The 274,814-nt window shown below is 42.4% G+C and overlaps 7 protein-coding genes, 2 long non-coding RNA genes and 2 pseudogenes across 26 annotated transcripts; 5 read left to right on the top strand and 6 right to left on the bottom strand.

Annotated features, from left to right (window-relative positions):
* Positions 1-20,036: 20,036 nt before the first annotated feature.
* LOC109692590 (uncharacterized) lies at positions 20,037-36,006 on the bottom strand. 2 transcript variants are annotated; one of them, XM_020173281.2, is made up of 5 exons: positions 35,838-36,006; positions 32,408-32,551; positions 31,317-31,443; positions 30,722-30,817; positions 20,037-25,731 (listed from the first exon to the last, which is right to left on the bottom strand). In XM_020173281.2, the coding sequence occupies exons 2-5, from the start codon at positions 32,432-32,434 to the stop codon at positions 24,164-24,166; spliced, it is 1,818 nt and encodes a 605-aa protein (XP_020028870.2). In that variant the 5' UTR covers positions 32,435-32,551; positions 35,838-36,006; the 3' UTR covers positions 20,037-24,163. The 2 variants fall into 2 exon arrangements, with proteins under 2 accessions (XP_020028870.2, XP_073917069.1); XM_074060968.1 differs by lacking the exon at positions 32,408-32,551 and having other exon boundaries at positions 35,838-36,005.
* Positions 36,007-39,385: 3,379 nt separating this feature from the next.
* Positions 39,386-52,641, bottom strand: Anhx (anomalous homeobox). The gene is made up of 9 exons (XM_020173280.2): positions 52,393-52,641; positions 50,952-51,079; positions 47,758-47,881; positions 47,069-47,288; positions 46,581-46,701; positions 45,030-45,322; positions 42,562-42,703; positions 39,843-39,927; positions 39,386-39,565 (listed from the first exon to the last, which is right to left on the bottom strand). Exons 1-9 carry the CDS (start codon positions 52,639-52,641, stop codon positions 39,386-39,388), a joined length of 1,542 nt encoding a protein of 513 aa, XP_020028869.2.
* Positions 52,642-57,823: 5,182 nt separating this feature from the next.
* On the bottom strand, positions 57,824-74,012 carry LOC109692588 (uncharacterized). The gene is given in 16 exon segments (XM_074060829.1): positions 57,824-61,814; positions 61,817-61,959; positions 61,961-62,060; positions 62,063-62,336; positions 62,338-62,377; positions 62,379-62,685; positions 62,688-62,940; positions 62,942-63,165; positions 63,168-63,298; positions 63,300-63,391; positions 63,393-63,460; positions 63,463-63,537; positions 69,861-69,944; positions 70,260-70,362; positions 71,497-71,694; positions 73,974-74,012. Coding segments are annotated over 16 exon segments (2,703 nt in total). The 3' UTR covers positions 57,824-61,242.
* A 5,283-nt stretch (positions 74,013-79,295) lies between these two features.
* On the bottom strand, positions 79,296-108,061 carry Znf10 (zinc finger protein 10). 4 transcript variants are annotated; one of them, XM_074060969.1, is made up of 6 exons: positions 107,896-108,061; positions 102,586-102,779; positions 92,353-92,426; positions 87,563-87,689; positions 86,896-86,991; positions 79,296-84,656 (listed from the first exon to the last, which is right to left on the bottom strand). In XM_074060969.1, exons 3-6 carry the CDS (start codon positions 92,380-92,382, stop codon positions 83,194-83,196), a joined length of 1,716 nt encoding a protein of 571 aa, XP_073917070.1. In that variant the 5' UTR covers positions 92,383-92,426; positions 102,586-102,779; positions 107,896-108,061; the 3' UTR covers positions 79,296-83,193. The 4 variants fall into 4 exon arrangements, with proteins under 4 accessions (XP_073917070.1, XP_073917071.1, XP_073917073.1 ...); XM_074060970.1 differs by having other exon boundaries at positions 102,627-102,779; XM_074060972.1 differs by lacking the exon at positions 92,353-92,426.
* Positions 79,403-79,503, top strand: LOC141419088 (U6 spliceosomal RNA; annotated as a pseudogene).
* A 62-nt stretch (positions 108,062-108,123) lies between the features above and the next one.
* LOC141418852 (uncharacterized) lies at positions 108,124-110,846 on the top strand. Its single transcript, XR_012443514.1, has 2 exons — positions 108,124-108,244; positions 108,313-110,846. It is a non-coding gene; the product is annotated as an uncharacterized lncRNA (long non-coding RNA).
* Positions 110,847-119,891: 9,045 nt separating this feature from the next.
* On the bottom strand, positions 119,892-180,410 carry LOC109674196 (uncharacterized). 8 transcript variants are annotated; one of them, XM_074060980.1, is made up of 5 exons: positions 180,100-180,410; positions 175,006-175,132; positions 174,664-174,759; positions 168,261-169,621; positions 132,281-140,132 (listed from the first exon to the last, which is right to left on the bottom strand). In XM_074060980.1, the coding sequence occupies exons 1-5, from the start codon at positions 180,130-180,132 to the stop codon at positions 138,762-138,764; spliced, it is 2,988 nt and encodes a 995-aa protein (XP_073917081.1). In that variant the 5' UTR covers positions 180,133-180,410; the 3' UTR covers positions 132,281-138,761. The 8 variants fall into 8 exon arrangements, with proteins under 8 accessions (XP_073917077.1, XP_073917078.1, XP_073917079.1 ...); XM_074060975.1 differs by lacking the exon at positions 132,281-140,132 and adding an exon at positions 175,734-175,797 and having other exon boundaries at positions 159,452-169,621; positions 175,006-175,614; XM_074060976.1 differs by lacking the exons at positions 132,281-140,132; positions 168,261-169,621; positions 174,664-174,759; positions 175,006-175,132; positions 180,100-180,410 and adding exons at positions 119,892-121,020; positions 127,688-127,786; positions 128,032-128,158; positions 129,567-131,688.
* Positions 123,364-124,369, top strand: LOC109674195 (calponin-3 pseudogene; annotated as a pseudogene).
* An 8,470-nt stretch (positions 180,411-188,880) lies between the features above and the next one.
* On the top strand, positions 188,881-202,473 carry Znf605 (zinc finger protein 605). Its single transcript, XM_074060967.1, is given in 7 exon segments — positions 188,881-189,454; positions 190,144-190,231; positions 192,207-192,379; positions 194,448-194,568; positions 194,788-194,880; positions 199,602-201,383; positions 201,386-202,473. Coding segments are annotated over 5 exon segments (2,130 nt in total). The 5' UTR covers positions 188,881-189,454; positions 190,144-190,231; positions 192,207-192,364; the 3' UTR covers positions 201,505-202,473.
* Positions 202,474-237,970: 35,497 nt separating this feature from the next.
* Chfr (checkpoint with forkhead and ring finger domains) lies at positions 237,971-274,127 on the top strand. 7 transcript variants are annotated; one of them, XM_020163510.2, is made up of 18 exons: positions 237,971-238,071; positions 238,247-238,390; positions 245,872-245,971; positions 249,484-249,593; positions 250,534-250,593; positions 250,716-250,925; positions 255,356-255,523; positions 257,935-258,055; positions 258,731-258,885; positions 259,010-259,172; positions 261,904-262,049; positions 264,031-264,150; positions 265,333-265,416; positions 266,015-266,085; positions 268,298-268,385; positions 271,606-271,713; positions 272,145-272,217; positions 272,963-274,127. In XM_020163510.2, the coding sequence occupies exons 2-18, from the start codon at positions 238,258-238,260 to the stop codon at positions 273,003-273,005; spliced, it is 1,953 nt and encodes a 650-aa protein (XP_020019099.1). In that variant the 5' UTR covers positions 237,971-238,071; positions 238,247-238,257; the 3' UTR covers positions 273,006-274,127. The 7 variants fall into 7 exon arrangements, 6 of the variants coding, with proteins under 6 accessions (XP_020019099.1, XP_020019098.1, XP_020019097.1 ...); XM_020163509.2 differs by having other exon boundaries at positions 257,896-258,055; positions 264,061-264,150; XM_020163508.2 differs by having other exon boundaries at positions 257,896-258,055.
* On the bottom strand, positions 242,306-255,372 carry LOC141418847 (uncharacterized). Its single transcript, XR_012443502.1, has 3 exons — positions 255,268-255,372; positions 249,100-249,233; positions 242,306-246,153 (listed from the first exon to the last, which is right to left on the bottom strand). It is a non-coding gene; the product is annotated as an uncharacterized lncRNA (long non-coding RNA).
* Positions 274,128-274,814: the final 687 nt, after the last annotated feature.

The raw sequence follows: 274,814 nt of genomic DNA, 5'->3' as shown, positions 1-274,814 counted from the left end.
ACTGGCAGGAAATGATATATCATAGCTTTGGTTTGCTTTCAGTGATGATTAGTGATATGATATTGGGTATTTCTCATATACTAATTGACCATTTGTGTATCTTCTTCTGTGAAGTGTCCTTTCAGATCACTTTTTTTTGGTAGGACTGAAGTTTGAACTCAGGACTTTGCCTCTTGAGCCACACCTCCAGATCATCTTGCTCTGATTACTTGGAGATGGGGGGGTGTCTGGAACTATTTGTCTGGACTAGCATTGAGCCACAGTCCTCCCCACTCAGGAAATGGCAGTAAAGACTCCTCCATCACTACCTATCTATCTATCTATTTATTTCTGGCAGTACTAGGGTTTGAACTCAGGGCCTTGCACTTGCTAGGCAGGTACTCTACCACTTGAGCCACTCCACCAGCCCTGTTTTTAGTTTCTTTTTTTATGGTGAAAAAATGTATATTTGGAATTTGCCAACTGGACTCAGTTTGGATTATTCCAATTTTTTTGGCAACATCCAAAGCATCACAATCAGGAGTGAGTTGAACACATGCCTTCTTTTCTCCATCAGGCCAGATCAAGGTATTGACCTTAGCCACATCACTGTAATAGAGCTTCTTCATAGCCCGTTTGAGCTGGTGCTTCTTGGCCTTGACACCCACAATGAACACAGTGTGTTGTCTTCTGTTTTGTCTTCATGGCTGACTCAGTGGTCAGGAGGAACTTGATGATGGCATAGTGGTCAAGCTTGTTTCTCCTAGGGGTCATCTTGGTGAAAAGGGCTTCTTATGTTGGGCATTTTCCAGATAGAGTCTCAAGAACTATTTTCCCGGGTCTGGCTTCAAACCACAATCCTTCTGACCTCTGCCTCCTGAGTAGCTAGGATTATAGGTGAGAGCCACGGGTGCCCAGGCACTATTTATTGAAGAAACTATCTCCAATGTGTATTCTTGGTGCCCTTGTCAAAAACCAGTTGGTTTGTGTATGTGAATTGATTCCTGGGTTCTCTATTCTGTTCCACTGGTCTGTGTGTCAGTTTTTATTCCAGTACTATGCTGATTGGGTTACTACAGCTTTTTAATATGGTTTGAAGTAGGGTTTTGTGATGACTCCTGTTTTGTTCTTGTATTTTGCTTTAATATCATTTTGTTTGGCTTTTGTCTTTGGGGCAGGATTTCTCTAGCTATTTGAGGTCTTTTATGGCACGAGAGAATTTTAGGGGTTTTTTTGGTGAAGAATGTCATTGGTATTTTATGAAGATATCACTGAATCTGTAGATCATTGGGGTATTATGGTAATTTTGACAATATTAATTCTTCCCATACATGAGCATGGAATATCTTTTCATTTTGCACATCCTCCTTAAGTTTTTTCCAGTCTTTTTCTGCAATTTCTTTTTGTGGCACTGGGGTTTGAACTCAGGGACTTACACTTGCTAGGCAGGCACGCTATGGCAAGAGCCACTCCATCAGCCCTTTTTAACGACAGTTTTTTTCGTAACAGGGTCTTGTGAACCATTTGCCTGGGGCTAGCTTTGAACCTCAATTCTCCTGATTTCTGCCTCCAGAGCAGGTAGGATTACAGATATAAGCTACCAGTGCCCAGCTTGCAATTTTTTAACTGTAGAAATCTTTGATTTCATTGTTCAAATTTATTCCTAGATTTTTCTTTGGCAGCTATTATGAATGGGATTACTGTCTTAATTTATTTTTCTGCAAGTTCATGATTGGTACATAAAAATGCTACTGATTTCATATATTGATTTTTCTATCCTGAAATTCACTGAATTTGTTCATCAGTTCTAAAAGTTTCATGCTGAAGTTTTTCGTTTTTTCTGTACATAAAAATCCTGACATCTACAAACAAGAATTATTTGACTTCTTCCTTTCTTATGTGGATGTCCTTTATTTCTTTTTCTTTCCCTGGATAAGGCTTCAAATACTAACTTGAATAGGAGTGGTGAAAGTGAAGATTTTTCTCGTTTCAGCTTTTGCCTGTTCAGTGTGATATTGGCTGTGGGTTTGTCAAATAGAGACTTTATTGTCTTCCACAATGTTCCTTCTACACCAAATTACTTGAGAGTTCATATAATGAAAGGATGATGAACTTTATCAAATGCTTTTTCTGCATCTCTTGGAATGATCATAGTTTTTATTCTTAATATCATTAGTAATGTATTACATTTATTTACTTACAAATGTCAAAACACCCTGCATCCCTAGAATAAGTCACCCTTGATCATGGTGTTTAACCTATAATTTTATGTGCTCATGGATTTGGTCTGGTATGATTCTGAAGAGAATTTTTGCATTTGTGCTTATCTATGATATTGGTCTACAGTTTTAGTCTTTGAAGATTTTTTAGGGTTTTTTTGGGGGGGTGATATTTTGGATAGGAGGGGTGATTCCTTTTTCACTTTAGTTATTTTGGGGACAGGGTCTCACATTTTTGTCCAGGCCAGCCTAAACTTCAATCCAATTTACACATCCCGTGTGACAGGGTTGACAGTTGGGCACCACCATGTCCAGCTATTGATGGAGATGGGGGGGGGGGTCTCACTAACTTTTTTGGTCAGGATAGCCTCTAACTGCAATCTTTCTGATCTCCACCTCCTGAAAATCTGGGATTACAGACATGAACCACTGCCAACAGCTAGTTTTCTTTTTTTCAATGTTGTTGTCATTGTCTTATTTGACATCAGAGAAATGCTGACCTCATAAAAAGAGAGGCAGAGCTCCTTCCTTTCAGTTTTTTTAAAATTTGAGAATTGGAATTCTTGGAGTTATGGGTTTTTTTTCTTTTGTGGTGGCTTTTTTGTTTGTTTTGTTTTTGTTTGTGGGGGGGTTAGGGATTTTTTGTTTGTTTTGATTTTGGTTTATTGAGACAAGATCTTGCTATGAAACCCAGGCCAGACTGCAGCCCTCGATCCTTCCGCATCAGCCTCATCCATGCCAGAATTACTGACATGTACCACCACATCCAACTATTTTGTTTTTAGAGACAAGGTCTCACCATGTATCCCAGACTAGCCTTGAACTTGTAAACGTCCTGCCTCAGTGTCCCAAGTGCTAGGTTACCAGGTATATATCACCATACCAAGGTTGTAATTAGTTATTTAAATGTTACAAACTGGGTAGTAACTGACTCTCCAGGCAACATATTCAAAGCTGAGAAGATTAATTTTTTTAAAGTCCTTGGGCCCAATTAAGAGAGCCCTGCTACATACAAATGAATCAACACCAGAGGTGCTGCTTGACTCTAGGAGCCTGGAAAACATCCCAATAACCTGCTTTGGAACATTAACTTCAAGTATTCAGTTTCCAACTCATGAATAAAGATCATATTTTGTTACATCTACTTCAAAAAACTTTGTGCAAGCTGTTTTATTTATAATGTCAACTTTTAAAAACTTAGCCAAAGGTACTTGGACAATAAAATAGGCAGAAATTGCTTTACAGAAAAAGGGAAAGTGCAAAATGCCACTTTCTATGGGTTCTCCATAGAGTTCCATTGATCTCTGCAACTTAATTGAAGGCACGGCCTCAGGAAGACTAGCAGGAAGGAGGGGATGGCACAAAAGGAAGATAAAACTTACAGAAGCTGAACGTGATGAAGGTCACATAGGCCTGAGAAAAAAGCTAGCCAATGAAATAATATGCAGCCATATGTGGGATAGGTATTGCCTCTTGCTTCTGTAACCTGCTTGCAAAAGTACTTAAGGCAGAGCCTCTTTGTTCTCAGAGCTCAGCATCTGGACACGAGTCCACAATAAAACATTGCCTTGGTGTCCTGTCTCTCTGTACAGGAATCCTGCAACATTTCTAGGGCTTGTCTGGGATTCATAGACGGTGTTTATTCACCTCCCTTGTCACCGGCGTGCATCCCCCAGACCACTGGGAGAAGTGATCCCACCAGGCACCAACGGACAGTTTGATCAGGAGGCACTCACCCTGTGAGGGCCTCAGATGCACAACAGAACACAGTGAGGAGCAGGAACCAGCGAGGGGAGTGCCACCTATCAGACTGGTAAGAACCTGGGTTCAAATATTAGGCCTGCCCCTAAGTGGCAGAAGGGGAGCTTGATAACCTCCAAGTCACTCGAGTAACTTTGAGGGGAAGCAAAACCATGACTCCCAGGTGCTGGAAGTGGGGTGGAAGCCTGCATGTAAATGTGTGAATGAGACATAGCTTGGCTACAAACCAAGTACAGAGTCCTGATCTGCAGTTCCATGGTGAATTCATATGGTCTAAGATGAGCCCTGACAGGGCCTCCAGTCCTGGGTTTATATGGACTCACTATGGCTAAGAAACACCTAAAGTTCCCGCAAAGGACACAGCTGGAGACAGACAAAGCGAGTGATGTATTGCTCTCCCCTGTGTGTAGGAGAAGAGGACCCCTTACCTCTCCCCCACAGTTTCTACCTCTCTGTTTCTGTCTTGATGTCTGGTAACAGGAGGAAATTGTTGGAAATCAGAGTAAAAACACTTCCTTGGAGTGTATATTTTAAAAGGGATTTAATGGAGACTATGGCATGAAGTTAACTCCTAGCAGGCTTAAAGCCCTTTGTGAAGAAGATTGGCCTGCTTTTGGTAGCCACCAGAAGGGTCGCTAGACAAATTGTGGTTAATGATGTTTATAGGGTAATTGTAGGGAATCCTGGGCACCCAGATCAGTTTCCCTACATTGATTGCTGGCAGGATGTAGTTCTCAGCTGGCCCACATGGCTAAGGCCCTACTGGAAGAGGCCTGTAGGATTATGGTAGCTACGGTGGCCGCAACTTCCAAGTGTAGGGAGAAAACAAAGGGGCCTATGCTGGCCAAGGAACCCAATGAAATGCCATCACCCTTTGTGCCACTTTATCCACCTCTGCCACCGGCACCCATTTCCACACTCTCACCTTCAACATCAGATGGGGAAGACTGAGGGACGGTCACACCTGTAAAATCTGGCCCAAATGCCTCGGGGGCCTCAACCCCCCCACCCCACTTCCCCGGGTCCCATGGATCCTAAACCCACTCCAAATTCACCAGTTCTCACCCCATACCCCCTATTCAATCAGGGGCATCCAACCAGTCTCTGTGAGGACCCCTCCTCTCCTCAGACTCCCACTGCCTTGCAGATGCCCCTGAGGAAAGTCCAAGGCCCAATGTAATATGACGAGGATGGTCAAACACAAGGTGGAGGGCAAACATTCATCTACCAGCCCTTTATCACCACAGACCTCCTAAACTGGAAGCACCATACCCCTCCTTCATAGAAAGCCATCAGACTCCAATTGATCTGAGGCAGTCTGTCATCCAGACTCACAGACCCCCCTGGACAAACTGTTGACAGCTTCTTTAGACTGCATTTAATACTGAAGAGCAATGCCGTATAACATTGGCAGCTCTAAAATGGTTGGAAGATCATCCCCTGAGGGCACTCTAAATGTGCAAGCATATGCTGAAGCTCAATTCCCTGAGGAGGACCCCCACTGGGACCCTAATGATGACTGAGGCTACCAGCAGCTTAAACAGTATCAGGAAGAACTATTAGGGGGCACAAAGGAAGGAGGGAAAAAGGCGATGAACACAAGCAAATTATCAGAGGTCCTCCAAGGGCCAGATGAGAGTCCCAGTCAGTTTTATGAGCATTTATATGAGGCCTCCTGCTTGTATACCCGCTTTGATCTGGAAGCCACTGAAAACCAAAAGATGATAAATGCCACTTTGTTGGCCAGGCCCAGGGGGACATAAAGCGAAAACTGCAGAAACTGGATTCACTAGACTGAATGCCAGCCAGCTTCTGGAGGTGGCCACAAAGGTCTTGGTCAATTGAGTCAAGGAGGCCAGATGTGAGGTTATTAGAAAGATGAAACAAAAAGTGGACCTCCTTTCAGCAGCCCTTGCTGGACAGTCAGGCAGACCCCAGTCAGCTAACCCAGGCAGAGGAAGAGGCAATCACTGTGGACAACAAGCAATGTCCCCAGGACACCCCCACCCTAGGGAGGAAATAGGGTGAAATCAATGTGCCTACTGTCGTCAGAAGGGCACTGGAATAATGAATGTCCCCAATGGGCCAGGGACTTCCAAAGACTCCCCAGACCAGACGTAGAGGCTGAGTTGTCGAGGGAAAATATCAGCCCACTTCCAGGGAAGCCCCTGGAAGGAAAACGTTGTCAGAATGGCAGCCCTGGAAGGCTCTGAGGAGGAATAGGACAGACTGGGCTCCATTCTGTTGGGCCCCAGGAGCCTATGGTCCAGATGAAAATAGGGGGCCATCCCATTGACCTCATAGTGGACCCAGGAGCAGAGCATTCAGTTGGGACCCAACCAATGGGCCACCTTTCACAAAGGCATACAACTATTATCAGGGCTACAGGGGACCGGGCCCGCCATCCCTTCTTAGTATCTAGACAATGCAACCTTGGGAGTCATGAAGACAAGAATTCCTCTATCTCCCCGATTGCCCTGTGGGCCTGATGGGCAGGGATTTATTATGTAAACTGAGGGCACAGATAACTTTTAATTCAGATAGTATGGCAGCCTTAAAGTTAAGAGAACCTGAGGCCAAGACTCTAACCCTCATGGTTGCACAAGAAGAGGAATGGTGGCTCTACCTCTCTGAGGGAAGGCCTCCTGAGATTCTTGAACTTCCCTTCAGGATTTCAGGTGTATGGGCTGAAGATAATTTCCCAGGCCTGGCCCAAAACGTGCCCCCAGTAGTGGTGGAACTAAAGCTGGGAGCCACCCCATCAGCCAAAAACAGTACTTCATTGCCTGCAAAGCCCAGGTTGGAATTCAAAAACCCCTTGACAGTCTCCTAAAATATAGGACCCTCCAACCTTGCCAGTCATCCTGGAACACCCCCTTATTACCAGTCCAGAAAATGGGGACCAAAGATTTTAGGCCAGTGTAGGACCTCCAGGCAGTAAATTCAGCAACTGTCACTTTGCACCCCATGGACCCAAATCCCTACACACTTTTAGGCCTTGTCCCAGCTGAGGCAAAGTTTTTTACCTAGATCTTAATGATGCACTTTCCGCATCCACTTGGCCCTTCAGAACCAGCCTATTTTTGCCTTCCAATGGCAAAATACCAATACCGGGGAAAAGGGGCATCATCCAGTGGCTTACTTGTCCAAACAGCTCGATGCAGTTGCCTGAGGCTGACTGCCTTTCTTGCATGCCCTAGCAGCCACCACCATCTTGGTGACAGAAGCAGACAAGCTTACCCTAGTGCAAGAACTCACTGTCCGAGTTCCCCACTCTGCCCTGACTTTCATGGAGTATAAGGGAAATTATTGGCTGACCAACTCTCAGATGGTCAAATACCAGAGTGTGCTAAGTGAAAACCCACACATCCAGATGATGGTTGTTAAGACTCTAAACCTGCCCACCCTATTGCCTGTTGATTCAGGCCCCCTGGAGGATGATTGCTTAGAGGTTATGGGTGAGGTTTTCTCAAGCCGGCCAGATCTAACCGATTAGCCTACTGGCCACCTTGTTGAATACTTCACAAATGGAAGCAGTTTTGTCTAGGATGGCATGCACTTTGTTGGGTGAGTTACAATCGTAACTCTGGACTCAGTCAATGAGGCCTGCCTGCCGTCGGTTGGAACTTCTGCACAAAGGCTGATCTTGTCATCTCTCATGTGAGCATCCAGCTCACTGCAGGAGTATGGGTAAACATCTAAACTGACTCTAAATATGCCTTCACAACCATCCATGTCCATGGGCCCCTATATAAGGAGAGGAGCCTCATTAGCTCAGGAGGAAAAAATATCAAACTGCTATACGCTGTATGGGTCCCTAAACAGGTAGCATTTATACACTGCCAAGGGCACCAAAAGGGAAATACAATTGCTCAGGAAAACCGGAAAGCTGACAGGGAGGACAAAGAAGCAGCACTCACGAGGGGACCAGCCCCAACTGGCCTGACCATGGCCTTGTTCCCATGTCCCTTAACTGAATGGGACCCAAGGTACACACCACAAGAACAGGTCTGGTTTAAGACTGAGTAGGGAAATTTTCTACCAGAGGGATGATGGAAGTTCACCAAAGGCTGCATTGCCATACCTGAGTCACTGGCTCCTACATTTGTCAAGCAGTTCCACAAAGGAACCCATTCTGGGTGAACAGCCCTCAAGACCACCCTGGCCCAGCACTGTTATGTCCCCAAACTCTCCAGCATAAGTAAGGCAGTATGTGAAAAATGTACCGTGTGCCAAAAACAATCCCCAGCAGGGACCAAGAGCGCCACTCCAGGTGCAAAGTGTTCATGGGACTGCTCTTGAAAAGTTGATCATGGACTTCACTGAAATGCCACAAGCTCAGGGATACAAATATTTATTGGTGTTCATGTGCACTTTCTCAGGATGGGTGGAAGCCTTCCCCACAAGGATTGAAAAGGCCCAGGAGGTGACCAGATGTCTGTTAAAGGAAATCATCCCTCAGGTTGGAATACCTGTGCCTATTGGGTTGGATAATGGGCCAGCCTTTGTGGCCAAGGTGGTACAGCTGATGGGTAAGGGCTTAGGAATCTCCTGGCAGTTGCATACGACCTACCATCCACATAGTTCAGGAAAAGTGGAACATACGAATAGAACTCTGAAATTACAGTTGGGAAAACTGCGTCAGGAAACCCATCTGCAATGGGATCAATTATTACCCATAGCATTATTAAGGGTTAGGCCTAGTCCCATGAAGCAGACAGGGTTCTTACCCTTTGAAGTCCTTTATGGACGCCACTCCCCTTAATCAAGGCATACCGAAGGACCTCAAAGAAATAGGTGATTTGAACTTGGGACAATAGATGCAGGCCCTTGGGTTGACTCAAAGATCAATGACTGGGTCCAGGAGAGACTTCCCGTCAGCCTGACAACTCCCACGCACCCTTACAGGCCAGGGGATGCCATCTGGGCTGGAATAGAATGTCCAACCATTAAAACTTCATTGGAGAGACCCCTTTGTTGTTATTTTGTCTACCATAGCAGTTAAAGTAGCAGAGATTGCTCCTTGAATCAACCACAGCCAAGTGAAGCCAGCCTCTCTTGAATAGGAATGCATCTCTGACCCAGCCTCACCATGCAAGATTACCTTCTGGAATGCCTGTGCCCTTACCCAACAGGACTGTGCTCCCCAGGAGACAGCAGGGGACCATGAACGACAGGACTACAGCCCTGCTCTAGTCACACTGCAAACTGACTAGTCTACACATAGTGGAAGGTTGAGGAGTCATCTTCTTCCCACTCCAGGGATGGGTCTTTTCCATGTTTTCCTTTTGTTGAATTTAATCAGTTCTTTGCTTGGAAACGCCCAGATCTCAAACTGTGACCTGTATATGCACACTGCCCAGGCAGGAAGTGTTTGTCACCAGGACTTTGCTTTTCCATACTTACTATTCCTGTGCAAGCACTATCATCAGGGGATGTACCCACAGGCATACTACCTATTTGGTGTGCTCCCATGGTGATCAGCATATCTGCTTCAACACCACCTACCACCCTTGGTTACAGGTCTGGAGCATCCGCACACCGGGAACCTTGTTAGCCGTACCCAGGTGTTTAACCCTGATAAACCAGTGTCAGTGTTCTTTGATGCATGTGCAGCCATAGACCAAGGCGGATGTGGAGGGATAGGCTGTGGCTGTGGGGGCCTAGCTTGGGAAAGGGCCTCTATGTCAAATGATAAGTCTATGTGCCCGGGAGACATCTCTTGGCCACGTGATGCTGTGGGTTCTTATTACTGCCCTTATTGGGGTTGTGTTTCATGGGATACTTGGCAAAAGACAAAACACACAGCCCTCCTTCACACAGGGGATACCTGCTCCTGACTGTACCCCTGGTACCTGTAGCCTTGTAAATTTTACTGTTCCTAAGCCATCTGATTGGACGCAGGGACATGTAGTTAGTATAAGGCTAGATGGAAAGGGCCTTGACCACAGGACTCTGATGCACCTTAAATTAGTAACTATTACCCATGAGAGTTCCTCTTACCAAGTCTTTCATTCCTTTTATGAGGAAATGAAAAGTGAGTTCCCTATTTCTGTTAAGACCAAAAACTTGTTCCTCTCACTGCCCGAGTCCATAGCCCAGACACTGAATGTCACTTCATATTATGTTTGTGGAGGAATCGACATGGGAGAACATTGGCCATGCGAAAAAAGAGAGCTGGACCCATGGGAGCTCTTTAACGAGACTACTAACAAGACTCCTAAAAACTTCCATCATTGGAAATTACTGTATCCCCTTGCCCAAATAGCCAGTTCTCCACCATAGTGGGAGATTTAACTTGTTTAGTACAAAAGTTTTACAATGACACCACCCAAAAGACCCAATGGCGGGGAGCTCTAAACCACACAGAACACCATCCCTACCACTGGCCAACTTCTCTAGTCCCTGGAAAGCTTGGAACAATCTCACCACAAACATAGATTGGTGGGGGCCTAGGGGGTATATTGGATCTGTGGGAAGCAAGCTTGTACTATGCTACCCAGCAGCTGGTTGGGTCTTGCATACTTGAAGCGAGCTTTTTCCTCTTGCTCCCTTGTTATTACTGAACCTAACTGGGGTTAATGGATGGCAATGGGAGATGCAGAAAGGACACAGGATAGACAGACAGAAAGTGGGATCAGTTGTATTGGGCAGTCGGGTGGAGAAGCACAACCCTCATTTCTTCTTTTCTCTATTATTCTCATTTACTCTGCTTCTTTTCTCTATCTTTATTCTTTAAGGCCTTACTCCTTTACAGTTCTTTAAAACCTTGCTTCTAAAGTTTTTCCTTAAAACCTTGCTTTTAAAGCCTTCTTTTTCTGTTCTTTAAAGTCTCTTTCCTTAGACTCGCACTGTTCCATGTTTTCTCTTAGCTGTTCTTTAGCATAATCTCTCTTAAAGTCTTTGCCCCCTGACTTGTAGTATCCCATGTTCTCTTTAGCTTTTCTTTAGCTTAGTTTTTCTAATGCCTATGTATAAAGCTCTTGGTGCAGACTTTCTATCAACCTGTTTAGCAATTTCCCTTTAACAATTCTTTTCCCTTCAGCAATCTCCCTCCAGCACTTTCCCTTTAGCAATTCATTTTCCCTTCAGCAATCCTTTTCCCTTCCAAAAGTCTCCCACACCAAAAAGCCAAAAGCAAAAGCCCCCAAAGCAAAAAAGCCTCATGTCCTCCTTCACTGAGTCTTTTATATCCAGTGGTAAACATGGTGGAGCAGCAATTCTCAGGGAGGGGTGTGACACTGTAACAGGAGAAACCTGCATTCCTGCTTCTTCTGTGGCCAGGACTGTGCCAATCTCGGCCTATAGATCTTAGGAAAAGAAGTTGAGCTGCATCTCACCTTGCTTATGTCCAGTTCTCATAGACTTCTCATAATCCAGTCTCCACACACGTACTGGGTTCAATCAGGCCATCCTTCTTCTTGTTTCCCCTTAGACAAGGTGAAAAACTGGGAGACCCCATATTTTAGGAAAAATTAAATGGACAAAAATGGGATTGCCTTACAAATTGGCAATTGGAAAGATAACAAATGGCCTCCCAAGCGAATCATCCAGTATTATGGTCCTGCCATTTGGGCAGAAGATGGATCCTGGGGCTATCGCACCCCAATTTATATGTTCAACCACATCATCAGGCTACAGGCTGTTGTTGAAATTATAACTAATGAAACCATAAGAGCCCTCAATTTACTGGCAAAACAACGTACTAAAATGTGCAATGCTATCTACCAAAACCGCTTAGCTCTAGACTATCTGCTTGCTTCTGAGGGGGGAGTTTGTGGAAAATTTAACCTGAGCAACTGCTGCTTACAAATTGATGATGAAGAAAAGGTCATGGAAGAAATCACAGCCAGAATGAGGAAGATTGCTTATGTCCCCATCCAGACTTGGAGAGGATGGAATCCCAAAGACCTGTTTGGAGGATGGTTCTCTGCCTTGCACAGATGCAAAACCCTGATGGGGTGATGGGGTCTTGTCCAATATTACCCTGCCTGGTTCCCCTGGTATTGCGGCCTATCAGGACTATTATGGAGGCCACTATGGAAAGAAAAACGGCTGCCCATATAATGATGCTATGGAAATATAAACCCCTAGGTCAGGATGCTGCTCTGTGACCCTAGGTGGGTCCGAGCATCGAAGCGGGGAATGGTGTAGCAGGGAGGAGGGCCAAAAAAGAAGGAAGCAAGTCTGTGTTCTGATAATGTAGCAGGGAGGAGGGGATGGCATAGCAGGGAGATAAAACTTAAAGAATCTAAACGTGAAGAAGGTCACATATCCCTGAGAAAAAAGTGAGCCAATGAAATTTAGTGTGTAGCCATATGTGGGATAGGTGTTGCTTCTTGCTTCTGTAACCTGCTTGCAAAAGAATGTAAGGAAAAGCCCCTTTGTCAGACGAGTCCGCTAAGTCTGTGCAGCACAATAAAACGTTGCTTCCTGCTGAACTGCCTCGGTGTCCCGTCTCTCTGTATGAGAATCCCGCAACAAGATGGCAGGGGAGGTTGACAAGAATAGTGCGTTGTCTGGAGAAGTGAACGGCAAGGACAAGGCCACTCTTCATTTTAATAGAGGCTTTTACTCACTTTTGGTGTCCATTTGTGTGTAAAGCCTTTTTCTAGCCCTTTTCTTTCAGTCTATGTGCTTTTACCAGTGTCTTTAGTGGTGAAATGAATTTTTGTAGACAACAAATAGCTAGGCCTTGCTTTTTTAAAACAAAACCCATTTGGCCAGTTTACACTTTTGATTGAAGGATTAATCTATTGACATTTGAGGTTATTATTAACAGGTAAGAACTTACTTTTGCTACTCCCCCAACCAAAAATGAATTTCATTATGATATTTGTATATATATATATATATATGGTACTTTTATCATATTTACTCCCCTCAGTACTCTTTCTTGTCTCCCCTCCTAACTCCTGCTAGTCTCATATCTTTTCCCAAATAGTCCCCCTTCTACTTTCCACCTTTTTTTTCTGGTACTGGGGATTGAACTCAAGCCTCACGCTAGCTAAGCAAGTGCTCTACCACTTGAGCCACGCCCCCAGTCCTACTTTCTCATACGTATGAACTGTGGTAAACGTGAAGCTATGTGATTTCAAGGGTGAGGAGGCATAACCATGCACAACCCACGGGGATCCACAGGTGTCAGATTTGAGCCCATTCAGAGATCTGTGCAGTGCTGTTCCAACATGCTGTGGTTATAACACAAAATTCCTCTTCAGTGTGTGTCACCTGAGTACCCACTCAGTGGAATCTAGGAACCCCAATGGAGAACCAGACCTCTGAGAAGGAAACAAATATGGCTGTTGCTCAGGAGGCAGCCTGCCTTAAATGTTGTTGGCAGACAGGCTTAGAAAAGGGAGGCCAAATAACAACAAATGCTGGTGAGGATGAGGCAAAACAGGAATACTTATACACTGTTGGTAGGAATGCAAATTAGTATAACCACTATGGAAAGCAGTATGGAGATTCCTCGAAAAGCTAAAGATATAACTGCCATATGATCCAGTGATACTGTTCCATATACCCTAAGAAATCTAAGTCAGGATACAATAGAAACACCATGTACTGTTTGTGTTCATCACAGCACTATTCACAATAGCCAAGCTATGGAAACCACCCAGATGCCCTACAACTGATGAATGGATTAAGAAAATGTGGTATATATACACAAAGGAGTTTTACTCACTCACAAAGAATAATGACATGTGGTTTGAAGGTAAATGGATGCAATTGGAAGACATATGTTAAATCAAATAAGCCAGGCTCAGAAACGCAAAGGCCACATATTCTCTCTCATACATGGAAGATAGATCCAGAAGATAAACATACACAAAAACAAGTATGATCATGTACAAAATCACATGTAGAACATGTTTGTAATAGTGGAACTACTCTGTGGAACTCAGGGAAAGGAAAAGAGAATGACAAAGCATCAACAACATTGTAAAACATAACATCTGTGAAGGTATTGGATATGTACTGAAAGCTGTTGAAAAGTGGGGGATGGGAGGTAAAGGGGCAAGGAAGAATAATGGAAAGGGTTGAACAGACCACAGTAGAGTATACCCACAGCAAAGATACAGTGAGAAACCCCTTTGAACATTGACTTAAATATTAATAATGAAAGACAGAACTGCAAAATCGGTACAGTGCAGGGGGTACTTGGGGAGGGAGAAAGGTAACTGAAGGAGATTAAGGTGAGGGTATATGGTTGAGCCTTCCCTTCTTTGCCATCCTTTCTTCCAGGAAAGCAATCAAGGGCTTTAACCTTCATGTAGAAAAGGTGGGGTCCTCTCGTCTCTCCTTGGACACCAGCCCCTGTGGCCAGGCTTGTCACTGCAGCTGTTAGCTGGGACAGAGTGGCAGGAATGCTCTCTCCAGTCTTCATTTCTTGGCTCACAGACACACACATGACCAGTTATCTGTCTTGAAAGCTGTCCAAGAAGCCAGACATCTCCTCTTACCTCCTGTGGGTTATCCTCTCACCCTCTCCTGCCACACCTGCCTCTGACTACAGGAAGGAAGCACATGAGCATTAATGTGTGAGCGCATGGCCTTCCCATGCTCTGACACAGACACCAGTCCTGCTGACCACTGCCCCAGAAGCACACTCACCTCCTTCTTTTGCTTCTAGAAACACTGTACATTTTGTTCCAGCCTTCTTTTTCTTTTTTGCAGTCCTGGGGTTTGAACTTAGGGCCTCACATTTGCTAGGCAGGTGCTCTTTCACATAAATTGTTCTACCAGCCCAATTCCAGCCTTCTTTATGGCTAGAGTACTGTGTCACTCAGTTTTGGTTTGAGACTCAAACAGGGGTGTTCTAGGGGACTTTGCTTTCTTCTCCTAGTGATGGGGGCTGCTGGAACTTCTTGCCACTGTAAGGGAAAGACCTACCTCTCAAACACTGATGAGCAGATGGACCAACCCATCCCCACACTTCTCATTCAGTGTCATCAAATGTCAGTGTGGGATGCTTATTAAGGGAACCTAAAGATGTCCACATCCTAATCCTAGGAACCTGTAACTTACCTTACATGGCAAAAAGAACTCGTAAATTAATGATCTCAAATTAGGTAAATTATCCTGGGTATCTAAGTAGCCCCTAAATGTAATCACAGGAGTCCTTATAAGAGACTCAGAAGATTTGACTAATGTAGCCTAAGGCCTCCAGAATGAACCAGGCTTGCACATAGCTTGGGTCTAACTTAGTGAAATCTACTTCACACTTTTTTTTCTTTGTTGTACTGGAGATTGAACCCAGGGCCTCCTAGGCAAGCATTCTACCACTGAACCACACCACCAATCCCATTTCAGACTTCTGCCCTCCAAGATAATAAATGTGGATTGTTTTAAGCCACTAAGTTTGTAGTGATTTGTTACAGCAATTACTGGAAACCAACACAGAAGGGAACCTCCTCCCTAAAACCATGGAATACCTGGGGCAGAGGAGGATAGTGCTCCACACCATAGTGACAGTAATTCAGTAACACCTAAATCAGATCCTGTCCCTCCTCTGCTCAGGTCCCCTTCCCAGATTCTCAATGCTCTCTGAGTAAAAACCACCGTCCTCATCAACTCCCTTGTGGCAACAAAGCCTCCTCTCTACTTCCTGACCACATCTTCTGGGCAGACCCAGGATGTCCCTGACTGAGCTTTTGGGCCAGAGATCTGCCCAGTAACCTACTAACTTATTCCCTCACCTACTGCATTGTCTGCCTAAATGTAACCTTATCAGAGAGGACCTCCCCCTGGATTTAACTGTCTTGATACACTTCCTGAAGGCAGGAACTATCTGCTGAGCTCTGCTGTGTCCCCAGGAACAGGACTGGCACTTAGCAGGCATCCAGCAGTCACTTATCAAATAAACTACTGAAGAAGCATACTGGGGGGAGGCAGCTTCTCACCGTGTCCCATCTGTGTTCTGAACTATGCAAACCTAGCACCTGATCAAAAGATTAGAAAAGCAGGTACAGATGCCTGATGGTCTGTTTGTGGAGTGGCTATGGAATTCAGGACAAGCACCTCTACTGGCCATGGTCTGCTTCAGCAAGACGGTACGGCCCACGGCCCTGAGCCAGGAGACTGGAAAGACAGGTGGGCCTGAGGAAGCCCGAATTCTGAAGGTCACACGCCGAATCTTCTCTCCCACGCCCATGCCTTCAGGTGCGCATGCGCAATTTCAAATTAAAACACATAGATTCCCTCATTCCCTTCTCCCGTTCTCCAGAGACAGGCTCGAGGTTCTCCCTCCCCAAATCCGAAGGGAAGGCTACATACATTTCCTGGGCGCAGGGTACAGGGTGATGCAGAGGAGTCTGCGATTGCCGAGCACTCAGTCTGAGCTGTAATGGCAGGTGAATCGCCAGCCGTTAGCCCAGGAAGGGACAAGAGCGGTCAGCGCCCGCTAAGTCACCACCATGAAGACCAGCATCAAGTGCGGGGATACGGCCTTGCCGAGACGCCTGCCCGCAGATTTTGACCACGCTCATCACCAGTCAAGCTGGCTCCAGTGTGGCCACGCTTGCCACCCTCCAGCCGCGGCCACCCCTCTGGCCACAGCCGCCTCCTTCAGACCAAGCTCATCAGCAGCCAAGCCAGCCTCAGTCTGGCCTCGCTGGCCTCGGCCGCACCGCCTGTTCACCCCGCCGCAGAGGCAGCGGGCTTGGCGGCCCTGGGTAAGGCCGTGGCTCTGCCAGAAGCTGGCTTTCTGCGGCCAAATTTGTTTCCCAGTAGTTCTCCCTGCTTCCTGCCCTTCCTGGCTTTGTCTCCGTTTTCTCCCTGTTCCTCCACCTCCCTCAGATTGTCAATATATATTTATACACACACACACATATTTATACACACTATATACTTTCTTTTTTACATTTAGGCCTTTTCCCAGGGAGGCAGCAAAGCTTTTACCAGAAACGATGACGCTACAGGGAGGAGGTCTCCAAAAGGGAGAGTATCTGCCTGGCCCTTGGGTACTGAGTTCGTGATGTTACAAAAAAGAATTTTAGGACACAACGAGGTAGAGACCAAGAAGGTTTATTAGTAAAGCAAAGCAAAGATAGTGCACAACCTAGACATAGGTACGGGCACATCTGGTAACAGGTGCAAGGAGAGGGCAGGGGACGTATGTAGCTCCCTGGTTGAGCCTAGCATACACGAGGGGCTCAGGATTTCAGCTTCAGTATAGCCAAACAAATAAAACAAGAAAAATGAAAACAGGTGCAAGGAGTGCGCTAACATCAGGGGATATTTATTTAGTATTTATGGTGAAAAAGTGGATCGAGGGTCTGACTCAAATTTGTCTTAGGAAGGTGTGCTCCTCTTTGTTCTGCAACTAGTATATTTTATCATTTTTGCTGTTACACTGTATTATCAATTGGTCCCAGGAGACCTCAAGGTTGGCACACTCATTAAATTTGGGTCACTATGACATAGATGTTTGAACATCCCTTTAAACAAAGGCTGGGTCCTGCCACATGCTCCCTTCAGGACAGGTATCCATCCTTGCTATAAGTATTTTTCTTTGCAGATACTTTTTGTGCCCAGAGGAGTCATTTTCCCAAGTTCTTTCCCAGGATAAGTGTTTTTCTTTAAGATATTCTTGCTCAGTTGTCAGAATGCAATAATTACTTTTGGGCAAGAGGGCAAAGTCAGGAGACGGCTGCTCCCCCCCCCCTTTTTTTCTTTTTAGCAAATGTAGTTTGTTGAGGGAGTGTAAGGCTTAAAGCAGAGAAAGCAGTACCTGTTTTTAATCAAGGTATTCATTAGTACAATACTTATTTGTAAACTACTGGCTGTTTCCCATGCCTCAGTTTCCCTGATCTATTCTGCCTCAGAGCAATGTCTCTATAGCACCACAATGAGATCCTCACACAGAGCACCAAAGTCCCTGCCCCTGGCCACCCCAGCTTTAGAGGTGCGGGGAGGGGAAGACTGGGAATTCACACTTTCTGTACAGCTTGAACCACACCTCCAGTCTATTTTCGCTCTGGTAATTTAGGAAATGGGGATCTCAACAATCTCCCAGTTTCTTCCTCCCAAGTACCTAGGATTACAAGCATGAGCCACCGACGCCTGGCTCTGCCCCAGCTTTAAAAAAGTTAGAAACATGGGCTGGAGTCCTGGCTAAAGTGGCACAGCCCCTGTCTAGGAAGGATGAAGCTCTAAGTTCAAACCCTAATTCTGAAGAAGGGAGGGAAGGAGGGAGGGAGGCACGACTCTCAGAGAGCGTACCAAAGACTTAGGAACCCACAAGGTAACATAGGTGGTTTCAGGAAGATGTAATGACTACTGAAAAAAGCACAAGGTTGGATACAGAACTACACTGGACGGAGCTCACTTGCAACCTGTCAATCTTTCCTAAATTAGCCTCCAATCAAACTTAGTTGCGCCTGGACTTCAGTCACAGGTGGTTAAGGCTAAAAGTTGCTGTGTTTAGGTGTCCTAAAGAGGGTTTACTAGACTATGCTAGGGCTCCCACCCATTCTTCTGTCTCATTGTCAAGTTTTAGATAACTTTCCCTAAAACATCTTCTTCCCCCAACTGTCCCTCTCTTCATTTTTCACCCAGCCTTTGAAAACTATCAATTACTGTATCTCTAATTTCTGCCCCTTTCTTCCTTACCTTTGTATTTCAGTCCTCCTCCAAAGTCTCGAGGGTTCCCTCCTTGTCTCTCTTTTCATCTCCATCTCTTTCTCATCTCTCTCCCTCTCGCTGACTGTTCTGAAATACAGGTTTCCCCGGCCCTGACTCTCTGACCCTAATGAGAAGTGAATTCCATCTTTCATTCACCCAGACCCGCATCACTGTGTCTCTTGGCTTCCTTTCACTGCCTCTCCTCACTGCCCTCAAAGTCTCTGGGTCTCTTGTCTCTGTTCTTGATCTCTATATCTCTCTTGTCACTGCCTATCTCGCCAGACATCTTTGTCGCAGTCCCCTTGCCATGCCCTCATTCCACCTGCCCTCATTCCTACTCAGGTCGCATTGTTGACCTAGAGACAGCAATGTGTTCACCTGGTTACCATGGAGACGCTCTCCCAGAAAGCACCAGGATGAGCCTCTCTGCAGAGGAGGGGCGCTTCCTTGCAGTGGATTGCCAGGGAGACCGGGAGGCTAACAGTGGCTTAGTGACAGCGGTGATTGGTGAAGAGCCCTGTAAAACCCGGGAAGGCCTGTAGAAATTTGACAAAAATGTGGGGGGAGGCATGCGCGGTCTGGTAAACGGTACTACAGTCTGTTGCCCCAACAAGCACGCACACGTCCACAAGGCCCTGACGCCTGGATTCGAGTGGAGTGTGCGACCTGATCGGTGCAGCCAACGCTACCACCAGGGGACTGACCTGACCTCAACCTCTTAACCCCAACACCTAACCTTAACCCCAACCCGAACCTAACCCCTAACCCCTACCCAAACCCCTAATCCTAACTCCTAATCCTAACCCAGCTTGACCCTAACCTTAACCCTCCTCCTAACCCAAACCCTAGCCTTAAGAATTCCAGATAATTGAGGGGCATCGGTTGCTCACACCTGTAATCCTAGCTACTCAGGAGGCAGCAATGAGGAGGATTGCAGATTGGTGTCAGACCTGGTATAGTTTGCAAAACCGTATCTCAAAAAAAACCCATCACAAAACAAGGACTGGCAGAGTGGCTCAAGGTAAATGTCCTGCGTTCAAGCTCCAGTCCTAAAAAAAAAAAAATTCCAGATAATTGGTTTCAACCCTCAGCACTTAAGGAGATGGGCCCAACTCCCAACTCCTTATTGGATTCTGCATAATGACTTCTTAAAAAACAGTGTACACACAGGAAAATATAGACTCAGTGAGAAATCAGCCAGGTGATCACTGTTGACATTAACATGGTAATTCACCTAGAGGACATGAAGACAGAACAGCCCCTCATCCTTGTGAGATGAGAAAAACACCAAGTGAATCATAATAGAGCACAATCTACAAAATACCTGATATGTCTGCAGCAAAATCAAGGTCACTAAATCTGGCAAGGTCAAGAGATTGTCACCACCAGGACAGCCCATGTGAGACATGACGACTCACTGTGTCTGGAGTCCTGCGTGAGTTCCTGCAACATTAATAGGTAGAAATGAGGGAATTTCAAAACTTATCAGTTTTGAAAATGTCATAGTTAACACATCAGTAACATCTCTGCTAGAGATGTCAGTGAGAGGAGAGCAGAATGCAGGTACATGGGTAGCTTCATGCTGTCTTCACAATTTCTGTATAAATATAAATCTCTACAATTTTGTTACATTCTTTAAAAATCTGCTGTCTAATTCTTTATGTAACTTACTTAACGCTGCTAACCAATCATTTGCAATAAGAGCATTTGTGAAGCAAAACTTAAATAACGCAAACATACAAATCAAGACGCTTTTGCACGTTTTAGGTAAAAATAACATTTGTAAGCCTATATGTATTTTTTTCTTATACTGTGTCTAAGAAATAAACATCCAAGATCATCTCAATATCATTTACCATTAGTAAATTGCAAATGTAAAAATAACATGGCAAAGTTATTAGAACTTCTACACTCCACAAGACAATACAAAATGCTTGAGTATAAGGCACAAACAGTACACTCATTCATGGATGGCTATGGTATAAAGGCAGACAGAAAGATAGTGTAAAGCAGCCAGGACAAAAAGCACTGGATTTGCTCGCCAAATACAGGTCACTTTAGAATACAGAAAAAAAATTTCATTTAAACTCTTTCAACTCATGGCCAGACATTTTCTACAGTGACTTCTTTAAAAGATGGCAAATTGTGACTAGATCATTAAATTCAAAGAGTCCTTCTATCTACTTTGTTTCCATTCATAAGCCTGACTTTAATAGACAGTATCAAACATTTCCAACTTGGAAAGATATACTTACAAAAACCTCACCCAAACCTTATAAAAGGTCTGAGAGAGAGAAAATGAGAGAGAGAGAGAGAAGAGAGTGTAAAATCTTTTTGTGTCTGGTTCTATGAATTGAACTCATGACCCGGTGCATTCTAGGAATCCCAGGACCCAGACATACTATTAAGCAGAGGTTAACCAAAAATCATTTAAGATTATCATGAAAAATTATCTAACAATCATCTCAATGAAAAACAGACTAGGTTAGGAAGTGTATTTTTAAAATATTGACAAGGTAGAAATAAAAAAGTTCCTAGAATCTAATGAAAATGAAAAAGCAACCTGCAAGAACCTATCAGACACAGCAAAAGAAGTACTAAAAGGAAAGTTTACAGATACAAATGTCTACATTAAAAAAAAAAACAGATCTCAAAAAATAACCTAATAGTGATTCACCGTATGCAAATCAGTAAATTAAATACAGCATATAGAAAGGGCAAAAATCACATGTCCATCTCAATAGATGAAGAAAAACCCTTTGAGAAAATTCAACATACCTTCATGATAAAATCACTGAAGAAACTAGGAATCAAAGGAATGTACTTCAACACAGCAAAGGCTATAATGACAAACTTACAGCTAACATTATATTAAATGTAGAAAAACATTGCCACTAAAGTCAGGAATGAGACAAGGGTGTACATTCTCCCCACTCTTATTCAATATGGCTTCTACAATAGACACATAAGACAGCCTACAGATTTGGAGAAAATCTTTGCCAGCTATTCATCTGATCAGAGACACATAACCAGAATCTATAGGGAGCTCATAAAACTAAACTCCTAAAGAATCAACATGTTGAAGAAATGGGTGCATGAACTGAATACAAAATTTTCAAAGGAAGAGGTAAACATGGCAGATAGATACATGAAGAAGTACTCAACTTTCCTGGCCACAAAAGGAATGCAATTCAAAATTACATGAAGAGTTCATCTCACTCCAGTTACAATGGCTACCTTTAAGAACACAAACATTTGTGAAGATGCACAGAAACAGAAACTCATAAACACTATTGGTGGGAAAGTAAATTTTTTACATTAACTATGCAAAGCAGTGTGAAGATTCTTTGAAAAAAACTAAAAATAGAACTACCACTCAATCTAGTGGTACCACTCCTGGGCATATACCCAAAAGAATGTAAGTTGGGATATAACAGAGATACTTGCACACCCATGGTTTACTGCACCACTATTCACAACAGCCAAGCTATGGAAACAGTCCAGATGCCCTACAACTGATGAATGAATTAAGAAAATATAGTATATATACACAATAAAGTATTTCTCATAAGGAATGAAATTTTGTGGTTTGCAGGTAAAAGGATAGAACTGGAGAATATGTTAAGCCAGGTTCAGAAAGAAAAGGTCACGTTTTCTCTCATATGTGGAAGGTAGATTAAAATGATAAATATATACTCAAATGCAAACATGACCATAACCATAAACACATTTATATAGAGGACATGGTTACAAAAGTGGGATGACTCGATGGGACCTGGGGGAGAAGAGAGAGGGTGAGAATGATAACAATATCAAAATATATTGTATCTGTGTAGGAAGATGTAATGAAATGTACTGAAAGCTGTTGAATAGTAAGAGGTGGGGGGAAGGACAAACGAGAGTAATAAACGGGATTAATCTGATTAAAGTATATTCACACCTAAAACATCATTGTGAAACCATCTGAACAATGAATATGGACTTAAAATGAAAGACAAGATGGTAAAACAGGTCCTGTTGAGGAGGTGGGTACTTGTGGGGGGGGGGGCGGTGAAGAGAGAGGATAAGGTAGGGTGAATATGGTTGATGAATTTTATAAATGTACATGAAATAGAAAATGAAAACCTATTGCAATCATTTTAAGCAGAGGAAGAGGGGGATGAAGTAGAGAGATGGTAGTGGTGAACCTAATCAAGGTACATTGTAACCATATAAGGAAATGTCACAATAAATCACACCTGTACAACTAATATATGCTAATAAAATACTTTAAAATATTACTTTAAAAAAATGAGGAACACAGCAAAGTCCCTTACTCAGCTCTTGGGTGGCAGATGGGAGGCTTTTTCCCTCACCAAAACAATGATACCAAGGTGTTTCCCTAAGGCTGCTTCTGAGAAGTTCCAGACCTCCCAATGCACACAGCACCATGTAGTGGACAATGTGTATACAGGCACAGGGTGCTACCCCACCATTTACCATTGGTGATCACCATCCTGACATCATAAAGAACTTCTGAAATTCAAAGTTAATATTCCAGACCATAGTTCTGGACAAACTGAAAGAGCCCACCATCCTGTGCCTCAACCTGAAAGTATGCTGCTATGGTTTGGATTCATGTGTTAGAAACTGTGGGAGACCAGTAACTAAATAGACTGAGAAGAAACTTTGACATGAGCAAGGCCGTGTCAGAGTCCTTTGTGCTGAGAAGGCAAAGCCCTGGCACAAAGCAGGTGAGCAAGGTTCAGCAAGGCTGCCTTGCAAGTAGGGAGACTGAGGCAGTGGAGACAGACCCTGGCATGAGCACAGCTCTGTCCAAGGGCCCCTTGGCTGATAAGAACGGACCCAGCCAAGAGGAGTCAAGGTTCAGCAAGGCTGCCTTGCAGGAACAGGACATGCTGAAGTAGTCAGGATAGTCTGCAGTAAATAACAACATACCACAGCTGCACTGTTCCTGCCACCTACGCAATTGGACCCATGAGAACTCGACCTGCACTTCACCCTTCTTTCTCATGCTTACTGTATAAATAAACACACTTGAAGGCGGAGGGGGTCGCCGACATCTCTCATCATGTGTGCCAGACCCACCTGACCCCAAGCTTTTCTACATGTCTGTCTTTGTCTTTTTTTCTCAATCCCCAATCACTCCCAGTTAGGTCAAGAGACCTGCTCACACTGGCCAGGAGAAGAAACTTAATCTAAAAGTCATATGCTAATAGTATATGAGGGAGACCTCTGGGAACTGATTAGCACATGAGAGTTCTACCCTTATGAATGAAGTTAATTCATTCATCAATTAATGGATGAATGCTTTATCAAGAGAGCTGTTTTATTATAAAATCAAGCTTTCTCTGGAACACTCTATCTCTCCATGTAATACCCAGTATGAACTCAGAAATGTGCAGAGTACACACCAGTAAGGAGGACCTAAAATTCAGAAAACCCACCAGTGAGGATCTAAAATTCACAAAACTTTAAAGCATGGATGAGAGAAATGAAGACAAATGAATGCCAAAAAATGCCCTGTTCCTCAGCAATATAATCATTGTTAAGATATCAAATCTCCATAACTTGATCTATAGATTCTTTAGTTTCGCCCCAGTATGGATTCTGTGATGTTTTCTAAGGCTTGAACATTTGTTAAAAGCTTTGCCACATTCTGTACATTTGTAGGGTTTCTCTCCAGTATGAATTATGTGATGTTGCCTAAGGCTTGAACACGTAGTAAAGGTTTTGCCACATTCTTTACACTTATAGGGCTTCTCTCCAGTATGAACTCTCTGATGTTGTCTGAGATTTGAACACTTGGTAAAGGCCCTGCCACATTCTTTACATTTGAAAGGTTTTTCTCCAGTATGAATTAGCTGGTGGTAGGCAAAGGTTGAACAATCAATAAAGGCTTTGCCACATTCTTTACATTTGTATGGTTTCTCTCCAGTATGAATTCTCTGGTGTACAGTAAGGTGTGAGCAACTCTTAAAGGCTTTACCACATTCATTACATTTGTAGGGTTTCTCTCCAGTATGAACTCTGTGATGCTGAACAAGGTTCGAGCTTTGATTAAAGGATAGGCCACATTCATTACATTTGTAGGGTTTCTCTCCAGTATGAACTCTCTGATGCTGAACAAGGTTTGAGCGTTGAGTAAAAGATAAGCCACATTCATTACATTTGTATGGTTTCTCTCCAGTATGAATTCTCTGATGTTGTCTAAGATTTGAACACTTCACAAAGACTTTGCCACATTCTTTACATTTGTAAGGCTTGCCTTGAATACGAGGACTTTGATGGATAACAAGTCTTGAGCACTGATTCAAGACTTTTTCATATTTTTTACCTCTGTAAAGGTTCTTTGGAAAACAAACACACTGATGATTATTAGGATCCAAGCCAAGGTTGAAGTTTTTATGATGTTCATTGCATTCATAAATTTTATCACCAATATAAATATCCTGGTAATTCTTTATTACACAGCCCTGGTTAAATATCTGCCTAGTTTCATTACTTATGTCGTGTACTTTCCAAATATTTGTATCTGATTTTTGATTCAGCAATAATGGGTAAGAAGAGAGCTTCCCATTAAAATTGTATGCTTTGTCACAAGAAGGAATTGCTTGATTACAGAATGAAGAACTTTGTGTAAAGGAACTCTCAAATTGGTCACATTTAGACACTTGTTCTTCATTTTGAAATATCTTCTCTAAAGAAATGCCTGAGTTAATGTTTAACCAAGTGCTACACTTGAAATTGTTCAAGTCATTAACTGAAGCATGGGCTAGACCCCTTTCCATATTTTCCAAATTTCCTTTCAGGAGAAAGGCATGTTTCAAAAATTGCTGTGGATGTTTACTTATAGAAACAGATGGCTCTTGAAAAGTAACTGGCATGAATCGAGATTTTTCCTGAGACGGTTCATGTTCTTGATCTCTGTTGACAGTGAAGTTCTTGCTATTAGTTGTCACACACTGGTGATGTCCACCATACAAAGCTTCCTGACCTTCACTCTCATCCCCACTTTCCCATGCCTTGCTTGGGTGAAAATTGTCAAGGCCACAATTTCCATGTCTTCCATTTATTAGTTTTTGAAATGAACATGTTATATTATGCTCTGATGAAAAGTCTCGGCTGTTATGGGACGATATAACTGAAAGAAATAAAAATAACAAATTATCCCAGGTGAATATACTCTCTAAATGTATCACATTATAACAAGCTGGTGACATCAGCAGGATAGTAAACCCAAGGCCCTCATTACTCCACAGGTATGTGAACTTAACAACATGCTGAACAAATTGATCTGTGAGAACTTAAAAAGACATCTGTGCATCACAACACCACAGATAAGCACACCACTAAGCAGTCACACAGTTAGGGAAGGAAAATGTTATTTTTGTAAACCACAGTCCTTCCTCCTCCCCAATACAACATTGTGTAATTAGGAAAAAACCTCCAACATCCCCTCCCCCGACTTTCTTCCTCAGGAGACAAGACAGTGAAACACGTGTACACATTTCTAGCTTCCTTGAGGAGCTAACTAAACACAGGTTTCTGTCTATACTGACACAGTCCTAGAGATAACAGGTTATATTGTGGATGAGAAAGTGGCCCAACGGATATCAACAGTTAATGTTTATTACTGTACCAAAGAAACAACAGTACCCGATACAGAGAGCCTATGTGTTCTTAAGAAGAAATATGGGCAAGCCTTTTTTTTCCTTTATTATTCATATGTGCATACAAGGCTTGGGTCATTTCTCCCCCCCCAGCCCCCACCCCCTCCCTTAACACCCACTCCGCCCCCTCCCTCTCCCCCCCAACCCCCTCAATACCCAGCAGAAACAATTTTGCCCTTATTTCTAATTTTGTTGTAGAGAGAGTATAAGCAATAATAGGAAGGAACAAGGGTTTCTGCTGGTTGAGATAAGGATAGCTATACAGGGCATTGACTCACATTGATTTCCTGTGTGTGTGTGTGTGTGTGTGTGTTACCTTCTATGTTAATTCTATTTGATCTAACCTTTTCTCTAGTTCCTGGTCCCCTTTTCCTATTGGCCTCAGTTGCTTTTAAGGTATCTGCTTTAGTTTCTCTGCGTTAAGGGCAACAAATACTAGCTAATTTTTTAGATGTCTTACCTATCCTCACCCCTCCCTTGTGTGCTCTCGCTTTTATCATGTGCTCAAAGTCCAATCCCATTGTTGTGTTTGCCCTTGATCTAATGTCCACATATGAGGGAGAACATATGATTTTTGGTCTTTTGGGCCAGGCTAACCTCACTCAGAATGATGTTCTGCAATTCCATCCATTTACCAGCGAATGATAACATTTCGTTCTTCTTCATGGCTGCATAGAATTCCATTGTGTATAGATACCACATTTTCTTAATCCATTCGTCAGTGGTGGGGCATCTTGGCTGTTTCCATAACTTGGCTATTGTGAATAGTGCCGCAATAAACATGGGTGTGCAGGTGCCTCTGGAGTAACCTGTGTCACAGTCTTTTGGGTATATCCCCAAGAGTGGTATTGCTGGATCAAATGGTAGATCAATGTCTAGCTTTTTAAGTAGCCTCCAAATATTTTCCAGAGTGGTTGTACTAGTTTACATTCCCACCAACAGTGTATGAGGGTTCCTTTTTCCCCGCATCCTCGCTAACACCTGTTGTTGGTGGTGTTGCTGATGATGGCTATTCTAAGAGGGGTGAGGTGGAATCTTAGCGTGGTGGGCAAGCCTTTTTAACTGAAAAAAATCCATAGAAGACACATCCTGAAAACATATCTAAGAGCCTCCAACAATTATAAGCATGGTTAATTGCCAACCCATAGAGAATAGGATGAATGACTGCATTTTTTTTTTATCATTATTGACTTCATTGACAAATTGCACTTAATTACCATGTACATCAATGACTAAATCTAGCTAATTGACACAGGAATTATTTCACATAAATATCAGTTTGGAGTTTACAACACTTTATATCCATTCTTTTAGCATCTGTTGAGAGCACATTATTGACTACAGTTGCCATGTTGCACAGAACTCTTAGCATTATTATGACTGTTAAACTAAAGTTTTGTCACCATTTACCAACATCACCCTAACTCCAACAGGCACAGTGGCTGGTAATCAGGTAAACCATTTTACTCTCTACATTTCTGAGTCTAATTATTTCAGATTCTGTGAGTGAAATTAAATCATGCAATAGTCAATTTTCTGTGTCTGGCTTATTATACTTAATGTAAAGTCCCGCATGCTTGCTGATATTACTTTAAATTGCAATACATTCTCTTTTGTATAGCTGAATAGTACTGTGTTGTGTACATATATATATACACACCATATGTTTTCTTTCATTCAGCCATGGAGGGCTGCTTAAATTGATTCTATCTTTTGGCCATTGTAAACAATGCTGAACTGAACATGGAAGTGGAAATGTCTCTTCAATGCACTGATTTAGTTTCTTTCACTATTATGTTCAGTAGTGAAACTGATGAATCCTATGGTCATTCTATGTCTAGTTTTTTTATGGAAATGTAGTAATTTCCACAGTTCATATAATCATATGAACCTGCTGTTGGCAGGTTTGTAAATAAACGAATTTAACACAGCATGCAAAGGAAAAGGGAACCATGGATCAATCAAATGTGCAAAAGAAACACTAGAAATTGACCATTAAGAACATGGTATTTTTGAATCACCTAAAAACTCAAAATTACCATTTGAAAGATGTCTAATGGCTAAACAAGTAAACGAAATTAAAAAACTGAGAATATCAGTAAAAAGTTAAAAACTATGAGTAGAAAGAAGCATAAACCATGTGGCTGAAGAATTAAAAAAAAAAAAAATTACATGAACCCAGTGCCCGTGACTCACGCCTGGAATCCTACTACTTTGGAGGTACAAAGCCAGCACAGGCAAATATTTTGAGAGACCATATCTTGAAAATACCCAACACAAAAAAGGGCTGGTGGAGTAACGCTGGAGTAGAGCACCTGCCAAGCAAGCATGAAGCCAAGTTCATATCCCAGAACAAACAAAAAAAAAAAAAAGACGAACATGGTGCCACATGCTCTTTATTCCAGCACTCAGGAAGCAGAAGCAGGAGGAGCTAGAGACCAGCCAAAGCTAGACAGTGGGTTCAAGACAAACCTGAACTACATAGTGAGACCTTGTCTCAATAAAAAACATGGGAATTCAGTGAGAAATTAGAAATATAAGGAAGGAAACTGACATCAAAATTCAAGAAGATAATTGTATGTCCAAAAAATACAAATACCAAAACACAAAAAGCGGCACATCTTAATCAAATACTTAAAAATTACAAAGAGAATCTATGAGCAGCAAGAGAAAACGGATGTGTCAATTTTAAGGGTGCTCTTTTATGAATAGCAACAAATTCCTCAGCAAAAACCTAAAATCTAGAAAAATGCTGGAGAATACAAAATGTAGAAAGAACAAACAATCCCAACCAATAATAACAAATCCAACAAAACTGTCCTGAAAGTGAAGAAAAAAATACTTTAAAGATATACAAATGCTCAAAAAGTTTATTACCACTAAACCGGCCCTACCAGAAATGTTAAATAGAGTCCTTTCTAGTGAAAACTAAAATACTGTGGCAGAGCAATACATATCATAATGAATTTTTTTTTTCATAATGAATTTTAAAGCAGTCACGGAAAAACAAATACACACATAGAATTCCATAGTACTGCAACACAAGTGCATTCAGCACTTTCAATTTTGCTATAGAATTTGAAAGATAGAAGCATAAAAATAACCATGAATGTGTTAAAGGACAGACAATATAAAAACAGCTGTGGTATCAGTAACAGACATTGAGGAGACACATAAAGACAAAGAATCTTTATAGGCAGTTGAAGTTAATTTGTTACCAATTTAAAATACAGTGTTGTAAGCTTAAAGTGTTTTTCTAAAATCGCCAGTAAGTGGAAAGAGATTTACAGAAGATAAACAGAGGAAAAAGGAAAACAATCATAGCATGCCGCCATAAAAAAATCAATGACACACAAAATAAAGCAATTAAGAAAAGAAGTTCCTTAATTAGAAGAAAAACAACTATAAGATATGCAGAAAGCAATTTATAAAATGGCAATAGTTAAGTTCTTCCTTTTCAGTAATTTCTTGCAATATAAATAAATTTGTATTTAATCCCCAATCAAAACACATAAATTAGCTGATAGGATTCAGCCAAAAAAAGAAAAAAATCCAATGACATGCTATCTACAGGAGACTCTTTCAAGATCTCAGAATGCAGATAGGCTGAAAGTGAAAGAAGGGAAAGGATATTACATGAAATAAATGACCAAAAGAAACCAGGGTAGCACTACTTATGTTATATAAAATACACTTTAAAACAAAAACAGGGGTGGTGGAGTGGCTTTAGTGGTAGAGCACCTTGGATGAAATTTGACATCCAATAATATACTTTTTAACCTATGTTAAAAACTAAAACTAAAAACTATATTAACTGATGTCAGGGAACCTAATGTAAAAAATATAGAATACACTGTAAAAAATAAAAAAGAGAGAGAGAGAGAAAGGAATCGCAAAACAAGAGAAATTTTAACCCAAGAAAATACTTGCACTATTCCTTTAAATCCTTTTAGATAACTACAACTTCGAGCTGTGATCACATATCCACATAGTAAGCACTGGGAATCACTGACAGACCAACTTCACAGAAAACTTATAACCATTCATTAACAGCTGTGATGAAACAATTTTCAAAAGTAAACTGAGCAAAACTCTGATGTTATTAACATATCACAGTGGTCTAAAACAGAGATTTTTAGAAATGGGCACAGATTTTCTGGGGTCCCCAAGAGCAATGGAAGAGCAATCAGATCATACTGACCATGGAGGGAAAAGGGAGGAATTTGGCTGTAACTGTGAATGTGTGAGGAGATGACCGGAGAGAAGGAGAAGGCTTAGAGGTTTGAAAGGCATGATAAATATACAGCAGGAGATGTCCTTCTGTGACAGCAAGAGAAATAAACCTAGGCTTCTGAAAAGTCATCTCCACTGGAACTGTGCTTCTCAATCCACATTTCAAGAGTTGGCCCTAGACCTCTGGACCTCTCACCTATGTCCTCTGCCTCATTCATTCCTACCAACCTGGGCATATGGTTCCTGTCTCTTGTCGCAGCAAGTTCCAAGGTTCTTTTCTCTGTTCCAAAAAGGTAACCAGGTTCGGCTTAAAGACAGCAAGACCTGTTTATTGAAAAATAGAACATGAGATTTGTTTGGAAGTCACACAGTAACTACTACGTTTCTTTCTCATGACTGTGCTCAGTACTGACATAATATAGTCTAGAAAATTACTATGTCAATAGTTGTTCCCTAACAGACTCATTAGAATTCTTCAGAAGCATTTTTAATTTGCAGATCCTGAACTCCACTTCCGCCCAGTACCAAACCAAACCTAAAGGGGATAAATTAGGCTTTTAAGAAGTAAACGGCAATCTTTCAGACCACTGAATTCTATAATTACCACTAAAGTAAAAGGTGTATCTCAAGAAAGGGGATGACTAAAAAAAGAAAACCATGAATGTTTCATTATCTATATCCACAAATACCCAAAATTTTTTCCTACAGACAGCAATATGAAACTCAGTCATGCAAAGTACATGCTCTGAGAGATATTCCTCAAAGGAAGGAAATTAAAGGTTGGCAGTGAGAATTCAGAATTCTGTAGGGAAACTATCCATACCCAGGGACACCAGGTTCCTGTAGTTCTCTAACATCACGTCACTATATAAATTCTGCTGAGCAGGTTCTAGGCATTCCCACTCCTCTTGAGAGAAATCAACAGCCACATCCCTGAATGTCAACAGTTCCTGAAATAAAAACAAACAATTCAATAGGACATTGACCATTTGTCATTGACAGAATTTTTTTTTTTCAAGTACTAGGGTTTGAACTCAGAGTTTCACACTTGTTAAGCCACTCTGCCAGCCCTGACAGAGTTCTTACTCTACCCAAAATGGGAAAGGTTGGAGAACTGGTTCTGACATAGGTGAATAATCTTAATTATTCAGTAAGATACTTTTTTTAATACAGTGATGTTCTCTAATGTACTAGCTACCTCTGAGGAAAGAAGATGACATAAGATCCACAAAACCTTTGTAGATGTTACACATTTATTTTGTTTTGCTGTGGTGGAGCTCAAACCCAGGACCATGCTAGGCAAACATGTATCACTGAGCTACATCCCCAGCCCAGTAATAAACTTTTATGAAATACAAAATGTTAAATTAAGGGATCAAGAATATACATTTTAAGTGCTATGTTCATATTTTAGAAGATACATTTTTTTTCTCAGATAAGAAAGTCATGGTGAGTGAGAAAGGTACTTTCAAATCGTACTGTGTACAACCATGAATTAGAGATCTTATTAAAATGCAGAATCCGTTCCTTTAGTTCTGTGCTGGGGCCTCAGTTCCTCACTATGTAGAGGCTCACTACTGATGCCAAGAGGCACTCTTGAACAGTCATTATGTGGAACACTAGGGGAAAATGCATTGATTCATGAATATAAATTGAAAAAGTTTTAAAGACTTTACATTTTATTATAAATAGCATGCATAACAGCACTCCTTTTTTGGTCATTTCAACTATACTAGGTATCACTCTAAACAGATTACTGCATAAAACTGAAAATAATCTGTGAGAATAACAATATTTTTACTTTTATGATTTTGTCAACCATCTACTATATGGTAGAGACTGAGTTTTATCCAAGTATCCCTGACCTAGAAGTCATACAAAAGAAGCCTAGAGGCCAATACAAGGTGTACCTACTGAGACAATGTTCAGAGCAGTCTTCATAACTGAAAAGAGTAATGGAACCTGTAGATAGTGGTGAACATCTGTAATGGCAGCACTCAGGAAGCTGAGGCAGGAAGATTTCAGGTGTCAGGCTGGCCTGGCCTACATAGTGAGACCCTGTCTCAAAAAAAGAAAAAAAAAGGTACTGGAAAAAGACTTTGATAAAATTCAACATTCCTTCCTGATAAAAAGCCCTGAATTAATTAAGTATAGAAAGAGTATACCTCAACATAATAAAGTCTATATATGACAAACCCATAGCCAACATCACACGGGATGGAGAAAAACTAAACGTATTTCCTCTAACATCAGGGACAAAGGCGCCCTCTTATTTGATGCATCTTTTGAATTTTTAGCCAGAGCAACTTGGCAAGAGAAATAAAAAGGGTCTCAAGCAAAGAAAGGAGCAAGACAAATTATCCATGTGTGCAGAAGACATAATTCTTTTATCTAGAAAATCTAACAGACCTCACCCAAAGATTTTATTTTGGGAAGAAAGAAGTGGGACTCAGGTTTGAACTCAGGGCTTCACGCTTGCAAAGCAGGCATTCTGCTGCTTGAGCCACACCTCCAGTCCATTTTCCTCTGCTTATTTTGGAGCTGGAGTCTCAAAACTGGATCTTTCCAATCTCAGTCTCCCAAGTACCGGCAATTACACGTGTGAGCCACCACTGCACAGCTAAGACTCTTAAACCTGATAAGCAGTTTCAGCAAAATACTAGTACACAAAATCAACATAGAAAAATCAGTAGCTTAACTGATGCAATTCCATACCAGTATAATAAAAAACCTAGGAATAAACCAAAGAAGGTCAAAGATCGCTACACTGCAAATTATTTTTAAAATGAAGAAATAAATTGAAAGAGACACTAGAAGATACAAAGAACTCCCATGTTCATGTTTGGCAGAATATTGTCAATACAACTGAAAACAATCTACACACCCATCAAAATACCAATGATACTCTACAAACACTTCAAAGTCTACAATTCTTATGTGAACACAAAAGACCTCAAATAGACAAAGCAACCCTGACCAAAAAGAGCTATAGTGAAGGCATCACAGTATCTGATTTCAAAACATAGTACAGAGCCACAGTAACAAAACCAGCATGGTACTGACAGACACACAGACCAATGGGATAGAATAAAGAGCTCAGAAATAAGCCTATGTGGCTATGGTAAATGACTCTCAGCAAGGGTGCCAAAAACATAAGCTGCAGAAAAGACGGCCTCTTCAACCAATGGTGCTGGGAAGACTGAAAATTAACATACACAACACTATAAGCAGACTCCTATTTCTCACCCAGTACAAAATCAACTCAAAACACATCAAAATCTTAATGTAAAAGATGAACATTTGATACTTGTAGAGGAAAACATAGGGAAATTCTTTAAGGTACTAGCATACCCAACAATTTCTTGAAAGGACTCCAATAGGCCAAGAAACAAGAGCGAGAATTGACAAATGGGAACATGTCAAGTTAATAAGGTTCTGTACAGCAAAGGAAACAATCAACAGAATTAACAGACAACCTACAAAGTTGGGAGTCTTTGTGAGCTATTCATCTGACAGCTAGTTAGAATTCAGAACATATGAAGGACTCAAAAAACTTAACATCAGTGCTGGTGGAATGGCTCAAGTGGTAGAGTGCCTGCCTTAGCAACCAGGCCCTGACTTCAAACCCCAGTAACAAACAAAAACACTTAACATCAAAAGAACAAGTCATCCATTCAAAAAATGGGCAAATACTGTGAATGGACACTTAGCAGGAAAAGTAAAAATGGCCAATAAATACATGAAAAAATGCTGAAAATCTGTAGCCCTGGGGGAAATGCAAACCATAAGTACATTGAGATTCCATCTCACCTCAGTCATAATGACTATTATCAAGAAAACAAAAAACAAATAGTGGTGAGGATGTGGAAAAAAAGAAACCATTATACACTGTTGGTACAAATGGAAATAGAACAGCTATTTAAAAACACTATGTGGGTTCCCCCCACCAAAACAACTAGAAATACTACCACTATGACCCAGCTATACCACTCCTGAGGAGTGGTATACGAAAGGAAATAAAGTCAGCATACAAACAAGACACCTGCATACCCATGTTTACTGCAGTACTATTCACAACAGCAAAGACACAGGCTCAGCATACATGCCTATCAGTACAGGATGGGATAAAGAAAACCTGGCTTACACACATAGTGGAGCATTATTCAGTCACAAACAATGAAATCATGCTACTTAAAGGAAAATGGTTAGAGCCAGAGGTGATCCATAAAAATCCAGATACAGAAAAAGACAAACTCATCCAGCTCTTTCCCTGAGAGGCTCCACACCCACATTTCAACTTACTCTCTAGAAGAGAAAGCCAGGACCTGCTATTCACTAGACCCACCAAGAGACCAGACGTGACAGCTGTGGGCACCTGGCTTTAGACACCTCTAAACATAGGACCAGGAAAAGACTGGAGGCTGGGATGAGTACACATCACCCTCTAAAGTTTCCAAAGGGGACACTCAACCCAAGAAATTCTAGGTGTCTGTGGCTAAGGACGACAAAAGGAGGGGCACAAAGATTTTTTCAGGATGGTGGGGGCTGGGAGTCAAGTTCTCGCTTTCTTCTTATGTGAAATGTTCGCTAAGAGAAGAATTCTTTAAGAAATGTCATGCACTGCCTAGCGAACAAAATGACAAAGTGCTGTGTCCATTTGAAATGTAGCATGAAGAACAAATAGCAATGTCGTGAAAGGGGGAAGATGGTGTTTAGAAACGAGAGCAGTGAGCTGGAACTTTAGGAATTTATTCCAGCGCTAGGAAGTGCTAGGCTGAGGAGACAGTGTTCAGGATTGGGGGGGGGGGGGTCCTGCTTCTTCTACTTTTAGAAAACTCACTGGAGAAAGGGTGACCCCTCAGGTGGAGGAGAGTCTGGGGACCCTACATTTAGCAGCTCTTCTCGTGCAGAAACGCCACAGACACAGTGGAAATTCATACCAAACTGGCGAGTCAACAATGTAGTACAGAGCCGCCCACTGAAGGCTTCAGGGGGCTGAAATCGCTGCACACGGACAGGGAAGGAGGGTCCGTCCGAGCTGCCACTCAGCCCCACCCCGAGGCGGAGGGGACCGAGGCCTGGGTGCACAGACAGAGCTCCAGAGGCTGCAGTAGCCGAGCAGGGACAGGGACGGGAGAGGCCCGGCAGCCGGCCCACCCCTACCCGCAGCCCGACGAGACCCAGGGCGGAGGCTGCAGTCGCCAAACAGGGATGGGACAGAAAGCCCGGAAGCCCTAGTACGTGGGTCAGAGGGGACGAAGGGCCCGGCTGCTCCGGACACTGCCGGCTCCGGTGCCGACCGCCTGGCCGGGTCCAGTCTCAGGATGCCGAGCCGGACACTCACCATCTCCTGGCCTCCAGGTGTCCGGCGTCTTCCCTGTGGACCTCCAGAGCACCCGCAGGGCCCTGGGAGACAGAGACTGCAGCAATGCCGCCTGGGCTTAAAGAGCCGAGAGGAGGAAGCCAAAAAGTTCGCAAGATGGCGACCCGGTGACAAGCCCGCGAGAGTTTGAAAGCCCGCCCTGTCCGCCTGGCAGCGTTTCTGATTGGACCGTCATCAACCAGCGCCTCTGATTGGACAGGGCTTCAGGCCCTTCCACCTCTGGCCCGAAGAGCAGATGGCCTGAGCCAAGGCAGTTTCTTGGTTGCAGTTTGCTTTTTATTTTATTTATTTATTTATTTTAAGTGGCGCTGAGTATTGAACCCCGAGCCTCTAGCAGCACTTTCCAGACAACGGCTTCTGGCCATTACATAGGTAACTGCTGTTAGGAAAACGCTGCACACCGCACACAAAGGAGGCTCAGGAGAGTTATCTCATGTCCAAAAGTTTAATAAGCAGGCTGACTGGCCCAGAGAAAAAGGCTCAGCAGCTTCTCTCGGCCGGTCTGATCTTAAGTAGCATTTGGGAGAATGCAAGGGCAAGGGATGATTTCTTTTTTTTCACTTTTATTATTCATATGTGCATACAAGGCTTGGGTCATTTCTCCCCCCTGCCCCACCCCCTCCCTTACCACCCACTCCGCCCCCTCCCTCTCCCCCCCACCAATACCCAGCAGAAACTATTTTGCCCTTATTTCTAATTTTGTTGTAGAGAGAGTATAAGCAATAATAGGAAGGAACAAGGGGTTTTGCTGGTTGAGATAAGGATAGCTATACAGGGCATTGACTCACATTGATTTCCTGTGCGTGGGTGTTACCTTCTAGGTTAATTCTTTTTGCTCTCACCTTTTCTCTAGTTCCTGGTCCCCTTCTCCTATTGGCCTCAGTTGCTTTAAGGTATCTGCTTTAGTTTCTCTGCGTTAAGGGCAACAAATGCTAGCTAGTTTTTTAGGTGTCTTACCTATCCTCACCCCTTCCTTGTGTGCTCTCGCTTTTATCATGTGCTCAAAGTCCAATCCCCTTGTTGTGTTTGCCCTTGATCTAATGTCCACATATGAGGGAGAACATACGATTTTTGGTCTTTTGGGCCAGGCTAACCTCACTCAGAATGATGTTCTCCAATTCCATCCATTTACCAGCGAATGATAACATTTCGTTCTTCTTCATGGCTGCATAAAATTCCATTGTGTATAGATACCACATTTTCTTAATCCATTCGTCAGTGCTGGGGCATCTTGGCTGTTTCCATAACTTGGCTATTGTGAATAGTGCCACAATAAACATGGATGTGCAGGTGCCTCTGGAGTAACAGTCTTTTGGGTATATCCCCAAGAGTGGTATTGCTGGGTCAAATGGTAGATCGATGTCCAGCTTTTTAAGTAGCCTCCAAATTTTTTTCCAGAGTGGTTGTACTAGTCTACATTCCCACCAACAGTGTAAGAGGGTTCCTTTTCCCCCCCCCATCCTCGCCAACACCTGTTGTTGGTGGTGTTGCTGAAAGGGATGATCTTTGATCTGCAAAGGAAGACACCAGCTGCAGGAGCAAGGAATAGGGGCGGGCAAAGGGAGGTGGTGGAGATAAGGGACAGTGGGCTTTGATCAGCAAGGGATGAGACCAGCTGCTGAAGCAAGGTCTAGGGGCGGGCAAAGGAAGGGGGTGGGAGATAAGGAACGGTGGGCTTTGTTTTGCAAGAAGTAAAACCAGCTGCAGCTTAGGCTGCAGAAGAGGCAGTTCTTATCAACTGCTCCATCTCAGGAGACCCATTCCCAGCCAAAGGTCAGCTCCACACACTTTAGTCTGTTTTCCCCAAAACAGACAGGATGCAGCTGGCTAAATAAGGGGTCTAGAACTTTCAGGACTGAGCTCAGCCTTCCTAGGATAGGAGGGAGCAAACTGCCTCTGACTGTAGCCACCTCCCCCACAGACAACTCCTTGCTGGCTATCCAGGCCCTGCAGGACATAGAAAAGGCCTGAAGCCACAGATGAGCTATTTCCTGGGAGGGCTAAGGGATAGGTGCTGCTGCTACCCTCTGAGTTTGGGAGAGTTGGCTGGGTGGGGGAGGCCTGAGCCCCACTACTCCGGTGTCATGTAGACGGGTGGCTGGCCCCCACCCAACACGTGCTGCTGGCAGCACATCCTCTGTGATCTGGGCCTCCCAGGAGGCCAGGGGTCAGTGTCAGTGCCCTCATTCCCTTCCAGGCTTGGAGATTGTTAGGGCCCCAGGAGGACACCAGTGATCAGCATGATGGCCTCTGGACCCCCTCCTCCAATCACAGTCAGTTCTCCTGGGGGGCTCCCAGCAGTGGACCTTCATTCTTTTTGTTTTTTCTTTGCAGTACTGGGATTTGAACTCAGAGCCTTCACCTTGTGCCACTCTACCAGCCCTTTTGTGGTGGTTTGTTTGGTTGGTTGGTTGGTTGGTTTTTTCGAGATAGGGTCTTACTGAACTGTTTGCCCAGGCTGCCTCTGAACCGCAATCCTCCTGATCTCTGCCTCCTAGTAGCTAGATGACAGGCGTGAGCCACTGGTGCCTGGCTGTAGATCCTCATTCTTACACACACAACATAATGGAAGGAAGAGCTTTGTGCCTGTGTCTCTCACAGACCAGCTTAGAAGCTTCTGAGAGCAGGGGCAGGGTCTGACCTCTGGATCCAGTGCTGATACCCCACCCACACACCGCTCCCTTCTACAGTGTGCTCCTGTGAGCAGAGGGCTATACCCACAGACACCTAGAATCTATAGTGCACACCTTAGGCAGCAACCCAAGAAATTCAGCTTCTAGAGTTTATTATGAAGAAATAATCAGGTAAAGGGCATAGGGCTAAGGGGAGAGGACAGGAATGCCCAGCCTAATTCTGTATAGAAAACAGATAATGGACACAGTCAATGCCCACCAGTAGGGTACTGGGGCATCAGTTAACACAACCCCATCATGAAATGCTGCTGTAGGACTGAAAGGCTGGCGTTAATCTTTATGCACTGACAAACAGATGTCAGGATACATATTTAAATGAAGAAAGGAGGGAGTTTAAACACTAAACTTTAATGTAGTTGAATAAAATGTTTGTTTTGCAGACACAATGAATTACCACCTGGCAGGGAAACCCACCATGGCCCACCCTGTCTCAACCATCCCTAGCCAGGTTTGCCTCTCAGCACTCAAGAAAATATCCTTTGAACACAGATATGTCAAAATGCTCCTCACACCTCACTCATAAAATTAACAGGTGTAGGAGGGTGACCTTGTGTATGGGCAGTTGAAAAGGACCAGTAGTGCAACATTCTCCCTTCTAGGCCTCAGTGCACAGAACTCACTGGGAACTTGATTCTGATTTATCACTACCCAAGTCTAACAGGCCTGCCTACAACTTCTAATCTCATGCACATTTTTCAAATGCTTCTTCCAATACAGGGAGTTACCAACCAAAAAATTCAAACATGACAGTGGGCTAACAAGCCTTCCACTACTCATCAGAATCCCTTCCTTGGGGAATTCTGGGGACCTCCATTTTTATTCAGGATAAAGCTCTGTAACTTGTGCTGCACAGCTGGTCAATCCACACCTGCTTCTTCCATGCTGTTGGCTTGGCTCCCCAGGGATGGTTCGGCCCCAGCTTCCCCCTGAAAACTCAAGGAGCATCCTGGCTCCCCAGAAGGCATCACAGGAGGCCTGGCCATCAGGCCACTGCACCTAGAAGCCAACACAGCATTACACACAGAGGTGCCTTCTGCTAGGTTCCAAGACCCACCTTCCCACCTGGGCACCTCCAGATCCTGTCAAACCCACACTCTAGACTAGAAGGAGGCACAACCCCACAGTAACCCAGCTCTGAGACTACTAAAATGTCCAGCCATTTGTTTTCTCTACTCTTTGTTCAATGCTTGGTTTTATCATTCCAACACACTAGCTTAGCCCGCTTCAGCCACGAACTGTGAACCAGATTATGATTGAAACATGCAGGCCTCACCTGACTGGAGGTCAGGGGATGGCTCAGCTCCGAGGCAGACACAGGACTTGGGAAGGCAGATGGGGCTGGCACCAGGTCTTGCAGGCTAAGAAAGGGGCAGTATCAGAACTGGCCCTCTCTCGGGGACTGCCCCACACAGTTCTGCTCTATACATCAGGTCAGGTTATGACTCAAGGGGTTGATGACAAGATCCCCCCAGTCGTATCTGTGTACATCAGGAGTCATTCTAGATGCTGCATTCCAATCATGAACACTTTCTTCCAGCACAGCCCTCTGTGTGTAGAGTGAGTTAGGAAGGGAATGTACTACACAGTGAACAGGATCATTTGGCAGGTCATACAGGAAAAATGAAGTTGAGTGCATTAGAGCAAGCTCATGGATTTTGAACCAGTGAACACAAACGAAGGAACAGATCACAAAGAAGGAATGGTTCTGAGGTATGAGGGAGATGAAAGACCATGTGGACCAAGTCAGGAAAAGCAGGAAGGAGAGTAGAGACTGGAGAGGCACAGTCACTCAGGACAATTCAATGGTTTTCAACCACGCCAACACATGCCTACCATTGTTGCACTCCTAGGTGTACTTCAGGGGAAACAAAGTAAATATGCAAACTACACACATGCAGGAACATCCACAGTGACCTCCTCTGGGAATTCCCCAAGCCACAGACACCCAAATACCACCCAAAAGAGAATGGACAAGTACACAGTCTCCCATTTACACTGTGGATTAGGAGTCAGCAATAAAAGGATTAACTATTGTACTGGCAGAATGGCTCAAAGGGTATAGTGCCTGCCTAGCAATCATGACGCCCTGAGTTCAAACCCCAGTACTGCCAAAATAAAAAGGATTAGGTGCATTATATAGAATGTCATGTAAATAGAAGCATACACTGTGTACTCTGGTGTTTTGCTTTTCTCTGGCTTCTTTCACTGGGCATAACTACTTTGAGATTCACCATGTTGTTAGGTGTATCAACAGTTACTCACCTGACTTTTCCAGCAGGCGCCCTAATCTTTCTTTCTTTCTTTCTTTCTTTTTTTTGTAGGTAATAGGGATTGAACTCAGGGCCTCACACTTGCTAGGCAAGTGTCCTGCCACTTGAGCCATGTTCCCAGTCCCAGTGCAACTAATCTTTACTGACAGAAGTAAACCTGTAGACCTGTGGCCCTGGCGTGCCAGGGTCATGGTGGGTGAGGGCATGAGGAGGTTGCATTCATGAACTTCATTAGGGTTATGGCTTCATGGTGGATACTGATGACATTCTGGAAAACTGTAGGTTGTTCAATGTACATATACGCAGCTAAATGTGTGCCAATCACTCCTCAATGAAGACGTTTAAAGAAGGATTCAGTAACCGGCTTTCGGTGGCTCACGCCTATAATTCTAGCTACTCAGGAGGCAGAGATCAGGAGGTTCACGGTTCAAAGCCAGCCCAGAAAAATAGTTCACGAGACCCTATGTGGAAAACAATCTATCACAAAAAAGGGCTGGGGGAGTGTCTCAAGGTTTAGGCCCTGAGTTCAAGCCCCAGTATCGAAAAAGAAAAAAAAAAAAGAATTCGGTGTCCTCGTTTCAGAGCAAGGGCAAGCAGGAGGTGTTAGAGTCAAAGTAGTGACAGAAAGGTCACAGTAGTCATGTGGAGAAGCCAAGCAAACTATAAGGGGACAAGGGGAATTCTACAGCATCTGCCCCATCTCAGCTGTGACCCGAATGCAAAGGTGAACGCATTCCACAATCCAGCTGTCTCAGCAAGCAGAGCATGTGATTTGGGGGCTGTACCCCTTCTCACATGTTCTCCTCACTGGACAACTACTTCAGATTCATGGCCTTTGCCACCCCCAGACTAAAAGGGGTCCATATCCTGGGGACATGGTCTTGGTGACCCCTACTGGTGTCCACTGGGACAGGATGGGTAGTGATGGTCCTTTTTTCCATCAGACTATCCTGTCACATTCCCTCATCAATCCCCCCACATCTCTGCTTTCTCCTGGCCCCTTTCCCCAGTCTGGGGGGTCTCAGTTGTCTTCTTTCCACCACAGGACCTCAGACCATCCCATACACTGTTCACACTGTCTCTGCAGTACCCCCAGAGACCCTGGTCATCTCTTCATCTCTGACAATCCATAGCCTTGATGTTATCACACTATTTTCTCCTACGCTGCTTGACTCCCTCAAAAGTTCCACAAACTACATCTTACTACACAATCAGGATCTTGATGCTGCTCAGAAACTCCACAGCCTATGTGGGGAAAAACCACCAGCAAGAGGTTACTATTGGCAGGGTAATCTCAGGTCAGAGTTGACTCCTACACACCATGGAAAGAAGGGGATGCCCACATCTGTTCTATTCTTTTTGTTGTTGTAGTACTTGGGGCCTACACCTCATGCTACTCCACCAGCCTTTTTTTGTGATGGGTTTTTTCCAGATAGGGTCTCACAAACTATTTGCCTGAACTGGCTTTGAACTGCAATCCTCCTGATCTCTGCCTCCTGAGTAGCTAGGGTTACAGGCGTGAGCCACCAGCGCCTGACTGTTCTTTTCTTTTTAGAGGGACAAACTACTCTGTTTTTGGAAGATGTGAGATGGAGGGACTGTTATAGTTTTTAGAAATCCATAGGAAAGGAAGTGAGCTGCAGAGTTGAGATGGTGAGTCTATAGACCCTGCCTCATTGCCTGCAGAAAGCATTGTCAGAGCCCGTGGATCTTCAGGCTTACCTGTGAGGAAGGATGAATTCACAAGCCTGTAGTGGGGGCTGTGTCACCAAGAAGCCATTCATTTCTGACCGTCCACCACTTGGGCCTGGACCCTCCTCTGTGCACACACTTTGAGGACTGTCATTGTGAGGGTCACTAAGTCCTGCAGGTAAAAAATTTCACAACCCAATGGCAAGAGGAAGGAGCACAGCACACATGTACCACAATGATAGCAAGTAGGAAGGCAGCCTAGATTGCATGAGCCCAGCTCACCTCTCCTCAGCCTGCCCCTTAGGAAGGAAAAATACAACCTTGACCTTAACAATCTTTCAGACCTCCTGAGACCAAGTGGAAGTAGGGTTCTGCTGACTTTAAGCTATTCTTTGCCACTCTGGGCCTCCTACCACACAGTGCCCAGAGCTGAGTCTGGCTCTTCTCATACGCTGCTTCCTTCCACTGGCCATGGGATGTACAACTTGCACTGCAGACCTCTCTTGCAGCATGGAACATTTAGCCACCAGCCTGCCATGGTGCCCACTTTAAACTTACTTTAGGTTTCACTGAGATTTCCCTGAGGTGTAAGCTGTCACTACATCACCCTGTTCTCTGGCTTTCTCTCAACCTAAAATAAATCAGAGAATTTCTCAGATTTTTCCTCTTAAAAATAAGCTACATAGTCAGGCACTGATGGCTCACATCTGTAATCTTAGGTAGTTGGGAGGATGAGATCAGGAGGCATGCAGATCAAGGCCAGTCCAAGTAACAGCTTAGAAGACACCATCTCCAAAATAACCAGAGCAAATGGACTGGAGGTGTATGGCTCAAGTGGTACGGTGCATGTTTTCCAAGAGCAAAGCCCTAAGTTCAAATCCCACTCCATCGGAAAAAATAAACAAATAAGCTACCATGGATTTGGTCAGCTCTGAATGGATATACATGTAGCAGAGAAGACATCTGAGAAGGCAGGCTCCTCGTTGCCCTCATTCTATGGGATGGCACTACCAGCATTAATACACTCTGACCTCAAACACAGGCCTGGGATTGGCTCATGCTGGCCTTCTTCCTCCTGCCCATCAGAGCAAGCACCTTATCCAGTAGCTGGCTATTCAGGACCTTCTGAGGTCAAAGGGCCCTTCCTGACTACCTGGCATGTGGCTCTACCTCTGCTTCTGCTGTTTCATGTAAAACTCGAAGGACATTCTAAGTAGAGGGAATGATGTTCCAGTGTCAATGTGGACATTCGAGGTCACACATAATAAAGCATATGGGTCATATCTTCTCTTTCCAAGATAAAGGAAAGTGTGAAAAGCCTCATACCCAACATCCACAATTCTGCAGGGTGAGGAAATGGGCAGGCCCACGGCCACAGGGCATCTGACAGGGATAGTACAAAAAATGCCAGAAGCCTTAAAGGAGACTTCTTTAAATCAAAAGGCTTAACAGGAAGATGAACTAAAGAGAACCCTACCTATGGGCCCTCAGTGTGAAATTCCAGGAAAAAAGCTGAAAGCGCCAAGAAATGAAAGATAGATTATCTGCAAAGGAGTAAATATCTGACTCAACATCAAAAACTACAAAAAATGACAATGTCTTCAAATTTCTGAGGGATAAAGTATTTTTTGTTAGTCAAATGTGAGGGCAAATTAAAGATATTTTTAGAACATTAGAAGACTCAGGAAATTACCTTGCAGGCACCCGGTCTTGCAAAGTTAATTAAAGATATTCTCTAACAAAACAAGTCAAGAAAAAAAGACCAAGCCTGCAATCCAGGAAGCACTGGAACCAACCTAGGAAGCAGTTGGGGACCTGGGGTGATGGTTCCACCCCAGGCCTCGTGAGCCATCACCTGCTTGGGAACAGGGAACAGGGAAAGGAGGGATCACAGCACTGGCTTTTGAGATGGAATGCTTGGACCACTGGACGATATTATCGATGTGACAGAAGCATGTGGTGTAGGAAAAATGCAGTTAGAAACTCCAAGAAAACAAAAAGCATTGCAGAATACTAAGAACTGCAGGGGAAGCAATAGTGCCTTACAAAGTGTGAGATGGCAAAATTCTGTTGTATTTGGTGAACAAAATACATATCTAAACATATTGTAAAGGTACTTACAGCTGCAAAGATAAGTAATAAAGAAACTAAAACAGGACATTTCTACTCAGAGCTGAGGGTAGAAGACAAGGAATTCCACAGAGTTCATCACTGTCTGAGGCACAGGAGCTCACAGGCAAAGTAGATGGCTGCAAGGGGAGCCACAAGGAGGCAGCTGTTTTCTACTATTTAAACTCTTTCCTGTCTCACTTCTCAGCCATGTGCATATTTTTTTCAAAATATGAAGAGGAGTCTCTATCTTCTACACTGGTTCTGGGTATCTTCAAACACCACAGATTCAAGCAAAACACCCCACCTGCATTTCCACCCCTCATACAATACCAGGGTAGTTACAGTGTCTGAGGCTGAATCTCATGGTCAGTGCAAGGTGGACCCACCTGCAGGGCTGGGATCACCAAGGCTTGCAATGGACATGGCCACAGCAGTGTCTGAAGGATGTATCCTGGAGTCCAATATGTGACCATGGGCTGTCTGCCCACTCTGGAAGCAAACTTCCTTGGATGACGCCAGTGCAAGGGACATCAGCCATGACTCAGGTGCAGCCAGAGAGGGATCAAGTATGTCGCTGCCAGCAGCCAGAGGGCAGAGGCCAGGACCAGGGCAGATGTGGCTGAGGGTGGCAGAATCGAGGCCCGACCCCTCCAAGTACCTCTCGTCTCCCGACAGAGACCTGGGGGACATGGTAAACAATGTCCCTTGGTGGGCAGAGGCTCCTTCAGGCCAGGGCACTAGGGCCTAGGAAGGGACTTCAACCACACTTAGGACTGTGAGTGCTCATCTGAACTCTGTCACTGAAGCCTGTGTCACCCAGCATGTCACTCATCACACTGCCTGCATCCTTCCCCCTGAAGCTGCAAGGCTGGGCCTCTAGAAACTATTAATAAAGCCAATTATTCAAAACCTAAAGTACATTAGCAGTTTATTCACAATGGCCTTCCATGAAGTACTGAAAACTAAAAATGACTGGCAAGACCCTAATATTAAGTGAATAAATGATGACTGATATTGAATGAATAAGAGGTGGAAAACTGATAATAGTTTCATGATTTAATATTCCACGCATGCTCACTTGTGCTCCTATGCTTTGGTTAAACATTCCCTTAATATTTGCAGCAGTCCACATGGTGGGTCTTATCACCATCCTGATTTCATAAATGGGAGGTCACACAAATGTGCCTGAAATCATACAGCCCTATGATGCTGGTCCTGGTGGTATCATGGGAGATGCTGGTGTCACGAGTGCAAAAAAGGAGGAAGAGAAGTGTACACAGAGTGATAGACAATTGTGGGCCAGGCCAGCCTGGACCTTGGCCTCTGGTTGACTGTAATTGGGCTGCCCCCAATTACATCCCCACACCCCCACATCATGTTTATGCCACATGCCAGGTGAGCAGAGAATGCAGGGGAAGGTTCAGACAGCACTGGTACACCAGAATTGGAAAGACATTGGCTATTGCTAACTCTATGCAACACAAGCCAATAAAATACTAGAAATAAACCCAGCGATGCTGTGTTTCTCTTTAGATGGTAGGTATGTTCTACATGTTCTTCCTTCTTTTTCTTTCATTCTTTGAAATGCACATGAAATTAGGTCATGTGTGAGACAAAGTGCAGAGAGAAAGCAGAGGGTCAGATGGAGCTACATCCTCCAATTCCCTGACATGTGCTCCTTGCTGGTGGATTCTCTGCCCCTGAGGCCTCATCTTGTCACTAACCTAGTCTCAATGTCCAGGTCTGGCAAACACAGGCCCACTCAACACCCCAGTCTCTACCCATGAAAAGTTAGGGCTAAACAGTAATGTGGGTAGGGGTGTGGCTCAAGCAGAACACCTGCCTATCAAGTGTGAGGCCCTAAGTTCAAACCTCAGTACAGCCAAAAAAAATAAAAACAGGTAAGATGGTCCCACAGCCTAAAGGTATGACAATACCTGGCAGACAGTGGCTTTGAGACTGTGTTGACTCCAGGAAAGCCCAGGGCCAGGGCCAGTGGTGCCCATGATGCTTGAGTGTTCTCTAAGGACCCTGGAGGTCCTCCTTCCTCATGTCCTGCTAAAAGCACATCAAAGAGAAAGGAAGGTTGTGTGAGGCTGCAGATCCCAGCCTCCTGCCCAATGTGTAAAGGCAACACTGCTGGCTGAAAATAGGAATGGCCTCCCATTCCCATATCTTTCTTTGTCCTTTCACCTGACTTTGGTCTGAACCAACAGTTACAATCCCAAAGCTTGGTTCATTTCCCAAATCTATTCACTATCCCCCGCCCTCTGGCTGTGTAATACCTCCAGAATGACACCTGAACACACAGTAACCTGAAAATACAAGGGCAGCCACAGCCCCACCGAGGCCAATACTAAGCCAGACCAGTCCTGTCAGAAATCAGCCCCAACTACAAGGAGGCTGGGGCTCTCAGGAAGCTCACCTGACCACTGAGGCCTGCCTACAAAGGCAGAGTCACCATGGGGACTGCTTGAGGGATGGAGGGGGTTGAGCTCCCTCTCCTTTGCACTGTGGACTTCTTCTGACACAACCTTCTGGGTTGGCTCCATATGCTGGAGAAGGGACCTTTGGCGCCGCCGGTAATTGGCAAACCAGTTGTACACCTGCTCAGCAGTCAAGCCTGTCTCCAAAGCCAGATTCTCCTGCCCAAAACATCAAGACTTCTATTCCCAAGTTACAGTGGTGCACAAAGGTGGTTGGGACTTCACTTCCCCTGACAGTGAAGTCCTTGCCCATAGTGACCGCTGGCTCAGGGCACCAGCTCAGAGCACTGGGAACCCCTGTAGTTCGGCCAGGGTAAGAAGTGGGCAGCCCCCATATTAGAAAACCAAACCCTGGAGGGGAGAGGTCAAAGAGACATGGAGACCACCAGCACCCTGGGAGACAGACCATTGCGGGGGGGCTATGGAGCATGTGAGGAAAAGGGAAGACACCCAAGAGAAGGGGAAGTGGTGGAGAAAGGTATGGGGAGTCCCCTGGTGGAAGGAGAGACAAGGAGGGGAAGAGGGAGCTGTCTAGGGGCAGAAGAGAAGAACAGCCTGGGGTAAGTGAGGGGAGTCACCTGGGTGGAAGTGAGGAGAACGAACTGAGGTAGGATTTTGTCCTTCTTACCCTCTCTGCCTTACTGGGGTTGGTGCTCACACCTGAGGCAAAGTCCTTCAGAGTCTGGCGAACCTCTCGGGGGAAGTTCCGGCTTTTAGGGCCCTCGGGACAGATGGAAGGGGGTGGTGGGTTCCTGAGTGAGGACAGTTGAGAAGAGACTTACAGACCAAGACCATCTTCTCCCTGATCAGGGCCTGGCCCTCTGGAGAAAGTGACACTCATGTTCCTCAGTCTATGGACCTCCTCCTAGGGGTGCTTCTCCCTGTCTCTGGTTTGGAGACCTACACCCTCTCCCACAGGAACAAGCACTCCCCATGCACGGTGTACACAAAACTGCAATCTGCCTGGGAGCCCTGTCTCTCTAGGCCCTAACGGTGCCAGGACATATCTCACCCCACACATACCAGTCCTCCATGGTCACCCTTCCTTCAGTGCTCTCCAAGGACCTCTGTATGGCCCAGGCTCCTCCCCACAGGTGCATTCTGTGCAGTCTTCTCCAGTCCATCCCTGCATCTTGACAATGATCCTCCTGGCCAGAGTCCTCTGCTCTCTTACACATCTCCCAGATGAACAGAGCTCCTCTCCAAGCCAAGCCAAGCCCAGCCTAGAACATAGCTCCTGCTCCCCCTGCTTGCTCAGTATTCCCCCACAGTCAGTATTTCTTCTTCAGGGTCATCACCATGAGCTGATAAAAATCTATTTTATGCACAAATCCCTCTTAACTCCCTCTTCCTCTCCAGCTGCCTACTCCCTTCCAGCAGAACTTCTCAGAGAATGAGCATTGCAGTGACTGCCCCCCCTACCATGTTGTTGCTAGCTCACCATTGCCCTCCCTGCCATCAACTCAGTCTACTTGCTTCTCAGCCCCCATACACCCCTGCATTCCTCTCCTATTAGCCACTCCTCCTCACCCTGCTCTGGGCTGCAAAACCCTACAGTTCACCCCTGAGTCAGGAAAGCCTACTTGTTGGTTCAGCCCTCTCCTCTCAGCGGCCCATGGGGATTTCAGTGCCACAAAGAGGCACCAAGCTAAAACTGTTGAATCTGGACAAGAGGTTTCAGGTCATACTATTCTCTCTTATGCCTTTGAACTTTTTTGTGAGGGAAACGTGACATATACAAAGATCAGCTGACTGTGGAAGACATAATATCCACATACCTACATGGACATCTGAAATGCATCTCATGTCACGTACCCAAGATAGAACCCACCTGAGCTATCCAGACCATCCCCCAATCCCTGTGCACCTTGGAGAAGAAAAAGCACTCCACTTCTGGTGGTTCTGACACTGTGGAGCATGCTGGACTCTTAAATCAGCAGATCCTCCACATCCACACTACACTCCTGGGCCAAAGCCAATCTCCAAGAACCTCCACCAAGATGCCCTCAGGAATGGCCAGTAGTCAGAACACAGACCAGGTTATGACCACTGTGCATATCCTCTACAGCTGATCATCAGCTTCCTTGGGATCCCCTGGGGCTGGGGAGGGCAGGGCAGGGAAAGTCAGCCACCACCTGTTTTTGTGGCCACATGCTAAGAACAGTCTCCACATTTGTAAAGGGTTGTGAACACTCAAAATGTCTGCTAACTTCTCCAGGACACCAAGCACCTTTCAACTCCTGATGCCTGATGTGGCTATCTCTCTGCCTGGAAAAAACTGTCCACATGGCCAGCACCCACATACACATTCTCAGGTCTCTCTTCTAAGATTTGCACTGGTCTACCCAGTCTAAAGCAGTCCCCTCCCCACAGCAAAGACCCAATCCCTCCCAGTACTCTTATAAATGTGTTCTCTGCATAATCCCACATGAAGGAATCCACTTTCTTCTTTATCTACTGTCTGTTGCCTACATCCTGTGGGCAGCTTCAGGAAAATAGGGCCTGGTCGACACCCTGTACCTCCTATCACCCAGCATACAGGAGACACTTCACAAACACATTGACACCACCACACCATGGTGGTGCCCAAGTCACTGTCTGCTGAGCAGTGTTCTGGCAGGCTATCATCCTCTAGGATGGACATGGCCACCTTCTCTGAGACCCAAAGCTGATTAACTCCTGGACTTCACTGTCACTATATGAGGGGCAACATGCAAGAAAATTTGGTCCAAAAAAGGAATCTATCTCATCTCCTACAGTGTCCAAGACTTGTGACTCAGGAATCCTTATTTACTTGGTCACTTGGGAGTTCAGAGCAAGACCTGCAGCCCTCCCTCCCTGGCAAGAGAAACCCAGAGATGAACAAAGGCTTTGGGGTCTTGGCCACTGGGGAAACCTGGCCTTGATTCTGCCATGAAAAAACTCAAGCAGATGAATTAACTTTTGTGTGACTTATCCATAAATGGTGATGGTAGGGATAACAATTATTAGCACATCTCTTTATTGATGATCATAGTGACAATAATTAAGTTATTCAGTGCCTATCTTATGCTAGATGTACTTTCATATACATCACATGTGACTTGTTCCAGTACTGGCAACATTTTTGTCCTCTTCTTTTTAAAGTATCCTCTCTGCCAGGCACCAGGGGCTCACACCTGTAATCCCAGCTACTCAGGAGGCAGAGATCAGGAGAATCACAGTTCAAAGCCAGCCCTGGGCAAATAGCTCACAAGACCCTATCTCGAAAAAAACTCACCACAGAAAAGGGCTGGCAGAGTGGCTCAAGTGGTAAGACTACCTACCTACCAAGAGTGAAGCCCTAAGTTCAAACCCTAACCCTAACCCGCTAAAAAAAAAAAAAAAAGAAAAAAAAGAAAAAGGTAGTCCCAAATGGACACCTGGAGCCTAGATTCGAAAATTACTGAGACACATGTGCTGAGCAGCTCCCACTTGCCCTCCACATCCACTGTCCCCATCCCGGCTCCTTGTCCAGCCAGGCTCAGGTGAGCAATGGGAGGAGATGGGAATAGTCAGGATGCCCACCATTGGCCTGTGTCAGCCACACGGCATGCAGCCATCTGTTTCTAGTCATCACCTACAGGTGAAGGTGGCAGGTGAGGTGTGGCACAGTGAGGAGCACACAGCAAGGGCATCACCAACACTGAAGTCACACTGTTCATTACATTGTGACAAGACTGCTTACATGATTTCCTGCCCTTGGTCTCTCCTCTATTTCTCCAGCCTCTTTGGGTTTTGGAAGGTACATGTTAGCCCTTTGGGGCTCCCATGGAACCAGCATAGATAAATGCCAGCAGATACCTCCTCCTGCATCGGAACTTCTGCACCGGGCTCAGTGTGACCACACCCAGTCTCCTCATGGCCAGGCAGTAGTGGATATCGTTCCAAAGGTGCACCAACTCCTTGCTGCCTCCAGGTACCCGGCAACCCTGAGGAAAGAGCTTGCTGAGATTTAGTTGCCTTCTACTCACTTTGACAGACTTGAAAACCTGAGCCCATGTGCTCCAGGGGCAATGAGTGTCACAGATCCTGCAATGGGCAGTATTGTGAGACCCCTCCCTTGTGAAGTGATGACAAATGACAAGGCCTTTATCAATTGAGTTGCATAGAGGGGCAACCAGAGATATACAGGAGCCTACAAGAGGCTACCTGTGGGGCTAACACTCATGCAGAATCCAAAGCATCACATAGCACAAGTCACACGGAGCCAGGCTCCAGTCTGTGGCAAAGGAAGTGACACATACAAAGGTCTTGAGACAGAACTATCTCAGGAGTTACAAAACAGGGAGGGAGGAAGCACCCCCAGAGGGGGTGGGGGCAGGGAGGAGACTGACAAGCAGGCAGGCTGAATGTAGTCAGCACAAGCACTGCCATGTGTATCCAGTGGTTTCTTCTGCACTTCAAACTTCCTCTGGCTGATGAGTGGATTGAGGGACAGAAAACAGCATTATCCTTTAGGAATGCAAAGCGAGAAAAATGGACTGATGTTAAAGCACCTGCTTTGCAAGTACAAAGTCATGAGTTCAAACCCCAGTCCCGCCAAAAAAAAAAAACAAAAAAGAGCCCCAAAAACAACAACAAAAAAACCTCTTTGGCACTTGAGAATTTTTCAGATTTCAGGAAGAAAGGCACATCTTAAGCAGTGTGTACCAAGCCAGCACAACCCTGCAGCACTCTATGACCAAACACACCACTGTTTAGGCAGCAAGATGCACAACAGTCACATAAGGTGAACAAATAAATACCACACGTAGATCTACATCAACTCAGGTCAGGATTTCATTCTTTTTTTGTTTTGAGAAAGTCTCCCAACTCTCCCAAGTTGGCCTTGAACCTGTGAGCCTCCTGTCTGTTTTCCAAATGTTGCAAGTGCTGGGATTACAGTCGAGTGTCATCCTGCCCACCATCAGGTCAGGTTTTGATGCCAAGTGTGTGCTGAAGTTGAAGGTGCTGCCACATGGGCACAAAGACTCATTTGGTTTCAGAACTGCTGAATATCAAGATCCTGGGTCTAAGTGACCAACCATTCCAAAGCCAGACTACGTTTTATCCACTCACCGTGTTCACCAGTTGGCACAGTGCTTGCCTCAGGGTCACCACTCAATATAGACTTGATAAACAGGAAGTTTTATCTGATTACCAAACTAGTTACTACTTGGCAAAGTGAGAGTGAGCTATCCTGACTGAGGTGGGGATAGTGGAGGCTACCAGTCTCTGCACCCCCTCCCACCACCAGTCCTACCTCCAGAAGCCGGCAGGCCGCCTGCTGCTGCTCCTGCTGAACCAAGACACGGGCACACACCAGGGCCACATGTTCATTGTCCAGCAGGTGCAGACGGAGTTGGCTGGCCAGAACAGCTGCCACCAAAGGTTGCACCTGGGTGAGATCATCCTGGAGGTCCCGGCACAGCCTGCCTGCGAGAGTCACCAACTCTGCTGGAGGTGAGCAGGAGCCCCCATGCTCCCTCAACAGCATCAGGAAGCTCTGCATCCTGTGTCAGATCCGCCACTCTGCCAACATAAAAGAGTCAGGACAAGACCAACAGAGACTACATCCTTGCAACCCATCTGTCCTCAGAGCAATTCCAGGAGACCAGTGATAACTGACCTCAGGCCATAGACACTTACAAGGTAGGATAATAAGATGACCTGAGAAAAAGCAGGTTGGTCTCACACACCCATGCCAATTTCATTCTAATCTCTCCCCCAAATAACTGTGTCCTTAACGAAGGCGGCTGTGGACATACCGCTGGCCTGGGCGCTGTCTGCCACTGTCCATCTAACTTGCCTGGGCGTTCCCTCTGTCCCCACCTCTCATCCTTCCTCTCCTCCAGGCTCTGACACAAGCCGTGACTGTTTCCTCCCACTCCTGCTGTGGCCTCCGCGGGTTCATCAGCGGCCCTGGTGCGTACCGGATGAGTGACATGGCACCCCTAACGCGTTCACACAGGAAACTGCTTCTGCCAGTCCTAACCCGGCTAGTGTCACCGACTTACTGGACAACAAGCTGGGTCCTGGAGCATCCCAAGGGAGAAGCCACAGAGGGCAGTTCGGGCACCATGCTGGTGATGGGTTTTCAGACAAGAAAACTCCTTACCGCGCAGCTCATTTCCGTGGAATACGCTCCAGAAAGGAGGCAGCGGAGGCAGCGAGACCCCGGCCTGCCGCGCTCCCTGGCGGTGGGGCACCTTGCAGCGGGCTCTCCGCACACGCCACGCCCCTGGACCCCCTGGACGGAAGGGACCTCCACGGCCCCCGGGGAAGGGGGAGAGGAAGGGTCCTCTCAGGACCCAGGTTTCCTCCAGCGCCGCCCACGGGCTGGGGGCGGGGAGGGGCGCGGAGGACAGGGCTGCATCTGCACAGGATGGAACCCTCACCTGAGGAAGGCAGTGGCTCCTGCAGGGGTCTCTGGCCCGCGGTGCCCCGAAAGGGCCTCGCCCAGGCTGGGATGGAGAGGACCAGGCCTTGCCCGCCGCCCCTTACCTTTCGGGCGCGTTGCTCCCACAGATGCGGAGGTGAATGCGGACAACGCCCTGGCCAGGCAAAGTTCAGCCCGGCGCCGCAGCCCCACCCTGCGCCCTGGAGGCCCCGCCCAAGCGCCCTGGCGCCCCCTAGAGACCGCCCACCCCGCCCTCCACGACCCCGGGCCTGGAGTCCCGCGCCCGTGGAAACCCGTGCCCTCCTGAGACCCCCGGCCCTGGAACCCCGCGCCCGTGGAAACCCGCCTAGGCCTTCCCAGAGGCGCCTCGGGCCCCCGCCCCCTTCCGCCTGCGATGCCAGCTGGCGCCGATGGGCCGGGCGGACGGCTACAAAGTATCACGGCCAGGCCTCGGCCTCAATGCGGCCGGTGGGGGAGGGCACCGCGACCCCTCCTTGGCAGTGGGGAGGGAGCTGTGACCTAGGACCGACCCCACGGCGACCTTGAGTGCCCCCAGTCCAGTTGGGGCTGGAGTCACGCTGGTCCTCGCTGTCGGAAATCCACCTTGTCCTTGGCGCCATCCCTAGCCATGCTTGAGAAGGACTCTTTCCACGCGGACCAGCAGGAGGACCAACAGGCCGACCCCGCTGACCACGTGGGCCAGCACGTGGTTGCACCTTGCGGGGTCCCGGGCATCCTGAGGGTGGGGGGTCACCACCTGTTAGGTTTGCAGCTCTATGATTGTTGGATTCAGAGAGCTCTGAAGTGCTGTGGAAAGCCAGTTGTGGAGCGCCTGGAGCTGGTTCAAGGGGTGACAAAAGGCTGATTGGAAAAAAGTTTCTGTAACATCCTCGTGTATGCCCAAGCATATGCAAAAGACAGCCAGGCTTGGTGCCTGTCATCCCAGCTGTTAGGATGGGGGAGATCGCAAAGATCGAGGGTCACCGCTCCGCGATCCTGGACAAAAGTTAGTGACACCCCATCTCAATCAGTAAGTCAGCGCAGTGGCTCTATTCTGTATTGCTACACACTTGGAAGGCAGTGAGTAGGAAAAAGGAATCACACCCCACCACAGCAAAAAACGCTAGACCCTACCTGAAAGAAAGAAAGAAAAAGGTCAAAGGGCTTGGCTCAAGAAGTAGGCTGCCTGAGGGAGGCCCTGAGTTTAACTCCACACACACCTCAAAAAAATTTAAAAGACTTGGACAGAGACAGACAAGGCAGTGTTCCAACGCAATCCAAGCCTTTTGTTGGAAGATTTGCTAAATGTACCACGGTTCAAGAAGGGGGTCCTAGTTACTAATAATTGTGCTGAGGAAGGTGCATGACCGTGGTGTATGGTACAACCAAATGGTGTGTGTTGAGTGTGAGTGCCCTGAGTCCATCGGAAAGCAGAAAGGGAATTATATGTGCCACATTTAAACCATTACTGTCCCAGGGGTAACAGAATTCTTTTTGGAAATTTTATTAGACATTTAATTTTTCTTCTTTTTTCTTATCCATACTTTCTAATTTTTATAAAATGATGTTTCTTTATGGCTTTCCTTTTGAGGGGCAGCACTAGAGTTTGAACTTAGGGCCTCACACTTGCTAGGCAGGTGCTCTTACCACGTGAGCCACTGGTTTTCCATGTTTAAATTTCTTTTCAAGGAGTGGGAAGATAAGTGGACAGGTCAAGGGGAAGCAATCCTAACTGCCCATGAATAGGGAAGCTGGAGTGGCACAGCAGAAGTGTTGAACAGACCTCACAGTGGAGAAGATCTGTGAACTCCTCACTCACAAAGAAACCTTTCTGGGACCATCATCACAGGCTTCTTTAGGACACACCACCCAGGGCATAGGAATGTTCCTTGTTGCTTTCTATCCCCAAGATACCAATGAATTTAAAAATGCAATGGAAGTTAAAATGTCCAAGTACCTACATTATCAAACTGAAATAAACTCAATGAATTTCATGGTTCTTGTTCACATAATAACTGGTACAAAACCAGTTACTTTTTTTTTCTGTTGCTATTTGCTGAACACTCAGTGTCACAGGTAAGAGGTTATTGATTACATTGTTTTATTTCCCATCCTCTAAGGGAATTAAAAACCTTTCCAGAGGCCCTACATCAATAACTGGCTTCCCTTGACTGTCAATCCCCAAAGCCTCCGTTGTTTTCTTGAGATGCCTTTTTCTGCATTATCTAGGTGGGCTTGAAATTTCTGGACTTCAGTCAGTTCTCCTGCCTCAGCCTGTAGCTGGGACTATAGGTGCATACCACCACTTGGCTTCAAAGACTATGTCTTAACATCATCACTGTTTAACGTTTAAGTATTCTATATCAGAACAAACCTTTATAAAATTCACTTGCAATGGCGTTTCATTCTTGCAACACAAGGTAGTACCAAAGTCTAAGTAATCAAGACTCACATAAATTGGGCTCTTTCCCTCCACACTCCCAAATGGGAAATGTATTCTAAGGCATATTTAACTACTATTTTTAGATTTTATACTCCTTTTTGGACTGAGGCTACTTAAGGTAGATTCCCAGTCCAGTCATACATGTGTGACTTTGGACAAATTACTAGCCCTCTCCTCGATAAAATGGGGATTCTAGGACTGCTTTCTCTGTGGTATTCAGATAGAATCAATGCTCAAAAGGTGCTATCTTTATCATCATTTTGTTTCCTGTGAACACACTTAAATTCTGGCAAGTTACCCCTCATTAATTTTCCTTTTCAGAAATTTTCTGGAAATTTTTGCACTTTCCCTCATCATATTTATCTGCACATTTTTTTTGGTGGTAGTGGGGATTGAACCCAGGGCATCACACATGCTAGACAAGAGTGCTGTCATTTGCATTATAGCCCTAGCCTTTGCTACCTTTGTGGGGGCTGGCCTTGAAATTTCAGGTACCTGGGATTATAGGCATATGTGAACACATTTTATCACTCCTGGTTCACAGATGACTGGAGCCCATTGAAATAAGCCTCCTATGAACCACTGCTTCACCCAGAACCTTTCACCTCCAGGGTGTCTTCATCACCAGAGGCCGCCTTGAGGGGTCCCTGCCTCCTCACACTGCCCCATGAAACATTCTCTGTGGGTAGGAACCTCTCTGAAGATGTGCCTACATGAGAGCAGCTCATATCTATTGGTGATCAGTCCTTTGGGCTCTCTCCATGGGGTCATAGAACTAGACAGCCAGTCTTGCACTGAACACCTGGGGAACATGCCTGACAGGAAAGGGGGTTGCCTAACACACTGGCAGAATCCCATGAAGAACAGCAGGAGCATAGCAGCTCTCTAGGAAACAAAGTCTTGCAGCAGATCTGGATGGGGGCAGAGAATAGGAACAGAGAATTCTCAGTTTAAAGTACCCTCCACATACTGCCCTGGAAGGGATAAGAACAACCCCTGTTGGCTGTGAAAGGGATACAGACTGACCGCCATCATAAGGGTTAAAGCTATCTTTTTGCAAGCTCAGATGAGTTTGACTGCACCTCCAGCTGAGCTCTCCTGGAGGAACAAAGCCTCCCCCACAGGACTGGGACCCAGCAGGTGGAGGCCAACACTGCCTTGGAATCTGGGTCTATAACGCCCAGGCCGTGTATCCTAGAATAGTTTTTTTTTAAACTATGATACGCAAAATACCAACATTTTAACTAAAGACAAGATTGTTATTACAGACTTCCTTTTGCCCAAGACTCTTCACCAGCTCCAACTCTTTCTTTCCTTCTGTTTTGGGGTGAGGGGACTTAGACCATTTATTGGCGTATCTGCTAGATGGTGGTTCAACTCAGTCAATGCTCACAACTCTGCAAGGCGGATTCTGCCATCAATCCCAAATGTTAATGCCTACCAAAGTTTCAGTCACTGGCTTAGTGTCATGGGTAGAAAGTGGGCATGAGGTCCATCTGGTTCCAAATTTTATGTGTTTTACAATATGATCCACTACCTCTGGGATATGGGCCTCTGCCATCAAAGTGACTCATACAACCACATAGTTTGGGTGTCCACCAGGTTCTCACATCACTTAGCAGCAGACTGACTGGAGGGCAAGAAAGGAAGGAAGTCTTCATGTAATCTACCTTATATCACCACTCTGAAGACTTTCCTGACACTTATGTCCCAGGTCTATGGTGTACACTGACATCAGAGATGACTGATACTCCGTTTTTGAGACCATCTTCTTAAAAAAAGTACTGATTTCCTACCCCACATAGGGGAAGAAAAAGTAAGTTTATTTTTGTTGTAAAAAGATGAGTGGATGATCAGTAAGATATTTAACCAAGGCATTTTAAGTTAGCTAAATGTTACATCTGAAAAGCTTATTGCAAATAATGTCCAAGAAAATTAATGTGCACTGTGAAAGTTCTGAGTGTTAAAGATTCGATTCTTTATTTTTTCAGTTGAGGTACAACATGTATAAAGTACATACATCTTAGATACACATCCCTGGGTTTGTTTTAAGGATACAGTTGTCATTTCCAGAACCTTTGATGCTGTCACACCCTGCAGTAGTCACACTTTTTACTGCACCTTGGCCTGGTTTTCACCTTCTATCAGTGGAATCATCCCCTCACACTCAGATCTAGACAGCACCTAACAGTAATCACTATGCCCCTCCAGGCAGTGTGCCCCAAAGACAGAAACTGTTTGGCTTCTATTGTCATAGTCTAGTTTTGTCTTAAGTTTCATATAAACAAAATTACGCAGTATAAATTAAGTCTGGCTTGTTTTGCTCAACAGTGTTCTGAGACTTATCTATGCTGTTGCAAATATCAATGGCTCATTATTTTCTGTTGTGATAAGCCTATGATTTAATAAGCACCAATTGTTTATGCACTTACCTAGTGAACATCTGAGTTGCCCGCTGTCTGTGTATTATTAAAGATACTATGAACATTCTTGTGATACTTTTAAAAAGATAACTCATTCCTCATGCATGTAAGTATAAAAATGCTGAGTTATGGTGTTACCATGTTTGTTTTTAGAAAAAACTGTCAATTTTCCAAAGTAGGTATACAAGCTATGCTTGGAAGAAAGCTTCAAGTCCTCCGCATCCCTGAGAAAATTTGATATTGTCACTCTTCATTTTATCCATCCTGGAGGGTGTGTGGTGGCACGTCACTGAGGTATATCTGCATCCCTTAACGGCTGCTGGTGAGAGTATTTTCATATGCACGTTGTCCATTTCTTAATCCTTTCGCATGAAGTGTTTGCTCAAGTTCTTTGCCCATTTCCTATTGGGTTCTTACTTTCTTACGGATTTCTAACTGGTATGTTTTATTGTTTCATTAGAAAAATTCTCACTTGAGACTATTAAGCCCTGCTCTAGCATTATTCTTTCCATAGACTTTGAGTGCTATTCCTGAAGTTATGTCAGCACTTCTAGCTTCTACCAGGTAAGGTTGCCATGTGCGTTTTGTCTTATGAGTCTATTCTACCTTCCATGGCATATCAATGACAAAATACATTTTGCAGTGTTTCATACATTTAGGGCATAAACTGTAGCAAATATCTGCAATTCTTTCTTTATGCAAGCTTTCTCTTCTCTTCTGTAAATCATTTTTCACCCCAAGAATATTGAGGTTGATTCTGTATAATGAGCAGAACACAAGGATTGGGCATTCAGAAAGCATTATCTACACTTTTGGGGTTAGAGACAGGACTCTCTTCTCAAATAAATAGCACAAAAGGGAATGTTTCAGAAATACTCTGTTTTGAAGCTTTATATTCTTCCAAGATGGCCCTAATCTAACTGCAGGATCCCACTCTTTGCAGATTAATGCTCACTTTCCTAAAGAATATGATGAGACTGTGAAGAAAGGTGACTTTGTGAGTAAGCAACTGGCATTAATTTTCACTTACCTTACACTCCAGCAAGTCAACTGACTTGAAACACTATCTTGAAGGTCTTAAGCTCAGTATTTCCCATGTTATCCACAGCCATCAGAAACAGTCACCTCTTGGCCATAGTCCGGAATTATGATGTTTGAATTTTTTTCATTGGCAGCAACTACTTCATTTACCTAGAGCACCAATAAGCATGTGGATTTAGCAATTCACTACTTCACATTGGGGCTGAGTTTCTGCCATGGGATATAACTATAGACTTCACACCCTTCCTTCCTGACTTGGGAAACAATAGGCTCCTAATAGCCCTGCAAACTTCTGCCAGGGCTCACCCTCTAGCACCCATTTCTGAAATGGTTTGAGTTATTCAACCATAAGCATAGACACACACCACAGCAAACTTACCCAAACAAGGAACACAGTAGCTTGAATTAAAAGATACATGAAGTAGGTTAAGAGAAGAACGTAACAGCTGTTCTGGGAAATCCACACAAAAAGAACTAATCAATAATCACACCAACATGCTGCCATGGGAAAAAGCTTACTGATCTGTTCTTGATAACTCTATTAAAACCTAAAGTTGAGTCCTTCTGCGGTCAGTGATCATGCTGATTGTCAGGACACCTTGAGAGCTGGTTCCCTTGTGACCACAAACTGAGGACTGTGTCTCATAAACGAAACTGAGATGTCCCACGCAGTGAGAGAACAGATTCCATGAAGTGTGTGTCATACTGATTTCTGTGACTAAACTCGCAGCTTCCAGGACTGCTTATGAAGGTGAAATAGGAAAAATGTTTGTAAGGTTGAAATTCACTATTAATAAGCCACAGTACTCTAGTAAGAAGCTGCATTTTTTAAGAGGCAAAGAAACAATGTTGGTGTGCAGGGAAATCCTGGAATATGATACTGTATCTACTATATAATTTATGTTTCCTGTATGGCATTCACAAGTAACTATGCAAAATTCACATAGCAAATACAGGAAAACATCCAAATTATCTCTATATGTATTAGGATATTTTTTCTTGTTATATCTTGATTATTATATTTACACACAAAAAAGAATTTGTATGCTAACACCATTTATACTTGAGTATCTTCACTGATGTTTTCATAAAATTTGCAACACATGCACATAATTTCCCTTAAAATTTTATTATTATTATTATTATTATCATCATTATTTTGGCAATGAGGTTTGAACTTTCTAGGCAGGCACTAAAACCTGAGCCACACCCACAGCCCAGTATTATTATTTATAGTGCTGGGGATGGAACAGAAGGTCTCATACATGACAGGCAAGCAATCTACCACTGAACTACATCCTCAGATTTCTTAAAATTATTTATAAAGGAAACTTTTCTATATTAATAATAGGTACTTTTAGAATGAGTCTTCTGATATATAATAAAGTGACTCCTCTTATTGAGGTTTTACATTTGAAAATTCATAAATATTCATTCCAACTTTTTTTTGCTAGAAGTTTGCCATTTCTAGATGAAGAATGTCTCTAAATTATACCATGCTCCTCTGCCATTCATGGGTTCTATTCTTTTTCTCACTAAAGTCCTGATGTTTAGCAAACTATGAATGTCAAAGGAATCCAGTCTGTATTCATTTCTTTCACAGTTTCCCCTTTATACATTTCACAATTAATAAAGTAATTTGGCAACAATCATTTAAATCACACTTCCTCTCTCACTGTGAAGAGTGCTATGTGTGAGCTGGGTGCTCTCCTATGCTATGGATTGCCCTGCATATGCTATGCATTCATAAGGTCTCTGTTCAGTATTAGTTTTCTGGTGTACAATGATACCTTTAGAGTTTTGCTTCTATACGACTTTGCTGGTATCTCCTGTAAAATGCCTTTTGACAAAGTTTCTTACATGTAACTCACCCATATGTTTCTCATCTGCATGAGTTCTCTGATGCATAAGCTGTGACTTCCAACAGAAGACTTTCCCACATTCAGTGTGTTTACAGGTCTCTCTCCTCTGTGTCCTCTGATGTACACTGAGAATTGACTCCTGAGAGGTTTTTCCACAATCACTGCAACCCATAAGGTTTCTCTCCTGAATAAGTCTCTGATGTACAATGAGCTGAGATTTCCTAATGAAGGTTTTTCCACATTCACTGCATTCATTGGGTTTTTCTCTTTTATGCATTCTCTGATGTAAAACAAGCTGTAATTTCACACTGAAGGATTTGTCACACTGACTACATTTATAAGGATTTTGTCTCAAGTGAGTTCACTCATGTACAATGAGTAGTGACTTCCAAATGAAGGCTTTCCCACACTCACTACATCCATATGGTTTCTCTCCTGAATAGGTTCTCATGTGTATAATGAGGTATGTTTTGCTGCTAAGCGTTTTCCCACATTCACTACACCCATAGGGCTTCCCCCTGCATGAGTTCATTGGTGTGAAATGAGCTGGTCTTTCCTATTAAAAGCTTTCTCACATTCCATGCATTCATAGGGATTTTCTGTGTGTATTCTCTAATGCACAATAAGCTGTGAATTGAAACTGAAGGATTTCCCACACTCAACATTCATGGGGTTTCTCTCCTGTGTGTGTTTGTGTATGTATAGTAAGGTATGAGTTGCTCCTAAAGGCATTCCCACACTCACTGCATCCATATGGCTTACTCCCGTGTGACTTCTCTGATGTACAATGAGCTATGATTTCAAACTAAAGTGAAATCAGTGAGTCCTACATTCATTGCATTCACAGGGCTTTATTCCAGTGTGAGCTCCCTGATGTACAATGAGCTGTATCTTGAATGTAAAGGCCTTTCCACACTCAGTACAACCATACAGCTTCTCTCCTGTATGAGTTCTGTGATGTACAAGAGTTGACTTTCTATTAAAGACTTTCCAACATTGACTGCATTCAAAGGGTTTCTCTCCTATATGAATCCTGTGAATGTATAATAAGCTGGGACTTCAAGCCAAAAGCTTTCCCAGTCACTGCACTCATAGAACTTCTCCCCTGCATGAGTCCTCTGGTATGAAACAAGCAGATATTTCTGACTGAAGGCTTTCCCACATTCATGGCATTCATAGGGGATCTCTCCATCACATGCACAGGGTTTCATTTCTGTATGTCTTCTCTGATGTACAATGAGCTGTGACTTCAAACTGAATGCTTTCCCACACTGAATGCACCCATAGGGCTTTACTCCCATGTGAACTCCTTGATGTACAATGACCTGTCACTTGAACATGAAGGCCTTCCTGAATTCACTACATTGATAGGGTTTCTTCCCTGAGCTCTCTGGTGTACCATAAGGTTTGACTTTTTATTAAAGGTTTTCTGACATTTGCTGCATTCATATGGTTTCTCTTCTGCATGAATTCTTTGATGTATAATGAGCTGTGATTTCAAACCAAAATCTTTCCCACATTCATTACAACCATAGGGCTTCTGTCCTGAATGAATTCTCTGGTGTGAAATGAGCTGGTCTTTCCTACTGAAGACTTTCCCACATTTACAGCATTCATGAAGATTCTCACCTGTATGAAGTCTTTTGATGTAAAAGCAGTTGTGAATTAAAAATGAATGTTTTTCCACATTCATTGCATTTGTGAAGTTTTTCTCCTACATGAGATGTCTGATATACAAAGAGACATGGCTTAATGCTAAAGTCTTTCTCACATTCACTACATTCACAGGGTTTCTCCTCTGCATGAGTTTGCTGATGCACTACAGAGTCTGGCTCACCACTGGAGGCTTTCTCACAGTAACTACATTTAAAGGATTTTCCTCTTGATACACATGTTGGTGCACAAATTGTGACTTGCTGATAGTTGTTGCAGACTGATTCTTTTCACAGTATTTTATCCCAATGACAGTTTTCTCACATTTAGAATGAAGGAATGATTCTCTGAATATGAAAACCACCAGGATTCGTTCCAGAATAATTACTAGTGAAATCTGTATCACATTTCAAACATTTCCCATGTGTGCCACATTTATGAAGATTTTTGTCTTCAAGAAACACAATTTGAACTAAGACCACACAGTTTTCCAACTACAGCACATTCAGATTTTTTGCCATCCTTCCCAGATTGGCTTCACTTTCCTGATGCCATTTCATATGATCATCAATTTCCCAGATTTTGTCTGAAAGTGAAAAAGGGTTAGCCAAATGTTATAAATAAAAACACAATCCTGTCAAGGTTCAAGGCCAGCTCAGGCAAATACTTCTCAAGACGCCATCTCCAAAATAAGCACAGCAAAATGGAAGTATGGCTCAGGTGGCAGAGTGCCTGCTTTGCAGATGCAAAGCCCTGAGTTCAAAGCCTCATCCCACAAAAAAAAAAAGATATAGTATAAAACTGCATGGGAGGGGAAGGTAGAAGAGGAGGAGGAGAAATAAAAACTGACAAGGAATAAAGATGATTTTGAGTAATAAAGTTTTGTATAATGGTTAACAAAAGCAAAAGAGCCTCAAATGAGGATAATATAGAGAAGTTGTTAAGGGATTGCACAGCATTAGTTTAACTCACCCTATTAGCTACTGAACATCTATTATGTGCCAAACACTGTGTGAAGCCCTCAAGAAATGGCAGAGAATACCACAGATTAGTTAGTTCTCAGTCCTCTTGGGAACACTGTCCCACTGAAGACCTAGATGAATGGATGTAAGGAACATCATCACAAAATTTCAAAACACTTGGAGCAAAAAGCAGCTCGAAGAGTTCCAGAGGAACAACAAAATCAAAACAGTTTCACATAATGAACCAACAATTAAATGGCATCTGACATTAGCAACACATTAGACAGAAAATATTTTCAGAGGTCTAGGTCTCAAAGTTTGTATCACATGCACCATTCACAGGAAGCTACTGGAGGAGCTACTCAAACAAAACAAATCAAGAAAAAGGTGACAAAGCTTATAGAAACCAAAATCAGGATGGAGAACCCAGGATAAAAATTGTAGAGCAGATACTGAGAAAAACTAGACTACCTGGGATGATTTCACCAGGAAGATGAAATGGATAAAATTACTCATTTGGCTGAATATTCCAAAAGAATATTTAAAAGAAAGAGAGGGCTCCAGGTGTGTCACTGTGGTACAATACTTGCCTAACATGAGTGAGGCCCTGATTTGGTCCCCACTACTGCAAAAGAAAAACAGTTTTTTAAATCTTCTAAGTTTTGGGAAGAATGGTCTTCAGTGAAGTTAATGATAAATACATTAAGAGCAGGAAGAGAAAATGTTACAAACGCAAATAAAATAATTAAATTTAGAAAAAAATTATTAAAAATTAATCAGTGTATATTTCCAATGGTTTACCTGTATCAGAAATTACATAGTCATAATAATGCAAAACCTGAAGATTGACCAAACACATGAAATAACTATATTAAGAGGATGGGGCATAAGAAGAGAGTGCATATGTGTTGGGGAGGTTTGCAGAGAGAATTAAGTCACCCCTCTATACTGAGAAATCATTAGGCTGGTGAAATGGTTCAAATAGTAGAGCGCCTGTCTAGAAAGTGTGTAGGCCCAGAATTCAAACTGCAATACCATACACACACACACACACACACACACACACAAAGGAATCAAACTGAGTAATCATTAGGGGAGAAAAGTCAAGGCACAATAGAACAGCTGGTTTCGAAACATGAAGGTAACATAAGAGTTAAAAAGAGATGAAAGTGGTTGTTTCTGGACATACAGGATGGGGCAGGCTGCTGTTTTAAAATAAAAACAAAGAAAAAGTAAAAGATATGAAGTAGAGAGGACTGGGGAGGTAGTTCAGTGGTAGAGTATCTGCACAGCATGCCAGAGGCTTTGGGTTCAGTTACCAGCAACACACATGCATGTGCACACATGCACACACATGTAAATAGGGGCTAAGATAGACAATCAAGCCCTCATGCACAAGAGCAAATACTGAAGAAAAGTGGGCTGGTGGAGTGGTGGAGTGGCTCAAGTGGTAGAGCACCTGCCTAACAAATGTGATGCCCTGAATTCAAACCCCAGTATTGCCAAAAAAAAAAAAAAACATAGAGAAGAGAGAACAGGTAAGACTCAATCTAGATGGTCCAAAGTAATATGCTGGCCAGAGTACTGAACAGAAACTGGTATCAAAAGAAGACAGAAATAGCAGATCAGACAATTCCACTCAAGGTTTAATGTGATAAAACTTCGAGTAGTTTTTTACCTACTAAATCTGACACACTTATTCTTTTTAAATACATCCAAACAAATTACATTTCCCCCAAAATCACATAGTATCTTCCCATGGATGCACTAAGAAGTGAACATGACCACTTCTGACTATCACAATGGCTTGGAGGGAAAGTGCCTGGCTATTAGATGATGATACAGTCAAAGCATCTTCATCAGATTTGCTCTTGTGTCTGGCTGTCACCACTACCCATCCCTATAGACTCTGTTTCAGAGTTTATGGATTCTGAAGCAGTCCTGACCACCAAACCCTGTCCTTTACCTTCCTCCTGTGACTGTTCCATGGCTGCCCTCATGTTGGTTCTCACAGCTCTGGCTTCCACTGTATGGTGGTCCCAGGAAATCTAATGCACCTTCTGTTGAGCATCCTTTTAGCAATACTGATGGCAAAAATAGTGTTATGGTTGGTATCTCAAGAGAGAGCTCAAAGAATTAAAAGAAATCAGGAAAAAATACTGAAGCCAATGGCTAGAAAACAGGAATTCATAAGCTTAAAGATTACTTAAGGCCATGTATGGTGATTCATGTCTATAATCCCACCTACTTGGGAGGTTGAGATGGGGAGGATTGCAATTCAAGGCCAGTCCAGGGAAAGTTGCAAGACCCCATCTTAACCAATAGCTGGCATGTTCCTGTCAGCCCAGCTACACTTGGTAAGCTTAAATAGGAGGAGCCAGTCTAGGCATAAACACAGGATAACCAACGCAAAAGGGCTAATGGAGAAGCTCAGTGCACCTGCCTAATAAGTGTGATGCCTTCAGTTCAACCCTCAGTACCACCAAAAAAAAAGTATTTAAACACAATTAAAAACTGTATTAAACATGATTCCTGGATATAGTATACATATAGGTACAAATATGAGATTCCAAACTCGCACCAACAGAACTGAGATTTTGGTGGTACTGGGATTTGAACTCAGGGCTTCGTGCTTGCTAGGCAGGTGGTCTACTACTTAAGCCACTGCTCCAGCCCTCAGAACTAAGATTTTGAAGCTACAGAAAAGCAACTCCATGTTAAGTTTAACTACAGATGGCAAAAAACAAGTCAAATATACTCGGGGAGCAGAAACTGAAACTCAGGTTCATCAGGACTGAGCTTGCTGCCATGAAAGGTCATGCTGGCAAAGCCTGCTGACCAGAATTTCATACACTATAAACCAGTGGCTACTATGTGACTCCCACTGTAATGACCACTGTCTACCACTCTATATGTGGATGGTTCTATGTGGATAACATCTTTAATTACAGGTTCCCAGACCATAAAGGAACAAGTCTGGCTGGGATAGGAAGCTAGTATTTGCATTAATGCAGTGTAAGGCAGTAGTATGAATTGATGAATACTTTTGAAGATGACTGGCTGGTAAGAGAAGGACGATCTGGGGTGCTAGTGGCTCACACCTGTAATCTTAGCTACTCGGGAGGCAGTGATCAGAAGGATCACTACTACTACTAGCCCAGGCAAGTAGTTCATGAGACTCTATCTTGAAAATAACTTACACAAAAAATAAATAAATAAATAAAGAGGCTGGCAGAAGAGTTCAAGTGGAAGAGCACCTGTCTAGCAAGAATGAAGCCCCGAGTTCAAGCCCCAATACTACAAAAAAAAAAAAAAAGGAGGAGGACCGGATGCTACCTAGGTAGAGAAGTGAGCAAAGACAGTGCTACCATTCCAGCGGTTCATTTGTCTTTTTCCAGGTGTGTGGAAACCTGGTTTTTGCACCCGGACCCTTAAGGTCATGTTTCCTTCACAGATCTGAAGATCCATCTCCACTTCCAAAGAGTAAAGCAGGACTGATTTGGACTAATTGTTATCATCCTAGTTCCCTTGCCCAAGGCTTCTATAGACAAGGGCATGTGATAGAAACCTTGCCTACTGGACAGGATATACTCTTCTGTAGGATTCTGGGGATATGTTTACCACCTGATGGGGTCATACAGAATGAAAGAATACTTATTCTATTGGCCACAGAGATAGCTGCCTGTGTCAGCTGGAACTGAAACAGCAACGAAGGTGGATGCTATGGTTTGAATATGGTTTCCCTCTGAAACTCATGGTAAAATGTCCTCAATGTTACAGTTCTGAGACAACGTGATTAGGTTAGTAAGAGGGGTTAATGCAGTTCTTGCTTTTTTGAAATGGAATTACTTACCATAAGAGCAGGGTGTTCATAAAGAATGAAATTATGTCATTTTCAGGAAAATGGACAGAAGTAGAGATTGTCATGTTAAGCAAAATAAGCCAGACTAAGAAACACAAATATTACATGTTCTCTCTCATATGCAGAACCTAGTCCTTAAAAATTAATAACAGGAGCTGGGCACCAGTGGCTCACATCTATAATCCTAGCTACTCAGGAGACAGAGATCAGGAGGATCTCAGTTCAAAGCCAGCCCTAGGCAAATAGTTCACAAGACTCTATCTCAAAAATACTCAACACAAAAAAGGGTTGGCAGAGTAGCTCAAGTGGTAGAGCACCTGCCGAGCAAGCATAAGGACCTGAGCTCAAATCCCAGTGTCACCAAAAAAAAATGAATAACAGGAATGTAAAACAGGTTCTATTGGGGGTGGGTAGCAGCAGAAGGGAGGAAGGCAAAAGAAGACAGTAAATGGGTGTGCAAATAAGATCAAAATACTTTATACCCATGTATGAAAACAGAAGTATAATGAATGTTTTAAGAGCAAGTGAGGGGGAAGGAGAGACTAGGGACATGGCTCAAGTGGTAGAGCATTTGATCAGCAAGTTCAAGGCCCTGAGTTCAAACCTCAATACAACCAAAAAAAAGGGGGAGAGAGGATAGAGGGAGTGAAATCAATCGAGGTACACTGTATGTAAAGTGTAGAAGTAGTGTAATGAAACCCCTTGTTACAAATAATATATGCCAAGAAAAAACAAAGGGGGAGCAAAAAAGAGCAGGCTGTTTCCAAGTGGGGCTGCTCCTTGTGTTCTGTCTCTCCCATGGCTTGCCCTTTCAAGGCTTGCCCTTCCAAGGCTTGCCCTTCCAATTTTGCACCATGTTATGATGCAAAAGAAACTCTTGGCAAGATGTGGCCTCCTGATCTTAGACTTCCAGACTCTAAAACTATGAGCAAAATAAACATTTCATCTATAAATTAACCAGTCTCAGATATTCTGTTATGGTAGCAGAAAATGGACTAAGCAAGACAGGAAAATTCTGATGGAACAGCAGAGAAGAGATAGGCTCTCAATAATATGCCAAGTTAATTACAGAGTCAACCCTGGAGTTGACCCACTCAGGACCTTTTGTGGTATACAGTAGTAAATCATGTCTACTTAAATTTTCAGTTTAGGATTGATCAAAAATTACAGCTGAAAAATCAAGGACTAATTGTTCCTTTATCCTATCACTAAATAAACAGGATGATTCAGAAAATATATCTGATAGTACCATCCAAGATGAATTAGTATAAAGAGTCAAAGGAATAAAATTGACCAAGAAGTAGAAAATCCATACCTGACTCTCTAATGCCAGGAAAAATAAGTAGAAACCAGAGAAACAATGAAAAAGGTGAGGAAAAGGTAGCATGTAGCTGTGAAGCAGTGGAAGAGATGCTTCCAGTTTTTGAAAATGAGGCCGGAAAGTGGCAAGGGTACAGGAGAGCAAGAAGGCATAAAAGAAAGAGAACTTAGTAGAGTGATGTGAGAGCAGGTCCCATGCAGTCACTGAAGTGAGGGGAGTGGTGAAGACTTCATCTGATGCAAAAATATGCTGAGAAGGGCAGAGTGATAATGTTAACACAATAAGCATAGACAGCATAAAAGAGCAGAATCCCCCAATATGTTTCAAAGAGAAGGATAAAGCCAGAGATACGATTGTTGAATTTAAGTAAAAGCAAATTAAAAAGAAGGTAGAAGGGCTGTGAAACTCACATCAAATGAGGTAAAGAGCAGGCTGGAGATGTGGTTCAAGTGGTAGAGTATCTACTTTTCAAGTACAAAGCCCTGAATTCAAACTCCAAACCCACCAAAAAAAATATATTGAGGTAAAGAGGGAAATCTTGCTTCAATGGTAATAAAATGACTGTTTACACAGACAGTAATAACTGAGGTCCCAAGGGAAGAGATGGACTAACAGAATATGCGAGCCCGTGGTCATAAATGAGAGAAAAACAGTACCAACAAGAGGGCACATCACATCAGAATCCACACCACTTCTGAATGAGAGGGAAACGATCTAAGCATCTCCACCACTCAACCTTACCGCTTTCTGATCCTACAACATGCCTTGCGTGGGCATTTGGGCCTGCATCATCCACAATTCTTCTTGTTCCAACCTGAAGATGATATTGGGTTTAGTGTGCTGATACCCTGTGAACAGAACATCACAGACAACATAGACCAAAATTGCATGGGATTTGGAGACTGGGGAAAATTTGATTTACAGACGGTATGATGAAGTTGCACTTTTGCACTTTGGCAAGGTAAAGTCCATTCAACCAGCACACACTGATGCCAATGGGAGACAGAAAATCTGGCCTTTAAGTATAAAAGTCTACCATTTTTAAGTATTTCACAGACCCAACCCTCCCCACCCTCCAGCTTTCAACAAACAGATGAACCTTTTTGCTCAGGAGGGGAGGCCTAAGGATTGTACATACTCCTCTTCAGGGAACAAGCACCTACCCAGGAACACCAGGTGGCTGTAGTTCTCCAGCATCACACTCCTGTACAGGCATTTCTGTACTGGGTCCAACAGCCGCCACTCCTCCATGAATGACAGTGGTCCCTGAAACAGAGATGGTCATCCAATCACAAGTTATCTTACTGAGCTTGTGGAAAATTACAAGCTGCTTGGGGAGTTTATTTACATTCTACTTTGTGAAAAAGCAAAAATTACATTGAAAGCATCCATCAATGTGTATCAAACCATGCGATTAAAAAAGACAAGGCAGGAAAAAAAAAAGTAAGTATTAACCGAGGGAAAGTTAACCACCCCCGCCCAAAAAAAAAAAAAAAAACCCAAAACAACAGCACCAAAAAAAAATTTGCAAATAAGTAACTAGTTAATGCTCCACATACTAGAGATTTAGAGATGGGACTACAAATGTCTAGAATATAGTATGACTATACACCATATATATTCACACCAAGAATAAGGTGGACTAATGGATGCACAGAGGGATGAAAAGATGGACACTGTGAAAACACAATTGTAGTAAAATGCTAACAGTAAATTCTAGGTACTACCTGCTGGTAAAAATTCTTTCAACTCTGTATGTATTTGAAAACTTTTGTAACAAAAACCTTTTATAGGCTGAGCATAGTGGTACATGCCTGTGATCCCAGTACGCTGGAAGCTGAAGGATTACAAGTTTAAGGTTGACACTAACTCCATAGGGAATTCTAGGCCAGCATGAGCTACATAACAGGAAAGAAAAAAATTTTTTGATGGTAAAAGTACCTAGTTAAAATCTACATATGAGATTTGTATCCAGTCTGTTTTAAACTTTAATACACATGAAGCAAAGAATTTTGTAACAATGGCGTCTGATATTAACTGTTGTAAAAATGACTCTAAAATTAAGGATTGAGGTAGAATCTGAAATTTTGTACTTCTAACAGCTTCTAGAACAATATACAGTTTATAAATACATATAAACAGAAGAACACTCATAAGATACAGAATAATTTGGGGATTAAGGAAAGAGAAGACAAATGAGTATGTAAAAATAAGGAAATATAGGGACCTCACTTGCACTAGTTATGTATAAGAAGGCCACAAACTGAGAAGTGATTAACTTAACCCTTTGCCTAAGTAAGGATTGTCACCCTCCCAACCCTACATCCCCTCAGCCACTGCCCCATCCCCCAAAAAAGTTATATAAAGAAAGGAAGGGAAGTGAATAAATAAGCAACTCACCCAGGACTTGGAGATTTTCAGCTGTTCTTGGGAAATTAACAGCCACTCTAGGACTTCTTCTGTCCTGTGGTTCCTGGGCCTCTGCCCAGCTACTCCAAGGAGAGGCTGGTTGTATGCGCTTTCACCCAGGGTGGATTCCTAACCTTACCGCTTTCTGATCCTACAACATGAACTGTCTCCTTCCTGCAGAGGTGGGACCTGTGGACTCAAGAGGAAACTCACTGTAGAGAGTTTATCTCTGGCTGGTGACTCACACTTACAAGGAGGCCAGGCTACGTGTTCTACAGACTGTGATCAGCAGGGCAAGAGTATGAGTAATTAAGAGGGAAGAGAAAAGGTCAGATAGGAAGACGGCAGGATCCAAAGGGGGATTATTCCAGAACTGACTTCAACAACAAAAGATACCATGTAAATGTTAGAACAACCCATTAGAAAACACCAAGAAACTCCAAGAAACACAAGATTAGAGGCAAAAACAAAGGCTCCTCATGAGGTGCAGTACTGAGAGTCATGTTCATGGTGTCAACAGAGACAAGAGCCTCTAACATGAAACTAGAGAAAGATATCATGCCCCTGTCCAGCTGCAGAGAGGAACTCTTACCCTCAAACAGAATGGCCTCTTCTCTCCTCTCTCTCTCTTGTCTCTCTCTCTCTCCTCTCCTCTTCTCTCTCTCTCTCTCTCTCTTTTCCTCTCTCTCTTCTCTCTCTCCCTCTCTCCCTTGCCCTTTCTCTCTGTCTTTGCAGAGCGTGCAATTAAACCCAGGGCCTTATGCATGCTAGGATACAGAATGAAGTTTAAACTCGGAGCTTCCATCAGTCTCACTCACACAAGCCCAGCTCCTACTAGAAGAGGGCCTGGCACATAGTGGATGCTTAATAAACATCTGGAGAATGAACAAATAAAGGCATGTTTCAAAAAACAAAGGATATGATTTACATCTCTAACAGGTACTTAGAAACTGCTTTTGCTAAACTGCACAGACTCCTCTTAAGCCCAGAAGTTAACCAAAAGCAGCAGGATAAAAGTCTGTGCCTCTGTCTCCTTTGTCTTAAAACTTTGGGTCAGGCTTCTGTTTAACTCTGCCTATAGGCATGTTAATCGTTCAAGGAGCATTTATCTAAAAAACAGTGATATCTAACCAATCTCATTCACCCTTTGAGGATGACGGTACAAAGACAGGAGTACTGTCAATTTTACAAACTCCTATTTCAGACCCCCAGGCCCCCAAAAGAGTGCCCAAGAGTGTCCAATCATTGTCCTAAGCTTACAGTACCTTGAAATCGAGGAACAACAGTGCTTTACAAACAGATTACCCCAAGATAAGATCACTCCCCAAAGCAGAAGCAATCAGTTCAGCAGAACTGATTGTTCCCTGAAGCTGTAAGAACTTCTTTGAACCACTTTGTAGGACCAGAACTAAGATAATGATCAACCATACTACACTCTGACCAAGACTGCTTAATTATGCATAACTTTCACCCCTGCCACAATTCTTCCTCTACTTAAACCTAAGGCTCATGTCAGTATCCCAAAGATAAGCTGAAATGCTTGATTTTGCTCTTCCCATGGTGCTGTCACATTAACAATTCTTTCTCTGCTCTTCACCACTACTAATTTCTTTTAACTGGCATACGGGGGTGAATGGCCAGATCTGACATACTGGAATCCCCTAAATTGGACTTCTGCCCTAGGACTCTGCTTACACTATTAGGGTGCAGGATGTATACTGTACTATTAAGAACTCAGAATTTGTAACCTGACTGCCTTGATTTGCATTCTGAATTCTGCTACTTACATGCAGTTTATTTTGGGGGGGTGGGGTCTCAGGTTTTGAACTAAGAGCTGTGCACTGTTATGCAGGCACTCTACCATTTGAGCCATGCCCTCAGCCCTTTATTTTTGAGATATACTCTTGCATTTTTTGCATGGGCCTGCCTGGACCAGAATCCTCCTACTTATGCTTCCCCCTTAGCTGGGACAAAAGGTAAATGCCACCATCCCCAGCTTTTTTATTAAGATGTGGTCTCAATAACCTTTTGTCTGGGCTGGCCTCAAACCACAGTCCTCTCAATCTCCTCCTCCCACCTAGCTGGAATTACAGGTGTGACCCACTGCATCCAGTTGATGCTGTGTGATATTAACAAAGCACTTTACCTAACTGTCACAATTTTCTCATCTGTAAAGTACAATAGTATCTCTCTCATGAAGCTGCTGTGAGGATTAAAGTTAATATCTGTAAAGTGCTTAGACCTGTGGCTGGGACAGATAAATGCTGGCTCCTACACTGAAGGTGCAAAGCTCTCTTTATATAACACCTCTGCATTTCTTAGGCTGATTATATCTTTTTATTGCTACTGTAAATAGAATGCTTTCTTTAGTTGTACTTTCTAAACAGATATTATTTAAAAATAGGAAATCTTTTGATTTTTAGACTGATTATGTACAAAGGTATCTCACTGGATTATCCATAGGATACCGCTCTCTTCCCATCACTATAATGTACCCTTATTCCCATTTCCGCAACTGACGTTCCCACTATCGCATTATCTTCACCTTCCTCCCCTAATAGGCATCACCCCCACACAGGCATATTTTGCTCTAGAAATAATACCAGCAACACCCACCACTTAATGCAATTTAGGTTTTCATGACTACTATGAGTTAAATGTTTTTTCCTTTCAAAATTGATGTTAAAACTCAATCCTCATTGTGGTGGAATGGAGTCTTTTTTGGGGGGGAAATTATTAAGTTATGAGCACTGTGCCCTCACGAATAGGATTAATGCCCTTATACAAGAGTCTTCTGAGAGCTGCCTGATCCTTCCAACTCTTCTGCCAGGTAAGAACACAGCACTTGTCCCTTTTTACACACTGAATCTGAGGTTCCTATATCTTAGACGAACTGTGAACATACAAATTTCTGTTTTTTATATTACCCAGTCTATGACACTTAGTTACAGAAGCACAAACAAACTAACATTACTTGACCTCTCTGGGCCATCTTACATAGCAACCGTTTTTCAGGTTTCCTTTCCTTTAACTCTAAAACACAAATCTTTCCTTATTTTCCCATACTTTTCTTGGGTTCCATCTTAAGTCTCCAGCCCCTCTGTTCTTGCCATCCCTTGTCTCTTCAGTTCCCTTTTCAGGTTGTACATTCTCCCTGAGCTAATATGAGCACATCTAATCAGTGTAACCCCATCCAGAACTTTCTCTCAAAACACATGCCTATCTACCTATCCATCAGCAACCTCTACCTGAAAAGTCCAATGCACACAAAACTGAAATCTCTCCCCCTATTAACATTTGACAGTCTTCCCTTCATTGCGGAATGATGCTATTCCAAACCCAGAACTTCAAAGCAGAACTCTGGTGTTCACACCTGGCTCTTCTGTGTCCTTTATTGCCAATATTCAATTAGTTACCAAATCCACTTGCTTCTGTTTCTTTACATCCTCTTTTTTTCTCAGAGTCACTAGTTTACTGCAACCCTTGTTTTCTTTTGCCAGCTGCAGACTGCTCCATCCAAAAATCCTCTGTGAAAACACCTCAACAGTTCTCCCTCCCCTATGGGAGGAAATCCAAGTTCTTAATGGAGTCCACAAACATCTCTATGATCTGGTCTCTACCTATGGATCTGGTCTGGTTTTTTTTTTTTTTTTGAGACACTCACTATGTAGCTCAAGTTGGCCTCAAACTCAAGATCCTCCTGTCTCAGCCTCCCAAATGCTGGGATTAGAGGCATGTAACACCACACCCAGCTCTTGGCCTTCTTCCTTTCTTTCTTTTCCCTTTCCTTTCCTTTCCTTTTCCTTCCTTGCTCCCTCCCTCTCTGTTTTTACATTTGGGGAGGGCATTGTTATTGGGTGTTGAATCCAGGGCCTGGACTTGCTAAGTAAACACTCTACTACTAAGCTACATCTACAACAGTTTTGTTAGAATTTTATTTTTGAGATAGGGTCTCACCAACTTTGCCTGGACTGGCCTTGAACTCTCACAGTCTTCTTGCCTCCATCTCCTGAGTAGCTAGGATTACAGGTTTGCACCACCATGCCCAGCAGGCCTCATTTATAAATGTACACCTCCACCAACCTCCATTAAGCCCAAAAACTCTACATTCAAGAAACCTAAAAAGCTCCCAAGTGCACCAACATACTAGGTCATTTCAAGTCTCTCAAAATTTTCATGTTACTATCTTTTCATGGCCTGGTTTTTGGTCCATTGTTCACCTCACTTATACTTCAAACCTTGGTTTAAGAAAGAATCTCTTAATCTCTGAAGCATTTCTTGGGATGTCCTTCCAAAACTGACTCTCTGCTGTGTTTTCCATGCACTTTAGCAACCTACTCACTTGTCATTGTGCTTTCCTTGTCCACCATCCCCTCCAGACCATTGCTCTTTCAAGGCAGGGGCAATGAACACCCATCTCTGCATTCCTTGCATCTGCCTTAGGAACCAACAAACAAAAGAAAATTAACATAATTGTTGAATAAGAGAATACACAAGTGTGTAATTTCCCAGATAAGGCTCACAGATCTCAGGCAGATAAGACACTCAGTAAATACAAATAGAAGAAACTGAAAGATGGGTAGTTACCCCTGTTTAACGCATAGTTCAGGTATGGGAGAAAGGGGATTGAAGTTAGCAAGATGGCAAGAAGCACTGCTGGAAAGTGTACCATCCTCTAAAGGAGGCCGAAAGGGCAGTGGGGTGAGAACTCACAGCAAGCTCAGACTCTGGAAGAGGAATGCGTTCACGAAATTCTGGGAGAGTTTTCCAGGAGTGAGAGAAAACCCCTACTCAGCCAGACAGAAGTGGTCCGGACCCTGGCAGCCATCCCCACCGTCCGCTTTTTGCGCCTCACGACAGACAACAGGTCCCGAGGGCAGGTAGAACAGAGGGCACGGTGAGGGAAGTGGTCACCTGTGGCTCACACCCCACAGAGGAGGGCTGCTGGCCTTCCTGGCGGAGACCCTGCCCTACACAACCCCAGGGCTCCCCATCTCCACCCCCTCAGCAACAACCAAGCCGGCCAGGGAACCACTGGGTCTGCCGCAGGATACTGCGGCCAGACTGCTTTTGCACCTTTCCGCCGCCTTGAGCCTGGAGACACTGAGAGAGTCCCGCTCCTCCAGCCCTAATAGGCAGCAGAAAGACTCAGGGGAGCCTGGCTGCCTCCAACTGCCGGACCTGACCCAAGACGGCTCACGCGAGGACGGCTTGGTCCTCGCTCCGGACTCCACGGCGTCCGCCCCACCGAGCGAAACCAACTGACTCAACCCCCAGAGGCCGGGTGAACCCGACTAGAGGCGCCGACGCGGAAAAGCGATCTCCCTACCTGAGCTGACAGATGGCTGCCGTTACGGACGCACAGGAAATGCGTCACGCGACCCAGGAATTGGAAACTACATATCCCGGAAGTCTCTCTGCCCGGTGGCAGCGCGCCGGCCGCCAGGGGCGGGCGCAAGACAGTGCCAAGGCGTGAGCAGCCGGATCACGTAAAATGCTTGTTGGCAAAGGCGCAAAGGTCAGAGGAATGTGAATGTTTGACAAGTTTGCTCGTCCCCGCTTTTCCAAGTGGTAAAAGTCTTAATTCACATTTTAATAACAACATATTAACAAATACATTTTAATGAAAACTAAATACATTTTCTAAAACAAAAATAGTGAGGAGTGGCATCGTTTTACGTTTGGGGAATCTTTTTACTAGCTTGCTTAAAAGAAAACGGCTGGATTCTCATATTACTCAATTGTTGCATGTGTTTCTGATTTTTCTGGATGGGAATATAGTACCTGCTGAACGAGGGATAGAGTTTTGCGGTGTACAATCGAGCCATATAGATAAACACTTCTCTATTACGTTAAAAATCCATTGATCTACCTTGTACTTTTAATGGGTTCTCTTAGGATTTTGTAAGACTGTATAGTGACAGGAAAGTATTGGCTGAGTTATGCGATCTTCCCAAGAGTGACACATTTCATTATGCATTTATCTTAAGTATCGTGAAGCTGTGAAGTTCAGTAGCAGATACAAGTTTCCCAAATTTTTATTTTTCACCCCCAAACTCAATTTTATTTGCTTGTTTTTGCAGTGCTGGACATGGAACTTAGGACCTTGTGCAATGCTAGACAAGTTTTCTGCCACCAAGCTACACCCGTGGTCCCAGAAAAATCTCAATTTTATATTTGCAAAAAATATTGTCACTTGTTTACCTTCAAGTGAGAACTGACTTCGTTGATTTATGGAGAAAATATCTGCCAAGGTCTCTAAAACCTTCTTTAATGCAAATTTCAGTTCCCAGTTAAAATATACACGGGCTACACGGGCTTTCTCTGAGATAATTGGAACTTCAGTGTACAGCAAAGAATGTTAACTGCACAGATATTTAAAAGATACGTACTCATAGTTGGAATTTAATAAGATTATTTCTACTGCTTAATTAGGGACAGAGTGAAGTGAACCTGATCCCATTTTCTTAACTACAACCGTGGAGTTGTGAATACAATGGTTTTACCACTATTGTTTTTACAGTATCAGTGCAAATGTCAACAAGGTACATAAAATCTCATGTTCAGAAATCTCAGTGCGCACTGTACAGTTCTGGCCCTCATACAGAATTACGCACTTAGTTGTCACGTCCTTACAGTCTCCTTCGAATGACAGCAATACCTCAGCCTTTCATAACATTACACTTGCATAACATTAACACTCTCAAGATGTACAGATGAAATGTTTTCAGAGTAAGCCTCAATTTTTTGGTATTTACTCATAACTAAATTCAGTTTATGCATCTTTGGGCATGTTACAGAAATTGAGATGAGTTCTCATTAAACCTATCAGATGAAACATTTTTGTCACATTAGTAGTAATATTTAATCACTTGATTAAAGTAAGTTGATCAGCCATTATCACTGCAAAGTTACTCATTTTCTCTTTGTAATTGATGGATATTGTATGGTAAGGTACTTGAGATTGTGTAAATACCCCATTCCTCAGTGAACTTTCAACAATTCCTTTATTTTTTCATATTAATGTGGATTTGTAGAGGGCTGGGGCACAAGGTCCTGGGTTCAGTCCCTAGTACTAAAAAAGAAAATGTATTTGTAGATTCCTATTTGACTTAATGTGTATCTTACCATCATTATGTATTTAATGTTCCAACTGTCGCAGATTTTATCGTTAAGAACCACATGAAACAAGCCCTGCATCATTTTGACATGGCATCTTCATTCTTTGAACTCCTCCTTACTTCCAATCTCACTTATACTTTCCCAGCCCCAAGCCTGAAAACAGCCATTTCGCCAAGATGCAGTACAGATTGGTTTTCCAAGGATCTCCGCAGTTTGTGTTTACTGTCCTGGTATAAATATTTCACTTTAAAAGTGTTCCAACTTAGAATCATAAGCAAATTCTTATACATGATACCTTCCTGGCATGCTTCCCCACTTGTTTCAACATAAAACACAGGTCTCCCTTACCAAGATATATTTTTCTTATTCTACATTAGTTGCTCTTATTTTTTTGGCACTGGGGTTTGAACTCAGAGCCTCACACTTGCTAGGCAGGTGTTCTACCACCTGAGCCACCAGAGCCCGGCTCACAGTATTAATTACTGTGTATCACCGCTTCAGAAGATGAGAATGACAAATTTCACAGAGAGCATAGGAAACAAGTCACACAGGATCTAGCACTGAGTTGATGGCACTGCAAATGTGGATCAGCTGTTTGCCAACTGTACAACCAAGAATAATTTCACTCTTAGGCATATGCCTCAGAAAAAATTAAAGGTACAAACACAAAGATTTGTAAAGGAATGTTTATAGTAGCCATATAGAATAGTTAAATAGTGAAAACAGCCCAGGTGTTTCCAACAAGATAAATGTGTTACGTTCATACAGTGTAGTAGTATTCTCAGTAAAATAGCACATATACTAAAATCAGAACCAGACAGAGATTAGATGGCCCCTGCACAAGGGTGACAAATTCACAAAGTGTTCCATATTTTTAAAAACAGACAAAAACAAACCACTGATGGATGCACCTGAGTAAGTCAAAGAAACCAACCACAAAAGTGAACAAGCTGATTCCATTTGTTTGAAATCCAGAAGCATACTCACAACCATTTTGTCTTGGTGGCACTGGGGCTTGAACTCAAAGCCTCATGCTTGCTAGGCAGGCCCTCTACCTAACTTGACCCGCTCCACCAGCCATTTGTTTTTATGGTGCGTTTATTTCCATGTACTTGAGCTTACTCCATTCTGACACTGGTTATGCTTTCTTCCAAGTACAGTGTCAATATTCTCCTGTTACCAGAGTTTCAGTGTACATAACATGTCTACATAATATTCTACTACATGGATATATCATAAATAACCATGAACTACACATTTGTATTTTGCCAATTACACACTATAATAAAAGACTCTAGGGAACATCTAGATGTCTTCCCCTGTCCACACATAAGGTGAGTTCCTCAGGGTGTTAGTAGTATTCACAACTCACACATACCCACCTATGTGCCAGGAACTGTTTTAAGTGCCCCATACAAGCCAACTTATTTAATGCACACAACAGTCCTGAGGTAGACATTGGCTGTATCCCTACATAGTTGGGGAAAATGGGCCAAGATTATCAGACATTTCAAGGGGCTCTTCCACTCACATACAGAACTGCTGCTATAATAGAAATTATCTCTGATAGTCTATAGATGGAATGACAAGTTTGCACAGAGGACAGCATAGGAAACAAGCCACACAGGATCTAGCACTGAGTTGATGTCACTGCAGATGTGGGCCAACTGTTTGCCAACTGTACAACTAAGAATACAAATTAATTGGTGTTATGTTCCTTGTAATGCTTAAGTCTTGTGATTCTAACCATCATTCTTAGCTCCTCCTTGGAGAGATACCAAGACCTCTGTTTGCCTGTCTCACAAATAATCATTTATCATTCAGCAATCAATCACTGAGCATTTTCTATGCTACAGAATGGCAAACTGTGGTCAGTCCCTACTGTTGGTTGAAAAGAAAATAGATTGAAATTGCAGCAAATCAGGTTTTATTTGGGAATAGTGCTGTGATGTGAAGACTGCACTGGGAATGTATGTGCCACAGTCAACTACAGGATATTTGATGAGGTTGAAAGGGATGTTTTTAAAAGTCAAAAATGAGAAGGATCATGTCGGATAGTTTGAAACAGAAATTATTGGTCACAATAATTAATAACAAGGGTGATATTGGTCCAAGGTTTAACACAGTTGCTGGGCATTGTTCTTTTACAAGTACTATTTGCAAAATGTTGCATTAACCTCTGTGTAAGCTTGTCGTTAGTTACTATCAGGCAAGTGTGTGTGTGAAAACTCTTCCTTTATAATCTCTTAGCTTCATTTACTTTTTGTTAGGGTTGACACAGATTATTCCGTTTTGGGTGTTTTTTTCTTTTCTTTTTTTGGTGGTACTGAGATTTGAACTCAAAGCCTACACCTTGAGCCACTCCACTAGTCTTTTTTTGTGAAGGATTTTTTCGAGATAGGGTCTCTCAAACTATTTGCCCAGGCTGGCTTCGAACCACGATCCTCCTGATCTCTGCCTCCTGAGTGGCTAGGATTTCAGGTGTGAGTCAACAGCACTCTGCTTCCATTTTGATTTTGACAACCTACACTACACAAAAAAGATTCATTTATCAAATGACACAAAAGAATAAAACAAATCTTTTCCCTGAATCTTTTTTGGATTATGGACTTACAGGACAACATGAAAACTGGAGTTGTCTCCCTATGAGGGAAGCCATTTGTACAAACAAAACAATTTTGCATACAATATGAAAAGTTGTTTACTGATCCTCAGAAATGAAACCATATACTATTTGTCAGTGACTTTCTCAGGTTCAGTTCTAATTTAGGCAAAAGAGAAAAACAAGTATGACTATAAGTTAGAACTCAGAAAGACACAAGCAGACATAAATTAAATGCCAGACATTGTGGGGAGCAATAATATTAATACTCAAGAGCTAATAAGAAGAATTTGAAAGCTGGGAGTGGTGGTGAATGCCTGTAATCCTAGCACTCGGGAGGCTGAAGCCTGGGCCACAATGAGACCATACTCAAAAAAATAAAACCACCACCACCAAAAAAAAAAAAAAAGTTTAGTATATGTCAGATACTACTCTACGCTTCATGCTTCTCCATTTGATACTCATTTAATCATATGAGGATATACTATACAGTCTCTGAGGTACAGAGTGGGCTGCCTGTAAGTCAGGCACAGAGAAGCCAAGCAGCATGCGAAGGTCTCTTAGCTGGTGACACAGGTGAGGTTTCAACCTGGGTACTCAGCTCTGAGCCACGAGGTTTGTTTATAGAAGACCACCTTTAGAAGGAGGGTTGCGTGGGCAGTGCTGTGTTTACTTCAGGAGCACACTTGCTCTAAATAATGCTGTGGGTCCTGCCTCCATCTCGTGGAGACCCTTCCCTGCTGTGTCCAAATGCCCAGTGTTCCTCTAGGTCTCCACATCCAGAGACTATTGTGTTAGGATGCGCAGAAGCCTTTCTCACCATGTCCTGAGTAGAACTAGACTCCAAACACCTTAAAATCAATAGGAAACCTTGCTAGCAGATGGTCCTCATGCTTCCTAGATTCTATTTTTAAATGTCTTACAATCACTTCAGCAACACTGAATAGACTACAAAACTCACTCACAATCCCATCATTTATCAAATTTTGTCCATTTATCTATAGGTTACTATTCTTTCTATTCAGTTCTTCCCACATGCAAATATAATTTAAAATGGATATACTAATAGTGTAAATGTGTCCTTTAATTGTTTATACTACAAGCATTTTCCTTGCTTCTGACCAAAATATGGTTTACGTAAGACACATAAAACATACTAAACTCTACTAAGTGTCCCAGAGGACAAACACAGTGAGGTACACAATGGTGTCCTCACTGCAGTACTAGTTTCTATCTCTTAGCATTGTAACTATAATAATTTTTTATTCTCACCAACTCTCCCTACAGTGGCACACAATTTATGTTTCTGAATAGAACAATGAAGTTGATTATATCTCAACTTATTTAATAGTTCTTTCTCAGATTCTAGCATTTAAGGTTTGGTCAAAAATGCTTCCTGACTGGGCAGGTATGGTGGCTCAAGCCTGTACTTCCAGCTCTTCGAGAGGCAGAATGGAGAAGGGAATTGCAGATTGAGGTGAACCCAGGCCAAAGTTAACAAGAGCTCATCTCAATCAATAAGCCAGGCATGGTGGCATGCACCTGTGATCCCAGCTATGTGGCTAGAATAGGTAGGAGGATCACAGTCTGGGACTGGCCCCAGGCAAAAATGCGAGAGAGGGAAAGCAAAAAGGGCTGGGGGTGTGTGGCTCCAAGTGGTAGAGTGCCTGGCTCACAAGTGAAAGGCCCTGAGTTCCAACCCCACTATCACCAAAAAATAATACTCCCAGAGTGATTACTTTAGTAAGAATTTGCAGAAAGAAGAAAACTTGATGTGTCTGTCTACTGAAATGAACTTTGTGGGGTTTTCCTCCCTTCAAGACCAATTCTATGGTGCACAATAGAGTGGTAACCAGAATGAAAGCATTTCCATGTAGATTCCATTTGTACAGCATCTCTCTAGGAACTCTGCAATACACAATAAAGCTACTGCTCTTAGTAAAGGATGGTCTGCTTTCATTACCTTAGTAAGTGCTTTGTCTGGTATAATTTGTCTGGTATCTAACAAGACCAGGGCTACTGACCAGTGCTGTCCCACACTGGTTACATGTGAAGAACTGCTCCCCGGTGTGAGCTATCTGGTGGACTATAAATGGAGAATGCTGGCTGAAGATAATGTCACACTGATTACACTTATAGGCATCCTCTCCAATGTGAATCCTCTGGTGCTTAATAAGGTCATTCTTCCGGATGAAGGCTTTCCCACACTGACAACATTCATAGGGTTTCTCTCCAGTATGAATTCTCTGATGTACAATGAGGGCAGAACTCTGACTGAAGGATTTTCCACAATCATGGCATTCATATGGTTTCTCTCCAGTGTGGGTTCTCTGATGTGAGAAAAGGTGAGAGCTTCGACTGAAACATTTTCCACAATCTTTGCACTCAAAAGGTTTCAGTCCAGTGTGAATTCTGTGATGCACAACAAGATGAGACCTCTGGCTGTAAGACTTCCCACATTCATTACATTCATAGGGCCGCACTCTGACATGAGTTCTCTGATGTAGAATGAGGTGTGTGCTCTGTCGGAATGACTTCCCACACTCAGGACACTCATAGGGTTTTTCTCCAGTGTGAGTCCTCTGGTGCCTAATCAGTCGGGAGCTATGAACAAAGGACTTCCCACACTGATGGCAGGTGTACAGCTTATCTCCTGTGTGTGTCCTCTGGTGGGTAACAAGATGAGAGAACCAGCTGAAGGACTTTCCACACTCTTTGCATTCATAGGGCTCCTCACCAGTATGAGTTTTTTGGTGTCCAATGAGGTGGGAACTCCGGCTGAAGGATTTTCCACATTCTTTACATTCATAGGGCTTCTCTCCAGTGTGAATAAGCTGGTGCCTGGTAAGATTAGAGCGCCAGCTGAAGAATTTTCCACATTCCTTACATTCATAGGGCTTTTCTCTATGTATGCCCTTTGATATGTCAAGGGATGTACCACAAGAAAGAGAGCTGTCATTATCAGGGCATTTGTAGGATTTATCTCCTCTGTGAGTTCTTGCAAACTGAATAAGGTGAATGTTTTGACATAAGGTTTGACCACATTCGTTACTGCTGGTGGCACAGCTTTCCTGATGCCCACTAAATTCTAAGTCATGTTTTAAACTTTTAGTATGTGATCCACGTTTATGGAAATACTCCCTCAATATGATCTGAGCAGGAAGAAGACAGCTTCCCTCACTTTTATGCTCACAGACCTTTTCTTGATCAAGTACTTTCTTCTGGGTGAATGTCACTTGTCTCAAGTGTCGCTCCTGATTTTCTTGATATTTGCTCATCTGGTTTCCACACTTCCAGACATCTTCTAATGACAAATACCAGAGGTCATCCCTTGCTATTCCTTCCTCTTTAATGGCATAGGTTTGTTTATCTTTAGAAGTGCTCTTACTAGAAACCGATGCTTTAATTTCAGCTGCAATCTCTAAATCTGAAAGAAAGAAAAGTGCTCTGTGTATTCAGGTAAGATGATGGGCTGTTTACAAAGCCAACGAAGGGAAAAGGTGTACATTGCTTTCAAATACAATTTTATAACTGCAGTAGAGAAGGAGAAAGGGAAGGAAGGATAAAACAGCAAGCAGTAAATGCACGGGACTGTGTACACAAGAGGGAAGAGACAAGAAAGAAGCCACAGGTCTGAGCATGTACACGTGGGGTCAGGAAATTCAATGGTGGGGGTAGCAGTAAGGGTAATCCTACAGAAAGGGCTTCAGTCCCATTTCCTAATCAAAATTTTTTTTAAATATTTTTAAAATATTAATATGAGATGCATATAACCTGTGCACCTGTTGTCAGGCCTTCCTGACACTTCTTCATACTACTGCCGAGTTAATGGCCTTAAAACATGAACCTGACCACATGTGGTGATGCCTTTTATCCACATTACCAAAGCACTAGAAAAAGGCCCAGAAGGCTGACAATAGCCCTCTCAGAAGGAATGCAGGGTAAATTGGAAGAGCAACCACACCACCGTCTCCAGATGCAGGTCTAACTAAAGTGTTATCACTGCTGTGGATGAATTTAGACCAGTTCTAAACCCTCTAAAATCCACTTTGCTCACGTATAACCCAAGTACGATAATATCTGTTGTGTAAGATTACTGTAACATTATATGAAATGGTAGCCTATTATAGTCTTTGTTACATACATGGTCAAAGCAATACTATTCATAACATCAGTATAATTATTTCTATTTCCTATTTTGATTCCTTTGTTCTGAGACATTATTTTTGTTTTGAATGTCAGTGTTCCCCAAAGGTCATGTGTTAAAGGTTTGGTTCCCAGTGTAACACTATTGGGAGATCATGGGACCTTTAACAGGTAGGGACTACAGAGAGGTCCTTAGGTCATTTGGGACGTGCTCTTGAAGAAGATAATGGGATTCTAGCTCCTTCCTCTTTCTCTTTGCTTCCTGCATGAGGCACCATTCCTGATTCTGAATTTATATACTACTGATAAGTATTATTTTCTTATGCTTATTCACACATAAGTACCTAACATTTAAAAAAAATGACTTGCCATTAATACAGTGAAAAAGTGGGATATACAGCATCTTCTTGCTAAACTCCCTGTGAAAACTTTCCACACCCTCATGTCTATTCACTGCTGCTACCATGCTCTTCAAGAAGGTGCCAGACATTGGACTTTGAGCACATGATAAAAGCGAGAGCACACAAGGGAGGGGTGAGGATAGGTAAGACACCTAAAAAATTAGCTAGCAATTGTTGCCCTTAACACAGAGAAACTGAAGCAAATACCTTAAAAGCAACTGAGGCCAATAGGAAAAGGGGACCAGGAACTAGAGAAAAGGTTAGATCAAAAAGAATTAACCTAGAAGGTAACACACACGCACAGGAAATCAATGTGAGCCAATGCCCTGTATAGCTATCCTTATCTCAACCAGCAAAAACCCTTGTTCCTTCCTATTATTGCTTATACTCTCTCTACAACAAAATTAGAAATAAGGGCAAAATAGTTTCTGCTGGGTATTGAGGGGGTGGGGGGGAGAGGGAGGGGGCGGAGTGGGAGGTAAGGGAGGGGGTGGGGGTAGGGGGGAGAAATGACCCAAGCCTTGTATGCACATATGAATAATAAAAAAAAAAAAAGGTGCCAGACACTGGTGGCTCACACATGTAATCCTAGCTACTTAGGAGGCAGAGATTAGGAAAATCAAGGCTTGAAGCCAGCCTGGAGAAATCATTCTTGAGACCCTACCTTGAAAATACCTGCTGGTGGAGTGGTGGTACAGCACCTTCCTAGCAAGCGTGAGGCCCTAAGTTCAAATGCTGGTACCTTCCCCAGAAAAAACAAAAGCAGGCATGTTTAAGCTTGGAATGGTGCCACAAACCTGAAAATTCAAGTACTTGGGAGACTGAGGCAAAATGTTTGCAAGTTTGAGGCCAACCTAGGCAACACAGTGAAACTTAGTCTCAAAAAAAATTGTTTTTTATATTCACTCTTCATTGATCTAAGGATACCTTGGTTATGTGACTAAAGTAATAAAGTCGTATCTGGGGAAATTACATGGCATAAACAAGTCAAAATAAGTACAATTTTTCCTCTCTCAGAAACAAGAAAATGCAAAGGGAGCCATGATCCTATCACAAGAGGCTCCAGCCCCTCGAAGACCATCTGGGCTGCTGCCTGTGACAGCTCCTGTCTGTCCTCACCTGGGAATGTCTTATGGTGAATCCCTCTCTCCACCAGCCAGGGCTCTTCCCCTTTCTCCAAACGGAGGATCACATCTGGCTTAGGAAGCAGATGCCCTGTTCACATGAGAGACAAAGGAGTACATAAGACTAGGAGAGCTCCAGGGTAGACACAAAGAAGAATCCTAGATCTCACCCATCTATACCCACTTCACATATGAGGATGAAGAGTAAACAAATGAAATACAAAGTTTTAAAAACTCAACAAAACAAAGTTGGGCACAGGTGGCTCATGCCTGTAATCCTAGCAACTTGCAAGGCTGTGATCAGAAGGATCAAGGTTCAAGGCCAACCCATGGGAAAAAAGTCTGCAAGACCCCCCATTTCCAAAATAGCCAGAACAAAATGGACTGCAGGTTTAGTTCACAAGGTAGAGCACCTGCTTTGCAAGCTCCAAGCCCTGAGTTCAAACCCCAGACCCACCAAGAAAAAAAAAAAAAGAAGGAAACTTCAACAAAAGTTTTCCCATAAAAGCAGGAGTTATGAAAGCCCTGCCATATGCCCCAAAGACAGAACCCCAAGTCCACCCCACACTCTGGTATATGCCTCAGGCGTTGCACCTTCTGTTCAGTGAAAAAACAAAATCACCATGGTGACCTCTTCAAAAACAGATGTCAGTCTGTCTTACCCAAGGAAACCAGATTCTTATAGTTCTCCAACATCACGTCTTTGTATATGACCTGCTGAGCAGCGTCCAGCAACTTCCACTCCTCCCTGGTGAAGTCCACAAGTACATCTCTGAAGGTCACTAGTGTCTACAACATCAAATGAATTTGCACTGAGTCAGAAGCATACCTTTACCCTCCCTTTCCTGAATCCTGACAGGCAAAAGCTGGGTGACAACACTGGAGTGAAAAGAGCACAGGGACCAGAATGTACCTGAGGACTTAGTGTGTTTATGTTGAAGGGGTTTTGGTAAAGACTCCTAGGTATGTACTATCTAAAAACAAGGTCCACATTGTGCTTTAGATTAAGAAACTGTCAGGAGCATTTTTATTTAAATCAAGTTTATGTTAAACACCTATTAGAGAAAGAACCAGATACCAAAAGTTAATTCGTGTGAAATTCAGAACCCTTTTTAAGGCAGGAAAACAGGAAGAGAAGTACTTTAATGCTAAGGCACTTAACAGTCGAGCCATGGGTTTTTGGGTTTTTTAGGAGGAGGGGGAAGCACTGGGGTTTGAACTTAGGGTCTCATGCTTGCTGGGCAGGCACTCTACTACTTGAGCCACTCCACCAGCCCTTTTTGGGGTTGAGTATTTTCCAAGGTAGGGTCTTGAGAACTCAGGCTAACTTCGAACCACAATCCTCCTGATCTCTGCTTCCTGAGTAGCTAGATTACAGGTATGAGCCACCAGTGCCCAGCTCAAGCCATGTTTTTAAAAATTTGTTTATTTATTTATTTATTTGCAGTACTGAGGTTTGAGCTCAGGGCCTCCACCCTGAGCCACTCCACCAGCCCTTTTTTTGTGATGGGTTTTTTCAAGATAGGGTCTCACAAACTATTTGCCCAACTGGCTTCAAACTACGATCCTCCTGATCTCTGCCTCCTGAGTAACTAGGATTACAGGCATGAATCACCAGTGCCCAGCTCAAGCCATGTTTTATGACATAAAATAATTATCCAAACATTTTCCCCAAGCTTCGATATAAAAATGGAGAAGTTAGGAGATCACATTGATTATATTTTAGTAGCAGTAAAACAATTTGACAAAGAAATAAGAGATACAGATGTAAGGCTTTTATTAGCTTATGTGAAAAAGACGTGTTGATTACATACAGAAAAAAACCCATTTGGGTGACTGAGGATTTCGCATCAAAGACCACCAAGTTAGAAGACAGAGGGAAAATGAATGCATGCTTTTCAATGTGAGAAAACACCTATTGAGAATTTCTACATCCAATGAAAATACCTTTCAAAATGATGCAAAACAGAGACATTTGGAAATGAAGTGAAAACCAACAGAATTTGTCCCCAAATGATCTCTGGAAGGTGGGTAGAGGAAATTCTTCAGGAAGATGAGGAATGACACTAGAGAAACCTGAAATCTTAGGCCTTAAGGGTGAACACCAAAAGCAAGAGACAGCTGGTATGTTCAACAGATTATTTTTCCTTTTAAATTCTTCAGAAATGCATAGGATCCAGGAGCAAGAAGCTCAGGGGTACTATTGCATAGCGTGGTGACCACAAGATAACAAAAATTCACCTCCCCAAAAAGCTAAATGAAAGGGTTTTGACAGTTTTCACTATAAAAAAGATGTTTGAGGAGATAAATATGCTTGACCTGATTTACACATTACATGATTATGCATGAATCAAATGTTACATGGTACCCGCTACTATGTACAACTTTCCTGTTTTTTTTTTCTTTTATTATTCATATGTGCATACAAGGCTTGGGTCATTTCTCCCCCTGCCCCCACCCCCTCCCTTACCACCCACTCCACCCCCTCCCTCTCCCTCCTACCCCCTCAGTACCCAGCAGAAACTATTTTGCCCTTATCTCTAATTTTACAACTTTCCTGTTAACGTATCAGTTTAAAATTATTTAAAGATACTAAGCTTATAATCATAAAAAATTTAAAAACATATAGGATGGTTGAAAGCAAAAACTACAATATATTCTACTGGTATTTTTAAGTATATATACAAGTAGTATATCTATACAACTTAAACATAAGGGTAGAAAGGTAAAGGGGCCTATATGTTGTAAAAAGGCTTACAAGACTTTACTTGAAGTGGTAAAAATTAACTCTAAGTAATCCCTATAACAAGCAGTAAAAAATACTACAGTGCAGAGATGTACTTCAATCCTCTTCACCACTCAGTTTCCTTGCCCACTCCTCCCTTTCACGATGGAGACCAAGCCTTTAACACATGGGACTTTAGGGGACACTTAAGATCATTCCTTTGGCTAAACAACCTAAAAGTATGAAAACTTATGTTCATACAAAAACCTGTATGCAAATGTATAAAACTGGTAAAGTGCTTTATTTATAACTTCCCCAAACTGGAAGGAGTTCCTTCAACAAAGAATACAAAAACAAGGTGTGGCTTTTGCATCCACATAATGGAAATTTACTCGGCTATTAAAAGTAACAAACCATTGACTCAAGCATCATGTGACTCTCAAATACAGTATGCCATGTGCAAGAAGCTGCAGGCTATCTCTCGGGCAACTCCACTGAGGAACAGGCAAAATCTAGGGATGGAAAATAACCCGCTGTGGGGGAAGAGGAAGCACTAATCACAAAGGAGTAGGTAGGGATCTGGGGATGATGCATCTGTTTTGTACCTTGTTATCCAACTATTTGCATTTGCCAAAAATTATAGACCTGTACACTAAAATACAAGGATTTTGCTACATATAAATTTAAAAATCAATACAAAGCATTTAAAAGAATGTTCTGTGGAATTGTATTTGCTGGACATCTTTTCCCTCCAGGTCCCTCTCCACCTGCTGTACCCAGTGTACCCTAAGTGGATGTTCAAGGGTCCCCTGACTGACTTATTTTACCAGTGGAGATCTGTAGCTGGATATGGGAACTTGCAGAGGTGGCGGTAGTAATGCCCTAGACAGAGGATGACAGCCTCCCTGAATCCTCTTCTTGCCTCTTCAGTCCCAGAGTGATGATACCCTTTTCCTGTCTCATTCTCACAGCATGCCACTGCTTTCCACAAGTCATTGTGGAAACCATGGTGTTAGGTGTCCTTGCTAAGAAACTTTTTAAAATTTCTGGCCTGGTACTTTTAGCATTCCAATAAGCACACACTGTCCTTTAACTTGAAACATAAGACACAAGGCAGGTGGGCAGCAACGGAGGGACAGGAGTGTGAGATGGTAGTTGACAGCTGAATTTGAACTCAGGCAGAACTGAGCTCGAACTTGGACATCTTAGATTTGAGGTTGGAAAACGCTTGTTTGCTTTAACACCAAGTTACTTTACTTAGCTAAAGAATACTATCTGCCGCTCAACTCATGATCTTCTTGCCTCTGCCTCCTGAGTGGGAGATTACGTGTGTATAGCATTGAATTATAATTTCAATACTTCAGACATCTGTGTGCTCCTCCTTCTTTGCTACAAGTAAGCACTAACCTGAATTGTGTTACTTGTTTTTCATATTTTTATTTCATATGAATATAGATACAAAACAACCTATAAGCAACAGTTGCTCTGTTTCTGAATTTTTTGGTCTTAGTCCTCAGTCCATTTTATATGTCATTTATCTCCCTCCACTCTGGCATATCAAACAATTTTCCTACTTGTGTCTATCAGTGACTTCTTTTCTCACTAACTTGTTTCCAGCAAGTACAGGGTAGTTTAGTTTGTTAGTTTGCCATGTTCTCACTCCTGAAAGACCCTCTTCCCAACACTGCACACACCTGGTTTCCAACCTTACCCAGTGGACAGCTCTGGCTTAGCCACCTTTACAGGAGGCTGTCAGCTCTACCAGCCTCAGCAATTATTGATCTGTTTCAGTTCAGCTCAGCCTTGTCACTGTACACCAACTCCTGAGGCCTCTCAGCCCCACCTCCTGCCCAGCATTCAGGCTGCAGTAAGACCTCCACAGGGCGTCCATACCTCCCTCAATTCTATTTGAACTGTTTTTAATTCTTCAAAACTCTCAAACTCTGAGCCTTCACAAATCCAGTTCTATCATGTTTATCTGGACAATCATAAGCCAGCCTTAATGTCTTAGCTTAAATATCTTTTCAGCAACTTTTCTCCTGAGTCTTAAAACTATTCAAATCTCATGTTAAATGTATACATCAAACACTTGCCTGGAGCACTCCAGTGCGGGGCTGAGCCTCCACAGACAGGCCACAGAACATCATCTCTTCTCTCAACCTGCTTCTCCAGCTCTCCTGTCCACAACTGCAAGGACTTTCCCAAAGAAGAGGCTAGGCAAGATGCAGAGGCCAAGTCTCCCTCCCACCCTGGGCAACTCTTAGGCAGTGCTGCTCCCAGGGTCAAATCCTCTTCAGAGCTCTTTGTTCCCTGGTTCCAGTGACCCTCTAATAATTACATCAATTGTCTCCAAGCTCCTCCAAACGGGATCCCTACAGAGAGGCTCACACAGCCAACGTCACACCCAGGAGAGCCAGCACCAGAGCAGTTCTTGAGAGGCCTTAGAATTTCCAGTTCTCTCATCATCTATGGGGGGCACCTACTGCGGGGTTAATGCCTCAGTGTGAATGAAATGCACTGCGTCAAGATCCTTGAGATTGCCCACATGACCCTACCCATGTTACTGCGAAACCTGTGTTGCATTTCTTTTGTATTAAAGGAAATGAAACTAAACTACAAATAAAGCAAAGAGTTCTATATATAATACTACTGCTGAAGTTTTTGTGCAAAGGAAATTAAGCAAAAAGAGATTTCCAGCTGAATAGCAAGGAAAACAGCCCAACATACCTGGGACCGGGCAGCCAACGCAGTGTCCATGTTCCCTTGTTCTTAATGACACTTTCTTGAATAGCAGGAGAGTCCTGAGAAGCAAAGACATGAAGCAAGTTTGCTGACTGGAAGGCTTCCAAACTGTCAGCCCAGAGCCCCTCATACCAGCAAGGTGCAACAAGACACCCACTACAGAGAGGAACACCAGAAAAAATCTGTAAGTAAATCTACAATAACTGAAATCCCCCAACATTAGGGTCACAAGAGATTTGTGAATTACATTTTTAACCTCTTAATCTCTGGGGCCAAGCTAAATTTCACGGAGAATAGAATGGTTCTACATATCATTAATAATTCTCTTTTGAGATTAAAAAACAAAAATGCAAGATCTGACCCAATATCTTCACTTTACAAATAAGAAACAAGCACTTGCTCCACTGGTGGCAGAAGGAAGTCAGAGACCTGCCACCCAGGAGGAATGTGAGCAGCCACTGCTGGCTGGAGGAAGAAAGGGCAGTGTAGTGAGGAGAGTGGGCAGGCCAGAGCAGAGGACACACAGCCAGTTCACAGCAGGCTGGGAAGAGAGACAAGAAACTGGAACTACTAAGAGTTAATGCAGAAGTGAATTCTTCCGCAGAGGCTGCAGACCTGAATGAGTCCAGCAACCTCTTGACCCCAGCCTCTGGATACCCAGAGGAGCATCAGCACGCTTCTGATTTACAGAACCAGAGCTAATGAGTGCTGTGTTAAACTAGGTTTATGGTAATTTGTTACACAGCAATAAAAAAGTCAATTTTCTTTTCAAAGAAAATTGAGGAAAACATGGCACATTTATCTATGTAGTTACCACTGCCAAGGTGGTTCATACATTGATTTCCACTTGGTTCTATTTCCTTTCTCCCTGCAGGACATGGTTTAACACTCAGTAACGGGTGTTGCAAATCTTTCCAGCATCTGTGTGTGAGACAATGTCTATTGTGCCTCTGTTTTTGTGCTGCTGGAGATTGAACCCAGGGCCTCATGCATGCTAGGCAGGTGCTCTACCACTAACCTATAACCTGACCCTGTGCCTGTTATTGAGATGTAACCTTTGTACTGTGTAATTCCTGTTTCAAATGTGTAAGTCAATAGTTTGTAGTATGTTACATCTGTTTGAGTCCTTATTTTCCATTCCTTTGCACATATACCCACAGTCACATGGTTTTGTTTAGTGTCTTTTTTTTGGTGGTGGTGGGGAGACTGGTTTGAACCCAGAGCTTCATACTTGCAAAGCAGGAACTCTACTGCTAGACCCAGGCTCCAGTCCATTTTGCTCTAGTCATTTGGAGATAGGGTTAGCTGGCCTCAAACCTTGATTCTCCCAGTCTTGGCCTCCCACGTAGCTCGGATGACAGGCATGAACAACCAGCACCTGGATTCTTTAGCTTTTTGAAGACTCACCAGACTATTTTCCATAATGGCTGCATCACTTTTATACCCAGACCACCAATGTACAAGGGTACAATTTCTCTACACCCTTTTGAACACATTTTCCCACTGAAAAAAATCACAGCCAGTTGGGTGCAGGTGACTCATGCGTATAATTCTAGCTACCGAGGAGGCAGAGATCAGGAGTATCATGGTTCAAAGCCAGCGCAGCAAATAGTGTGCAAGACCCTATCTTGAAAACACCCAATACAAAAAAGGGTGGTGGAGAGCTCAAGTGGTAGAGTGCCTGTGTAGCAAGTGAGAGGCCCTAAATTCAAGCCCTAGTACCACAAAAAAAGAAAAAACAAAAACAAAAACCATAGACAGCCAGGTGCCGGTGTATCACACCTATAATCATAACTACTTGGGAGGATGAGATCAGGATGGCAGCTGAAGACCAGCACAGGCAAACATTTTGTAAGACCTCATCTCAACCAGTAGTTGAACGCAGTGCCATGTGCCTGTCATCCCAAGCTATGCTGGAAGCTGAGATCTGGATGATCAGGGTACCAGGCCAGCCTGGGCAGAAAAACTTACAAGACCCCATCTCAACAGAAAACAGTTTAGCATCATGGTTCACACCTGTCACCCTAGCGGGAAACATAAACTAGGATTGTGGTCTAGGCCAGCCTGGGCAAAAAGTGAGACCCCCCATATCCAAAATAACCAGAGCAAAAAGGGCTGGATGTGTAGCTCAGGCAGTGCAAAGCCCTGAATTCAAATCCAGATACTAGAAAAAAATTATAGCCATCGTGGTAGCTATTAAATGGTATCTCATGGCGACTTTGACTTGCATTTCCCCAAATGACTAGCAATATTAAGTGTATCTTCATGTACTTATTGCTCCATGTACATCTTCTCTTTGCAGAAGTATCTATTCAAGTCCTTTGCTCATTTTTGTTTTTACTTTTCTGGTGGTACTGTGGCATAAAGTCAGGACCTTGTGTTTCCTAGGCAGGTGCTCTACCATTTGAACCACACCTCCAATACTGTTGCTTTAGTAATTTTTTTCTCTTTTTAGGTCTAATTGTTCATTTTCTTTTTGTATTACTATATTATGGCTGTACAGGGAGTACATTGTGACATTTACGTAAGTGCTTACATCTCTTTTTGGTAGTACTGGGGTTTGAACTCAAGGCCTCATGCTTGTTAGGCAGGTGCTCTACAACTGAAGTTGCACACCTCTAGCCCATAATATAGCTTAGAGTCACCTCTTCATCTTTCTCCTTTATCCCCTCTCCACCCCTCCCCCCTTCCTAGAACAATTTCAACAGGTTTCATTGTTTTATTTTCATACATGAAAACAAAATACTTTCACCATATTGCTTTAGTAATTTTTCAAAATGGTCTTGCATTTATGACTGGTCCAGCCTGGACCCTGATTCTCCTATTTAAACTTCCTGCATAGCTGGGATGATAGGCACACACCATCACTCCCAGCTTTGTTGGTTGATAGGAATTTTTTCAAACTTCTTGCCAAGGCTGCCTTGAACCATAATCCTCCAGTCTCCACATCCTGAGTAGCTGAGATTACAGGTGTGACCCCCACACCTGGTCTTTGCTTATTTTTAAATTGGGTTGTTTGTAATGCTGTTGTTCAGTTGTAGGGCTTCTTTAAATATTGTAGATAGTAAACCCTTATCAGATATGTGATTTGCAAATATTTTCTCCCATTATGGATGCTTTTTTGCCTTTGATTTCGAAGATATTCACCGAGTATATAATTCTAAGTACTTTTCATTTTACCATTTTATAAATATGGCTCCACTATTCTTATATTGTTTCTGGTAAGAAATGTGATGTCACTCTTTGTTCCTCTGTATATAGCATGTATTTTCCCTGTAGCTGCTATTAAGACTTTCTCTTTTATTGATTTAGAGTAATATGATTATAATCTTCCTTGGTGGGTTTCTTCATGCTTCTTGGGTTTAAGGTTCCTTGAGTTTCTTGATCTATGGGTTTAGTTCTATTACATTTCTTGTCTACCCCTTACTCTCCTCTCTTTTGGGTACTCCAATTACAGTCATGTGTCACTTACAGACAGATTTATGTTCTGTGAACTATATCCCTGGGTGACAGACACATCATTGCGTGCTTAAGAAGACCTGCTGGCACATCGGTAAGTGAATCACTCACTGTGAGCCACTCACTGTAGCTTCTTGATAAAAATCTACAGATGTGGAGAACATGAGCTATATGAGACTGCTACAAGCTTACCATGGCCAGCTCACTAAAGTAACAATTTAAAAGTACATAAACCAGCAAGTCACTTACAATTACATAGTTGCATATGCTATGTATTTTTTTTTTCATTTTCCAGTGCTGGGGATCAAGTCCAGGACTGAGCTACATCTCCAGGCCCCTGGGCTGGCATCACAACTGCGTTTTTTTGTAAGGCACGTTATGATGGTACCATGTCACTAGACAAAAGGAATTTCTAGGTTATTTTATGGGACCACTGTGACATATACTTAGCCTGTCATTAACCAAAACGTTGTTATGCAGCATGACTGTACTCACCTAGTGAGCCGCTTGAAGGTGTCCACAGTTCACTTAAGTTCTTCCCGTATGTTTTGGTTTTCCTCTCTACATTTTATTTTGGAGTATGCAAATAAAGTGTTTTATTAATGTCTTCAACTTCACTCATCTTTTCTTCTGCAAGTCTAATCTGCTCTTAATCCAGTGTATGTTCTTTTTTTTTTTTTTAGATTGGGGTCTAGCTTTGTTACCTAGGCTAGTCTCAAACTTATGTGCTCAAGTGATCCTCCAGCCTGTCTCATGAGTAACTGGAACCACCATCACGTGTCACCACATCTGGCTGTACTGTCACTTCAGACAATGTAGCTTTTCTCTCTAGTATCTAATTTGGTTCTTTTTTTATACCTTCTATTTCTGTACTTATTGACAATATGAAAAAATGGGTTTTACTATCCTCTAATTCCACCATCTGTGCAAATTTGAGATCAGTGTCAATTCATCATTATCATCCTCATTATAGGCCATGTTCTCCTGTCCATATGTTTGTAGTATTTGATTGGATACTAGGTATTACAGATTTCATCATGTTGGATGCTGGGTATTTTTTGGTGGGGGTCGGGGCGGGGGTTTGAACTCAGAGCCTTATACTTGCTAGGCAGGTGCTCTACCACTTGAGACACTCTGCCAGCCCTTTTTGATGTAGGCTATTTTGGAGATAGGGTCTCGCTTTTTGCCTGGACTAATCTCAAACTGAGATCCTCATGATCTCTGCCTACTGAGTAGCTAGGATTTACAGGTATGAGCCACAGGCACCTGGCTATGCCAGGTACTTCTGTATGTAGAAATAATCCTGAGGTCTGTTTTAGGACACAATTAGGTTACCTGGAAAGAACTTAACCTTTCTGGGTCTTACTTTTACAATTTACTAGGTGGACTCAGGAGCACTTAGCACACTTTCCTGCCAGGCCCTGACTTGGTAGAGAACACCTACCCAATGCTCCAGAAATAAGTGCTCTGGTCTACCTGGTGGGGGTGGGCACACTGTCAGTCGGTGTGGATATTAGGTACTATTCCTCTAGTTCTTTTGAGGACTCTGGCTCAAGTGACTTCCTCCCATGGACATAATGATCTGTGTTCTACCGAATACTTGAAGGGGGCCCTCTGCAGATCTCCAGGGTCCCCTCTCTGGGACTCTGCCTATTCTATTCTTAATTCTCACTGCTTCACTCTTCTAAAAGTATTTTAAATTTAGATAGTATTTTTAATTTCCACTTTTTGAATTCTGAGTTTGACTACTTCCTGTATGTTTACATTTACTTTTCTTTTGTACCTTCGTTGATACTGTCAGCTCTTTTGTTATCTGGGGATTTTAAAGATCTCCTTTTCAACTGCATGCACATTTACACATATAAATACAACATGGCATCTGCTCCCTATACCAGCAACATTTGCTCCAGGACCCCACTGGTGTCAGTTGTGCTGGAGGTTCCTTACTCTCTTCCTCACCTATGCTTCCTCTTTGTATCTGCTTCCTGGTCTTCTCCAATGGCTTAGCTTTAATGTAGACTTCCTTTGTTGCATCTTGACCGTTTTCAATGACCCCAACAGAGTTTATCTTCTTGTTTTCTCACAATGTCCATCCCATTGCAAGGCAGACACAGGGCTGGGCCAGACTAAACAGACTCTTCTGTCTTTTTTCCTAACTTCTTTCTGTAACCTCAAGAGCACATTTCCACCTGAGTTTGGATTCCGTGCCAGACTGCCTGGGTTCAAATCCCTGCTCCATTATTTATATCTAGCTTCTTAACCCCAGTATTTTGTCTCCTTATCTGTGCAATGGAGGTAAGAGTTCCTGCCTCATGGGGTTATTGAGAGGAATGAGTTAATATTAATAAAACTCAGGATAGTGTGACTCCTGGTAAGGAAGACAGTGAATTTTAAAAAATGACAACTAGTGGCATAGTAACATCTTTCTAGACTGTCCCTTAGCATAAAGTTAGTGAGTACTACCTGTAAATTCCATCTCCCAGAAGTCTCTCTCACCTGTCTCTTCCCTAGATTCCTACTGCCATGGACTTGGCTCAGGCCTTCACAATACTTCACCTAGAGACTTCTTACTTGGCTTCTCTTACTCCAACAATTGTCCCCAGCAGCAGCATTCTATAATACACAAAAGTTTCACTCCCTGATTAACATTCTCTGTTGTCTACCAGTACTATAGAAAACTGGGCCAAGCCCTTAGCATGAATTAAGGATCCTCTGTGATTGGGTCCTTTTCTACCTCAATAGCCTTAAATGTACCACTGAACCACTTTTCCCTATAACCATGAGGAACCACTTGAATTGCGTCAGCATCCTCCTCTTTTTTTTTTTTTTTTTTGGTGGTACTGGGGCTTGAATTCAGGACTTGCAGTTTGCTAGGCAGGTGCTCTACTTCTTGAGCCACGGATCTAGCCCATCTCTACTATTCTTATGCCAGGAATGTTCTTTTCTTGTCTCTTGGCAAAACGCCATCACCCTGCATCCATCCCTTTTTGTGTCATTCCCTAATTTCTCCAGGAAGGTTAAATGCTTCTTCCTCTTTCCCTGTAGCCATTAATACAAGCAGCATGGACTGAACCACAGTACAGCAAGAGACACAACTAGCAGAACACAGGGTCGCATCCCTATAAAGGTCTGATACTAGGTAGACTCTGCCTTTATACGTTTTTAATTCTTTCCCCAGCAATATAAGTAAGGATCAGTTACAAATTTTAGCCAAAAATAAAGGTAGATGAGGAATTAAGATACAAAAAAGTGAATGCTTTTATGTACTTTGTGTTGATATTAGAAGTCTATTTTAAGCAGTCACAGTTAGCAGGATGAGGTAGAATCAACCCACATGCTTTCTTGGCTTGTTCCTTCTTGCACCAGATATATTCTCTGAGTGCTTACAATATACTACATACCATCCCAAGGGCTCAAAATAGAGCAGTAATTGTTCAGACATAGCACCTTCCTCAGAGCTCACTTTCCACAATGAGCAAAGGCGGAAATAACAAGGGATGACATGTGCAGCCTGCACAAGAACTTACTTAAGAGAAGCAAGAGAACGGTCTTCATGTATTTGCAACTCCTGTGGTCCCCGTATATTTATTGAATTGTTCCATGGGACAGAGTTAGAACAAATGTGTGGAATCACAAAGAAGTCAATTATGAGACAATATGATAAGACACCATTAATCAAAGGGTTATCTGAAAACAGAATGGAATACTTAAGAAGGCAGGAAATTTCTGTTCACTAGTAAGTGTTCAGTAGGATCTCATCTTAAGAAAACAGAACTACAGCATAGCCTCTTAGAAAAACATTTGAGGTCCATTCCAATGCTTCTTCTACTGCATGATTTAAAATACAAATATCTCATGATAGGTCTCATTCCATCCTAATTTCCATTAGTGAATCACTTACTCAAACCTTTACCTATCCCAGTGGTTTTTAACCCTGGCTACATGCTGGAACTGCCAGGTGTTTGCAAATGATTGACACCCAAGTCTCACAGCACAAGCTTTTGATTTAAATTCCTGAGGAGGGGCCAGGCTTTTTTTAAAAAGCTCTCATGTGACTCAAATGTGCAGCCAAGATTGAGAGCCACTAATCTAAGCCATCATTTAATCTACTTAAGTCTTGATTGCTATCATTTTTTCTTTTTTTTTAAATGCTTTCTGGCATTACTTGGGGGTGATCAAATCCATATGCCAATCACCAGATCCACAAAGGGTCCTTTATATAACCGGCCAAGAGCAAGCCCTTTGGAGTATCAACCAACACCCAGGGCAGGGGTACTGGTATAAGTTTTATCTGTTCCTGAGGAAACAGCTGGTATGGTGACCACTTTCTTGGTGTTAGAGATTTGGATCATCCTCTGAACCACTTTAATAATCATTACTAAGCACTTACTATGTCCCTGACTCTGTACTGGGCCCTGAGGATGAAAAGAGAACAAAGCATTTATCCTTGACCTTGAGCCACTGAGTCAGGATGAAGAAACTGAGAATGAACATCTACAGTAGCACACAGCAATGCTATGACAGCAGCATGCCCAAGGGCCACAGAGCACAGAAGGTGCCTCAGCACAGCTCAGTGGCTTCAGAGAGGACTGGCTTGGGTCTCAGAACTGATGTAACAGATGAAGGATGTTGGCAAACAGCATAGGCAAAGGCAGACAATGTGTAAGGAGAAGGCGCTCAATACTGCTGTTCATTCCATGGGCAGTGAGCAGCAGGGAACATGGGCAGAGGTGTGCCTGGGCGCAAGAAGGCCATTCTCAGAAGTTTGGACTCCTTCCTTCATGTTAAAAGCCAGCAAACAACAAGAGATATGCCTTAAAAGTGCTAGAGTAATTGAGTAATGGACTAGAGGAAAAACATCCAGAAGATGGGAACACGAGGTAGGGCTGTGATGGTGGGTACAGAGAACAGGAAGTTTGGGAGATGGGTGCGTCCCGGACATTGACAGAGGTGGGTGTGAGGAAGGGCTGGCAACTTCTGCCATGACTGTTTGGAGAACAATGCATTAGAAGAAGAAATGACAGGATTGGCACAGAACCTAGGGAGTGGTCCACAGAGAAGGCACAACAACAAGGATCACTTGGATGTGACGGTTACCCAGGTGTGTCATCTGCTTCCATGTTTCTCTCTCATCTACTCAAGCTGCCTTGCAGTATACTCACATAGGACCACCTTTTGCGGGTGGGGGTAGAGGGATAAGCAAGGGTCTTATGTCACAGATTTAAGAGTAACTGTGTGTTTCTGCTGTAAGACACAGGTGTAACAGATAGATGGAAAGATAAGCTAAGGGATATCATATAATCCCATCAATATTCCTATGACATCACTCATATAAAGCGTACTAAGAAAAGTTAACTTTCAATAAAGCTAGCTAGGATGACCATGGTGGTACACACCTGTGATCCCAGCTAATCAGGAGTCAGGAGGATCATCAAGTTCAAAGTCAGCCCAGGCAAAGTACAAACAAAATGACTGGGGGCCTGGCACTTACCTGGTATGTGCAAGGCCCTGGGTTCAATCATCAGTACCACAAAAAAATCCATTTATTCTTCTTTAAAAAAAAAAAATGAATGCTAGCAAATGGTATTTTCAAATGAAACCATAGCATAAAGCCAAAGAAAATATGAATAAAATAAAATGTAGGGCCCAAAATTAGACTGCTGGGAAAACAGACTTGTAGCAAGCAAATGGAGAAGAGAGAGAAACCAACAAAGGAACCACAGGATGATGAGAAGATGCAGAAGAGGGCATTTCAAGAAGGGTGGGGTCAAAAGAGATAAAGGGTGAGATGCATTAATTGGTTAGAAAATAATTCATTAATGATTTGGGTGGAACAGTTTCCATACTTTAATGTGAATAGCAAACAAAGTCCATGACAGTAACTAAAAGTTTGGAGATGACAAAAGAAGAAAAAGGGCAGAGTTAGAGGGCATGGTGGGATCAAGAGGAGACTCAAGTGTGTTTGCAGGCAAAGAGGAAGTAACAGAAAAGGGGGTTGGTGCTCAGGAAAAGAGAAAGGAAAGGGATCAGGGGTCCCAAGCTCTGATGAAGAAGTCAGAGCTTGTAAAGGAAGGAGGACGCTTAGTTCTCTCCTATCTCTTGGATAGTGGGATGTTGACAATGCAACAAAAATACTGTCAACGTAGAAAGCAAATCTGTATGTTAACTGTGAGAGGAACGACAGCTGGCCATGAGCTGGCCACAGTGATGGACTACCAAGAGCAGCTGACAAAAGACAAGGAGAAGTTACAAAGGGTTGGCTCATCATCACCTGCCCGCTCTCATCTCCTCTGGCAGCTCTGCTGCCTGGCAGAGGAAAGACACGCTTGTGGAGTGAACCCTGAGGTAAGAGTTTTCTGTGCATGTTCTGCACAGCAATGGAACACAGGGTTCCCGCTCTGAGGGATTCATCTGATTCACAACAGTACCTCACTTTGACAAATACAAAGGAGCTGACAGACTTGAGAGGAACCTCCAAGAACAGGCATACTGAGAATCAGGACAGAAAGGAGGCAGGAGGTAAGAGAAAAGAGTCAGGAAGAAGGACACTGTAGCTTAAGGTTTCAGAGGCAATATGTGGGCAGTAAGAGGAAGTCTGTGACACAGGAATGGATGGTATGAGCAGAGTGATACAAAGAGCCCAGAAGTGAAAATGTCAAGGCTGAATCAGGCTTGCGTCAGGTAACAAAATCCAAGAAAACTGCAACCCCACAGACAAAAGCTGTTCCAAATTCTCTGCCCAGTGATGTCCAACATTACTTTTTTCCTGCTTAGGCTGCATGAGCATTACGGATCTTGACCTTCAGGAAGCAGTGCCTTTCTCCTGGATCACAACAGGTTGTTCAGAGCTCATCTTCCCATTTGGTCACTGCTGTGTAGGGAAACAAAAGGAAGATGACGGGCAGTCTGGATGCTCTGGAATCCAATAATCTTCCCAGTAAGACAGGACACACCTATGAAAGGCAAAGGACAAGTCTATAATGTACATACAAAAGGCATTCAGGTAGCTAACAAGAGTGCCCAAGGGTCTGCTACTTGGGTGGCTCTTTTTAGATGCCAAGAATGCAAATGATACAAGAAAAGGTCTAATGCTAGGAGAGCACAGCAAACACTATTCCATGCCATGTCTTTAAATCTGCAAAAAGAAGTTTTTGTTTTTACCACCTTGAAACAGTAAAATCTACTAGAAGATAAACATGAAATTCAACAGCGAATAAGAATATTACAATAAATTCAGTACTTTCGACCAGATGTGGCCACTAAAAAAGTGTTTAATTTATAACTATTCTGTTTTTCTTCTGAGTCAAGGTCAGAAGGCAGAGTCAAAGGATAAAGGGGTCCATGTTTGCATTATAAACCCATAAAGATGAGGGCTGCACTGGTTTCCTAATGCTGCTGTAACAAACATGACAATGTGTGGCTCTAAAAAAAACAAAAACACACATTTACTATCTAACAGCTCTAACACAGCTCTCAGTGTGTGGGTAGGGCTGGTTCCTCTGGAGCCTCCAGGTGAATCCATGTCCTGCCATTTGCAGCTTCTGAAGACGCCACATTTCTAGTTTCTAGGTGGCCCTCCTCCATCACCACAGCCAGCAACAACACCTCGCTATGTGCCTTTTTGCCATACTCATATTTCTCTGATTCTCACCTTCTTCACTCTTCCACTTTTAAGGACCCCTATGATTACACAGGACCAGTCAGAATAATTTAGGGTAGCCTTTCCCCATCTCAAAGTCATTTTGAATCATGTCTACAAATTCCCTCTTGCCATACAAGGTGAAATACTGACAGGTTCTGAGGACATCTTTGGGGAACTATTGCTTTGCCTACCACAAGGGCAGAGATGGGTTAAAAGAAACTTCAAGTACCAGCAAAATGGCTCTGAAAGTCCCTGTATGAGGAATAAATTGTGCCCAGCACAACTCTGTCAAATCACTTAACAGTCTTCACTACTGCCTACATTCTGGGCCCTGACAACCTTCTGGCCTGCCCCAGATTAAACTCACTTAAATGTCACCTTTGCCCTGAACCTTCCCACTGTCCCCTCACCAGTAATTATGAAGCATTTTGTCTATGCTTCACCACTCTACCTTGCACTACCAATTGGCATTTATTTGTCAGTCTCCCTTTATGAGAATTGGGACAATTTCATTCTAAATCCACAGTGCCCTGCACTTGATGTTCACTCACTCTAGCATTTGTCAATACTTCACCAGCACCCACAATAGTATCCTGTCTGCTTCCCAAGGTGTCTGCCTGAGAACCAATGCCCAGAAATGGGTAAGGCCTAGAACAGAAGAAGCATGCATTTTTCCTGGACAAACAGAACATATATTTCTTAATAAAAGGGAACAGGGTCTTAGGCTAGGGGCATAGCTCAAGTGGTAGATCCCCTACATAGCAAGCACTAGGCCCTGAGTTCAAACCCCAGTATCACTAAGAGAACAGGGTCTCTTCAAATTCTGAATAAGTTTACCAGTACTTTGATATCTGCAAAGAGCAAGGAATGATCAGTAAGAAAGACTCATCAGCCCCAAAGTTAAAACTCCGGATTCAGCAGATATGGCCAAGACACATTTAAAAACACAAAAGGAAAGGACTGTGTGCTTATCAAAACAGCAAAGACAAGAGAGGATGAATCTTATGGAGGTACTTTGTATTCATGTGTGACTCACAGAGTGGCTCAAGTGGTAAGAGAGCCTCCCTACCAAGTATGAGGCCCTGAGTTCAAACCCCAATATTGCCAAAAAAAAAAAAGACTTTGTATTCATGTGTGCAAGTATATCAAATAACTTTTGAAGAGCCCTGGCTAACAGAAGACATGCTAGAATGAGTACTGCAGGTGAAAGCAGAATTACTGTAGGCAACGAAGAGAAATGTTAACAATGTGGAAACCCTTTTACCTTAAAAAGTGCTTTTAAAGCCTAAAATGTTATTTAAACTACAGTGTATTATAAGGCTGTGGTGCTTGAATTATTACTTGATGAAAACCAAGGAAGCCCATTATTTCTAGAAATAGTTCTCCTTTAACAAATGCTTTTCTACTCAAAACCGAACAAAAGGTAAGAGACACCTCAAAAACATTACAAGGCATGAAGATACGAAGGAAAGAATAAGGTACATGGGATCCTTAAAAAAAATTCCAGGGGGCAGGGGGTGGCCCAAACAATGTCTACACATATAATGTAAAAACAATAAAATTTTTTTAAAAAGGAGATAGAATATACCAAGAGCTAACAATCTTCATATGCTAACCCTGTAACTGTAGTTTGTGATACAAAAGACGTGTTTAAAAGTGTTTCCTAAGAACAAGACACAACTAAACACACTGAAAACTGTTGATCAATACAGGGCAGGAGGAAAAGGGTGAAGAAGAGTAGTGCAGGGGGTTAGTCTCATATAAGCACAATTATATTTACAAGTATAATACCAAGGCAAAGTCCCTAATGAACAAGGAACAGACACTTAAATAATGAAAGACAGGAAAGTAAACCACATCACGTTCAGGGTACTGCACTAATGGGGGGGAGGTAAAAGAAGAGGGTAAAGGAAGATGACTATAGTTGATATATTTTCTACACATATATGAATATGGAATATTGAAATGTGTTGAAGTCACTTTAAGAAGGAGAATGGGGTAGGAGGGACAGTAACAAAGGGCATGAACCAAATGGGGGTATAATACATGTGTATATGGAAATATCACACTGAAATCCCATGTGTACCTATCATATACTAATAAAAATGTTCTACAACTGTTTCCTAAAAAAGAAATTCCAGTTAGGGATGGAGATGTGGCTCAAGCAACAGAGCACCTGCTTTGTAAGCCCAAAGCCCTGAGTTCAAAGCCCAGTTCCACCAAAAAAAAAAAAAAAAAGATTATCGTCAAGTGAACTTAATCTAAAAACAGAACTTTTTTTGGCGGGACTGGGATTCGAAATCAGGGCTTCACACTTGCAAAGCAGGTGATCTACCACTTGAACAACACCTCCAGTGCATTTTGCTCTGGTTATTTTGGATATGGGAGGGGTCTCTTGAACTATGTGCCTGGGCAGGCATGGATCCTCCCAATTTCAGGTTCCCGAGTAGCTAGGACTATGAGTGTGAGCCACTGGGGCCCAACTAAAAAAAAGAACTGTTTTTTACTCATTTGCCCTTCATTTCTATTTCACATTTCTAGTAAGGTTTTGAGGTGTTCTCATACAGATCACACTTCTAGCTAAAATTAATGTTAGAAGGCTGGAGGTGTGGCTCAAGGGGGAGAGTGCACAAAGGCCTGAGTTCAAACTCCAGTACTATCAAAAACAAATTAATGTTAGGTATTTTCCTCCTATTGTGAATGGATTTTTGATTTTACAAAGGTATGTACTAACTTGCTTTTGAGGACAGAAAGACCATCTATTAATACAGATTTCCTTTTCAGTTACTTCACTAAAAACGTATTGTTATTAAATCTCTCATATGTGTTGGGGACTTATAAGGATAACTCTGAAATCTCTTTTCCATAGGTATTTAAGCACTGTCCTGAACAGAATTTCAAGACAATGCTTATACACAATACTACTAAACAAACATCCTCATTTATGATGTTTATGTCAAGTCCCTGCCCTGAAGATTGGCAAATGCCAAGAGCTCAAGAAATAAGTACTGAGAGAAAGAATGAAAAACAAATGAATGTTTCTTAAAAAAGAGGCAGGATGTGTAATTTGCTATTCAGGAAGCTTTGCAAGATGGAGGGACAATTTTAAAAAAACAGAAGAGGAGCAGTCCTGTTACAGAGAAAAGTGTAGTGCTGAAATGGTTTAAAAGGGGGTAGGGAGGGCTGGGCTTGGTGAGGCATATCTGTAATCCCAGCTATCCGGGAGACCAGCTGAGGGAAAAATTATTAAGGCCCCTTCTCAAAAAATAAGCCAGGAGTGGAAGTTCATACCTATAATCCCAGCTTGGCTGGAGGCACAGGTAAGAGAATAGCAGTCTGAGTCTGGTACCAGACAAAAGTGAGGTCCTACCTAAAAAAAGAACTAAAGCAAAAAGGCTTGGGGGTGTAGTTCAGGTGAGAGAGCACCTGCCTATCAAGGAGGAAGCCCTGAGTTCAAACCCTAGTACCCCCAAAACAAGAGGGTTTTGTAGGGAGGTGTCTATGGAGATCTAAATTTGACAGGTTAACAGCAATCAACCTCTTTAACTTAGGACTTGTTATTCTAGGTGACATCCTGTCTTCCTTTTCCTTTTCTTTTTCTTTTTTTTTTAAACAGCCCCCTTCTGCTATTAATGTACAGCTAAAGGTGAAATTCTTCACAGGCTCTATACACTTTGGGTGGGATCTACATATACAATTTATGTTAACCTTAAAAGTCACACTAAATGTTAGATGACATGTGTAATTGTAATTCATTTAACAAATCTAGTGTCAAGAGAGAAATAAAACATATGCAAATTAAACATATGAGCTGTCCCCACACACACAGACCTCAGTTAATCTATTTGAGTTTAAAAAAAAAAAAAAAAAGAAAAGAAAAAGAAAGCAAGCTGAAGCAGCAACAGCTAGGGACTAGAGACACTGAGTTCTTTTTTTAAAGACCACATATAAATCTGATTGCTCATAACTGAAAATACTGATGAAAAAGCCAATTTTATGAGAACTGCGTAAATATTTCAATAAGCAACAAAACATTTTAAAACAGATTTTAAAATGTTAGATTAGAGCAAAGCATAGAAACGTATCCTTCCTGTTTTCGCTAAGCTTACTGAAATAAAACAAGCCTATTTCACAAGTGAATGCGGAATAGCACTGAACTGACTGGTTCGATTTCTGCAGGAACCAGTCTCGTCCGCTAACAAAGAGCACTACCATCCCACACCCACCCAGGCCAGCGTGAAGCGAGAGCGACGGCTTTCCTCCTCGGGACGAGGGCCACCCGCGCGCGTCGCCGTCCCTGACCCAAGGCCCCGCCGCCGCCGCCGCCGCTTTCTCCCGAAGGAACCCGGTCCCCCGGGACGCTAGCGGTGGCGGGCCCGACCCTCGCGTCCACCCGGGCACACGCAAGAGGGTGCACCCGCGTGTACCTGCAGCGAGCCCACAGGGTGGGGCGGCCGGCACGACGACGGCAGTACGATAGGACCGGGGACACAGGCCGTGGCGGAGCGGGAACAAGCCCACTACCACGCCGGCGGAGGTGCGGGCAGCCAGACACTATCCAGCCTGCGGCACCGCGCCCGCCGACACTCCCGTCAGCCTGACGTCACGCACGCACGCACACAACGCGTCCCTGCCCTGGTTGAAGTACGCATGCGCCCCGCCCTGCCGTTCAGTACTAGCGCCCCCCGCCCGGGAGACGCCGGCTGCGACCGCCGTGCACCGTGGGAAGTGTAGTCCGAACCTGTAGTCGGCCCTTGCCTCCTCGCGCTGCGACAGGTGAGCGCGCTCGTGCACGAGCCAGTCGCTCGTGGGTGCGCACTACCCTACCATATTCTGTCTTGCAGGGGACCCGGAAGCGGTCGCAGAGCGGGGCCGCGCGGGCCGTGAAGACACGCTGCCTGAGAAGGCTGCAGCCCACGACCTCCTTCCCGCCGACCCTGGGTCTGTCCGCGGGGGCGGCCTTCCCGTCCTTGCTCTCCTGGTTGACTGCCAGCACGGGATACGTAGAATTTATTTCCAGTCCCTACTCAGCTTGCTCACGTTTTGCTCTGCTTTTTCCATCAGTGTTGAGAGTTAAGATGGCACTTCAAATGTTCTTTGCACTAGCCTTGCACAGCTACACGAACAAGACGTCATACGCCTGAAGAGTGATGGGGACAGCCTAGCCTTCTTCCTGTTCTGTAACACGGCTTTTCCCTTCAAAGTGTGGAGAAACTTTGGACTCGAAATCCTTAGCCCACATTTAACTTCTGAGCCATTTTAAAGCGGCAGCTGACTAAATTAGGTTTTCTTCCAGAGTCATTCTTTGGACACCTATTTCTCTAAACATGGGTAATCTAAAATTTTTGAGGGCAAAAATTGTCCATACTATTTTAGCGCACTGTCATTTTATGGTGATTCTTAAAACCATTGCTTAACATTTTAAAACTGCTGTTGAAATTGTAGGGTTTTTTTTCTTTTTTGAACCTAAATATTTATCTGGGCCTTATTTTTGTGTTGATTACTCCTGCAAGATACATATCAAATATGCATACTTACTTTCTAATACTATTTGATACTTTTCAAATATGCAGATTTGGGTAATTTTGTGATTTGTGTTTTGGTTTTTAAGTCTATATTTTGGCTATTACAGTAGTTTTTCTGTTGAATTAAAAAAAATCTATTGAGGGGCACCGATGGCTCACACCTGTAATCTTAGCTACTCAGGAGGCAGAGATCAGGAGGATCGCGGTTTGAAGCCAGCCCGGGGAAATAGTTCCCGAGACCCAATCTCAACAAAAACCAACGTAAAACCCTGGTGGAGCAGCTCAAGTGGTAGAGCATCTGCCTAGCAAGTGTGAAGCTCTAATTAAAAACCTCAGAACTGCAAGTAAAAAAAAAAAACCCTTTTCTTTTTGACTTACATAATCCATTTATTTTCTATGTACTCTCCAATAAACGTTCCTGTACACTTTAAAGTCAAATGTTTTTTAAAGGTTCTAAATAAAAAATAGGAAAACCCTCCTCGGATCTCTTCCATGGAAACTACTTTCAAGTATGTAATCAGTTATCTTTGGAATTCCCTCAATATTTTTTAATCACTAATTTGAGACTTTACTTTTAAACGTTTTATTATGTTGAGATTTTTGGCTGCCTTTCTTCTTGACTCATCCTGAAATCAATGTAATTTTTACAGATACTGTAATTCTTTCAAAAATCTTGATTGGATAACGTTCATGTTTTCAAACCTTGGTTGAATATGTTCAGTTTTTCATTGGGATGACTATGTAGTCTTTACTAGTAGCTAAGCCATAATCAGTTACTTTGAGGGCTTGTTTGGAGGTTCTAGCAGGGTAGCAGCTACTTGTAAACACTTGACCTACTAATGATCCTCCTTTATTGGGCCAATTGAGCAACTTTGGAAAGGATGCCTACAGAGCAGTGAGGTGAGAGAGGAAGGAAACAAGACCCCACCAGCAGCCAGATGGGCGAATGAACCTTGGCAATCAATAGGGTGACAAGTGTTGCAGTCAGGTCACCCTCACATCCGTCAGTTACTTATCTTGTACAAATTTTACTTGTTTTTTTTAACTCTCCCTTACCCCTTTTTACTTGTTTTTTAACAGAGGATGTTACTACATAGCCCAGGGTGGCCTTCAACTCTGAATCCTACTGCCTCAATCCCACAGCTGAGATTACAGGCTCTCAACCACTAATTGCCTTTTTTTTCTTCATTTGCTTAGTTTTGCTTAAGCCCATGTAAAGTGCCTTTCAATTCTATTTTCCTTAAGGTCTGGGGATACAGTTCAGTGGTAAAGCACTTTCTTAGCATAGGTGAGTCTAAATTCAATCCCCAATATGGTGGAAAAAAATATCGTGTGATTTGTTATAATCCTTAAAGTACCTGAGTGTGTTTTCCTTTGTATTCACCTATGTATTAGTTGTTTGTTACTTGTGTGAATGTCATTGTACAAATTACTCAGAGAAGTACAATATGTAATGTTGTTAATTAGAGTCTCCTAAAGCTTGAGCATAATCCACACTCCTTTGTCACTTGATTCCATTCAGGCTTTAGATGTATAAATTATCGCAGGAAAACATGAACTGGGGGGAGGGAGATTAAACTGGAGACAATCAAATGAATATTTGTTTCAAGACACATATGCACCTTTAAGACCTCATTAAAATTACTTAGTAGGATGTCACCCAGTTACAATATAGAACATTATGGGGTTAGGGTTAGACACCAAGTTATAGAACAAATAAATTTACCTAAAACAGATGTGTTTAGAATAAATAACTTTACCTAAGACAATGATACTTAGCAAGAAAATTATTTTTCCATTCTAAAATATTAATTAGAAAAGTACGAAATTAAACATGAAATTTACTTAAGCAACCTGAGTCTTTGGTTCTTTTTTAACTTTACCTTTTCTGTTTTTTAAAATACTGCAAGCTAATTTCACCCAGGGTTGAGAAGAAAAGGCAGTGGAGATAATCAGGATTGCAGTTTAAAAGGGTGTCAATGATGTCTACATTGCTTGTAAATACAAATCCTAGTAAATTATTTTAAACTGGTTAAACATTGCTGAGAGGTGGGGGGGAGGTCCACAATTTTTTATATCTTACTCCAAATGCAGCCCTGTTTCTGCCGGTGTCTTTGACTACAGGGAAAATGCCTGGTGAAACATACTCCTTTCCTGATTTGGATTAGAAAAACAGGAATAGAAACATCCTAACCTGAAGGTTGATGTCACTTTCAGACTCACAAGATGGCAGTCACTGACTTGTTCAAGTGGGTTCTTTACCTGTTTCTGCATGAGAAATCTGAGGAGGAAAGAACAGTCGCTGGGTTTTTGGAACCTGTGACCTTCAAGGATGTGGCTGTGGAGTTCACTCAGGAGGACAGGGTGATGCTACTCTGCTCAGAGAAGTAATGTTAGAAAACTACAGAAATCTCACCACAGTGAAATATCAGTTATGTAACCCTCTGTGAACTCCCCATTGGCTCTAAAAAGAAGAATTATTAAAAAGGGACTTCCCCAACCTATCTGTCCAGACTCGAAGATTCAACTTGAAACCAGAGTCAACTCTTACACAGAATATTTTTGAGGAGAAACCATCCAGTGGTGTGAAAATAAGATTCATAATGGATGACTGGTACTCCACATTAAGAGAACACTGGGAATGCCATCAGATCAGAATACAGCACGAGATCCCAGAGAAGCCTTTATGCCAAGTGACTTATACCCACAAGGAAACTATCTCAGGAGAGATTTTATGACTCTTCTAAATTAGAGGAAAATTCTAACCTTACAACAAAACTTATTTTTTCACGGGGAGTGTCTAAACATTGCTATGAATGTTTCTTGGGTATTGAATGTTTAAAACATAATTCAATCCTAAAAAATTACGAGAAAAACTCTGTGTAAAAGTCATGAATATGATCAAGTTTCATGGCATCTTGAGAGAATTCTAACAGCACAAAAAAGAATACACTTGCTTGGTACTGGTGGCTCATACTTGTAATCCTAGCTGCTCAGGAGGCAGAGATCAGGAGGATCACAGTTCGAAGCCAGCCTGGGCAAACAGTTTGCAAGACCCTGTCTTGAAAATACCCATCACAAAAAAGGGTTGGTGGAGTGGCTCAAGGAGTAGGCCCTGAGTTCAAGCCCCAGTACCACAAAAAAAAAAAAAGAGTACACATGCTGCAAACATAGTACATAATGCAAACATAGTGATATGCTTCCTACGTATAACAATTTTCTTGTGGTGGAAAATTACTGTGGATGTACAGAAAATAAGAAAACCTTCTATCGTCATTCACCCCATAAGGAAAAAGAGCAAACTCATCCCTGGTGAGAAACAATATGACTGTAAGCAATGTGGGAAGACTTTCAAAAGGATTTCTAATCTTATTTTACACAAGAAAAGTCACATGGGTGAGAAAGAGTATGTATGTAAAGGATGTAAGAAAATGTTCAATGATTCCTCAACCTTAAGGAGACATGTAAGAACTCACACAGGAGAGAAACCCTCTGAATGCAATCAATGTGGAAAAGTTTTCAGTCAAAAACATCTCTTAAGGCTCATGTGAGAACTCACACTGGAGAGAAACCTTATGACTGCAATCAGTATGGAAAACCCTTTGGCACAAGCTCTTACCTTATTGTGCACAAGAAAACACATTGGAGAGAAACTCTATGAATGCATAGAGTGACATGGAAAAGCCTTCAACACAAATTCCCAGCTGAAGATTCACACGAGAATACACACTGGAGAGAATTTTTTTGAATGCAGTAATTGTGGAAAGTGTTCGGTGGTCTCTCATCCCTTAGAATGCATGTCAGAACTCACACTGGAGAGAAGCCCTATGAATGTATTCAATGTGAAAAGCTTTTAGTCAAAGCTCTTCACTTACTGTACACAAGAGAATTCATACTGGGAGATAAAACCTGTGTTAATGAAATTGGAATTGTCTTTCATTGCCTCATGGTGGACTCCAGCTCATTACTTCAGTCATGGTTCTCTAAAATTAGCATTTAAGACTGTAAATGGGGTTGGAGGCATGGCTCAAGCAATAGAACACCTGCCGGGCTTCTGCCAAGCAAGCTCCAAGCCCTGAGTTCAAACTCCAGTACTGCCAAAAATTTTTTAAACGGTCTTGAAAACATTCCTTTAGCTTTATAAATCACTTATTCTATGTTAACTTTTTTTGGTTGAGTTCTAAATATTGTCTAGTTGTAACTTTGACATGTGAGGTATGAGCACTTTTAAAAAATTATAGTCAATTTTTAAATTTTTTTCTGAAAGCATTTTTATTAGCATACATTAACTTACAGGGGGGTTAATTTAATTTCTTTCTGAGAATCCTTTTTTTGTTTTGATGGAAATGGAATTTGAACTTAGGCCTTCACATTTGCAAAGCAGGCACTCTAATAGGTATAAAGACTTTCAGCTCCTTTTTATTACTGGGTTCTAAGTTTATTGCATTGCATTCCATAGGGGCTGGAGGTGTGGCTCAAACAGTAGAGCACCTTCCTAGCAATCGCAAAGCCCTAAGTTCAAACCCCAGTACTACCAAAAAAAAAATGAATAAAGTTACAGCTCATTGCATTCATGGTATCTGGTAATACTTTATTGGCAGTTTCTTTTTCTTTTTTGGAGGGGTGGGCAGTGGTACTGGGGTTTCCTTGTACTTGCTAGGCAAGTACTGTAGCACTTGGGTCATGCCTCCAGCCCTTTTTGCTTTAGGTTACTTTTCAGATAGAGTCTCACTTTTTGCCCTGTCTGACCTTGGACTGCAATGCTCCTACCTATGCCTACCATGTAGCTAGGATTACAGGCATGTACTACATGTGGCCTGTTTTTTGACATGGGGATCTCACTAATGTTTCTCCCATGCTGATCTGGAACTGCAATCCTGCCAATCTCCACCTCTTGAGTAGATGGAATTACAGGTGTGAGCCATCACACCTGGCCCTTTATTGGTGTTTTCTGAAGTTTTTTCTGGTCCAATGAGGCAGATATAACTACTAACCTAACACTACACATCCCTCCTTACCAATGTATTATTTTTTAGCTAAGAATACCAACATTTACTTACTTGAGTTTTTCTCAACCTCCTTGTAGCCAAGGGTAACCATATCCCTCAGTCTTAAACAACCAAAAATAAACTAGTATCAGTGGGAACACATCTTGTTCTTCTTGCCCTTTGTACTTTGCCTTTCTGCTTTCTCCATTTTTCTCCTTTTGAATTTACCATTCTTGGAGCTGAAAAAGCATCTTGTCACCATGGGAATCCTGGTTTGTCAGTGACACCTATAAATACTTGTGCCAGCCCTCCAGTGCTGACATCTTTTTGTGTAAGAAAACTAGCCTTATGATTTTTTAAAGCAGTATGTGAGTAGCCAGTAACAGTTAAATGTGTCATGTTGGATTATGCATGTGAAAAGAAAATCTAGAAAAGGAAGAATGGAAAAGGGATGTGGGCAGAGTTTTTGTGCTTAGTCTGGAGATGCAGATAGAGCTGAGGTCACTGGAAGCACTTCATCAAAGAAGCAGAAGTAATCACAACACTCAAGCACCAGCAATTCCCAGGCAGAGAAGAAATTACCAGTTTTCACTGCTAAGTGAAGCTTGAGATTTTGTTTCTTTGTCTGGCATACACTAACCAGATCAGTTCTAATTCATTAAGAAACAAAATACGGGAGGAGCATATAATAGAAGAAAGAGGCAGAGCTGCAGTTTCTGTCATGTTAACTTTATAGGATGAGAGACATCAGAAAAACAGAATATGCAGTGCTAGACCTGAGGAGGCCTCTATAGACTAGAGATAAACGTTTTAGTGACATCAGTGGATAGATTGTGATAGGCTTTGTGAAGGTGACTGATTGCATAGAGGAAATGAAGACAGAATGTCCACCACTGACCATGAAGACCCCACATTCAAAAGTAAAGAGCCATGGTGGTGCAGGCCTGTAATCCCAACCCTTGGCAGGTTGAGGCAGGACTGCCAGGCTGAGGCAGGAGAATTGCCAGCTCAAGGCCTCATGCTTGCTAGGCAGGCGATCTATTGTTTGAGCCCTGGCCCCAGCCCAGGGCTACTTTCTGAGTTAAATACTGTTAGTTGCTAACATAAAACACATTTCCTCTTCCTCCTCCTCCTCTTACTAATAGAACCCTGGTTGGCTTACAGTAGCACTATGACCAGTTTCAAAACTCCTTACCTCAGTCTCCTGTAGCCATTTCCCCTGCTCACGGCTGAAAGAATATACAGGCACATTATTGTAGGTTTCCTGCTAAGATTGTCAGCTAAGAGTAAGGGATGGCATACTACCTAAGCCTTTTGTAAGGAATATCCTCCCCAGGTATCAATAGGGCCCTTCAGTGGAAACAATCAAGTAAAGAGTAAGTGAATGGGATACAGAGTTCAATTGAATTGAAGATATCCAGGAAAAGAAGTGGTATTATTAGATGGTAGAAGAAAAGTTTTTTGTTCTCTTTGTTTGATTTTTTGGCAGTACTGAGCTTTGAATTTGGGGGCTTCATGCTCGCTAGGCAGACACTCTACCATTTGGGCCATGCCTCCAAACCTTTTGCTATAGTTATTTTAGAAATAAGGTCTCAATTTTTGCCTAGGCTGGCCTGGAGAGCAATCCTGCTATTTATACTTCCTGTCATCCCAGCTACATTCCAGCATGCCCAGCTTTTTCTGTTGAGATGAGGTCTTGCAGACCTTTTTTGTTGGAGTTGGCCTAGAACTGTGATCCTCCCTGTCTCAGTCTCCTGTGTACCTTGGGGTGAAAGACATGCACCAGTGCACCCAGAAATAAGAAAATGTTTATATTAGGCTGGTGAGGTGGTTATTGCCTGTAATCCTAGGTACTCAGGAGGTGGAGGCAGGAGGATTGCGAGTTCGAGCCCAGGCAAAGGCAGCAACCAAGTCTAAACACAAAATTCATTTGTTTCATATACAACATAAACACATAGCCTGAAGGTAACTCAATGCAGTATTTTTTATTGAATCTGTGTCTTATGGTGACTATCACATGAGACCAGGTGTGGAATTTTCCATTTGTGGCATCACGTTGACAGTACAAAAGTTTGAGGTTTCAGATTTTCAAATTAAGATGCTCAACCTGCATATATAGTTTGATACTATCTCTAGTTTCAGGCATGGGGGAAGGGGACACATGAGAGAGGATGGTCTTGGAACACATCCCCTAAGGAACAATCTTCCTGGGGAAAGTTAAGTTAATATGTATCCAAAGCTGGAATATTCATAACCTTTAACCTAGAATATTTCCCTCAGCTTTTGTAAAACAATTCTTTATAAAAGCATGTATAATATTCATTTCGGTTTCATAATGTAGTGAAAAATTGGTAACTCCCAAATTCTTAGTAATAGGCAACTGTGCAGGTTAGCACTTACCACTCAACAATTTTGTTTAAGTTCAGTATGGAAATCTAGATTGGCTGAGTTTTTTCACTGTGTACACACATGCACAACTGTCACCAAGTTCCTCAAAGAACAGAAGACCTGCTCCCCTCAGTTGAAAAGCTTTAGTACTATGAACTGGCTTCTCTCTGGGAAGCCAGGGATGTGAACTCTATTAAGGTAATCTCAGTTTGTTTCTGCCCAGCAGATGTAGAATTTCCCCATCTACAGAGATGAAATAGCACTTTGGTGGATTATCTACTTACTTTATCTCTAAGAGACCATGATTAGCCAGACCTCTGTGGTTAAAACTGATTACCACTCCATCCCTTGTGTTCTTGTGCTAAAAGTGTCCAACCTCCACCATGCCAAGATCTCATCATCACTACCGAAGATGAGGCCCTACATTCATTATAGAATCTCCCATATCATTGACAATCTTGAGGGCAAGTACAAGACTTCTTTGTGGATGGTGGTACATCCATCACCAGTGTGTTGCTTAATTCTTTAAAGCAGTATCTTATGAACTTTCACAGGCTAGAGGTTGGCTGAGCACATATTAGATCCATTCTGATATTCCTTTCTTTCTCTAAAATAAATGTTATCAGTACTGGCTGCATTCAACCAAAAGCTAGAGGGCAAAGGAGCCCATTGGTATAATTAGAAAGTGGCAAACATTTTTTGTCATGGGCCAGATAAAATATTTTGGTCTTCATGGCAATATATCAATATGGCAATATACTCAACTCTGCTCTTATAGCAAGTAAACAACCATAAACAATTCCTGACCCACAGGCTATAGTGTGATGACCTCTGATACACACTAGTTCCCTTTATCTGCATTTGCTTTCCATGACTTCAGTTACATGATGAGGTCAACTACAGTCTGAAAATATTAAATGGAAAATTATAAACAGTCTGTTAAGTTTTAAACTGCACTGTTCTAATTACATTGACATCTTCCACAGCCCATTCCATCCTGCCCAGGACATGAATCATCCCCATTTGTCCACCATATCCATTCTGTATATGCTGCCTATTAGTCACATTTGTTTTTATCAAATATCACAGTATACCAGTGCTTGTAGTATTTGCAGTTTTAAGCATCCACTAGGAATCTTGAAATGTATTCTCTGTGGATACGGGAGTCTAGTGTAGCTCCTACAGGCCAGATCATACTGAGTGGAGAGCAGGGTGGGGTCTGAGTCTAGATCAGAAAATGGAGAATATTTGGTATACCCTTAAAAATACCAATTTAGATAGTTTTCCTGGTTATTACTAATATTTTTGACAGCTCAGGGTAATCTGATTTTCCTCATGATAAACTACCATTACCTTAGAAAACCAAATCAGCCAGGCACTGGTGGATCACACCTATACTTGTAGCTACTTGGGAGGCAATGATCAGGAGGACTGTGGTTCAGGAAAAATAGTTGTGGAGACACTATCTCAAAAAAAAAAACCACAAAATGATGGCTGGTGGAGTGGCTCAAGCAGTAAGAGTGCCTGCCTAGCAAGTGTGAGGCCCTGAGTTCAAACCCCACTACTGCCAAAAAAAAAAAAAAAACCCAAATCAGATGGTGGATACTAATATCTATTAAAGCATGCTGCTCATCAATGTTTGAGCCAGACTGAGGTAGGCTACAATTAGGGAAAGTTCAGGACTCTTAGCAAATATATGACTTAATATTGAATTTCAGGTTGAACACTCCTCTCTTTCTCTGATCCTTGTTTTCAATTGCAAATATATGTAGGTTATTCACACTCTAGCACAGGGACAACTAAAACCACCTTCACCTGGCCCAGGGACCTCCCATGCCACTCCCCACTCATCGATTATTGGCTGGGAATCATCAGGTTCTTCACTTCACATAGGTTAGCATAAGTTTTAAAAGTACCTGCAAAGGAGAAAGACACTCTCTCTGCTTCAGCTTCCACCTAACTTTCCCACCATGACCCCTTTTATAACTCTCTTCCCTAACTTTTAATAAACTCCATTTTCACACATGTGTACTGCCATGGATTTTTCTACATGGGACACAAAAGAGTTTGGAAATCTTCTGAGACTACATAATTGCCATTAAGAAAACTACACACTGTTTTAAGATTTATCAACCTCTTCTAAACACCATTTATGGAAGGCTTTGGAAAGCTTCAGACTATGTATACAAAGTGACATATCAAATGCAGGTTTGAGAAAATATAACACTTCCAATAATGCATTTAGAACTCTAGTACATGTAAATAAAACTCTTTGGGACTAAAACGCTTCTAAATTCCACCTTCAACAAAATGACTGATGAAATACTATCACATAATGCCTTCTACAGATATGCCCTCAATGCAGCCAGTATATTAATGCTCAAAATTATCCCTAAATCTCTAATTCTTTCCATAAAAGTGCTTAGCTTTCCAATAAAACCAAACTTACTCTGATATTGTGAGCTGTATGCTAGCTAGGCAGCTGATAATGGCCAGGTGGTTTTAAATATGTGCTTACAAAAAAACTATTATCGCTGAAAACAGAAAAAAAGAAGAAACTGCTTTGGCATTTTCCTGTGATGTGCCTTACATTTATTTCAGATTCGGAAAGTGTATAGTCAGATTTAAGGATTAACTTGATTTAGCAAAACCTTAAATCCATACTCTCTGTCTCAAAGTTAAAACCGTAAGCTAACTAAAGATAATTGTTTGTAGACTACTTCTACAAAGCACAGTAATCTTCATTGTTGATGTCAATATTGTGGTAGATACATTTTCAGAATCACATATGCTGTGGAAGACATCAGCAAGTACAAGATTAGTATATGTCAATATGTTTACTCGTAACTTTTTCTGAATTCACTTTTTCAAAAATCTCATCAGGTCCCGAGATAAGTCACTTTCCCACAGGCTCTGTCCAGGATGACTGCACAGAAGTCTTGTAGCTCATTACAGTGATAAGTTTTTCCTCCAGTCTGGTTTTCTCATGTTGGTTTCAAGTACTGCATAGTCACCTTCTTTACCTTACAGTTGCTTGTTCTCCCTCAAGACAATTTAAATTTCTAATAAATATTGCATGGTAAATAAAAGGCATTCCCAAATCACTATGTTTGTGTCACTTTATTTACATGTGAATTTTCTGATGTCCAAAGAGCATACCCTTTTCTGTAAAGCTCTTCTTAACCATGCATTTTGTCCTGGCTGAGCTGACAGATGTACAAAGAGGGTTGATCTCTATCTAACTAAAAGCTTCCTCACATCTACTGGAAATATACTCTTCCTTGGGAGAAATTTATCATCGTAGAGAAAGGAATCCTACCAAATGAAGAATCTTCTCAATAATGATTTATCTTCTGATGTTGCAAAAATAATGAGCAGCTATTAATGGCTTTCCTACATATTCCTGGGGGTTTTCTCCAGGATGTTGAAAAAAGTATGGCCCTCATTTCTTCACATTCAACACATTCCTATAAGGCTTCTTCTTCTTTCCAAGAGCTCTCTGAAGTGAAAGCAAGGCATTACTTTTGCTTTTTTGTTTTTATTTTTGTACTAACCAGTACATTCTTAGCTTTTTTTTTTTACAATGTGATTCACTGGTGTTCAGCAAAGAATGAGTGGTAATTAAATGAATTTTCATATTCATAGGGGCTCTCTAGAGTGTGTATTCTCTGGTGTTTAGCAAGGTTTGAGCTCCATCTGAAACATCTGTTACATACCTTACATACATAGGGTTTCTCTCCAGTATGAGTTTTCGTATGCTGAATAAGGGATGCATGCCAAGTAAAAACTTTACCACATTCATCACATTCATAGAGCTTTTCTCCAGCATGAATTTTCTGGTGCTTAATGAGGAATGAGTGACAACGGAAAGCTTTCCTACACTCAACACATTCATAGGGAGTTTTGGTTGAATGGATGCTCTGATGTCGAGTGAGGTGTGAAGAACGGCGAAACGCCTTTCCACATTCACTGCATTCATAAGGTTTCTCTCCAGTATGTGTAATCTGATGGCGAATGAGCTCTGAGCCACTGCTAAAAGATTTCCCACATTTTGTACAAATATATTGTTTTTTTCCTAGGTGAATTCTCTGATGTCGAGTGAGGTTTGAGGCACGGCTAAAGGCCTTTCCACACATAGTACATTCATAAGGTTTCTCCCCTGTGTGTGTTCTCTGGTGTTCAATAAGGAATGAAAGGTAACTGAATGTTTTATTACAATCCTTACACTCATGGGGTTTCTTTCCAGTATGAATCATCTGATGTTTCACAAGGTTTGAGATCTGGCTAAAGGTCTTTCCACATTCCTTACATACATATGGTTTCTCTCCAGTATGAGTTCTCTGATGTAACACGAGGGAGAAGCGCCGACTGAAAGTTTTGCCACATTCATGGCATCCAAAAGGCCTCTCTATAGCACTGATACTCATATGTTGATCCAAGACTTCATGATGACAGACTGTCACTTGCCTGATACATCCTTGTTTTCCTTGTAGCATCTCAGTACCATCTTTGCACTTCCACCTTCCATTATAGCTGGAATACATGGGGCCTTGGCTTGGAATTCTTTCTACTATCAAGTACTGGGATGAGTCATCTTCATAAAGGACATTTTTTGAAGAAAACTCTTTGATCTCGATGTTTGACTCTGACACTGAAAGATACCATAAGACAAAGCAATTTTTTTTCCTATATTGAGCAAAAGAAAAGCCACTCATCCTTTTTTTTCTCCTTTCTTTATTTTTTCTTTTTTGAGACACAGTCTTGCTATCTTGCCTGGCTGAGCTTCAACTCAAGATCCTCACGCTTCAGCCTAAAAGTAGTTGGGATTACAGGTACACACCACCACACCCAGCTTATTTCCTCCCTTTTTTTTTTTTAATGACAGAATTAAAGTGGGAAAACAGACTTAGCAATTTCATGACTTTCATAGCTATTTCGTATTTCTATGAAATATGAGCGGTATGACCAGTAATTCAAAAAAGGAAAAATGTGGATGAATAAGAAAAAGGATTACAAATAAATAACAGAAGGAGAGGTAAACATAAAACTACCAGGAACATAAGTAATTATAATGACAGGTTATTAGAGTTTCTCACCTTTATTTAAACTGAATTTGGGACTGGAGGTATGGCTCAAGTGGTAGAGCACCTACTTCACAAGTACAAAACCCTGAGTTCAAACCCCAGTCCCACCAAAAAAAAAAAAAAAGACCTCTTAAACTGAATTTGATGCCAGAATTATCTGTATGTTCTGTATCCATGGCTCCACATAGATAGATTCGATCAAGTACATTTAAAATATTCAGAAAATTGCATCTGTACTCAACATGTCCAGACTTTTTTGTCATTATTCCATAAACAACATATATTTTGACATTATTCACATTGTTCAGAATTATAAGTAATCAAGAGATGATTTAAAGTATGAATATATACATATCTTAACATGAAAATACTATGCTAATTTATGTAAGACTTCAGTGTCTGTAGCCTTTGATATCTGGAGGGGGCCGCAGAATGAATATCCCCTATAGAAAGCAAGGGACTACTATATTAGCAAATTATATCCAATGATGTATAAAAAGTATTATATCCCAGGATCAAGTTTAATTTATCATATGTACTTCAACATCTAAAAATTAATTAACATAATCCATTATATTAATGGGCTAAACAAGTAAATTCATATATCAACAGAAAAAACATGAATAGACTACCATACCCACTCATAACGAAAGCTCTCAGCAAAACAAGATAAAGGGGAACTTCATCAACTTAATTAAAAAAAAAAAGATATATAAGCCAGGTGTTGGTGGCTCACACTGTAATCCTAGCTACTTAGGAGGCTAAGATCAGGAGACTCGAGATTTGAGGCCAGCCCAGGCAAACAGTTCTTAAGACCCCCACCTCCAAAATAACCACAGCAAAATGGAATGGAGGGGTGGGCCCACATAATAGAGAACTTGTTTTGCAAGCCCTTAGTTCAAACCCCAGTCCCATCAAACAAAACTATATCTACAAAACCCTACAGCTAAGCCAGAAGTAGTGGCACACATATATAATCCTACAACTTAGGGGGCAGAGGCAGAAGAATCAAAAGTTGGAGGCCAGTCTGGGCTACACAGCAAGCCCCTCTATTTAAAAACAACAACAAAAACCTACTGGTGAGAAAGATAGAGTTATCCTGCAAGATTAGAAACAAAGCAAGGATGTCCCCATCATCACTGCTTTTTAACACCGTAGTACTAGAAGTCCTAGTAATACAATAAGACGAGAGAAGTGAATGCAATTGTCCCTTGGTACCCACGGGTACTTGGTATTTGGTTCCAAAGTTTAGGGATGCTCAAGTCAATATATATACATATGTATAAATATAAATATCTATAAATATATAAATAAATAAATATATAACAGCATTGTGTATCTATAGTAGGGGAAGTATGTGTGCATGTGTAATAGTGGAGGAAGTTACCTATGGGAACCGAGGACCTATCGGGAACTCTGTTTTCTGCTCAATTTTGCTGTGAATCTGAAAACATTCTACAAAATAAACTTTACTGATTTAAAAAAAAAAAAAAAGCCCTTACAGTGTTTTCAGGAAAACCAATCTAGAAAGGGTTAGGTTATTTTTATTCCTGTAATGAAAATGACACCAGCTTTCTTACAGAGCAAACAGAAAAGAAACTGGAGACAGATGCTGAAGAATAAACTCAAGATCAGGAGGTGGTAACATCCACTGGTCAGGCTCCCAGGCCAATTCCCAAAAGCCCAGGAAACAAAGAAGGGGGAGTTTGTGTGCTGAGGTGCTTCCAGCACACTCTGGAGTGGATGGGAGATTCCTCACACCCAGTCAGAAGAGTCTCAATGGCCCCACTCATACCCCTGCACAAAGGAGCACCAAGTTATCTCTCACTCGGTCACTCCTCAAGACCAGGAGAGGGGAAGCCAAAGTGTAAGAGAATTTTGAACCAATCACAGCATCTTTCTGTCACTGAAACAAACATAACCAACCTCACAACGGCCCTTCCCACAAGCTCTCAGCTGAGGTCAAGGGCAAGACTGCTTCCAAGTACGATCACAAGGCAGAAGATCTTCACAATTACAAGAGGTGACAAGTAGGACACTGGCACCAATTTCCATTGGGGCCTAAAAGATGGCACTACTCTCTGAAAACTCTTAAGCAATCTACAGCTAGGTTCCATGAAGAAGGTCAACAAATCCTTGCTAAACTGGCCTCAAGTGGAAAATATTGACAACTTTATTAAAGCCATTTAGGATTACAGTAGGAAGCCTCATGACATATTTAAAACAAATGATCTTTTTGGGGATGGAAATATGACTCAGGTTCAGAATATATACTGGTATCTCTAGCATGTCTGGCTAAAAACAAAAGGATTTCCATACAACCACTGACATTGGAGTTAAGTACATAGAAAAACAAACAAGACATTCTAATTGAGGAAAATTGAAGACTGGCCAAAGTGAAAATGGTCTGCAAGAGAGAATCAACAAATGCACCAGTCAGGCGGGTGTGTCAGCCTATGGGACTAGAAAGCATCTTTGTGATCTCCAAATGCAAACTAACAAACTTTTTGACAAGATCATGATTAGTTTGCAGACAGACAGGAACAAAGGAGTCACTGATGTACCAAAAGAGAAATCGATAATCAGAAGTTAATATTACAACCAGTAGACTACTCAACCATTTTGTTTACAGTTTGGTACCAACAAAAGTTGCTTCCCAGAAAGGAATGAGTGTACATGGGCTTGGGCCACAAGTGTATGATCCCAAACACCGTGTGGCTCCCACAAAACCTGTCACTCACAATGGAAGCCAAGGCACAGAACAAATGTATTAGAAAATCAATGGTGGCAACTGTCAGGCAGATTACCAAAATAAATGACTATCCCAGAGATTACCAATATAGCAACTGAGACAGAGGAGCTCAGTATATAAGTCCACTGTTTTTACTCAGTGAGAAACAAGCTAGTCTTGAGTAATTTTTTACTATTCTGCTTAATGTATCTTTAAAATATTACCTTAAAACATTACTTTTTCTTTTATCTGCCTCTTCCCTAAATAGTTGCCTTTTACTGATCTAACAGTTAAATCCTACAGCATAGCAAATAATTTGCAAGTGAAGTAAAAATGAATACTGTGAAAGGGGAGTACTCTTATACAGCTAATTCTTTTGTTAAGACCTATGCATTTTTACAATCTTAAACTGGTATTTTCAAACAACAGGAAATGATTTTTTTTTTACAATTTAGTTTATCTGGTCATGCTTATTGCTAAAATGTGGTCTTTTCGAGCTAAAGCTAAGATACAGCATTTTTAGAAATTTACATATCAATGTGTCTACAATTTTAAAATAGAATTATCAGTGCACAACAAAATGAATAAATTCAATAGTAAGCACAAAGAGACCTGACAAAGAAAATTCAAAATTTTAAGAAGCTGTGCAGATAACTTCTAAATGTTTACTCTAGCTCAGCATCAGCATTAGCTGGTAGCTTGGGAGAAATGCAAATTCTTGTGCTGCACTCAAAACACCTAGTGAGAAATTTTCTTTTTGTTTTTTGGTGGTGCTGGGATTTGAATTTAGGGCCTCGTGCTTGCTAGACAGGCGCTCAAAATGGAGATATCTAAATGTCAGGTAAACATGAAAAGTAATCAACCTCATCAGTAATCAGAGAAATGCAAATTTAAAACAAAAGCTACCCAAGCACGTAAATGTCATAAATTATGATCCTTAATAAGAACCCACTTATTGCTTTTGTGGGATTACAGTATAAAAACACTGGAGAAACATTTTGGAATGATCTAATAACATGAAAGAAGTACATCATCCTCTGAACCCAACAATTCCAATCATAAATATATACCATGAGGCCTGTGTCAATATGTACCAGGATATAGATACAACAGCAGTATTGTTTGCAGTATCTCTAAAATTAAGAACAACCCAAGAAGTCCTCAACAGCAGAATAGATGGACTGTGGTACACCTAGTAGCATAATAAAACAAATGACTAGAGAAATATCAAAATGCATTAAATCTTTTTTTAAAAATTATGGATCCTGCTATATAAAGATCACAAACATAAACTATAGTGAATAGATATAAAAATATCTGATAAAACTATAAAAATCCAAGGAAATTACTACAGGTTGAGCATTCCTAATCTACAAATCCAGTCACATGTAAGCACACACAAAGCCATGGGGCACACGGTAATTCTAGCACTAGAGGAGGCTGGGTAGGAGGATCAAGATCTTGAGGCCAGAGTTGGGTTAACAGCAAAACCCTGAAAATAAAATATGATGATACCAAAAGTGTTTGATTTTGGAACATTTCAGATTTTGGGTTTTTGGATTAGGGATGCTCAACTAGTAAAGTCCATGCAAATATTACAAAATCAAAAAAAAAATTGGTCCTAAGCACTTTGGTTATGGGACATTCAATGGGTATTATAAAAGGAAATTACCTTTGTTGAGGGACTGGGATGGGCTCATAGAAAGGTCTCAGGGGCCTCTGTTTACAGTACTTGGTTACATGGGTATTTGTCTTATAATAATTTGTTAAGCTTCACATTTAAATTTATGCCTTATTACTGTACTGTCTATGGAATTTCACAATAAAAATGTTTCAAAAAAAGATAGTAGAACAACACAAAAATTTTTAAGAGTTATATTATAGTAGAATTGGGGACAATTTTCCCCAAATATTCTCCCTTTCTCTCACTTCCCTTGTATGTGCTTTTATTGCTTTTGTTTTCTGGTTTTCTGAGACAGGGTCTTACTATATAGCCCAGGCTGGCCTCGAACTTGCAATCCTCTTGCCTCTGTCTCCAGAGTGCTGGGATTTCATGCCTGCACCACCATGCCAAATAGGTTTGTTTGTTTTCAATTTAGAAGATAACATTTTTTTCATCTTTAAATGAAGTCTCCTTATACTTGTTCCACCAAATCACTTCAGTCCATATCAATACCTTCTTCCTGAATTCTTCTTTACATCCTCCTAAAGTCTCTGTACCCTGTTGTATTCACTACTACCACTCACCTTAGGAACTGTTTTTCACCTCTCTCATCAGCTGCTATAAGCGGCTGCCTCCTAGACATTCCCTTTTTTTCTCACCAGGACCACTCTCTAAAGGCAATCAATGGTATCTTTATTAAATCTTTGCTTCACAACCAAGTACAGAAGTTACAGAACTTTTCATAAGTACATCAGAATCTTCAAGGGTGAGGCATGGCCAAGTTTATTTTTAAGGAGTTTCATCACCAATTCCATTGCTAATCTGGGGAAAGAAGGCTTTCAGAGCAATTCTCATTTAATCTTATAAACACAAGTTTTGTTTCTTAATGCAAGATTACTCCCACCTACATCTCTAACCTAAATTTTTTCCTAAGATACACCTCAACAGCCTGTTGTTGGATACCCTCACTTGGAAATACGATCCTCTACTTATACCAAGCATATCTCAAACTAACTTATCATCTTTTCTCCAAAAATGCCTTTTTAAATTCATTTATTCTTTTATTACTATCTCTATCCAAGTTATCCAGATCAAAAACATCAACTGGAAATTCCTTTTCTCTTATTGTTGCACTGCTAATCTCCTATTTACAAACATATTTAATCTTATAGGGCATAAATTCCTTGGTAGTTACTCATTTTTTATGTCCTTTAGTCTCTGTACTACCTAAGAGAAAGTCTGGACAGGATTAAATTTTCATTAAATATTAAGAGACTATATGAGTGAATAATCATTAATTAGCCAAAGAATAAGTAATTACAAATTACTCTTTCCAAGATTATTAAATAGCACTATAAATGTGTGTGTAAAAATAGATAGATAAAGATAGATATGGATTTTTTTTTGGCAATAGAAACATATGCCAATTTGAAGAAAGGGAGTAGAAACCAAAAAGAAATGAAATTCAGAGATCAGAAAGAGTTAACAATGGGAAGAAGAAAAAAAAAAGACATATTTCTCTGCAAGAAAGTAGGGAAAAAAATGTATAAAATAATAATTGCAAGCCGGTGCCAGTGGCTCACAACTGTAATCCTAGCTACTCAGGAGAGATCACGGTTCAAAGCCCAGGAAAATAGTTCAAGAGACCCTATCTTGAAAAAACTCATTACAAAAAAAAAGGCTGTAGATTGGCTCAAGATATAGGCCCTGACTTCAAACCCCAGTACAAAAAAAAAAAAAATTATATGTGAAGTGGTCCCTTGTGGAGGTACAGGCAAGGCTTCATAATCTCCACATCTTATTTTTGAAATTTTTCACTATCAGCCTCAAACTTACTCACCTGAAAAGAAAGCTCTGTTCATATCTCCTTTCACCAGCCAGGGCTCTTTCCCTTGTTCCAATAAGGAAACCACATCGGGCTTAGAAATGCAAAGACCTGCTTATAAGAAATGAAATAAATCCAAAATCAGTCCTAAATCATAAGAAAAGACGGGCCATTGAAATAAGTATCAAATGGAAGTAGGAAAATTGTCAAAAGATTAAGTAAAGTTACAATCCCCATCTTAAAAACTAATTTTAAGAAATTTATACCTCCCCTGGAAATATTTGCCCAGATAATCAAGATTTCCAACAGTATACTGAAGATCAAACTATAACTTGAAGAAGAGGAGGAGGAATACCTACCCAGGGAGACCAGATGGCCATAGTTCTCCAACATTACACATCTATACAGATCTCTTTGAGCAGGCTGAAGCCATTTCCATTCCTCCTGGGAGAAGTCTATGGCCACATCTCTGAATGTCACCAAACTCTGAAACAACACACAGATATCTGCACAACCACCAACAATGCCCACAAAGTTGCTGATTAAAGAGTGACAAGAGGCTCATTGTAGAGAGTGGACAATAGGTATGTGTAGCGACAATGACCATTTCCAGAATTCTGCGTTAATTATTATGTAACTATGAAAAAAAGCAGAAAAAAATATGGGTGATTTATTCTGAGATGTTTTACAATTTTGTTCATAATGTAGAACAATACATGTGAACAGCATGGATTTCTTGCTCTGGTTCAAAATATTCTTAATATCTTACATTTGTTAATAGTGTATTTAATAAGCAATAATGTATGTTTTCCATAATGCAAGCCAATTTTAACATGACTTGGCCAGCATTCCTTCGTGCTAAGAACTGGCTGTAGTATATATGAGTAGCACCCTCCAAATGGGTCATGCACTCTTCAATTTGTCAAAATTTTCCCAAAGAAATGGATGTGACCCTCTGCAGCAATTTTCAGCAATGTCATGGAATAAGGAAGATAAACAACAAAGTACATCCAAGAGGAAAGGTATTATGTTCAAAGATGGAACCTAAAGTTCTCTCCCTACCTGTTAGGGAAAATAGTAAGATCCTGCTGTGCAACCTGGTTTTGCACCACTTGAATGAGACACACATAAAGCATGAGTGGGAATTTAAAATGTCCTAAGTAGCAGCCCCACATGTAGGGTAGTTATATTTAGTTTTAAAGTTTAAAGAAAAATGATGTAAGTCTATTGACTAATAAAGGAAGCTGTTTCCTAGAGTAAACAGTAAGATCTGCAACAGAGGTGCAGACTGGATTCCCCAGAAAAACTCAGAGAGCCTCTGACTTTGGAGACAAATATGACAAACTGTAGGATAGAGGACAGAATTTGGAATGGTTGACTCTGTTATGCTGACCCCTGAGACATCATTACCACCCAAGCAGTAAGCCCCAATGAAAATAAAATCAGTGTGATGTCTGAAAAGTGATTCCAGGAGGTCTAATATTTTGCTCACTGCTGAATCCCCAAGGCATTTGAGTGGCTGCAGGCGGGGGGTGGAGGGTGGGGGGTGTCTTTGAACAGACTCTGGGCCATAGACCAGAGTTTCTGATTCCGAAGATCCGAGGCGGGGCTCAAGGATATTTGTCTCTAGTGGGTTCTCAGGTGACACCAATCCCGTGCCATGGATCACACTGTGAGAGCCACTGGAACAGCTGCTGAAGGATGCTCAGTAAAAACACGCTGAATACAGCATCTGGAGAGGGTGACACTGGGGAAAGGCAGGCTGACAGCGGCCACTCGACCCTGTCACCCTAAAACACGACCTCCCCCCAGCACAAGCACCCGAAGAGGGCGTCTTGTCCCCGGGTCCAGAAAAACGACTGCACTTCAGGAAGAAAAGGAAACACCCGCTTACCTGAGACATGACTCCAGGAAAGGGCAGAGACCAGGAAGGTGCAGAATGCAGCACTGGCGAGGAAATGGGTCCGCCCGTCCGCCACATTCGGGGCGCCGGCTGAGAGGAAGCGCTCCGCCGGGCGCTGGGGGCCGTTATTGTCCGCGCTGGCCGCGCGCACGCCCGGCGCCTCCTCCTCAGCTGAGCGCTCTCTGCGTGCTTTCGCCCGTTAGCGCAGGGCTCCTGAGCTCGGAAGGAGTCGCCACCCCGGGCTGCCCCGGCGCGGAGGACGCCAAACTGGCCGCCTCCCCGAAAACCAGCCGCGGGCGTTTGAAGCCTAGGACACCAACCGCCACCAGGCCGCAAGTTTCTGACTACACTTCCCAGAGGTGACCGCGGCGTGGGCGTTTCTCCCCGCCACAACTTCCAGCATGCCTCGCAGCCCCGCACGCAACAGACCGACTCAGACAAATACACTTCTCAAAGGTGACCCCGGCGACGGGCAGTTTACAGCATACCCCACGAGCAGCGGATGCAAAGACCAGTCCACTCAGACTGCATTTCCCTGAAGAACGCCATGGCGAAGGGTCACGGGGAGGTTCTCCGTACTGCAGTTCCCGGAATGCCCCGCGCCACACCCGCCACGCGGAGACAAAGACCGCGAGATTCAACTACACTTCCCGACGGCAATCGCGGCTACGCGGTTCTTTCCTACTACAGCTCCCGCCATGCTCGCTGCGCTGAGTCGGAGTTGGGTGGGAGGATAGGGGACAAACTATATGCTGAATGTGAGGATTAGGGAAGAATCAATTCACTAAATGTAGGGACGTTGCTGCACGTGAAAGGAAAACTACTTTTGTAAAAATGCCAGAAGAAAAGTCCATTATACGAAATGGAACAGGAAAACAGAAGGAAGAAATTCAGTGGCGTGAAAAAAGCCATGTCACTGAAAAAGTAAGCAAGCCCTTCTGAAGGAATTCTTGTTCACAAGAATTTTGAGGAATGTGATACAGTCGTTCGCATTTTAGTGCATCGTGTTAGGGATGAATGAAAGGGAAGAAATAGTTGGGCCAGGAATGCTAGTAAATTATAGTTATGTATTCTGGAGACTGCTCTAAACTAGTATTGAGAGGATAAGCGTTGGTTCAACAAACATTGAAGAGCCGGGATGGAGTTTGTTGGTAAAGCACTTGCCTGGCATGAGCAAGGCTCTGGGCTCCCCAGCACCAAAAAAAAAAAAAAAAGAAAGAAAAATCTAAGGACCGGATGATGAATCAGATTTGGTACATGGAAAGTTGAACTTGGCCTCACGCTTGCTAGGCAGGTGCTCTGCCACTTGAGCCACTCCACCAGCCCCATGTTCACTCTTAATGGTGGCTGTCTGGACTTCCATAAGTCATAGTTCGCCAAACCTAGTTCTAAAAGCTTGAAGAGTCCAGTGACGTGGCTCACTGTGGTGCCAGTTACTCAGGAGGCTAAGGCAAGAGGATGGCTTGGGGAGCCCAGGGGCTCAAGGCCAGTCTGAGCAACATAAACATAGTGAGACGCTGCCTCAAAAAATACAAAAAGGGCAACAAAAGATTGGAGGAAACTGGGCTGGCACAATGGCTCAAGTGGTAGATTACCTGTGAAGGAAGTGCTAAGCCCAGAGTTCAAACCCCCAGTACCATCAAAAAAAAAAAAAGAAGAAGAAGAAGAAGAAGAAAACTATCAGGAAGCATGGTATTCATTTTATACTTAGTGTAGTTATGATTGTAAAGGAAATCGTGGGAAATTCAATGGCCACACAATGGACTCAGGCACTGGAGGATATAAAGAAATCTCAGTTTGTTAGATCTCCTCCCTCTGGGCACAGGAAGAGGAGGAGTCAGTCACTGCAGCCACTCACCAAAAGGTAAGGTATCTGCTGAGCGAACCTCACGGTGTGCAGCCAGCCTTCCTAGTCCCACACCCAAATTCTGGCCTGAACTTTGGAGAACGTGGTGCTTAGTACCGGAGTCTACATTTCTCTGGAGACCTGCTCACTTCTCTGGGTTATTCATGTATACAGGAGGTATACATGTGAATAAAACATCTCTCTTGACTTTTATTACAGGAAGTTCCAGCTAAGAACTATGGAAATCGAAAATTACTTTTCCTCCCCTACATTAGCCTCTTATTCAGTCTCTTTCTTCTCCCCCTCCTCTCCCTCTCCTCTCCCTCTTTCCCCCTCCTCCTTCTCCCATCTCCCTTCTCTCTGTCTCACACACACATGCCTTGGGTTACAAAAGTTATAGTTATACTGCTCCATCAAGGATTATTGGAATCCAAATGGATGTATGGCTTCTTCTAAGTGGAATTCACCAATGTGAAAAAAAAAAAAGCAGTTCTAAGAAGACACAGAATTAGATGACTTTTCAACCTAGTATTTTTGGTGCTCCTGAATCATAATGTATTAAGAAAAATGGGGGGAGGTGACAAATAGTGGGAAAAGTGGGCCACAGACAACTTGGCAGAAGACTAACAGGCCGTCAGCTTCATGATCATCACTAGCTTCTTGTTACTGCTGTGACTATCAACACACATTAATAGATTAGAACATTTACCCTACAGCTGTAGAGATCAGAGTCCTGACACCAATTTCACTAACATCAAAGTGTCACCAGAGTTGGAGGCCAAGGGGAGAACCTGTCTACTTTTTCCAGCTTCTGGAGCAATTGTGACTGCATGAATACCCACTTCCTCCTCCCATCTTTAGAATAAGCAATGATGACAGCTGCATTACAGTCTCACTCAGACGTGGTTGTGACCAACAGCAGGGCAAGCTCCTCTTTATGGAGCATTTTAGGAGATGCACTTACCTTTCTTTTTGTGGGGAATGAGAACTAAATCAAGGTTTGAATATGCGGATCATGACTGAGTGATCTCACTGGATTGGACAGGGACTAGAAGGAAAAAGACTGGAGTAGACCTGTACAGGTCTACTCCAGGCTTTCCATGGGAAAGCCCAGGGAGTGTAAAGACTCTCATGTCATGCTGATGCAGTTGGAGCATCTGCCATGGAGGATCTAGAAGTGGAATGGCTGTTACACAATAGGGCAAGAAGGGTTTAGAAGTGAAATGTAAGCCAGGGGCCAGTGGTTCCCACCTGTAATACTAGCTACTTGGGAGGCTGAGATCAGAAAAATCGAGGTTTGAGGCCTGTCCAGGCAAATACTTTGCGACACTTCATCTACAAAATAAACAGAGCAAAATAGACTGGAGGTGTGGCTCAAATGGTAGAGCACCTGCTTTGCCAGTGTGAAGGCCTGAGTTCAAACCCTGGTCATGCCACACACACAAAAAACTTGATGCCCATATTTCTTGATGCCTCTTGGGGCTTCCTTGCCCAATTGTGATATCAAATGGATGGATACAGCAACATGGATCTGAGAAGGACATGACAACCAAAGCTCAGTCCTTGGGAATGAGGTTTGGAGATAAGCAATAGGTGATCCCAGATGCAGCAGTGGGTAATTAATGTAAGGAGAACCTAGACTGAAAAACAGGAAGCAGCTAAGAGGGCACGGGATGTAACTAAAAGAGCCCCAGCAGAACTCAAGAGTAGCAGCTTCCCAGTGTCATGTATGAAAGGAGGTCTAAGCAGAGGGTGAGAATGAAATCCCAGAGATGCACCATCTCTAACTAAGGAAGAACTTGTGGTCCAGAAGCAGAAGTAACCGTCAGCAGACAGCCTCTAGCTGTCAGCTTCTGTAATTTACCTGTAATTGTTCTCAGGGAAGCCTGCCTCTAGTCACTGGGTCAGGTCTGGCCACCACTGACTCATAGGGGATAATCTGATGGAGAATACTTGGTCCTGAGCTCCCACTGACTTGGGACAACCTACAATGCAGTTTGATTTCTTCCTCTGCTTGAATCTTTCCTACTGATTCTCTGTAATTTTGCAGGGTTTTTTTTTTTTGTGCAACTGTGGTTTGAACTCAGGGCTACATGCTTGCTACACAGGTGCTCTACCACTTGAGCCACTCAGCCAGACTGTAATTTTGTACTTGATGGTCTCAATATACCCCTTAGACGGGTCTCCCTCCAGAGAAACCAATTACAACAGCCTGACTTCCCACTAGTGCAAATATTTGGGAAGTAAGTAACAGACATAACATAAGCCAGCTAGAGCAATGTGAGAATTTATTAGAAGGATATTTGGAATATCTCACAAAAGAGCTCAACAATCAAAGCATTTGGAAAAGGCAGAAATGGATATGGACGTTAAGACAAGGAAAACCAGGTATCAGCTGAGAATCAAGTCCCTGAAGGTTTCATTTTTTTCTCAGTGCAGACGTTCTCCCATGGGGTAGAAAACACTGTCACTGATAGCACCCAAATTTGAATATATTGGAGAGATAAAAAAGAATCCCAGCTTTCCAACAACTTCCTAATAGAAACGATAAAACATGCAATTAATTGTATTATTACATGAAGAAACACACTTTCAACTTCCTATGCATGGGCTTCAGACAGTGGATACACATTGATAAGGAACATTACATTGCAAAAGATTGGCAAAAATATAGAGCATGGAGTGTAGAAATCTCAAGGAACTATTTGTAGCTCAAGGAGGCTAAAAAATATCACACAGGAAGAGAAAGTGTGAAGAAATGATAAAGGGATAGGTATGAGTCTGTGTAAAAGCCTTAGTATACCATAAAGAGGTTACTATGCAGTAAGTCACACTGACATTGCAACATGGAAATGTGTAACCAAAGAGAGCTACATTTTAAAATAATCACTATGGGGCTGGAGGTGTGGCTCAAGTGGTAGAGTGCCTGCTTTGCAAGCCCAAAGCCCTGAGTTCAAGTTGCAGTCCCACCAAAAAAGGAGTGTAAGATAATCACTACGTGTAACTATGAAAATGAACTAAAAAGAATGAAAATGCAGAGAATATGCATGCAGCTGCAAGGGGCATGGATACTTTTTATCAGCATTTAGGACACAGCTAGGTGTTGGAAGCTTCTTGGCACATCTGAAAAAATGTGGATATACATCCCTGAAAAAAATGATCAAAGAACTGGGGTGATCTAAAGGGTAGATCCCAGAGGCCTGGTGTTCTATATTCTGCTACCCAATAACGATATTTAGATAAATCTGGTATTCAGGCTTACTTTGTATCTCAGGGTTCTACAAGTGATAAAAGGCAAGAGCATGTGTATCCACAGAAAAGTGTCAGAGCTCCCAAACCTGAACAGAAGGTACTCCTGGGACAGTTCTCAAAATCCACAAACCAGACCTACAAGAACTCCATTACTTAGTAAATGTAATACAATGTAAACTGTCTTTGTAGATGTGTGCACAATTCCAGGTCACTAGCAGAACTTGGGGGTGGAAAGGATTAGTATTCTATTTCAGTATGACTTTCTGTACTCTTGAAAAATCAAAAGCAAAACTAATACGACTTTAAAACTGTTTTTATATCTCAGAGGAGGACTGTTCACATGTACCTGCACTCCTCCACAGTGAGGTAATCTGAGGAATTGATTCCTCGGTAGTCAACATCAGCCCTATGACTAACACCTGATGCTTAAGAAATTTTTTTCTGATAAGAGCCAGGCACCAGTGGCTCATGCCTGTAATCCTAGCAACTCAGGAGTCTGAAATATGAGGATCTCAGTTTGAGGCCAGTCTGGGCAAATAGTTTGAGAGAACCCCATCTCCAAAATGACCACAGCAAAACAGACTGGAGATATGGCTCAAGTGGTAGAGCACCTGCTTTGCAAGTACCAAGGCCTGAGTTCAAACCCAGTACTGACAAAAATTTTTCTTAGACATTCAACCAACAGGCTGGCTAGTTATGAAATTCTACTATTTAAGGTAGTATTAAGTTAAACTGCCTACTAGTTGATGGAATACCCCAGCAAAATTAACTTTTAGACAACAGACTCCTTAATCAGTTCAAGACCTAATGAAACAATCTCTATGATTAGGAAAGAAAAATCATGATGCCATGATAGGTAGAAGGGAAAAAAGGGAAAATCACGAAGCAGAACATCACCCTGTTACTATTTGTTCACTTGCAAAGGACGTCTAGCTTATCTGGTAAAATGACTTTCAAGAATAAACACAAAAGAAGAAAATTCATTAATTTGAGTATGAATAAAACTTGGGAAAGTAAATGCTTTAAAAATTAATATGGGAAGCCAGGCACCCATGGCTCACACCAGTAATACTAGCTTGTCAGGAGGCAGAGACCAGGAGGGGGTTGTGGTTCAACACCAGCCCAGGCAAATACTTCTTGAGATCCTATCTTGAAAATACCCATCACAAAAAAGGGCTGGTAGAATAGCTCAAGGTGTTAGCCCTAAGTACCAAACCTCAGTACCACACACACACACACACAAAAAAAAAAAAAAAATATATATATATATATGGTTATATATATAACCATGGAGATACCAAGGCAAAACTCCACTGAACTATAAACACACACTAAAACAATGAGGATAGGTCATCTTAAGGGGAGGGCAATTAAAGGAAGGGGAGGGTAAATGAAGAGGGTTAAGAAGCATGAATATGGTTGAGGTACTTTCCATACATGTATGAATATAAATACTGAAGCCTACCAAAGTCATTTTAGAAAGGGGAGTGGGAGAAGAGGAAGAATAATGGAGGTGATGAACCAAACCAGGGTACAATATATGTAGATATGGAAATGTCCCAAGGAAACCCCATTTACAAGTATCACATACTAATGAAAATATTTTTAAAAATTACTCCAGGTACCAGTGATTCATGCCTGTAATCCTAGCTAATTGGGAGGCTAAGATCAGAGAGGTTCAAGGTTCCAGGTCACCCAGGCAAATAGGCATCTCCAAAATAACCAGAGCAAATTGGTCTGCAGGTATGACTCAAGCAAAAAAAAAAGCTTTGCAAATGCAAATTCCTGGTTCAAACCCCAAGCCCATCAAAAAGAAAAAAATCACTACAGGGAAAGACAGGATTGCTTGGATATTGAAATTTTGGTATGTTGGTTTGGAAAATCACTCTCATGTTGAAAATTGGTAAAAGAAAAAATACTCTTAGAATGAAAGATACAATACACCATATTAGTAAAAGAATTAGTGTGAAGGAGAAGTCTTGATTTTTCCAAATGTGGAATAAAGCTCAATTTTCAGACTTTTCTCAATTTCACCATGATACAAAAATTATCATTTTTGTCAAACAACATCACAGACAACAAACTACAACATTCAAATTTAGGTAAGAGATAATGCAGGCATTTCTAAAGAAAAGCATACTTACGACTACGGCAACTGGCGAAAGAAGGTGAAACATAAATATTTCAAATGATGAAGTAATGGAAATCTTGTTTCCTAATGCTTGTCCAGGAAACACACAAGTGGTCAGGAAAGAAACATACATCCCTGGGTGTCTCAAGAATAGTTACTACTTACATTTTACATTTAAACACCTAAGTTTTAAATAGTTTATTTCTCCATCTAATTTTTACAAGACATTTTATGAAACATCAAAAACATAGTGACAGTAAAGTATGCATATTTAATCAGAGTAAACTAAAATAAACTTGTATTACACAGCACTAAGACGTATATACATGATATATGGAGGCATGTCACAAAATGACATTTTCTTTCTGGTGTTGGCTTTTGAGACAGGGCCTTGACCTTGAGATCCTCCTGCCTCTGCCTCTCAAGTGCTGGGATTACAGGTGTGAACCTTCATAATCAACTAAACGAAGATTTCACACTATTTTCTTTCGCTTGGCTTGAGTACTGAAGCTACTCCCTTAATTTTTTTTTTTTTTTTTTGCTAACTCAGAATCAAGTACTGCTATTGCTATTCTGTGGCTCCTGCTTTTGCACACTTTATCAACAGGATATTTTGTTTCTCAGATCTAAGGATACAGGAGACTAATAAAATGTTAATGTCTATTACCAAAGGGAAAGGTCAGTAATAACCACAGGCCTCGATATATGCCAAAAATAGGAATAAAGAAATGAGGTATTATTACTTCATCTACTTGTTCAACAATAAGTCATATTTTACCCATTTCCATTTTCATGGTATTGAAACAGAAAAAGCAGTGACATGTAGTGTCTTGACATACCGGAGGCACTGTATGGAGCATGTCCTGCTCCCAATTACATTATTATTATTATTATTATTATTATTATTATTATTATTATTATTATTATTTGCAGTACTGGGGCTTGAACTCAGGGCCTTCACCTTGAGCCACTCCACCAGTCCTATTTTTGTGAAAGGTTTTTTGAGATAGGGTCTCATGAACTATTTGCCCAGGCAGGCTTCAAACCTCGACCCTCCTTATCTCTCCCTCTTGAATAGCTAGGATTACAAGCATGAGCCACTGGCACCCTGCTCCAATTACATTATTACATGTAATTCTGGGATATCTGACACTGGAAATTGTTAAACATCACTAAGAAATTTCTTATTCAGATATGTCAATTATTCAACTCATGAATATACTTTTTAAAAAACCTTCATACTTAAGAGTGAACACTGCTCAACCATTTAGAACTGGGGATTCCTGGTAACCATATCTATAAAAAGCATATGGCTTCCATTTGTTGCATTATCTCTAGGGATACATGTTTCTAATGTCTCTATTAGGTCTGTCTATAAGATGAATTCTCTAAAATTCAACATACAGGGATTATTTGCTGAAGATTGTCCTGTATTTAGTGTTTTCACATAATTTTTTTTTTTTGGTGGTGGTACTTGGGTTCGAACTCAGGGCCTCAGTCTTGCTAGGCAGGTGTGCTTACTACTTAATCCACTCCATCAGCCCTGAAAATTTCATTCTTAAGGGAATTTCCTTAGATACAGTGAGCTGACATTACCTGATAAAACTTGTCTCACTAGATGAATCCATGTTGTTTCAGCTCATGGCAATGGGAACAATCAAATAGCTAATGAAATCTGGTCTCTGAAAGACTTTGTATATGCACAGTCTTTGTGCTGCATCCTTCTACTGTGTAAGGATTAACTATGGTTTGAAAGGTTTTTCAGATCCACTGCATTCACAGGTTCACCCTATTCCATGAATGCTGATGTATAAATATACATACTGGCTTTTCTTCAGAAAGTTTTCCCTACATACATCATTTAGAGTTCCTACTCTAAGGAATACTCTGAAATAACTGCATTTTCTGAAGGTTAATGAGGTATGATGTCTGTTGAAGGCTCATGTTAATTATACATCTAAGACTTCTTTCCCATGTGAGTTCTCTGGTGATTAATGAGCTGTGACTTCTGTGAGAAAGCTTTTGCACATTCACTGCACTGATAAGGCTTCTCTCCTGTATGAATTCGCTGATGATTAACAAGCTGAGACTTTTGAGAAAAGGCTTTCCTGCACTCACTGCATCCATAGGGCTTCTCCCCAGTATGTGTCCTCTGATGTGGTATAAGGTTTGACTTCCGGGAAAAGGCTTTGCCACATTGACTGCATTCAAAGGGTTTCTCCCCTGAATGTATTCTCTGATGATTAATGAGACTTGACTTCTCACTGAATGCTTTTCTACATTCACTGCATACATAAGGTTTTTCTCCTGTATGAGTTCTCTGATGTCTAATTAACTCTGCCTTCTCAAAGAACGCTTTCCTACAAAGACTGCATTCAAAAGGTTTCTCTCCTGTATGGATTCTCTGGTGAGTATTTAGCTGTGACTTCTGGGAGAAGGCTTTTTCACATTCACTGCATTCATACGGTTTTTCTCCTGTATGAGTTCTTTGATGAGTTGCAAGGCTTGACTTCTCACCAAAGGCTTTCCCACATTCACTACACTCATAGGGTTTCTCTCCTGTGTGTGTCCTCTGATGTGATATTAGATGTGACTTCTGACAAAAGGCTTTCCCACATTCACTGCATACATAGGGTTTTTCTCCTGTATGAATTCTCTGATGATTCGTGAGACTTAATTTTTCACTGAAGGCTTTCCCGCATTCACTGCACTCATAGGGTTTTTCTCCTGTATGAGTTCTCTGATGTCTAACAAGCTGGGATTTTCTGCAGAAGGCTTTCCCACATTTACTACATACAAATGGTTTCTCTCCTGTGTGTGTCATTTGATGTGATATGAGATGTGACTTCTGGGAGAAGGCTTTCCCACACTGACTACATACATGGGGTTTCTCTCCTGTATGGGTTCTCTGATGATTAATGAGACTTGACCTCTCTCTAAATGCTTTCCTACATTCACTGCATTCATAAGGTTTCTCTCCAGTGTGAATTGTCTGATGTCTAATGAGTTCTGACTTCTCAAAGAAGGCTTTTCTACAATCACTACATCCATAGGGTTTTGTTCCCGTGTGAGTCCTATGATGTGTAACAAGTTGTGACTTCCTGCTGAAGGCTCTCCCACACTCTCTGCATTCAAATGGTTTCTCTCCTGTGTGAATTCTCTGGTGGTTAATGAGATTGGACTTTTCACTGAAGGCCCTCCCACATTCACCGCATCCATAAGGCTTTTCTCCTGTGTGTGTCCTCCAATGGGATATGAGATGTGACTTCCGGGAGAAGGCTTTCCCACACTTACCACATTCGTAAGGTTTCTCTCCTGTATGTGTCCTCTGATGGGATGTGAGCTGAGACTTTTGGGAGAAGGCCTTCCCACACTGATTACAGTCAAAAGGTTTCTCTCCTGTATGAGTTCTGTGATGTGTGATGAACTCTGACTTTTGGGGAAAGGTTTTGCCACATTTACCACAGCCATAAGCTTTCTCTCTTACATGTCTGCTTTGATGTTTAAAGAGACTTGACTTTTTACTGAAGCATTTCCTGCATTCACTGCATTCATAGAGTTTCTCCCCTAAACGAGTTCTGTGATAAATAACAATCTGTGACTTTTTACACCTATCTTTATATACATCACACTGGTAGTACTTTAACCAAGTATCAGTTTCTTCAGGCTTGGTGTTGAGAAACAATTTATCAAGTACATTAAATTCATCTGATCCCATTCTTCTATAATTTGATTTTGGAATAAGCAAATCTAAATGATGTTTTAAAATCAATCCATCTAAGTCATCTTCATTGCTTGATTTACTTAAAGGAACAAAGTTCATGTTCAGATTAACATTTCTTCCAAACGCATCCCATTCATGACCTCCTTTCACACTTTTAAGCTTGCCTTGGTTATCCTGGTGGCACCTCATATGACCATTTACTTGCCAGACTTCTGTAATGGAAACAAAAAAGCTCTTTAGTGGTTCTTATCTAAATAAAACTAGAAATGCTATGCTGAGGGGTTGACTACTTTTAAGGTTTGTCTTCCAAATATGAAATAAGTCACAACACAGTACCTTTCTTCCAAGTACTGAAAAACAGAACTAATGCTGAAAACAGATTAGGAAACTGAGGTTAGGATTACAGGCGTGAGTCACTGGTGCCCAGCTAGCCCAAATTTTTTTTTGAGCAGCATTAGAGTTTAAACTCAGAGTCTCACACTTGCTAGGCAGGCGCTCTAACGGCTTAAGCCATTCCAGAGCTCCCAAATAATTTTAAATAGAAGTAACACCTTTTATTGCTCATGAGTACTTGTAGGATCTAGTTCCTGCCCTCTCTCCAATCTCTCCATAGCTCTCTGGAACAGCTGACCTCTAGCTACATGGGGTTGTTTTCTGTTCCTTAAAGTCACTAAGTCCCTTCCTGGCTTAACACATTCGTATTTGTCATTCATTTGGGGTATGTATTTCCCAACTTTTCAAATAGTTTATTTCACATTTCTTCATGTCTAGAATGACTTCTCATACTATTCTGTTATGGACAAAATGTTTGTGTCCCCTCAAAATTTGTATGCGTAAAGCCTAATCCCCTGTGTGTTTGCTACTGGAAATGGGTCTCTAAGGAAGTTCATGGTTAAATGAGGTCACAGATGTGGTACCCTGACCTGACAGGGTTAGTGTCTTTATAAGAGACCAGAGAGTGTTCCCTTTCAAAAGCATACACACAGAAAAGACTATGTGAATACACAGTAAGAAAGCAGCTGTCTGCAAACCAGGAAGGGAACCCTCAACAGAGGGCTAGCACTGTAATCATGGATTTCCCAGTTACCAGAGTTGTGAGAAATAAATTTCTTGTTTAAGTCACTCCATCTGGGACATTTTGTTATGGCAGCCTGAGCACAATAATACATTGTCTATTATATCACCTAATTTATTTCCATTAATAGCACTTGTTAGGATCTGGATTTTATCTTGGTTATTTGCTAATTTCTTCATTTATTTTAATCCTCACACTAGAAGGTAAGCACTATGTGAGGAGAAAATATATCTCTAACACTAATGATTGTGTCCAGAACGCTCAGTATGACAGCTGAAAAACAGAAGAATCAGTAATTGTTTGATGCAGAAGAATTAGCTGGAGGCCTGAGACTGCTGTTCACAGAAAGGCCAATCTGCAAGACTAGCTCCTGGCAGCTAATTGGGAAAATGAGCCTCAGGCATGTTCCCACCATTCCCTACTTAATAAAGAAGGCTCACTGTGCCTTGACTGCACACAAGCAACAAGAATTACTTTGGGGGGAAGGGAATGCTAATTAATATCAGCCCAGACCCAGAAAAGACTGTGGGCACTAAGTCTCTAATGGGCTTCCCTGGGCAGACACACTACACTTTGGAGAATGTACATGTAAACTCTCATGAGGGAAGGTGGTACATGGGTTCTGTCAGACTGTCTTGGCCTTTCTGCTATTGTCCAGTTATGTGTCTGTACTAGGGCCCTGCAATAAGCCCAACCATAAGGACAACTGGAGGCTGAGGACCAGGAGCCCTTCATGTGACTATGAACATGGGGGAGGTCTTTGAGACTCTAACACACAGTCCTTGTCTATATAATCAATTTTGACAAATACACTGCTTTGCAATGAAACGTAAATGCTCAATAAATGTATAAATGCTGAACAAAAAATTTAAAAAATAAAAACAAAAGCTGGCTGCAAATCTCTCATCTTCTTAACTAGGTTCTATGCTTCTGGAACTTGTTTTCTGGTATTACTTCTTAATCCTTTTCAGTAATCATTAAAGCAGTTTGTTTCAACTAAAGGGAGCAATAAAAATCAAAAAAGGTTTCTTAAATTACAAATACCAGTGTTACCACAGCAAATTTCTGAAAAGACATAAACCACTTTACCAGAATCCATGACACCAGTAGTTGGAAAAAACTCCCAGATAATGTAATGCACACCCTATCTAAAAACATCTGTATTAAAATGATTATTGTAGACAGAAACTTACTGAGTGAATAATGTGTATGTCCTAACCCAATGAATGATACGAAACTTTAGGCCTTTCATGTATATGTAAACAAAGCTCGAGGACCAACAAACTAAGAACTACAAACATGGTGATCAGGTTCAGGATGGGACATCAGAAAACAGTGAAAACAGTGTATTCTGGAGTTGTCAAGTAACATTTTACAAATATTAATGCAAAGAAAGCTGAGTTCTAGCAGTGAGGATTAAGAATTTCTAGATAACTAGCACAGCACAATATAAAGTTCAGACATAGGGCCAGGAGCCATGGCTTATGCCTGTAATCCTGGCTACCTGGGAGGCAAAAATCAGCAGAACTACAGTTTGAGGTCATCCCCAGCAAAAACTAAGAGGCCCCCCATTCAACAAACAAGCTGTGCATGATGGCTCATAGCTGTAATCCCAGTAATACAGGAGGTAATGGTAGGAGGGTGAGCAGTCCACGCTGGCCCCAGCAAAAAGCACAAGGTCCTATCCGAAAAATTAGCAAAGAAGGCCTGAGTGTGTGACTCAAGTGGGAGAGTGCTTGCCTATCAAGCATGAAGCCCTGAGTTCAAACCCTAGCACCATCCCCTAAAAAGTTCAAATGCAAAGAAGTATAAACATTCCAAGTAATAAACACCAAGATACATTTAAATGGAGCAGCCATGCATTTTCAGGGAAAGGAGGAAATAAAAGAACAGGTAACATCATGCCATATTAAAGAGGGCCTTGGAAGAAGAGATTTCAAATCTGCGGCATATTCTGCCATTGGTGCCTTAGGCACATCCCTCAGCCAAATTCAGCACTGTAGGTAGTTCCTAAAATGGTGCCCAGACAAGGCACCTGCTCTCTCTACCCAGGACCTTTCTTGGGTTATAGGGACACTGCACATTCAGGGGCAGTTCTTGACCACTGAGATTGAGAGAAGAGGGTAAATCCTGGACTTCCTAGTCCAACAGAGTTGAGAAAGAGGTATGGACACACAGTGCTTCGGAAAGTCTTCAGTAAACCTGAGCCCCTGCTGCCCACAGGAAGTGTCTAAACATTGGCTCACCTCTCACTGGCATTGCCAATCCCAATCTCATATCCCAGTTCTCCCACTACAATTGCAGGGACCACATTTCACATGTTTTTACATTCAGACACACATTTCATGATCTGTTTTTGGTGGAACCTGGAGTAAACCAATGTCAAACAGCAGATAATAAACCTCATGCTTTAACTGATCAGAATGTGTTAAGTACTTTAGAAAATAAATACAGTGGTATCACTGAAGATAACTTATGGAAGATTAGAATTCAGATTGACCTAGCAGTTTGAGAACTTCAGGAGTAAGACATCACAGGTGTAGTTTTAGCTGGGAGTTGAGGAGGGAAGCCTTTGAAAAAATATTTTCCAAAGAACAAATAATTTTAAAACAAGAGTAAGAATTTTAAGGAGAGATTCTTATACTCCATGGTGTCTAATCTTTAGGAAAAATGGAAGAACATAATTTTAAAAACAAGATGTCAGGGAGAAATGATGGCTCTGTTTTCTGATATAGTGAGGCTGACAGAGGGGGGCTTTGTGGGGTGCTCCCAATTTCAAGGAAAAATAAAAATTCTGGAAGACACAGGCAGAAGTGCTTTGACCATAAGGGGAAGGAGGGACAGAGGGGATCAAACACCTCAGACAAGAGAAAATCAAGTAAGAAGTCCAGGTCCTTGATTCAACAGATAGGGAGTAACATCAGGGCTCTGATGAGCAAGACACATTTTACTTTAAGCTACAAAGAAGCCATATTGTGAGGTGCCAGTGGCTCATGCCTATAATCCTAGCTACTTAAGAGACACAGTGGCTCAAGCAGTAAGAGCGCCTAGCTAGCAAGCATGGGGCTGTGAGTTCAAACCCCAGTGCCACCAAAAAAAAAAAAAAAAGCCACATCAATATGCGAGCTACATGCAACTGATATCAAATGCTCTGAATCACCATGGGGTCAAGAAATTCTAAAAAGAGCTCTCTGAGGTACATTTCAAAGATTCCATCCATCACTGGCCAGCTGAAATTGGACTTCTTCCTCAAATCCACATGGTTCTCACGCACTCACCTGGAGATTCTGAACTTAGAACTTCTCCATCTCCTACCCATGGCTCTTCACCTTGCTCCAACTTGAAGATGACATCTGGTTTCATAACTTCATACCCTGTTTGGGGGAAATCACAAAGACCATGGACCCAACTGGGTGGGCTTTAGGCCTGTGGAGAATGGGCAAAGTTTATCATATAGTTGGCCAGAGGAAACTGTATCTAAACACAGTAATTCTCAAAGTTATGGCAATGGTATCCCTGGTGGCTAACAGAGTCTAAGAGTCTCCAACCTCCCTTATTTGTATTGTTAGGAGAATATTTAAAAAAGAAAAAAAAAACCTCCAACTTATAACTCAAGTCCCAAACCCTTTGATACTTTAAAAAGTCTAGAGCCAAGCTGCTGGAGTTCAACTGTAAGCTCTTTCACTTGCTAGCAGTCAGTACTTGAGAGTTACTTACCCTCACTTTGCCTCAAATTTTTTTTTTTGTACTACTGGGGCTTAAACCCAGGGCCTCATGCTTGCTAGGCAGGTGCTCTACAACTTGAGCAACTCTGCCAGCCCTGTTTTGTGTATGTGGGTTGGGGATGTTTGGTTATTTTCTAGAGTCTCTCAAATTTTTTCCCAGGGTTGGCTTTGAACCTTGATTCTCCTTAACTCTACCTCCTGAGTAGCTAGGATTACAGGCATGAGTCACTGGCACCCAGATTCTTTGCCACAATTTTTACATCAGGAAAAAAAGATGATCCCCTTATCTGCCACACAGGATAGTTCTGATGCCTGAGTTAATCATTGAAGGGGCATGCCGTGGCATATGATGTATGGTTAAGTCATGTGTGTTAGGTGCTACCATCACAACTGCTGCTATTAACACTTAGACTCAAGTCTGCAAAGAAACTTAAGCCTTCATTACTGGAAGGTGATCCAAACACTTTCTTGTTGTCACAGAAGAAGGAATTTTTCAATATCCTAAATTTTGGTCCAAAATCACTAAAAGTTTCAGAAGCCTATAGTATTAAGCAACATTTAAAAAAAAAAAAAAGAAAGAAAAGAAAAAGCAGTGCATTGAGCACACTCAAGGAAGCACTGCTTACCCAGTGACAATAGGCTGCTGTAGTTCTCCAACATGACATCCTTGTATAAGTTCTTCTGATGGGGATCCAGCAGCTGCCATTCCTTTTGAGTGAAATCCACAGATAAATCTTCAAATGATAATGATGCCTGTGAGAGCACAATTCATAAATTTGAAGCTGTCATCACTGCATGACAAGAAAATACTACACCTGTCACTCCATCACTACAGGTTCTACAAAACACCTGCTATGTTGCACTGTACTGTGTAATGAAATGCCATTGTGCATCCTTCTGTTTATATGGCACATGCAAACTGGAATAGGTGACTATATTTTACTTTTTTGCAGCAGTGGGGCTCAAAATGAGGTTCTTACACATGCTAAGCATGGAATAGGTGACTTTAAATCCCTGGAACCACCAACACTATATTGAACCTCAAACTTGGTGCTGGAGGAGAAAGCAGCAAAAGACAGATAATAATACTCTCAAAATCTGCTTAGAAGCTGGGTATGGTGGTACAGGCCTGTGGTTCCAGCACTTGGGAGAAGGAGGTAGGAAGATCATGAGTCTGAAGCCAGCCTGTGCTATAGAGGGATACCTCTCTCAAAAAAACTGAAACCAAAGCAAAACAAAAAAAAAACTTCTTAGTCTTAGAGAGGGCTAAACTTGAGGATAAAGTGTTATAAAGACTAAGTAGAAATGAAGGGAAGGTATAACATGGATAAAAAGCAGGAAAAGCTGGAGCATGATGGCTCATGGCTGTAATCCCAGCAGTCAAGAGGCTGAGGCAGCACTGTGAGTTCAAGGCCAGCATGCATTACACAGCAAGACTCTGAGTCAAAAAAACAACAACAACAAAAAAAAAAAAATCAGAGAGAGCATTAAGTACTGAGTGCCTAGTTTCTTTGGAAAAGGTAAAGCTTGAATGAATTTTAAGAAATCAGTAAAGTTTTCCACAAAGGAGGTGGTTCAGAGACATCCTGGGAGACAGCAGCTCCTACACAAAATAAAAACTGCTAAGGCCAGGCTCAGTGGAGGAATGCTTACCTAGCCTGCATGAAAATCCCCGGGTATGGGGATTGGAGGGAGTGTTGGAGGAAGGTAGGAGGATCTCAAGGTTGAGGCCAGCCTGGGTTACACAGCGACACCATATCTCAAAAAATCAAAAAAATAAAAAAATTTTAATAAACATAGTTAATTACATTAACATAACAAAGTAGAAAAGATATGATCATTTAAATAGATGTAAAAAGGGCATGTGATAAAATCCTATTGACACACTAGGAATGGGAGAAAACCTAATGATAATCCCAATCTACACACTATCTACCACTAGCATCCTCCTGTGTGTGATACTGACATTCCCTGAGGAACAGAACAGCAATGGAATGTCTTATACTGACAGATGTCTTCTTTACCTGCAACTGTCCAACACAGCAGCTCTGTCCACAAGTGTCTACTGAACATTTCAGAGGTGCCTAGCAACTAACTGTGAAATTTTATTTAATTCGTTCCAATTTAAATTTAAACAGCACTCAAAGCTAGTGCTACCTGTTGTATAATCAAAAACTTATCTAGTATTTGTCCTGGGTTCCTAGAATGGTGTTCAGACACCTTAAACTGTGAATTCCCTGCTAACTCTGTGTAATAAGCATCAGAACTAGACTACAATGATGCAGGAACAGACTGGATAGTAGAGGCTGACAGCAAGCAAGATGTCCCATAATTCTACTTGGAATTTCCCTTGTGACATAAGTGTCTCTGTAATTTATGTCAGGCCTACCTAAGTTTATGCTAACGAAGTGACATGGGCAGAACCCTAGATCATCTCAGAATGAGAACCAGCCATGCTGGTAAGAGCAACAATACGACTACAAGACTGGGAGCTAGAATGTGAATCCAGTCACACAGAATTAATCATGCTTATGTAACAAAACCCTATAACCCCAGTCTCAGGTGGCTATTATGCTAGTAAACATATCATGTCCTAGGACTGTAATTTGTCCTGATTCCAGGGAAAAAGGGTATAGAAGCTCCATGTTCAGAACCACTCTAGATTTTGCTCCTTCATCTCTTAATTTGACTGATTCTTAATTTTAACCCTTATAATCAAACTATAATCATAAGAGCAGTGCTCTTCTGAGTTCTGTGATTAGCTAGTTCCAGTAAATTATCAAATCTGAGAAGATTATAGAACCCTGCTGAATTCCTATATAGTTGGTCATGAGTGCAGGTAGCCTCAGGATCCCCAAAATTGCAGCTGGCAACTGGAGAACTAACAGTATTGTTGGGGACTGTGCCCTGAAGTGTGCAGTCTGCTAACTCTGTTTGGTGAGCACCAGAATTGAAATGCAGTGATGCATGAACAGACTGGACAGTAGAGGCCAAGAGCAAGCAAGGATGTTGTTCCTGGTTCCACTCTAGTTCACACTGCCCTTGAGAGTCACATAAAATACAAGGAAAAAGTATAAACACAGAAAGGAAATATAAAGCTACCAAAATGGTAGGACTACACATTAAAAAACTGGAAAGATGGGATAAAGGCATGGCTCAAGTGTTAGAGTGCCTGCCTAGCAAGCACACAGTCTTGAGTTCAAACCCCAATACCACCAAAACAAACAAACTAACAAGAAGCAACCTAAAGACCCTGTGAACTACTGAGTAGTTAATTGTGGATATTCTTCTTTGTTATCATACAGGTATGCTCCCGCCTAACTTAGTTTTTATAAAACATGTTTAAATTTTTCAAAGAAGAGCTACGTTTAAGTAAGAACTATAAGCACAAAAAATAACCAGATAGTAAAAAGAACAAATGAACACATCAAAAAAAAACTGGGGGAGGGGAGCAGAAGTACAAGCGGTGGCACACGCTTGTAATCCCAGCACTCAAGTGGCTGAGGCAGGAATACTTGAGCCCAAGAGTTTTAGGCCAGTCTGGGAAACATGGTGAGATTGTATCTCATAAAGAAATAAATAAATATCCATCTGTGAACATTTTTAAAGTTTCGTTTTTTTTTTTTTTTTTTTTTTGGAGTAGCAGGGCTTGAACTCAGGGCTTCATGCTTTCTAGACTTGCTAGGCTTGCTAGGCAAGTGCTCTACCATTCAAGCCTTAAAAGTATTCATTTTTTGCAGTAGTGGTGCTTGAACTCAGGGCCTTCACCTTGAGACACTCCACCAGTCCTATTTTTTTGTGAAGAGTTTTTCTGAGTTTAGGTCTCACAAACTATTTGCCTGGGCTGGCTTTGAACCATGATACTCCTGATCTCTGCCTCCTGAATAGCTAGTGCCAGTGAGCCACCGGCACCTGGCTCTAAAAGTATTCTTAAAGTTTGTTTTTTTTTTTTCTTTGCAAGTTTGTAAACATTTTTAACAAACTAAGAATTCGGCAAATTATTTTATTAAAAATGGCTATTGCTGATGTTTCTGTGAATATAGAAAATCTAATCAATCTAAAGAAAAACCAAAAGGAATCCATGAGTTTAAGAGGTTCCTGTTTCCAAAGTCAATAACCAAAATATAATGTATATCTGTGCTCTGGCCCATAGCTACTAATTACTGCAGAAACGGTTAATTACAAATCTGAGGCAGAAAATGCTTTAGAAAAAATATGCCTTGTTTCATGATAGCAAAATTCCAGCTAATTAATAACTGATGATAGAAGCAGCATGTCACCATTTTCCAACACCAATGAAATAATTCATCTATGCAATGATCATAAAACACTGTTGGTTTAACAACAGAGCCATCAGGAGCCTCCTAAAAGAAGTACACAGCACAGCCCCTGAAGCATTTTTGTCAAAGATGTTTGACTTGAACCTTGTAAGAATCAGCTTAGGTTGGGTCTTTTCTGTCAAAGGATTTAATCAGTAATCACTGCTGTTACAAATGTTAGTCTCACTAACTCATTTCCCATATGCTTCATGGACTCTGCTTAACCTGGTTAAGTTTCTATTAAGAACAAAGGGTTGTTTTCCTTAGCAGGGCAAGTTCCTGTTTCTGCTATATGCCCTGGTTTCAGAGATGGTAACATAACACAGTTATTCCCTGAACCTTTGAACTTCTTGTCTCCAAAGCCCTTTCCCTGACCTGTCCCCCCTTTCCAATTAGTCAACCACATAAACTGTGAACCCAAAACCTGCCTAATCCAGTCAAGGGGTAGCATTTCATTAGAGATAAAACCCAAGCGGGAAGAGCGGACTTCCCACTCAGTGTGCTTGCTCCCCAAACTATTTGTCTGTTGCACAATCTTCTGCAGAAGTAAACTTTGCCTTGCCAATGACTTCCAAGTTGTGTCGTCTCTTCCCTTAACACCCCAATATCGCAAAACTATTTCTAACAACCTGATGAAGCTTCCAGATCAGATTTATTCAAAGAACCTTCTGTAATGGTGAAAATATTTGCCGGTACTATCCAATTCACAGCTAATTCTGGCTCTTAGCATTTGAGAATGTGGTTAGTAAGACTGAGAGATTTAATTTGAATTAATTTAAATTTAAACAGTGATGAGTCCCATGGCCTCTCAACTAGGACAGCACAACTCTAAATCTACCAATTTGTAGCAAATCCAGGTGGGAGAACATAGGTTTGTTTTACTTTTTGATACAAAGTCTTACTATGTAGCCCAGGATCTTCCTGCTTTTACCACCTGAGTTCTAGGATTTCAGGGGTATGGCCTCCCACCTGGGAGAACTCATGAACACTATGGGGAGGCAACTAGTAAAATCCAGACAGTGGAAAACTAGGGGAAAAAAATGACCTTACTTCTTCAACAGAGCTGGCTAGCAAAGACAGGAAATGACAAAAGAGATGAATCAACCAACAACACTGTATGAACTTTATTTGGATTCTGATTAAAATTAATTACAGCTTAAGAATTTTATGAGACAAGCCGGCACAAGTGGCTCACACCTGTAATCCTAGCTACTAAGGAGACAGAAATGAGGAGGATCACGGTTCAAAGCTAGGCCAGGCAAATAGTTCCTGAGTCCCTGTCTTGAAAAAACCCATCACAAACAAGAACTGGTGGAGTGGCTCAAGCTCAAGGTGTAGATCTGAGTTCAACCCCCAGTACCACAAAAATAATAATAATAATAATAATAATAATAATAATAATTACGAGACAATTTTAAATTGAACACTGCCTGAATTTGGTAATATTAGGAAGCTACTTTAATTGAGGGAATAACTTCAATGAATATAACCAACAAATGAAAGAAGCATGACACAAATGAGTACATACTACAGACATGCAAACTATAGAATTTAAGGATGTACTGATAGGGATGAAACTACAAAGAACAGAAAGGAAATGGTTACCATTAAAGCCAGGAACCCGGTTAAGTTCGTCAGGAAAGCAAGTTTGGAATTAGGAGAAGGCAAAGAAAGGCATCATTTGGGTGGGAAGATTTTATTTGACTTGAGTAATGGATTCATGCAAAATCCATTAATAATTCATTAAATTGTACCTTTTTTTTTTTTTTTGGCAGCACTAAGGTTTGAACTCAGACCTCATACTTACTAGCAGACTCTCTTACTACTTGAGCCACTCCACCATCCCTTTTTTGTGTTGGATTTTTTTTAGATAGGGTCTCCAAACTATTTGTCCAGGGCTGGCTTCAAACCTTGATCCTCCTATCTCTGCATCCTGAGTAACTAGGATTGTAAGACATGAGTCACTGGCGTCCAGCTTGTACCTTTATTTTTTAAGAACTATTGTGCATATGATTTAGGCTTCACAATTTTATTTATTTATTTTGGTGGGACTGGGGTTTAAACTCAGGGCTTCAAGCTTGCAAATCAGGCATTCTACCACTTGAGTCACACCTCCAGTCTTAGGCTTCACAATTTTTTTAAAAAACAAATAAATACAGTCATTAAGTCCTGTTTTGGTATTCTACCCTTGGATCATCCTCTAAGGAGTATTATGAAAAGTAGCCTAAAGACTCAGCATGGGGTTGGGGATTTAGCTCAGTGGAAGAGCACTTGCCTGGCAAGTGCAAGGCCCTGAGTTCGGTCCCCAGCACCGGAAAAAAAAAAAAAAAAAAGACTCAGCATTTTGGGTTGAGAGGTAGTTCAGTGTAGAGCACGTGCCTGACATGTGCAACACCCTAGGTTTGATCCAAAACACAAAAAATACCAGGTATTTATTACACTGTTTTTCTTGGATACTATGACTTATAAATATTCATGTCTTAACAACTTCTCAAGGCCCTATCAGTAATGTATCTCTGTTCCAATTTAATCTATTCCTGATCGTCTATTCTGAAGCTATTGCCCCCAAATTTCTTAACTATTCAAACTTTTCTTATTAAATAGATCATTTATTTATCTCTTCTAGGCCACTGAAAAAGAAAGAGAAAAACAAGTCACTTTGTTGGGGACCTGGCTCAAGTGGTAGGCACAGGCATCTGCCTAGCCAGTTTGAGGCCCTGAATTCAAATCCCAGCACCACATAAATTAAAAAAAAAAAACTCACCTGTAATGTAGTCATTTTCTGTTGCCTGTAAGATGATTTGCAAGGGTTAGGTATTTTCTATGCTGGTCTCTTCTGCCTCTACCCCAAAGTTCTGGGGTGAGGTCTTGGCTAAGTTTTCTGTATTGCAAATGAATTTCTGGTTTTAGGAACTCCTCTCTCATCTCCCATTAGCAGGCTTACTTGTGGAGAGCCAGGATCTGTGGATGTAAGGACAAATACATTTCAACTTGTATATTCACATTACACGTGAAATCTTTTCCTCCCTTGCTAGGAACTAGGAATTTCTGATCATCTAAGGCCAGGGTATGTTTGCTATACAATTGAAACAGGACTCTCAGGAACAAAAGCAGGACACAGTAAAATACAACCAAAGTCTATAGCTGTGCAAACAGATAAAGAAATATTAGAAATAAAATAATTTTGAAGTTCATTCAATATTCACTGTGTATAATGAAATGATACAAATCATTTCATGGGTGTGAGGAAAAAGAGTACAAAATTTTTCAAAGCTTACATGCTTGAGTTAAAACAAATTTGAATTTCAATCAACTTTGTCCGTTACTGTGTGACCTTTGGCAAAAATAAAAATACATGGTGACTCGTGCCTGTAATTCTAGTACTCAGGAAGTTGAGGAAGGAGGGTGGTGAGTTCTAGGATAATCTGAGCTGCATAGCAAGATCCTGTCTCAAAAAAAGAAACTACACTATTCAGAGCCTTAACTTCCTACTAAAATCTCCTGTATCTCCTAATTTTCCTCTACCACTTTTACCATTTTCTGAAGGAAATGTATCTCAAATTAGTTTCTGCAGGTGATTCTGTTACGTTTAGACTGTATGCCTGAGACAATGTCACTTGATGAATAGAGGTTATATATTTCTCTAATCAGTCTGGAATAATACTCCATCCCCTAAAGAATGCTATTAGCCTTAAAATCTATTTTGCCTTAGATAAAGCTGGCAACATCAGCATTCTTTTTTTTTTTTCTTTTTTGATACAGGGTCACTATATAAGGTTCCCCTGTCACTTACTATGTACCCCAGGGTGGCCTTGAACTAGAAATCCCCATGCCTCTCTGCCTCTGGAGTGCTAGTATTACAGCTATGTGCCACCATGCCCAGCTAAAATCAGCATTCTTTTGGTTAGAACTTGCCCGGTATATCATTTTTAATACAACTATATTTAAAATTTCAACATCATTATGCTTGTCCCGTGTAAGCATCTCTGTCTCCTGAGTAGCTAGGATTACAGGCATGAGCCACTGGCACCCAGTGCCAAACTTTTTTTAAACCAAGAAATTTAAGTTACAAATGTAAAATCTGTGTGGCTAAAAATTGTAACAAGCCATGCACTGGTAGCTCACACCTATAACCTAGCTACCTGGGAGGCTGAGATCGGGAGGACTTCAGTTGGAGGCCAGTCTGGGCAAAAAGTTTGTGAGATCCCCATCTCAACAAAAAAGCTGGGTATCTGTCATCCTAGTTACAGTGGGAATTGTGGTCCAGAAAAAGGCGGTTTCTATATCCAAAATAGCCAGAGCAAAAAGGGCTAGAGGAGTGGCTCAAGCAGTAGAGTGCCTGCCTTAAAACCAAGTTCAAATTCCAGTACCAACAACAACAAAAAATTATACCATGCATGCAGAGACACACACACACACACAAAAACAAGAAAAATATACCTACAAAAATTGATTTCCTTTGCATTATTCTTTCACTTCATCATTTCATGTAATAAAAATTATGCCATTATAAAAAACAAAATATCATTCAAAACAATTCTTTTAGTAGACAGCCAAATTCACAATGTAATTTTAAATTTTCCTCTTTAATTCTGACCAAGAATTTAGTTAGGTTTCAGTGAGAATTTTTCCAGAGTAGAGATTTACTCAGACAGTAGCATGCACCTATAAGCCCAGTTAGTCAAGTGGTTGAAGCTAGGAGACCTCAAGTTCCAGCCCTGTTCGGAAAACAAAGCAAGATGCTGCTTTACAAAAAAAAAAAAAAAGCCAGGCACTGGTGGCTCACGTCTGTAATCCTAGCTATCCAGGAGGCAGAGATCAGGAGGATCATGGTTCGAAGCCAGCCTATTCGAACAGTTCTCAAGACCCTACCTCAAAAAATAACCAACACAAAAGAGGCTGGTGGAATGGCTCAAGGTGTAGGGCCTGAGTTCAAACCCCAGTACTGCAGAAAAAAAAATGTGGAAATGAAGTAGAATTATTACAGAGAATATCAAAAGTTAAGAAATTTGTGGATGTGGTAAGCAATCTGCATAGTTTTTAAGTATTTCTTACGATGCTTAAGATTATTACTCAGAAAAATGCACTCCACACCTGACTTTGCTAATTTAAGCAAATGTTTTCGGAAGTTGGCCCTTGAAAGAGAAGTTACCTCTAAACTATCTTATGTTCAGCCCTCACATATGCCCTTCTTAGGTTAAGGGCCTCACTGTAGACTTTAGCCTATTATAATCCCCCAGTGCTGAGGATTGAACCTGGGACCTCATTCATGCTAGGCAAGTGATCTAACACTGAGCTAAAATATTAAAGTCCCTAACCCACGAAAACAGCAGGTAAGCAGAACCGTTTCAGTAAGTAAGTAAAATATGTTTTAATGATGTCAAAACGCCTCCCTGGTTTTCGGATTAAAAAGAATGCCAGTATCAAAATCTGAGCCGGCGAGGGTCCGAACTTTGGCATGTCTGGTTTTCAGGGCCCTTCCGAACAACTCGACGCGGCGGGGCCAGGCCAGGCTGGCTCATCAGTGACCAGCGGCCCCAGCAGGGCGCCGAACCCGCGCGTACGCGCACGCAGCCCCGCACCCAGCTCGGACCGCTCCGGCCCATAGCCGACGGCCCGGGTGCCGCGGCAAGTGGCGGACAAGCGAGGAAGACGCGAAGCTGGACAACTTCCTCTCGCATCGCCGCCGACGCCCTCAACGCACCCAGCCACAGACGTACGCCGCCCACCACCCACACGCACTCCCACCACTGACGGCCGGCGCAGACACCACCTCCCCGCAGCCAGCTCCGCGGGAGCATGAGCAGCCTCGCGCCGCGAGACGATTCGTCGTCCCTGAGGAAAACGCTGATCCAGGGTTGCGGCGACACCCCACGACGGCTACCATGCGAGTCACAACCCATCAAGCCGCGGGCTCACCTCCTGGCAGGGAAGGACAAAGCGAAAAGCGCAGCTCTTGCGGACCGGAATGCGCCTGCGCGGCGGGCAGGAGCGCTGTGGAACTACTCCTCCCAGAATGCCGCGCGGTACGCGGGGTTGCGACATGCATGCGCCTGCGCCCCGAGGTGGGGGGAAGGGGAGCGTGAGAGAAACGCGCCGGGAGGGGACAGACGCTGGAGCCTTCCTGTGCTGGAAACACAGGGAAAGTCACCAAAAGTTTGAAGACGTGAAAAGCAGGTAGCAGTTAACGATATTTTGTACCCTTTTCTATACAGGTTAGTATGCGGTTTTAAAAGCTCGGGTTTTTATGTATCAGCGTGCAATCTATTAGGCAGACGTTACACTCTAATAAATATCTTAAACATGAGATTTTCTCTACCTTAGCTTTTTTTGGGGGGGTTCGGAGGAGAGGGACCACAAACTCACAGTTCTTAGAAGCTTTGTATTTTGAGGGAGGGTCTACAGAGGCATTCCCTCCCACCCTTAGAAATCCGTGTGTTTGCTTGAAGGTGTTCGTTAGGCGCCTCTGTGATCCTTCTGAAATCTTACCTACATTACATTTTATCTTTTTCCTGAGTACCTTTCTTTGAGAACCCATGACTAGCTGAAAAGATTGTGTTATAGCCCATTAGACCGTTCCTCCATGCAATAGTTTTTTTGTTGGTTTGGTTTGGACAGTAGTTAAATATTGTTAAAAGTGTTGTGGCAATATAGTCAGAGGAGAAACCAAGCGACACTTAGAGGGGTGGAGAACTCAGATTTTAATTTTACGCTAGCGGCCCCAGACGTGTACCTGTGTCTGAGCCCTGAACAAAGGATTCACAGGATATTTAAAAGGCAATACAGGGCATCAGGTTACAAGGAATGTGCTCTCCCATAAAGTAGGGCTAGTAGTGGGTTAGAGACCTAAGGTTTAGATAAGAACAGCAGAGGAGTCCTGCTTTGGAAAGTTTATTTACAAGTGGAGACAAAGGAAGGCAGGAATGGGTGCTTATCTCTGCATGGTGCCTTTCATCTCGGTCCTGAACTTTTGCATGGCTCTAATGAGCAATTCCTCACAGCTCTGTCCGAGGTTACAGCTTTTGACAGTTTACCATGTTTTACAACCCCGTTTTAAGGCTATCTTCCTCTTCAAAAGCACTGTTTAACTGTTAAGAGAACCAGTGATGCTTTAGGGAGAGAGCTGCAAAAGGGAGGGCTTCTGTCTGGCCCTTGGGTGCTGAGTTCATGATGTTCTTGCAAAAAAGAATTTTAGGATGCAAGAAACCAAGAAAGTTTATCAGTAAAGCAAAGACAGAAACGTAGGACACCACCCAAACATTGGTGCAGGCACATCTGATAACAAGTGCAATGGAGTTTTTGTTGAGATAATTTCAAAATAAACTGCAGTGTGAAAACAGATTCATTAGTGTACAGTTTCCCCCAATGTTAACATTTTATAAAACATAGTTTTGATAATTGATACTAATAAAATCCTCACTACTTAGTAGTGTCAGATTTACTTACACTCGTATGTATATTAAGTTCTGTTTGATTTTATAAAATTGAACTGGATGGGTTCATGCTTCAGCAACCACAACCAAGATACTAAACAGTTCCAACACTACAAGAAAATTTATTTTTAGCTTGCCGGTGGTGGCTCACACCTGTAATGCTAGCTTCTCAGGAGGCATAGTTCAGAAGGATCGCGGTTTGAAGCTAGCCCAGGCAAATAGTTTCCGAGACCCTGTCTCAAACAAACCTTTACAGAAATAGGGCTGGTGAAGTGGCTCAAGGTGAAGGCCCTGAGTTCAAGCCTCAGTACTGAAAAAAAAAAAGGACTGGGGATGTAGTTCAGTGGAAGAGTACTTGCCTGTGTATGAGGCATCCCCAGCATCACAAAAAAGAAATAAATAAGTGATTCCATACAATAGGAAAGTTAAAAAAGAAAAAAAAGTTGAAAAAGTACTATAGAACTTACCCACATTTCCCTAATTTTTGCCATGTCAGTTGTCTTCATACATAAGTGTACTCGTCATTTGTCATTTTTCTTTTTCTGGACGTTCTAGGATTTGAACGCAAGGCCTCACACTTGCTAGGCTGGTGTTCTACCACTTGAACCATGCTCCCCCCCATAAATGTTTTTTTCTTGAAAATACATGAGTGTGAATATGTGAGAGGCATAATTTCTCTACACTCAAGCACTTCAGTGTGTATCTCCAAGATCATTCTATTCATCTAACCACATTAAAATTATCAGTTTCAGAGTTGGGAGTGTGGTTGCCTGAGTTCAAACCCTGGTAAAACAAACAAACAAAAAAAAGATCAAATTCAGGAAATTAACATAAATACTACTGTGACTGAACTCTGCTCCAAAGTTACTCCATATTGTATAGAACAACTTTCAGGCTGTCCTTTGTTTTGAGTGAGTCACAGCCGCTATCAAGTGAAATCAGTAGTACTTGGTGAATTAGCACCTGCAAATTTTACTTTGTGAATTTATTGTTACTCAATAAATTCTTACACTGTGGAAAGATACAAGCATGTCCATCTCTGTTTCTGACATAGTTTGCTCATGACCTTATTTATTTGAGTCAAGTTATAATAGGTGACATGGGAAAGGGTGTCTTGAAAATTAAGACAAAGGACCATAGTATATAGTGGGTATTATAACACTTAAGTAGTTAAGCATGTATCTTTTCTCCTGTTTTCCTGCATCAACCTATACAAATGTTAGCCACACTGACTTCACTTTTTTCTTCTTAACCTTACAATACATACCAGAGATAAATGGTCTTTCTGCTCTAGATAAATCATCTAAAAATGGCCTTTCTGCCCTAGACAAATATCTCCTAAGAAGAAATGGCCTTTCTGTTCTAAAGAAATATCTCCTAAAAGGAAGTATATGCAGGGCTGGGGGCAGAGCTCAAGTGGTACAGCACCTGCCTATCAATTGCAAGGCCCTGAATTTAAAACCCAGGAACACCCAAAAAGAAGTTTTTAAAAAGCATATGCATAGCAAACATACATCACATGTGTCAATTAAAGAGCCTTTGTCTCTGGGAATCTCACACATACCAGTTCAAAAAAAAAAAGGGACTGGAGGAGTGACTCAAGCACAAAGAGTGCCTGTCTAGGAAGTGTGAGGTCCTGAGTTCAAACCCAAGTACTGAAACCAGAGTTTTGGACCCAAGGCCCAAACTCCTGAGATTCCATGTCAGGGCCAGCCACCCACCTCTAAACACCAAATAAAGAGCCATGGTGAAGGCAGAAAAAGGAGGTTTATTACATGGCTCGGGACATGCCGTGGGAAGAAACAGAGTAAAAACGCAGCTCATCTTCAGCCATCTTTGTAGTACAGACATGAGCATAAATTAAAGTAGACAAACTGGGGACAGAGGACAAAGGTATGCACAGTTAAACAATTCTAGTCACAGGTGTGTTCTGGTTGACCATTATCTCAGTCCCAGGGCTCCCAGAGGGGTTCCAGGGAAGATGTTATCGCTGTCATCACTTGAGGGGAGCAATCTGGTTCCCATGAGATGATTTTTCCTGCTCCAGCGTGCAGCCTCATCATTATAGGTAATTGTCCTCATTTGGAGGGATGGTCTGTCCTTCAAGTCTCTAGGGAACAGTTTCAGTCCCTTGTCATAAAGATGCTATCAGTTCTATTCTTTCTGGTAGCCAAGGTAGTTGCAAAGTGACTATAAAGAGAGTGGCTTAGAGCAAAGACAGATACAAAATGGAGGCAGGGGTGCCACGCTTCTCCTGTTTTCAGTTAATTCATGGGTCCAAGAAGGAGTCAGTGCTTTTCAGCAAAAGTGGTTTGAGTACCTCTTATAGTACCACTAAAAAAAAAAAATAATAAGATACAATTAAAGAGGGTTGTCACAGCAAATGATTTGACCTGCCAGGTGGATAGAATGAAGGAGCAGGTACAGAGATAAGTGTTGAAAATGAAGAAACCTTCCCAGAGATAAGGACTACAGACCCTTATGTTGATTTGAGCTTTATAAATACACTATACATAAAAGAGTTAATGTGTCTCTTTCATAATGCCCACATCTCCTGGAAGATGTGCTTCTGCTCTTCCCTCTTGCTTGCTAAATAAAACTTATTTTCTTACCCAGCTGATTTATCCTGAAATTTCTGTTCTGTGACAGTGTCGTGAATTCAGTCATTACTGGTGCAATAAACTCAGTACCTGATACCAGGTTGAGGTCCACTCTCTGGGACTTTCCCCAAATTTGAACTGGTCCAGGTTCCTGTGACACTTTTCTCTGAACTACGTAATCTTTAATTAATTTTATTTTTAATTTAGTTTTTCGTGGTACTGATGATCGAACACAGGGCCTCATGTATACTAGGCAAACACCAAACCGCTGAGCTACATCCCCAGCTGGATTACATAATCTTGATCAGTTTATCTTCAGATTTGCTAATTCCTTCTTCTGCTAGTTCAAATTGAAACAGATTAGAAGGTAGAGGAAACAGCACACCCCAAGGTAATAAATTAACTCACAATATATTCAATTTCCAAGGTCTCTGTGAGAAAGCAACAGGTTTGAGACTCCCTTCTGTGGGAAGGTAACGGGCACAGAGACTACATGACACATGACTCACTTCCTCATCTAGAGGAACATGGCCAAAATCCTACAGCAAATCCTAGCCGTTGTCTGACAAGTGATCAGAGACCTGAAAGGGCAAGACACACATAAACAAATCATGCAGATGCCTGGTTGGCCCAAAAAGACAATCTGAATGGTTGCCAGCCAATCAGGGTAAGAGGCTTTGTCTGAACTTTCTTCATTACCACAATTTAAACCACTAGACAAAGACTAGCTGGTGGTAATCCTCTCTTGGGAGCCCTCCCAGCTGCTGTGGGAGCTCTGCTCTGTGCTCTTTGTCTCTCAATAAATTTTTTCTGCTTTTGCTCACTCTTGTCTGTCATTTTCATTCGTCAAAATTGTGAGACAAAGACCCCAGGCTCACACTAAATAAGTCAGTAACGAAATCTGTTGATTCCCGCTAATTTTTCATTTCAGTTATTGTAATTTATCACTGCAGAATTTCCAATTGGTTCTTTTAACATTTTTTTTTAGGTAGGGTCTCACACATGGCCCAGGCTGGCCTGGAATCTGCCATGTAGACCAGACTGGCCTCCAACTGGCAATCTCCCTGCTTCAGGGTTTGAGTGCTGGGATTATAGGTGTATACCAGCCCACCTAGCTTTTTTTTTTAGCATTCTTTAGATCTCTTTATTGCTGTTCCCTATTTAATTAAACATTGTCTTCATACCTTTCTTTACTTCTTTAAATGTGCTTTTTTTTTTTTTTTTGGCCGTACTGGGGTTTGAATTCAGAGACTCATGCTTGTTAGGCAGGTGCTGTACTACCTGAGCCACGTCCCCATCCCTTTTTGCTTTGTGTCCTGGCTGGCCTGGAATATGACCCTATTTATGCTTCCTGCACACCTGGGATGACAGATATACCACCATGCCCAGATTTTTATTAATTGAGGTAAGATCTCAAAAACTTCTTCCCAGGCTGGCCTTGAACCATGATCTTCCGATCTCTGCCTCCCAAGTAGCTAGGATTACAGGCATGAGCTACCACACCCAGCTGCATGGCTTTTATTTCTTTAAATATACTTATTATGGCAACCTGAAGTTTTTGGCTAATCCACTATTTGATCACTTGTATGGGAAGTTTTGGGTTTTTTTAACTACAGGAATTTTTTTTTCTCATGTACGGGTTAGACTTTCTGCTATATGCATGTTTTAGATAATGTAGCAAGTTTACATATTAGTCCCTTTTGGGGGTCCATTATTATTATTGCTATAATGAATTTCTTGCTGTCCCATGGGGTAAAATCTACGATTATTTGGTTATTTTAATTAATCTCTTTCTAAGCTCTATGGCTGGAGCCACTCCACCAGTTCACACACTTTAAATATTACCCAGTTTTCCTGGGGAGCGGGCCTAAAGAGCTTCTCAGTTTGCCATGCTCAAGTGTTACTCTTGATCCCATCCTTTTTTGAGCACTACTTTTTCTGGCACAGCAAAATGCTCCAATTTCATTTTGTATTTTCCCACATCAAGCCCTGGAATCAGCCATTTCTCCAAGGAGAAAGGTATTTAGACACCAATATATGAATAGTATCTGTGCTTATTTTTACTGGATATAATTGCTTCTTGGCTATCTCAGGAGATAATTAATGCAGGGAAATACATGTGTATCTGCAGGAACACAAGCACAAGTTCATACTGATATTTCCCACTGTGGTCCACTCTAGATCTCCCTTATTTAGCCACCACCTCTCTGGACCCAGTGGCTCATTGCATAACTAAATCTTCATTCATGTGAGTATGAGCTCCAGGTCACCATTCCCTTCTCAGGACAGGGTTGCAGCTTGTACACTCATCACAGCTGAATAAGGAATACAAAGATTACCCTAGGGCTGGTGGAATGGCTCAAGTGGTAGAGCACTTGCCTAGCAAGCATGAAACCCTGAGTTCAAACTCCAGTACTACAAAAAAAAAAAATTACCCTAACTTCCTTAGATACAGTAGTTCTTTCTGACCCCAATGTATAACATTCACAACACTTACCCAAAAAATAATTGTCATATTTAATTCCAATGGCTGTTAAAGAGTTAAAAGTTCCCACAATAACATGATATGATTTTCTGCCTAAACATCCACCATCTGTTTGAAGCACTACTGGCAGAATATTTGCCAGTAGAAATAATGTTTTCAAGTATCTCAGTTCAAAAGCTCCTTTCATTCCCCAGCTCCATGATTCCATCTGAATACTCCTTGGGAACGCCTTCTGTGCCTCTCAAAATATTGTGCTGTTGGCTTCTTTGGGCTTTCAGCATGATTGACATGGGTCTTCTTTCCTTTCCTCATTTTAGCTCCTTTCTGTTCTTTTCACACAGGTAACAATTGATATCCATGAACTGAAGATTCAGACACATGCCACAATTAAGATTATGCTATACACATAATCTTGTGGTTTTCACAAATACTAAAATGATATAAAAGCAGTGACCCCAGAAAAACAGGTCAGCATTCCAAAATAGCTAGCAATCCACAGCAATGGGGAACCTCTGAGTTCCAACAATGTCCTTCAGTATGTCCAGCAATAGAGATGTAAGCCAGCCAAATGCAATTCTGAAAAATACTATCTAGACCTGAAATCAAACAGCTGCCAGGCGTCGGTGACTCACCACTGTAATCCTAGCTACTCAGGAGGCAGAGATCAGGAGGATCACAGTTTGAAGCCAGCCAGGGCAAATAGTCATGAGACCCTATCTGGAAAAAACCCTTCGCAAAAAAGTGCTGGTGGAGTAGTTCAAGCCCCAGTACGGCAAAAAAAAAAAACAAAAAAAAAAAACTGATGATTTAAAGTGATAACAAAACACATTCCACTAGTGATCACAGAAAGCATAAAGAAATACTGAACCTAAGGTATTGTCCACTTTGTAATGGCTACACCTTCCATGGAAGGTCAGGGTTATCATGTCAACAAATATGTTAATTCTTTCCTAATGTCATCTTAGTCTCTTTTATGGTTTTCATGTCTTCTACATAATTTAATAATTATGTAATAATTTTAGACCATTCATTGTTTTATTTTGTGGTTCTCAGAGTTATAATCCTTCTGTCTTGATTCCGTAGCTAAATGCTTTTACTTTTTGGTGGACTGGGGTTTGAACTCAGGGTTTTGTACTTGCAAACAGGCCCTCCACTACTTGATCCACACCTCCAGTCCATTTTGCTCTGGTTATTTTGGAGATGGGGTCTTGCAAACTATTTCCTCAAGCTGGCCTTGAACTGCAGTCCTCCCAATCTCAGCCTCCCAAGTAGCTAAGATTATGGGTGTGAGCCACCAGCACCTGGCTTCAAATGCTTTTAAATCCAAGAAAAAGAATCATCACCAAAATCTTTTGGTATAAAGACTAAGGATATCTTTTTGTACTGAATTTGGAAGAAAATAGTTCTAGGGTTGGATCAGCAACTCATATTCAAGGGCCCAGGATTTTGCCATTATTGCCATTTTGTGTGTGAGATCCCATTTTGATCACATCATTACACACAAATAGAAGCACAGAGAGCTGGGGATAGTGCTTCACACAAGTAATCCCAGCTACTTGGGAGGTTCAGATTGGGAGGAGCAAGATTAGAGGCCAGCCTGAATAAAAAGTTAGCAAGACCCCATCACAACCAACAAGCCGGACTTGGGAATAAACACCTGTGATCCCAGCTGTGTAGGATGATCACAGTCCAGGCCAGTCATGAACAAAAACGTGACACCCTATCTGAAAAATAACTAAAGCAAAAAAAGGGCTAGAGGTGTGGCTTGAGTGGTAAAGTGCCTGCATAGTAAATAAGAGGCCCTGGGTTCAAACCCCAGTGTTATGGGAATCTCAGACACAGGACACAAGGCTTTTCATGAAGCAGTATTTATTAGCATGCTGGCAGCAGCTCAGCAGATTCATATCCAAAGGCTGAGCCCAAGAACAATGGGTCTCACCTTATATACCCTTGCAAGCAGGTTACAGAAGCAAAAAGCAAGGTTTAACCCATAGATGGTTGCATGTAACTCTATTGGCTACTTTATCCCCAGTGACACGTGACCTTCTTTAGGTTTGGATTCTTTAAATTTTATCTCCCTGTTATGCCATCCCCTCCCCTCTGTTACAGTATCAGAACACAGACTTGCTTGTTTCTTTTCTGGCCCTTGTCCCTGCCACACCAGCACCACCAAAAAAAAAAAGGCAGAAATTGGAAAATGATCTTGCATGCATTCATGCATTGCTAACAAGTAGTAATACCACTTATGAAAAATTAATGAGGTGACTTAAATTATCACTGGGTAGGATCTCAGAAACATGACTCCTAAATCAGTCACCAGCAAAAGGAAATGGGGTTCCCCTCCCTATGGATGTTACTATTGTTTTGTTTTGCTGGGGATTGAACTCAGAGCCTCACAGTTTAGGCAAATGCTCTATCACTGAGCTACATCCCCATCTTATATTACTTTTTTTTTTCCAGTACTGGGGTTTGAACTCAGGGCTTTGTGCTTGCTAGGCAGATGCTCTAATATTTAAGCCAGACCTCCAGGCCTGTTTTTATTATCTTGATACCAAGTAAATGTATGTGTGGATTTCTTGGCAATGATATTCTGGTGAGTAATAATTGATTACTATAAGCCATGGTTTCTACTGTATAGAGTGGAATTTTGTTTTTGTTGTTTTTTAAGAAAGGATCTCACACTGCAGCTGAGGCTGGCTGTGAATCCTCCTACCTCTGCCACCTGAGGTGAGTATGGAGATTAACAGACATGCTCCACCCATGCCTGGCCCGTAATTTTTCTTTTAGCTGCTATTCCAGGAATACCAATAATAGCCTATGGGAATCATGTATAGTCTGAGTGAGTCCACCCTGGCACTTTGCCTGGTTTTGCACTTGCCAGCACTGAAGTTGTACTAGCCTAAAACCAGTTTTTATGTTGACATGCTGAATGTTGTTCAACTCACACCTGACCTTAAAGGGGTCAATGTTGCAAGTATGTTTTGCACAGTGACTAATCCGAGTTTCCTTGTGCTTTTCTACTGTTGGTGGGTGGCCTTTTCTACTTCATCATTTACAGAGGCTCTGCCTTCATTTAGGGTTTTCAATTCCAGTTGATTCATCAGCCTTCCCCAAAAGTCTTTTCAAGTGGAGATCTTGAATATACTGCTTATATAAATGAATCTGCAAGTCATAGGCAGTCTGTATGCATTTATAAATGTTTAATAGACATATTGTCAGCATCTGAGGCACAAAGGTCTCTCCACATGAAGGTATTGTTTAATTCAAATGGTGAGACCCATGTAGCATAGACTGCCTACTAGACCCATGAGGAAAATAACTGCTGGGCGATTCAAGGTCCACAGCCTAACCTTGAGTTGCTCACGTCCTAACTCCAGTTTGGTCCATCAGATCACAGTAGCATGATCCAGTCTATGAGGTCAGGGCTAGTATTCAATAGCCTCTGAGTATAGCAAGTTGTGTTCTGAGTGTAGCACCCTAAAACTGATAGAAAATAGGTTCACATTATATCCTTCAATAAAAACAAAAACTAGTCTATGGCTACTTTAAGTATGTAAATCAGGGCAGGAGCCCATATCTACCCCAATTTCTTTTTTGATTTATAGTATCAAGAAAACCTTAAATGAGCAAGGTTTATTTTTGTAAAGCTGGGGTTGGAACCCAACGCCTTGTGCATGTTAGCATGTGCACTACTGATGAGTTATATTCTCAATTCTAGGGTTTTGGTGGGGGTGGGGGTTGGGGTTTTTGTTTAGTAGGACTGGGGTTTGAACTTGCCTGGGCCACTGTCCTCCTATTAAGCTTCTTGTGTAGTTGAGATGATAATATACACCACCACACCCAGCTTTTTATTAGTTGAGATGGGGTCTGGCCAACTTTTTTTTTGCCCAGGCTGGCCGTAAACTGTGACCCTCCTGACTTCTGCCTCCAGAGTAGCTAGGATTACAGGGGTGAGCAACTGCACCTGGCCAGTTCTTGGCTTTTTGAGACAGGGTCTCACTGTGTAGCTCAGACTGTCTTTGAAATCATGATCGTGACTCTACTCCCCCAGGGCTGGGATTACAGCTGTGCTCCATCAGGCTCACATGAATTCCTTTGGTTTTGTTTTATTGAGGCAGGGTCTCACTATGCCAGGCGCACCTTGAACTTGCTCTGTACCCCAAGCTGGTCTCAAACTCAAAATCCTTCTACTTCAGCCTCTCAAGAGGTGGGATTAGAGATCTGTGCCAGGGCTGGGCTTGAATACCATTCTTTTTTTTTTTTTTTTGGTACTGGGACTTGAACTCAAGGCCTATACCTTGAGCCACTCCACCAGTCCTTTTTTTGTGGAGGATTTTTTTCAAGATAGGGTCTTGTGGAACTATTCACCCGGGCTGGCTTCAAACCAAGATCCTCCTGATCTCTGCCTCCTGAATAGCTTGGATTACAGGCATGAGCCACCAATGCCTGGCTATGAAGGGTTTTTTCAAGATAGGGCCAAGAACTATTTCTCTATGATCTTCCTGATTTCTGCCTCCTGAGTAGCTAGTATTATAGGAGTGGAGCCACACTTAAAAAGAACACAATTAAAACTGGGCACTGGTGCTTTGCACCTGTAGTCCTAGCTACTTGAGAGGCTGAGATCAGAAGCATCACCCTGAGACCAGTCCAGGAAAAAAGTTCACAAGACCCCATCTCAACCAATAGCTGGGTGTAGTGGTGCATGCCTGTTAATTCCAGTCATGGTGGGACACTAAAAATAGGAAGATCTCAGTCCAGGCCTGCCTGGGCAAAAAGCAAGACTCTATCTCTAACAGCCAGAGCAAGCCAGGTGCTGGTGGCTCACGCCTGTAATCCTAGCTACTCTCTGTAACAGTATGTTACTGACAGGCTATCCGAAGGCAACAACTTTTCAGTTAAAGCCCCAAGGTAGTAAGACACAGAATCTCATCCCTCTTCATTTAAGAAAGCTACCACGCTGTTAACTTGAAAAGTTAAGAAGAACTACACACAAGGCCCAAGAACCTGGTTCCAAATACAGCAATATCCAAAGTCATTCTGGGAATCAATTCAGGATTAATTAGTAGTCTCAACAGGATTGTGGGACAAGAGAAAGTGAGTTGTCACATTTCATCTGTTCACATGAGCTTGAGTTAGACTCAATCCTGGAAAAGACATTATCATACAACGACGGGTATGATGCTCGTCTGTGACTAGTGGAAAGGACATTCAGAGACATCATTAGAAGAAAGCACACAGCAGAGGAAGTATTCTCCAGACAGAACAAGGGAGCTCATATCATCTACAGACAACAGATACTGAATTGTTAACACAGGGAATGTACTCATAATGAGTTCTCTCACAACACAGCCCTGCAATAACGGCCAGACCACTGAATGAGTAAACTTCCTTGGATAAATGTATAATTCCTACTATAAGCCACATTGTTTCAGTTATATTGTTGAGAAATAAAGAGACAGTGCTGATATTTAGCATTTAATATGGAGAATATTGGGGCATGTGTTCCACAAACTATCAAATATATATATATATAACAAGTTACATTAAAAATATCAAAATTTTAAAAAGTGCTATTCAGTGTTAACTAGGAAAAGTTACATGAAATATCTCTCAACTTTCAGAATAAGTTTCTTAGCGTTTAATTTACTTTATTTACATATTAAGACACTGGACCATGAAAAGTCTGTTTACAACTGAGTTGCCTTTATTCATAAAAACATGACTTCACATCTGCAATGTGACCTCCTATTTAACACATTTTCTATTGAAAAAATGCTTCCCTGATTTATTGATCTTACAAAGTGCTCTCAATGTGAATGGTCCAAATCTTCATGACAACATTACCACACCTGGTCCTGCTGGTATGGTTACTGCTACTCATTCTTTCAATCTTTCTCTTGTCTACAAAGGTTTGTGGGACTCATTTCTGAAGACTTTTGCATACTCATTCCAAATGTAACTGGTCTCTCCCATATTACTTACTTGAAGTGAGTGTATTTTTAGGACTTGCTGCTTATAATTCTGTCTGAATTATCCTTTGAGGTCTCCAAAGTACCAGCTCCTGTAAAAAGGAGTCTTAACATTTATTTCATCACTTGGATTTCCCCTTTGTGTGTTTTCCGATGGATCCGAAGCCCTGAATTCCAGCAAAAGGATTTCCCACATTCAGAGCACTTCCATGGTTTCTCTCCTGTATGAACTCTCTGATGTTCACTGAGAGAGGACTTCTGAGTGAAGGCTTTCCCACATTCACTGCACTTAAAGGGTTTCTCTCCTGAATGAGTTTTCTGGTGTATCTGAAGAGAAGCCTTCCTGGGATAGGCTTTTTCACACTCATTGCATTCATAGGGTTTCTCTGTTGAGTGAGTTCTCTGGTGTATAATTAGCTGTGATTTCCCACAGAAGGCTCTCTCACATAAGCTACACTCATAGGGCCTCTCTCCTGTGTGTGTTCTCCTATGTATGACGAGGTACGACTTGCTACTGAAAGCCTTTCCACACTCACTGCATCCATAGGGCTTCTCCCCTGCGTGGGCTCGCAGGTGAGCAGTCAGCTGCTCCTTCCTGCCAAAGGCTTTGCCACACTCACTACACTGGTAAGGGTTGTTTCCAGTGTGAACTCCCTGGTGTACAATGAGTTGTGTCTTCATGTTGAAGGCTTTCCCACAATCAACACATTGATAGGGTTTTTCCCCTGTGTGCATTCTGATGTGAACAAGGAGGTAGGACTTACTCCGAAAGGCCTTCCCACATTCATTGCACTTATGGGGTTTCACTCCTGTGTGAGTTCTTTGGTGTACAACAAATGGAGACTTCAAACTAAAGGCTTTCCCGCATTCGCTGCATTCATAGGGTTTTACTCCTGTATGACTTCTCTGATGTAAAATAAGCTGAGATTTCCAACTGTAGGCTTTCCCACATTCACCGCAACCATAGGGTTTCCCTCCTGTGTGAATTTCCTGATGGACAATGAGCTGTGACCTGAAAGAGAAGACTTTCCCACATTCACTACATGAGTAGGGTTTTTCTCCTGTGTGAACTCTCTGGTGAGCATTAAGGTTTGACTTGGCACTGAAGGCTCTTTCACATTTAGTGCATTCATAAGGCCTCTCCCCCGTATGAATTCTGAGATGTACAATGAGTTGTGATTTACAACGAAAAGCTTTCCCACATTCATTGCACACACAGCTTTTTTCTATGTTCCGAGCTCTTTGATGCTTAAGAAAATGTGATTCCTCATAACTATGCAACTTATCAGAATCTGTTCTTAAGTAATTTCTGCTTAAGCCCGAGTGTTGTGTCAAACTTTTCCTGTGTGTGTTATACTTATGGAGTCTTTGCCTTGAAGAAATACAGGTTTTGCTCAGATGAAGTTTTCCAAACATATTACAAGCATAGCTTTTCTCACCATTTTCAAGCTCATCTTGAATTTTCTGGTGCCATTCTTCCCAGCCTGCTAGGAAAAGAGAAAAAACAAAAAAAAACCACAAAACAGTTCTTGAATTCTGAATGTAATTAAAGAGCTTTAAAATGCATACATGTAGAGCATCTGCCTAGAAAGCATAAAGCCTTGAATTCAAACCCTAATAGTGCAAAAGAAAAAAAAAAAATCATGTATGGCCTGGTGTTTATAGAGTGCTTGCCTGGCATGTGTCAGGCCCCCTGGTTCCACCCCAGCATGGCAATAAACAAGAATAAAAAACAAAAACAACAAATAACGGGGATGTAGCTCAATGGTAGACTACTTAACTAGCATGCACAAGGCCCTGGGTTTGATTCAACTCAACAAAAATAAATAAAACATAGAAAGCAACAACAAACCTCCTGCATTCCTGCATGCAATAAATCTTTTCTTTTCTTTTTTTTTGGTTACACTGTAGTTTGAACTCAAGGCTTTGCAAATTGCAAGTTGCAAGGCAGGCACTCTACATGGAGGTGAGTTACACCTCCAGGCCACTTTGCTTCAGTTATTTTTTTGAACATGGGATATCAAGAACTATTTGCCTGGACTGGCCTTGAAACAAGATCAGCCTCACAAGTAGCTAAGATTATAGGATTATAGGCATGAGCCTTCAAAAGAAATACTGGCCAAGGACAAGGGCAAGGGAACTGAATCAAACCAAGCAAAACAGGTCCCCCTTCATGAAATTGGCAGTGAACTAGTAGTGATAAAAATAATTTTTAAAGGTTTTTATTTTAAATTTATTTGCACTTATGGGCCAATTCCCAATTCTTTTATATCTGAATTTTAGTTCATTAAAAAGTGAATTTAGCCAGGTACAGGTGGCTCAAACCTATAATCCTCGCCTTGGGAGGCAGAGATCAGGAGGATAATGGTTTGAAGCCAGCCCAGGCAAATAGTTCAAGAGACCCTATATTAAAAATACCCAACAGAAAATGGCTGTCAGAGTGGCTCAAATGGTAATACACCTGCCTAGCAAGTGTAAGGTGAATTTAAAACCCAGTACAGCCAAAAAAAAAAGTGAATTCAAGCCTTGGTGTGGTGGTTCATGCCTGTGTTCCCAGATAAACAGGAGATAGGTATGAGAATGACAGTCTGAGGCTAGCCCTGGGCTAAAATGCAAGACCCTAGCTGAAAAATAACTAAAAGCAAAAAAGGACTAGGTGCATGGCTCAAGTGGTAGAGTTGCCTGCCTCACAAGTGAGAAGCCCTGACTTCAAACTCCAGTACCACAAAAAAAAAAAAAAAAAAAAACCATAAATTTACAGGATACAAAAATAACTAGGGCAAGACATTTGGATCAGGTGACAATGCGACATTAAAAAGGAAAATGAATAAACCATGAAAATTAACACTCCCAAACAGAAGAAATGCCAAATATAAAGTTCCTGAGGAGACCTGCATGGTATGATTTAAGACATAGGAAAAGCCCAGGACAGCAAAATTCACCAAATGAACAGAGTAACAGGAATCAAACTATGAAAGGCCACAGCAAAAAGTTTTCACTTTATCCTAAATGGTTTAATTAAAACAGATCCTGGATTAGTAATCTGCTTTTAATTGATCAGTTTGGTTACTACATAAAAGATGAGTAAGAAAAGGGCAGAATAAGCTGGGTGTTGGTGGCTCACGCCTGTAAGCTACTTGGGAGGCTGAGATCAAGGTTCAAGTCCAGCCTGGACAAATAGTTCACTAGACCCCATCTCCAAAATAACCACAGCAAAATGGACTGGAGGTGTGGGTCAAGTGGAAGAGCACCTGCTTTGCAAGCACAAAGGACTGAGTTCAAACCCCAGTCCCATCAAAAAAAAAAAAAAAAAAGGGCAGAGTCTCATAAGAAAGCTCTTGTAGCAGCCCTGGATGAAACTGTAATAGTGGTTGGACTATACTTCTGAAGTTGAAGGAACCAGAACATAATGGAGAGAGAACTCAAAATTTTACTGAGGGGCTGATGTGGGGCTGAGAGAAGGGGAGGGATTAAGAGCTCAAGCAGCAAGCTGATAATGCTCTTTAGATATGACAAAGACACATGCTGGAGGAAAATGAAGGATTGCTTTTGTGTACAGGACATTTGATATCTCAGTTAAACATCTAAATGACAATGGTGAATAGGCAGTCAGACCTAAGTGCAGCACTCAGTGAAGGCAGGTTGACATAAAAGATGAGACCACTCAGGGAAGAAGAGCTGCAAAGAAACCAACAATTCATGTATGAGGCCAAAACAGTGCTCCAATGCTGACAGTGATGGACACACAATGCGGATTAAAGGACAACCCAGCAGAAGGTCAATGCCTACAGCGCACCCCCTTAGGTACAGTCTTAACCATCACAAGATTACAGTTAGCCTGGGGCAACTTCCCTCTTCCCTCAGTACCTCTCTCTAAGCGGCTCAGCCCAACAGAGGTATAAAGTCCAGGTATGATTTATGCCTGAAGTGTGGCCGCTAAACTCAAGCTTGAGAGGGTCAGATAATAAAGGCCAGAAGCAAAAAGAAAGGAACTCTTGGGTTTAAAGACAATAACCCACAAAACACAGACTGGAACCTGCTAAAACTGGAAGAGAACAAGTCTGGGCTGATAATAGTTGATCACTCTTCAACCCTTAACACTTAAAACTTACTGCAACAAAAGCAGGCTGCTACTAAAGCTACAGAAATAGCCCATCACATGCAGCTACAGCCATGGAGGACAAGAGAAAGGAAGATCTTCTAGAAGTGAAGTGCTAGAAGCCATGATATGGCTAACTAAGGAAATGAGAACAATGCCAGGGCACAGAAATCTTATCTAACCTCTTTTTCTAAGGATGCTGAGGTAAGCAATAGCTCGGTAACTGATGTCTTCCTCCCTTCTGGAAAGAGAAGTTTCTCTTAAACTTTTCACTTCCTGCTTCACCATGGCATGTTCGGAACAGACCACTTATCTTTTAACTATGTAGACTCAGACTATAAAGGCTTCATCTATACCTGTCAAATGGGCATCACACACATACTAATAGATTCTGGACTAAGCCAAGTACTGGTAGCTCACGCCTGTAGCTAGCTCACGCTAGCTGCTTGGGAGAATGAGATCAGGAGGACAGCGGTTCAAGATCAGTTCTGGCAAGTAGTTCACAAGACCCCACCTCCAAAATAACCACAGCAAAATGGAGGTTTGACTCAAGTGGTAAGTGTCTGCTTTGCAAGCACAAAGGCCTGAGTTCAAACCCCAGTTCCACCAAAAAAAAAAAAAAAAAAGACAGAGGGAAGAAAGGGGGGCATGGGAAGGGGAGAGTGAAAGAGACAGAGAGGAAGAGAGCCTGGAATTAAAACTGGGCTCTTGCCAGGCACCAGTGGCTCATGCCTGTAATCCTAGCTACTTAGAAGGCAGAGATCAGGAAGATCATGGTTCAAAGCCAGCCAGGGCAAGTAGTTCCATGAGACCGCATCTTGAAAAAAACCTTCACAAAAAAGGGCTGGTGGAGTGGCTCAAGGTGTAGGCCCTGAGTTCATGTGGTCTGGTCACGGGCAGGACATTACTCCTGGAGCCTTCCCCATGTCCCATGCCATGACTGGTTCAGGAATTGAGATGTGAATTTTAGAAAATATGCCGGCAGGCTTGTGATTTCAAAACTCTGGGCACCAATGAAAGGGATCTTCCAGAAGAACTTGATCTAGCAGTTCCTGCCATGTTTGCACGTGACATTCAGCACTGAGGAGCCTACCAGCCCACTATGCAGAAGAGGATGTATGCGGAAGAGTGCAGCATTCCAGGATCACAAGGAGGAGACAAATGGAAGCTGGCTTCCTGAAATCACCAAGTTTCTGAAGCAGTCACTGTGGAGCTGCCCTGCAGCAGACAACTTGTCATTTGAGGCTACAAATTTCTGTTTTACTTGGGAAGGATCAGGGATTGAACACATTTTTGTTTTTCAGACTAGTGATAGAACGCTTATGAAAAGAAATCCAGCACAACATTTAGAGAGATAAGAGCTCCCAAATGCAGTTGAGTCAGAAGTATCCAAGTATGAGATAATAAATACTGTTTTAGTCTAGGTAACAATTGAGGAGATAAGTGTTACAAGATAGTTTTCTTTTTTTTTGGTTTTTGGGTCTCATTATGTAACCCAGGCTAGCCTTGGAATCCCCATCCTTCTGCCTCAGCCATCTGATTCCTGGAATTATAGTTATGTACTACTATACCCAGCTCCTACAAGACAGTTTTCATGAGACAAAATGCTAAATACTAACAGAAACAGAAACCATAGAAAGATTAGCCCAGAAGGAAAGAGATAGGATTCCAGTGCAAACTCAGAGTCTGGGATGCAGCACTACATGCACAACAACAGCAGCTTTGTTAAAACTGAAAACTGCAGATGAATGGAGACTTTGGAAGAAAGTTCTTTTCCATTTCTGGTACCAGGACAAATTCTGGCCAAAGCACAGAGGAGCTTTCCTCAGCCACGTAAAATTCAGGACCCAGTGCAGAAGAAAAAGAGGAAGAGGATGTCAATTTTGGTCTTATAATAATGGAGGGAAAGCTTAAATCTTCAGAATGGAAGAGACTTTCCATAGTTACAACACAAGGGAGGACAGGTGAATTTGGGAAGTAAACCCCTGTGGACAACCTGCAAGGGAAGTGATACAAATAAGACCAGGTGTAGGACCATGGGTAAGGTCTACACAACTTTAACTGTAGAAGGCCAAAGAGAAAATGAAAGTACAGGAAGTTAAGGGGCATGAGCCACACCAAGTAAGAGGAAAAGGAAATTTGCTGACATCTTCATTGACCATGGGAAGGAAGGAAAGTGACCCCAAAGTTAGATTCTGGGCAGAGTTCAGAGAAGAGGGGCTTGCCCACCTCTCAAAGCTGGAGTAGGAAGGAGAGCTCAACATGCAAGGTGACAGAAACCTCCTGACATCCCACGTCAGCCATACCAGTTCAAAGACTTTCACAAAGACTTGTGCATAGAGATGTATTAATAGCGCACCAGTGCCAACCCCTCAAGGAACAGCCAGTTTACCTCTACACCTCCCATCTTCCTGGTTCTCACTCACTCACCAGGACAATTCTGGGTGGACATTTTGGCATTTATTATCCATGGCTCTTCTCCTTGCTCCAACTTGAAGACTAAATCAGGTTTGGTACCATGATACCCTGTTAATGGAAAATCACATAGGATGTGGGCCAAATTGCTAAGGATGAAACTAAGGACTCAGAAGATATAAAACAAAACTGTTCATATGCACTTGAGTACAGATTACAATTAGGAAGTGAGGGGCAAATGGGACTAAGAACATTCACCTCTACAATTCAAGTTCGTAGTCATTAAGCACTTCAGAGGTCCCAAAAGAGATGGCAATATATGACTCCAACTTGAGATAAATAAGGATGCTGACTCACCCACTGATAACAAGTTGTTATAGTTTTCCAGGGTCACCTCCCTGTATAGGTGTCGTTGTGCAGAATCCAGAAGCTGCCATTCCTCCCAGGACAGCTCCAGGGATACATCCGTGAATGACAACAGTCCCTGTAATGACATATACCCTTTTTAACTGGATGCAATGGTGGTAAGTGATACGAGAAGGATACGGAGGAACCAACAGAGAGAAACAAAGATTTAAACATGCAAATGCATAAAAGCAGACCAAGGGTGTATTTTGCACAGAAATGGAAAGAACAGTTCTCAGTAAGGGTCCATATTTGGGTCCACTCAGAGTCATCTGAGCAGTTGAAAATTCATGATGGTTCCCAAAGACAATGGGTAGAAAGGGAATTCAGGAGGTGATTAGGATGAGGTTTACCTGAGAGCAAAAGGGAAAAAAAAAACAACAGTGAGTAAATGAGAGTTCATCCTTCTGCTGCAGGAGTCTGAAGGCAACTGGGCTGAGGCAGGGACTCCATCACCTTCCCATCTTCTTCTCTGCTCTGCATGGCTTCCATACCTAGGGTAAGCCAGGTCTAAGATGACTCTGATCATCAATCTGCAGTCTAAGCAGCAGCAGAGGAGAGCTGGAAGGGGACAGCAGGGAAACTCAGAAATGTAGTCTGTTTCTTTGGTGCCCAGTAAAAAACTGTTAAGTCTACTTTGGAAGGAAGAAAAAGTATATTGGAAGGTAATCTGTACTCACCATACAGGGAGTGAACACCACTTAGACCAGAGGGCCGACTCTAGTAAATTCAAGAGACTGTAACCTGTCAGAAGCGACAAGAAGAGGGTTCTGATGGAAGTAGGTAAGGGCCAGACTGCAAAATAGACCCAGAATGCTTTTCCTGAAGAGAACCATTCAATGTAGGCTTACATAAATAGGAGGAATAACAGGGCAACATTTCAAGAAAACACAGGCTGAGAATTTTCACAAATGAATTTTCCGATATGGGAGTTCATGTTAGAAAACCTTACCAACTGAAAAGCAAGATCAGTAATCCAAAAAGGTCCAAATTTAAACAGATGGTGATAAACTTCCAAAAATAAAGTCTAAAAAGAACATGGGAAAACCAACTAAAGGGAAAGAACAGAACACTTTCTAGAAATAGTAAAGAGATAAATAATGCACCAAGTAAATTTGATTCTGAAATCTTAAACCAACCAGGCTAAAAGGCAAAAATAAGAGAAAAGATATTTTCCTACACACAAGTACTTGGGAAATCCACATCTTCTAGAAACACACATGGGGGGAGGCACAGAAACGACTCGGGGGAGGCTGGATACAAGGGTGAGCACTGAAATCAGGAAAACACTGATAAATCTAGATAATGTTCAAACACATTTCTAATGTGTTTCCTTACACACATGAACTAAATTCACAATCAGCTATTAGTATGGGTGTGATGAAAATAACAGAAAATAAAAGTGTGCTGCATAAGGAAACTTCATTTGGGAAAAGACACTTTAGACATTGGTTTAAAGAAAGAAATTCAGTTTATCTGTGAACAACTTAAAAGTAACAACCCAAAAAATGTAGGGAAAGTGATGAATGTAGTTTCAAAAACTTAAGAGGAAAAAAGTATACTGAGAAAGAACATGTTCAATTCAGCAAATCAAAAGAAAGGAGAAATTTAGGGTCACATGCAAAATATAGAACACAAAACAAGATACCAATAATTCCAAACATTATGATCCTTTAATTACAGTTAGTATGAAGCAAAAAAAAAAACCCATTTAAAAAAAGAAATATACATTGGATAAATAAACACTGCTACATATTCTTTAGAAGAGACACACCCAAAACATAATGAAGGAAAGTTGAAACTAATGAAATAAACCAAAGAAGAATCAGAAATTAGAAAATAAAGGAATGAAAAAAGTTACATCAGATAAATGCTAAAGAAATGAAATCTGACAGTCACAAAATTTACACAGGATAATTGCACTTTTATACCAGTTTAACCAACTTAACTCTAAACTAAAGGCATGTCATATATATATATCCAATTTTGTGTGACAGTCCTGCTAAGCAACAGGGCTCCTATGCTCCAGAACCTCCACATGCCTCCCCACCCTCTGGCTATCAATATTTGCCAGCTCTGCAAAGTACCAGCTAATGCTCTCTCCACTAGTTGGCTTTTCACAATATACAACTTCACAGGACAAACACCCATAAAATTATGGCATTTACATTTACAGGGTAGCTAAGTACATGCTCATGCTTCACTCCAACTTCTTCCAGGTAAATTGGCACAGACCTTATGGGGCAGAGGGAACACCAGGCCACAGCCGTAGAGGCAGTAAGATTAGATCTTGTGGCTAATACATAAAAGCAAGGCAACTGTGATTCAGCATGGCCGTAAATCACAAACAAATCGTTTTATCTGGTACCCATCAAAGAAGCAGAGATCTGTCCTAATTCTGCAGAGAAAAGTGGCTATTATATTCAAACCTGTTAAAAGCTGACACATCATAACCATAAAGCACGTACCTATGCCTAACTACTGATATAAGGAAATACTAAGTTATTTTCCTTTGATATGAATTTGGATTTGCACATTTCCCTTTAGAACCCAACACTTTTTTTTTTGTCTGTACTAGGGTTTGAACTCAGGGCCTATATCTTATACTTTGAGCCACTCCACCAGCCCTTTTCTGTGATGGGTTTTTTCGAGATGGGGTCTTGCAAACTATTTGTCCAGTCTGGCTTTGAACCTTGATCCTCCTGATCTCTTGTTTCCTGAGTAGCTAGGATTACAGGCATGAGCCACCAGCACCTGGCTGGAATGTAACTCTTGAAGAGGATAGACATAACTGGATAAGACAAAAATAGAATTAAATAAAATTTGCATTTGTGGCAATATGGCAAATAAAAAATCTTCACTCTGAAAATCACCTAGAAATGATGAACAAAATGTAGTAAGCACCTGGGTGTGGTGGTGCATGCCTCTAAGCACAGCACTCTGGAGGCTGAGGCAGGAAGACAGTGAAATAGATGTCAGAGTGGGCAAGAGAATATTTTGAGACCTGAGCTACACAGCACAACTCTGTCTCAAAAAAAAAAAATGTAGCAGCATCTTTCTAGATGTACACCTAAAATCTCAGGAAAGTAAGGGAAATCTCAAAAAGAGAGACTGAAGACTAGAAACATAAGCTGAAGACAATACCTTCCCAGGGGAGCATTAAAAGCAGTGCTGGTCTTAGGAAAAGAAGGAAGATGTGTTGATGGCACAAGAGGAAGGTACAGCCAATTCCTACCATTTGTGGTAGTTATGAACACTAAGTGAATACTGAACCACTCTTCCTAGGGGGAAACAGATACCTATTTCTCCCTTAGTTTATCATCTTAAATATGGGTAGACTCTCTAAGTGTTAAGTGATTTGCCTAAGATCATATTGGATACCACTTCCCAATACCACCATGGACTCCACCTTAACACATGGACATCTGAGACATTTAAGATCCAAACTAGAGCAATTATCAATAAATGTTTGTTAAATTAACAGTGCACTAAAAAACAATGAAATGTAGTTTACATTTGTTAAAATGTTTTTCCATACTAAGCACTAAGAGCACAAATTGTACAGACAAAGTGCCTGACTTAAATCCTTGCTTTGCCATCCTAGTCTCCTGGTATTCCTTACAAGTTTGGGGCCATGTTCCTAGCTTCCTCATTTTTAAAATAGTCATGAGGCCTGAATGACTTCCACATAAAATACTTAAAAGAATGCCTAGCAGACAAAGATAGCTACTAATGTTATTCAATAGTTTTAAAGTGCTTTTTTTCTTTTTTTGTGTGGGACTGGGGTTTGAACCCAGGCCTTCGCACTTGCAACCTCATTGTATTTTCCATATAATTGTTTAAAAGAAAAAAAGCTCATTGATTTTGAGATTAATTGTATTGCTTAGGCCACCTCACCAAAAGCCCTTCTCCCAGGAACTCTAATTCTTACTTTCAGCTTGACCACCAAAAACTGCTAATACTATTCCTAATCATTTCCTTCATCCTGCTGTCCAGTCTCTTGCAGTTCACTTTGTAGCCAATGTTTACCTCTCAGGAAGCCACCCTTTGTACCACCCCTCTCTGCTCTGAAAAAAATTTCCTAAGACCAACATATTCTTAAATTTCTTAAATTTTGTCTTGTGAACTACTTCTCTGTGGCATTTCATGTCACAGCCTTTATGAAGTTCTTTCTTCTCAAACTTGGGAGAGGACCCCACTCCTAATTTTCACTTCTCTTACACTCCAGCCCTTTACTGTATGTTCTACTTTGTCACTATTCTGAGTCCTCAATTCGGCCCTCTTCACGGTCCTAGCCAGTCACACTCTGAGCTTCTGTAAATACAGGTGCTTTTAATCTGTGTATTTCCTGTCTGGACTGCCCACCAAAGCTGCAGATTCAAATGCAGGTGCTGCATACTCACCATCTGAGTCTTTCCCAGGACCTCTTCTAATCCTGTTCCTTGTCTCAGGCAATCTCACTATCACCCTTCAGAGTGCAAGGGTCTGGCAATCAAATCACTATGGAATCTCCCCTCCCTTCCCTCTACCAGGCACTTACAAATCCAAGTGCTCCATTAGCCCCACCCCAACTGCGCCTTTCTCCTTTGTGCCTTCCAGCTCCTCTCTGCCTTGCTCCCTACGCATTCACCTGCAACTGTGCCCACGGCTCGCCTGATTGCTCTTTCCACCAGACCACACCACCTCTAGAATAAGGAACACACGATTTAGCTCTGTACTGCCAGCACCAGCCTCAGGGTCCAGCACTCAAAAACGCACTTAAGGATTAGGCATCTGCTTGTGCAAACGAAACGAAAACGGGCAGGGTAATTTCCCCCAATGATGTCCGAAAGGTCTGCATAAAACAAACGGAGGCTCATTTCATTAACAAGGATTCTCATAATTCCGGCCCTGCGACTGCTGAACACACCGGGCAAAAACTACCAGAAGGAACGTTTCTTGGAGGCCCACAGACGGGGGAGCGTCTCGTCCTCGGTGTGATATGGGGATGACCATGGCCACACTCGGTGTTGAAGCAGCTTTTTAAAAGCGAAAGTCCCTACTTACCCTGCACGAAGCCGTCAGGGAGCTGGCGGCCATCCCCGCTGGCTGCGGGTAACGGGGCAGGTTTGGGGCTGCGTACTTCGCAGGGACGGCGCAAGTCCGGGCGGCAGCGAGCTGGGCGCGGGAGTCGGAGTGATGGGTTTGCGCCGTTCGGCGGCCCTGACAGGGGAGACACCAAGGCCGGCCAGGATCAGTCCAAGTCTGGCCCACCGGAGGGCTGGTCACGTTCCTGGTCAGCCCTGGACACACGCTGCAGGATGGGTACCTCCTGGACACAGAGCCCCTGACTGAACGCCCGGCCCCGCCTCGGGAGCTGGAAGCCAACCGGAAACAGCGCATCACAGCGCGCCTCCAACTAGGACGCAAGGCGGCGCACACGGAAGTGCGTCACGCTCTGACGCGTCACGCGCGGAGACTGCAGGCGCCGGAAGAAAGCCACGTGTCCCTTGATGCTCCGCAGAGGGACCTGCTTGCAAGCTTGGCTTCTAGCGGACAGCGAGGCTGGAGACCCCTGGCGTGCCGGAAAAACAGCCGCTGGAGGCCTGGCGAGCGACCCACGGAACCCACACACCCAGCTCTGCCTGGCTAAGACCCGCTCAGCCCAGGGCGCAGGCGTGCTGAGGTCTTGCTACCAACAAGATAGGGTTCAAATTGTTCTCGGAAGACCAGCGTAGCTATCTGGATTCTTCCAGGGAGAGAAGATTAAGGCAAGATCCAAAACGAAGTGAAAATGATAGCAAAGTTAAGAATAGTAAAGATTGCTAGAATAAAAAGGCACTGATCGTCTTAGGATGAAAAGGACAATGGCTTTTACTTAGCACTTTCATTGAAGTTAGAGCGGCTTGGAGTATTAAGTCCCTCCCCAGAACCAGCCTACTGGGAGTGAGTGACATGAAAGTTGTAAAAGAATTATGACACTTCTCAAAACTCAATCGGCAGCGGCCACCCATGATGACTTAAGAAAAGACCACAAAGGGAGAAAACTAAAGTTGCAACAGGCAACTTTCCATCAAAGTAGCACACTTAAGCCAATTTAAACCAGTTAGTTGGTTTAGGGCTTGTGGTGTGACTGAAGTGGTAGAGCACCTGTCTAGCAGACACTAACTCCTGAGTTCAAACAGTTGGGTCTGGAGACCTAAGGCAGATGAGTGAGTATCCCATCCCCCATGGAGAGCAATATGATTCCTGCATCCTGAGGAGTTAGAGGCCTGCATTCCTGCATCCTAAAGGAGAGATACAGAGTCTGATAGATCTGTCACAGGGCTGATGAGCAAAATGCTTTCAAGATTGTTTCCCCTCCCCCAATAAAGGTGCAAACCAAACCAGTTCACCTGAGAAAACCTCCGAATCCATGGCCAATGAGAAAAACCCACCTCACCCAGAGTTAGAACGTCCAAAAAAGCCCCAGCCTTCACCTGAGCAGGTAGCTACCGGCTTCTGGGCTCCGCTGCGCTTCTCTAGCTGTAGCCTTTCCTTTCTCTCTAATAAGTCCCACTTTAGATACCAGCTTTGGCTCATTCAGCTGCTTCATGAGCCAGTTCTCTGGTCTGTGAAGGCAAGGACCCTCAACACCAGCACGTAACAAAACCTCAGGACCGCCAAAAAGAAAAAAAGAGAACAAATACCCATGATGTTTATACATTGCAGACCAAGTTGATCTTGAGGAGGGTCCAGCCACATCAGGCCTTATGGGTACATGGGAGGTCTCCTCCTTATCAGACATAGTGGGATTTCTTTTGTTAGGATATGAGGCCGGCCACGTTCTGAGAGGACAAAGGATACTCGAGACAAAGGAAGTCACAAGGCGAGGTTTATTTTCTAGCTAGCTAGGGTCCGAGCATCCACCTGACACAGCAGGTTTAAACAAGGACCCTGAAAGCAAAGCTTAAGCAGGTCTTATACTCTTTAAAGCATCAATCATCGTCACACAGGAATTCCTCATGCCCCTGGGGTCACGTTTTCCTGATCTTGCCCACATCCTGGTGGTGGGGTAATATTATTTATTGGGAACTGGGGAAACACCAGAGGTTTACTTATCAGGTTACAAAGAATGTGTTCTCCCATAAATTAGGGGCTAGTAGTGGAATAGAAACCTAAGGTTTAGATAAGAACAGCAGGGGAGTCCTGTTTTGGAAAGTTTATTTACAAGTGGAGACAAAGAAAGGCAGGAATGGGTGCTTATCTCTGCATGGTGCCTTTCATCTCGGTCCCGAACTTTTGCATGGCTCTAATGGGCAATTCCTCACAGCTCTGTCCGAGGTTACAGCTTTTAATTGACAGTTTACCATGTTTTACAACCCTGTTTCAAGGCTATCTTCCTCTTCACGAGGTTACCCAAGGGTCATGCCAGTTATAGCTGATTTTTAGGCTAGGTGGGCTGCAAGTTAAAGTACCCCAACACCTCATTGTACATGTCTGCTACGTGTCAAGACCAAAAAGCATAGCAGGAAAGTGAGATAGGATAGCTAGGTTAAGGTGACATGGAAATTAGAACATATATCAAAAATTAAGCTGGGTTCAGGAGCTAAGACAGAACCAGGAAATAAGGTTGAAAAATCACTAAAACAGCAAGGAGTTGCATTATCTGTTGAATAATGAAGAGAACTGCATTCTTTTCATCACCCTCCCTTCTACTTTACATGTTAAATGAAATACACTACCTCTAGAAGAATAATTCGATCCAGGAATAGAAAATTCTTGGGGTTTTTTTTTCTAAATCTGTGACATGGAAGACTACCTAAAAAAGGACAATAGAGAATGGTCACAGCGGGGTGCTGGTGACTCACTCCTGTAATCCTAGCTACTCAGGAGGCACAGATCAGGAGGATCAGCACAGACAAAGAGTTCTTGAGAGTCTCAGAAAAACCTATCACCATAAAAAAAGGAAAGAAAATAACAATCACCCATTTCTCAGTATGCTTTGATTGTAAAGTCAACTTAGACATTTGTCTCCAGGCTTCAGTGATAATATAAAAACAGAATAATTAAGAAGTTGCTAGGTAACCATATATTAATACCAGTTCTGAACTGGGAGCCCCCAGTTTAGTTAGGGGACATAAATACCCTGAGAAAAAGGCTGTGCATTTAGCCTTCTGCTTCTACCATCTCACAGCTTATCAGAAGGTGCTATTAGCTGATTCTCCCTCTTTTCCTTGCACCTTGCTCTTCCTAAATAAATCTCTGCTGACCTACTAGCATGTGTGTCACCTTAATGAATTAATTCATTTTGTCATTATTCCAAGTTCCTGGGCAGATTCAGTGGGTTTGGGAAATTGAGTAGAGGGGTCCCTCTTCTATCAGGGAAATCTCTTTTAAATACCGTCCCAGTGACAAAGGGTTGCTTTGTAAGACTGAAAGCTGTAATTCGTAGGACCATATAACAGTTTTTGAGTAGCGTAAGGAACTGCTGAATAAAAACCACACCACGTGTGGAAAGGAAAGATTTATTAGGAACCAGACCACAGGGCTGTCACTCTCAGGTTCAGAGTGCAGTGGCTTGGCTGAAATAGGTAGTGGGTTTTATAGGAAGGGCCAAGCCATGGGAGAGGGAGAGAGTCTCCAGACTCCAATTATCTATGATCACCAGATAGAACAGGTCAACATGCCTGGCTAGTTGAGTAACTGGAAGTTCCTGAGATTTTGCAAGCAGAGCTGGGAAACAAGCAGGGGAGTTTGGCAAGCAGTCATAAATCAGGGGGGCTGGTTTCGTTGCTAGCTTTGGGAGCTTCTGCCTGCCCCAAAAATGCCAGGGACCTGACAAATAGCAATTCACAAAATAATACAGCAACCCACTTCCTAAATGAAATAAGTAGAAGGACATCTTGGTCCAAAACATATTGAACAATCCTGTCCGCTAACAATGCAATAAAACTATAAATAGAGCCAGGCATCAGATTATTGGCCCATGGTGATAAGGGAGACTACATATTACTACATATCAGGAGAATCATGGGGTATAACACCAGTTACTTGAGAAGCAGTGATCAGGAGAATCAGGATTCAAGGACAGCCCTGGCAAAAAGTTAGCAAGACCCCCCTCTCAACAAACAAAGTAGGAGTGGTTGTTCATAACTCTGGTCCCAGGTACATGAGAGACATAGGTAGATTTATTGTAGGAGGGTGGTCCTTATAGACAAAACTTTTTGTGTGTGTGTGGTGCTGTGGCTTGAACTCACCATGAGCCACTCCACCAGCCCTTTTTTGGTGATAGGTTTTTTTTTGAGATAGTGTCTCTCAAACTATTTGCCTGGGTTGGCTTTGAACCTCAATCCTCCTGATCTCTGCCTCCTAGGTAGCTAGGATTACAGGCATTAGCCACTGGCACCCAGCATAGACAAAACTTTTAAGAATTTTTGGGAGACCAACTATTCCAAATAAAGTAATTATTGAAATAAAACAAAAATAAGTGAAATAGATTAAAGATAATGTAGAGTAATGGAAACTCCTGGGCTCTGTTATGAATAGTATAAATATATATAACTACTTTTTGAACTATTTGGTGAAAACTAGTAAAGCTGAAGCAGCTCAAAAACTACAAATCTACTTTTGAGTATATCTATGTCTGTATATCAGAGAAAACTCTTACACATAAAATCAAGAGACTATTATAAGAATAGTCATTGCATCATTATTTTTAAAAGCAAAACATTAATTAAATAATGGACAAATAAATCATATATATTAATGATATACTATAGGGCAGTTAAAATGAGTAAACAAAATCTATTCTAATCAGTTACAACAAACCCCCAAAAGCAGAATATGTAGCTAACACAATGTGCACAGTAATTCTAAACAATTAGCCTATGAACACCATAAACAAATCTATATACTGACAAAATTAAGTTATTGGGATGAGGGTGCATCTCAGTGATCAATCATTTTCCTAGCATATGTGAGGTATGAAGCCTGGGTTAGATTCCCCAGCAACACACACACACACACCAGGTTATTGGCCCATGGTGATGAGGAAGAATACATATCAGAGGAATAATGGGGTGTGCCACCAAAGTTTTTTTTAAGGTACAAAGGGATTCTGAAAAAGGGTCAAATGGAACAGGGCTGTACACAGAGTTCAATATCAGGTTGGACTACAAAGTGGACCCAGAATCTCTTTTTTTGGGTACCAAGTTAAGATAAATGTGGAACATTGTGTTCAGGAATCCCTGAGACTTTGTGCCTGGGTTATATATTGAGGCTGCTTCACTGTGTCAGATTTATATCTTTTCAGAAAGAGTGGAATGTTTCATTATTACTGATTTAATTCAAATAGCAGTTTCTGACTCCATTATTTTATAGAACAAAGCTTCTCAGGAGTAAAGACCAATAATCACTCAGTGAAATTATTGCTACCCTTTGTATTTAATGTTTTTGAGATAGGGCCTTGATATATAACATTATCATATAAGATTAGCCTCAAAGTCATGATCCTCCAAAGAGCTGAGATTTCAGATGTGCACCACCACATTACACATTACAGTTTTAGTGTTTTTGGAGATATTTTCTGTTAACTTTCCAGAAAGTTTTGTATGTCTGTTTTCCAGCCAGTTAAGTGACAGAACAGTTTTACTTTTTCCATCAGCACTAGTGTTTAATTTCCATGTCTTCTCCCCCTTTTTTGGCAGTTTTGGGGTTTGAACTCAGGGTCTTGTGGGAAGCAGAGTAGGAGAAGCCTATGAGGACATAAGCACAGCTGCACTCAATGTTCTGCAGGTGGAGTTCAGCACAGCCTCAGTCACAGGATACGGCAAGAATAAGATGCAGAGCAGCTGCTTTTCCTAAGCTGATTAGAAGCAGGAACGCAGGTTCTTCTTGTTTCAATGTCACGCCCCTCCCCAAGAACTGCTGCTCCACCTCCTTGCTTACTACTGGGTATAAAAGACTGGCTGAAGGAGGACCCGAGGCTTTTTGATGAAGGGAGGTTTTTTGATGGGGGTTTTTGACTGAGGGAAATTGCAGAAGGGAAAAGAACTGCTGAAGGAGAATTGCCGAAGGGGAATTGCTAAAGAGGGGTTGATAGAATTGGTTGGCAGCTTCCCCTGCTGTTGATTGTCTGCAAGTCTGAGGGCCAAGACTTTAAGAGATATTATGTTAAAGAAAAGCTAAGAGAAAACATGAGACAGAGGGAGGCTAAGGAAAGAGACTTTAAAGAATAGAAAAGAAGACTTTTAGAAACAAAGGTTTAAAGAACTGTAAAGGAGTAAGGCCTTAAAGAATAAAGATAGGAAAAGAAGCAGAGTAAATGAAGCGAATAATAGAGAAAAGAAGCAACGAGGCTGTTGTTTATCTCCACCCGAGCGCCCAACACACCGTGGCTCTTGAGATTGATCTGAAAACTCTTGGAATTTCTCACCTAGTAAGAGTGTCTTGGGGACCTTGTCCTGTGCCAGATAGTCTATATAACGATGCAATTTATAGGTGAGGCTTTGACTACGCAGTATCAGCTTGCCCGCTGGAGGAGCTGAAGAGTAAGGTCAGTCGTGTGGGTGATCAATCATATTTTTCATGAATAAGCCCCGATTACAACGCTAGACACCAAGGTTGAGTGAGGTTTTTTTTTCCTCTGTACTGGATTTGAACTCAGGGCCTACACATTAAGCCATTGTACCAGCCCTTTTTTGTGATGGATTTTTTTTCCAGATAGGGTCTCACAAACTATTTGCTGGGGCTGGCTTTGAACCATGATCCTCCTGATCTCTGTCTCCTGAGTAGCTAGGGTTACAGGAGTGAGCCACTGCTGCCTGGCTAGTGAGCGTCTCTTGCTGGCAAATTTCCATCTGTGTCACTTGGAGGAGTCAGTGCTCTCTGTAGCTCCACTGGGAAGGACAACTGTAAGCTTTGCTTACAACGCTCTTGGAGTCAGGCAATGATGGCTCACACCTGTAATACCAGCTACTCAGGAGGCAGAGATCAGGAGGATTGAGGTTCAAAGCTAGCCCAGGCAAATAGTTCTGCAAGACTTTATCTCAAAAAAACCTTCACACACAAAAATAGAGCTGGCAGAGTGGCTCAAGGTGAGTTCAAGCCCCAGTACTGCAAAAAACCAAAACTCTCTTGGACCCTGTCCTTATGTGCCTCTGTCTTTTACTGCTTTTAATTTGGAATTTGCTCTTGCTATAATAAACCATAGCCACGAGTATGACAGTTGTCAGAGAGTTCTAACAAATTACTGAAACTGAGGGTAGTCTTTGGGATTCTCAAGCTTATAATTGGTATCATAAATGAGTGTGGGCTTGGAGAAAACCCAACCTCACAATTGTCAGAAGTGATGGTGCTCTTGAGGACCATCAAACTTTGCAATCATTGTAAGAAACTCTGTCTTTTGACCTTGTACTGAAACTTTTCATGTGTGCCATGGATCAAAAGCTTTGAAACATGTTACACTGCCCAGCCCATACAGACAATCCTGGGAACATTCTGCACTGCCCAGCCCACATGGGCAACCTTGAAATTTGCTGCATTCCCAATCCTACTACCTTTGTTCTTGCCTTTACCTTGGCTCTAAAAAATGCAGCCTACCCCCCACCCCAGTGCGCTCTTGCACTCTCATCCCCGGAGATTGCCAGAAGCCCTTCTATCTTGCTAATAAAGTGTGATTCAACTCCGTTGGCTCTGTTCTTCTTTCCAGCCTTTTCCTAACAATCATTACCACAGTTTGTTGTCCACTTCAAATCCAAGAGTCAATTTTACTCAAGTTAAACCAAAAGAACATTTCTCACCCACAATCTGAAGAGCCTGAAGAACCAGATATGGGGGTATCAAACGATTTTCTACTATAAAAATCAACAAGCAGCAGGGTATAGTCATACATGTTTGTAATCCCAGCTGCTTTGGAGGCTGAGGCAGGAGGATTGCAAGTTCGAGGCCAGCCTGGTAATATAGAGAGAGCCTTTCTCAAAATAAAATGGAAAAGGGCTGGAGGTATTAACTCAGTGGTAGAGCACTTGCTTAGCATGTGCGAGACACTGGGTTCAAGCCCCATTACCACGAGAAGAAAAAAGCAACAACATTCATTTAGAATGTCGCTTAGGCTGGGTGCAGTGGACCATGTCTGTAATCTCAGCTACTTGAGATTTCCCACTGAACTCCGCAGCCAGTTTCTCATGCAACCTCTTGGGACTTCTCTCCAGAGCATGCCATACAGGCTTGAAGCTGGCCACACCCCAGTCTCTCTCTGCTTCCTTCCTTGAGATGTGCTAACCCCAACCTGTGCTTCTGCCATTTCCATCTTCCACGGAGCCCTCACCAGAACTGAGCCAGTGCAGGTACCATGCCTTGACCCTCCAAAACTGTGAGACAGAAACACCTCTGTAGATAGTCAGGACAGTGTCCAGTGCCTCCTTCATTTTCAGCCTCCATCGAGATTATTCATGTTCTCCCTGTACTCTGCTGATGTGATTGTGTCCGTTTATATAGTTTTGCAATGGTTTCTACTTCGTTATATGTACTTGTATTATTTTTTGGTAGTGCTGGAGTGGAAGAGGGAGAATGTTAGAGGGAGAGAGAGAGTGTTAGAGGGAGAGCGAGAAGGTTAGAGGGAGAAAGAGAGGGGTAGAGAAAGAAGGAGACCTAAGGAAAGGGGATGGGGATGAGTAAAACAGGTCAGGCCGCCCGCTTCTGCGACCGGAAACCCCGCCCGTCGGCACGAGAGGCGCAGCACGGCCCTCTGGGAAGCTCGCTTCCAGCCGCGAGCGGGACTCTGGGAAATGTAGTTCTTCCCGGACACTTCCGCTGATGGGCCGGGTCAACGTTGGTGCTGCGAGATATGCGGTAAGGCCAAGAGAGCTGGACGAGCGGCGAGGCGGCGGGGCGGGGGTGTCCGGGAATCGCTCAGAGCCGGGCGTGCGGGGGCCCACGGGCAGCCCTACGGCTCAGGCGTGGCCCGGCTGGGGTCCTGCGTGTGTGCGGAGCGCGGTGGGCGGGGGAGGGAGGATGAGGGCACCGGCGCGGCCACCTGTGGTGACGGCTTGATTAATTCGGGGGCACTCGGGGGTCAGACAGTGGAGCGTCTGCGTCTCTGTCGTCCGGGTCTGCGAGGCCCGAGAAGGAGGTGGCCGGCGATTCGTCCGCGGGCCCTTTGGGGAATCGTTTTGTGGGTTTGCTGGTCGGCGCGTCCGGGGAGCAGGGCGGGCGTGCGATCTACTTGCAGGGTAACTGGGTCTCCGGTGCTCAGTGATTTGCAGGCTTTTGTGCGGGTCTGTTTGGGCGATTTTCAGACTCGGTTGGATTGTGGATTTCGTTACCTTTCGGCCTGTGGGTTGTGGTAACGTTGGATACTTCTTGGGCTCTCTGTCTCTGGAAAACAGCGTTTGGGTTCCGGGAGGAGGCTTACCGCAGAGCCCCTTTCCTTGTAAGGCAGGTAAGTCTGGAGGATGCCTCCCTGTTGACCTACGAGAAACCCAGATCCTCTGCGCATTTTCATTCCTTGCCTCGTCCATGATTACACGAACTACTTTCCCAGTGGTGGGAAACAAAAAGTTTGTTCACCAAACCTTCTTAAAGTTTCCTTCCTTATCCCAGTTCCCTGAATCTTGGCCCACGTACAGCCTCTCCTGAGAATCCCCAGAGAAATTTTCTGATTTGCTTTCTGATCGCCCCACCTTTTCATCCCATTTGGCCACACCTGGTTCTGTCTTGTTTACTCCTATTAAAAGATAAACCCTTTCTGCCTTGCTAAAGTGCTTGCACATCCCAGGGCTCCAGTGTTCTTCCTATGCTCTAGTTCCTCTCCCCTGTTGCAACAGTCCCTTCCGCCTCCCTCCAAACACATTCCCTCCCATCATCCTTTGGAATCAAGTCTTTTCCTTGTTCTGGATTTGTTCATCTGCCAGTTAAGTGATTGCCATTTTGGTGCTGGTGAATTGCTAGATTGTCCATGCTGGTGAGTCTCTAGGCCCGTGTTTGGGAATTCTGTAATTGAGCTATCAGAGATTGGGGCACTGTGTTTCTGGTTGTAAGTTAACTGGTGGCAGTGGTGGGGTTCTAGGTGGACAATGGGGGTGGTGGCTGGAGTCAGTGAAGGGGCTCAGGGTATCAGTGTTTGTGCAGAGTGGAGGCCCTTTCAGGATCAGAAGAGCACATGAAGCTGTCCCTGAATGGTGGATGAACTTGGAGCAGAGAATGGTGTGTTAAAGAGGTGAATGCTTGTGGGCCCTGTGGGATAAGGGATTGGGGTTCCTTGGTCTTTGGTAATGAGAGACAGCAAGCATTAGGTTGTCAGAGACAGCCAGTTCTCTGTAGGTCTGTGGAGTACTGGTTGGGTGATTCTGGAGGCCAGTCACTGTAGTGTCCTGGACTGGGGCTTTGCTAGATCAGTCATTGGGGAACACACAGTGCCTGTCATTGGAGGCCCTGGAGGATAGCATTTCTATGAGGAAGACTTTAATTCAGGTTAAGAAAACTGAGATTGTGAAGTCCTTAGTTTAAACCCCAGAACCACCAAAAAAAAAAAAAAAGAGAAAAGATGAAAGAATTTACAAATCTCAAAGGATTTATAATTACTAGTTTCTAAATGATCTTTGAAAAGCAGTGAGGTGGAGTCTCTCCCTTTTTGTTTGGGGGTTTGTGATTAGGGTTTTCTTTTTTAGTTTGCATTTGCCTTTACAAGCCTCTGAGTTCATGTTCCTGAGAGGTATCTGTTGCCCTCCAACATACTCTGGTGATATGCATTAGGGAAGAGCTAAAGCTAGACCTTCATCTGTGAAACTTCTGGTAAGATGAAGCAGAGGGAAGTCAAAGGCCAGGGCTACCAGTGGAGACTTTATGAAACTCTCGGACCACCTATGTCCTGCCTCCTTCCATGCAGCTTCTGTGACCCTTAGAGACCCTTGGAGAGAAGCAGGTGGTAGAATGGTTTCCCTAGGTTGCCACTGACTAGTCCTGGAGTACTGGAGCTATTGATTAATGCCCAAAGGCAGCTGTGCAATCCTTAGTGTTTCCATGATTCTTTAACTCAGCAGGGATTTTGATCTGACTGAAGTGACCCTTGGAAACCTGTGGCCTGGCCCAGTCTATCAATTAGAAAGTAATCCATTAGTGCTGATTTCTGAGGGAAAGTGCAGATGGCATTTGTCCCAGTGTGCGCTGAGAAAGAGGCAGTGTAAAAGATTTCCTTAGCGGTGCACCAGTGGCTTATGCCTGTGATCTTAGCTATTTTAGGAGGCAGAGATCAGAAGGATCATAGTTTGAAGCCAGCCCAGGCAAATAGTTTGAGAGCCTCTTTCTCAAAAATAACCAACAAACACAAAACTGGGCTTGGCGGAGTAGCTAAAGTGGTAGAGTGCTTTCCTAACTAAGCATGAAGTTTTGAGTTCAAACCCCAGTGCCACAAAAAAAAAGAATTTCCTTAGACCTCTGTCTTGCTGCACCCTCTGCGTGTCACCTACTGTAGGTTGTAGCCAGGTCCTACTCAGCCCTAGACCCAACATAAACTCCACCACAGGCTGAATCAGGCTGAATCTCCCCTGAGGGCTTTTTTTTTTTTTTTCTTACTATTAGTTTCTCTGATCCATGTTTTCCTTTCGTCAGGACTGATTTGGGAGTAGTGAGCTGTCACATCAGGCTAATTCAGCATCTTGATCTAATAGCCATTTTCTGTGTACCATTCTCGCTAGAAATGTTTCATTTTATTTTATTTATTTGCTTATTTGTTTTTGTGGTGCCAGGAGTGAAACCCAGGGTCTTGTGCATTTTAGGCAAGTGCTGTACCACCTGAGCCATATTTCCAGCCAAGTTGCACTTGCAGAAAGAGTGAGTCATTATTGTATTTCCAGAATTTCTTGATGCCTCTGCAAAGCAGTTTGTTGTAGTAGTGCTCCCCCTGGGAGTGTCTGCTTGAACCCAGCAAGGTGAGTGGCTTCAATCTGGCATTAATGGATAGGAACCAGGGCTGTTAAAGGCAGAGTATCATATGGACATGGCCCAGATGCAGCCAGGCTCATGTTCCATTAGCCCATGTTCCATTCTGTTTCTTGCCCACCAGCCCTCATTTGCATCTACTAAATATCTAGTCTGGAGCTTTAAAAGATCTGCATTTCCAGCAAGAGAAAACCAAGGTTTATATCCCCAAACTAATGACATCATCTAAAATAACATTTCTGCTGCATCCACAGGCCACCACTCTCAGGTGTCTCAAGACAGTTCCTGTGAGATAAGCAAAAAGAGGCTTCAAGAATGAGAATGTGTTCTTAGTTTCCAGACCTTTGACCAGAGGCCTATCTCTAGAGCCAAGACAAGTCACAAAACAGCAGGTTCTCGAGTATAGTAAAAGATGATTGTGTCACAGGTAAGTTATGTGTTTATGCTTTAGCAGGGTTTTTTTGTTGTTGTTTTTGTTTTGTTTTTTGATGGATGTGATGAGGTTTACATGCACTTGCAACAAACATGAAAAGTCCAAGTACATTTTAATATTAAGAGAAAATATAAACTTAGAAAAGATGTCAAAAGCAGTACAAAGTAGATTATAGAGTCATACCAAGGCCTTTTGTTTTTGGTTTTTTTCTTAACTTTTTTTTGGTGTGGGGAAATATTGGAGTTTGAACTCAGGGCTTCTTGTTTGCTAAGCAGGCACTCTACCAGTTGAGAGACTCTATCAATGCTTTTTTGTGTTGGAAATATTCAAGGTAGGGTCTCATGAACTATTTGCCCAGGCTGGCTTCCACCTTGATCCTCCTCAGTAGCTAGGATTACAGGCGTGAACACCAGCAGCTGGCTAACTTTGTTGTATTTTTAATGTATTTTGATCATTATGCTTTTTCTGTGTGTGCATTCTGATTTCTTAGCACTTATTTTTCTTGAAACTACTTGTGGGAAGTGTTTGGATATCTTTCTGTAGATAGACTATGCATTTGATTCTGACAGATGCCTGGATGCTTTTCCAACTAAAATACTTTAAAACAGTATTTAAGTGCAACAATAGTGCATGCTTATAGTCTCAGCGCTTGGAGGTAGAAGCAGGATTGTGAGTTCAGGTCAGCCTGTGCTAAATAGTGTCATAGCCCTGTAACACCTTATTGGCCTCTGGCCTGAAAGACTGAAGCATATTGAGAACATTAGCTTTTTCCTCTTCATCTTTGTGTTTCTAGCATCTGTTACAGTTCCTGGAGCCTTAATTGCTCAGTATTTGTGTTTTAGAAAATGTCTACAAAGCTAGCTACTTCTGACTTGGAATCAGAATCATGCTGAAGGGAAGAGAGTGTTTTATTTGTGTATATGTGGTTTGGTTTTTGACAGTGGCTGAGACACAAGTATCATTTAGTGGGCAGAGGCCAGGCATGCTGAAAGTCTTACATTACCTGGAGCATTCCTGTTCATCTAAGAATTGTTCTTAAATACTGATACACCTTTTTTAAAAACTACTGCACTCATTTAAAGACAGCCTTTCCCACCTTCTTATTCATTGGATGGGAAGATGGATGAATGAGTTGATAGCAATATTTTTGAGAAAAAGTCTTCCTATGTAGCCTGCAAGTTACATTGTATGTAACTCATAATTCTCCCACAACAGCCTCCTGAATAGCTTGGATGTAGGTCACCATGCCCAACTCACAATAATAAATATATACATATATTTTTAATTTGTTTTGATGGTACTGGGGTTTGAACTCAGGAACTCATACTTGCCAAGCAGGCACTCTACCACTTAAGCCACTCCACCAGCACTATTTTGTGTTGGGATAGGGTCTCATGAACGATTTCTCCAGGCTGGGTTCAAACCAAGATCCTCCTGATCTCTGCCTCCTGAATAGCTGGACGTGAGCCACTGGTGCCCAGCCACGATAATAAATATTTTAATAATATTTTTGTTTCTCCTTCAAAGCAAAATAGAAGATTAGGATATCATATTAATTATCCATTGCTGTGTAACAGACAAGAAACATTTACTTCATGATTTCTGTGGTCTAGGAACCTGATAGATGCTTTCCCTATTGGTTCTGGTTCAGAGTCCCACATGGTACAGAAATCAAGATGTCCAGAAGGGCTGCAGGCATCCCAGGATACAGTGGCAGATGGTCTTGTCCATGTGTCCTCATAGGGTTGTAAAGCCTCAGTTCCAGCTGGAGATATATATAGCTCAGTGGTTGAGTGTTTGCCTAGCAAGCAGGGTTGGTCGGAGGGGGGGGTGTTGGGGGGCGGGGAAGGGTGGAGATACACACACACATTCTCTTATAACTAGTGGAAGTGAGTCAGTGAAGCCACCCACATGTGAGCAGAGAGTACACTGCACAAAAGCCAGAAGTCAGAGATTACAGAGGACATCATAGAGTCTTCCAGCGACAAATAGATGAGAGAGGCTATGTTCAGCAAGGCCTCACAAGAATCACTTCAGACTGAACAGGGTTTATGCTTTTCAGATATCGTTTGAGGATGTGGCTGTGGACTTCTCGTGGGAGGAGTGGCGGCTGCTTAACCCTACTCAGAAGAGCTTGTACAGAGATGTGATGTTGGAGAACTACAGCAGCCTTGTCTTCCTGGGTGAGACTTTCTCCAGTAATTTAGTGTATACCCAGTAACCCAGGCCTCTGAAATATCTTCTTATTTGGATATAAGTTTTAGAAGTCAAAAGATTCCTCCATTCCTGCTCTAAGTTTAAAGAGTTATAGTCACTTTTTTTCAGCCTCTGTAATAAAAGACTTCATATTTAAGAGTCTCAGCTCAAGCAATCGGCCCAAGTCCTCTGTTTCCAATTAACAGGTTATCAAATCACCAAACCTGCTACAGTTTTCAAACTGCACAAAGAAGAGCCATGGATCATGGATGAAGAAATCTTAAGTCATAACTTTTCAGGTGAGAAATAATCAGGTATATTGAAAACTGTGAAACCTAAAATCTCAGATTTTTTGGTGACACTTTGGAAATTTTTGTTTCCATTTTTTTTTTTTTTGAGACAGAATTTCACTATGTAGACCAGGCTGGCCCTGAACTGGTGGTGTAGGCCAAGCTTACCTAGAACTTGCAATTTGTCTGCCTCTAACCTGAATGCTGAGATTAGTCAGATGCCATCTCACCTGGCCTTCTTCATATTTAATAAATATGGTGTATGTTTTGGTCTCCACATCAGGATGTCTTCTCTATATGTAGTTTATGATGAAATGAATCCCTTCTTACCTATACAGTAGCACAGATGGATAGCCAGTCATTTAGGACCTGCTTTCTTGTATAAAGTAGTTCTTCCTAACTTCATTAGTTTACTGTGTTCTTACCTGCCCCGGTTCAACTGTAGAGGCAGGTTTCTGTCCTCTTCCTTAATAATTTATCTTCCCTATTCCCTTCTTTTAGGTGATACTGATAACTTTTGAGTTATTTTAATATAGTACTCTTCTGACTTACTACTTTTCTTCCTCTAAATTGACACCTTTGTTCTAAACTTAGAGTAGAAGGCAAACCCATGGATATAGAATCAAAACCTAATACCTTAAATACAGTAAAGAGTTTCTTCCTCTTTACTTCCTCTTTGAGAGCTCTGAAGTCAGCTTTCTGTGCCATTTTGTACAGCATTTGATGTCTGGCCTCTCTAAAGCTTTTCACTCATCCCCTCAAACCTTTGGTGGGTTTGTGGTCTGTGTGACTGCCATGTGATATTTAAACTCCATTTATGATGGAGAATGTCATGACAGGGCAACATCTTTCTTCTGCAGTTCTTTTTGTGCACTCACAGTCTTTGCTTACTACATTTGAACAAGTTTCTTCCTCAGTGCCATCCACACATTTTTCTTTGTATCTGAACCTTTTGTTAGGCTACCCATTCTCCACTTTGACCCTTAGATACTGAAGATACTTACACTCTCCAGTTTTTTTTCACCCTCAATGAAAGTTCCTTGACTCTCAGCCTCTTCTGAAATCTCTACCTACTTAGCATCTATAGAATAGGGACTAAGGCCTGATCAGACATTATTTGGAATTCCTTGGCAGTCAGGTCCTAAGATTAGAAGGAATGATCCATAACTTATTAATCTCTGTCTCCATGGAATGTGTGGTATATAGTTGTTGAATGTTTCTTTAATAGGTTTTTATGGAGCCAAGTGAGGCAGAATCTTTCCTATTTACCAGGTATCTATTCAATAGAAATTTTTCCATCTAAGCATGTGTACCAGCCTACATTGGAAAATATGGTAATTACAGATGTCCATGATTTAGTAGGTCGGAATTTATATAGTTTGGAAGAGTGTGAAGATAGATTTTTATGTCCCCCACTAATTTAGAAATACCACTATTTGATGGAATGAGAGGACATGAAAGGAAATAAAAGTCATGAGATAACCTTTAGGAGCACAGATTAATTCAGAAGAAAAGACAAGATGGGGGCTGGTGGCTCACGCCTGTAATCCTAGCTACTCAGGAGGCAGAGATCAGGAGGATCGCTATTTAAAGCTAGCCAGGCAAATAGTTTGTGAGACCCTATCTCAAAAAAACCCTGCACAAAAAAGGGATGGTGGAGTGGTTCAAGTTGTAGGACCTGAGTTCAAGCCCCAGTACCAAAAAAAAAAAAAAGACAAAACTATAAAATATTCAATAATTCAGTGTTTGAACATGAAGTATTTGTGTTAAAGTGCAAAGTTAACAATCGAGATTAATGGTACACAAAGGAACTGCTTTAGAAATTCAGTCAATGGACAGTATCAATCCTACTTTTTTAGGGACTTGTTATGTGTTGTGCAATGGAGTGTACACTCCACTTGGAGAGACAGAAGCAAGATGATTGCCTATTTGATAAGTAAAATGAAGGAAATAATCAGGATTTGTTAGTATGCTATCACACTGATGTTTAGGGTTGAATGAAACAGGTGTGTTGAAAATTGGGGATAGCATGCCAAACATAAGGAATTATAAATGCATGTTTTCAGACAGAAGATGCTTTGTTGCGGGGAGAGGGTACTGGGTTTGAACTCCAGGGCCTTATACTTGTTGGTCAGGTGCTTTAGCTCTTGAGCCATGCCCCCAGCCCTTTTGCTTTTAGGTATTTTTCAAATAGGGTTTCACATTTATGCCGAGCCTGGCCTGGACAGTTAAGACTCCTACTTACGCTTCTCTTATAGCTGGACTAATAGGGTGTGAGCCTCCATGCCTAGCTTTTATTGGTTGAGATGGGGTCTCATGAACTTTTTCCCAGGCTAACACAGAACCATGATGTTCACCTTCTGAGTAGCTAGGATCACAAGTATAAGAGGTTGGAAGAAACCAAGTCATACAAGCAACTACATGCCATGACAAACTTTGAGTTTATCAAAGTTTTCAAGCACAGGGATGAAAAAGGCCTGATTGCATTTTGTTACAATTACTGGATGCTATTTAGAGGCTAGAATTAGAATCTGGACTGAAGTAGGAATATCATTTTGAAGAAACAGGATGAAATGAGGGTCATACATGCCAGAGTGTGGCAGAAACAGTGGTAATAAACATGTGTCCCTGTGCAACACCAAGGGCAGTCCACCTATGTTCCAGAATGACAAGGTGTTTTTCTCTCAGATATTTTGATACAATTTTATATATATATATATATATATATATATATATATATATATATATATATATATAAATCTTTAAGTCTATATACAAACATTGTTATTTTTGTTTAGAATCATGAATTATTAAATAACATTTAACTTATTTGTTATTGATTGATTGATTGATTGGTGGGTCTGGGGCTTGAACTCCGGGCTTCAATTCTTCAAACTAGGTACTCTACCACTTAAGCCACACCTCCAGTCCTTAATTGTTATTTTAAAATTACTATTTTTCCTTGCTCTCATATTTCATAAAACAACCTGCTGTTTGCTGTTCAAGTGGAGTCTCTTTTTCTGTGTCTGCATGTACCTTTTGCTTTTAATCTCTACACTTCTTTCCATTGTCCTTCCCCTGAATGAACTGAATCATCACTCACTATGCACAAAACATGCAGCACCCATTTCATTCTCCTCCATGTCAGCAGCTCTAGTATGTTTTGCCTCTGAAATTCTGAGAATTAAATGAGACCTCTCCCCCCCAAAAAAGTTATCACTCAGAAAAAGAATAGTTAATAATTGAGACCTTGCTAAATCATTCATTTTGCAGAGTGCTTCCTGAGAATATTACCTCACAATTGCTAGTTTACAAAAAAGTTACCAAAAACTAAACAAACCTTTAAAAGATCACTTTAAAATATTCAGTAAATGCCTATAATTCCACCACTCAGGAAGTTAAGGCCAGCCTGGGCCACAGAAACTCTGTCTTTAAAAAAAAAAGGAAACCAATATCCAATGAATGGTCATGTTTGGAATTCTGAAATAATTATACTTACAAGGTGGAAAAACTAGGTCCAGATGGTATGCACAGAACTCATAGTACAGAAAATCAATGTTTCTCATCTTTCATGTATAAAAGCAATAGCCCACATATACTCTGCACAATGTCCAGTATTTGTACACTAATCTTGCTCTCTTGTGTACTTGTTATTCTCATTTTTTACTAAATTGTGAGGTTTTCTGATAGTTGGATAGTTACCTCTCTTCCATAATCTTGCAACTAACACAGTTCTTTAGATATAGTAGAAAACTGCATTTATTGCTTATTTTTAACATCTGTAATTAAAAAAATCTGTTTTCATTTCTGTTAAATTTTCAATGCCCAAGCCAGATGTGGCAGTGCACACCTGTAATCCCAGCACTCAGGAATATGAGGTAGTAGGATTTCAAGCTCAAGGCCAGCCTTGAGTATGGTGGCTCAAGCTTGTAATGCTAGTTACTCAAGAGAAAGAGATCAGGAGGATTGCAGCTCAAGGCCAGCACAGGCAAATAATGTTTGTAGGACCTCATCTCAACCAATGTCTGCGTGCAGTGGCATGCCTCTGTCACCTAGGCTATATGGAGAAGCACAAATATGAAGCCTGTAGTCCAGGCCAGCCCTGTCATAAAGTGAGATCCATTCTCAGGAATAACCAACACACCAGGCTGGAGGTGTGGCTCAATCAGTAGCACTCCTGTCTAGCAAGTGTGAGGCCCTGAGTTCAAACCCCAGTATCAAGAAAACCAACAAAAAATAACCAACACAAGCTGGTTGCTGTTGGCTCACACCTGTAATCCTAGCTACTTGGGAGGCAGAGATCAGGAGAATCAGTTCAAAGCCAGCCCTGGGCAAATAGTTCTTGAGAACCTACCTCAAAAAAAAAAAAAAAAAAGGCTGGAGAGTGGCTCCAGGAATAGAGTACCTGCCTAGCAAGCATGAAGCCCTGAGTTCAAACTCCAGTGCCACCAAAATAAATAAATAACCAATGCAAAAAAAGGGCTGACTCAAGTGTTAGAGCATCTGCCCAGCAAATGTGAGGCCCTGAGTTCAATCCCCAGTACTGAAAAAAAAATGAGACCAGCTTGGGCTACATACCCAAAACCCAAAACCAAAAAATTTTCAATGCCTGATAAGTAGATATTATTTGGGGCTACCCACTTCCCAGACTGTAGACTCCACTGCAGAAGCTTTACTCATGAGCATAATCACTGAAGAAATTACAGTGTTATTATTTTTTTCCTTTTTAGAAGTCTGGCCAGACAATGATTCCAAACTATGGCATGAAGATAATCAAGACAAGCTTAAACATGTGGAGAGAGGCCACGGACATAACTTTCTTAGCAAAATATTTAACTCAAGCATGAACTTTGTTAATTTAGGAATGAGACTCCATGAATGTGGCACAGGTGAAGGAAGTGTGAAACATCCTTTTGATGTTCTTTTTTCAAAAAATGACTATGGAAGAAAGAAATTTGATGAACTCAACAGGAAATTATTGTTCTGTTTAAAACCTGACAAAACCTATGGTGAAATAAAATACTATGATTGCAATAAACATAGAAAAACTAGCAGCAAAGAGTCAGGGGTCATTACAAATCATACACCACACATGGGAGTCTATTTATGCATGGAATGTGGCAAAGTTTTTAACAAGAAGTCACAGCTTACTACACACCAGAGAACTCACACAGGAGAAAAGCCATACCAGTGTAATGAGTGTGGAAAAGCCTTCTCACAGAAGTCACTGCTCACTCTTCACCGAAGGACTCACTCGGGAGAAAAGCCTTATGGGTGTGATGAGTGTCAGAAGGCTTTTAGCAGGAAGTCATTGCTGGTTCTCCATCGAAGAACTCATACTGGAGAGAAGCCCTATAACTGCAGTGAATGTGGTAAAGCCTTCAGCAGGAAGTCACAGCTTAAAAGACATCAGCTAATTCATACAATAGAGAAACCCTATGGCTGCAGTGACTGTGGGAAAGCTTTCTCCCAGAAATTAAAGCTCATCACACATCAAAGAACACATACAGGAGAGAAGCCCTATAAATGTAGCGACTGTGGAAAAGCTTTCTTTTGGAAGTCACAGCTCATTACGCATCAGAGGTCTCATACAGGGAAGAAACCTTATGCATGTGGTGAGTGTAAAAAAGCCTTCAGCAGGAATTCGCTCCTCATTAGGCATCAGAGGATTCACACAGGAGAGAAACCCTATGGATGCAGTGAATGTGGTGAAGCCTTCATCAGAAAGCCACAGCTTATTAAACATCAGATGACCCACACAGGAGAGAAGAAGTATCAATGCAGCGATTGTGAGGAAGCCTTCTTCAAGAAGTCAGAGCTAGTAAGACATCAAAAAAGTCACTTAGGGGAGAAACCCTATGGATGTGTCGAGTGTGGCAAAACCTTCTTTGGGAAGTCACAGCTCTTAACACATCAGAGGACTCACACTGGGGAGAAACCTTATCAGTGTAGTGAATGTGGAAAGGCCTTCTCCCAGAAGTCAAGCTTGATATCACATCAGAGGACGCATACAGGTGAAAAACCCTACAAATGTAGTGAATGTGAGAAAACCTTCAGTGAGAAGTCGAGTCTCATTCATCATCAGAGGACTCATACTGGAGAAAAGCCTTTTGAATGTAGTGAATGTAGGAAAGCTTTTGCTTGGAAACCGCAGCTTCTTAGGCATCAGAGGATTCACACAGGAGAGAAACCCTATGAATGCAGTGAGTGTGGGAAAGCCTTTGTTCAGAAGGTGCAACTTATTAAGCATCAGAGAAACCACACAGGAGAGAAAACTTACGCATGCAGTGATTGCACAAAAGCTTTCTTTGAGAAGGCACAGCTCATCATCCACCAGAGAATTCATACAGGAGAGAGGCCCTATAAGTGTGGAGAATGTAGGAAATCTTTCACTAGGAAGTCACACCTAATGAGGCATCAGAGAATTCACACAGGAGATAAATACTATGGGTGCAGTGAATGTGGGGTTACCTTCAACAGGAAGCCGCAGCTCATGATACATCAGAGAAATCATGGAAGCCACATGAGTGCAGTGAGTGTGCAAAGATGCTATCCAGTATCCAGCTAACCGTTCTGAGGATATATACAGAAGAGATCCATATTGAGGCAGTGATGGCTGACAAAGCTAACTAGGGAGTCAGGAGTCACTAAACAGACTTCAGAAAGGAGAGAATGTTTATAAAAGATGAAAAGCTTTCTCCCAGAAGACATAATTCATTGCATCTCCTGACTTTTCAAAGTGAAAATGTTATTACTGCTGGAGGTAGTGCAGGAGCATTCAGTGAGAAATCACAGGTACTAAACAGAAGAAAAGCTACCGTAGTGAGTGAGTCAAAGATCTCATCCAGAAAGGACAACCCAGTCAATACTTGAGAATGCTTACAAAAGAAAATGGTGACTATTAAGTCTCAGACTTCATACCAAGGAGTAGTCTTGATGATACGAAGAGTATGATAGGCTGATCCTATGAAGTTGTGTTGACTGTATATGAAATGCCAGAGAAAAATAGTCAGTTTGAAATAGCAGATATGTTTCTTTGAGTGAGATTTCTGCTGTGGAGTCACAATCAGATTAACTTACCTGCCTTAAACAGCTAGAAACCGTACAATATATGTGAGATAATTTTTCTAATTTACGTGTTTTTAATTGTCACATAGTAATCATATATATTTGTGGTGTACAGTGTGGCATTTCAATACATGTATACAATGTGCAATGGTCAGATCAGGGTAAGTGGAATGTCTGTTACCTCTGATTCATTTCTCTGTGTTGGGATCATCAAAATCCTCTCTGTTACTTATTTTTAATTACTCACTCATTGCCAACCACAGTCACTTTACTGTTTTCTGAACATTAGAAGTTATTTCTCCTGGGCAACTGTATCCTAGACTCCTTAGTCATCTTCTGTCCACTCTTGTACCTTCACAAATCTCCAGGCTCTAGTAACCACCATTCTGTTCTCTACTTCCTTGAGATTATCTTTGGATGATTTACACATCTTCTGTATGTGGCGTTTGTATTTCTGTGACTGACTTGTTTCATTTTACATAATGTCCTTGTGTGTTACATTGATATTGCTGCAAATGATAGGATTTCATTCTTTGTCTAAGACTATTTTATTGTGTACATATACCACCACATTTTCTTCTTCCATTCATCTGTTGATGGGCAACTAGGTTGATTCTATGTCATGGCTAATGATGCAAAAATTTGGACTTAGGACAAGCACAGATTTGTGGTCCCTGGTGTAAGGAAGACACACGCATCGAGGTGAGCCTTGTGATTGCCCAGCCTACTGCCTGGTAGCAATTTCCAGGTTGCTCTTCAGTGAAGGTACCAAACACTACTAAAACGAAGAGAGTTAGCATTTGCGGGGAAAAGTACTGGAGAGGATAGTGCTCCAGAAATCATTAGGGAGCCTCTTTGAACCCTTTGCTTAGTTGTGATTTCACATAAGTGAAAAGAATCTTCCTTACGCAGGAAAGGAAGCCCTGGAAAGCAGTTTAGAGAACAAATCTTGAACTTTATGGAGGGCTGGGAATAGTCAGGTTCCCACCAGCCAGGGTAGAAACATGTAACACATGGGCAGCAGGTAGAACTCTCATAAGGGTGCTGTTTTAATAGTGGAACTAATAGCCCTAGATCAAAGGATACTCAAGCCACAGTGTCTCTCATCTGAACTCACACAGCATCCAAAGAAACAGTGTGGCTTATGGCCAAGAGAAGAAGCAGTTGACAGAAGCACATCCAGGAGAAATAAGTAATGGTCAGTGGACAGGACATTTAAAATAGCTGTCATAAATATAAAATATAGGAGAACACACATCTGATGCAACATGAGAGTCAGGTTCATTTTTAAAGGTCCAAGTGGAGCCAGGTGCTGGTGCCTCACACCTATAATCTTAGCTACTCAGGAGGCAGATATCAGGAGGATTGCAGTCCGAAGCCAGTCCAGGCAAATAGTTCATGAGACTCTACCTTGAAAATACCTAACACAAAAAAAAGGTTGTAGAATACCTGCCTAGCAAGCGTGAGGCCCTGAGTTCAAACTTAGTACCACCAAAAAAAGAAAAAAAGTACATATGGAACTTGTAAGGTTGAAAACATTACTGAAAGGTTTTTTTTTAATGCTGATTAGAATTAGAAGAACAATTAGACACAGAAAAAAAGAAAAAAATCAGCGAACTAGAAGTGTAAATTAAATACCAATGATATACAAAGTGAAAGACACTTTTAAAGAATAGAAAGAGCCCAGGCTGGTGGGTCACGCCCGTAATCCTAGGTACTTGGGAGGCTGAGATTGGAAAGATCATGGTTCAAGAAAATAGTTTGTGAGTTTGAAAACCCCTGTACCGCCACAAAAAAGATAAAGAAAAACAGGTTGGTGTCCCAAAAGAAGAGAAGACAAGTATTTGAAGCAGCCTGTGGTGATGCACACATACCTGTCATCCCAGCACTCTAAGACTGAAATAAGAAGTTCAAGAATTTAAGGCCAGCTCGAGCTATATAATAAGACACTGTCTTTAAAAATTTTTTTTAAAGTATTTGAGTAAATAGCTGAAAATCTTCCGAATATTAAAAAAAAAAAACTATAATCCAACAGTAAGGAAGTCTAAAGAACCCTAATCAGATAAATAACAGACAATCACAGCAGTGCACATCACACTGATTTAAACCACCAATTTTTTAAATTTATTCTTTTAAGTTTTTTGGTGTAACTGGGGTTTGACTCAAGGTTTCACATTTGCAAAGCAAGTGCTCAACTATGTGAGCCACACCTCTAGTCCATTTTGCTCTGATTATTTTTGGATATGGGGTCTTATAAGCTATTTGCCTTGCTGACTTCAAGCCATGATCCTCCCGATTTTAACCTCCCAGGTAGCTAGGATTACAGGCGCAAGACACTGGCACCCAGCAAGTGAACAATTTTCAAGCACCTAAAGGGAAAAAATACATGGGAACAAAGAACAGCAGCATGTTTCTTGTCTTTGGTCTGCAAGCTGGAAGACCAAGTGAAAAAACAACAAACCCTGTAACCTAGAATTTTTGTCAATTAAAAACCTGTCAAAAATGAAGGCAAAACACAGCTTTTTCAGAAAGATCACAAAATGAACCACTTGTACTCCCTGCCTGTAAAAAACAGTAAAGGAAGTTCTGGGATAGCATAAAATAATAGAATGGAAATAGGGAATATGTGAGCAAATATAAAAGACTTGCTCATTTTCAGATCCTTTAAAAAAAGAGTATTGACTGATTGAAGCCTAAGTAAAGATAATGTTTTTTGAGCTTATGCGATATTAGAAGTACAGCAATATGAAAACAATAGCAAGTGTGAATCTTTAATAATAGTTGAGTGGATGGCATCATCTGAACCAGAAACCAGTTTCCTTGCCAAGTGTTGGTGGCTCACCCCTGTAATCCTAGCTACTCAGGAGGCCTGATCTCAGTTTGAAGCCAGCCCAGGCAATTAGTTTGCAAGACCCTATCTCAAAAAAACCCATCCCAAAAAAAGGGCTGGTAGAGTGGTTCAGGTGTAGGTCCTGAGTTCAAACCTCACTACCACAAAAAAAAAAAAAAAAGAAGAGGAGGCAGCAGCCTGTTTGCTCAGGCTCAGGGTGAGCTGTGTTGAAGCAGCTACACAGTGGAAGTTGCACATGTGGATCTGTTCAAATGCTCAATGCCCTCCACTCTAAATCCACTTCTCACTGCTTTGCTCTGCACCTGTGTCTGTCTGCTGGCGATGGCTTCGTAGGGGTTTCTTAGGTTGGAATAATGGAAGATGCCAGTTCGACATCAGAGGCTAGAGGAGAGAAGTTAAGAGTGTCTGTGTCCTCCCTTCCTCCCTACAACAACTCAGGGTTAGCAGCTCGTGCTGTGAACTATGTGGCTGCAGCCCCCTCAGGTTTCAGTTAACAGTATTCCCTCTTCTCGCCCTTCAGACATGAGGGTGATAACTACTCTGGGTGCTTCCCCATCTCTGGTTTGGCTTAATTCTAAACACATCTGTAAATAGTCCCTTTAATCGATGTTCTTGAGTTAATATTCTGAATGTGTCATTTGTTTTCTGTGTTGTTAAATGATGAACTTTTAATAAAACTGGGAATTAGCTCTGGTACGTTTGCTTCATAGGATATTCACTGACAGCTGTCAGGATTTCACATGTCAAATGTTACTATTTTTAACAGTGCAGTAAAAATAATCAGTAGCAAAGCTTTGTGTGTCTTTTTTCTACACCTGTAAATGGCCCTGGCAACTGTCTTCATCAATTACAAATATAAACAAACTGGTTTGCAGTTATTATTAAATCCCTCTTCAGTAACAGAAACCAAAGTGTCTATAAGTCTTATGCTATCTCTGGGTCAGCAGAGCAACCTACAAAAGCATTGCCCTTGGGTTGCTTAAGCATGAACTAGAAACAGGTGAGCAGTTTGGAAGAATGGATGAGGCGCCACACTTCCTAGGACTCTAAAACGTTGTGCTATGCAGCTGAAGTATTCTTGTTCCATATTATGCCACTATTATGTGTAATTCATATTATCTCTAAATGAAGCAGGACTTTCAGACTTCTTCAAAGGCTCCATACCTTTGAAGTATGTGCTCAGTTCTGATCACAAACGACTTTTCTAAGATTAAGCCAGAGTTGTTCACTTATGATCCTAGGAAGCATAATAAATTAAGTTGATGTAGACTACCAAAGAGGCCCAGTGTAGGTGGCACCAGTCCTACACCCCCTATCATTTTGTAAATACTTCTCCCTGAATAAATTCACCTTCTGGGATGGCATGTGGCTCAAACAGTAGAGTTCCTGCTTTGTGAGCACAAAGCCTGAGTTCAAATCCCAGTCCCACCAAAAAAAAAATTCACCTTCCTTTAACCTCCCGTTCTCTGCAGCTGGCACAGAAACACTACAGGGGCAGGGCATGGTGGCTTGTGCCTGTAATTCCACCAATGATTTGAGGCCAGCCTGGGAAAGTTAGTGAGACCCAATTTGAACAAACAAAAAGGTGGGTGTGGTGACACATGTCTGTAATCCCAGCTAAACAGGACATGTTGGTAGGAGGATCTTGGTCTGAGGCTGCCCAGGGAAAAAGTATGAGACCCTATCTTGAGAAATAACTAAAGGCAACCCTCTACAAGGACTGCTCTCACCTGGTGAGGGATTTTTCTCAAACTTCCTACCTTTACACTCAGAAAACAATAGAGTGCCTAGCAAGAGCAAGGCCCTGACTTAAAACCATAGTACTGCAAAAAGAAGAAAAAAAGAAAGAAAAAGAAATCTCATTCAAAAGAAATAATTGTCATCAAACTGCACAAGTTTTTCTTTCCAGTTGAATTTGCACTCCAATGCAGGTTTTCTGTTTTGGACAACTCCAGGAGGCACCACTCATCTCTAGTCTGTGTTAATAAACTTGTGGATCATCCTGGTCCAGTGCTTAAGGAATTAGCTTGTAAATGGGTACAAACAGAGCACAGCATTATTGAGTTACACAGCATGATTCTTTCTAACAGTACTGTAATGGTCCAGGTATGATAGTTTCCACCATCAGGATTCTCTGATGACATCTTTTATTTGCAATGAAGTGAAGTGAGTGAACACTTTCATACCCTTTATCTTAATAAATTTATCTCATGATGTCTGTCTGCAGCTTCGTAAGCAATATGACTTCTTGTGACTAACTCAAGAGAATGAAATTCAGGCTGATGGAGTGGCTCAAGTGGTAGAGCACCTGTCCAGCAAGCATGAAGCCCTGAATTTAAACCCCAGTACTGCCAAAAATAAAAAACCAAAACCAAAGAATAAAATTCAACTAAGTTATATCTAAAGTATGCTCTACAAGTCACCCAACATCGCACTCCTTCACTGCATGCTTAATAAGCAGTGATTTGCTTTGAGGCAGGATCTATGAGTGTGGTGATGTTAACAACTGTCTCTCTTCTTTGTGGAATCTTTGTACACAGTTACTACTTATTGTACCCAAGTAGTCTTAACACTTTGTCATTGAGACTGTTACTTTCAGAAGGTAAAGATTAAACTAGGGAACACCAAATTTATTTAATAATACCTAAATCATTAAAGGAACCCATTAAAGGGAATGTAGCCATAGAAGCATTCACTGGAAAGATGAAGAGAAACACTAGTGAAGGGACATTTATAACTTGAAGTTTTCATATGAAGCAGTACTATCACTAAGAATACTTTTAGGGGTGGGGTGCAGCTCAGTAGAAGAGTGTATGTTTAGCATGTGTGATGCCCTGAGATCAATCTCTAGCACCAAAAATAAGTAATAAGTAATAGAATAAAAATATTTTAAAAACCCAAATCAAGTTCAGATTCACAATAAAGAGTAGCATGGAAGCAAAACTTTTTAGTGTGTTAAGAAAGTCATCCCATGAAAGAAGCATTTAAACAGTGAGGTCAGCTGGGCACAGTGTCATGTGCAAGTCCCAGCACTCATTAGGCTGAGGCAGGAGGATTACTTGAGCCCAGGAGTTCAAGACCAGCCTGGGCAACATAGAACCTGTCTCAATAAACAAGTGAATGATGGGGTGTTACCAGCGTAGCCAGCCAAATGATAGTGCAAGCTCATCCCCAAATCACGGTGATGGTGAGACCACTCTGAGGGCATGAACAAGTTATATATATTGCATCCTACTGTGTATGTGTGTGCATATGTGAAACAGAAAATGGCAACAGATGATGTCTGGGAACTAGGACCAACAACCCTCAACTACAAGGGTGGGAAGGTAGCTACATGGATGAGAGCTGCCCTTCGTTCTATAAAGAGCACCTTGTGTGAACTGCAGATACTTGTTTCTATCATGCCAGTTCAAATCTATTGCTGACACTTCCTTCTGTCAGGTGTTTGGAAAGGAGACTCTGTGCCCGTGTTTACTGAGTGTACTATTTAATGAATTCAATATGTGTGACTGTGATCACTGGAAACCATTTTCAAATAAACTCTAGTTTTCATTCCAACTAGGTATCCCAAACTAGGTCTAAATTCTCATCTGTTTCCAATATATTATAATCAAGGTATGTATAAAGAGAAAAGCACTGGGCTGGCACATTGGCTCAAGCAATAGAGTATCTGCCTAGCAAGCAGGAGGCCCTAAGTTCAAGACCCAGGACAGAAAGAAAGAAAGAGAAAAAGTAAAGGACCTGTGCCTCAAGTGTCATTATACATCAGAGCTGTGCCCCACCCTTAGCTCACCTGCCTGGGGTCTGCAGAGGCAATGGGGTCTGCAGAGGCAATGTGGCCTGCTACACTTACAAACTAAACAGGACTCTTCAGCCCTTTGAGGCCTAGGTGAGTATTGTACTAACACTTAGAGGTACCATAAGCATACTTACTAAGAAAGGTAAAGACATGGCATGGTGTACATATTCCTGTGACTTCTGCATAGGAAGGTCTGGAAGTGATTAGAGACATGAAAGCTGTAAATTCCATTAGGTACCACCTCATCCAACCCCCATTAAGTAGATAGGCCATCTTGCCACAGACCAGTGGTGATGCTAGAACTGGACTCTTGTCTCCATACCCAGTGCTCTGCCTAGACTCCTTTTCCTATAACAGAGCCATCTCCACACACCTAAGTACAGTCAGACTCTTCTGTTATTTGTTAGCATGATGGCAGTTCTTATGTGAGGTAAGCGATGGTGTTCAGTGCTCACTCAGAATACTTCAGTATGTACCAAGGTTCAGCTACAGGGCAATGGGGGAAACCCGCACTCTACCTTGCTAGGAGCTAAGCACTCATTACTTTACACTTTGTAATGCTGTACTCCCCCACTTCCCCTGCGTAAAAGAACTGACTTTTTCAGATTGAGCTAATGTGATAGCATCTAAGGTGGGAACTTTGGGAGATGATTAAGATTGGGTGAGGTCGTGAGAGTGAGCCCTCACGATGCCTTCATAAGAGACACCAGAGACCCCATGCTCAATCCACTGCCTGAGGACACGTAAGATATCACTGTTTGCAAACGAGGAATGAGCCCTCCACAGAACCTAACCATGTCAGCATCATGAACAAGTCTTGCAGCCTCCTGAACTGTGAGAATGTAAGTTCCTGTTGTTTAAGCCACCCAGACTGAGCTAAGGCACATGCATGGAGTTTACAAAGTAAATTATTCCATCTCCATTTTACCAGAAAAATGCATCTTCTCCATCCCCATCTGTCCTATTTGTATCATTTGGAGTGCTACATGCTCATTTTTTGTGTATGTGGTGGAGATTGAATCCAGGGCCTAGCACATGTTAGACAACCAATGTACCAGCCCCATCTACTGATATCTTGTTACCAGCACTGAAGGTTCAATGCTGGGTATTGGTGGTACATGCCTATACTCCCAGCACCAGGGAGACTGAGAAAGGAGGATCATGAGTTCAAGACCAGCTGAACTACATAGGGAGATCTGCCTCAAAAAAAAAAAAAAGAATTAAAGATTTAGCTCTCTTTATTTCCTCCCATACACGTACACCCCCTTTCTTCATGCTTCCAACAGAGTTACATTCTAATTTTGGTTAGGGAAATATTCAATATCTATATATGATTTTGTGTGAAATTTTTGTAGAAGTTTGAATGTATTGTTCTGGTTTTGCTATGGGCATGTTTTCTTTATTTTGGTGGGACTGAGGTTTGAACTCAGGGTTTTGCACTTGCAAAGCAGGTGCTCTACCACTGAGCCACACCTCCAGTCCATTTTGCTCTGGTTATTTTGGAGATGGGGCCTTGCAAACTATTTGCCCAGACTGGCCTCAAACCACAATCCTCCTGATGTCAGCCTCAGAAGTAGCAAGGATACCTGGGTTGGTATGGAGTCTTTGCATGGATTTTTGTCTTTCTACCTGATGTTCTGATAGTCCTCAATAACTTGCATTTATTTTGACCAATTTTCTTTTTAAAAAATGTATTATTTACTTTTTTGGAGGTACTGGGATTTGAAACCAGGGCCTTGGACTTGCTAGGCAGGTACTCTACCACTTGACCCAGGTTGCCAGCCCACCAATTTAAAAAAAAAAAATCAAAAACCCAAAACCGCTGTATTTCCTTTAGAAATGACCAAGTATTGCATTTCTTTTGAGATGCACAGAATCTTAACACATTTGCAGAGCTCTTTTGACACTCTGATATTCTTTATTTAATCATTTAGTTATTTTGTGATACTGAGGCTTGAGCTCAGGGCCTACACCTTGAGCCACTCCACCAATCCTTTTTTTGTGAAGGGTTTTTCCAGATACGGTCTCGTAGAACTATTTTTCCGGGCTGTCTTTGCAAGATCCTCTTGATCTCTACCTCCTGGGTAGCTAAGATTACAGGTGTGAGCCACAAGTGCCCAGCTTGTTTTGTTTGTTGACAGCCTCGCTGTGCAAGCCCAGGCTGGCCTCCAACGCCTAATCGTCCAGCCTCAATCTCCCGAGGGCTGCGGTTAAAGACATGCACGACCACGCATGGCAAAGTTTTTCATTTAAACAACAGCTCTTGTTCTAGAAGGTTTTCTGTCTCTTGACTTAATAATTACCTATGTACAGTATTTCTTGGAAAAAATTCATCATATGATACCATCAAGTCAGGAAAAACACTATGTTCTGAATTTTTAAGTATTTTGTACTTCCCAAATTTGTATGTCTGTGCATTTAAAAATCTTTCTTGACTTGGATTTGCAATGACTTATCTATACAAAGTTCCAAAGGAATGGATTTAGTAACTCGCTTTAGCTATTTCTTTTCTCTTTTTGGCGGCGGGGGTACTGCGGTTTGAACTGCGGGCCTCCCGCTGGCGAGGTAGGCATCCTACCACTTGAGCCACTCCGCCAACCCAGTCATTTCATTTTTAGAATTAAACTTCTGCCGCCCGCAGGTTATCTTGATTTCTCCCGATTTCCTTCATACCTACTTCAGCCATTTCCGTCTTCCTGAGGTGCTGGGGACTCTCGGCTAGGTGACCAGCCTCGCCCGGCACCGCCGCCGAAGAGCCGGCTCACCTCACCCAGGCTTGTGGAGTCAGAGGGGCGTGCCGCAAGGCCTTCTGGGAGCGCACGTCCAGAGCGCGTGGCACTCAGGGAAATGTAGTTCCGCGGGGCGGGGCGGGGCGGGGCAGGGCGGGGCGCAGGGGAGGGGGGAATTATGGTTGGGCCCAGCTGCCTCAAGGCTGTGGGACAGGGTGTGTGGGGCGTGCCCTGTGGCGCGGTAGAGACCACTCTGCCCACCCGCCTAGTGTACCCTAGGTCGTCAAAGGAAGGTCACCCTAGAGCAAGCAAACTTTCTTCCTGGCGGAGCCTCATTTGGAGGCAAATAAGATGGTGGTTGCAGTGAGGGAACCAAAAGAAGAGTTGTTTCCAATTAGCTTGCGGGGGTCCTTTTGCTCTATCTAGAAAGATGAAAAGCACTTCCAGGACTGGCAACGTCGGGCCTTAGAGTACCCAAGGGTTAGGGGCTGGACTTGCTAGCTTCAAGCCCCAAGAGCTATTGCTCAAGGCTTTACAAGCCAAACTTCAAATGCAGGCACTTAGGTTGGGTGCTTACTGCCCTGGGCTTTAACCACCAGCAATCACAGAGCATGGCAGCTAGTCTAATTCGCTAACAGTAGCAGCAGCCAGTGCCTTCTGCTGTTAGTTCCCAAATGGGCCTCTGGTGCTGGGGTTCTCAGCTTCAAAACCATAGTGTTACAACTCCCAGGCCCAGCGTGTCTGAGACCCTTGGGGCTCATGGCTTGGCAGATTCCTGGAAGTCCTCTATTGACCAGAGGCCAGAAATTTTCCATCTTCGGTTTCTTCACATCCTCTCACTACCTCTGCTCCCCCTTACTCTCTGGAACGTCTCAGCTACACCTCAAGTAGCTGCCACCTACTCTTCATGTCACCAACTCAAAAGTAGGCAAAAAAAAAAAGACCAACTAGGAAACGCCTCTATTGAATTCAAAGACGCAGAGTGGACCAGCCGGCTTATATAGCCAGACAAGGGGTGGAGCAAGGTGTTTGCACCAATCACTGCCGTTCTTCATGCAACTAAGGGACTTGTATTTGCACCAATCACAGACTTTCTATTAGGCCGGCTGAGGAAGTGCGCCCCCTCTGGCCTGCGTGAGAATAGCTGCAGGGTAAGCAGGGTCATCTGTAGTTCACCGAAGCTTGTCTTGCTCAGAGTGATTTCCAAGGCCCACGAGCAAGCTCTCTGGGGTAGTCGCCCGTGAAGGAAATCTTCCCTGTGGTGGTCCTCTGCAGCTGAGTGACTTTGAGGTGTCCCACGTAGCCAGCTACCATGAGGGGAGGCGGCTGGCTGCAGGAGAGGGGGCTGCTCGGCTGACAGTGCTGGTTCAAGGCTGCCAGGCATAAAGCGCCTGTCAAACGGCTGCTCTTGACAGTCTTAATTGTTTCTATAAAGACTTAATACAAAACTAACAATCCTAATAGCATTTAGCTGTACTTCATGGTATTTAACAATGCTTAACCCTTTTCCCCAGAGCCCCAGGAAGAGGCCCCTCTGATCTGTTTCAGTGTGAGGTGTGTCAGTTCTGGGGGATGGATGGTTGCAGCCAGAGCAGTGTGTGGAATGGGTTTACTTACTTATTCGTTGATTGATTATTTATTTATATTTTTAAAAAATTTGATGGTACTGGGGTTTGAGCTTAGGGCCTCATACTTGCTAGACAGATGCTCTACCACTTGAGCTACTCTACCAGCCCCGGAGTTTTTAGATGATTGCAGTTGTTAGGGGATGAGTGAGTATGAACCTGTTAGGGCCAGTGTTTTGAGGGAGTCTGAGTCTGCGAGCAGAGTGTCTGAGACACAGATTGGACAGTTTTAGGGGAAAGTGATGGGTGATACTCAGTGTTAGTACCTTAAAGATACCGGAGTTGTAGTGAGTGATACAGGCCTGTGGCCCTGAGCTAGGCCAGAGGTGTCAGGGATTTGAAGGTGTGAAAGTCTGGACATGGGGTTTTTTGAGGATGTTTGTGATAAAAGCCTGTGGAGAGCAGTAACTCAATACGTGATGGGGTTAATAGAAGACAAGTGTTGAATTTGATTTGGGGGAAACCATAAAGTTTAATATATGTGGGATAAAGGGCTGAGGATTAGTGGGACCTGTGAAAGTTCAGTATTGGGAAGACTATGGCTTACATTATTGAAGGAAGGATTTTTCTCATTAACTTATTGTGCCTCAAGGATGAGTGATTTGAAAGGCCTATGGGGGTAGGTGATCGGAAGGTTGCTATGTGTTTCAGTAATTATGCTTGACTAATTGTGGAAATGAGTGTAGGATGTCAGTTTATGTCATTAATGGGGTTGTGGAGAGATCAGTGATTGGGATGTCTCAAGTGTGAGACACTGTGAACTATAGAGGTGGTTGATATGAGGCTGAGTCACTGAGGAAGCCTGGGTATCAATCATTAGGAGAATAAGTGATTAGAGAACTATGAGGTGAATGATTGGGTTCAAAGATTGACATTTGGTAGTAATTGCACCATGGTGTATTGGGGACATGGTAGGTTTGGACAACTGGGGATATTTTTGTGGGGACAATAGGATGAGTCATTCAGAAGGTTGTGGGGTTAATAATTCTGAAGATCAGTGACAGGAATTGTAGGTATAGGATTGTGTGAGAGTTAGTGATGGAACCTAGTGAGTCTTAGTGATTCGGAATTGCAAGGTTGTGAGCATATAAGACTTGTGGGAGTAACTGATGAAAGGGCCTTTGCAAATGGTTGATCAGGGAACTGAGGAATTGATTGTAAGGATAATAATTGTGTGACCTCAAGGTCAGTGACAGGGGACCAAGGCACCTAGATATCAGGAGGTGGTTAGTCTGTGGAGTTAGTGAGTGGACTATGGAAAAAGTGATTGGGAGGGATAGGTCATTGAGAGGCATAAATCATTGAGTGTCCTTTGCAATTCATGTCTAGGGATATCGTGTGGTAGGTGATGACTGGGTCACAGAGGTAAAGGATGGTAGATATAGGGTGAAGAGTTAAGGGTCATTTGGGGATTAGTGATTGAGAACTGATGATTGACAGAATGACAGGTTTATGGGCATATTTATTGATCTAAAAATATGTTTGCAACATAGTGGGAAAACCAGCTCCAAAATTTAAAAGTCTGGGCACGGTGGTTTGTGCCTGCAGACCCGATACTCGGGAGGCAGAGAATGGGAAGACTGTGGTTCAATGCCACCCTGGGTAAAAAGTTATTGAGACTCCCATCTCAACAAATAAGCTGGGTGTGGTGGTGTGTGCCTGTGATCCCAGCTATGTGGGAGGAATTAAAAGGAGGATCATGGTCCAGGCTGACCAGTGTGAAAAAAAAAAGAACAAAAAACCCCCACACATTTGGAAGATTCCAAGATGGCGGCTAGAGGTAGGAAGCAGAAAGCGACCCTCCTATAGTGAAATCTTGGAGAGACGCTGGAGACACACTTTGCAGGCATAATCACCGAGAAAAGGCATAACTTTGACTCCTCCACATCTCCAGCCGGCGCAGAGAATCTCCACTTCACGTTAAACGGAGAACCGAGGAGGGCCCCTGGGGCCGCCAGTGGCCGGCGCCCATACAGCGTGGGAAGACGCGGACCAGGTGAGCTTCGTGGTACCGCGGTAGCCCCACAGACAAGCCTGGGCCAGAGCAGCATAGCCCCCTGGACAGACTGACCTCCACCCGGGAAAAAAAGAGAAACTGAGTACTAAGCAATAAGAACAGTTAAGACACGCTGGAAAGAGGGTGGGGCGCCCTGAGCGCTGAAGATTGGGGGAAGGGACTCCTTCCCGGGACTGGAAATAAACGAGCCGGGCGGGCCGGAGAGGCTCTGGCGGGAGCGGGGCGCGCCCAGCAACCAGGAGCGGGGACGCTTATGAGAGGAGGGAAGACCCACTTCCCACGTGAACTGTAAATAAACATGCAGGCCTGACAACGCAGGGCAGTGTCACCTTTCCCAGTGCTTGGAAAGGGGAAAGCCTGTAGCAGAGGCCCCCGCACAGGAGAACTCTGAGCAAACAAAGCCTGTGGGACCAGGTGAGCGCTAGCTCACCCTAGAGATCTGCATAAATAACGCCGCCAGCTACAGGCTGAGAGCAGCAGGCAGGCAAGCCACAGTTGCAGATACCACCCTCAGAACTGCCTCCAGACGCTTTTTTTTCTTTTTCTCCCTACCTTTGATGAGAGAACAACCGAATTACACCTGCAAGACGAAAAACTTACTGAAACTGTATTGCATTTGAACTGGGGACACTTGGTGGGGCTTTTTTTTTTTTTTATCTTCTGTGTGTGTGTGAGTGTAGTTTTGTTCTACTTTATGCATCCCCTTTGATGAGACAACTACAGAACAACATCTGAGGCACCAACTCCAGGACTGGAGACTGAGACGGACATCCAAATTATTACGACTGAAATTGCATTGCATATAAACTTGGAAGTTTTTTGGTTTTTTTTTTTTTAATTTTCTATTTTCCATTTTATTTTAATTCATTTTTATATAGAGATATTACTTTCATATACTTATTTTTTATTTTTTTATCTTTGATTTTCAATCCTCTCTCTGTCTCTCTATTGTCTGTTCAGCTTACTGTCGATTAGCACACTAACACTCCCTGTTTATACCTTTGAAACTCTCTTGTCTGATACCTTGTTCTGCTTTCTCCCTCTTGTCTGTATATTTGTTTTCCCCTTTTCTTTAACTTCTTGCTTTCCATCTCAGCTCACTCTTCCATTCTCAATATTACCATTGTTATTATTACAAGCTAGAAAATACTTAATTACACACAGTACAGGGACAGTAACAACACTAAGGACAATGACAGGAAGACAGAAAAAACAAGGAAACCAGTTTCCCCACAGCAAAAAATTAGTACAGGAACCAGAGGGGAATGAAGAGAACAGAAACTCAGATCCAGACTCCAACAAAATGAAGATAAACTATGCCAAAGGACCCAATGAAGCCCACAAGAATAATTTAAAAGAAGACATACTACAAGTACTCAATGAGAATTTTATAGAGATGATACTGGATAGGGTCAACCAAAATGGACAGGAGACACTCAAGAAATTCCAAGACAATAAAAATAGAGAATTTGAAAAAGCAAAAGAAGAAATAAAGGAAACCATAGAAGCACTGTATAAACACCAAAGTGAAAGAGAGAACACAATGAATAAATGGATAAATGAACTCAGGACAAAAATAGACAACAATAAAGAAGAAAACAGCCAGGATATGGAAAACCTCAGAAAAAAGAACGAAACAGAACTGCAAAACAAAACGGAAGGCCAATCCAGCAGAATAGAACAAACAGAAGACAGAATCTCAGAACTTGAAGATGAAATGGTAATTAAAGGAAAAACTGAAGAACTATTAATTAAACAACTCAAGACCTGTGAAAAGAAAATGCAAGAACTCACTGACTCCATCAAAAGACCAAACTTGAGAATCATGGGCATCGAAGAAGGAGAAGAGGTGCAAGCGAAGGGAATGCGTAATATATTCAACAAAATAATAACGGAAAATTTCCCAAATCTAGAGAAAGATATTCCCATACAAATGCAAGAGGCCTCCAGGACACCAAACAGACCAGATCAAAATAGAACTACCCCACGACATATCATCATTAAAACAACAAGTTCAGAAACTAAGGAAAGAATATTGAAGGCTGTAAGAGAGAAAAAACAAGTAACATACAAAGGTAAACCCATCAAAATCACAGCAGACTTCTCAACAGAAACATTAAAAGCAAGAAGAGCGTGGGGTGAGATCTTCCGGGCACTGAATGAAAATAACTTCAACCCCAGGATACTCTACCCAGCAAAGCTATCATTCAAAATAGATGGAGCAATAAAAGTCTTCCATGATAAGCAGAAACTAAAACAATATGTGACCACAAAGCCACCATTACAAAAGATTCTGCAAGGGATCCTGCACACAGAAAGTGACACCCAACTTAACCATGAAAAGGCAGGCAGCACCAAACCACAGGATAAGAAAAAGCAAGACAGTAGAGAGTAACATCAAGTTAGGTACACACAATCAAACCTTCAGACAACTAAGATAACTAAATGGCAGGAATCACCACATACCTATCAGTACTAACACTTAATGTTAGTGGACTTAATTCACCCATCAAAAGACACCGTTTGACAAAATGGATTAAAAAAGAAGATCCAACAATTTGTTGCTTACAGGAGACTCATCTCACCGACAGAAATAAGCATATGCTTAGGATGAAAGGCTGGAAGAAGATTTACCAAGCCAATGGCCCCTGAAAACAAGCAGGAGTAGCAATACTTATCTCTGACAAAGTAGACTTCAAACCTACATTGATCAAACGAGATAAAGAAGGACATTCCATACTAATAAAAGGGGAAATAGACCAAAAGGAAATAATAATCATCAATCTGTAAGCACCCAATGTCAACGCACCCAATTTCATCAAACATACCCTGAAAGACCTAAAAGCATATATAAACGCCAACACAGTGGTTGTGGGAGACTTTAACACTCCATTAGCATCAATAGATAGGTCATCCAAACAAAAACTCAATAAAGAAATCCAAGATCTAAAATATGCAATAGATCAAGTGGACCTAGTAGATGTCTACAGAACATTTCATCCAACCTCTACACAATATACATTCTTCTCAGCAGCCCATGGAACCTTCTCCAAAATAGATCATATCCTAGGGCACAAAGCAAGCCTCAGCAAATATAAGAAAATAGAAATAATACCATGCATACTATCTGACCACAATGCAGTAAAACTAGAACTCAACAACAAAAGTAAAGATAAAAAACATGCAAACAGCTGGAAACTAAATAACTCATTACTTAATGAACAACGGATTATTGATGAAATAAAAGAGGAAATTAAAAAGTTCCTGGAAGTCAATGAAAATGAAAACACAACCTACCGGAACCTATGGGACACAGCTAAGGCAGTCCTGAGAGGAAAGTTTATAGCCATGACTGCATATATTAAAAAGATTGAAAGATCCCAAATCAATGACCTAATGATACATCTCAAACTCCTAGAAAAACAAGAACAAGCAAATCCCAAAACAAATAGAAGGAGAGAAATAATAAAAATAAGAGCTGAAATCAACGAAATAGAAACCAAAAAAAACATACAAAGAATTAATGAAACAAAAAGTTGGTTCTTTGAAAAAATAAACAAGATCGATAGACCCCTGGCAAACCTGACTAAAATGAGGAGAGAAAAAACCCAAATTAGTAGAATCAGGAATGCAAAAGGGGAGATAACAACAAACACCATGGAAGTCCAGGAAATCATCAGAGACTACTTTGAGAACCTATATTCAAATAAATTTGAAAATCTAAAAGAAATGGACAGATTTCTAGATACATATGATCATCCAAAACTGAACCAAGAGGAAATTAATCACCTGAATAGACCTATAACACAAAATGAAATTGAAGCAGCAATCAAGAGTCTCCCCTATAAGAAAAGTCCAGGACCTGATGGATTCTCTGCTGAATTCTATCAGACCTTTAAAGAAGAACTGATACCAACCCTCCTTAAACTGTTCCATGAAATAGAAAGGGAAGGAAAACTGCCAAACACATTTTATGAAGCCAGTATTACACTTATCCCAAAACCAGGCAAAGACACCTCCAAAAAGGAGAACTATAGGCCAATCTCCTTAATGAACATTGATGCAAAAATCCTCAACAAAATAATAGCAAATCGAATTCAGCAACACATCAAAAAGATTATTCACCACGACCAAGTAGGCTTCATCCCAGGAATGCAGGTGTGGTTCAACATACGAAAATCAATAAACGTAATAAACCACATTAACAGAAGCAAAGACAAAAACCACTTGATCATCTCAATAGATGCAGAAAAAGCCTTTGATAAGATCCAACATCATTTCATGATAAAAGCTCTAAGAAAACTAGGAATAGAAGGAAAGTTCCTCAACATTATAAAAGCTATATATGACAAACCTACAGCCAGCATTATACTTAACGGAGAAAAATTAAAACCATTCCCTCTAAAATCAGGAACCAGACAAGGATGCCCACTATCTCCACTCCTATTCAACATAGTACTGGAATTCCTAGCCAGAGCAATTAGGCAAGAAGAAGGAATAAAAGGAATACAAATAGGTAAAGAAACTGTCAAAATATCCCTATTTGCAGACGACATGATCCTATACCTTAAAGACCCAAAAAACTCTACTCAGAAGCTTCTAGACATCATCAATAGCTATAGCAAGGTAGCAGGATATAAAATCAACATAGAAAAATCATTAGCATTTCTATACACTAACAATGAACAAACGGAAAAAGAATGTATGAAAACAATTCCATTTACAATAGCCTCAAACAAAATCAAATACCTAGGTGTAAACCTAACAAAAGATGTGAAAGACCTCTACAAGGAAAACTATACACTTCTGAAGAAAGAGATTGAGGAAGACTATAGAAAGTGGAGAGATCTCCCATGCTCATGGATTGGTAGAATCAACATAGTAAAAATGTGGATACTCCCCAAAGTAATCTACATGTTTAATGCAATTCCCATCAAAATTCCAATGACATTCATTAAAGAGATTGAAAAATCTACTGTGAAATTTATATGGAAACACAAGAGGCCACGAATAGCCAAGGCAACACTCAGTCAAAAGAACAATGCAGGAGGTATCACAATACCTGACTTCAAACTATATTACAAAGCAATAACAATAAAAACAGCATGGTACTGGCACAAAAACAGACATGAAGACCAGTGGAACAGAATAGAGGATCCAGATATGAAGCCACACAACTATGAGCAACTTATCTTTGACAAAGGAGCTAAAAATATACGATGGAGAAATAGCAGCCTCTTCAACAAAAACTGCTGGGAAAACTGGTTAGCAGTCTGCAAAAAACTGAAACTAGATCCATGTATATCACCCTATACCAAGATTAACTCAAAATGGATCAAGGATCTTAATATCAGACCCCAAACTCTTAAGTTGATACAAGAAAGAATAGGAAATACTCTGGAGTTAGTAGGTATAGGTAAGAACTTTCTCAATGAAACCCCAGCAGCACAGCAACTAAGAGATAGCATAGATAAATGGGACCTCATAAAACTAAAAAGCTTCTGTTCATCAAAAGAAATGGTCTCTAAACTGAAGAGAACACCCACAGAGTGGGAGAAAATATTTGCCAATTATACATCAGACAAAGGACTGATAACCAGAATATACAGGGAACTTAAAAAACTAAATTCTCCCAAAACTAATGAACCAATAAAGAAATGGGCATGTGAACTAAACAGAACTTTCTCAAAAGAAGAAATTCAAATGGCCAGAAAACACATGAAAAAATGCTCACCATCTCTAGCAATAAAGGAAATGCAAATTAAAACCACGCTAAGACTCCACCTCACCCCTGTTAGAATAGCCATCATCAGCAACACCACCAACAACAGGTGTTGGCGAGGATGCGGGGAAAAAGGAACCCTTTTACACTGTTGGTGGGAATGTAGACTAGTACAACCACTCTGGAAAAAATTTGGAGGCTACTTAAAAAGCTGGACATCGATCTACCATTTGATCCAGCAATACCACCCTTGGGGATATACCCAAAAGACTGTTACTCCAGAGGCACCTGCACACCCATGTTTATTGCGGCACTATTCACAATAGCCAAGTTATGGAAACAGCCAAGATGCCCCACCACTGACGAATGGATTAAGAAAATGTGGTATCTATACACAATGGAATTTTATGCAGCCATGAAGAAGAACGAAATGTTATCATTCGCTGGTAAATGGATGGAATTGGAGAACATCATTCTGAGTGAGGTTAGCCTGGCTCAAAAGACCAAAAATCGTATGTTCTCCCTCATATGTGGACATTAGATCAAGGGCAAACACAACAAGGGGATTGGACTATGAGCACATGATAAAAGCGAGAGCACACAAGGGAGGGATGAGGATAGGTAAGACACCTAAAAAACTAGCTAGCATTTGTTGCCCTTAACGCAGAGAAACTAAAGCAGATAGCTTAAAGCAACTGAGGCCAATAGGAAAAGGGGAACAGGTACTAGAGAAAAGGTTAGATCAAAAAGAATTAACCTAGAAGGTAACACCCACGCACAGGAAATCAATGTGAGTCAACTCCCTGTATAGCTATCCTTATCTCAACCAGCAAAAACCCTTGCTCCTTCCTATTATTGCTTATAGTCTCTCTACAACAAAATTAGAGATAAGGGCAAAATAGTTTCTGCTGGGTATTGAGGGGGGGAGAGGGAGGGGGGGAGTTGGTGGTAAGGGAGGGGGTGGGGCAGGGGGGAGAAATGAACCAAGCCTTGTATGCATATATGAATAATAAAAGAAAAATGAAAAAAAAATTAAAGCAAAAAGAGGCAGGATGTGGCTCAAGTGGTAGAGTGCCTGTCTAGTAAATGTGAGGCCCTGAGTTCAAACCCTAGTACCACCAAAAAAAAGTAGCTTTAATAATTACACCATTTAATTTTTCTTCTAGAGGATACCTCAAAATTAGACAGTCTTGGGCTAACATAGCACTTCACTAATGTCACCAAAGACTAGGGGCATTTCCTGTGTTCCAACAATAAGTGGGCTGTCCTCACATATATTGCCCCATGGATCCCATGGCAACTGAAGCTCCATGGATAATATTAGTGTTGAAAGTAGGAAGGAGGGTGGAGAACAGTGTTGGTACCTTCAATGCTTCATCAATACTTCTGTCTTTTGTCAGAAAAGCAAAAGTTTTCCCAAATGCCTTCTTAGCTACAGTTGCCAAAACATCACCATATGGCTAACTCTAGCTGTAAAGGAAACTAAAGAACAAATTTCTTGACACAGGGAAACAGGTCAGGAATGGCCTAGAACAATGGATTCCGTACTGGGGACTGGATGCATTTTTTTGTGGGGGGCTTGGGTTTGAATTCAGGGCTCACTCTTGCAAAGCAGGCACTCTACCACTTGAGTCACACCTCTAGTCCATTTTGTTGTAGTTATTTTGGAGTTAGGGTCTCATGAACTATTTGCATAGGCTGGCCTTGAACCAAGATTCTCTCAAGCTCAGCCTCCCAAGAAGCTAGGATTGCAGATGTGAGCCACCTGCACCTAGATGACACATTTTACCTTTAAAATAATTGGGGTTAGGAAGGAAGAAGGAGGAAATGACTATTTGTAAGGCAACCAATAGTTCCTGCTACAGTGTGTCTTTCCATCCTCCCTCCTCTCTCCCTCAAGAGATGTCTTTGTAGGCCAGGCTGATTTCAACTCACAATGTTCCTACCTCTGTGTTCGAAGTGCTGGGATTACAGGCATGTAGCACTACAGCGCCTGTCTTCCTCTTACTGGATCTTGTACATTCATTTTCCCTCACCATATTTGAAACTTATTCTCAATAGATTCCTTTTCTTGTACTCAGATTCATGGTAACCTTTCTTCCTCCCATTTTTCCTCCTGTTTCTCTTTGTTAAATGTCTTGGATTACTATTGTATCCCAACGGTCATCTGTTCTAGTCTTTCCTTCATTTCTTTTATGATAGTCAATTCCTTCTATTCCTATAATCAAGGTGATAATTTTTAAATCATCCCTTTCTTCCTTCTAAAACAACATTCTTTTTGTCTTTGTTGTTGTTGTTGTTGTTGTGGACTGTGCTCAACACAAGAACAGATTACTAGATATTGACCTCTAATGACTTAGCTGTTTATTTTTTCCTCATTTCATGTGGGAGCACTTTACTAATTCCCAAACAAAAGCATATAGTTGGTGTGATTATTTTCACTGTTCTAGGTCATTTGTGAAGACTCTGAAGGGATCGAGAATGCATTACTCTGACACAGAAGCAAGTGAACCGAGTGACTAGGCAAGGCTGTGGCTAATCAAGCAACCACAGCCCCGACCACAGTCTGCACAGACCTTATGTTTGCAATCAGTGCATGCGAACTCAGCAGGTTACTTTTGATCAATGAGGAAGGGTGCAGGGTTTCCAGGATCTTTGTCGTTTGCTTCTTGCTTACTTGCGAACTTCTTGAAGCATATTGCGCAGAACCTCTAAGGTCTGTTTGCTATTCTTATTGTTCCCATGGCTCCTTTGTACTCTGTGTGCAAAGTTCACTGTTTTCAGTGAGTAAGGCATGCTGATGTGATTTTTCCACCTTGAATAGCAAGCCCTGTGAGCCAAATGTTTCCTATGATCATTCAGTTGACATTTACCAAATGGTTCACAAAATGTGTTTCTTATTATTCCTAGAACACTGAGAAGTCAGTGGTTGTGTAACTTGGTACCAAAAAGATCAGGAGAAACCTGTGAAAGAGACACAAGTAGAAAACAGCATGACTGGGCATGAGCCTCGGACCTTTAAAGCTAAGACCCTGGAAGTGTGTCTTAAATGGAGGACATTCAAAGTAGTCACTAGATTCACTTACTCCAGGTGGTAAGGAAGAAGTCTGGTAAGTTTAATGGATGAGAGAAATTACTTCTGTATTCCAAGTGTGAAAAAATTCATACTGGCCTAAAATGCCATGAGTGTAATGAATGTGTAAAAGTCACCAGTAAGAAGTCATGGCTATCGTGCATTACAGTACAAACACCAGAGAGAAGCCTTTCAATACTGGTAAGTGTGGCATGGCTGTTTACCAGAAGTCAAACATCAGATAGCTCACAGTAGAGAGGTCTATGGGTGCAGTGAGTGTGGAAAGGCCTTCTCTTGAAAGTCACATCTGGTGACACTTAGGACTCACTCAAGATAGAGCCCCTGCAGATGCAGGGGCTGTCACAGAATCTTCTCAAAGTCGTCACAGCTCACTATTAATCAGCAAAGTCATACAGGAAACAAACCCTATGGACATAGTGAATGTGGGAAGGCCTTCAGTGGGAAATCTCAGCCTGCTACTCATAGAATAACCCATATAGATTTAAAAACAAAAACAAAAACAAATGCAGTGAATGTGGGAAAGCATCCAGAGGGAAGTCAAGTCTCAATAAGTGGGTGGATAAGGGAATTTATTCATGAGAAAAACTACATGATGGGCTGGTGGAGTGACTCAAGTGGGAGAGCAACTGCCTAGCAGGTGTGAGGCCCTGAGTTCAAATCCCAGTACCACAAAAAAACCCATACAGATGTAGTGGGATGGAGGCATGGCTTAATTTGTTAGAGTACCTGCCTAGCAAGCATGAAGTTCTGAGTTCAAACTCCAGTACTGCCAAAAGATCTCATACAGATATAGTGAGTGTGGTAAAGCCTTCATTGGGAAGTCATTCCTCAGACAACAGAAACCTCACTTGTGAGAAAAACCCTATAGATGTAGTAAATATACAGAAGCATTTATTTGGAAGTTGCAGCTCATTACATGCCAGAGAACTCATATAGGAGAAAAACCCTATGGATGCAACACATGTGATAAAGCCTCTCCTAGGAAACCACACCTCATGATACCTCAGAGAACTCATGTTGAACAGAAACCCTTGGAATACAGTAAATATGAGGAAGTTTTTTGTTTTCGTTTTTTCCCTTTTTGTCTCTGAGCAAGTTTTACAAAAAATATTCAGACCTGTGCTTGTGCACTTAAAAGGCTGATGCAGGAGGATTATGAGTTTGAGGCCAGCCTGGGCTACATAGAGAGACCCTGTTTCAAAAAAACCAAACAAAGTGGACAGGCCCAGTGGTTCATGCCTGTAACCCTCATTAATTGGAAAGCTGAGATCAGGAGGATTGAGGTTTGAGTGACCACATCTCCAAAATAACCAGAGTAAAATGGACTGGAGGTGTGGCTCACATGGTAGAGTGCCTGCTTTGCATGTGCAAAGCCCTGAGTTCAAACCCCAGTCCTACCAAAAAAAATAAAAAGAATCTGTCTTCATTCTATATCCTAAAACTTATAGCAATCCTATGAGTGCTCTAAGGGTAGGAAAGTCTTCAGAAGAAAGTTTATGCTTCCTTATGTAGTTTTTCTCTTGGGTGAGACTGGGGTTTGAACTCAGGGCTTTGCACTTGCAAAGCAGGCTCTCTATTGCTTGAGCCACACCTCCAGTTCAGTTTATGCTTCCTTAAACATCAAAATGTCATATGGGCCAGGCACAGTGGCTCATGCCTGTAACCCCAGCTACATGGGAGGCAGAAATGAAGAGGCTCATGGTTTGATACCAGTCTGGACAAAAAGCTAGTGAGATCTCATCTTATCTCTGGCATGGTGGTTGTAGGGGACCAGGCATGAACACTGGACTGGGAAATAATGGAGCTTGCAGAGCCTCTTCATGTAGGAGCAAAACCTCTCCTGCTCTCATTCTTCCCAGCACCTGGTGTCTTGACCTGTGTTCTCACATCTCCTTGAAGAAAACAACCTGCTGTATCCACATACCAGCCCCCAATGCAAAACTGGATAAAGTACCAGAACTGTTAGGAAACTCCTTGATGCCAGATTAATCAGTACCTTAGATAAGGTGTCCTGCATGCCTTGATGATTCTAGAACTGATGTGTCGCAATTAAGCTTCATTAGCCTTAGGAAAATTAGCCAACAGTCCTCATTCCTTTTACCTTGAATCAAAGAACTGTTGAAGCTTGATTTTTACCTGAGTCTTTTCCTTGTACTGACCTATAAAATAAACACTCTGGCTCAGGTAGGCGCTCATGTATCCCACCAGGAATGTGCAGCCCTCTTGATCCCAGCTTTCTGTTTTATGTTTTATGTCTGTATGTCTGTGTGTGTCTTATTTCTCATTCCCTGCCACTCTTACTCAGGTTCATGCAGCACACCCACACAAGTCGTGGGAAAATGGCACCCAACAGGGGTGGTAGACACCTGTGGTCCCAGCTATGTGGGAGGCATAGGTAGGATGATCTTGGTCCAGGCTGCCCCCAGGCAAACACAAGATCCTCTCTAAAAAATAACCTAAAACCAAAAAGGGCTGGAGTTATGGCTCCAGTGGCAGTGCAAGACCCCAAGTTCAAACCTAGTACTGCCAAAAAAAAAAAAAAGTCAAATGGGATAGGTAAGCCTGTGTGTGTAATGAATGTAATGCTTTTCATAATGAAAAGCACTCTGTAAATGTTGTAAATCAGGTAATTCATGCTATAGAGAAAATTATTTAAATAAATATGGATAATTGTAGAAATAATATTAAAAAGAAATTTAGAACCGGGTATGGTGGTACAGGCCTGTGAATCCAGCACTTGGGAAGCTGAAGCAGGAGAATCTCAAGTTCTACATCAGCTTGGGCCACACAGCAAGATCTCATCTCTAAAAAAAAAACCAATTTAGCATTTTTGGGTGTATACACAAAAGAGTCCAAATCAGATTATTAGAGACACCTGTACACCTACGTTTATCATAATAGCCATATTATGGAGCAGCCTAGGTGCCCATCAGTGAATAAAGAATGTGGTACATATACACAATGTAGTTTTAATTCGGCCAGTAAGAAGAATGAAATTATGTTGTTTGATGGAAAATGGGTGGAACTGGAGATATCATGTTAAGTGAAATAAGCCAGTCTCACAAAGACAAGTATTACTTGTTTTCTCTCAATTATGACAGCTGGGGGGAAACAAAGCAAAACAACCAAAGTCATGAAAGTACAAGGGACACTTCTAGGGGCAGGGGAAAAGCTGAGGAAAGAGAGAGAATTCAAAGAGTAATAGAGGTGGTGAATATGATCAAAGTACATTGTATGCATGTATTAAATTTAGTATATGCTAATGAAAAAGAAAAATGTAACTGCCAATAGAGACCAATCATTAAAAAGAAGATGTTATTTTTCTAACTATGAAAAAAAAAAAAGAACTGGGGTGTGGCTCAAGTGGTAGAGTGCCTGTCTAGCAAGCATGAGACCCTGAGTTCAAGCCCCAGTACAGCCAAAAAATAATAAATAAACATGAACTTATCTATGATTTTTTAAAAAGAGGTCTAGAAAGTATAGCTCATCGGTAGAACATTTACATAGCATACACAAAATCCTGTGTTTTGATCCCACAAAAAAGAAAAGATTATATACTCATTTTAAATGATAGACATATGAATCCATACATGTATGTTTGTGGAGATATATACATATGTACCCAATAATCATGATAGCAAAGTAAGCATCTTGCTTCAGGGGCATATTGGGTATATCTTACTGAGTATAGCTACACATATGAAATTAATATCATTGGAACATGGTATAATCTTGTTCATAGCATAGAAACCATCAAGAGTTTTGTGCAAAATATCTTTTACCTTGTAACAGGAAATAAACTATATCAAATGACTGATTTATTATTTAACAAAGAGTTGATATTAATATTTTTGTCACATGTAAGTGAATTTGAGAACTCTTACCATCCTGTCTTCAATGACAGAAGCCAGAATTTTATAGTCGCCTGCTACCTCTAAGTCACCAGTTACATATAGAATTTTTTTTCATTTTAAGCCTTCAAAGGCAAGAATCCAAATTAACATAAGACTGAGCAAAAGAAAAGCTCTGAGTTATATTACTCATCTTCCTAAAGATATGAAAAGGGGGCTGGAGGTGTGGCTAAAGTGGTAGAGCAAAGGCCCTTACTTAAAAAAAAAAACATATGAAAAGGGAAGGAAATGAAACTAAGACTCACAAGGTGCATTCTCTTATTATTTTCAGTGAGATTTCCATGTATATGGATTAAATACAACAGAGCCAAAAAACTGTTAGGTCCCTGGTGTCCATAGGGTGGGCAGAAAGTCCCGAGGCTATGTAATCTTTAACCAGGCCCTCTGAAGCATAACTGCTTGTAAAAATTCCCTTGCTTGCAAAACCACAACAAGTTCCTGTTCTTCAATTTGTGGTACATGTTCACCTGTTCCATCTGGTGATCACCGACAATCAGGGCCCAACAACCCGGCTGTTCTCTGAAACAGATACCCTCCCCCCTTTGATGGATAGTCCCTCCTATAGAGCCCACAACCCAATCTACCTGGGCTGCTGCACTCTGAACCCAAGAGAGTCAGCCTGGCAGTCTGTGCCTCAATAAATCTTTCTTTTCTACACGTGCTGTGGTCTCTGTTCGGCAGTTCCTTATATCTGGTGCCAAAACCTGGGAGAGGTTAACAGGATGCCCCTGCCCTGGGCTAGTCCCTTGGCTTTTGTGTTCTGCCCTCTCCCACTGCTGAATTGACCCCACGTGTCTACGGACTTCGGATCTCTGACCCTGATGCTTTGTTGGCTCTCCCATCCATCACTAGCCTCTCTTCCACTGCTCTCCACTTCATCTTCTCCTCTCCTCCAACTCAGTAAGTGTCACCTTCTTGGGGCTGCCTGTTCTGTTTCTTTCAGAAATCGTAGTGCTACATCAGGTACACCTCCTACACCCACTGGGGCACCCACCGCTTAGCACAGAGACACCTGGCTAACCCGTTGGGCTTTCTCTATGGACGGTGACCCAGGTTGCAGATGCCTGCTTCTGGGAATCTGCTCTGGTGACACTTCTGTCTCTCTCTCTTTCTCCCTCCCTCCCTCTCAGTCCCAATGGCCTGAAAATGGCACTTTTGACTTCCTCACCCTTACTAATCTGGACAATTTCTGCCACCACAACGGAAAATGATCCGATCTCCCATATGTCCAAGCTTTTTTCTGTCTTCAATCTCGACCCTCCCTTATTAAATCTTGCCACACCTTCCAAATTCTTCTTGCCTGTGACAAACCCCCCTCAAAGTCTGTGTCTCTCCCTCCCACTGACTCCCTTCAGAATATTCCTCCTTTACTTGTGACCTCACTGACTTAGTCCACCCACCTCCAAGCTCCTCTTCTCACCAACCCTCCACTCTGACTTCTTCTACCCCATCCTCCCACTGCTCTGACCCTCCACCTCCCTCATCCCCCGTTGGCTCATCTAAACACCCACCACCATATTCCCCTTCCACAGTGGTCACTATTGACCTTGCGCCATTGGTCCCCCCGAATCTACATCTCCCCTGACCCCTCCTATGCCCTCACCCTTCTCTGCGAGCATCTCATGTGTGTTTCCACACCTCTTCCCAAACCTGGCCAGCCCATCTATACCATCTCTGGGAGGTGGCAGGAGCTGATGGTATTATCAAGGTCCATGTGCCCTTTTCCATGACTGATCTCTCACAGAGAAAAAGCTTGGCTCCTTCTCTAATGATGCAGCCTCCTACATTAAAGAATTCAAATATCTAACCCAAGCATATGACATGACCTGGCATGACATATATGTCATCCTTTCCTCTATCCTAAATTCAGATGAAAAGGAAAGAGTCTGGCTGGCAGGCCAAGGCACATGCTGATGATGTACATCACACTGATCTCACTCTCCTGCTGGGATCCATGGCAGTGTCACGTGAGGACCCACATTGGGACTATCAAGATCCCTTCATGCTGGCTGCCCAAAATTATATGCTCACCTGCCTCCTTGCAGGGCTACAGTCTGCTTCCCACAGGGCAGTTAATTTTGGTAATCGTAAAGAAGTTATCCAGCATCCAACTGAAAACCCTGCTGACTTTTTGGGACACCTGACAGAAACCCTAACCCACTATACTAAGCTTGACCCTTCCTCAAGGGCAGGGATGCTCATGCTCAACTCCAACCTTATTTCCCAATCCTCCCCTGATAATCAAAAAAAAAACTTAAACAGTCAGAGGATGCCCTCAAACCCCCCAAGGAGATCTTGTGAAAATGGCATTTAAGGTATTTAACAGCCGAGAGGAGGCCCAAGACCATCATAAGGCCCAGCTCTTGGTGGCTGCCCTGAGGCCACCTCCCCCATCTTCAAAAAAGGCTCGATAACATGCCTCCAGGGGCCTGCTTCAAATGCAACCAGACAGGACACTGGGCAAAAAACTGCCCTTCACCTTGCCCACTGCCAGGACCCTGTCCACAATGTGGCCGGAATGGACACTGGAGGGTTGACTGCCCCTCTTTGCCTCCACAGGTAAGTCAGTCTCTCACTCCCATTCCCACCAGACTGAAGGCCTCACAGACCCCTTGGGCCTGGCAGCAGAAGATTGACACGGCCCTGGGACCTCGGCCCCCCTCAAGATCACTTCAGAGGAGCCCAGGGTAACCGTTCAAGTAGCAGGTAGGCCAATTTCATTCTTAACAGATATGGGGCCACTTACTTAGTGCTACCTAACTTTTCGGGTAAGCTTTATTCTTCAAAGATCTCCGTGGTGGGGGCGGACAGTCTCCTCCACCAGCCAGAAGCTACTTGTCCACCTTCATGTCATCTGTCAGGTTTTCCCTTCATACATTCTTTCCTTATCCTGCCCTCCCACCCCACTCCTCTGTTGGGAAGGGAACTGCTCTTCAAATTTCACTTCATCTTTTCCTTTAGACCCCCATCCACCACACTGGACCACTCCCATGTCCCCTTTTTGATGGTACTTGGCAACTGTCCTCCTTCACTGGTCCCAAACTCTTTCTCTTTGCCCCCTGGTCTTGTTGACCCAACTGTCTGGGATATCTCCTCCCCCTCCATCGCCTCCCACCATACACCAGTCATGACATATCTTAAAGACCCCAACTCACACCCAAGTAGACCCCAATACCCTATCTCTCTTAAACATAGGTGGGGCTTAAAGCCCCTTATTGACAAGCTCCTACATAAGGGAATTCTTAAGCCTACACATTCTCCATTTAACACCCCTATCCTCCCTGTCCTAAAACCTGATGTGTCATATACACTGGTTCAAGACTTGAGAATCATTGACTCAGCTATACTTCCTACCTATCCTGTGGTTCCCAATCCCTACACACTACTATCTCCCATCCCCACAAATACCACTTACTTTTCTGTTCTTGACCTCAAGGATGCCTTCTTTACTATCCCCCTCCACCCAGACTGTGACAATCTCTTTGATTACTTATGAGGATCCAGCCTCAGGACTGGCCCAACAGCTAACTTGGACAGTCTTACCCCAAGTTTTCCCACTTCTTTGGCCAGGCTCTGGCACTGGACCTATCCACACTTGACCTTCAACCTACTACTGTATTCCAGTATGTAGATGATCTCTTCCTCTGTAGCCCAACCCTCACCTGCTCTCAAAACCATACTGTTCTATTACTCAATTTCCTAGCACAACAGGGCTATTGTGTTTCACCCTCAAAAGCTCAGTTCTCCCAGCCTCAGGTAAAATACCTGGGTTGTTTTCCTTACACCAACTTCCAGAACAATTACGGTAGATCATAAGGCCCACATCAGGTCATTAATGGTCCCTCTACTAAAGGGGAAGTACTTTCCTTCCTAGGTCTGGCTGGCTATCTCAGGTCATGGATTTCCAATTTTGCCCTCTTGGCCCAGCCTCTCTATGAGGCTGCAAGGGGCCCTCTAACTGAGCCCCTTGACCCAGCCAAGCCCATTAAAACTCCCTTTCTCAAACTCCATCAGGCCCTTCTTCAGGCCCCTGCTCTCTCTCTCTCTCTCCCAAATCTAGAAACCCTTTCAAACTGTATGTCACTGAACAAAGAGGAATGGCCTTAGGAGTGCTGGGACAGATGAAGGGTTCCACCTTTGCCCCTGTAGCCTACTTATCCAAACAGCTTGACCTGGTTATCAAAGGCTGGCAGCCCTGCCTGTGTGCTTTGTCTGCAGCAGCCCTACTAACCCAGGAAGCCTCCAAACTCACCTTTGGGAGACCCACAACTGTCCTGTCCCTCCACCGATTGACTGACCTCTTGTCCCACCACTGTCTCTCCAACCTGTCTCCCTCGAGATTACAGCTTTTCCATCTCATTTTTATAAAAAATCCAGATGTTACCCTACAGACTTGCCCTCCCCTTAATCCTTCCAACCTGCTTCCTGATGGCATGCCCTTAGCACACGCCTGCTTAGAAACTCTAGAAACTCTTACATACTGTCAACCTCATCTATCCTGCTCACCCCTACCTGATCCTGATGTCTCCTGGTTCATAGATGGTAGCTCCTCACTAGACTCAGGGGCAAGAGACATGCAGGCTATGCTGTAGTGTCCCTTACAGAGTTACTGAATCTAGCCCTCTCCCTTGGGGCACCACTTCTCAAAAGGAAGAACTTATAGCTCTGACCAGAGCCCTCATTTTAGCTAAAGACAAAAAAGCCAACATTTACACTGACTCCAAATATGCTTATCACATTATACATCACCATGCAATCTTATGGGAAGAAAGGGGCTTCCTCACCACTAAGGGAACTCCCATTACCAATGGGTCACTAATCATTAAACTACTCAAAGCCTTCTACCTACCCACTAATGTGGCAGTTATCCATTGCAAGGGATACCAACCAGAAACAACAGAAATAGCCCAAGGTAATGCCTTTGCAGATAAGAAAGCAAAGAGGGCCAGCACCCAGACTCTTCCCTTGGTCCTCTTCATAACCTCCCCAAGAGTCAGCCCTATATATACTCCAGAAGACAGAACCAAACTCACCAACTTGGGAGCCAAACCAGGATCACAGGGATGGCTCCTCCTGAATGAAAAGTTTATCCTTCCCAGCCCACAGGCTGAACAAATCCTAAAGGCCACCCACCAAACCCTTCAAATTGGCGCTAAGCCCTTTCCTCGCTTTCTCCAACCCTCATTCTTTCACCCTGCTCTCGCCTCTCTTGTAACTAAAATTACTCAGGAATGCCCCACCTGTGCCCAGGTCTCTCCTCAGGGTGGTCTCAAACCACCCCCAAACTTCTTGGCCCACCAACTCCGGGGCTCTATACCTGGAGAAGACTGGCAGGTCAATTTTACCCACATGACAGCCCACAAAAAACTCAAGTATCTACTAACTCTGGGGGACACCTTCTCAGGGTGGGTAGAAGCTTTTCCTACTATGGGGAAATCTGCTGAAGTAGTATCTACCCATCTAATCAAGGACATTATCCCCCAATTTGGACTACCCTGGACCCTACAGTCAGATAATGGCCCAGCATTTATCTCTAAGGTGACCCAAATTGTCTCTTCCACTCTAGGAGTGACATGGAATTTACACATTCCCTATCACCCCCAGTCCTTGGAAAAAGTGGAGAGAATGAATGGAACAATTAAAGGACATTTAAAAAAACTGTCTATCAAGCTCCACTTACACTGGAACCCGCTCTTGCCACTGGCACTGACTCAGATCAGGGCTACCCCCCGAGGTCCCTCTTTCTTAAGCCCTTTTGAAATTGTGTGTGGTCGCCCATTTCTCTTGGGTAATCTGCCCCCGACAGACCCAGCCCCTCTGGCTGACCATCTACCCTACCTTAACCTTCTAAGAAAACGTCTCAGGGAGCACTCTACCCAAGAATAACCCACAACCTAAACACCAGGTATATCTGGCGCAGGGAGGTTTTCATTTAACAAAAGAAAGACCCAGACCTAAGAGCTAGAGAGAGCAAAGGACAGGAATTGCAAACAGAAGTTCTCACTTAGAGCAGGAACTAGTACATTACTTAATGTCTCTCTTAACAAGACAATGACCCAAACTCAGGAAATCACCCCCGGGCCCAAAATGACCCAAAGCTGAGACTTTCTGGATAAATATTCCAACATTAAAACCTGGTCCCATTGTGTCACTCTGGAGACAACCCACTTTCAGTCTGTTGAAAGTGTATTCCTTTCCTAATAAACTTTTCTGTCACTTTCACTGAATGTTTGCATCTTGCTTGAATTCTTCTGCCAGACGCAAGAACAGAGGTAATTTTCAGGACCATTTTTCCCGTAACATGCTGACCTGGGCCTGGTCTGTCAGTGGCTGGTGCTGAGGTGGCCAGAGGACAAGCAGAGCAGAAAGTGAGCTAACTTTTCTTGAGGTCAGGCTTCTCTCCCTGCTAAGGAAGCAAGTGCCTTGGGGCTCTATTCCATGCCAGTGGTTATAAGAGCCTGCTTTCACTTAGCAACAGGACATTCTCATTTCCCATTGGCCAGGGTGCCCGATAGGACAAGAGCCACAGGACAAGTTTGCTGTCTCTAGTGCTCAACACAGCCAATTCCCTGCCTCTACGTTGCCTGGAGATAGCATCCTGCTTAGCAACGAGGTAGCCATTGGCAATTTCTTATATGAACTCTCTCGCGCTCTCTCTCTCTCTCTCTCTTGCACACACACACACACACACAAACATGATCACAGGATCACAGAGACTGAAAAATTCCATGATAGTTGTTTATAAGTTAGACAGCCAGAGAAGTCCATAGTGTGGCTTAGCCCAAGAAGGTGGAAGCATAGAACCAGGAAGGACAACAATACAGCACCCAATCCAAGTCCAACTACCTGAAAGCCTCTGAAAGGTTGCTGGTACAAGTCTGAGTAGAAAGGCTGAAAAGCCTGGAGTCTGACGCAGAACACATACCCACTCAGGAAGTAGGTTCTCCTTCCAGTTTCCTCTTCCAATTTCCTCTTCCATATGGGTCACCAGAGGATTGGACAAACTGCCCAGAGAGCTGGTCTTTCCCACTGTTTTCTGACCCATATGCTAATCTTCTCTGGAAACACCCTTATAGGCCCACCCAGAAGTAATGATTTTCCAGTTCTCTAGGCATCCCTCTATCCAAATGACACCCCAAATTATTAACCACAGGGCCTAAATACTTAAACATGGACCACAAAGTTACTGAGTGGCTTGGAAACATGAAAATATTTGTCCCTTGTGTTCACCAAAGGGTGACCTCAGAAGAGGTGGATTTTAGTTTTGATAAGGAAACATGGAGAAAGATCAAAGCCGGGGAAAGAATCAAAGATGAGTAAAGCCCTTCCCCTTAGCCAGGGGCCCTGCATCCAACTATCTTGTTAGAAACTGCGATGGCCTTCGTCCACAGCTGTACTGACATGCTGTATTGTAACCTTGAACAGCTAACTGCCTCGTCTGCTTCTGTACTTCCTGCTTGCTTGCTGCTGCTTTTCTGGGTATAAAAACCCCAACCACCCTGAGCTCGGGGCCAACGCAACTTTGGAGATATCTAGGTGCTGGGCTGCTAGCGTAATAAACCTTCCTTTCCTCCAACCACCCGGGTTTGAGTCTTATTCTTGATGGTCAGTCATCCCGTCTGCAACGTTTTCTGCATTTTCATTTTTGAAATGGTGTCTTGCTGTGTTGCTCAGGTTAATCTTGAACTGTTGGGCTCAAGTGATCTTCCCACCTCAGTCTCCTAAGTAGCTGAGACAATATGCATGCACCATTGTGCCCAGTACACAGAAGGATTTTAATAATCAGGTGGATAGGATAAGCTACCTATGGATATAGTTAGGGTGAACAAAAAGAAGCCACTTTAGAATTAGACACTCCCCCAACATCCTTGCAGGCAGCTTACTGACACTCCACCACCCACTGGAAGGTCCACATGTAGCCTCAAGGAAATGACAAGCCACCACCTCACCAGGGGTTCTGGAGCTGAGCAACCTACCTACTTAATTACCACTTATCTCCTCTAGCTTCTCTGAGCAACTTATCTACCTAGTTACCACTTATCTCCTCTAGTTTCCCCTAGCGATGGTTGAGTCTACTCTGGGAGAATTTTCCCACCCAGTGAGATTTCCCCTCAAGACTGCTCCCCTATATCTACTCCAAGTCTGTGGGCTCCAGCTCTCTTGCTGGGGTTCCCCTCCACAGGGCTCCTTCCTCAACAATAAACCCTGTGCTGGCGTTTGAGCTGGCTCTCTGCCTCTTCCATGCCTTTTTCATTCCTAACAGATAGCAGTAAGTCTCTCTCTCTAGCCACCTGTGTTATCACCCAATGGGCTCAAGAACAAAATGGCCATGGTGACCACTTTGCATGGGCTCAGCAATGTGGTCTTCTGCTCTCTAAGGCTAACCTGGCTACAGCCACTGCTGAGTGCTCAATCCACTAGCAGCAAGGGTCCCAAGTTAATCAGCCAGTTACCTGGTGGAGGTTGACTACATTAGACTGGTTTCATTATGGAAGAGGCAGCATTTTATTTTTATTGGAATACTTAGTCTGAATGTGGATTTGCCGTCCATGAGTGTAATGCTTCTGCTAAAACAGTGATCCGTGGACTCACAGAATGTCTTATCTACTATCTCAGTATTTCACACCGCATTGCTTTTGATCAAGGAATTCACTTTGCAGCAAATGAAGTGTGCCATGGTCCCATAGCCTCAGAATTCATGGGTCTTGGTCTGCGTGGGGACATTATTTCTACTGGTTCTATTTCTCTAGTGGAACTCACAATGATACAAGCACCACACAGTGTTTGGTTAATGTCAGACCCCTTGTACATTTTATGATGGCGTCATAAAATATAATGGAGCTGGAAAAACTCCTATTGTCTAGTATTCTTACTATCCCTTTCCTATGTTTAGATATGTTGAGGTACACAAAGACCATTGTGTTACAATTGCTTACAACATTCAGTATAGTAACATACTCTGCAGGTTTGTAGCCTAGGAGCAATAGTTCATAGCATGTAGCCTAGGCTCTAGAACTCAGGTTTATGTAAGTATACTCACACAATGAAATTACCTAGTGAAGCATTTCTCAGAACACATCCCTATTTCTCAGCTACACATGGCTGTGTATGGTGAAAGGCAGTTTCAACACTGCCCTGACTTGGAGTCCATGTCCCAGAGGCAGCCATTGCTACTTTCTTTTGTACCCTTTCAGAGATATTTTATAAACATATTTGTACATACGGGTAGAGATGCATTTTCCCATGTGTATTTACTAATGTTCATATATGTACATACAATTCTTAAACAAAAATATCTGTCTACTTCACACTTGTTTGGAGGGGAGGGACAGGGGCTTCCTATGTATGCAGCTCAAGCTGGCTTTGAACTTCCTATGTAGTCCTTGAACTCTGGAATTCTCTTGCTTCAGCCTCCCGAGTGCTGGGATTACGGGCTGAGCCACCACGCCTGGTTACTTCATCAGCCTGGCTACTTCACACGTTTAGTACTTCATCTTCATCCCTGCAGGCATCTGCTCTGTTCCTCTCAGCTGCCTAGAATTCCAACGTGTGGATGTGTATTTACTCAGTTTCTTGTTCCTGGACATTAAGTTTTTACCAATCTTTTGCTTTCAACAGGGCAGTGAAATCCTTTGGATCTCACACCGTGATCCCGCTAGATCTGAAGGGATTGCAGACTCAAAGGACACGTGCATTTAAATGGGAAGTACCAGGCCTGCGGAGTGGCTCAAGTAGTAGAAGCGTTTGCCTAGCAAGCCCTGAATTCAAACGCCAGTACCGCCAAAAAAAAAAAAAAAAAAAAGGGAAAGTATCACAAATCCGCTCTCCGACTTGATCCTAATTTCTACTCCGACTGACACCGTAATTACTCTCACTTGCCAAGGGCTCGTCCAGCGCTATCAAACTTTCTCACCCTTGTTATCCGATGTGTGAAAAATGGCATTCGAACGTGGTTTCCAGTGACATTTATCTCACTGGACCGTCGCTTCTACATCTAAATGGCATGTGTATTTCAAGCAAGGCTTTAAGAACCTTTTCGGAAATCCAACCCAGAAATTACTTCGATTCTTTTTGCCCCAACATAACATGGCGCAGACTGCAGCTACTTCCGTGATCACCAAGAGGTGAAGCCTCCTGGCCAGCACCAAAGATGGCGAACTGGCCCTCATCCTTTCGTCTGCGCACGCTCCTTTGGCCTCGGATCGTCAGCTCTCGTTGGGCGCTCCAGATGCCTCTCTAGCCCCGCCTCTCGCTCGCCGCCGCCGCCAGCCAATTGCAGGGCGCGGAGTCCGGCCCCGCCTACGGATCAGCTGAGGGAGCCGCGATGTCTGTTGACAGCGGCGGCGGCAGCTCGGCCGGTTCCGGGATTGGCGCGTGGTGGGGGGTAAGCGGACGGGCGGACGGGCGGACGGACGGGCGGGCGGGGGGGGCCGCAGCCGGGAGGGGCCGCGGCGGGGGCGCTGGACGACGGGGGCGGCGGGGAGGCGGCGGCGCCCGGCCTTGGCCGCGCCCGCTGGCCGGCGCGTCGTCCCTCAGCGGGCGTTTCCGGGTTTCGGTAGATGTGAGTTCGATGGAGCAGCCCCGGGAAGGCGAGCAGCAGCCGCAGCAGCAGCCCTGGGGGAGGCTCCTCCGCCTGGGCGCCGAGGAGGACGAGCCGCATGTCCTCCTGTGGAAACGCGAGTGGACCATCGGGCGGAGGAGAGGTGCGGGGGTCGGGGAGAGGGGGACGGGACCGGGGACTAAAGAGGTGGGCAGGGACTAAGGAGAGGGACCGAGGACTGTGATCGAAAAGGCGGGCAGGACTGCAGACAGGGACTGAGGACGAAGACCAGGAGTGGAGACCTAGGAATAGGATGGGAGCGAGCCCGAGGGGGGACGATAGGAGCCAGAGGTGGGGGACAGACCAGGGCTGGCGACAGAGCCCACCAGGCTGAGGGGCAGGGCTACAGCGTACTTTCCAGTTCCCCGTGAAATAGGTTGTCATGTAAGACCTGCCATTTCTTCACTTATTTGGCTGTCAGTCGCTCTTCTGAATGCTTCAAGCAGATCGTTTAATCCTCATTACGACTTTATAAAGTAGTTGCTTTAATATATCCTCCAGAATGTGATGTCATGTTCATTGCTGTACCAAGTTTCGTCTCTGACCACAAAAGAATGAAATCAGAATTCAGTAACAAAAGGAAAACTGGAAAATTTACAGTTATGTGGAAATTAGACAGCACTCAAACAGATGTTAGGTCAAAGAAGAAACAACAGGAGACATTAGAAAATAGCATGAGACAAATGAAAGCAAAGTATACTGAAGTCTAGCTGTAGTGACTTCAAATTTCCAGTTTCTAAAATATTTACTTATTTAATGATCCTGGGAAGTTAAGGACTTTGAACAAAGCAAGAGAAAGTTCCCTCATTCTCCACATGTTCTGCCTAGTAAATTCTGATAATTTGACTTCCTTTGTAGCTTTCCTACAAGGAGAGAAGTGCACTGATTAGGTCAACAAAAGCATTTAGTTTATCTGAAAATTAATAAATTACCACTGTATATTTTAAAAAAAAAAAGATTGCCATGTAGAAAGAAATGTTTTTTTCATTAGTTTTACCCTTATAATGTACCTGCACCTATTGGGGTGAGGAGCAATCAGGCTAAATCTATCTCATTATCAAGTTAATTTTTTTTACAACTTTTGAAGGTGTATGTCATCAGGAACTTTAAAAGTTGTGTTAATTTCAGTGTTTAAAGAAAAGTATTAATTGCTTTTAGCTGATACTCTAAGGTTTAGTGAAGAGCAGAGGCCCTAGAGGCAAATTGCCCAGGTTTTCAACCTGTCATCAACAGATAACTTTTTGGGAGCTAACAACCTACCTTTCTGTGCCTATGTATCTACTTTATTTTTGCTGTAAGGATTGAATGAGATTGTACAAAAACTATTTTGAAGAAGCCTAGCTTGTTTTATTTATTTATTTTGGTGTGGCTAGAGTTTGAACTCAGGGCTTTGCGCTTATAAAGCAGAAGCTTGCAAAGCATGTACTGGCAAGGCAGTTGCTCTACTGCTTGAGCCACACTTCCAGTCCATTTTTCTCTGGAGATGGGTCTCACGAACTACTTGGGCTGGCTTCAATCCATGATCCTCCCAATTTTATCCTTCCAAGTTAGCTAGGATTACAGGTGTGAGCCACCTGGTGCCCAGCTGAGTACATCTACTTCTTAATAGCAATGCTTTCAGTGAATGCATTAATAATGTCACCAGCAAATTATTGTATTAGTCTGTTCATACTACCATAACATAATACCACATTATGGGTGGCTTAAGCAATAGAAAGTTATTTCTCACAGTTCTGATGTCTGGGAAGTCCAATATCAAGTCCAAGCTGGCCAATTTGTTTCCTGGTGAGAGCTTTCTTCCTGGCTTGCAGATGACTGCCTTCCAGTTGGGTCCTCACCTAGTAGAGAGCTCAAGCTCTGGTCTCTCCCTCTTAACAGAGCACCAGCTGTTATCCAATCAGAGTCCCACTCTCATGACCTCATTTAACCTTTGTCACCTCTTTGCCAACCCCATCTCTGAATACTGTCACTTTGGGGGTTAGGACTTCAATATTTGAGTTGTGGGGGAACACAAACATTGAGTTCATAACAGTTGTAGAACTTGATATTTGTTTTAGGGATTACCCACCAGTCATATACAAGGCAATATTTTGAAGGAAGCAGAGCCATTTTGACATATAGGAAGGGGTGCAAGAACCTGAGCTTCCCATTCTCAGAGTGGCAGAAATGTATGACAACGAGACAGATTTAACCGTCCAAATGGCAAGCAGGGCAAATGCCAAGAATAGAACTTAAGGCTGGGTGGGCATGGTGGTACACATCTGTAATCTCTGTAGGAAGGGGGCTGAGGCAGGAGGATCGTGAGTTTGAGGCCAATCTAGTGAGAAGGTCTCAAAAATTTTTGAAAAAGCCTTCAGCACAAAGCATCTTAGTTGTAAGTTAGAATATGACTGATTTGGTGTGGGGAGTCCACTCTGATAGCTGGGCGTCGGTGGCTCACACCTGTAATCCTAACTACTCAGAAGGCAGAGATCAGGAGGATTGAAGCTCAAGGCCAGGCAGACCCTATCTCGATAATACCCAATGTGAAAAGGGTTGGCAGAGTGGCTTAAGTGGTAGAGTGCCTGCCTAGTAAGCATGAGACCCTGAGTTCAAACCCCATTACCACCAAAAAAAAAAAAAAAAAAAAAAACCCAAAACAGTAGGTGACATACTTGTGGGCTGGTGCTGGGACTGTGGGGAGATGGTGGTTATGCTCAGTGGAACGGGAAGATCTTGACCACAGGTGATAATGGCCTTGGATAAATATAAAAAGTGCTTCTAATAGCATAAAAAATTCATGCAAATAATTTTCTTTTTTGGCAGTACTGAGTATTGAACTCAGGGCCTCATGCTTGAGCCATGCCCTCCTGCCCTTTTAGCGTTGGTTATTTTTGAGATAGGGTCTCACTTTATGCCTGGGCTGGCCTGGACAGTGATCCTCCCATTTATGCTTCCCTGCAGAGCTAAGATGACTGGTGGGTGCCACCACATCCCACTTTTATTGGTTGAGATGGGGTCTCAGAAGTTTTTTACCCAGGCTGGCCTCAAAGTGTGATTTTCTTGATTTCTGCCTCCTGAGTAGCTAGGATTGCAGGATTGAGGCATGAAGCCTGGCCTGCAAATATCTTTTTAATTTAGTTTTATGGAGATTCATCATTTACATAAGGTAAAATTCACCTCTTTTGGTCTTTAGTTCTATGAGTGTTGAGAAATGGAACTACCATTCATCAGGATGTAGAACATTTCAATACCCCAGAGAGTACCCCTTTTGAAGTTAATCCCCTTCCCTCATTCCCACCTCCTGGCAGTCATTGATCCCATTTTTATCCCTATAGTTCTGCTTTTATGTTTTGTTTTGTTTTTTGGTGAGGCTGGAGGTTTGAACTCAAATCTTTTTTTGTGTGTGTGGTATTGGAGTTTGAATTCAGGGCCTCACACTTGCTAAGCAGGTGCTTTACCTCTTGAGCCACTGCAAGATGGGTGTTTTGTGATGGGCTTTTTCAAGATAGGGTTTCTTGAACTATTTGCCTGGGTTAACTTCAAACTGCGATCCTCCTGATCTTTGCCTCATAAGTAGCTAGGATGCCACCTAGTTTTGCTTTTAAAGAATGTCATTTAAGTGGATTCAGACAGTATTCCACAACAGTCTTTTGTGTTCCCAGTACTGACTTCTTTTTCTTGGAATAATGCTTTTGAGATTCATGCTTTGCTGTTGTATGTCTGGGTAGTTTACTCCTTTTTGTGGTTGGATAGTATTCCATTGTCTGAATGTGCCACAGTTTGTTTATTGTTAACCATTAGCTAATAGACATTTGTATAGCTTCTGGTTTGGGATTATTAGACATATAGCCACTAAAGCCAGATGTGGTGGTTCACACCTGTAATCCCAGCATTTGAGAGAGAGACAGCAGGATTGTAAATTCAAGCCAGTGTGGGCTGCACAATGAAACCTGACCTAAGAGAGAGAGAGACGAGGGAGACAAGGAGAGAAGGAAGGAAGGAACAAAGGAAGGAATGAAGGAAGAAAGGATAATCATTGGTGTTCTGGTCTTTAGACATACATGTTTATTTCTCTTAGCTAAATACCTATAGGTGGGATTATTGGGTCATGTAGTAAGTGTATATTTAACTTGATAAGAAGTTGCCAAACTGTTCTCCAAAGTGGTTATACTATTTCGTATTCCCACTAGGGGTGTATGAGAATTCCAGTTTTTCCACATCCTGCTTGGCAGCACTGAGTGTGGTCAGCCTTAAATTTCAGTGAGCTCTTATGTGGTTTACAGTGATATTTCAGGGTTTTTTCATTTCTTTTATAGACAAATGATGCTGACCATCTTTTTATGTGCTTATTAGCTATCCACATTGCTTTTATAAAGTGGTTAAATCTATTAAAATTGCATTGTTGGCCTTATTATTGGGTTTTTGGTGTTGTCTGTAAATTCTGGTTGCAAGACCTCTATCAGATGTGTGTTTTACAAATATTTCCACTCTGACTGTGGTGTGTCCTTTTATCTTCTTGCCATTGTCTTCTGAAAAACAGATATTTACCTGCATGGAACTCCATTTATCAGTGTGTTTCTTTCTAGACTGTGTTTAAGAAATCTGTGACAAACTTGGCATTACTAAGATTTTTTTCCTGTGGTACAGGAAAGTCCCATACTTTTAGGTTTTACATTTCTCTATGACTGACTTTCCTTACACCAATACAATGCTGTCTTGATTACTGTTGATATTGAGTGGGTCAAGTAATATGAGTCTTCCAACTTTGTGTTTTTTTCAAATTGCTCTTGATTTTCTAAAATTTTCTCTGTGAACTTGAATACACTGAATACACTGGTCAATTTCTGCAAGCTGAAATTTTGACTAGAATTGCATCAAATCTGTGATACAATTCAGGAGAGCATCTTAACAACATTGAGTCTTCTGACTCCTTCTGCTATCCACAGCAACTCAGGCCAGTGTTGCTCACATCCTCCTCCTTGCCTTGACTTCCTTTAATTGTCACTAGTCGTCGACCATCTCCTCCTTCAGGGGCCTGGGTGGCAGCTCCATGTGGTTTGAGGCTAGCTGTGCCTTCCACAAACCCAACATCTATGTTGGCTTAGGTGGACTGAGGCATGTCTGTGTCCTCCACCTCTTCATGTCCTCATTGTCCTTGTCCTCTTTATGTCCTGGCTGTGGTGGCAGTGTCTACATGGACACTTTAGCCAGGTCCAACAAGCAGTTGATGGGCAATGATAATGTCACCATGCAGAATCTCAATGACTGTCTGGCCTCCTACCTGGACAAGGTGTATGTTCAGAAGCAGACTGGTAAAGATCTGAAGCTGGTACCCTAAGCAGTGGCCTGGACCCTCCTGTAACTACAACAAATATTTCAAGCCCATCAAGGACCTATGGGACAAGATTCTTGGTGCCACCATCAAGAATTTCAGGCTTGTCCTGCAGGTCAACAACTCCTGTCTTACTGCATATGACTTCTGAAACAATTTTAAGATGGAATAGAGCAGGCCCTGCATCTGAGCATCAAGGCTGACATCAGTGGCCTGGCCAGCACCAACATGGAAACGCAGAGTGAAGGCCTGGAGGAGGAGATGGATAGTCAACCTGAAGAAGAACAAAACAGAAATCAGTGCCCTGCGGGCCAGGTCAGTGTGGAGGTACACTGTGATCTGGGCATCAACCTAGCCAAGATCTCAAGTGACACAAGAAGCTAGTATGAGGTCATGGCAGAGAATAACTGGAAGGATGCCCAATTGGTTCATCAGCCAGACCAAGGGGGTGAACTGAGAGGTTGCTTAGCATGGGGAGCAACTCCAGATGAGCAAGTCTGATGTCACTAACCTGCAGTGTACACTCCAGGGTCTTGAGATGAAGCTGCAGTTGCAGCTCAGCATGAAAGCTGCCCAGAAGCCTGGTGGCAGGTGGAGACCTGTCATGGAGCCCAGCTGGTACATATCCAGGCACCAATGAGCAGCATGTAAGCCCAGCTGGGCAACGTGTATGCTGACACTAAAGTGTGCTGACACTGAGCAGCAGAACCAGGAGTGCCAGCAGCTCATGGACATCAAGTAGTGACTGGAGTGGGAGATTGCTACCTACTACACCCTGCTCAAGGGCCAGAACACCAATTACAACAACTTGCCCACACCCAAGGCCCTCTGGGTCATCAGGCTCTTGGATTCCTGCCCTCCTGCCTAGGGATTCCCCTGGGTAGAGGCAGAAGGAAGGGAACCTCACCACTCGCTCTTCCCCGGCCTGCCAATAAAACATTATGGCCCAGTGAGGGGGAGAGACCAATATTGAGGGCTGGCGGAGTGGCTGAAGCTGTAGAACGCCTGCCTAGCAAGCATGAGGCCCTGAGTTCAAATCCCAGGACCACCAAAAAACAAAAAAACAATACTGAGTCTTTGAGCTATAGGTCAGTGATGAGATGAGGTTCAGATGAAATCAGGATAAGCTTGTGGTTTCATGTGGGACTTTTTTTTTTTTTTTCTTTTTTGAGATAGGGTTTTGCTAATGTAGCCCAGTCTGGCCTAGAACTCTCAGTCCTGCTACCTCTGCCTCCCAAGTGCTGTGATTACAAGTGAGATTATCATGCTGTAGTCACGTGAAACATTTTTAAGAAGTAAATTTGAAGGCTGATGTGGTGGCTCACACTTGTAATATTTGGGATTTGGGAGGCGAACACAGAGGATTAAGAGTTCAAAGCCAGCCTGGGCTATATAAGGAGACCCTGTCTCAAAAAAAAAAAAAAAAAAAGCTGGACACACTATCATATGCCTGTAATGCCAGCACTTGGCAGACTGAGGCAGGAGAATTGAAAGTTTGAGGCCAGGCTGGGCAAGTTAGCAAGACCGTATCTCAAAAGAATCTTTATACTATCTTTATATATTACCATCGACTATTATCATAAGCAATAGTAACTAGTGATTACATATTTAAAAGCTTGTGAAATCTTTTTTTAATTTAAAGAGAGAGCATTAAGTATTTGAGGATTTTTACTGCTTGGATTTAATGAGGATGTAATAACTTCAGCTATAGATGCATTCTCTCCCTGTTTTATATTTTTTGGTACATGCGCCTCTGACAATTCACACAGTTATAGTTTCTGTGACTGTCACTGCTTTAATTTTGTGATTTATGAAACTTTAGGTAACATTTAAAAAGTTAAAAACTAGGTCAAGGTACTGAAGGTTAATTAAGCCCTGTAGGGTTTTTCTTTTATTTATTTATTTTTGGTGGTACTGGGGTTTGAACTCAGGGCTGTAGGCTTGCAGGCATTCTACCACTTAAGCCACTCCACCAGCCCAGTTTTTTTTTTTTTTAAGTTCAGGTGACATTTATCTGGCTAGATGTGCATGTATGCATGTCATAAATTATCATGAAGAAGCTGTTGGTGTGATGGGGTATCTTCCAGGTGGCTAGGTTCAAAAAGGTTGTAAACACAGCCCCTGCTCTTTCACTTTGGGTTAATACTTTAGAACCCAAATACTGTTTCAGTAAGTGTATGCAGTGGGTTGCACACTTTGATAAAGCAATGTCAGTAGTATTTATAGAACACATAATCATATCCAGTGCCCTCTTGTCCTCTCTCTTTTAGGTTGTGACCTCTCATTCCCCAACAATAAACTGGTCTCTGGAGACCACTGTAAAATCCTACTAGATGAAAAGTCTGGTCAGGTAACACTGGAGGACACCAGGTGAGTGCTTTCTGAATTTGTTTTCTGTTTCCTCTTGTAGCTTGGGAAGCTGACAGTGCTGTTTCAGTGAGTTAGCAGCAGCTTGCTTTCTTTCACATGGTACTTGGGTTCCCAAGACATCAGGATGCATTCTCTGGTTTCCAGCATGGGATCCTGGGAGATGCTTTGGGTGCCTGTGGCTCCTATTCAAATTAAATCAAATATGGCTGAGAAATAAGACTTAAAAGACATTGATAGATTTGAACTCAGGGCCTCATACTTGCTAGGTAGGCACTCTACCATTTGAGCCTCTCCACCAGCCCTTTTTGATGATAGATTTTTTGATTCTTAAAAATCTATTCAATTTTGACTTTTTCCCATATCAAAAAATCTTTTTTAAAAAATTAGTTTTCATATTCGTATATAACTTCAGTAGCCTTCCTTATTTTTGTGTTACGGGGGTTTGAACTCAGGATTTTTTTTTTTTTTGTGGTGCTGGGGTTTGAACTCAGGGCCTATACCTTGAGCCATTCCACTAACCCTTTTTGTGATGGGTTTTTTCGAGATAGGGTCTCACAAACTATTTACCCAGGCTAGCTTTGTACCAAGATCCTCCTGATCTCTGCCTCCTGAGTAGCTAGGATAAAAGGCATGAGCCACACCTCTAGTCCTTTTCTTTCTTTCTTTTTTTTTTTTGAGATGAGAACTTGCTATGTAGCCCAGGCTGGCCTTGAATTTAGGATCCTCCTGCCTCAGCTTCCTGAGTGCTGGGATTACTGGTGTGTACCACTATGACTGGCCCAAACAATCTTTTCTTAATTAATAAAATCATATATTAATTAATACATACAAAGTGGAAAGCTGGGCTGGAGATGTAGCTCAATGGTAGAATGATTGCCTGTATATGTAAGGTTCTGGGGTTCAATCCCCAGCACCACAAAAAAAACTTTTAAGAAGTGGAAAGTCTGCCAAAACCTCACCTAACACATTAAAAATTCATGCCTAGCTGGGTGCTGGTGGCTCATGCCTATAATTCTAGCTACTCAGGAGGCAGAGATCAGGAGGATCAAAGTTTGAAGCCAGCTTGGACAAGTAATTTGCAAGACCCTATCTCAAAAATACCCAACACAAAAAAGGACTGTCAGAGTGGCTTAAGTGGTAGAGTACCTGTCTAGCAAGCATGAGGCCCTGAGTTCAAACCCCAGTACTACCTCACACACAAAAGAATTCATGACTGAGTGTATTATTTTGCCTGAGTGAGATTATGTGACAGTTACTATCATGAACTCTGGGCTTCCACTTGCAGCTTTTGTTCTTACTATTTCATTTTGTGAGTTGAGATCTCACTATGTAGTCCAGGCTGGTCTTGAACTCTCTATGTAGCCCAGGTTGGCTTCAAAACTTGTGAACCTCCTGTCTCTACCTCCCAAGTGCTGTGATTACAGGTGTGAGCCACCATGCCTGTCACCACATGCAACTTTTGTGAGTATTTCATTGGCATTGCATTATTATTCATGATAATTTGCTTGTCATTTCCTTTACTGGTAGACAGTTCTTACTCTGACTTTTTTTTTTTTTTAGAATAAATGATACTGTAGTGCCTCTTCTCCAAACACTACATTCATATGTGATTTTTTTTCAGAAGGCAGTGCTGTTTCAGAATGCCTGTTTTAAAGCTGGCATAGGTAGCATTCTGGTAATACACTGAGGTGTGCCTTTCCCACTTTATGAGGCTTTTTGTTTTTATAGTGATCAGGCACTATGGTAACAACAGTTTCATGGATAGAAACTGGAAAGTGGGTTTACTGGGAAGAATTGGTGCTTCTTTTCCTATTCTAATATGTAGCAGAGCAGATTCTTTATTTCTTAGCACAAGTAGAAACCAGTGACAGTTCTAAAGCCATCCTGCCTGGGTCAGGGCCAGACTTCACTAGATTGATTGTATGACAGTATTAGTTTCTTGTGACTGTTGTAAAAAAAAATTACTATAAACTTTGTGATTTAAAACAAACAGATTTAGCCAAGCATGGTGGTACTTGTCTGTAATCCCAGCTACTCTGCAGGCGGGGGCAGGAATATTTTGAGTTCAAGGCCAGCCCAGAGAAAGTTAGCTCAGATTCTGTTTCAGAAACAAAGTACAAACAAAAGGGCTGGAGCATGGCTTAGAAGGTAGAGTGCTTGCCTAGCATATGTGAGGCCTTAGCTTTAATCCTCAGTCCCTCTCCCCCCAAAATTTATTATAGTTGTGGAGACCCAAAGTCCAGCATGGGTTGTCTCGCTGGGCTAAAATATCTTGGCAGGCTTGGTTCCTTCTGGAGACAGGAGGATCTGTTCCCTGCCAGAAGTGCACCTTCCTGGGCAGAGGTATCTGGAGGGAAGGTGGTAGTCCAGCCAGAAGGCACTGCATGTGTACAGAGGCACAAGGACGTGTAGTCAGGGCATATGGTGAATGGAAAACCATTCCATGGTGTTTGTGTTTCAGCCTTAAGAGCAGTGGGAAGTCATTGCTGGGGTTCAAGCAGAGGAGTGAAATAATCCGATTTTTGTTTAGGAAGAGTGTGAAAATGAACAATGAGGAGAAGCCTGGCAACAGAGGTTCAGGCAATATTGTGATGGTTGGGGCCAGCAAATTGTGACTATACCATGACCACTTGTTTATGTCCTGTCCTTGGCTGTTCTCACACCACAGTGGCGGAACTGAGTGGTTAGACGAAAGTTTTTATGACTACAAAATTCAAACTATTTTCTGTCTTGGACTTTACAGAAAAGATATGCCATTCTCTGACCTCAGTAAACTATGGTACAAGTCCGACTCTGAAAATTCCCTCCACCTGTTGGCTTCAGGAGTGAAGCTGTAGAGCTAAGACCTATGGTGGTTTAGTTGCTAAATTTTATGTGTTCACCGTACTGTTCTCTTTGCCCATCATGTAACTAACCCCTGGTTTTCCATCAGGTCTCCACCCAGAAGTCCACACCCCACCAACCCTGAGTTTGGGACAAGTTCCATGGGCCACCCCATTCAGCAGTGTGGTTAGTGCTGAGCTAGATCACACATTCTGAGCACAAAGGCAGTGTCATCTTCTAGTCGACTACCCATGATTTATATTGCTTCTGCCCAGACCCACCTCTTGGGAGGTATCAGTACTTACTTGAAGAATGCACTGACTAGAGTCATGACTGTTGTTGGAAGGCAGAACTGTGGTTGGCGTTAAGTACAGCTGAGAAGAGGCTGGAAATGAAGTCACAGTACTGCTGCTGAGGTACTGGATTCCACTAGGAGGACCTGCATTGGAACAACAGAAATATTAAAACACTTGATAAGATGATTAGGTTGCTAGTTAGGATGCCAGGAAGGGAGTAACAGGCAATTTCTTCTCAAGGGCACACTTGCATATGTGCATTGTTAAATAGTTACATCATTTCTGTGACTATTTCAAAATGGTAATATTGAGCAAATTTCCTGATGATGGTAGGAAAAAAATTAGCCCTAGCTATTTTGAGTAGGATAATTTGTACTTTTGTTTTCTTCACAGCACCAATGGAACAGTAATCAACAAGCTGAAAGTTGTTAAGAAACAAACTTGCCCTTTACAGACTGGGGATGTCATCTATTTGGTGTACAGGAAGAATGAGCCGGAGCACAGTAAGAGAGGAAAACTTACTGGGTTTAGACACATGCCCTGGAGCTGCACTGAGGGAAAGTCCCTGAGGCTGGGAAACATCCTCAGAATATATTTTTTTAATGTATGAATTTTTGGGGGGGATGGCACTGAGATTTGAACTCAGGGCCTCATGCTTGCTAGGCAGGTGCTTTTACCACTTGAGCCACTCCACCAGCCCAGACAGAATATTTTTGAAACAGATATTTCCTGTAGGAAAGTTAGGATCTGCTACATTCCCAACCCTGATCTCCGTGCTTTTGTAGATTATTGTGTAGGCAATTGAAGAACCAGTACTGACGGCATATAGAGCATTTCTTCAAAAAATGCCACCATGGTTGTGATCAGCGCATCTCAAAATGGCAATCAGAGAGGAATGAATGAGGTGGGGTGAGGTGGGTTTTACAGTAGAATAATTGGAGTTGTGGGAATAAAGCCCAGGTGATTCTGCTTTTGGAAACTTTATAAGAGGCAGGAAAGGTTAAACTGGACTGTGTTTGTGGAAGAACCACATAGGACAAGAGCAGTTAGGGGAGTCCTTTGAAATGTTTGAAGACAATCATAAGGTCTTCCTTGGTAAGGTAAGGAAGAGGAAAGGGAGGCAAATATTCTTTAGTTCATCTTCAACATAAAATCAGTCCCTTTGCCACACAGATGGATCTTGTATCTGTTCCTTTCCGTGGCAATTATAAGAGAGGGATGATCCTTCACCTTAATCTGTCTCCTGAGGCCATTTTCCCCCATAATGCCTTGCTTAGTTTTAGGTTTATAAAGATACTGTGTGTCACTTATATTGTAATCTCTTAAACTGGTGAAAGTTGTTACCAGATGATAAGTGAAGATAATCAACAGACTGGAGGAATACAGAGACGGTCTTGCTTTCTACATGGCCACCATTTTCTGATTTGATTCATTTCCTTTTAGATGTAGCATACCTCTACGAATCTTTAAGTGAAAAGCAAGGCATGAATCAAGAATCCTTTGGTAAGTGAGTTTATGGCAAAGGCATAAATGTGTATGAAGGGTTGTTGAGTTCTAGGACCAGCTCCTTCAGTGTCTTCCTGAGCCCTAAGCATATGCTCCCTCTGCTCTTTTTGTGCTTACAGAAGCCAATAAAGAAAATGTGTTCCATGTGACCAAAGATATCTCAGGTCCAGGGCGGGGTGACGACTCCCAGGTCCCACCATCATTGCCCGCTGCTCAGGCGTGCTTGGAGGAACCACAGCCATCGACATCGACATCAGACCTCTTCCCTACAGCCGCTACCTCCTCCACAGAGCTGACTTCCACAGGGCAAGAGCATTTCTCTAGCTCCGGTGAGATGGGGATCACTGTGGCGGTTGCAGATTTTTGTCTCCTGGTCCTTAACTTATGTTGTCATAGACATAGAAAAGCTACAATAGATGTAACTCATTAATAAGAATCCTGTAGTGACAAATACTGACTTGTTCCATCCCCAAGAGAAATATTGAAGGTTAAGGATCATGCTCCCATTGTATTTTTATAGTTTTATTGCAATATAATTCATATACAATAGATATCACTCGGTTAATGTGTACACATCAGTGGATTTTAGTACATTTAAAGAGTTATATGACCATCACTAATTTCAGAACATTGTGTCATCTGAAATCCTAATGCTTCATTGTTTTTCTCTTTCTGGAGATTTCATGTGCACGGAATCATATAGTATGTGCTCTTTTGTGACTGACTTCTTTCACTTAGTGTACTGTTTTCAAAGTTTACCCAGAGGAGTGTATTGTTTAACCCAGTTTTACATGCCCTGGTTCTCACTGCTTGGGTTCTTTTTTCCATCCCCTGTGGTCACTGGGAGAATTGAGATCATGCAGGTGCAGTGTGGTATGAATATTTTCCTGTAGGTGTTGTTAGGTAGAGTGTATGTACATGTACATTCTTGAGTAAAATGACACTACACATTTTTTTTAGTTTACTTTCTGAGCTATTCTCCTGTATTTTCTTCCAGATTATCTTTAAAATTAGCTTTTCAATTTAAGAAATCTTTTTGAGGCTGGCCATGGTGGCTTATGCCTATAATCCCAGTTACTCCAGAGGCAGAGATCAGGAGGATTTAGGTTCAAGGCCAGTCAGGGTAAAAAATTAGCAAGACTCCATCTCAGCCAATAAAGCTAGGTATGGTAGCATGCACTAGTCACCCAACTGCTCAGGAGGCATAGATAGGAAGATCATGGTCCAGGCCAGCCAGGACAAGAAAACATGAGAGTCCATTCAGAAAAATAACCAGTGGCTCACGCCCGTAAGCCTAGCTACTCAGGAGGCAGAGATCAGGAGCATCGCAGTTTGAAGTCAGCCCAGGCAAATAGTTTGGGAGATCCTATTTTGAAAAATACCCAACCCCCAAAAAAGGGCTGTCAGAGTGGCTCAAGTGGTAGAGCACCTGCCTAGCAAGCATGAGGTCCTAAGTTCAAACCCCAGTAACACCACCACCACCAAAAAAAAAAAAATCTTTGATTTAGGGAGAATTTTTTTTTTTTTTAGTAATATTTAGAAAAATGACATTTCTTCCTGAAACTCTTTGATACTCTTAATTGAGGCTGGGGGTATGGCTAAGTGGTAGAGTACCCAGGGCATTTCTGAGGCCCTGGGTTCAATCCCCAGTACTGCACACATGCACAACACATGCAAAAGTTTTCTTGAGATTCTTTAGTAAAGGTTTATAGCTTTCTTCATCTTGATTTTTGTTGGTTTTTTGCAGTACTGAGGTTTGAGCTCAGGGCTTCAGTCTTACTAAGCAGGCACTCTACCACACTTGAGCCATGCCTCCTGCCCATTCACCTAGTTTTGAACTAATTCTTATTTATTCCTAGGATACTTGGTTCTTTGTGGGTTTCTTGTGAATAGAGATCCTCTTAAATATCAGTTAGGATTGTTTGGGTGTGACAGAAAAACTGTTTCCCATTAAAAAAAAGTGCAGAAACACACAGCCCAGGATAGGGTCAGCAGCTTATGATGCTGCCAGGGCTTTTCCATTCATCCATCCTAAGCTGCTCATTTGTCTCAAGCATGTCAAGATGTCTTGAGGTTTCAGGATGGCCACCAGAGCTCTAGACATCACACCACATTCAACAACAGGATCTAGAGGAGTCCTGGAAAAAGGACCTTTGTCCCAAATGGTTCTATTCACTGACTGGCCAAAACACTCCAAAATATTGTGTCTTCATCTTACCAGCTGGTGTGCTGCTCTGTTGTAAGATATGCCTTCTTCCTCCTCCTCCCACTCCTTTTTCTCATACCAGCCCTCTTTCTTTTGTATATGTCTAAGTATTCTCCAGGGATTTGGGGAAGTAGAGGCAGGAAGTCAGTATGTCTTCTTAAAACTGAAAGTGTTTTTTTTTTTTTTTAGTGGTACTGGAGTTTGAACTCAGGGCTTCATGCTTGTTAGGCAGACACTCTACCGCTTGAACCACTTCTTCAGCCCTTTTGTGTTAGGTATTTTTAAGATAGGGTCTTGTGAACTGTTAGCCCAGGCTGGATTGGAACCTTGATCCTCCTGATCTCTGCCTTCTGAGAAGCTAGGGTTACAGGTGTGAGTCACTGGTATCCAGCTGGAAGACTTTTCCCATACTCTCTGGACTTACTTCCATTTTTCTTCATTTGGGTTTTTTTTATTTTCTGACACTGTTGCTCTTGACACAGGAAGCTCTCCCCTGTTTGTTATCCTCCTTAAGGCCTATAGTAGCTCCACAGGGTCTTTGGATGAGCCTAACTCCCCAGCAGCAAGGTGTTCCCTTCACTCTGTTCTAGATGGTGGTGCCACACCATCTGAGGAGTGGCACCACAATGTGGCTGCGGCTTTTCAGGGCATACATGGAAGGGCTTCTTAGATATTCATTAACATCTAGGATCCTTAGCTGAGACACTGAGCACTTTGCACATTAGACAAGCAGTTTATACAAACCAATGATAAAAGTTCTCTGTGTCTAACACACCTCAAAACTGTAACTCCAGCTTTTCAAAGTCTCTTGATTACCTCTGTTTTAACATTACTTCAAATTCATGAGTAAAAGAAAATGCAATCACAGTTTAAAGCATGGCAGATTTGAGCAGTTATCTGGATGGCTAAGTCTTACAGGCTAACTAGGCCAATGTACCCTTCACAGTATTGTCTGGGTTCCCTAAAGCACAGACAGGGCACAGCTGGGGTGCATGCTGGTTTTCTACAGCTGGTGACCCACCCCATGTGATGATAGCCCAAAGCAGAAAAAATAATACTAAGTCCACTTCAGTGTGGCCCAGAGCACTTCAAGTACAAGCACAGAAAAGGTAGGAAGTTGGAAGCATTTTTTAAAAGCATTTTGAAATGAGCACAAATCTCCAACTATCTACTTAGATAAAATAGGCCATGTCTGTAGTCTCAAGATGTGCATTTTATGGGTATCATGAGACCCTCTTCAGAAATGAAGCACAGGACAGCTTAAAGAAAACCTACTTCAACAGTAAAATTATTTTCTATTCCATCTGTTCATGTACATGACATGTAGTCTGATAAAGTTTTTATTAACTTTTTGATGATAGTCTAATTTTTAAAAAAAATGTAATGCATTCCTATATTGTGTAATTTTAAAAAATAAAAATGTTCTATGTGTATGTCTGAGAATTTATATATATAAACAAAGTAATTATGCTTTATACTTACTGAACACCTATTAGATATGAGATAGTGCAGTAAGTGCTTTTTATAAGATATAAATTAATTCTTCCTATCATGGGGCCTGTTAGATGCTATTACTAGCTTTGTTCTAGAGATGAGAAGTCCAATCATAACACAGAATGATCTTGAGATCATAGTTTAAGTGAGTGTTGGGACCAGGAGAGACACCTCAAGAAGCTAGCTGTCCTTTTCTTCCTTTAGTATATGAGTTAATTTGTTCCCAAAGTAGTTCTTTTTTTTTTTTCTTTTTTTGCGATACTGGGGCTTGAACTCAGGTCCTACACTTTGAGCCACTCCACAGCCCTTTTTTGTGATGGGTTTGTTCGAGAAAGGGTCTCTTGAACTATTTTGCCTGGTCTGGCTCTAAACCTCGATCCTCATGGTCTCTGCCATGAGGTGGTTACAGGTGTGAACCACCAGTGCCTAGCTATCTTTTTTCTTTTCAGCTAATGTAAACCTGTTTTTTTTTTCAAATTCTAACATTTAATATCTAAATATTATAAGATAGATATGTATTATACCTATCATTATGAAATAGGTCTTGACCAAGATAGAGGATATTGGAAAGTTTGCTAATGTTCTCCCAAGCTCATTGCAGTTGTGTGTGAATCTATCTTCTTTGCTGCTTACCAGTTACTTTTCTTCTCCTTCCATTTACAACATCACCACCATTCCCACTCTGTCTGAATGTCTCTACTTCCGTGCACCTCTTTCTAGGCGGGCTGCTTATCACATAGCATGCATTATGTGATTGCTGGCATGCAGATTTCTATGTCTTAGACCCAATGTTGAGGGCTGATCCCATCACAGATCTCTCTGTTTCTTTCCTTGTGAATGTGTCACTTGCCTCTGACTCCATTTACATAGTAATGGGCCTGAGTATATTTAAAATGTGACTTGCATGGACTAATATTTCTAGTAGGCCATGTATCATTCTAAAGCTATGACATCTTGGATTGCAAACTCACTTGACTTAAATCAGTGACACTTTCCTGGTACATTCTCTCCCTCTGATATAGATGAACCAGAACCTGTCTTGTTTGTCCTCTCTCGCAGAGTCTGGGAGTATAGGCATCTCCCCGAAAGGATGTTGCACATTTGTGACAAGTGACAAACTCCCCAGCCTTGTTCCAGTTCTCCAAGACAGAGAGGGAACACCCTTTTCCTTGTTGGAACCCCAGGACCAGGAAGATTTGGAGCCTGTGAAAAAGAAGATAAAAGGAGGTTAGAGTCTTGCCATTCTGTGCATCCTTTGACTTCTTTGGTGCCCTGTGCTGTGGTAGTCATTGCTGTTAATAGGATTCCACTTTCATTTTCTGCAGAGACATGTGAACCTGCCTCAGGTTTATATCTATAATACCTAACATTTCTGAATGAAAGTATGGGCCACCTCTTTCCTGTTTGCATAATGCAAATGAAACTGTGTTTACTACCAGGCTATGCTCCTGGTCTGGAAACTGCATTCTAAGTTGCAGAATTGATGCCAAAGTCCTCTGTCTTAATGTCACAGTAATTTCTAAAAATATATGTTATCTTTAAGTGATAATTTGAATCTTCATATTGAAGCTGATTTAAAGAAAAAAATCTGTATGGTAAAAGCCAAAGTTTAGGAGTTGGGGATTTAGTTCAGTGGAATAGTGAATTTTTTTTTTTTTTTTGGTGGTATTGGGGTTTGAACTCGGACTTCATGCTTCCTACGCAGGTGCTCTTCTACTTGAGCCACGCCGCTAGCGAAGACTGCTTGCCTAGCAAGCATGAGGCCCTGAGGTCAGTCCCCAGCACACACACACACAAAATGATAAAAGCCAGAGTTTAAAAGATTATAAAAAGTATTTGGGAATATGGTGGTGCGATGATGCTGGTGCAGCAGCCACAGCTAGCTGTGGAGTTAGATGTGATTACAATGTGATAAAAGAATTCTAGGAAGGAGGTCCTAGGGGAAGAAACTGGATTGTCTAAACATTGGTGGAAAATTGAATTGATTGGCTTGAGGAGGGCATGCAGTAAATCAGCAACAGTTACACAGAAAGAATAAGGCATTTCTAACTGCAGCCAAAAGGAAAAATTTCTTGAGGCAGAAAATTTAATTTTGGTGAATATTTACATAAGCATAATGATGTCTACAACCAGAAATTGTGCTAAATAATATTGGGACGAGGGATCAAAACCCTTTTCTGTATTAATAGATGTCAGAAGATGTCTAAAATTGATAAATCTGGGTTGGGGACATAGATCAGCGGTAGAGCATTCGCCTAGCTTTAGCACTCTACTCAGGGTGTAAAACCCTGAGTTTGATTCTAGTGCTACAAAAAAAATAAAATAAAAGAGGTAAATCAAATGTAGCATTACAATTCAAATAATGTGGAGATAAATACCCAAAGAGACAGCAGAAAGACACAAAAGTGGTTTTTTCACAAGAGGGAAGTAGAGGTGAGGAGAGGCAGGGGCACAGGATGACTGTGATTATTTTATTCTATATAATTTCTTAAATTATGTGCAAGTATTTCTTTAATTGTAAATAAAAACTGATCCAGGATGAATAGCACATATGTAAATAGAAAAATAAAAACACACAAAGAGAAAAAGCTTCCAGTGCTATCTTAGAGTTTCCAATTTCCAGCACATTCCTGTGTGGAGTCATGTTTTTTTTATTTCTTTAAACAAAAAATGACATTTGCATAAACACTGCTTAATCTCTCTGCTTTAAGATGGGGCCTTGCTGTGTTTTCCAGGCTGGTTCTGCCTCAACTTCTTATGTAGGTGTGACCACAGAAACATGTCACCATGCCAGGCTTGCCTTTATCGCTTGTCCATACATCCTGAATGTCTTTTTTAATTCAGCAACTGTTCTTCTAAAACATACCTTCCCTCTTAAAAATAGTGTTTATAAAGGGCCAGGTGTGGTGGCTCATATCTGTAATCCCAGCTACTCAGGAGGCAGAGATTAGGAGGATTGTGATTTGAGGCCAACCTGGGCAAAAAGTTAGAGAGACCCCCATCTCAACAAAAAGGTGGACATGTTGGTGTATAACTGTAATTCCAACTATGTAGGAGGCATAGGTAGGGAGATCGCATTCCAAGGCCAGCGTGGGCAAAAAGCACTACCTGAAAAAAATAAGTGAAAGGAAAAAGGGCCGGGGTTGTGGATTAAGTTCCGCAAGGCCCTGAATTCAGACCCAGTAGCCCCCTCCCAAAAATAGCCTTTATAAATGCAAACATATGACAAGGGTTGTTTGTCCTCTGCTTCTGATGGACGGTAGAGGCCTGATAATTTTCTGTGTGTGTTTATCGGTTAAGGTGTTGTAAAACAAAGGGATTGTACATTGGTTCCTACTTGGTTGTGACAGTCAAAGAGATATCTGTCAAAGCAGATATCTCCTCTCCTCCCCTCCCCTCTCTTCTCTCCTCTCTTCTCCTCCCCTCTCTCCCCTCTCCCCTCCCTCCTCCTCTCCTTCCTCCTCCCCCTCCTTTTCTTCCTCTCCATTATCTCTTGGTGGTACTAGGGATTGAACTCAGGGCCTTGAGCTTGCTAGGCAAGCATTGTATTGCTAGAGCCACACCCTCAGTCCAGGAACTCATCTCTCTTTCTCTTGTAGATGGGGAGCTCAAACTGAACCTGCAGTTGTTGGTTACAGACCAGTGCAGAAACACCCAAACCATTCGTGAGGATGTCAGAGCTGCCTCTGTGAAGCCAGACAAGATGGAGGAGACACTCACCTGCATCATCTGCCAGGACCTGCTGCATGACTGCGTTAGGTATGCTGCCTCACACCCAGCTTGGCTCATGGGCGCACTGGGCACCTGTGACTCTTGATCAGTGGGAGGAGGAGGCCATGAGTGAAACAACATCTGGATCCTTTTTGGCCACAGATCTTCTCAGGTTGCCGTTTTCATTTCACATGTGGAGTCAACAAGGATGCCTGGAGACTGAGGTCATAGAATCCACAAGATTTGGGCAGCCCTCATTTTGAGTAGCATGGGTCATTGGTATCCCAGCAAATCTGTTCTTTACCTTGCAGACAGATCAAATGAACTATACCAAGTTTTAAACACTTCCTAGTTACAGAGACATAGTACTTGTCACAGATTGAATATCTCAGGATTATCTTTAGGAGCTTTCTCTTTGCTTTTTTAAGAGGTAGAGCCTACCCAGCTTTCCATCCCAAAGCATTTGGTATTGATGTTCCTGAAGTCACTATCTGCTCTCTTCTGATCTTCCTGAAAATAGAGGCTGCATGGTCTCTAGTTTCTTTTTATCAACCAAGACTTAGCTGAAGTATTTTGAAGTTGGATGATGGATGGCCTCATGGTGGGCCCAATTGGTTGGATCCAGCTTGACTTTCTTCTGGGTGGGCCTGCTGCAGACCTTGTCCAAAGGTCACAGTGGCAAATCTTTGGAGTATTCTGTCTGGAGACATGCTTTTCTTCCAGTTTGCAGCCCTGCATGCACACGTTCTGTGCAGCTTGCTACTCGGGCTGGATGGAGCGCTCATCCTTGTGCCCCACCTGCCGTTGTCCAGTGGAGCGGATCTGTAAAAACCACATCCTGAACAACCTTGTAGAAGCATACCTTATTCAGCACCCAGGCAAGTGCTTAAACCTCCCAGACCTTTCCCTTTTTAGGGGCTGGGACTGTGAGCTCTGCTCAGAACAGTCTAGGTGTCTCTCTGTCTTTGTGATGTTGAATGTTCCTGTGTCTTTTGCATCTAGACAAGAGTCGCAGTGAAGAAGATGTGAGAAATATGGATGCCAGAAATAAAATCACTCAAGACATGCTGCAGCCCAAAGTCAGGAGGTCTTTTTCTGATGAAGAGGGGAGTTCAGAGGACCTGCTGGAGCTGTCAGATGTTGACAGTGAATCCTCAGACATCAGGTAAATCCTGTGGCTGGCTCAGTGGGGACTAGAGGCTAGAGTTCAACAGTAGTTTGAGTTTTCTGTGGGGTGCACAGTATGGGGCTTTACCAGCCAGATTTCTGAATGGTTTGAGATTATTTTCTGATACTGGCACTGGTAGACTAAGCTTAGAGCAGCAGCAAGCAGGGTATGAGCCTCAGTCAGTTGTGATAGGTTCTGGACCCTCCTACACATCATTCATTTGCTTAGTCTTGGCATTGTGGTTACAACAAAGGATCATCATTAATGTGTTGTCTTTTCCCCACATAAGCACACTTAATCCCTGTAGTTTAGTGACCATAAGCCCTCCCAGAAATGGCAGTGTTATTTTTTAGGGTAGTATCACAGGAGAGGCACAGTCCCCTGGCTGAGAGAACCCTCAGAGAACTTAATTTATCTGATGATATGTTGATGCTTCCTAACTCTGAAGGTCAGGTCTGAATTTGGACCAAGACCTTGATATTTAACAGGGCTGGGAGTTTGGCTTGGTGGTAAAGTACTTGCCTAGCATGTGCAAGGGCCTGGGTTTAATCCCCAGCACCCTTCCCTACCCCCCCCAAAAAAAAAAAGACAGTAAGAAAACAATAAATAAAAACCCCAACTCTTTTCTTTTCTTTCTTTTTTGGAAGTACTAGAGTTTAAACTCAGGGTCTTGTACTTGCTAGGTAGGCACTCTGCCACTTGAGCCACTCCCCCTTGCCCTTTTTTGCTTTAGTTATTTTTCAGATTCATTTTTGCCTGGGGCTGGCCTCAGACCTCAATCCCCCTACCCATGCCTCCTGTGTAGATGGGATCACAGATGTGCACCACCAAGTCTGGCTTGTTGATTGAGATGGGCTCTTGCTAACTTTTGCCCAGGTTGACCTTGAACCTTGATCTTCCCAATCTGTACCTTCAAGGAACTGAGATTGTAAGCATATGCCACTATACCCAGTTTATTATCTTTCTTTCTTTTTTTATAAAATTTAGCAGTGACAATGAAGCAAAAAGGAAATCAAACCAAAAATCACTTACTTTTTTTTTTTATTCATCTGTGCATACAATTTTTGGGTCATTTCTCCCCCCCTTCCCCCACCACCTCCCTTACCCTTCCACCCCTTGCCTCTTCCCCTCACCCCCTCGCTACCCGGCAGAAACTATTTTGCCCTTATCTCTAATTTTGTTGAAGAAGAGTATAAGCAATAATAGGAAGGAACAAGGGTTTTTGCTGGTTGAGATAAGGATAGCTATACAGGGAGTTGACTCACATTGATTTCATGTGCATGTGTGTTACCTTCTAGGTTAATTCTTCTTGATCTAACCTTTTCTCTAGTTCCTGGTCCCCTTCTCCTATTGGCCTCAGTTGCTTTAAAGTATCTGCTTTAGTTTCTCTGCGTTGAGGGCAACAAATGGTATCTAGTTTTTTAGGTGAAAAATCACTTTAGTGTTAGTGTTTTTTTGTTTGTTTGCTTGTTTCAGTTTTTTTTTTTTTTTTTGTGGTACTGGGGTTTAAATTCAGGGCCTCATGCTTGCTAGGCAGGTGCTTTAGCAGTGTTAATGTTTTATTTCTTCTTTTCTTTATGGATTTTTGAGGCTGAGTTTTGCTATGTAGCCTAGGTTGGTCTTGAACTCATTATATAGCCCACACTGACCTCAAATTCATGATCCTCCTGCCTTAGCCTCCTGAGTGCTGGGATTATAGGCTTGCGCCATCACACCTGGCTTCTCTCTCTTTTCCTTTCCTCTCCTTTCACTTCCCCTTCACTTTTCCCTTTCTCCTCTCCTCTCTCCCCTCTCCTCCTCTCCCTTCTGTGTTACCCAGTTGTATGTAGGAAATATCACGTTAATGCTACTCTATGAGGTACACATGAAGATTCTCTTTGCCAGTTTAATAGAAGTGTCCTTTCCATTTGTGATTTTCCTTATGGATGAGATTGTGCATCTCTTCATTGTGTTTTGTCTTTCTCTGGTCATTTGGTACCCTTTCTTCCCTCTTCCTGCCATTGGAGTCAGGCTTAGAAAGGTTATCTGAGATGAGTCTCATGTACTTTTTTCTGTGGATTCTTTCATTGCAGTCCTCTTTTTCATTACAGTCACTTTTTTTCTGAAACTACAGGTGAAGTACAATAAAGAAATAACTTTAGGGCAGTGATGGGCCATGAGGATAAGTAGTACAGGGCTCTTGCTGGTCAGTTGGGAAGTTACCAGAGGAGAGAGTGTCTTTCGATCATTACATATTGTTACATTGTAACACGGGGAGAACATGCATGTGACTAGGTGATTCAGCAGTACCCTTGTAGTTTCTTGTTTGAACCCGGGTTTCCACTCAGCCTTAGAGCCTGTGAGTACATGTCTTGCCAAGTAGGGATTGAGTGGCCCCAGGGGGAAAGTGTGCTGAAACATGTGGTATGAGGAATGGAGCAGGAAAGTGGCTGAGCACAGAGAAACCAATGTGTGGTAGTGGCACATGTCCTCATCTTAATTCTCCTGTTCTGGATGGTTCTGGGTGATGCCCTTTCCAACAGCAGGAGCTGGGCAAGAAAAAGGGACACGCTCTTCCCCTTCACACACACCAAGGTGGCAAAGAAGCTGAACAGGGGTAGAGATGAGGCATAAAGGGTCAAGGTCCAGCAACAGGAGACAGCTGGAGGTAGTGTTGTATGGCCTTGACTTGTGCTGCCTGGCATCTGCTCCTCCATGGCTCCAGTTCTGTTGTGTGTTCTTTCTGCAGTCAGCCATACATCGTGTGCAGACAATGTCCTGAGTACAGAAGACAAGCAGTGCAGCCCCTTCCCTGCCCTGCACCTGACAGCGAGCTAGGGGCCCCTCAGGCCCTTGGGGGAGATGCACCATCGACGTCTGCCAGCTTCCCAACGGGTGAGACAGCGGTATCTAATCATGTGCCATCCATTGTGTCAAGTCCTTGTTGTGACTTGCATTTTTCTGGTTTCCTGTTTTCTGTGTTTCCTCCTTGGTACCTCTCCTAACCTTCAGTTCCCTGTCTTTGTGGCCCCCTACCTCTTGTAGCCTCTTCTTGTCATAATCAGTGACAGACTAGTCATAATGGTGCATGCCTGTAATCCTAGCATTTGACATGCAGATGCAGGAGAATTAAGAGTTTAAGGTCAGCCTGGGCTACACAGGAAAACAAAACAAAACAAAATAAAATTCAAAACAAAAATCAGTGTTAAGAAGCCAGGGTAACTGTGGCTCATGCCTATAATCCTAGCTACTCAGGAGACAGAGATCAGGAGAGTTGTGGTTCGAAGCTAATTCCAGGCAAATAGTTTGTGAGACCTAATCTCGAAAATACCCAACACAAAAAAATGCTGGTGGAGTAGCTCAAGTAGTAGAGTGCCTGCCTACCAAGTATGAGGCCCTGAGTTCAAACCCCAGTGCCACCAAGTACAAATTAGCTAAAAAAATTGGGTAAATACTTTTTAATTTGTGGGTTTCCCTTTTTGGATGCACCTTCTAATTAATAGTCCTGTTTTCATCACTGGGTCCCTCACCAGCACACTGCTTCTCGGCAGCTTGTATCAGCCAGTGGAGTATGCAAAAAATCAGCATGATGATAGCACATCCGTGTCTCAAATAAGAGACTGGCTTCCCTCCAGCAGTGTTGCTAAGTTCCCAGAGGCTGTCTCAAGTGTCCACATAGTTGCTCTAAAGACTCTCATGTCAGTTGCCTGTTTCCAACAGGTGTGCCCCTAGATACCATTCAAGAAAAGCAAGGGAGGGACTGGAGGTGTAGCTCAATAGTAGAGGGCATTCTTATCATGTGTGAGGTCCTGGGTTCCATCACAAGCACCAAACAGAGAAAAAAGAAATGGAAAGATGGCCAGGGGCACATGTCATTGCACTTCTTGGCCCTGTCTGCTCTAGTTGCTGCCAAACAGAAGATGTCTTTAGGGGCCCTGTGCTCTTAGCCGCCACTGGTTGGCCTGAGCATATCACAAGGCTATTGACCTGGGATTGTCACTCAGAGCCATTTTCTTGACTATCTTGCTGGGACAGCAAGGCAGTGCTTGGCCAAAGGGGTGATACTCGGCCATGGCCAGGGTTTGACTTTGCCACTTGACAAGCGCCTTTCTTTGCACAGTGGGGACCCACTAGTACCTCCATTTGGGGCCATCAGAAAAACAGTAGGACCACACATGTAGAATGTATGTTATGCACAGATAGAGCCTGAGACCCCATAGGTGTTCAGGGACCCTTAGCAGCTATGTTCTGATGGTCAGCAAGGTGGCCTCCTATGGTCTTTCCTGTGTGGACGGTGAGTGTCCAGGGAGTGTGCCACATGGTCATAGAGTTACTAGTGCCAGATTAGATCAGTCATTCCTGCCCACCATGCCTATCATTTGTTTTTTGGAAGATACAGATATTCTCTTGCCTCAGCAGGAATTAAATATGTAATTTGTTTTATTGTTTTACAATATGTACTTTATGGGCCTGTCCTCCCTTTGTAGGAAATAGTAGAAAGCCGTCAACTGATCTTTGAAATCTTGCTACAACCACTGAACCAAAGACAAATTTTTTTTTGTAGTGCTGGAGCTGGAACCTGGGTCCTTGTGCATGCAAGGCAAGCGCTTTGCCACTGAGCCATACCCCCAGACCCTAATTCTTGGTTATTTTTCAGTGTACTTAAACTCCTTTGGTTTAAATGGTAGAATATCATTTGACTCTTTAGAACTGAATATCTTCTAGTCCTCTCTTAGGGCCTGAATTTCTTCTAGTCCTATCTTAGGGCCTGGCTCTTTCCCCCTATACTTCTCAGTTGCTTCTCTAGATGTAAATCTTGTTTGTGTTTTTCTGCTTGGTGTCCTGACATGTTCTGGCCTGAATGCACATGTTTCAGCATCTCAGGATTACGTATGCCCTCTCCAAGGAAGCCATGCCATATGCACTTGCTGTTTCCAGCCCATGCCTGACCGGAGAGCCGAGCGTGAGCAGGACCCTCATGTCGCCCCTCAGCAGTGTGAGTAAGCCCATCCACCTGAGGTGCGTCCTCCCACAGGAGGACTTTCCTGTGTGTTCTCCACAACTCAGGTTTCAAATGGTGTTTACTTTGTGTGGGATATGAAGCAAAAATGCAGTGCTTCTTTTTTTTTCCCAGTCAGTTGATCCTGTATGACCATATTGAGCAGTCTGTCTTTTCCCACCAATTGAAAATGCCACTCTATTTAGACCAAATTTCTGTGTGTGTGTGTGGTTTTCTTTCTAGAGTCTGAATCTATATCCATCCCTACATCGGTATCACAGTCACCGTATAATGTCTCACTTACAAATCTAATGAAGTATCTTTGATTTACAGTTTTTACATTAAAAAAGAACCCTTGGGTGTGGGGATGTAACTCAGTAGCAGAGCACTTGCCTAGCATTTGTGAGGCCCTGGGTGTGATCCCAGCACTGCAAAACAAACTAACAACAAAAATGGAGCTCAGCTGGGTGCTGGTGGCTCACTCCTATAATCCTAGCTACTCAGGAGGCAGAGATCAGGAGGATTGTGGTTTGAAGCCAGCCTGGGCAAATAGTTCATGAGACCCTATCTTGAAAAACCCCCTCACAAAAAAGGGCTGGTAGAGTGGCTCAAGGTGTAGGCCCTGAGTTCAAGCCCCAGTACCACCAAAAAAACAAAAAAAAACCAGAGCTCTTCATTTATTTAATAGCTGTTTCAATTTTTTTTTACATGTAGAGACATTTAAGAAATGATGACAGACTTAATGCATTCCAGGGAAGTGCATTGTATAGAATATTAAACATTGAAAAATTATGTCTACTTAGGGAACCAAGGTAACATTGTGAAGAAATACTTGTGTTAGGTAGAAAAAACCATCTACAGAGTGTGAATGTGCCATTACTGCAAGTATGTCATATACTCAGAGCTGAAAGGCTGCGCATCAGGCTCTTTGGGTGCTGGGGGAGATGTGATCCATGGGTCTGACACTTTTTAAGGCCACAACTCTTTGTCACAATTAAGTCACATTTTTACATTAGATCTCAGCTGGGATGTTGCCTCTTTCTCTCCATTCCATGAAAACTCCTAGTAAAGGGTGATTTAGAATAGAGTAGAGATCCTGAATCTGGTGCTGAATTTTGTTACACGTGAGACCAGGTGCAGCTCTTAGGGCCCAACTGACCAGTTGTCCTCCATCCGCAGGTGCAGTGTGCCTACAGCCCTTCTGCCATCTATACTGGGGCTGTACCCGGACCGGCTGCTTTGGCTGCCTGGCCCCATTCTGTGGTAATGTTAGCTCTTCAGCCCTCAGTTTCTTTGATCTTTCTTTATTCTCCTGGTAAACTTGAGGACAGGTGGTAGTGGCACTGAATGTGGTCTACCATGTGCAGGGAAATGGGGGAGGCCATTGGTAGTCACCAAGTGATTACCTACCTTTTTCTGCTAAACTGCAGAGGTTTATCACTTGGGAACTCTCAAATTCACTTTTTCCTCAAAACAATTTGGGGAAATACTAATTTCCAATACAGGAGACATTATTTATGCACCCCAAAACACCAAAGTTGTAATCCCAGCACTTGGAAGGTGGAGGCAGGAGAATTTTGAGTTTAAGGCCATTTAGGGTTACAATAGTGAGTTCAAGGCCAGCCTGGCATACATAGCGAAACCCTGTTGCCAAAAAAGAAAAAAAGAGTGGGATAGAATCATTTCTTATCTGTTCTCTATTTAAAATCACACTTTATGATGTGATTTTCTTTTTATGATGGAACTTTCTTTTTCTTTCTACATCTATAAAGAAAAGAAATTTGGTTATCCTGTCAGGCAAACAATACTTGGATATGGTGTCATCTGTATAAACATGATGTTCTTCCCTTTCCTCTGGCAGAGCTCAACCTGGGGGACAAATGTCTTGATGGAGTGCTAAACAACAATAACTACGAGTCGGATATTCTAAAGGTACCTCTCACCCTGGAGTTGAATCTGATGTCCTGAAGTTTATTACCAGAGTTTTAAGGAAAAAAACCAGGAGTCCCAACATATGAGGCTTGGCCACCTGTCCCAATCCACCAACTTGAACAGACAAGTAGTGGTGAAGGGGCAGAAGAAGGAGATAGAATCAATGTGGCCATGTCAGGAAGAATAGATAAAGGGACTCAGTGACTTCAAGTCTGTTTTGGGGTACTGACATGTTATATAGGGAAGGGGCAAGAAGCATGTTAATCTGTCTTGGTAAGACTGTAGCCTGGTTGATCATTTTCTCAGAATTGGTCAGGTGGGGCCTTGTCACCATACAAAAGTCATTGCTATGCCTGATGCTGGTGGCTCACACCTGTTATCCTAGCTACTTGGGAGGCTGAGATAGGATCATGGTTTGAGTCCAGCCTGGACAAATAGTTCATGAGACTCTATCTCCAAAATAACCAGAGGAAAGTGGACTGGGAGGTGTGGCTCAAGCAGTAGAGCACCCACTTCGCAAATGCAAAGCCCTGAGTTCAAACCCCAATCCCACTAAAAAAAAAAAAAAAAAAAAGTCATTGCTGCCTAGGGAGTAGATTTGACCTTTGTCACAAGATGTTCATAGATCAGTCCTGTCATTCTGGAATCCAAGATGACTGCAGGGGGAAAAATGTTAAAGAGGAAAAAAAATAGAGCCAGAATGGGACAAAATGGAGTTAAGCCAGTGACCAGCAGCATCCTTCAGGTACTCACAAGTTGTCATTCCATTTCTGTGGAGGTGTTAAATGCTGAAAGTTATTTTCTTCAGGAACTACTTCTTGCTGATGGGGGAGCAGCAGGAATGTTGAAATGGAAGAACTTGACAGGGTCAGAAAACTTTGTTTCTTGTACCTTCTTCCATAAAGGGGGATGAGATGGTTTAGATATCATCAGTTTTAGACAGACACTCCTTGAGTAATTAACATGCCTACATGCAGAGTTAAGAGTGTGACTTAGAGTTTTAAGACAAAGGAGACAGTTGTAAAATGAAGGCAGGTAAACCAGGTTTTTATCCTGCTTTTAGTTAATTTGTAGGCTCAAATGAGGAGTCAGTACTTTTTTTTTTTAAGCAAAAGCAGTTTCAGGGCTGGGATGTGGCTCAAGTAGTAGAGCACCCTCCCAGCAAGCACACGCGTGCGCGCGCGCACGTGCGCGCGCACACACACACACACACACACACACACACACACACACACACACACACACACACACAAGCAATTATGCAGTTTCTAAGTACCTACAACAGTACCACCTTCCTTCTCTCCCTGGGGTCAAGTTGGATATATTGAAGGTACTGCCTTCCCTCCAACCCTGGAGTTCTGGTGAAAACCAGGAGGTGTCCCTACAACTTTTGTAGGTGTGTTAGGACTCCTCATTTTCTGACCAGTATAGGTAATTAGTTCTTTGTATCCCATTCATGTATATCTGTTTTCCCCCATATTTCAAAAATAGGGATTTCCTTTTTTTCCATCACATCATCAATCCATAGAAATCAGTTCCCACAAGCTCACAGAGATTCTTGGAATTGCTGGCCCTTCTCTCTGTTTCCTTTTCTCAGCATTTGAGATGCTAGCTCAACTCTTATAATTATAACATGCTTAATGTGCCCCTTTGCCTCCCTCTGGTTTGTGTCCAGCACCACTGATAGCACATAATAGCGGAACCTTCCATTTAAATGGACATACCACTAGGCAAGCTTGGCCCAGCAGCATCACACCCTGCTTTTATGTCCATGGGGCACTTTTTTTATAGGTTTATGCAAAAGGAGCTAGCAGCTCTATGTTTTTGAACAGCATAGAGAGCAGATGCCAGGCCCTCAGTTTTCTTGTCATGGGGACTATGGAGATTCCAGCAAGGTTTTGTGTTTCATGTGTGCCTGTGCTATGAGTGCATTTGCAGAATTTTTCAGAGAATGGTGATGTTCATCTCAGGTTCAAAGGCCAGCTCTCCTTCTGAAGGCTCAGAGAGGTTCTCAACAAAGCTTGTGAACTTTGCAGGGATATGTTGACCCGGGCTCACTTGCTGGCCCTGTGTAAATGCTGCTCATGAGTGGCTGTGCTCTGGTTTCAGCCACCTTCAGAGGCCTTTTGTGAAGTTTTTCCTCTCTTGTCATTTTAGTATTTCTACCCCTAAGGTAGTATTTCTTCTTATTACCCTTTTTTACCCATCATAGAATTACCTGGCAACCAGGGGTCTGACATGGAAAAACATGCTGACAGAGAGTCTCATGGCTCTTCAGCGGGGAGTGTTCCTACTGTCTGGTAAGCTTTATTTCTCTGGCCTTGGCCTTTGTAGAACAGTTATGAGTTTTTAAGGCTGCCTTTTCCTCCTGCAAAACAGCAAAAACCTGGCAGGACATATCTAGGTAGTATTACCCATCTGCTTTCCTACACTTATGACTTTGATCTCCACCCTCCCTGGCAGAGAGAAAGATCTTGATACTTTTGAGTTATTCTAAAATTGGGTTTGAACCTGCATGACATGTTACAGCACCCTCTCTCCCTATAGGGGAAGGCAGAAGCATGAGTTAGGGAGACTTCACCACTCGCTGGCATTGAGGTCCTAGGCTGGTTTTCCCGACTCTTGATTGTCTTTTATTTGGTGTGTTATGACTTAGGAGGTTTGTACCCTCTCCCAGGAGTACCTGTGCAGTATGACTTTTACTACCCAGGGAGGCTGCAGAAATATTAACAAGCAATTTTTTCCTAAGACATTAACATTGGAGGAAGACTTGACAAGGTTGAACTTTCAAGTCCAAATTCCTTTGAGCTGTTTCTGTCTCCTGGACATGCTCTAATGCATGTCTTGCCTGTCACTCTTGGTGTTCACCATGGCTGCCACTTACATCAGGCTGCTCTGAACACTTTTGCTTTATAATGGCTTCTTATTTTTGTGATATGGCTCACAAAGAAAACATAAGTGATCTTGGGATGTATAAAGGATAAAGTAAATCACTGGAAATCCCCATCCCCTAAAACACATGGGGATGGTGGTGTATTTCAATGGCAGAGCCTTGCCTAGCATGTGTAGTACCCTGGGTTCCATCCCTAGTACTGAAACAACATAAATGAATACATAAAAATAAAAACATGCTCTGATGGTGTTTTATGACCACTTTACCATGCCCTTCCATGTACACATGCATTTTTGTGGATAACTTCACAAATGATACCTTCCTGTGTGTGCTGTTTGTCTTTGGTTTTCACTTAGCAAGGTATTAGACACTTTTTTCTGATAAGATAGGTGTTGTGGGTGAAATATGAAATGTACTCCATAGGCTCCTGTATTTAAATGCTTAGCCCCCAGCTGGTGGCACTATTTTGGGATGTTGTGGAAACATTAGGAGGTAGGGCCTAGCTGAAGGAAGTAGGTCATCAGGGGCAGGTCTTTGAAGGTTCCACCTGGTCCCTGGTTCATGTCTGTCCGTGCTTCTTATGCACCATGAGTTGAGAACCTTCTCTGCCATAAGTTCCCACCACTGTGATGTTCTGTTTAAGTGCATGGAGCGAAGTAGCCATGGACTGAATGCTCTGAAATCATGAGCCAAAATAAATCCTCCCTCAAAATACTCATGTCAGGTACTTTGGTCACAATAATGAAAAGCTAAATAGTACAAAAAGATCTAAACTTTGAGTTATTTATTTTTTTATGGTGCTGGAGATTAAACCTGAGGCCTTGTGCATGCTAAGCAGATACTTAACTACTGAGCTACATCCCCAGCCCTACCTTGATTTTTTTTATTATTATGTAGTGTTCTAAAATATAATTTACTTAGGTAATTAATTACTAAAATATATTTGAATTATTCCCAGTTTTCTACTATTTTAACACAACTATTGAGCATGTAGCATTGTACATTTGGAAATTTCTCTCAGAATAAATAAATGGGATTTTTAGGGCAGTGGTACACACAGCTGAGCCTTTGTCACACAAACACACTGTTCTTATCAAAGCTGGGCAGGCTTCCCCTAGAGCCTCAGAGTTGAGGTGAACATTCCTGGCCTGTTAGCTCCGAATTTGCCATTAAGTCTTGTGCATGGGAGAGGCCAACAGTGACATCACAATTGTATTGGCCCATGTTTTATTATAAGCAAGTTGAAGATCTTTCTACATTTATATGGCATTTGCTTGCCTGTGATCTTGTTCTTTTGGAGTGTGGGTGTGCATTTACACAATATCTTGTTAATTAAGTGTATAATACTCTCATTTGTGTTGCAGATATGTTTCTGCTATATAGTTCATATTTCACAGTTGTTTGTTGTCTTTCAATTTTGAAGGTTAAATGTCAGGTGATCAGATTTATTTGGTTTTTGTAACATACAGGTTTAGCATCCCAAATCTGAAATCTGAAATGCTCCAAAATCCCAAACTTTTGACTACAACTGACATGATACCACAAGAAGAAAACTCTACCCCTGACCTCCTGTGAAGGGTCCTCATAAAAACAGACACTCTGAAAATACTATATAAAACACCCTCATGCTGTGTGTTTGAGATGTGTATGAAACATGAAAGAATTTCATGTTTAGACTTGAATCCTATCCCTAAGATATATCATGTATATGAGATGTCCCAAAATCTGAAAAAAATCTATAATCCAAAACTTCTGATCCCAAGCATTTCAGATAAGGAATACTCAAATTGTACTTAAAAGCAGCTCAAAAGGCTCAGGCAGGGTGATGTATTCCTATATCTTAGCTACTCAGGAGGTAGATATAGGAGGATTGAGGTTCAAGGCCAGCCTGGGCAAAAGTTATCCAGACCCTTGCTCAGAAACAAGCCAAAGTGTTCATACCTGTAATCCCAACTACTTGGAAGGTGGAGGTAGGAGGGTCACAGTCAGAGGTCAGCCTGGGCTAAAATACAAGACCCTATCTGAAAAATAAACTAAAAACAAAGGCAAAAGGGCTGGGAATGTGGCTCCAGTGATAGAGTGCTTACCTAGCAAGCATGAAGCCTTGAGTTCAATACCTCAAAAAAGGAAAAAAAAAACCTCAAGAGAAAATATTTGTTCCAATTTTCTTCTTAAAATAGTATTTACATTTTCTAGTCTATGTGGAATTATTTTACTATAAGAAAATAAATGGGAGTGAGGTGCCGGTGGCTCACACCTATAATCCTAGCTACACAGGAGGCAGAGATCAGGAGGATCACAATTCAAAACTAGCCTAGGCAAATAGTTCATGAGATTCTATCTTGAAAATACCCAGCACAAAAAAGGGCTGGTGGAGAGTGGCTCAAGTGGTAGAGCATCTGTCTAGCAAGCATGAGGTCCTAAGTTCAAACCCCAGCAGACCACCAAAAAAGAAAATAAAGAAATTGGATTTGCTGTTTCCAAATGTATGGCCCATTGTCTCTACCTCATTTTTGGATCGATATGTTAACTTCCCACTAGTTTAAAGTGCTGTATCTATTCTACTGTCTAGAAAATGACATTGCCTGATAAGTGGCTGTGTCTACATGAGGCTCTGTTCCCTCCAGATTATAGAATCACTGGAAACACCGTGCTGTGTTACTGCTGTGGCCTGCGTAGCTTCCGAGAGCTGACCTATCAGTATCGGCAGAACATTCCTGCTTCTGAGTTACCAGGTAAGGAGCCCACGGACTCCAATTTTGTCTGGAGTGGCTTCTCTACCTGCTTCTAACACATGCTCCATTTGAACCTCTGTGAAATTTTCTTAGCAGAAGTCACACCAGCCAGGGAGAGGACCAGCACACAGGCCATTTGCCTCTATACTGGCTGTCACTGCTGGTCAAGGCAACATGGGTTTCTAAAGCAAATATACATACATAAAGATGTCAGATAGACCATTGGAGTAATTTCATTTCCTAGATATGGTTTTCAGTTAAATTTGTTTTATTTTCCTGAAATTCTGGCATGGTCTAAGGAAACTGGTCATAAAGAGCAACAAGATGCTTTGTGTTCAGTGAGCATTTCTTCATGTCTCCAGTTAAATTCGGTTACTGTGTAGGTGTGTGTGATAATGTCTAATATAGATATACACTTTCCTCTTTTCTAGTGGCTGTAACATCCCGTCCTGATTGCTATTGGGGCCGAAACTGCCGCACTCAGGTGAAGGCTCACCACGCGATGTGAGTGAGGCTGGGGGACACTTGGGTCAGCTACAGGTCCTGGAAGCTCAGGGCTCAGGAAGGCAACAATAGTGCCTAATTGTCTGTGCAATACATAACAATTTGAGGACTAGGGGGTGTGGCTCAGTGGTAGAATCTGAGACCCTGGGTTTGCAAAAAAAAAAAAAAAAAAAAAAAAAAAAAACCCCAACAATACACTAGTAATTATGCTTCTTTAAAGTCATGCAGTATGTAAAGTAGCATCTTCATTTAGAATTTTTCCTCTTTTATTACCTCATCTCCTGAAATGTTTATATGCAAATATCCACTTCTGTCTTCCCCTATGTGTTTGTGTCTGGAGTCATTTTTATCCCTTGTCTGACAGCCTTCAGAGCACACCTGACACGCATTTTAGGGTTAGCACTTTCTTCATAACAGCATGGATACATGTAGCAAAGGCACATTCTGCTTTCTTCCATGGATGTCCCCACTCTTGCCCATGACTTGGGAGGGAAGGTGTCACTGTCACCTGCCTCAGCATGTTTCCACTGTCAGGTAACAAGACCACAGGCACACTGAGGAGGCAGTCCTTATTCTCTTCTGTAAGAAAGCCACCTTTGGGGGTCATTTTTTTTAATATTACTAAAAATATGCTGGGGTGCACATGTATCCTCATGTGGTTAATCCAGTGTGGATTTCACAGTCCCTTTGTTTGAATATGTCTCTTGATGCTCTCTTGTGTAATTTGAGCATTTTCTCCCTGCAGGAAATTCAATCACATCTGTGAACAGACAAGATTTAAGAACTGAGCATCAGGGGAGACATGTAGACGGCTGCGGAGCATTGGAGGCAACGACACCATGTTTTTGAAAATACTTCATACAAACACTTTAAGGGCATTTTTACAGTTCTTCCCCCTAAGTGGTTCTGGGGTCTCTGGCTGGATACTATGGTGTGGTTTTTTTGTTGTTGTTGTTTTGTGGCATCTCAGTGTGAGACTCCCCCCAGGGCAGCCTGGCAGCCATAGCCATCCCTGGTGAGTGTAGGTAGTAGATTGGCCAACTGATGGCCTTTTGCCTATCAGACAACTGTCCTCTCCTGCAGGGGCGTTGACTGCAGGTTTGTGCTTTTGTACCCTTACCATTACTGCAGTTAAACCGGAAATCTCTTTTTCAGGAAAAGATTCATGGGAGGAAGGGGAAATTTTATGAAAAGCATTCTGTTTAAGCAAAGGGAGCATAAGTTTACAGCCTACAGGATGTACAGAATATCCTGCTGTCGGGAAAACCACAGCCTTTTATATATTTTTTATTTTAATAGGTTTGGTGCTTGTCTTCTAATAAGATTTAAATATCACAAACTGTAGCACAAATAATATAATTTATAATTTACAAATTGACTAAAATTGGGAATGGTATGATATTTGAAAGAATGAGCATATGTTTCTGTTTATTAAAAAAAGTCAAATTATCAAATGTCCAAAACTGCTAACTGTGGATGTGGACGTAAGCTTGCAGCTCCTTGCTGAAGTGTGTCAGTGGAGTTTCTGGGTCTCTGGGCAGGGCTGGTGTGGTCCTGCTGAAGAGCCGGGTGGGGCTCTTCCCTAAACCCTCCAGTCCCTCTAGATCAGGTCCCCCCTGCTGAGACCCCTACAGGACTCCTGGAGAGGCAGGGGTTTTGCTCCCTGCTACATTAGGTTTGCCATGTCATCTGGAATAATACTTGAAATTTTGCTTTTTGTTAAAAAAAAAGTTTTTTATCTTTTGTTGAACTCACCTGTTATGTTTGCAAACTGGTAACTTTTTTGCTTCTTCTCAGGAATACGATTTTCAACTGTTGTCTTGCTCTTGATAGAAACTGAGAGGCAGCACTCTGTATTTGTGGGAGAACGTTCTCTTTTTTGATCCTAATAAACAAGCTGTGTTTGTTTTTCTCCTGTGTGTTGGGTCAGTGTGGAGCTGCCACATGCTCCCATTGTAATGGAGACAGGCTCTGTGCAGATTTACTAGTTCTTTACTACTCATAATATATACTTTATTGCCTACTAGTCAATCTGGTGGCTCCACCAGAAGAGTAACCGCAAGGGGTGAGCAAACTTGAGTCACAAGGGATTTGGCTGGGCTCAGACTCTGAGCATCAGTGAAAACGGCACAGGGTCTCTTCATTCTACCATCCCTGGAAAGCAACAGACTGTCCAGTATAGATGTGTTTTCTGCAGCTGGGAAGAGAGGGGTGCTGTGTCTGAGAGATGGGAACATTCACTTCCTCTGCCTCACCCTCTCTAAGAGGTAAAAATGAAACTGTAGACCCTATAAAAATTTATAGAGTCTTTGTGCCTAGGGTTAGTTGTCAATTTTCCTGTCTAAGAGGGAGCTTCCTGGGAAGTCACTTATACTACTTCTGGCCTTTAAAGAAGTTTATCTCCTGTTCCATGCTAAAGGGGCTAGGGGGACTCATCAGAATTTCTGATGAGTGTGTGGTGGTAACACATCTTTGCATCCAGCTCTAATCCAAGGGAGCCTTGAGTCTGGGCGGTCATTTCCAGTTGTGATCTGAACTATCTAATTATCAACACAGGGGAATTGGAACTCATACAGTGTCTTTATAATTTTCTGTAC

Source organism: Castor canadensis, chromosome 18 (assembly GCF_047511655.1).
Source record: "Castor canadensis chromosome 18, mCasCan1.hap1v2, whole genome shotgun sequence".
Taxonomy (NCBI): Eukaryota; Metazoa; Chordata; class Mammalia; order Rodentia; family Castoridae; genus Castor; species Castor canadensis.
Note: the sequence above shows the minus strand (reverse complement) of the source record. Positions and strands in the feature narration are given on the sequence as shown.

Excerpts from the sequence above, each read along its gene's own strand:
- LOC109692590 (XM_020173281.2), bottom strand. The coding sequence starts at position 32,434 with ATGAAGACTGCTCTGAACATTGTCTCA. Across the intron at positions 31,444-32,407 it reads CTGCTCTGAACATTGTCTCA|GAACTGTTGACATTCAGGGA; the intron begins GTAGGTACACCT and ends TTTTTATTTCAG. Across the intron at positions 30,818-31,316 it reads CAGGAACCTGGTGTCCCTGG|GTCTTGCTGTCTTTAAGCCG; the intron begins GTATGGATAGTT and ends TTCAATAAACAG.
- Anhx (XM_020173280.2), bottom strand. The coding sequence starts at position 52,641 with ATGCAGAGCTTCCTGATGCTGTTGAGGGAGCATGGGGGCTCCTGCTCA. Across the intron at positions 47,289-47,757 it reads ACCCCAGTAAGGCAGAGAGG|GAGAATCTGGCTTTGGAGAC; the intron begins GTAAGAAGGACA and ends TGTTTTGGGCAG. Across the intron at positions 42,704-45,029 it reads TGGTGATCCCAGCCCTGCAG|GACTTAGTGACCCTCACAAT; the intron begins GTGGGTCCACCT and ends TTTTACCTGCAG.
- Znf10 (XM_074060969.1), bottom strand. The coding sequence starts at position 92,382 with ATGGACACTGCGTTGGCTGCCCGGTCCCAG. Across the intron at positions 87,690-92,352 it reads CGTTGGCTGCCCGGTCCCAG|ACACTAGTGACCTTCAGAGA; the intron begins GTATGTTGGGCT and ends TTGATGTTGTAG. Across the intron at positions 84,657-86,895 it reads TCACCATAAGACATTCCCAG|ATTTAGAGATTGCAGCTGAA; the intron begins GTGAGGACAGAC and ends TCTTTCTTTCAG.
- LOC109674196 (XM_074060980.1), bottom strand. The coding sequence starts at position 180,132 with ATGGCCGCCAGCTCCCTGACGGCTTCGTGCAGG. Across the intron at positions 174,760-175,005 it reads TAACAACTTGTTATCAGTGG|GGTATCATGGTACCAAACCT; the intron begins GTGAGTCAGCAT and ends TTCCATTAACAG. Across the intron at positions 169,622-174,663 it reads GTCCACCCAGAATTGTCCTG|CAGGCTGGGAAGAATGGCAC; the intron begins GTGAGTGAGTGA and ends CTCTTTTCCTAG.
- Chfr (XM_020163508.2), top strand. The coding sequence starts at position 238,258 with ATGGAGCAGCCCCGGGAAGGCGAGCAGCAGCCGCAGCAGCAGCCCTGG. Across the intron at positions 238,391-245,871 it reads GACCATCGGGCGGAGGAGAG|GTTGTGACCTCTCATTCCCC; the intron begins GTGCGGGGGTCG and ends TCTCTCTTTTAG. Across the intron at positions 271,714-272,144 it reads TCCTGCTTCTGAGTTACCAG|TGGCTGTAACATCCCGTCCT; the intron begins GTAAGGAGCCCA and ends CCTCTTTTCTAG.